At 38.1% G+C, this 288,358-nt stretch overlaps 3 protein-coding genes across 21 annotated transcripts in view; 2 read left to right on the top strand and 1 right to left on the bottom strand.

Moving 5' to 3' along the window:
- DGLUCY (D-glutamate cyclase) overlaps nucleotides 1-8,478 on the bottom strand; it is a 47,989-nt gene extending 39,511 nt beyond the window's left edge. For 2 of the 3 annotated variants that reach the window (XR_012623328.1, XM_074824948.1), the window contains exon 1: nucleotides 8,101-8,478. The gene's annotated coding sequence lies outside the window, so the exon portion shown is untranslated. The remainder of the gene's footprint in view (nucleotides 1-8,100) is intronic. The other variant, XM_074824947.1, reaches the window with a different exon arrangement.
- A 231-nt stretch (nucleotides 8,479-8,709) lies between these two features.
- On the top strand, nucleotides 8,710-90,852 carry RPS6KA5 (ribosomal protein S6 kinase A5). Of its 9 annotated transcripts, none has more exons than XM_074824939.1 (17): nucleotides 8,710-9,337; nucleotides 21,221-21,292; nucleotides 33,159-33,377; nucleotides 38,037-38,152; nucleotides 38,939-39,046; nucleotides 59,126-59,209; nucleotides 62,840-62,943; nucleotides 72,336-72,486; nucleotides 73,842-74,003; nucleotides 75,239-75,364; nucleotides 76,082-76,215; nucleotides 79,385-79,478; nucleotides 81,784-81,903; nucleotides 85,379-85,570; nucleotides 86,091-86,250; nucleotides 87,254-87,417; nucleotides 88,362-90,852. In XM_074824939.1, the coding sequence occupies exons 1-17, from the start codon at nucleotides 9,265-9,267 to the stop codon at nucleotides 88,599-88,601; spliced, it is 2,319 nt and encodes a 772-aa protein (XP_074681040.1). In that variant the 5' UTR covers nucleotides 8,710-9,264; the 3' UTR covers nucleotides 88,602-90,852. The 9 variants fall into 9 exon arrangements, with proteins under 9 accessions (XP_074681040.1, XP_074681038.1, XP_074681041.1 ...); XM_074824937.1 differs by having other exon boundaries at nucleotides 81,784-81,954; XM_074824938.1 differs by lacking the exon at nucleotides 8,710-9,337 and adding an exon at nucleotides 17,247-17,266 and having other exon boundaries at nucleotides 81,784-81,954.
- A 13,972-nt stretch (nucleotides 90,853-104,824) lies between these two features.
- Nucleotides 104,825-251,376, top strand: TTC7B (tetratricopeptide repeat domain 7B). Of its 9 annotated transcripts, none has more exons than XR_012623327.1 (22): nucleotides 104,825-105,089; nucleotides 126,675-126,829; nucleotides 127,924-128,092; nucleotides 141,265-141,395; nucleotides 143,500-143,621; nucleotides 158,488-158,566; nucleotides 160,739-160,911; nucleotides 163,153-163,216; nucleotides 167,757-167,894; nucleotides 174,041-174,124; nucleotides 175,322-175,426; nucleotides 176,801-176,918; nucleotides 177,116-177,173; nucleotides 181,679-181,751; nucleotides 183,046-183,206; nucleotides 199,669-199,785; nucleotides 203,932-204,029; nucleotides 207,480-207,644; nucleotides 209,448-209,498; nucleotides 215,095-215,235; nucleotides 216,642-216,742; nucleotides 219,747-219,833. XR_012623327.1 is itself a non-coding variant. In XM_074824928.1 (22 exons), exons 1-22 carry the CDS (start codon nucleotides 104,969-104,971, stop codon nucleotides 250,596-250,598), a joined length of 2,748 nt encoding a protein of 915 aa, XP_074681029.1. In that variant the 5' UTR covers nucleotides 104,825-104,968; the 3' UTR covers nucleotides 250,599-251,376. The 9 variants fall into 9 exon arrangements, 8 of the variants coding, with proteins under 8 accessions (XP_074681029.1, XP_074681031.1, XP_074681035.1 ...); XM_074824928.1 differs by lacking the exon at nucleotides 216,642-216,742 and adding an exon at nucleotides 250,377-251,376 and having other exon boundaries at nucleotides 219,747-219,949; XM_074824929.1 differs by lacking the exons at nucleotides 104,825-105,089; nucleotides 216,642-216,742 and adding exons at nucleotides 123,979-124,135; nucleotides 250,377-251,376 and having other exon boundaries at nucleotides 219,747-219,949.
- The last annotated feature ends 36,982 nt before the right edge of the window (nucleotides 251,377-288,358 follow it).

Below are 288,358 nucleotides of genomic sequence, written 5' to 3'. Positions count from 1 at the left end.
TTTACTGCATGAATATGTGGTATCAGCAGGTAGATGCAAGACAAGCAAATAACCAGGAAAGAGATAAAGCCTCTCTGAAGTAAATAGCTGAAGATTAGCAATGAACATTCTATGAACAGGGGATAGTAAATTATTAATAAGATGGATAGGCAGACTTTCTTTAAATGTTTTGGTTTTATTGTTATTCTAGACAAGGCTCTTTTTAAATAAGACTGTGATTTCTATATTTGTCACTTTTAAGAATCTCAACAGTAATAAAGTTTCCAAAACCAAACAGAACAATCAAATCAATAGGGCCAAAATAGATTGAATTGTAGCCCAAAGCTTCAACTATATAAGAATCTTCAAGTGTGAAGCTTCAACCCAGAGAGGTAAAAGCACTGAAAGGAAGAGACAAGTGATGATGTGCAGATGTAGAGCATCACCTGCAACTATGACATAACATCCTTGACTCTGTAACTGAAGGCAAATTAATGGTGCTGCTACTCTGTAGCAGAGGTGGGGGTGGAGGGAGATGGGGGGAGAGCTGCTCTCCTGGGGCCTGTGGGTGGGGTGAGAAGGCATTTACTTCTGCAGGGAGGCACTGGGAAGATGAGGCAACTGTTGCCTTACAGGAGGAATGATTACTTTTTCATAGGATATCTTAAGACAGAAAGGGTACATAAAAAGCTACAGAAAACATGGTCCTGATCTGGCAGGGAGAGACTCGGTTTTTGCAGAAATCCCCTTCATCTCCTCCCTATATATCCATCAAAGGATAGCACTCCAGGACTGCAGTGGGTTCATGCCCAACCCCAAACGATTTATAATTCTGTTGCTTTGGCACTTGCTATCCAAAAGCAATTATTTTGACTTATGTATAAACCAAACCAGCACCTCGCACTTGTCCACTGTCCTCAACCACACAGCTTTCCAAAGGAAAATATTGTCACACAGTAGAACAGTTTAACCAATTTATTATCTAAAGACTTAGGAAAATAATAGAAAACATCTCACAACAACTCACTACCACCCAAAACTAAATGCTTTGGTGGGAAGATATTGTAAGGCCATGTTGCAGATATATGTTACTCAGAGAATAAGTGATTAAGTTGAAGTCATACCCTAACTTCTCTGCATATTACAAGTAATTCTAAGAATCTGTGGAGTTCGCCTCACTTGACTTTCCATTTTGAAGATGCATCTCATTAGTCATAGGCAGGCAACACTGAGTCCAATGGGAAGCAAATCACTACAGTTTCTGTAATGACATGCTGGATTTGGTGTAATAAAGTCTGGTTGAATAGGAATGTGTTCTTTTGAAGCTGGAGAGAGATGTGGTATTCGTGTAAATCTCTATCAAATCCCTGAAAATGCTGTTGGGGTGAGGGGGTTGAAGTAGCTCAGAGTTAATGCAGTTATTTGCAATGTCAATAATCTGCACTGCTGTAATGTTCCCCATCAATATGTTAACAAACAGGCACAACAGAAAAGTAACTTTGAATGTGACATGTTGTAAGGAGGAGGATGCCAAACCTCACTCTTAGCCAGACTTAATAAATGATAGCCAAAGGAAAATTGCTTAATGGGACATTTCTTTGCATGGAAGTCTAACAGTTCAGAGAAAATACAAATCCTGAGGAATTTACAAAAGGAGTGTAAAATGCCTTCGGACCAACCGGGGTTTTGATAGCCTCTTGAAAGACTGTCACAGCAGACACTTTAGAAGAGAAAAGAGGTGTATTGAACTGAGGGTTCTAACATCTAAATAACCTAGGTTTCCCCTATAAGCTCTTTACCTAAGAAAAATGAAAGAAATGACGCTGTGCATGGATTACTGAAAGCTCAGAACTAGTGCTTGGTGCATAACCTGTATCTACAGCAAATATTTTACTGGACATTTTGAGGCGGGGGGACTAGCGTTTCACATTCTGGGTTTGCCTATGAAATGGGGTCAGATCCAACAAAAGCATGGAGGAGATAAAAGATAACAATTATTCACTCTCTTTTTAAACTAAAATCAAACTAGCAAATGGCAAAGTCAAAGCAAACAAATGGAGGTCTCTGCTCATAGACTGCATAGTTAAACCTCAGACGTTTCTTAGCACAGTGACACTATGCAGCTCCTATTGCCCAGTGCTGGAGATGGGATGCTGAGCTAGACATACCCTAGTTTGTACCCTATATCTCAATAAATCAGTATGGGATGAAAAATTTAAGAAAAACAGTAATGAAATGATAGAATTGCTGAGTACCAGTTACTGGTTAGCTCTAGTCCCAAGATGTGCAGTTTACAGTACCAGTGTCAATTATGCAACTTCAGTTAAAAATCCCCATTGTTTTAGATGTATTGAAAATTTGTTATTTATTATTATAGATACTGATTTTACCACCTGATTCTTCACAGCAGTATTTTATATCTGGTGTGTCTTCTTGGTATCATGTTTATCTCCTGTTCTTATAATCCTTTTTTATTTCATTCTTGAAAACTAAGGGTAATCTTTCAAATCTTTTGTTAAAACATTTTCCTGGTCCTTTTAAAGAAGTTTTAAGTTGTAATGCTGCTTATATTAAATCCTATTGTATTATATCATATAATATTATATTACACTATGTTAAGAGGTGCCTTCTAGTCACCTGATATAGTACTTGAAACTATTGGAGTTTTTGTATTTATTCTGAGGAGCTCCAAGTTCCTTCCAAACTCCAGAAGATATACCATCTGGGTCTGGAATACCTTTCTCCTAATTTATCCATCTGTTTCAGGATTTTCTCTTAAGTTATTTCAATTCAGAGCATCTTATCTTTTTCAATTTAAAAGAGTAGGTTCAAAATCAATAACCATACGACTTTTAACAAGGTAAAGGGAAAAGGAAAAAAGGAATAACTGCAATATTGTTCACTTCATTAAATCTCTTTGTCGCTCTGTGGTAATTTAACAGATGCAGTATCTTTAAATATGTCAGTACAAAAGAAGTTCTGGAAAATGACTTAGTAGTTTTCATTTATGCTTTTGCAAAACTGCCTTTCCCCCTTCATTTTATGTGGCACTTCTTTTCACTTACCTCCTTTTCGGTAGGCTCTCTTTAAGAACTACAACACATACCTTTAAGCTCTGCCATTTAATCACTTTTTTTCTCATGTTTTTGCTTCCTTCTTTGGGGGTGGAAAGCAGATGCATGGCTTCTGCAACTATCAGGATGTACTCACGGTCTCCATGCTGAGTTCAAAGTTTTAATTTCCTTATCTCTAGCTTTCAGATCATCTTGATTAGTTTCTCCTTTCTAAAGTCCCCTTCTCCAGTTCACAGTCAGTTTTCAAGATAGTGAGAATTCATATGTGAGTCTTCTGCAATGGATTGAGTTTAATTACACTGCAGTCAGTATTACTCAGAGGTTTAATGAGACCATTAAATGTAGAACAGCCCTCTGTGTTTCTTCCAACAAATTTGAAAATAATTTCAAATTATTGTGAGTGAATGAGGATTAAGATCCAAAAGTAAATTCTTTGTATTAACTAGAAATTCCATCTCTGCCTAGCTTAAGCATTTAAGCAGATCAGAAATTGAAATAAACCCCTATTTCTGTTTTAATAGATAGCGCTGCTTCCTTTCCCCTCTGGACAGTGTTCATTCATTTTCCTTTTCCTCATCAGAAATCAAGTAGCATAAATATTTTCATTCTTTCTCTTTTATAGCCATGTAGATTTTTAACAATTAAACCTTTGAAAGTGTTGCCTGGAACAGTAATTCTAACTGTACTGCAACTGAAGACAAAATAAACAAATTAATTTTCAGTGAAGAAATTAATACTAACGGAAACAGGACTTAAGTTTAACCAAAGATGTAACCCTAGAATCAGTAACACATCTTCACTTATATGCACTCTTTCAAGAAACGATCCATTTCCTGACAGAGTTGTACCACTTCCGTTAAGAGAATTATTAGGCTTGGATGTTTAGCATAACTTCTCCTTTCATGGTAACACATTAAGTGGTTTTAGAGAGATAAAACTGTTGGCCAGAGCTGTTTCATACAAAAATGCTTTAAACAGCAAATTACCTACCCAATCTAATTTTCTGACAGTTATCAAGCACAAAATGTGCAACTGCAGATTTTTAAAAAATCACAGAGAATATATGTAAACTAGAAACTAGATCTAATACTGTACTGAAATCTCACACAAAAGCTGTTTCGTGTCATGACTGTCTTCACGGGGAGTCTTTCCCTAAATTCATTTTGTGGTTTCCAAAATTCGATCCTCTTTTTCCCTTGCCATGCAAATGTTCTCCATGGAGTGATTAAGGGGAACATTTTGTATCATCTGGCTTTCCAACACTTGTACTTTGAAAATAACACCTATTTCTGTAACAATTCAATGACCATAAGAAAGTGCCAGACGCCTCCAACTTTAGCTCCATAGAAACTACGTTTTTCATATGCAGCTCCCCTTCAGAAAGAAAGCAAATCAAGTACTTCAAAACTGTAAAAGTGACACCCTGGAAGTATGCAGCCACAGCACTCATTTTCTTCTTTCTTTCTCTCTCTCATTTCCTCTCAGAAGTCTGTACACTGAGTATTTCAATTTCACCTCAGCCCTCAAACCAGCTTGGCACACCACTTCTTTTAGAACCAAAAAGGAAATGTTGTGACACTTTTTCTTAAATGAAGTTCAATAATATCTTTCCATGTGGGTATTTCCCACAACATTTTTTCCTCCCTCTCTTCACAATTAGGAATGGCAAGTAAATACACATATTTTTGAACAGTTGTGTTGTGGGGTAGAGAAGGGACATCTATCTTTAGAACTCTGTTACTCCATGTTCCCAAACTTGCAGCACATGCTCAGCCCAAACATTGAACTGTTGGTTGATTGACCTGTCAGGATGCTCTTATTGTACATATGAACATGAAAATGCTACTTAAAAAAATACATTTACACTATGGAGGGAGAGTGGCTCTGCATCACCCCATAGCTTTTAATCGTTTCTACATCAAATATTTTTCATTTTAACACTGGAGAGGTAATTTATGGAATGCACATCATAGAGTATTTTTTTGTTCAGTGTCATAGCACACACATAATTATTTAAAATGCAAATAACATTTTCAGTCAGTTAACTTGCACTCAGAGCTGCACTTCTAAAAACACAGTTTACATAGCAAGGGTGGTTTTACTTCTCCATATTATAAAGGAATCACTTACAGACCATTCTGTACTCCCTGTGGGTCTACAGCCCATCATTGTTTCTGTACTTTCACATGCCTGCTTTGGCTGCAGGCTCAAGCCAAATTTCCTCCCTCATCTGACTCTGTGACTGTGTTAGTGATTTAAATGAGACAAAGGCAGAATCCGAGTGCTGCCACATGACGATCCATACTTCTGACTGCTGGCATGCTTCTGGGAATGCTTGGGCCCCTGACTAGTACTGTCCCAGGCAATGTCCTCATACAACTTGGTGGCTAGTACAGCTCAGTAACAGTTTGCAATCTGTATAAATCCAGTAGGCAGTATAGAAAAGGGAAAGAATTCAGCTGTGTGCATGCAAGCTATGCCATGCTATGTCATGCCACTTGCCCTGACACCTAAAGAACGAGTCCTAATCTGCTTTATTTTCTGGTACAGATGTAGTCTGTATGTTTCCACCTACATCGAAATCCTACCTACCCTTAAGGCTGACAAAACTGTGTCCTTTTACAACCAACCACAAAGCCATGTGATACTGCTCCAAAGACAAAGGTGATGGAGGTAATGAAACCAGCCCACTATGCCTGGACCATTCCTCTGAAGGCAGGTCCACTCTTAAATCAAGAACACAACCAAGTTTAATCTGCCACTGCTCCCAAAAGTTCAGCTGCAATGAAAACTTGAACATAGTCTTGTACTCATGGACTACTGACAGGAGGTTTAGGATTTCAGTGCAAGTATAGCTCTTACGTCTGTCAAAAGGTGGGATTCTTTCCAAGCATTCAGTAGGGCTGCTTTGCTGTTTCTGGATATGACACGAGAATCCTGCTGCAAAAATATTTTAACACTAGAGTTTGTTACGCAAAGTCTTAGTTTTTTTTAATGGAATGACCACATTGCTCAGTTACTTTTTCCAAGGTGCAAGCAAATCAGTGGGTCCCTCAGTGATAACAATTAACTTTCAGTTCATGCGACAGTACTTCCTAGCTCAATCACAACTTAAACTAAATATACAGGGTAATGACTGTGTCTTTCTACATGCATAGTCAGCAGCTACCACAATGGATAATTAACATTGGTTCAATGCTTTAGGGTTATTGCCTCATTCTTCAAAGCTATTTTAGCTGAAATTTAAAAGGAGAAAATGTTTCAGCCTGAGGCATATAAGCAGATAAAGTCTGTCAAGCTATGAACATCTGAAACCAAGACTATTAGCAACTACTGGATTCATTGCCAGCTGCACTCACACTGAGTGCTAGTAAGGAACTGAGTGGAGTCAGATTTCAGTTTCTCTCTTCTGAGGCTGCCAGGGACAGTTAGTCCGAAGTGTAGGCTAGTAGAGCCACTGGACGAAATACAGTACTAGTCTTTTTAAAATCTAACATCTGGGACACAGAATAATCAGAAGTGGTTGTTACTCCTGGTAAAGAAGAAATAAAACTGACACTCCCCACCAGCTGTACAAAGGAGCCATTAGTTACAAACATGCAAAAATTTAATTTAATAATGAAGTTTATCAGTTTATTTTGTATTTTCATTATTTTTCCTTTTGTAGCTTAATATTATGCTGATATAAAATTTACTGTCTCTGCAATAGAGAGGCTTCCAAAATCAAGTAACAAAAGTTAGTGAATCGATTATTTTTCAGTTTGAAAACATCTTCTGTGATCAGACTTTCTATATTTATAGTCTTGATGTAATACTGTCAGAAAGGTAGTAACTGGATGGTCATTTTCACTGAAGTTATGTGTGTACCATATCCTACAGGCAGATACCTCAACAGAACACCTGCAACATTCTGTGGAAAACACCTTCAAAAGTTTTACCAGGAATCCTATGAAACCCTTAGATAGTATTTTTAATTTCTAGGAAGTAAACTGATCCCAAAAGTGTCCTAAAAATGAGGTTTGGTATTTAAACTGTTCTACAGTAGAAAGCTCTTATCAACTTTAAAGAGTTCAACTCACTCTACAGGAAACTGTAGAAATGTGTGTTATGTATATATGTACATGCATTTTTTATATAGATGTGTACACACACACAAAAATATATAATACTGGAGTGTGAATAAAGAATTAACAGAAGACATTTTATTTCACTGATCTTTGATGTACCAGAATCAACTCTGCGTGAACAGAGCTGTTGTATGTGACATCTTGTTACACAGTGTCAAAGGGTAAGAAGCAACACCATTCAAAAGCAACACATCAGAAATTAGTATAAATTAGAAATGGAGAGAAAAGTGATTTACGTGATCTGTCTCAAGGAAATGTGGACTGCTTTAGATGTATCAGATTGCTTCCAAAACAGAACAGACCGAGAGGCCTAAGTGAGATGAACAGGTCTAATACAATTCAAAACAAATGTTCCTTAAAAGCGAAATCAAAACCCGCTGTCAGGGTAGCGCGTGCCACGCAGCTAACAGGACCAAATGAAGATGCCCCAAGCAGTGCAATGCGAACCGGGTACTCGGATGGGCCCACCCAGCGCATTCTCCCACGCCCACCTCACAACACACCAAGGCAGGCGACCCCTTAGCAAGCACCTCCCGAGCCGGCATAACCAACCAAGCTCCTCTTTGCTTTGTGACCTTTCAGCGATCACAAAGCTTGTTTTTATCTTCCAGTAAATCCAGCCTCTTCAACCTCCCAAGACGACAGCTCCGCTCGCTGCCCTGCGGCTGGGCCGCGGACGCCGCTTACTCCCCTCGCCCGAGCCGTCGGGCCCTCCGCTCCCGGCTAAGGGCGACGGCCGCCTCAGGGCGGACCCGGGGCGCCCCGGCCCGGAGCCAGGCCTGCGCTCACCCGCCGCCCGCGGGCCCCGCCAACCCACGCCCCCATTTTGTGGGGCCCTGGAGCCCGCGAGGCCTGAGCGCGCTCCGCACGGCCGCGGCGCTGTCAGCCGGCGCTGAGCGCTGGCCTGTCGGCGGACATACCGGCCTGCCGCAGGGCGGCGGCGGCTCCCCAGCTGCCCCAGCCCAAGGAGCGGCCGAGCCGCGCCGTCCCGCGCCGCACGGACGGGCCGCCGCTGTGGGTCCGCACACACCGCCCGCGCCGTGCGGGGAGGCGGAGGTTCAGCGGGCGGTCAGGGCCCTGCGGAAAACCCTCCCCCACTTGCCGTCGCTCGCTCCTCCCTGCCCGGTCGCGCCCCTCGGCGAGGGGATACCCTGCTACCCATCCCGCTGCCACCTCCCCCGCGCGAGGGGGGTCTCTGCTCGCCCCCCCGCTGTCGCCACTGCGGGGGGGGGGCGCACGTCGGCTCCCCCCTCCCCACGAACGATAGACCGGCCCGTAACCCGAAGGAAGGGCCCCACCGCCGCTCCCTCAAGTTGATTGCCAGCCCCAGCAGTCAATCAGCGCCTTTCCTTTTCTCCAGGCAACCCAGCGCCCGCCCTCAAGGGGGGGCTGTGGGAGAGGCGGGCGGGAATGTTTACAAACAAGATTAGGGAGTAGAGGGATTGGGGGGAAACCGGGGGGGCGGAGACAGCGATTGGCGCAGCCGCTGATCCAATGGGGGAACGCGCCATTCGGCGGAAGGGCGGGGACAGGGACGTAGCGCGTTCTCTGGCCAACAGCCGCCGGCGCTCGCGGGCGCGCGCGCCCAATGAGCGCTCGGCGGAGGGAGGGAGGGGGCGCGAGCGTCTGAGTAGGAGCCGCTCCTGGCGGCGCCCCCCCGCTCCCGTCTCGCTCAGCCTATCCCGGCTGGGCCGCGCTCGGCTGGGCTCGGCTCGGCTCGGCTGGGCTCGGCTCCGCTCCCTGCTGTTGGGCGGGGAGGGCGGCCGGAGCAGGGGGGAGGGGAGCCGCAAGGACATGGGCTGTCTCTGAGGGCCGGGGGAGGGAAGCCGACGTGCGTGTGCTTCCCTGTATTTTAATAACTGTTTGTTGTTGGGTGGTGTGGGTTGTGCTTTGGGGTTTTTTTTCCGTTTTCCCCAAGGCGAAGGGGAGAACAGTCGCCCCCCGCCCCTAGCGCGCCTGCATGGCTTCTCTCCCCTGGAGCGCCCCTGGAAAATAAAATCCGCCTCAGGCCAGGTGACGTCCCCCCGCCTCCGCGCTCGCACACACGGGGAGCGGCAGAGGCGGGGGAGCGCCCGCCTGTGAACATGGAGGGACCCTCGGGCCCGGCGGAGGAAGGGGAGCTGCCGCTCCTCACCGTCAAGCACGAGCTGAGGAACGGTGAGCGGGGCGGGCCTGGGGGACCGGGGCGGCCGGGGGAGCTCATGGCGGGGGGGGGGGGGGATGGCGAGCGCTCCTGCCTTGAGGGGAGGGCGGCGGAAAACGCGGGGGGTGGCGGAGGGGGCCCGGGCTGCCGGGACTCGGGGAAGAAGTGTTGAGGAAGGAGCTTCAAGAGAGTTGGTCGGGGCCAGTAGGGAAATCTCGGTGGGGAAGAAAGAGGATGAGCTGAAAGACATGGGCAGGAGCGTGTCTGATGGGGGCGGGGGCCCTTTTTATTTCTGAAAAAAGTATTTCAGTTAGACTTCTGCGTATTTGGCCGCCCTGTCCCACTTCCCCAGTGGTATTTGGCGCTTTTGAAGGAGCAAAGGGTTAGCCTGCTTTTTTTTTTTTTAATTATTAAATTCTGTGTTTGACTTTTATGGCTATGTCAGTATTGGGGGGGCTGTTTGTTACAGTCCTAAATGATGTCGTTTTATGTGACAGCTTTTCTCTGACCTCGGTGAAATGCCGGAATTGTAGGGAGGGGAATGTGCCAACATGTAACTGCGGTTATCTGTCTTTTCAGTCTATGAATCTTCTTGTAGCTCAGTAGTTGCTTGAAGACCCTCTGGAGTAGCTCAACATGTGAAATGTGTATGACCTTTCAAGATATAGCAGAAATGCTCTGTCGTAGGTTGTTGTGTTGGGGAAGATCTTCATATATTTTTAATAGGGACTCTGTGCTTCTCGGAAGTTTCCAGGCAACTTGAATACTGCAGTAAATCTAGATTTACTGTTAATTTAGAAGTGTGTGTAAAACATAACGAGGATGTATATTCTCTGTATTTATGAACAATGGAGGTGCTATTAGTTCTTCATTCCTCTTCTATCATCTTTTTTCTCCATGATGAAGTAAAAGTAAGTATATGATACTGTTCATTGCAGAAGTTTGAGAACCGCCCCCCCGTCTTAATGTAATTGACACTCGCTAATGGGCCGATGGGGAAGGCAGGTGGCGGTGCTGGGTCTCTTCGGTCGCGTTCAGCCCTCTGTCCCCCTGTCACTCGGGTCTAGGGGCTCAGTGGAGGTGCCCCAGCGGAACCTAGCTATCACTGCAGCTTAAAAAAAAAAAAAAAAAAGGCGCTCTTCCTGATAGCTACGCAGAAACCAAAGGGACTGTAGTTTCCTTCTTTCAAGAAGAAGCAAAAGAGCTGGTCGAAAACATACTTGTCTGGTTGGGTGTTGGTAGATTTCAGTGTGTAGGAGAAAAAGGGGTAAGGGGAAAGGAAGTGAAATGCATTTATTCTGTATATTTACCTAGATATGTCTAGATTTCTTTTATAAAAGTTGAGACAGCACATATCCCTATGGGATAGTTATTTAAAGATAGTTTGAGGAGTAAAAACATTCATATAAACTAGGCAGAGAGTTGTTTAATAGAGCATAATAAGCAATTTTCATTTTGATCCTGATCTTAAAGCTTATAGATTCAGGAAGTACCAGTACTTGCTTTTAATTTAAAAATTCTCTACCTTGTGTCTTTTTAAGCTTCTGAAATTCAGCTTAATAGGAATCAGTTGCTTCTCCCCTCCTCATTCTCTTCTCCTTATTAAGTATTTAGAAAACTCTGCTTTCTGAAAAATGCTTTCTAGCAATGGCTTGTCTATTTCTGGAGCATTAGGGTGGAGGAGGGAGCTGCTCTGTCATGTACTCCTGGGAGACTCCTACTCCTGAAGGTGTCAATAGTGTCATCGCTATGCAAGACGTATTGAGATACTGTTTCAGAACTTATCTCTAGACAATGCACAGAGATACGATCATTTGAGGAGGAAAATTGCAGTCAGCTTCTGTTGATATAGAAATACATAAATAATCTACAGGATACTTTGGATATTTTTCTTAGTTTCTTGTACTGGGTCTGGCTGTGTGGGTGCCGAGCTGCTGGCTAGGGTCAGCCCACCACAGTTTTAAAGTGTGCAGCATGATAATTTACTTCTGCTTCTTTTGGGGAACGAGGGTGAGGGGATGTGCAAGAACTAGAATTGGAGCCAGTGGATCTTTGTTGTTCTTAAATGAATATCCTTTTAATGTGTGATTTGTTTAGATTCTAGTGTTCCCCTCCTCTCTGTGTTCTTTCTTTGATGTTGCTAGCTCGGTGACTAATTGAATGATCGAAAGTAGCTGTCAGTTGGCAGATGAAAAAGAGGTCAGTCTCCACAGTGCTTTGAAAGAATGTACTATTGTGGTAGAAATAGTGGCTTCTTTGAGAAGGGAGTGTCTCATTTTCGTATTGTGGAAGTTGTTGCTTGAACCTCTTGATAATAAACTCAAAGTACAAAGAATTGTATATTCAAATCAACTAAATGCAGGTGAACCTACAGTTATACTTTGCATTTGCAGTTACTTGGGTCCTGGAATTGCTCTAAAAATATTAAATGAGTTAGAGACAGGCATTGATTACGGTCAAGTGAGTAAGTGACCATACTGTAAAACTTGAATTTGAGATGAAATTAGTATCTTCAAGAATGAAACAGATGATTGTTGTTACCTTTAAGCAAGTATTCCGGCATATGAAAATGCACAGTTAGAGCATATGCAGTGCTATTTCTACACAGCTCCCAACTGATTGTTAACCCTATCATACCATGGTTTGACTTGTTTTAAACTTTGACTTTGAAATTACAGTGCTGGCTTTGATATCTAGGGTGAACCTTAATTTTAGTTCTATATCCTATATTCTTAGGGCCCTGAAACTCCTCTGTTGTGTGACCAGAAAGCAATTGCTGAAAAAACATCACTTCATAGGCATGTAGATTGGGTCTGTGATAGGGAAGGAACTGCCGTGCATAACACTTGAGTGCCTCTGTGAGATGCCATGTGATTTGCTGTATTACCAATACTCTGCACTGCTCTACGTATATATGTTTTATTTTAATGATGCAAAGGATCAGAATGTCCCCCTGCTGCTGGGGAAACTGTAAGCATGCATGTGCTTCAATGATCGTTCCTTCAGTTGGTTATTTTGCAGATTAGACACAGCAGTGACTTTTAGGACACATTTCAGTTAATAATGATCTTCTCATAGTATATTTAGCAACTCTTTTTTTTCTTTTTTCTTTTCCTGTCACACAAATAATTTCTTCCTCAGTAGAAACTTCACAGTTCAGCCACTTCAGAACAGTCACCATTTTTCTTTTCTCACTTTGGGAAGGAAATGAGTTTTTGGGGAAGGTGGAATCACCTCCTCTTTTTCAGGAAGTAGATGAAAAAGTATGCCAAAGATCAAACGGTAGGAAGTGGTGACTGTCTCTGATTCTCACTGAACCTCTACAGTGAAAATAATAAGAAAATGAGATTTTCTGCAGCATCTGTTTCTGGTATCTTGTAAAGGAAAAGGCTTTATTTTTTTGAAGACTAACCTTAGAGTTAGTACAACTGCTAACCTTTTTGGAGACTTAAGAAGTTATGTATTATTTACAATGAAAAAAGAAAATGTGAAGAGGCAACAATATTCTGTTTTGTGGTAATGCTGTGGAACTGAACAATGGCAAATGTAAAGCCTATTAGAGAAGATTTTTCTGTGTGATGAGGAAGTATATGGGCAGAAAGGGAAAGACTTGTGATGTAGGAAGGTAAGAAGGAAATAGTTAACGGTGAGGATTTCCCCCCCACCTCCTGTTGGCTTCTGTTGTAGCTCTTGTTTTTGGGGAAAAAAAAGAGGATCAAAGGATCCTGAACCTTCAGTGTATGTGACTAGGCGGTTGCCCGTCTTGCAGCATGCATGTGCACTTCCTGCTTTGCCCAGTGAGAGGCAGAGATTAGCAAAACTGGGATCCTGAAGGGAACTTGGGAGACATTCCATGAATGGGCAATAGGCTGTATATATGTTTTGTTTTGCTTTAAAATGTTATTCTTTTCCTTTTGCCAAGTTCGTTTTGAAGAGGTACTGGATTCAGTTTAATGCTATCACAAACTTTGGGCTAAAGAACTTGCTTTAGTTTGTAATTTGTCTGACTGTAACACATGATGTGCACAAGTCATGTATAGCCCAGAAGTCAACATAGCAATGGGCTGCAGGGCTCCTAGGGCAGAATAATTTGGAACTTCCACTTGAGTTAAATAGTCTTAACTTACAGTTCAGTATGAAACTATAAAAGGCTTCAGACAATAAATACATGGACTATTTGAGGGGTTTAATATTGCAAATTCTTAGTTACCCCTTCTTGTATGAGAACTTAAACCAGAATGGATTTATTTGTAAACTGTAAGGTTCATGTATCATCCTAAAGCATTGTGAAAATTCCTATAGCTGAAAAACACGATGAATCATACATTAGAGTATTCAGCCTTTGCTATGGAGCTACACCTGGCACCTCCACAGTATTCTGTTTTTTATTTTTAAAAGGAAACGTTCTTATGTAAGTTTAAAGACACTTCTAAAATTATGTTTTCTCTAAGACTTACATTTTTTTTATTTGACTCTAGGTACTAGTTCTGTACATTGTTTAGAGATCAGGAGATATTAATAGTTGAATATTTCAAAGCTTGGGTTGCTTTTACTTCTACTTTTCTTTTTTGAGCACTAAAATATATCTGCTCTTATATTGCTGTGGGAAGGATGGAGAGTGTTTTAAGAGTAAGTTTATGAATCATCCTTAATACAACTTAAATCTCTGGATTTTACTCTTTACAGAATCAGTACTTTCAAATAATATTTTGTAGTCTAGTCTGTAGGAATTTGTTCTTATTTATCTTCTGGTAACTTTGATTATGATAAGCTTTGATTATGAAGGAATAACTATTGATCTTCTTTTGTTGTTTTTTTTTCCCAGGCTTTGGAATCTAACAAACCTGGCTAAAATGATCTGTAAAAGGGTCCGGTACCATTGCTTATTTTGCTCTCATTGCATCAGTGGTATTCTATAAAATGTCTAATATAAACAAGGACCAGGAGTCTCAGTCTTCATTGTCAGCCTGTAGCTTTGTTCCAACGTATTCTAAATGTGGTGGTTTAAAAGCTTGTGCTGGTACCATAAAAGAGTTGGGAGACTTACATGCCCCTTTCATGCACTTCAGGGTTTTATTCAGAAGGCAATTTAGAAAACACTTGCTAGAGTTGCTTAAACATACGAGAAAGCCTGGGTATCTGGGGGTGTGATCTGCAGCTATATTCTTGATGTAAATATTTCTGTTAGATCCCCTTCATTGCTTGGCATCATTTAATATCTTATGGTAAACATTCTTTCTTTCTCTCTCTTCCCCCCTCCTCTCTTTTTAAACCATTATACAATCCTAATGATGAGGTGCAAGCTCTGCTAAGATTTCTTTGCTTCTGACTCATTCTGTAGATAGGCAGATGACCTGATTTACGAAGGACTCCTGTTACACAGTCACTTTATTTGTTTTTGTGTTTTGTTCTGGGATCTATTGTGACTGTTTTCTCTTCTGTGTTTTTTTTTGTTGGCGTCTGTAAATATTTTGTGCTGGCTTGGACACGGACAGATGGTTATAAAAGCTTTACCTGAGAGAGGATAATTCTGAGGATAATTCTTAAGTTTACTGGTTAATGTTTGCATAAAGTAATATGTAAATACCTTCCATCAACCTTTAAATTGTCAGTTGCTCTTCTTTTGTTGATAAATTAATCTACATTCTGTTACTTTTAACACTATGTCCAAAGTGCTTGTGATTGAATAAAGTGTTGTACTGATTCCTGATGATAAAGACCAAACTTGATTCCTATCTTGTACTTAGATATAATTTCTTGTTTGAAAAGGTATGCACAATCTTTAGATATCTGGTATTTTGATCTTACTGTTTCAACTCTGTTCAGCATTAGATTATCTATAGCAACTGTATTCATTAGCATCTTGTCTAATTACATTTTGGGTTCTTCTGATTATTATGTCATGTATAGTGTTACTGCACGTTAAGCCTCTAGCTAACCATGAAGGTGCTTCTAGGTTGAATCTTGGTGACCTCATAGTGATTCATCTCACAGTAATAACAAACCTCATAGCAAAATTGCCTCTGTAATAGCAAAAGGGCTACTGCTGATGAATACAAATGGATCTTAACATGGAATATTTTCCAATTCAGACTATTGTGAGTCTGGATCATTAATCTCAGATGTCCACACTTTTATCTTTATTTCAGCTTCTCATGTGCAAATGATAACTTCGGTGGGATAGTCTTCTGCAGCTTCAGTCTGTTTTCATAATGGTAATGATTAGTTTCCTGTCATGTTCCCCACAGCATTTCATGCTTCTGAATTTCCACATACTGTATTCTGCTTAGCTAGTACTTCAGAGGTCTTAGTCATCTTTGGCTCTGTAAAGTTTTGGCTTCCATGCCTTCTAGAATAGGATCAGCAGCTTTGTGAGATCTTGAATTTTTTTTTCAGTTCAGATGGTCTTCTCCTTGAGCATCTAATATTACAGAGAATAAACAGTTGTCACCCCAGTTACCTTAGTATGGTAGATCCTAGAGTTTGGAGTAACATGAGTTGCATTTTCTTTTCTTTAATGTGAATTCAGAACTGTATATATGTTTTATCTTTGCTCTAAATTTTTTTTTGGCCTAAGAAAAATGCAGGTAGTCCTTGAGATGGTATGCTTTTTAAATTCCATTTTAAGTTTGTAAGATAGTTCCCTGTCCTGATGAAACGGTGACCTGATGATTACTAGTTGGTGATGGTCTGTCAGATTTCAAGGACTGTGTAATATTTTTCACTTCACAAATAGTTCTCAGTTGTTGTAACCAGTTACAATCAAAGTATAATTTTATATATAGTAGGAAAACGGTATAACATCCTATATGCATTTTCTTTAGTGTCTTAACAAGCAATAGTTGTGTGGTTACTGTTAATATGGTGGTTGGGGTGTTTTTTTGTTTTGGTGTGTTTTTTTTTTTTTCTTCCCAGAATGGAATGTGCTAGTTTTGCTTAATTTCAAGGAAAAACACCCACTCTTCACTCTGAGTAAGGGATAATCTCAAGTTTGTGTTCATATAACTTTGAAAACAGCATCTGTTCTTTGTTGCTGTGACTTAAAAAGCTAGATCCGTTAGGTGAATGGAGATGGGCCATACTCTGAAGTAACAGGTGAGAATCAAGTTGATCTTGGTACCAGGCATTGGACATCGAATAGTTTGAAAGGTTGCAGAATATCTTCTCTCATTTTCCTTCTTGCCTTTTCTGAGGTTCATTGTTCTGCTCAGTAAAACAGCAGATAGCAGAGAGAAGTCGCAGCTTTCAGGCAGAGCTTGTCTTCAAAGGCTGCTTGATCTAGTTCAGCAGATGAAGCTCTAGTTTTGTTTGTCTGCTTCAAAACCTGTGTGCAGTGGAGTCCAGAAACAGAGGACACAGCACACTTCAACTTGAAAACAACCACTGTTAAATATTATTTCTTAAGATTATAAAAGTACAATTAAAAGCAAATAGAGTCATTACACAGTACCAGCTTGCACAGTTCTTGGTTCACACTTGGCCGTATCAAAGTTCAGGTATAGTGCAGGTGACAGTCGTGTCTCTTATGTCATCTGGAAATCCTCTATCAAGCAGAAATACTTTGTTCTGGTTCCCAGGGTTAAACAGACTGTCCTGCTTCCAGGGGACTGAGAATGACAATACTGATCTCCATGCACTGGTGTCCCTGCATGTGAAGGTTTGTCTTCGCAGTGGGAATATTCCTAGATATTTGCTTTCCTTTTTCATTCAGAGGTGATAATTGTGAACAGTACCACTGTTTCCTCTTTGCTTTTATGAATGCCATGATGTCTTGGCTTTTCCTTTGTTTCAGTGTTGACCTGTTGTATCTTGCTATTGTCCTCAGCTGCTTACTCTCCTTACTGTATTGGTCCAGTGCTGATTACTGTGGACTGCAGTAGAAAATCAGTAAATGGAAGCCTTTCTGAATTGTGCACCTATGTGGTTAGCTTGTCTCCTAGAAGGTAATGTCAGCTTACTACTTTTTTTTTTCATGATGTACCACCATCTTTTATACTGTGTCATGTGTAGCTTTGGATCATTTGTGGAGAAACTCTTGTCCTGTTGACTTGGGCAGTACTTTCTTCCTGTCCAAGCTTAGTTCCCGTCTTGATACTCTTCAGCTGACTTGAAAAAGGGCAGTTTCCAAAACTACTTTCCTTGTGCTCATTCTTAATTTAAGGGCTTTCCCAAAGCTGCAGTTTCTGAATGGCATCTTTGCATATGCTGAAATGTTATGGTACTATTTGCTAGAAATGCTGCTAGGTAAATTCTACAGTGTTCATCCTGTTGCACTCTTGACAGATACATTGTCTTCATGAAGGTTGCACAGACGGTGTTGGGTCTGGTTCTGATACCAATGATGATGATGTCTGTGAGGTGGGAGAAGCCTTTCACTGTTCTGTCAGCGGTGGTAGTAGTAGTAGCAGTGGCCTTCTTGTTGCAATCCTTTAAAGCCTCTCAAACTTGGAACAGTTGTCTTCTAATTGAGGAAAGCATTCCTTGTGAAAGGTCCTCCAGCAGCGGTCATTTGGGTTCCTGGGAGTGACTAGTGAACAGAATAACTGATTTTAGGGGATTTATGCTCCTGAAAGCAAGTTGAAAGAAGTGTCAGCAACTTCTGTTCTGGAGGAACTGCACCTCATCTCAGCTAGAATGTTGAAAAGTGCTGTGCCTGGTTTCAGCAGATGAAGACAAAGAACTGCTCTAGCAGTGTCATTGGAAAGAATGTGGCACAGGCACAAGCTCTTCAGCTTGCTTTTCTCAGGGTATGACTTCAGAGACAGACTGAGTGCAGCAACTGAGGCTGTTGGAGCAAGCCATTGCCAGCTGTGGCAACACTGGAGAAGCACTTTCTGGGAATTGTTAATCTTTTTTTGTAGCTTTGAAGATTTGTGTGTGGGTGTTTGGTGGTTTGTGTTTTTTTTTTTTAATTAAGGATAATTCTACTTGTTGCTTTATAGGGAGTAATTCATAGAGAGTTTGTATGTCTTAAGTGTCCCATCATACCTCTCTACGTGTTATGCAGCACCTTTTAGCTATCTTGTGGGACAGCTTTTTTCCTCAGTATAATGCAAAAAGAATGAGATAGGACTTACTGTATAGCGATCATATGCTTATTTGTGATGTAGTTTCCCCCCTTTTACTATAAAAATAATATTACAGTAACCTCTGAGACAATTTTTTTGTAGGAGAAGGCAATTAAGCATCCTAAGTGGAAGTAAAAATAGGATTAAGTAGAGAGTGCAAAATTATGGCTCATATTGAAACAAGTACGTCAAACTAGGTATCACTCAGCTTTTTACTGTGTAACAATACATGGTACAGTTTAGATTAATGGACTGAGTTTAGGACTTGATCTCTTCTTAGGACTACAGCCAGCGCTAAACAAATCTTCAGCATGTTACTGGAGATGCAGCGTTTCTCTGTTTCGCTCTGTCTTCCTATTCAGTTTCAAGAATATGGCAGGATTAACTGACTGTTTTGCTTTCTAGAAGGATGTTTAATTGAAAAGCCTTCAGCTGACAGCTCTTAAAGGATGTGAGATGGTAAAACCTTTCTGGAGTACTCCATAATGGCAGATCCAAATCAGTGGATTTCTCAGTGAAAAACTTCTTCCCACTCTGAGTTCAGCACTTAGCTAGTATCCAGAGAGGTTTGATGTCCTGAATCTCTTCAGTGACATCCACTGCTTCATTAAAACTCTGGATGCTCTAGCCCTGGTCTCTTTAGGATAGGCCCTGACTTCTGCTGTCCCTGGCAGGCAAGACACTCTTTTGAAACTGTGTATGTTGAGTACCATTCTCAGTACTTGTTAAGAAGAGTAATATGTAATATTAAGTTGCTCCAAGGCAGACTGCTTTCTGACTGTGACATGACCTACTGTAATTATATAGACACTAACTCAGTCTAGGTTTGCCTTACCTGCTGTTACTCCTTTCTTGGCATGTGAGTGCATCTTCCTTACTGCTGACTTCAGCAATGACTGTGATGTAGCACTAGAACAGTATTTGTTCTGTTTGCAGTGAAAATAGTACAGCAAGCTTCAGTTCCACTCATGTGGGTGCATGTTGCCTCATTGATTTGTTAATGATTCTGGTACTGTCTTGCCTAGCACAGATTATTACAATGGAACTGATCATGAAAGTAGTATTTCTCTAACAATAATTTAATTGTGCTGTGTGTTTTGGTGGGTTTTTTTACACATAACATTAGGATAGCTTGTAGATTCTCTCAGATTTGCAAAAATCATTGTCATGTATACTTCTGTTTGTACAAAAAAAAAAAAATCCTGAAAGCTCTTTTAGGCTTTATAATCTCCCAGTAATTTCAAGTAGTCTCTCTGCACTTATTCCAGGTTTGATTAATCCCTCGTAAAGATGAATAATAAGAATTAGAAAATAATATTTTAGATGAGGTTTCATCAGTGCCTTCCATGAAAGCACTAATGTTACCCCTATCCTAACTAGATGCACTTTGTGTATGTGTACATACTTATGTAGGATTGTTAGAATAAGTTACTAATTTGCTTTTTCATGTATTTGGTGTTTGGATTTTTTATACTTGTTCCTCCTTTGCCAAGAAATGTCTTTCTGAAGCTTTAAGTTTTCTGTGTTTTCTGTTTATTTCGAGTTGTTGAGTTACTGCAGTTCTGTGAATAGAGATTAACTATACATTTTGATAATTCAGAGAGCACACTGTCTTGATTAAGTTTCTTAGAAATATCAAACCAAATGAGAATCTCTGAACAGAGTAAGTTTCAACATCTCTCAAAGTGTTTTCCTTTTTTGGTTAAGAGATCTTTGTAATCTGCGGTGCTGCTACTGAAAGCTTCTTGCACATCTTTCTTAAGCCACCTCTTTTTTTTTTTTTAACTAGCCTTTAGGGATACAGTTTGGCTTGCAGTTGCTCTGTGAGAGGCATTCTTTTACCAGCCATGCCAGCTTATGCAGCTTCTGTTGCTTGATGCTGTATCCTTAACTGTGCTAGTAGAACTGCTTATGCAGCTGCTCATTCAAGTGGATCAGGGAACTGGACTTGGTTAAGAATAATCAGTTACTTTTTTGCCTTACTACTTTTAACCTGGATCATCACAATGAGCAGCTTTGCTGAATGGCCTGCAGTCATATTGATGCAAATGGATGGATAATATTATGGTAGGAATGAAAGATGGAAAAAATGGGAACTGCTTAAGGCTTTCTTTTAGCAGCTTATAAAAGAAAAAAAACAACCAACAAACCAACCCACCACAATTCCTTTTTTAAATAGGGCTCTTCACTTCCCTGCTTAGAAAAATGTCTGTTAGACGAAAAAAATACTCTGGTATAGATTTGTATAAACATAGAACCTCCTCCTCCCAAACTCCCCAACAAATGAAACAACTTTGTAGCGGTTTAGATTTTTCTAGACTTGTTGGTTATGTAGACTCAAGGTCTTTCCTACTCTATAATAGTGGAGAGTCTTTATAGGTTTAGTAATCCAATGTTAAATGCATGAGTATTTATTGGAGCTCTGCTTATGTCATCCCAAACATCATATAATCCAAGAACATGAAAGTATTCAGGGTGCTAGGGCTAAGGGGTGATCTGATTGCTGTCTATAACTGTGCGATTACAGACAAGGTGGAACGAGAGTCTTTTCAAAGCTGCCCAGTGATAGGATGAAAGATGGTGTATACAAACTAGATGGGCTCCAACTATTATTCTGTGATGTTATACCTCTGGGAACATGGTTGGCAGCAAGAAAATTGCTCTCCCTTGCTTTTCAAGTTAAAAGAATACAGTATGCAACTGGCATGTCCTTTTAGTGCTGCTTATTCCGTTCATCTGCTAACTTGTTTTTACTGAAGCTGTAGTAGTATGTCAAAATGATGTTTCAGTGTACTGTATATCTGATGTAAATTCTTCTTTTTCCTTCAGCAAATTTGACAGGCCATGCAGAGAAAGTTGGCATTGAAAACTTTGAACTCCTGAAGGTTCTTGGAACAGGAGGTAAGATGCACTATTTTTCTAATTTGAATCTTGGAAGCATTACTCTGAAGTATAGTTTTGTTTTCTAGCTGAGGTTTTGGTAATTGGAGCATTCTTTAGGAAGGTATATCGCTTTTGTATTGCATAGCATAATTTTCACTTTTTCCTTGCAAATATTGTGCAAAATTGGAGGTCACATGTTCTAGCTTACAGCACTTTTGAAGATTCACTCTTTTAAAAAAAAAAAGGAAAATAAATGGCTTGAGATTTATGACAATTTAATACATTTTGTGAAACATCTGACCTAAGTTAAGGCATGATCTTTATAATTTCAACAAATTTTCACACTATGTTTTCATGAATTTCTGGGAAAAAAGCAGTAATATTAGTACATTATTGAATAGGATGCTTCACTTTAACTATACATTTTAAAGTTAGCATTGGCTTTAGTAGTCTTTTTCTGTCATATTTAAATTCCAGTAATTTTTAAGACAGGAAATGTTGTAGTTTGGATTTCAGCGCAGTGTTGGAGATTTGTAGGATGTTGTAGGATTGCTGACTGTAACCAACAAAAAAAGCTTTGTTTTCCTTTCTTGAAGGGACACACAGGCCTGTACACAGACCGAAAGCAATGGCATTTATTCTTCTTAGTGTGTTTATGCATTTTTTTGCCAGTTTCAACATCAGATGCAGTATTGAGTAGATTGGGATAATCATGAAGGTGGACTATTATCAAGGTCTGTAGAGGTTGTAAGTTAGTTATGAGACTAAATTTTGGGTGTTATCAGCCATTAATGACTAGCAGTGAGGCTATAATTGCACGAGCTGCTACATCACTGAAAAGAGCAAAGGGTTTTGGTTTTCACATTTAGCTGCCATACATATTCTTTCATAAATCATTAAGCAGTTAAATCACCCAAGAGTGTATTTTTCTGTTTCTGAAGTAATGTTTTTAAAATTTGAATTTATCAGGCTTATCCATTCAACCCTTGCTGTTAAATTTCATTAGTTAGTGGTAGAGGCAAAGAGGCTTTAATACTTGTAGGTATATGTTGCATATTCATAGATAGAAGTAGCTATGCTGTTCTGAAGTGGTCGGTATTGGTCTGAGTGGGGTTGACAAAAATGGAATTACTTATAATTATGCATTTATGTGAGGATGTCTTTCTCCTGCTGATGGAAACATTATCTGGATTTTTAACTCTGTGTGTGTGTATATGAAAACCAGTCCCATGCCTAATTTTTTCCTTTTTCCTTACCACTGTCATTAGTCTGGGATCACCTTAATATTACAACTATTGCTTTTGGAATACAGAGTAAGTTTTGGTGGTTTCATAAGTGTCAGTCTTCAAGTTCAGACCAGTAGTAGCCTGACCCTTCAAGTTCAGACCAGTAGTAGCCTGACTTCCTTCTACTGTCTTTAGGCAGTACCTCTGAAATACTCCTTTTGCTGCTGTTAAACTGTTGTCTGTCATTCATTACTACCTTCCATGCCTCTCTCTTCATGAACAGATTACCCAAATTTCTCTTGGCCTGGGATACTCTTAATCATAGCAGGTAGTCCTTAGGGCTCATAGTGCAAAGCTATCCTATTCACTCAGGTTAACAGGGTAATTTTTATGAGCGACCCCTTTCAGAAGAGGCTAGTTCAGTGGGTTGACAATGGGATTGACAGTGTATGTATGTGTGAAGAAAAAAAGCATGCCTGTCTGTCTTCATCCTGCTATAGTAGTCACATTGTTCCAGAAATCTATCTAAAGACTATTTCAAGAACTGACAAAAACATTCCTGCAAACTTCAGGAATCCAAGGACATTTGTAGCATTTGTAGGAAGAGCAGTATTTTTTTTTCTGTCAAGGAAATGCTAGTTGCACTTTTTTAAGATGTAGTTTCAATCACGGCCTGAGGTTCTTGCTTTGGAAATCTAGACCATCAGGGCAGTCATGAAGCTGTGTTCAGTCTTAAGTGTGTCACAGCTAAGACTAGTGCACTAGGTATGTCAGAGGTTGTTGCTTGCTAATTACTGGACAACATGAAATGCAAATGACCTTACCAGAATGGAGCTAGTTCTGTTTGCTTGTGGAAGAGTGACCATCTGTGAATTGTCAGTGTTTCTGGTAACATGGAATTGCTGAAAACAGGACTGGAATGGACATGAAGAGGTCCTCTAACTGCTTGGCCCAAAACACAGTCAGTTATACCTGCATCATCCCTGACAACAATTCCATCATAAAAGCCTCCAGTAGTAGAGATTCTGCAACCTGCCTAGATGTTCTTGATGGGGATGTTTAATTTTGTAGCTTGAAAAGCGTTCTGGGGACTGCATTAAGCAAACATCCCCTCTCATTCATGCAAGGGGTTTCTGAAAGGACATTATTTCACAAGGGAATATACCTGTGTTAAGGCATTTCTTCTGTAAATACTGTCCAGCAAAATTTTGGTGCAGCTCTGAACACCATCTTCGCTTTCAGTGTTTTTCTAAGTGTTATGGTCAAAAGAATTTCTATGTCCTTTTCATTGACTCGACAGAGCAGAACAGAAACTGAAGCAAGATACTGGCCACTTGGCTAAGATGATCCTGAAATGTTCTACTGTGAAATAAATTTTTGTGCGTATTGGGCCTACTGTTAGAGAACCCCAGAGAACTTGTACACATTGACTCTGGTGCTGTAAAAATTCATTTTTTAGGAAGTTCTAGAACTGCCTTATCAATAACAAGAATTATTGTGCAAGCACTCCATCTGAAGTATGGAAAACCAACTTAAATGCTGTAGATTTTGCAGTATTTGTTGCATGTGAGAAGTCTGGGGCTATATATTCAGTTATGTAGCTATCTTACTGACTCTGTGTAATGTACCTTGCTTTTTGTCCCCACAGCTTCCATAGCAGAGAGATTATTTTTCAAAACCTTAATAAGGCTCTAACCACTTGTTTGCATGCAAACTTTGCTATAAGATCTTAAGTGTGTTGCGTCATGAGTTGTGGGGTCCTGTTTAGGCCTGCAACTTTTTGTTCTCATAGTTGAATTGAGTATGACTACTCTGACTTAAGTTCTTTGTACCAGAATATATGTTTACCTGAGGGAATGAGAAGAAGCATAAAGAAAACTGTCTATAACCACAATTAAGTCAGAAATATTTGGAATAGCAGACTCTTATTGCAGACTTGTCTTAAATGGTACTATACAAGAGTAAGGCCTCATTTAGAACTTGTACTCTTGTGCAAAACTAATAATCTGCATTTCAGTTGTCCTTAGGCTTGTTCTCACAAAAAAATGACGAAAACCTTCAGAAGATATTTGCATGCCTTCTGTATTGATATGAGTCTGAATTATCTTGTTCTGTAGGTTTTATTCTATTAGAATAAGAAAGGAGGGAGGATATTTTCTTCAACTGATTTTCTACCTAATTTTTATCTATATATAGCTGACAATCTAACTGTGGTGAAACTAAATGCTGTCCCTCTAAACAGTAACTTTTTGTTGGCTGGGCTACAAGTTGCAGATGCTTGTTAGATGCCTTTTACCTTTCAGCCAGAAAAAAAAGTGATAAAAAAATTTCATTACTTCAGAAATTTGAAATACTTCAAGTATTTTCAAGTGAGGGGGGGGGTGTGTGTGTGTGTGGGTTGGTTTTGTTTGTTTGGTTCCCCCCCCCCCTCCCCTTCATTTTTAATCAGGATCTATGGGGGAAGGCAGGGGGATTCCGGGAATGTAGACACCTCTCCAAACAGCCATTGTATCTCCCTTAGTGACTTGCCCTCAATATTATGGGCAGAATGATAAGAGAGAACTGTATCTTTGTTGTTTTTGTGTGGGTTTTTTTGACAATTTTGAGAACTACTCTGTTCTTTTATACTAGTAAGTTCTATGAAGTTGAAGATGGGGCTGGGGGTTGAGGTCATATTAGACAAATTGATTCACAGAGACAAAAGGGACACTATTGCTTTTCTGGGAGCAATTTAAAGGAAAACGAGGAAGAGGGCATCTGATGGCTTCTGCTTACATGTTGTGTATTTTTAGGCAAGAGCTATGTTTACTCTGGCAGTGAAAGCCTTACCCTGGTGCGAGCTTTTAGGTATTATTGATAATACTGTAATATAGCTAATGCTAAACAAAAGTTGTGAAGCTTTTTAAAAATTCTTCACTGCAGAGTTCTGCAGCATGCAAAGTGTTTCCAAACTATCTGATACGTAAATGATCTACGGTAGTGCAAGGCAGAATATATTGAAATCTCACAGTCATATTGACTGATGACTGTAGATGCAATTTTAACTAATTACAGTATTTTAAATATAGTCTGCTATGAAGCAGCTGGAATAGCTGAAGATGATGCTCAAAATATGTTAAAATAAATGCTACCTTGCTTAAGTATATGTAGTTGTGGTAGTTCCGTATCGACTTTGTTTTTTCAGGTAACAGCAGTGAAGGGTTACTTACATCTTAATTTTTAAGTGGCTTTTTTTAAATACAAAAATAGTATCCTTGTGTACTGATGTTTCTCCTCTGGAAGTGGGTTTTTTTTTTGTGATAACATTTTCTTCATGCTATGGCTTAGCATAATTTCTTAGTTATTTTCTTTAAATTGCATTTCTTTCCTTCTTACATTCGTTTGTCTGGTTTGTTCTTGTACATGCTCTCTCAGCTGGAAGCATGCTTGTTATATTTTGCTTTTTGGTGTTAAAAGAATATCATAGTATATATGTTCCTCTTTTGACCTGAGTCTTGACAGGAGAAGACAAGGAAGCAAAAATCTGAGTTAGTTTTTTAATCTGGGTTGAATCCTTTTACATTGCATGAAGGAGCTATTAATAGAATAAACCTCCCCATTGAAGAAACTTTACATCAGTAAAACAAAATACATGATAGTATGACACTGTTAATAAAGCTGTTAATAAAGCTATTAATAATGCACTTGTTGCTCTGGGAGCAAATTACTGCTTACTTGACTTCTCTGACTTGCCTGTGTTCTACTCAGTATATACTTCATGAAATTCCAGTCTCTTTCTCTTTTCGTTTAAGTCCTTTTCTTCTGCTGTTACTGTATAGCCTTGCCAATTTGGATTTTTCAGATTTCCTATCCACTGAATTCATGTTTCCAGCTGTCTCTCCTATCTAGTTAAAGCTTTTTTCCTGTGCATAGGTAACTAGTGTCTATTCTATAGAACGAGGTTACTTTACAGCAAAATAATCTAAATGCTTCCCAAAGCCACAGAGGGAACAAGAGAAGGTGGCTGTGTTGGTTTATGCACACCCACCTGCCTTATTTGCTTCATTCTTTATAAATGTGTTTTTAAAATATAAAAATTGTTGATGTAGAGTGTGTTCTGGGTCATACATTTTTCTACACATAATTATTCCTTTTTTCCTACTCAACTGTTGCTTCTTGTGATTTTGATAAGTATCACTTTCAGTCTTTCAACTGTGCTTAAGAAGAGACAATATAAGTGGTTCCTGAGCACGTGCCCTAATAATCTGGTCTACCGAATGAATGACAGTTCACTAATGAAGTCAAAAAATAAGTAAAAGCAAGAATATAACTGCCATATATAAAAGAGATTATTTTATAGATGATCATTTGGAATTAAGTGCTTATATGTGAGGGATATTCTCCTTATGTGGAAGATACTTAAAATCTGAAGGATATATTTATATGAAAGGTAGAAAATTGGTAGGATGAATGTCAGATTTAAATAACCGGCTCAAAAATCTTGTTACACAAGAAGGTATAACGAAATTCCATCTAAGAGGTCAAAAAGTATTCTGGTAAAGTTAAGACTGTGAAATTAAGTTAGATCTTTCAAATAATGTTGAAGAGAATATAAAATATTCTTCTATTGTAAAAGGAGGAGAAAGAAAGAAGTGGGGTTACTGTGCTCAGGAGAGTGAGCCAAAATTAGGGAGTATCTAAAAATAATTCCAAACTTCAATTAATACTTTTACTTTAGTTTCTGCTGAGGACAGCTATGATGAACAGAAGGTGGGATGGCTAATTGGAGACAGAGTTTGGAAATAGGAAAATATTTTTCTGTATGAAGAGCTGACTGAAAAGAGGGGAATGTGTTCAATCTAAGAACCAAGAGCCTGAACAAATTCATCCCATTCATCCATCAGAATTCTGAAAGAATCTGGACATTAAATTGGAGATCAGTAGCAAAGATTCTTACTGGAACTATTGTTGGAGGTGGTCCATTATAACTGGAGAGAACAGCAAATGCAATCCTACATTTGAGAAGGAAAGAAGCAAGTAAGATGATGATCCAGGCAGCTATTGGTTAGTTTTTCTGAATTCAGCAGTATGCAGTGCCTTCAAAGAAATTTTGAAGAAAATAATTTACCTTAATTTTTGTAATAATTAGAAATGAATGGCATGCATATCGAGTGGTGGATTGTCTTGCATATGAGAGCTGCCTTCTAAAAACTGAGAAGAAAGTTAGGCATGTATTGCCTGCCATACCTATTTACTGTAATGACGTTTACTTTTTTAAAAAGCTAAAGGTAAAAAGGCAAAAAAAGCACAAAAGCAAAATGCTGATAGAAAGTATGTTTTAAGATGCAACTTACCCTCTCCTGTCACTTTCTATCTTTCTTATTTATCTCTCACTTGTTTAATGGGGCAAGGAACTTGTTCTTGGGGAAATAATAATGTTAAAAAAAAGTATGTTAAAGATTCTTGCCTGTCTGATATTTAAGGAAAGATGACAGAGAATGCTTCATCTTTGACAGTTTGATGGTGCACAATAAAAATTGGAAATGCTTGTTCAGAGTGCTGTTTGATCTCTGTTAAGGTTTTTGCTTGGCTGCTTTTTTTTTTTGTTTTTAGCTGCTAGAGCTATGTGCCTTTCTGACTTTGCTACATCCCAAATTTTAATTCATATGGACAGATAGATACCTGCACAGTGAGAGTTCTTCCTCCAAATTCTGTAGGAAGATTAAATCTAAAGACTATTTTAACAATAAAAAGTGCAGAGGAAAGAGGTCATTAGGTATATATCATGAATACAATGAAATTTATTCAAATCATTAAATACTTTGTACCTCTGAGCCTTTTCCTATCATTGTCTCATGATTATTCTTACACTGAAAGTAAAAAAGTAATTTAAGAAAGAAGTGTATCTTGTGTTAACACTTGAGAACATTGCTGTAAAACTGTCTATACAAAAACTGTCTGTATACAAATGTCAAGTTTTAATGGATTTAGAAGTCCAGTAAACCATCCTGTATGCTATAAACAGTAAGAATTTCTTGCCTTTTTCTCTGTAAGAGTTAGCTGGCATGATGCAATGGCTTAATGTGCTTGCATTTATACAGAAAGAACAAAGAACCAAAGAATACTTCATATTTTTAATTTATTGTCTTTCAGCAAGTGTGTACTTTATTCTGATGACTTGCTGAATTGTTACTTACGATGATGTGTATTACTATGAATGTGTATTCATGAAAAAGGCAGTTTTAACCCCCAATTATATTTTTCTGCCTCACAAATTAAGTGGAAATTTGGTATAAATTGCTGGTATGAAATCTCTTATTCATTTTACAGGCCTGATATCAATAACAATCTGCAACTAATAATTGCTTTTTTCTTTTACTTTTTTTTTATTTCTCTTAATAAACTTCAAGGTCAGTCTAACATAGCTTGTGTATATATACAGTATGTATTATATAGTCTTTTAGTTCTTCCAACATTTAAAATATTTTTAATGAATTTTGGGGGTAAATATTTGGTGACTGTGTGTTGCTTTATGGGGGATACGTTGCTGGCTAAATATTTCTGCCTTGGAAGTATGAACATTAAAATGTGGCTCTTTGAGAAACTAAAAAAGCTTTTCTGAAATAAGATTATCAGGTAAGGGTATTCTTACAGTTAGCTTATGTGCCTTCTCCTTGCTGCCACTCAAATGAATTGCTTTTGCAGTGTTGTCTTTTAAGTAGATTTCTCGTGGTGATATCAGAGATTCTGGTGTTGAATATATCATGAGTCATTTGATTAAAATAGTGCCACTTAAGATTTATTCTCATCAAAACTGCTGAGAATCCTCATCATTCTGTCAGTTCTTTTCAGATTTCTGAAGAAACAATTTGTACCATGGTAAAGCTCTATGCTGCAAATTCTTTTATGATAACAGTAGTATAGTTTCTAGAGATTTCCTTACAGCTATTACACTTAGCAGATAATTTTCCCCTATGCTGTATGTAAAGCTGTAGTAGGTGCTCTTAATGTATGGCTAGCATTCTGCCACTTAAGATGCACTATTGTATGTTTTTATAAAGTAGGATTAAGGATACGGGTAGCCAAGTGTGAAAATCTAGGGGCTTTTGTTTGTTTTAATTTAGCTTAATTTAATGTTCTCCAACACTTCTGATAAAACTACTGTTTCCTGGGAGCCTAGGGAAACTTCTGTTGAATGGGTTTTTCAGAGAGGCATAAGGAAGTTCAATGTCAAGCTCCAACTGAAATTGGTAAAAACTAGGGCTGCTTCCTTTAGCAGTTGAGAAATGCAAGGTAAGGCCATTCTCCACACTGTTTTTGTTGTGTGTTAGTAGAATGCAGAAGTGTTATCTACATTTTTTTAAAGCAACTCCTTTTAAACCAATGCTCTTGATAGTAGGGGTCTGTTCTTCAGGTGCTAAAAATAATTTAACATTCAATATTGGAAAAATAGGTGAATTACATTAGAACCATGCGTATGCATAACAGTATTACTGTGGTCACAGTATTATGGTCTGTACAATCTTGATTAAGATCACTTGTGTCTGTACATCATGACAGGATTTATGGCCCATGTCTATTTTACTAAAGTAATCTTTTTACATCCTATGGTTATCCATTTCTTGATGACCAGCTGGTGACTATTGAGTCCGACTTAGATATACTTGAGATCTCATAACTACAGTTAAAGTTGGGGAATGTGATATAATACTAAACATCTTGAAAAAGATTGTCCTGCGTATCTCACACTTGTCTCCTAAAATAGAAAGATATGTTTACCCTAACCTATTCTGACTCTATTTGCCATTCTTGAGAGATATGTTGTGAAAACTTACTTTATGAAAGCTCTTACTGAGAATAATAGGTTCTGTAAAGAAGGCAAGCATGATTGTTTAGGGTGTGATGAGTCAAGTAATGAACTTAAAAAGAATTGTTCATTATATGAACAGTATCACTTTTGTATACTGAATGAAGCAGAACTCAGTTGTATGGAAAAAAAAATGCTTGTCACTTGATTTAAAACACTCTATTACCTGTCTGGGAAAAACAAAAAATCTGGAGTTACACATAGTTACTTACTGGGAGCAGTGTATGCTATAGCATTTTTAAAGACCAACTAAATTTGAATGTTTCACATCAGGACAGTATACCCTGTCTCGTATATTCACAGTTTTGAGATACTTGAGCATTCTCTTTGAGAAAGTAATGTGAAGATCATTATTGCGGTTGGACAAAACATGCAGCTGATTCAGTTTTCTGTCTCATGATGGCTTAAGGAGACCCTACAAGAATACGGAGAGGCATACAATGACGGTTTCTGTAGTGAGCTTGTAGCAGCCTGCAGTTTGGGGTCTGCCTGAGCCAGAGATTATGTTCTGTGTTCAGCAACACTTGGTATACTTTCCTCTCCCTCAAGGTTTTATATAATATTTTTGAACTCATCTACATTTTTGACATCTGCAGCATAGAGTAGCAGTAGTTCCACAGCTTAACTGTGGAACTATTTATTTGTGTGTTTTGGGCAGTTCTTAATCTTACTACCTAATAATGATTTAATTTGTTACCTTAGTTATTTTATGTCTAGAATTGATTTCTAACTCTCTAGCATCTTCTTAAGTACTCTACTTTTTCAGGCAAAATAAAAAGTCTTAAGTGTGTTTAGTTCCTTTCATAATTAGAAGAATTCTTCTATCATTTTCTGTTTTGTTTTTTTTTTTTAATGTTCTCCTATACTTTTTTTCTGATGGGAGGAGGGGAGCTGGGGGCAGAAGAGAAGAGAGACTGAAATAGTGTGCATCACTTGAGATACGAGCACGCAAAGATTTCAAACCACAGCATAAGGGAATTCTGGTCTTGTGTTGAAAGTTTGGGGGATGGTACATTTGTGTCATTTTTCCCCTTCAATCCTTTCCTTGAGTTTATAACACTCGATTTCCTTTTTGGATTACCACTGATGTTTTCTCATAGGGTTGTCTGTGGTAGCTCTAGGTATTTTTCTCAGTGATAACACTATGCACAAACAATTATTGTCATATTTCATGTGGATTACTCATTTACCTATTTGGAATTCTATCTGCCATTTTACTTTTCAGCTACTTTCAGATAACGTGGTAGTTTTCAGCAGTCAGCTTCGATTTCTGTTACAGGGGATAATTTACTAAACCAAGACAGTCAGCTTCCTTGCAGTTCCTATATGGCTGAATGAGGCAGGATGAATTCTTGTGGTAACGTTCTTTCACTGAAAAGGCTGAAATTTTTTTTTTAACCTTTTGGGTTTTTGTCTGCTAATGTAGCTCTTCATTCCGAAGACGATCCCCTCTGTTACCGAAAATTGTAACCAAGAAAACTTCCCAAACCAAATGATAGTTTAAAAATCTGACATTAGTTTATTGCAGTGCTGGGTGCATGGGGGAATTTCTCTTCCGAACATGCACGCTGAGGGAAAAGGCACACATTATATACATTTAAAAAATGAATATATAATTCCCAAGAAGTACCTGCTTGTTTCCAGGGAATCTAACGCATACATTGCGAGACTGCCTCCATGCACGCAGGCTCGCTTATCTTGTCAGTACACAGTGTACTGAATTGGGGAAGGGTCGCTCTTCGGCACGTAGGCTTGCTTATCTTGTCTGTACAAAGCTTATGCAAAGGGGTCTGTTATATACAATTGACTAAATTGTTTAAGTTTTTGGTATCACCTCCTTGCACCCATGATTGTTTAGTGGTTTTTAAGACCCTTTTGTAAGGGAACTTAAGTGTCTTGGAAATCTAAGTCAACCATATCATTGTTCCTTCCTCCTGATTCCTTTGAGTGATTAATAGAAATATTACCATCTACAAAAGTAACACTAATTTTTTTCACATAGTATCTTGCTTGTATATCTACTAATTGTAACTTTTACTGTTTCTACAGGTTTGCCTAGTAATCAAATATACTTCTGTACAGTTCCCAGGAGCCCTTTTTATTTAAAAAAAAAAAGATAGGTGTCCACATTTGCCACTTCATTATTCCAGTATGGAGTGTATTTTTAACCAAATATGTAAACAGAACACCTAGATTCAATAATTTAAAACTCTGGAAAGACTACCTTTTGGTGCTGGTGACTGTTTCTTTTCCTGTTTGTGTTCAGAAAACTTCCTTTTTGAGATAATTCCTCTAGCTTATTCTCATTTAAGTCCAGTATGGGAGCCTCAGAAAGTTCCTATGTACTAAATACTGATGGGAAGACTTCACTGGCTTTTCCGTGGGTTTTTGGAACTTCGCTGCTGTAAAGCCAGTAATGAAAGCATGTAAGTTGTGCAAATATGGACAGACTGTTATGAGGAAAAAAAATAACATCTCTCTTACTCCAAGCTCTTGCTAAATCCTAGGTATGGGAGTTTTAGGTTATTACAAAGGAAGCAATCATCAGTTCTTAAAATAGTTTTTAAATACTGAAACTGATTGTTTTTCCCACTCTTGCTGTGTTCAGTCACTAAGCTCATTTGATTGAAATTTTGCTCAGAAAAGGTCGGTTTGAAACAAAGTGTTCTGGAATATTTTTGCCTGAATGGTCACTGTTTGCCATAACAATGAATAATTGAAAATAATAATGATATCAGACAGACCTGTAGTATGAGTAGGTGACTTGTTTGTTTGTTTGTTTGTTTTTCCTCCTCACTTTTTCTTTTTTAAGCCTATGGAAAAGTGTTCCTAGTAAGGAAAGTAAGTGGCCATGATGCTGGAAAGCTGTATGCCATGAAAGTACTGAAGAAAGCAACAATAGTTCAAAAAGCGAAAACAACTGAGCACACAAGGACAGAGCGACAAGTGTTGGAGCACATTAGGCAATCACCATTTTTGGTCACATTACATTATGCCTTCCAGACAGATACAAAGCTTCATCTCATTTTAGGTGAGTAGTTTTCAGGATTCAAGTCTTATGTTAATGAAAAAAAAAAATAATCTGCCCTTTTATCTCCTTAATGTTTTGTAGGGTTTTTTTTTTCATGTGGTCTTAGGTACTGTACATTTAGAGATTGCATGAGAGACCATAGGAAGTAAAATACTGTTCATCTTCAACAGTGTCTGTGTTTGTGGTTTTCCTGTTTGAACTTCAGTGTGCTACTCTGACTTGGGGGGAAGGAGTATTATCAGTAACACATGCAGCAAAATGTGTATGTCATAAGTACCTAAACCAGGGAAATATTTTCTTGAACTTACCTAGAAGATAAAATTTTGATTTTCATTTTTTTTAACCATTATATACTGCATTAGTTTTCTACAGATTTTCAGACAAACTGCTACCATAAATGAAAAAGCTCTTAATCTGTATGAATATGAGCATTAAAGTGATTCAGTTTATTTTCTCTGTGTGCTGCCTTTATGTATGTGGCACAGAGGTTAGTGATAAGGTGGCATGACCAAACATGACTTTGTTACTGGGATTAGTTGGAAAGAAGAAAAAAATAAGGAAATATTTAAGCAGCAGAAAGCCTTCTACTTCAAACACGCTGCACATTTCACTCTAAGAACATGTTGTATATTGTCCTCAACACAATCAGTGTTTTTGAAATGTTATTGGAGAGGACAGGGCTACTTGTCCTTATGCTGACCCGTTAGCAGACTGTTTTAGTACCGAAATGCTGCAAACTGGAAGATTGTATCAGGCAGTTCTTTTTTTTTCTGAAAAAATGCGCTCACAACATGGGTGATGCCAGTTAGAGATGATTGTGCTTTCATGTATTTCTGGTCAAATTCCCTACAACACTGGAATCTACACATTGTCCATATGGTTTCCTGCTGTAAAATGCTGGTAAAAATACTTGTATTGTGGATCAGTTTCTTGTTTTATGCGTTGTGATGCTTCATTTTGGTAAGTTCTACCAGGAGCTTTTGTAAATCTCCATTTACGAAAGATGCTTGCTAATGAACTATTATATAGCAAGCCTTATTAGAACATTCTTCATTCCACTTTTGTCCTTGCTAGTTTGCTTTCCATTTTGCTGTGAAGAACCACATCTATTTCTGTAGCATTTGCAAGGTTGGCAGAAGATGATCAGGAACTTTCTTAGGGTTTTCAACTTGGATATACTTTTTGTATGTGCATGTTCTCTCTATTACCTACTGCTATCCTTTTTCAGGACAGTAATGTTTTGGGGAAAGATGCTGAGATTAAGGAGTTACGTTCCTTTTGCTTTATACTCCATTTTCATTGCCTTTGAAGAGTTCTGTCTTTCTCAGGAAGATGAAGGATTTTTCCTGATAATGAGGAACATTATCAGGAGCTGGAAAAGTGTATTAAAATCAATTCTAAACCTTACTGTTTCAGAAAGCATTTGCTGCCAAAATTTTTTGTGATGAAACCATTTGATCTTTGAGTATTGAGATACTTGCATGTTTTGATTTTTGGGTGTTAAGAGGCAATCTAAAATCACATATTTCTGTGCTGAAAGTAGAGCTTGTTCATAAGACTTGGTACCACTTTAAAATCAGAAATATTTCTGCCTTTCAGATCAGCAGCAAATTTTGGGTTTGGTATATAGGATGTATTTGTATGAAAGGTACGAGCAATTTTTAAAGACTGCTTACTTATTTTTTTTTTTTAAAAAAAAAAGGAAAATGAATGATCAAGTTAATGCTTGGGTGCAGAATACATTTTTGTAGTGAATTACTTGAAGTGAATGGTCCTCTTAATGGAAGTACAAGTTTTGCAGTTCCTTTTAGCTTGTAACTTTGATTTATTGAACCTTTATTAACAGGCTGATTTAGACATTAAATCAATGAAATTTTATTAATGTTATATGAATCTACATGACTGGCTGTCAATTCTTAGGAAGATGTTCTATGCACATACCTTAGTTTCATATACTACAGTGAGATAATACAGGCATTTGAGGAGCTCAAGCTTAAATGGAGTGTTCACTAGACTTGTTTTGAAAGTATGAGTTGAAAATTGTAATAAGGATACTTACAAATTCCTCTGACCAGGACATTAAAGAAATAGTAAAATATTGTCACAGGCTGGAAAATGCTAGAGATGGTTAGAAATACTTTGATAGCTTTGTGATTCCTTGATGGTTATCCTTTAATAATTAAGGGGTTTTTTTGTTATTTAAGTTATCAATTAATAATTTGGAAAAAAATTTGAAAGATTGAGACAGAATGTCAACATGTGTTATAAATATTGTAGTACTGTTCTTTAAATCCAGATATTTTTGGCTAGAATGAAGTTTAGATCCCACTAGAAATATTAAAAAAACCCAGCAAACCAAACCAAAAAAAACCCGCACACCTGAGTTGGATGTAGTTACCTAAAAATAAATACTTAGTAATGGAGAAATTTAAGTGACAAGGATAATTAGAAGGTGAAAAAACCTCTTATATGAAGGAAAAATTAAAAGCTTGACATTATATTCTCATAAGAGTCAAAGCGGAGGGAGCCCAGTAGTTCTGAAGAACATTACATAGCAGATAGTGCAGACTGGGCACATGCCCACCATAACACAATGTTAAGGTGATGTTTAAAGCAAGAAATTCAAAGCTGGTGTATAATTAAAGGCCTTTTGTTTTTGTTTTTTGCTCTCCCACAAAGTCTATATGAATCCATTCTCAGAGTATTAGTTGGGGCCAGAAAAGTCCTTTTTTCCTTCTTCTTTTTAGCAGAAAATGGAAATAATTAGAGGGGGGTTAAAAATTTATTTTAATCACTGTTTGTAACAGTGAAAATCTCTTCTACCTAACATGGCCTGAAGCTACTTTGTAATTCAGCTGGGCTTCACACCCTCCTTGACAAAAAAACCCCAACTGTTTGTTGCAAGTTTTTATGTGTCATTATGTAAATCTTTGTAAATCACTACTTTGATTTAATTTTGAAATTTATTTCAGAGGCTGTCTCTGTTTTTGTACCTAGCTGAACTTGGTGTATGAGCAACATGTCATTTCAGCTTCAAGAGGTTTTAGAATTGAAGCCTCAGTGCAATATTTAATACAGTTCTTCATGCCATCAGACTATATAGTGGTATGAATTTAGTCTGGATCGAGTGCAGATATGCAGCTGCATTTCTGCCAGATTTCCAGAATACACGGTTTGGAGTTGATTCCAGTTTTTATGTTGATTTTAAGCTATGATTGAAAGAACAAAGTAGTGTATCCATGTGAGTACCAGTTCCATACAAAGTTTGTCACATGAGGTTAACCTAATACTGATAAAAATATCTGAACTGTCCAGTGGAGTTTATATTGGAGTAATTGATTTTTTTTTTTCTTCCTATTTTGTCAGAGGTGCATTTGATCTAGCACCAAGAATTTGAAGGCTGGTTGTTTCATAGGGCTGTGGTTACTGTTATAACTTGAAAAGAATGAGGGTTGTTCTGCCACTCCTGTGGCAGCTTTGGTTTGTATCTGTCACAGTCCTTAGAACAGTGCCTGGGAATTCCGTTCTTACCTTGTACTAAGTTAGAAGTTCTGAGTAGAAAAATTTCAAAAATTTGTCTCCATTATCTTTTTCTCCATGACTAGAATGCTGAGGTTTTTTTGGAAGAAGGAAGCAATTGTAAAATGTGGATAATTTATACTTTCTAATAAATTTTTTTCATATGCTTACTGATATAGATAAATGATCTTCCTCACATTGTTTGGGAAGGAATACTAGTAGAATCAAACAGAGAACCGGAGAAATAAAAAGGAGAGAGATCAGTGTGTCTGTAATGTGTATATATGCTTTCTCCTTCGAAGTATTAACTAACTTATAATAGGATTGGACCTTTTTCATGGATTTGTGTATTAAACCAATGAATCTATAGAAACCATAATCAAGAAAATGTTGAGTAAGATGTTGTGGGGTATGTGCCCTGCTCTGTATATGTAGACCTCATATACAATATGGAGGCAGTGGGGTTGCAAATTAATGGCTTTAATGTACATTGTTAACATAAACAGTTCTACATCTACAATGTGTTTGTGTTGCAGTGGAGCTCTGTTGTAGTAATTACTTTTTTTTACCCCCTTCCCGACTGTGAGAAAACCCTTGTGTCATAGCCTGCAAAGAACGAAAGTGTGGTTTCCATGAGGGAAATCTCCTCCAGGAAGTTTTGCCATGAACGTTCCCCTTGCGAAGAGTAAATCTTGTAATTGCCCATAGTTGCTTATTTCACCTAACACCTGTTTTCTGAATTGCCTTTTTTGTCAGTCTGCCTGTTGCTCTTAAGTATTTCATAAGAGTGTACAAGTATTCTGTTTGTAGATATAATTTGTATTCCTTTCTCTTCATATTCCTGAATAACTAAAAGACTGATTTTGCAAAAAATATTTGCATTTATAATTTATGGATGTTTGAGGCTTATTTTATGGTTTTGCTGCTTATTTAAAAGTTGGTCGTGTTCTTCCATCAGTCCTCTAAGAAGGAAATTGAGTATTTTACAACGTGATGAAATATTGCTTTTACTTTATTGTAATTCAGTATCTGATTGCAGAACATCTTATTTAATAACTTACAAAGTACCTATTAATATGCCAATAAGAAAATTAAGTTGTGAGAAAGTGAAATTATAAGGTTCTTTGTTCTACTTTTTAGACTATATAAATGGAGGAGAATTGTTTACTCACCTTTCACACAGAGAGAGATTCTCAGAAACTGAGGTGCAAATTTACATTGGGGAAATCGTTTTGGCACTTGAACATCTCCACAAGGTAAAGTAACTTTATCCTAGTGCTAATTTTGTGGAACTGCAGCTGTGTTCTTCTCACATCATATGAAATTTCATAAGGAGAACTGTTTTTTTAGATGGTTTTAAATTCAAAGTAACTTTAGCAATGGGACATTAGTTGTATAGCTAGAAATACTTCCCAATGAAGTGTCTACTCATGTGCACTAGATTAAGGCTACAAGTTTTTGTCTGCGGTGTGAGGAGTGTTATTGACAAATGATTGTTAATGCTTACCAAATGGTATATATCAGTAAAACTAATTTATAGTCAACGTGAACAGTGTTTGGGTTGCACTGTTGTTCAGTTGTCCTTGTTTTGAAACAATTAAAGAGCAGAGTTCTGAAATTTTGACACAACTGTAGACATGAAAAGTGTTACAGTTTTCAGAGGTAGTAAGTAGATTTGTAGACTATTACAAAGTATGCATGTGTGGTCTAGAACATATTACAGAAGCATCCATCTTCATTCAGCTGAACTGAGTTTTGCACTCAACAGCAAGTATTCAGTCACTTTTAGATTAAAGGATATAGTGTGTCCTTTAAGTGTTAAGGCATTTTAAGGCACAGTGTAATTTCTGAGAGTTTTTAAGTCGTTCAGTTATTTCTTCAAAGGCGTTTTAAAATTGTCTTTTTTTGAGGTCCAACTTTCAGGTGTCAGATTACCTTAATAATGGGAATTTTGCTAGCTTCATTTTTAAATACACTAAAAAATGTCTCCTTGATGTGGTTACACTGATTTGGAAATACTTATTCTTATATTCTGCTTGCAGTTGGGGATTATATATCGGGATATAAAACTTGAGAATATTCTCCTCGATTCTGATGGCCACGTGGTGCTGACAGACTTTGGTCTGAGTAAGGAGTTTCTTACTGATGAGGTGAGTATTTGAATCTCTAGTAGGTGTGGACAGAATCCAGCAGGATCACAAAGTCAGATTGTGTCTCATTGAAATCATAAACACATTTGAGAGGGGAGGAAAAACTGCCTTCTAGACTCCTACTTCATTGAACAAAATTTAGTAGTCTGTTTTACTGGGTTTTTGAGCTTTCAGTTCATTGGTCTTTGGCCTGCCAGTGTTGTTGGACATTTTTGTCTGTTCTAGTTTTCCCTGAAATGCCTTTATGCTGTCTCCTGCTGCCCTTTATGTGAAAAAGGAGAGATCCACATGAGTCTGAAAAGGCACTTATGTTATCATTATCAGATGCCTTTTTAAAAACGCTTGACTGTGCTAATACTTTGCAGTGACTAGGCAAATGGTATGCTATGACTCTTCTTTATGCTAATAATAATGATTGTATTATTATCTTGTCTGTTTCTCATGTCTTTGTGTCACTTTTGATAAGCTTAATTGCCAGCTTTTAGGATAAAAGCTTATCTCTTATTAAATATGTGCATAGTACCTACCATGGTGATCTCTGGCTGTTGATGTTGGTTGTTAATTATTTGTAAGGTACAGTTTCATCTCCAAATATGCTTTTAGATTTCAGAGTCAAAATTGCTCAGAATTTGACTTCTGAGAGAATTTTAAAATGGCTGTTTTTTGGCTTTCACTTTAGGTATCAGAGGTATTGAAATCTGGGACTGCAAATCTAAAAGTCTTTGTTAGAAGCAGCAGAGGGATTTTCTAAAAATAGGTAACTGGTAGTTTCCTCTAGAATATTTGCATTTCAAATGGAGTCTGGTAGGATTTGGGAAGTACCATTTTAAGAGATATGAAATGTTACTTTTTGAAGCAGGGAAATAGTACGGATAATGTCAGTATATTCCTTTTATAGCATGAAACCAAGATGAGGTTCAACTGGCATGACAAGGGATTAGCAGCAGATTGCCAGACCAGTGCAAGAGACAAAGTACAGGGAGATGCTGTTTTCAGCAGCAAGGAATGGTAGTAAAAGGTGTGGCTAGGGAGAGTAGGACCTGCTTAGAGTTATGAGAGAAGCTATGCTGGGCACAAGAGACAAAGTAAAGTACATGGAATAGTATTACTGCACCAATGAGAGAGAAAATGAGCAGTCCTCCAGCCTTTGAGCCAAAGTTAAATGAAGCTGAAATCTTCTCTGGGATAAGAATCATAATGAATCAGGACCTTCTTTAAGTTTCAAAACAAATGGTTTTAGGAAATTTATTTCTTATCTGTGCTCAACCTTTGGGATATCATTTACAAGCAGTGCAAGGAAAAGGGAGGCCTTGGATAAGCATCAGAGATGCCTGTCTGTTTTTCCCACACTCTGAATCGGATTCCTCTTCAGTCGTTAAATAAAGCAGTCTTGCTGCTTGGTCATTTAATGTTGGTTCCTCTGACTCTAATCCATTCTGTTTTCAGTATATACCTCAGAAATCTCTTCATTTAACCATACTTTTATCACATTCTTCACATCTTATATTTGTCTTCCCTGTCAAAAAAGCTCAACATTTTTAGTGTTTCTTTTAAGGAAAAAAGTAATTGCAATTGTATTGTTTGCTTTCAAAATCTAAGAAATTGTCTGCACTTGACTACAGTTTTGATGTGTGCTCTTGTAATTTAGCTACTGAACCTAAACATGATTAGAATGGCCCATTTACACATAAAAATTGACATTCCATATTGTATCCTCTGTAGACAATTCGGCTACTACTAGAACATTTACAATTCACATTACAAAAGATACTTAACTTACACTTCTGAACCAATGTATTTATAAGAGGTAAAATTGCCTGTATCACTGCATAGCTTTATATCTGTTTTCATGCTCACTGGGTAACACTTTTAAATAAAATTACACAACTGCGTAAGTCAGATAAGTGTTACATTTGCATTTTAATCAAGAGCAGTATGCTTTCCTTTCTCCCCCTTTCTTCACACTTCTTCCCTGTCCCACTCTGGTTCTTGCAAGAACTTTGCCATTTAAAAAGTATACTTATGCAAGGGGAATTTATTCTAGTAACCCCTCTCTTTGGATTTTATTTTCTGAAACAAGATACATTTAGGTTAAGAATGTATAAAAATTATCAGCAATTACAAGCATGTACTATGTTTAGAATTCTTATCAGAAAGAATTCTTTACTGTCTATTTATGCATTTCAGATGGTTTTGTAGTTAGGGATTCTTGCTAGGAAACATCATAGTTCAATGTTTTCATTATACCTGCTTTAATCTGATGGTTGTTAAATATTTCCAGGTACCTGAGCAATATAGAATCTAACAGAAGTTGTTTTATAATAAAAAGAATGCACTATTTCTTGACTGTAATAACTATACCAGAGTAATTGACTATTCAACAATGATGAGATGGGAAACTGCTTTTCCTAAGCATGGTTTGAGTGAAAGGAAGCAAATGTGTGTGACTTCTAGGAAAACAGAAGCCTACTGATTTCTGCCACTGCTACGGAAGCATGAGTGTGAAGAATGCATTGTCAAGTATCCTTTTTGTTTTACAATTATTATGTGAAAATGCTTATAACATGCAACAATTACAAATCCAAGTTGAAAGCAGTGTAGTTTTAAGAGCTTTAAAATGTGTTATACTACCCTTTCAGTGAAAACTGAAATTTGTCTTGTACAGGTGGCAGTCTGGTTTTCCCTTTGTTTTATCTTTAAAATATGCTTGTATTTACATGCAAAAAGACAAAATAACCTGACTGGAATAAAGTAATTGACTAAAAATGATTTTTCACGTAGGATAGGTCAGTATCACAAGGTATTCAGGTATGAAATGACTTCTGATATTCAAACTTTACTTAATTTCATGAAGACCTACAGTTTGACTAGCGTAACCATAGAATGGGATTAGGTAAGAGATTAAGAGGTTGAAATGAATAGTACCTTTTTAGTATTAAATTTTATGGCATTTGCATTCTTAGCCCTGTGATGAATTTAAGACTAGTCTTTCTGATTTTTATCTCTCAACTAAATTGCAAAGGAAATTGGGTAAAAAAGACACTTTTTAGCCTTACGCTTTCATGCGTCTGTGAGTTCCTATCTGACTGGGATGTGGACGATATTTGCACACGACATTAATATAAATTATCGGGGGGGGGGGGATTGATGGGACTGACAGACTTTGTATTGAAACTTCTACAACACTACTTTGTTCATTGCAGAAGTACAATCACTTTGTTGCTGGGTTTTTTGTTTCAAGAGTTTTGCATTTCATTTACCTTTAAAAAGCAAAATGCCTATGTTGGTATTTTTTTGCCATCTTATTGTGTAGTATCTTTATCTTCTGGATTTGTGGTTTAGGCATATTTTTATCTTATGTCATTAATAGCTCTTCTTGTATCCAGGAATTGTTTTGATTTGGTTAATGTCAGTTTAAGCCATCAGGTCTGGTCTTCATTTTAATGTTTATTGTTAAAATGGTACTTCATTTCTTCAATCTTTTTTTCCCCTTCACATGTCCTTTAGTTCTGTAACTGCATTAAAAATCATATTTTAGTATATATGGAGAGCTTTATGTCTTAAAAATAATCCAAACACATTCACTGAATTATTGTAGTAGTAATCTATTCAGTTAGACCATGCATAACAACATTTTTTGTTGATTAAATTCCATAAAGTACACTTTCTTCCCGAGTATAGTGAAATGCTTCATCATTGGTACATGTTTTCTGCATTAGCTTAAGTTCGTTTTGAAGTTTTTGTGTTTGTTTAATGAAGTTTAAAAAAATTATGTAGTTATTGCTGAACGCTGTCAGTCTTCAAACAGTGTATCTGAGAGCATACAAATGCCTCAGTAACAAATAATGTAAGACTAGATATTCTGTATGAGGGATGATTGAATTATAATCTAAGTCAATGGGATAGATATCTGTCTGATGTGTAGAATGAATAGTTCAGATACATTATTGTTTTCCCATCTGAAAATCTCTTGATCAGAGTTGCAAATTCAGTTATAACTGTCAGATGCTTTTCACTGTTGAATTGTTTGCTTTCATTAGCTGGTTGAGTGAACATTTTGTTCTGGAAAGAAAATTAGTATGTAATTTTAAAGGACATTTCATTAAAGAAAAAAATCCTAAAAAGGTGTTTAGTCCACTGTGGATTTTGGTAGATGAAGTAGTAAGAGATTCATACACATTCTTAGAGCAATTTAAAGGTAGTGCAGAACAGAGGGAAGAGACTACAACTTGATTCTTTTGTGCTGTGTGAACTGTCACCTCATTTGAGTAAGCTGGTAGATTAGCTGTGCATTTGACTTTAAAAGACCCTTTATAATCATCTAATTAAAGTGGTAATGTCTGAGCATCGAAATTTGATAGTGCATCCTCTGAACTTTGAGCACTCTTTTGCCTAGATGAGTTAGAATAATTTGTGCTGTGGATGACTGTTACTGTATCTGCTTCCATTTTAGTTAAACAATTGTTCAGTCATATAGATATAACACAGTTACAAGGAGTAGATTTACATTTCTGCAAAGAGGAAGAAGTAAGAAACAGTAAACTGAACAGTGAAGTTAGTCCACAGAAGTTAACACTGGTTATAGATATGTCTGGACAATTAGTTGTTATTATCGTTATTTTTGAAAAGGAAATGAAACAATGGCAAAATCTTTTTGCTTTAATTTACGTACTTCTGTTGGTGTTTATAAGTGTCCTGAAACTTAATATTAAGAACATACCACTCTAAAAGCAAATAACTGAACTGGACTCATTTAATTGTAAAGCCAGGTCATCAATGACCAGATAACTATTCATGCCTCACCCAAGAGCTATCCCTTTTTCAATTCTTACCACAAAGATGATTGTGCTTTCTGACTGTGGAGCAATAATGCAGAAGACTGGAGAACAAAATACATTCTGTCCAGATTTTGATGCCAGAATCTCAAAGTGCTTGCAAGACAGATAATGATTTCTTACAGTGACTGCTCAAAGGATATTGTTTTCTTACTGTAATATAACACTTAAAAATCACATTTTTGGGGAAATACTGGTCCATGTGTTAAATAGCTTGGTATCTTCTATCAGATCTTAGAATGATATGTTGCTAGTTAACTCAGGAAAATTCTGTTTCTGTTTTCCAAGGGGAAATAAAGTAACTTTTTGAGGGTAAACACTGCCACCCTTATTAATCTTTTTTTCTCATAGATTTCTCTTTACCTCTTGACTTACTGCGAATACCTAACTTCAATGGAACTTAGGCAACCAGGTGTGGAAAAACTTACATGACCAGAGATTTGTGGACATATGAAAATGAATTTAGAACCGGGTGGATTGCTTTTGAGCAAAATTGCTTGCTCCTACTCCTCTACCTTTTACATCTGGTGCTTTCTGATACTGTAAAGGTTTATTTGGCATTTCTTATGCTTTTCTTTACATTCTGTTTTTTAAAAATAAATTTTTGAAGGCCTGCAGTGGCAGCTAGTAGAACTCTTCCTAGAATCGGTACTCTTCATACCTTATAATTTTGCCTCTGAAGACAGAGTATTTTTTCAGGTTTTGCTTTGTATACCATTCTTATGTCTTTTAGTAGTTACCTCTCTCTTCTCAAAAGATGATGCTTTAGAAAACAAATCTTCCAAAAACTGGAATTTTGAGAAGAATCTAGTACAAAACGTTCATCTGGGATGACAGTGGTGCATACTTGCATTCCTCCCACACAATACTGTGCTTCTTTCTGAATTTTTTTGCCTGCAGAACTGAGACTTGTTTTCTTTTCTCTTAGTTATTTGCTTTATAAATCCATTATCAGGAACTGGTTTAAAGAATTCCTTGCAGAACTGCAATTGCATTGCACTGTGAAAGCAAACATAGCCATTGTATAAATCTGTGAAAAGGGTTTCTTGAACCTCCACTTGACATGAGATGAGTGTAGCCTTGCATTGAGTTATGTTTTGGGGCCACAGCCGTAGAGGTCACATGTTTCTTGGCTGGTGTGTGGTACCAGGTTTAGCTGTTCTTGCTCTCCCTCTTAAGTGTGTGTTCTGATGGCAGCTGCTGGCGGACAAATCTCATGCTTGCTTGAAAAAATCAGTGGTCTGATTCTATGTCTATTTTGGAAGCAGAAGTCATTACTGTGTCTAGTTCTGGCATGAGGTATAGTAACCAATGTGGTATTTTGACTTAACTGGCTTTTTCAAGTAGGAACAGTCACCAGAAGAGGAGTTTTAATTAATTTCAGATGATCATGTAAATTTATTTTTTATTAAGTCCTCCTGAGGTGACATTTCAAACTAGTGGACCTTTGATCTCTGTCATATTGTTTGGAACCATAGTTCTTGGTCTAGGCTAAACCTTTTCTTTTGTACTATAATCTTCATTATGACTTTGTTGAATGCAGCAGAGCAGTCTAACTAGTGTACCACTAAACATTTTTCCTGTCTTTGTTCTTCCTCCTCTGTCTCCTATGGAGATCATAGTTTTGGTCCTGATATAGGAGTTTGTTGTGGTTTAGACCCAGCCAGCAACTAAGCACCATGTGGCCACTTGCTCACTCCTTCTGGTGGGATAGGGAGGAGAAAATAAGTCTCATGGGTCGAGACAAGGCCAGGGAGGGATCACTCATCACTTATGGTCACGGACAAAACAGACTCAACTTTGGGGGAAAATAATTTAATTTGCTATCAATAAAATCAGAGTAGGACAATGAGAAATAAACCCAAATCTTAGACACCTTTCCCCAACCCCTCCCTTCTTCCCAGGCTTGACTTTGCTCTCAATTTCTCTACCTCCTCCCCCTCAGCAGCACAGGGGGGGTGGGGAATAGGGGTTATGGTCAGTTTGTCACCCATTGTTTCTGGTGCTCTTTCCTCTTCAGGGGGAGGACTTCTCACACTCTTCCCCTGTTCCAGTGTGGGATCCCTACTGCAAGAGACAGTCCTCCATGAACTCCAGCATGAGTCCTTCCCACAGGCTGTAGTTCTTCACAAACTGCTCCAGCGTGGGTCCCTTCCATGAAGTGCAGTCCTTTGGGAGCAGATGGCTCAAGCGTGGGTCCCCCACGGGGTCACAAGTCCTGCCAGAAAAGCTGCTCCAGCATGGGCTCCTCTCACCACTGGGCCACAGGTCCTGCCAGGAGCCTGCTCCAGCGTGGGCTTCCCACAGGTTCGCAGCCTCCTTTGGGCATCCCCCTGCTCCAGCGTGGGGACCTCCCTGGGCTGCAGCTGGAGATCTGCTCCACCATGGACCTCCATGAGCTGCAGGAGATAGCCTGCCTCACCATGGGCTTCACCATGGGCTGCAGGGGAATCTCTGCTCTGTCACCTGGAGCACCTCCTCCCCCTCCTCCTTCACTGACCTCGGTGTTTACAGAGTTGTTTCTGTTGCATCCCTGTCCTCTCTCTCTGCTGCAGGTCACTCAGCAGTTTTTTTTCCCCCCTTAAATACGTTATCCCAGAGGCGCTACCAGCGTTGCTGATTGGCTTGGCTTTGGCCAGTGGTGGGTCCAACTTGGACCTGGGGAAGTTTCTAGCAGCTTCTCAAAGGAGCCACCCCTGTAGCCCTTCCCCTGCTACCAAAATCATACCACACAAACCCAATATGAAGTTACAGCTACAGAAGCAACAGTCTACAGCTGAGAGAGCTTTTGGGTGAAGCTCTACTCTTTCTGATATGGACAGCTTAATTATCCAGTGTTATGTCTGGGTATTATGACCAAAAAGGCTCCCAAAAGAATAAAAAAAAAAAGGCGAGAAAAAAGAAACCAGTCAGTGTAGCATGCGCTTTGTTGGAACAGGATTTTTGTTTTTCATTTTAAATCTACATCACATCTTTGAACCATGAGAGGGCTATTCTGTCGATTTTTGTATGCCTTCCTAAATTGAGACTACAATTATTGTTATTCCGGACAGTTAAAATGATGGTAATGAATGTTATGGATCTGATTTCTATGGAAACAAGATTTTTGTTGGTGCATTTTTATTTTTGAAGTAAATATCAATAAAATCACTTTCAGATAGGATGATCTCTAAGGTTCACTGAAGGTATGAGGCCAGTTTCTGCATGGAATTTAGGCTTTTCATTCTTTACTTACGGTTTTCCTGAAGTGCAAAATCCATTCAGCAGGTCAGCTTGTTAGTAGCACCTCTGCTATGTGGCCTCTACAGCATTGCAAGTAAATTTCCATTTATGACAGTATTCTTTTGATTTATCCTATGGCCTTGGTTTTCTCATTAAACTTGCCCAGGGAACTCTAATGACTCACTTAATCAGTAGCTTATAGACAGTTTGTTGATGACTGATGTATGAGATACTCTGTGTGATACTGCTGAACTTTTCAACTGCTTAAGTTGTTTAGTCTTATAGGCTGTTTCTAGAAGAACTGTTGTTCTTGAGTAGTTTGTCAGGGAGCAGCAGGACAGGGAAACTGTTCCCCACTTCAGTGTGAGCTGGGAGTTAAGGGTAACAGTAAGGCAGGCATGGATCAGTATGCTCCCTGGCCAGTGACACAGTCCCACAGTTGCCAAACAAGAAAATCAGAGCAAGTCTAGTGGCAGTACGACAGGCTCAGACAACAGTCCAGTGGTTATCAGACAAGCTTGTTGTGAGGAGGGAGGCTTGAGGTCAAGCCAGGATTTGAAATTGGTGGATCAGGATCAGTGAGGTACACAGCCAAGTACAGGCATACCTGCTCAGAACTGACCAAGCATCAAGAATGGGAGCCTGAACTTCAGCTTGCAGCAGAAGGCGGAGGAGGCACCTGACAAGGTTCCACACAAGCTACTTAGCTGTGTTGTGTCAGTATTGGTCTTGAGCACAGTTGCCTTAACTGCTAGGATTGGGGAAAGAGGTTGCAGAGTCCGTTGTTACGCTCAGGGCCTTGACATGGTTATCTGAGGAAAGTTTTCACTATTTATGCTTGTAGTCAAAACCTGAGTTACAGCTTTCAGAACTCTAATTACATCCACTTACAGCTGTACAAAATAGCAACAATAATAATACTGTCCCTTGTTTCCTAGAAATTGTGCTATATTTTTTTAACTTGATTAATGTGATTTGCTACATTGCTGATAGAGCCTAGAGAGGGTCTAATTAATGCAAGCTGGAATTTAAGTTTGGACTTTAAACATTTGTTTAGAGGTATAAGCAGTTAAGGAAGGTAGTTTTACTCCAGCCTATTATCCTGGGTTAGTCTAATGAAAAGCAACAGTGAGAATTCTCTAGCACAGTAAATACTGGCATCTGTTCATACTTAGAAATGATCTACCACTTTAGGCATTTGGCGAGATTAAGAAATGGATTATATGTTGCTGTTGAAGGGACAAGAAAATTCTTTCCTTTGATAACCTGTGAAATTCTTTAGGTAGGCCCATACCCCTAGTTAAGTCCGAGTCTTCCTACTGAATGCAGTAGCATAACATATCCTTTCTAGCCTTTGCTGTCTGAATTTGCTTATTTCTCAACTAATTAGTTTTCTTCAACCTCATAAAAATAGTAGAATGAATGATGCTTCTGTCAATATCCAAACATGCACTGAAGAAATTAAAATTATTAGAAGGGACAGTTTAGTGTGTATTGTCTAAAATGTTCCTCCTTGTTAACTAAGAAATTGGTAAAACCATAAAATAGAATGGTCATTTGCCATACTATTGTGACTGAAGCTATCCCTGTTACACTGACACTGAGAAATATGCACAGAGATTGCAGGAACCTCACAAAAACACATTGGCATTATCCGTCAAGAGGATTCACTGCCGATTTAGTGTTTCCAGTACTATTACCTCTTGCTGACATTTCTAGTTCTGCATTGGAGTCTGCTCTTCTGCTTTACCCTCTTGAGTGAGACCTGTGGAAGTCTAACATGCAGGTTTCATTTGGGATGACTTGTTCATCACTGGGTGAAGTGTCACAGTCCTAGCCAGGTATTAGTTGCAAGTACTTATGCAGAGTGTTGGGACTTCTGCATGTTCAATTTAAATTAGTGCCAGGAGCTGTTAAATACCCTAGTACAAGGTTACATACTTGGTATTTTTTTCGGGACAATGTTGTTCTCCCAGGCAATTTTTTTTACTAAAGCCTTCATGAGTGCATACTAGGGATGTTAGTTGCCGTCACTGAACCTTCAGAAGAGAATGATGCAGTCTATTGTATGTCTTTTGTTTGAGCAGACTGACTTCTTCTGATAGACTCTTGTAGCTGATGCAAAAGCAAGAGCAGATTTCACCACACAAAGTTAAGACCATGTGAGAAGAAGCATATGAAGTCACAGAAATTTTTCTGTGGGTTTCCTGTTCAGAATGTTTATGAAGCACTGCTTAAGAAACAGAATTTTTCTTAAGTACAGCTAGTATATTGATACTAACTGTAACTGAAACAGTCATTTGAGGAACTTCACAAGCAAGTCTGGATTTATCCAATATAACCTTGCAGTCTGTGACAGTATCCAGTGCCATTTACAGCAGTCTTTCTGCAGATACCAGAAGTACCTGGCAAGGCCAAATCTTCTTGAAGAATCTGTTGTATTAAGTCCCCTTTCTTAGTTTTGTAAAGACTTGTGAAGCATTCTGCATACCTAAAGATTTTTGTACATCAGGGAAATGTTTCCTGCCACAGTTGAAACATGCGTGTTCTGGTCTCACTGAATCGTAGAATTGTAGAATATTCTGGGTTGGAAGGGGCCCACAAGGATCATCAAGGCCGGCTCCTGACTGCACCTAGGGCCACCTACAAGTTAAACCATATATCCAAGACTGTTTCCCAAAGATGTTCTTGAACACTGACAAGTTTGGGGCCATGACCACTTCCCTGAGGAACTGTTTCAGTGCTTGACCACCCTCTCAGTGAAGAATTTTTTTTCCTCATATCCAGTGTCAACTTCCCCTCATGCAGCTTTAAGCCATTCCCTTGCTTCCTATCACAGGACACCAGAGAGAAGAAATCGGCACCTCCCTGTCTGCTCCCTAGCAAGAGAGCATTGTAGATACTGTAAGGTTACCCCTCCATTCCTCTGTGCTTCACTGAACAAAACCTCCACAAAAGTCATGCCCTCTAGTCCTTTCACCATCTTTGTTGCACTGCTTTGGACACATTCTGATATTTTTATATTCTCCTTATAGTGGGGCCTAAAGCTTCTCACAGTACTCACGGTGAGGCTGCACCAATGACGTGTATAGTGGGACAGTAATTTTTTTTGGACTGGTTAGCTATGATGTGCTTAAAGCACCCAGGATATACTTGGTCCCTTTTTTTTACTTGGACACACTGATGACTCATACTGAGCTTACCATCAACAAAACCCCCAAATCCCTTTCTGTAGGGCTCTACTCCAGACTCTTGTCCCACAATCTCTACATTGATCTCTCATTGCAGGAGAGATTAACTGCCTCTGGTTTCCTTCATTAGAGATTGGTTGATGTACCTAGGAAACATTAATGACTTCAAGGGTAAAGCTTCTCTCTGTATTTCTCCTCCTTGTAGTTTGTGCTCTCCAGCAAGTAATCATCTTGGCTGAACTTTTCAAGAGCCAAAAGCACAGCGTCCCTGCAGATCTTATTTACTTTAGAACATAAGTTGGAAATGCACCATCTTGTGCAAGAATTACAATACTGTGGTGTCACAGAAATGTTACCATCTGCCATTCATTTCTATTCCATGTGATCCCTTCCCTAGTTGTGAGTCTTATCCCTGTGCAGAGACATCTCTTTTTTGGCATCTTTGTCTCCTAAGAAATTGCCACATGCCATGCACCTGGTAATATAAGACTTATCCTCCATCAGAGGAGAAAACTTGTGTTGTAAATACTTATGAATAACAATCAAGATTACATATTTTCCTGTATTAGAATTTTTATTCACTAAAGAGAATTCAGAGCAAGGTCTTTATATTCATCATAACTTTACCAGTTCCAAAATGTTGGTTTGAAAACTTAAATCAGCTGGAGACTGGCTTTTTCTTATATATATATTACATGCAGAGTGCTTCCATTTTATTGTATGTGAGAGGCATTTTCACAGAAGAGTGGTAGATTTTACTTGCAGCCCTGAGTATTTTATAGAAGTTGGAAACATAGTAGTAGCTCATGTAATTTACATGGTGTACACATTGACATGAAGTATATAACCTGTTAGGTGATTGCTTAAAGAGAAGACCCAAGATACATGTTTTAGCTAAACTATGATTTTCATCAGTTTGATTTTTCATCCCTACACCTGATCTGAAACTTGGTATGGAGAATTTTACTACCCATGCAATAAGGAGGAATTGTCCTTGACTTTAAGTAATAAGACCATAGCTGTATTAGATGAAAAACCTTTTTTAAACTTGCTATGCAATTTCAGAGTACCTCCAACAACAGTTAAGCATTCCTCTTGTCTTGCTAGGTCATAACATTTTGAAACCTTCATAATGATGAGGTCAGATTAAGTGAATGAAGCAATTTAATTTGCCAGCTAACAAGTATGGACAAGCATAGGAATCCCGTAAGAATGTTGCTGAAATCTCTGAAAGAACCCAGCCAAAACATATGTAGTAATTCTCTTACTTCTCTGTAACAAAAATGTGATAAGAACCACTAAGTAATTCTTGTCTGGATCGGAGAATTTTTCAGTGGACTTGTGGAGAGTCAGTCCTGAGAGCAGCCCTGAATGCCTTCAGTGAGCTTCTGTCTGGGTACCGGGTTCCCTTCTGTTCCATTGCACCCTCTTGCTCTGCGTCTTTATGTGCTACTCAGTCGCGGAGTTGTTGCTGACAGATGAAATACGTACCATCGAAGACTTCAACACTGACTCTCCAGCTCTAGAGGTTGTCTTTGTGCTCTTTAGCCCAACAGCGCTTACTGTTTCTAGGTTTTGGTTTTGTTGTTGTTTTTTAGTATTGAATACACTAGAGGAGTAATTCTTAAGCTATTTGCTTATGTTCCTAAAATATTTGATATGAATACAGACTGTGAGTCCAAGCCAGTTTAATACCCTTTCCCTAATATTGTGTAGTTTCCATTTCTTGACATTCTTACACTAGAAATTACGTACTCTAGGGTTTAACCAAGCCTTTTGACCAGATCCTAACATTGCTTCTATTAGCAAGGAATTCCTATAAGAGAACACATACACTATTAAAGAATGTTTAGAGAAGATTAGTTTTGGGGTTTTTTTTAATTTTTTAAGTAGCAAAATTATTTAAGGAGTCAAGTTTTGTGGTTTGAAGAAATATGATAGTAGTATAGTTTCAGAATGTGTCATATCTGATACTCAGGGTAGTAGTCCGGCTCAGTTAAGAACAAAGTATTTGTGCATTAAGTAGTTGGAGAACAGAAGCAGTCTGTTCTGTTTCAAAGATGACCTTTCATGTAGTTGGAGAACTGGGTCCTAATTGTGAATGCTGAAAAGAATGGCTTCAGTGAATACTTGGCTAATCTTCTGGCTAAAATATGTTTGCACAAAGACTGTTGTGAATAAAATAAGCTGTAGGATCCAAGTGTCTGTTGGAGCAGTGGCATGTGTTGTTTGAATGCAATTTGTCAAGTTGAAGAAGTACTTCAAAGGCCATATATTTAAATGTTAAATAATACCTCTTCAAATTGCAGAATAACTGTTTTAAGACACTTGAGTGCTTTCCATATACGCATTCACGCTTTTGAGATGAAATCACAAATGCTCAAGCTCTGAAGCATTTTCCCAAAGCAGTATTTGTATGGCAAATAAATGTTCTCCTTAAGCTTAGTGCACACGTATAAAACAGCATACTTGGCTTATGCCTCAGTATTTTGAGCGAGATACTCTGGATTGAGCATCTGGTTATTCTTTGCAGGTGTGTGGGGTTTTTTTGTTTTGTTTTACCTATGTTAGTATTCTGTTAGCTAGCTGTATCTCAACTCACCCTTTCCAGCATTCACACCTAGGTTGCCTTCATGTTTTTGTTTGGGTGCTTTGCTTTGATGTGTATTTGTTTTGTTCCTGAGGCCTCTGAAACAAGATCTTGTGAGTTCTTAAGACTTCGTTTGATCTTTTTATTTTTGTTTTTGCTCCCATTTTTCCAATGGTCAAAGGTGGCATGCTCCAGTTTGCTCAGTCTGTCCAGTCTGTCTTGTGTACAAATAGCCGATTTAACAAGAGATGGGTGCATTTTGTGCTTAATGTTTGTATAGATTGTGTATTTCTCTTGATGTAACTTTTAGTGACCAACAGAAGTCTAAACAGAAATCTTATCTTTAGTACTGAGCAGCAACATACCGCTGACACCATTGACTCAAGAGGTAAATGCATCAGCCATTGCCTGCTTGAATCTTGAACCTTTCAGTGTGGGTCATCTTTTGCTCTGGGGCTGCTTTGGAGCTCCAAAAGCTGTTCTTTGTACTTTCCTTCAAGCTGACTTGGATGCCCTGTCTGTCATGCTATGAGTAAGCATGACAATCACAAGATGCAGTTTTCAGTTATGCAGATCTTAGTTTCCAGAGAGTATGGTTAACTTGATTTTTTTTGAGTCCCTGAACTAATGATGTTATCTGCTCATTGAAGGAGTTATAATATCCTGTAACAGTCCCTTGGGATCTTGTCCTCTGCTCTAAGAAGACTTGTTTTTCTTTATGAATACTAGTTTGGCCCCAACATTCAGACAGTTGTCTACCTGTGTCCTCCTAGCTGAAGATGTCTTCAGCCAAGTATTAAAAAACACTTTGTTTCTCAGATGCAGATCTTTGGGTGCACGTGATAAAATAATGCAGGCCTTCATGCCCTAGGTGCTGGGAGATACCTGTCCTGAATCTGTTGTATTTCTTTGCCCAGTTCCCATGCCCTTTTGGATGTGTTAGGACACTGATCAGACATTTTCATTGAACCTGGGCTGTGTGAGTTTTTTGTGGCACTGGAAACTAACACAGTAACTTCTTAAATCAGATGTAATGGAGTAGCCCTTTGTCCAAATAGTTGGCTGCCCAAACGCAGTTGGCCCAATAGAGATGAGCCTTTCAGGAGCATGTTGTGCATGTGTGATTCCTTGGCTCTCCTGAAGTCTCATCTAAATCTTGTGGTTCACTTTGGAATTACAGTTCTTATCCCACATACCCTCTTGTGACCTGTTGAACAGTTATAAGACTTAATAACTGTCTGAGCTACCATTGCTTATGTTGCTAAACTGAATTTGCATTGCTGTAGATTAGGATGTGTACTCTCAAGGACACATCCTTGTATTCTGGTAGTGACTGTTTCTTTGTCAGTCAGACTTTTCCTGTAGATGTGGTGGGTTTGATTAACCTCTGCAGAGAAATGGAGTTTCTTCCTCTTGCTTTTTTTGCCACTGTTAATGTGATTTTTGTACTTGATGAGGGAACTCATTAGCGAACTCTGAAGGCATAAGTCCTCTCTGTCTTTGAGGAGAAAAGTTTACACATATCCTTTCTACAACTTCAGGTGATTTCAAATGCCTACCTAGCATTCCTTGCTTATAAAGTAGTACCAAGTGGTGATACCACAAGATCATCAAGAGCATGATGGTGCAAGACCTCCATCCTTCTGTCAGCACTTCTCATTGAATTTTGGAGCTAGATTTTTTGATCTCTGGAAATGGTGTAATTTGGTCAACCTGCCAAGGTGATTGTACATAATCTTAGCAAAGACACTGCTCTGAGACAAATGCTGATCTACATTACACCTCTTCATCTTGGACAGTCAGAAAATTCTAATTCTCTGTCCTAAAGCTGCTTGGTGAGTAGGTGCTGTCAACATTTCCTGTTTGGAAGGCAAATTACACCCTGTCTTTTTTGATGAAGCAAAAGGAAGATGGGATGCTAAAATAGGTAATCTGGAGAAAAGGCTGCAGGGATCATACAGACATGGTATTGAAAGTCCCTTAGCAAGTTAAAGCAGTTACATTTCACTAGGATGCTTAGATCAGTCAGAATGATTGCAAGGAACTTGGAAACAGGGCAGTGCACTATCTTTTTTGTATTGCCATAAGTGGAGTGGGAAAAGTTAGAGGTCTACCCCATATGTAGTACTAGAGCATTTATTAGGAAGAGTCTGGTAACACATATAGGCACATCCATGGTGCCAGTGTGTAGCTCATCTAGAAGAATAAGTGTTAAGGGAATATAACTTGGTTTTCTAATTTAACAGAGGGATGGTTGGACAAAGTGAACTGCCTGGCTGTCCAGGTGAACCTATCTATGTTCACTGATCAAGAACTCTTAACAAAATTCTTTGTATCAGTGGGTTCATGAAAAGTTGTTGCACTTTTAAGCAGCTAACTGGTTTGAAGTAGCCACTTTGTATACCTTTACTAAAAACGATGCTATTGCATAAACATTCAGGAATGATGCTGAACTTGGTAAAGAAAAACAACAAATCAAAATGAGCTGTTGTGTGCTAGAAGACTGAAGTCTGTCTCTGGATTATCTGTAAACATGGAAGCATGTTGATTGGGAACAAACATAATGACACTTTTTCAAAGACAAGGTCAATATTTTTATTAGAGATGGGTTAGCCATACTTCTGTTTCCTTCCATTAGTGTCTGATTGCTAGCTGTTCTGCAACTTGGAAGGGGGAACCACAATGTTTAAGGCATGTGTGCTGAGTGAGGGAAGAAAATGAACACTCTACATTACGAAAAAAAATTTTAAGCTTGCGTATTTGCAAGATGTGCATGTTCAGTGAGAATTCACCAGTAGGTAATCCAAATTCAGTCGTTGTTTAATAACTTCCTTTCTTGTCTTACATCTCATAACATGAAGGTATTAATAATGTGGATTCTGGAATTTGAATTCATGTAATAAAGTTGAATGCCATGTAAATTTGTGAGGGGGGAATAATACAAAATGGGGTTTCGTTTTGGATTTTGAAATTTTGGGGGGAGCTGCATACTTGATTTGTGAGTGAAATGTGATTTCACATATGAATGGTGAAGCACAACTTGCAGTGACTTTTTGTCAGAGAATCACAGAATGACCGAGGTTGAAAGAGATGTCTGGAGGTCATCTGGTCCAACCCTCCCCTGCTCAAATATAGTCACCTAGAGCCAGTTGCCCACAAGCACATCCAGAAGCCTTTTGTACACATTGATGAGATCCCCCTGAGCCTTCCCTTCTCCAGATGGAACAGTCTCATCTCTCTTAGCCTTTCCTTATCTGTTCCAGTCACTTAATCATCTTTGTGGCCCTTTGCTGGACTTTCACTAGTATGTCCATGTCTCTCTTGTACTGGGGAGCCCAGAACAGGAAACTCTTATTGGAGTTAACATTCTTCAAAAATAGTTTTAAAGCCACATGCAGTGCATAATAGTAAAGCCTGTTAGTGACTCCTTACTAAGAGACATACTAACAATGACATGTATATAAGTATTTCTAGTGAAACTTTTAATACTATAAAAACTGTGTTTTCTAAGTAACAGTGAGATGTAGTTGGTGGGGCTTGTAATTTAACAAAACAAAACATAAATGGAGGTGTCTAACAAAGAAGTATCCAGATTTTGTGACTTCAGCTGTCTGAAGTCAGGACTTTCTATGGCATCTTATGAGGGCAAAGTTGTGTCAATTTGTAGTTGAGTCAGAATGCTTTGCGTTCAGACAGCTTTGTTTACGTTCTGGGGAGTGCTGTAGTTCTCTGAGTTTTTTTGTGTGGTTAAATAAGAAACTATAAATAGTTGGTATCAGTGCATATTGTTAATGGTCGCCCTGTAACAGTCATAAGCTGGTGCCAGCAGGGCTTCTGGATTATGATGCTTGTATATGTAATGGAAAATCAGTGTTGATAGGAAGAAAATGCTCAGTGGGTCCATTTTTTTTTTCCTACCTAATGTTGAATTCCAATTTACTGTTTAATTTCTTGTTAAGAACTCAGCTTGTGATAATCATGTATTTTCTTCGTCTTGGCTCTGTTCAGCCTTGAATTTCAGCAGTAGGCCACTTCTAAACTGAAAATGAGGCAAGAGCTAAAGGATACAAGTACTTACCTATGTGGATTAGAAGTTGAGTTTTTTATAGACCTCATTACAAACATATCCCAGAGTGTTTTCAATTTATAAATACCCATTTGTGACTTACAGTATGAGTTTTTAATATTGAAATTTAATTATAAGAGATTATTTTAAATGATACAATACCAATTTTTTAAACCTCCAAAATTATTTTGGGTGTTTTAAACACTGAAGTTTGCAAGGGGCAAAACAATACTGTAGATATGAATTTAAGAAAGAACTAATTTTCAGATACTGTTTCAGAAGTTCCATGTTTTATATTAAAAGCTAAAATGATTGCAAAAAGTAAAAAAGGTAAAAAGGAAATGTAATTGAAAATCAAAACCACCAATTCTGTATAGTAGGGATTGTAATTGTTCCTCAGAAAGCTACTACGAATAATCCTGCATGTTTTGAAATGTTTTCAGTGGGCCTTCTCTCCAGCAAAAGGTACCTGAGATCATAAGGGTTCTGCTGTACCACTGTATACATTCATATACAACTCCCCAGTCTGTTTCCTGTCACTGTAGTATCTTGTAGCCTAGCTTTATTACACAACATGGAGACAAAAACCCCATAATTTTGGGAATGATTTGCTGAATTTGCAGCTAGCTAAATGATAATAGTTTTCATCTATTTCTTTTGCTATATTAGCATTAGAAATTCTTTTCGTAAATCTCAGCTTGGCTACAGTATCTTTACTCTTTGGAGAGGTAGCAAGCAAAGAACAGTTCTGTTTTGTATTTTTCACTCCCCTTCCTTTTCCTTATTCTCCTTCCCCTCTCCCTTCCTCCCTCCCAGCTGAAGGAAGAATGAACGGAGGGATATATGAATAGCTTTAGATTGGCTGATGCCAGGATGGAGGGCTAGGAATTTCTGATTTTTTTTGTTTTTGTTTTAGCTTTTTATCACACTATTTCTCTTTTAGATAACAGGTACTGGAAAGGATAAAGAGAAACAATAGTTGTGTCAAAATAAAGTGGAATCATGAAGAGTTTATTATTTTATGGTTTTGTCTCATAAGTTAATATTTCAAGTTAGTATTTGAACAAAATGAGGCCTATAACTTATTTTGAACTCGGAATTTTACCCCCAAAAACCAGTCACAGTATATGTATTTTAATAAATACAGTTTAATAATATGCTGTTGGACTGTTTAATTTTTATGCCTCAGGGTAGCACTAAGCACTATTTCTACTTTTAGAAGCTTCCTCTCATTAGCGTAGTACATTCTCTTATATAGCACCTGTTTTTAACTCCAAATCTGAATCTACAAATGTAAAACCTGACTTTTGAAATATTTGCTTTTTTGAACACTCTTCTTTAAAGGACCTATCAGGATCTCTCCCCAAAATGCTAGAAGCTTGAAGGATAAGGGAGGAACAATGTTGCATGGCCCAAACACATGTGCTTTCGTCATTAGCAAGGTACAGCATGACCTCATGTTGACCTCAAAGGTAAATCGCTAACAGGGAACAATTATACATGCCTGTGAAAGCAGCTTAGTTTTGAACATAATCAAGACAATAACTTCAGTGTGTAGAATAAAATTAAATTTACAACTCTATCTGTCTGCCTTTCTCTTTCTCTCTCTTGTCTCTCTCCAAGTCTCTTCTTGAGAGAATGTTATGTTTTTTTATATATGTGTGTGTTGCGAAATAAAATTACTTTTCTAAGAGGTCATAATAAATTCCTAAATATGGGGAACGCAAAGGATCTTGTATCCAATTTAGTCAAATTGTGCATCTTACAATGAAATGCTCTTTTTAATGGAAAGGTTTCATTTGTTGTCTAGAGTACTGATATTGCAGCCTTCAGAATGTGTGTCTATATTACCTTGGGGATTCTTGTGTAGTTCTGAAATGTATAGATCATTTAGATTTGTGGGAAAGTTTTTTAAATATCAAAACGTTAATTTTTTGTGTGCTTATCTTAGACTGCCACACAAACCTATGACATTTTATTTTTTCATGGAAGACTAAATATTGTGTAGCGTTATGTGATACATCTCTACATATGGTGGAATATGATTTAGCTAGCAGTTCTGAGCTATTTGGAGAAGAATTGCTGCCAGCATCTTGGAACTGTTAGCCATATCTGTCCCATAGGATTTGTATAATATAATTGATTGACATGATTTTTCTTTTCTTTTTTTGCTAGAATGAGAGAGCATATTCCTTCTGTGGAACAATAGAATACATGGCTCCAGATATTGTAAGAGGAGGAGATACAGGACATGATAAGGTATGTTCTATCTAAGTTTATTACTGAAAAGAAATTAATTCTTTAGGCAACACTGTTGTTCAGCTTGAGGGCTTTTTGTAAAATGTGATAGTGTCTTATTTAAGCATGCCTTATTTCAGGTTGTCCTAAAATAGAGTATTGCCTAGATTTAAAAGCATTAATATGATGTATTTCAGTTTTTAATCTTAAGTAAAAGGCATATTTATAAAGGTATTGAAGCTTATTTGTGTTCTATTAAAGGTTTGTTCTAAATGTGCAGTGGGACAAAAAACTTTAGCTTATGCTTACTTCCTTTTAAATAAAAACTGTTTAGTTCAGAGTGGAAAAATGACTGTTTTGTGGCTAATTCTGATACACTTTTAAAACTGTACATCAGGGGAATCTGTTATCTTTCTTGAAGTATGAAGTGAGCTATTAATGTTATAGATGTTCTCAGACTGCAAAAATTAATTCTGTTTAGCTTGAGACTCAAGTTTTATTATGAATTAAAGTGCCAGTAATTGATGGGAAAGATCAAGACATAGTTCACAGATGATATTTGAAACACAAAAACCCTACTCCCCAAAAGAATTCTATGGTATCCCTAGACAAGCTATTCTGCTTGATCACTATACTGAGAAGTTTTGGAAAATATTTAATCTCTTTGCTTTTTTGCTGTAGATTGAGTTGACTTGTCTTTGGGGGTCATGGAATATAGCTGATCACAGTTCCTCTTGTAACAGCCATTTTAAGCAATTGAAAATGTTATGTCACCCTCCATCTCCTTTTTCTAGACTAACTGGACTCAGTCAGACTTTTGCCTAAGAAGGTTCTTTCTTCTCCTCTCAACATTCTGCTTCTCTTTGGTCTAAGTTTGCCTGGGTATTTCTTCAGGTAGAGAGCACTGTGGTGGGTGCAGTGTTTCAGCTAAGAGTTGGCAATTTGAAGTGCAGCAGAATGATTATCTCCCTGACTCTTCTATTAAACATAAAATGGGCTTTGTCTTTTCACTTAGTCATTGTCTCACCCCTACTCTGTACTCCACTGTAACCTCTGCATCTTCTTCTACTCTACTGCTTATCTAGTCATTATTAAAATGGAATTTTACAAACTTACGAAGCTCTTTCCTGCACTCTGTTTCTTGGTTTAGTATTGACAGTTTCAGAGCATCTTTCCAATGCATCAGTCACTTTGAACTGTGATTCTCTTTTCTCAAGTGTTTACCAATTCAATATTGTTGCTGATTTTAAGAGGAATCTCTGTGCTGTTATCTTTGGTTCTGTCTGATACTTTCACTGGATGTAGTGCAGAGCCATACAGTATTCTATAAGAAATAGATTCACAGTTTTATACCAAATGTTAGCTGATAAATAAGGGCAATTCTGCATTTACCTATGTGATGGTAATTGCTTACACCACTGTCATGGTTTGAACTCGGCCGGCAGCCAAACACCGTGCAGCTGGTCACTCACCCTCCCCCCCGCCCAGTGAATGCGGGAAGAGAGTGGAGGGACACAAGGAAACTCGTAGGTTGATATGAAAAAAAGTTTAGGGATTGTAATGAATCAAAACAATAACGGAAAGTCCAAATGGGTAATGCACAATGCAGTTGCTCACCACCCACTGACCAATACCCAGCAACCCCTGGCAGCGATCATGACAGGACGAAGATCCCTCCGCACCAAAGATCCCTCCATGTCAACCTGAAGCAAGACAGAACCTGCCTCCTTTATCTACTGAGCATAATATCACGTGATATGGACTGCTGCAATGGCCAATCCTGGCCCAGCACTCCAGCTGTGCCCCCTCCCAGATCAAGGAAAGTTAACTCTATCCTGGCCAAAATCTGGATCGGGTGCTCCAGCTGTGCCCCCTCCCAGCTCAAGAAAATTAACACTATCCGAGCCAAAACCAGGAAAACCACACACTCTTTGCCTCACCATTGGCAATGTTGTGTGATGAAGTGATAGGTTTTTAGTGTATTTTGTACCTACTGCATATCTAGCACTCAAAGATCTTATTTTTAAAAAGAGGAGATGCAATTGCTTTAGTATGCTATGCTCTCAAAAATCAATGTTTTTGTTTTGTAATCTCTTCTAGATAGTTGTATTGTTTGTGTAAAAGACTTCCTCTAGTATTTCAGTTTTTTTTTTTTTTCCAAAGGTTGATTTCTGATTCTGCAGATCATCCTTTTCTTTTGGAAAAACACATGCCAAGAAAAAATTCTTCTTTGGGATTTTCTCTAATCATTGTGTATTTGCGAAGATAATTACTAACAGTACAGAAACTTCTTCAGCTAATTCTTCTAGATGCTTTTGACTGACTATATGAAACATCAGATTTTGTGTATCTTGAAGGAAAAAAACCTAAAATATGAGGCCAAATTGTCATCATTTCACTAATTGTCTTCCTGCATTGTATTAATGTTATCAACATAAGCAGAACTTCAGTTTCATTGGGCCCCTCACTACAAAAAGGACATTGAATTACTCGAGCGTGTCCAAAGAAGGGCAACGAAGCTGGTGAAGGGTCTGGAGCACATGTCGTACGAGGAGCGGCTGAGGGAACTGGGGGTGTTTAGTCTGGAGAAGAGGAGGCTGAGGGGAGACCTCATCGCCCTCTACAACTACCTGAAAGGAGGTTGCAGAGAGCTGGGGATGAGTCTCTTTAACGAAGTAATAAGCAATAGGACAAGAGGCAATGGCCTCAAGTTGCGCCAGGGAAGGTTTAGACTGGATATTAGGAAGCATTTCTTTACAGAACGAGTTGTTAGGCGTTGGAATGGGCTGCCCAGGGAGGTGGTGGAGTCCCCATCCCTGGAGGTGTTTAAGAGTAGGGTTGACGTAGCGCTGAGGGATATGGTGTAGTTGGGAACTGTCAGTGCTAGGTTAACGGTTGGACGAGATGATCTTCAAGGTCCTTTCCAACCTAGACGATTCTGTGATTCTGATTGATTTACAAATTTCATGGAAATAAAATTGGGAAGTTTAACTGTAGTTAAATTAATTTTGTTGAAATGACTAAACTGCTTCCTTTGTTACTCATAGTAGTATCTTTTCTTTTGAAAGAGAGAAATATTTTGTAAGCTATGAGTATCAGAGATATGAATAATATGATTAGTATATGGGAAGCGGAAGATCACATGTGTTATCAGGGCATATAAGATAAAATTCCATAGCATTTTCAGATACCCTGATTAACTGTGACCTGTGCTCTTAAATTGTGCTTTTTAAAAATTCTGTAGTTTCATTCTCAAGCTCCTGAAAGCTCAGGTTCCACTACTCCTTAGCAAGGCTTAGGTTCCTCTGCTATTTCAAGCATGTTTTAGAATTCTTACTGCTTCACAATGGTAAAAACAAAATTGAATTCAGAGATGTGGGGAAGGAACTTTAGTGGTAAAAAGAGTTCAGCTTGAGAAATTATTTGATGAAGCTAAGTGGAGAGATTTCAAAATATAATTAATTTATCATAGAAAATGTCTCCAATCAGTACTGCAATTTTTTATGCTTTATTGTATCAACGTTTGCCTTTGTATTGATAGGTGGGCTCTTCCTTTGCTAGTTGCTTTCGGGGTGCATTGATTTGTTCCTTCTTTTGTTAACAATTTTACTTCAACGTATCATAACATAGATAATTATTGTTGTTCTATAGGCTGTTGATTGGTGGAGTGTTGGTGTTCTTATGTATGAATTATTAACTGGAGCATCACCATTTACGGTTGATGGAGAGAAGAATTCCCAAGCAGAGATTTCTAGGTAAGATTCAAAATAGCAAAGTATACGTTTTTGCTCACAAAGTGATGCTTACGCCATAATACAACTTTTGCGAGAGTTTTAATCTAAAATTTAGGAAGAAAGTGCTACCGCGTTAACATTTTAGGTGCTCCAGTTCTGTTTAACAGAATGACATCTGGAAGAAGATAGGTTTTATTAGCCTCAGCAGGTTATTGAAATAATAGAACAGACCTGTTTTGTTTAAACTACGGTGGAACCACAGCTTTGTAGATATTCAACCCTGTTGCATATTTACTGTTGATGTAAAATGAGATATGAAATTATTTGTGAATAGAATTATCACATTCAAAATCTTGATATGTAATGAAACATATACTTAGCTAGAGAGATTTTTGTCAGCTCTTGCTAGATCACTCATCAGAGTACAGGTGTAAAGTGTCAGGATGTACTCCCACCTTTTTGTCACAGGTAATATTTATTTTATTAGTGTATAACATGAAACAAAGAACATGGTCTTTCCTAGCAATACTTGCATATCTGAGAAGAAATTAGTATGATACTTATGGAAATGAAATAACCTAAACCATTCTTATATTTTTACATGTAAACTTCCTGACTATCAGCTTTGTTATGTTCAGTAATCTCTATGCTTTAAAGGTTTGTTTTCAGTACCGTGTAAAAGCATTGGAGCATTTTAAAAAGGTAAAGTAATAAGCTTGGCCCAAACACATATTCCCCCCAAAATGAGCATTTCCTATTACTGGATTTCTCTTCAGTGGGGCAGTGAGGGCTTAAATTGCACAAATCAGTAACCGCTGTCAGGATCAGCTTGGAAGTCCAGTCCCCAAACTAAGAATAGTCTTGCTCCTCTTGAAAGATACTACTGTGATTCTGACCCTCACCTGAAGTCACTTGATATTTAAGGTTATAGTGGGCAACAGGACATGCATCAATTATTTAGATAATTTATTTTACTTCTGCTATAAATTCATGCAATTTCTTGGAAGATTGAGACCTGTTTATTGGTTTCTAGGTCTCTACCAGAACAGGAGACTTAGAGAGCCACTAGAAAAAATATAGGGGGGAAGAGGAATCCATTAACAAAATAAAATTCAGGACTTAACCCTCTTGGTCATTATGGTGGAGTTAAAACTTAAATTAACTCTTTCAGACCTATTTAAGGTTAGAAATTTTGTTGATTGCTTACTTATGCCATGTCTGAATTGGTAATTTTGACTCCCATGATTTACTAAATGGAAATCTGAAGGAGTTACAAATCTTTTAGCCTATTAAATTTAGAAATTCTTATTACCATATTCATGAATTTTCAGAAATGACCTCCTTGTATTTATCTCTAGTGTGAGTACACTGAGCTCTTTCAAGAAATAACAGCTGACTTTTCAGTACCTGTCTTTATTCTAAGCCTGTCTGGCCTAGAAGCTATGATCTTAATTTCCTTTTTTCTTTGATAATTTTGTCGCTGAGGATACATTCGCAATTTACACTTAATATCCTTTTTTTATTATTCTTTCAATTATGTCTGCAGCCTTTTCTATAAAATTTTCTGCTGAATTGGAATGCAGAGTCTAGATAATTTTACACCTATAACTAATTAGGTTCCAGATTCTCTCCGTGACTATCTTTGATCTTTGTAGTTTCCTTTCCTCTCTAAACTGATGAAAAACTGAATTGCAGATAACTTCATCAGATATTTACAGTTGCCAGGGTAATGAAATCACTAGCGCTGGCACAGAGATATGAGTTGGTACAAACTTCTTTCTTGATGGCAAAGTTACTCTATACAGAGACTGTATTCCCTAACCTAAATATGCTTTAACTTGCCAATTGCAGCAGACGTAGAGAATTCAGTATTCTCTTACTCAGTCATGAGCCCTGAAAACATGGTTTCCATGGCCTTTGATTTTTCCGACTTTAAGGAAAAAAGTCTTCTAAATGAATCTAGGTCCTTCTTTTATTTTACCTAGGTGGGAAGTATTCTTACATAATTTTAGATAATTTTATTCCCTTTTGTGGCACAATGGCTATCTGCTCTTAAATTTGAGCACAAAGTTTTGTTCTAAAATATCTAAGGTTCTCTTAAGTTCAGTTCTTCTGTCAGAAATAGTTTACTGTGTGGTTTGTATCTTTTTTACTCTTTCTGATGAGAGATTGTGTTCAGTTCTTTTATCATAACGTTTTTGACAACACTGTGGACTTCTTTTTCGTGGCAAGTGCAACTGAAGTAAGTGCATACTTTAATTTCCCTTATGTCTCTGTCTCTGAAGACTTTTTGTTCCCATGCTTGGTGTTATGGGTTATTGATAAAAAAAAATCGCAGAACTATTCATGTATCTCTCCTTCTGCAGTATGCCCTCTCCCCTTTCTTCTTCCTTCTTCCCAGATCTTTCATTTTTGAACATTCCATTGACTTCCATTGCTGCAGAGCCATGGATGGGACCTGTTGTGCAAAAGAATAGGCAAGGGCTGGATTTGATTACAAACCTGGTATTTTCAGTTTGACCTTGAGTGATTTGTAGTGCTGACCTGAAAGACAGACAAATACATTTTAAGGTGTTGACTTTTGAGAGTCTTGTCATAAATACAAGAAATTAAAATGAGCATGAAGATTTTGGGGTATTATTTTAGAAAATCTTACCAGCTTTGGGGTTATGAATAGAAAGATATCTGTATTTTTCAACTATTATATACATCTATAAAATGATCTGTAGTAGCATATGATGCCATGTTAGCATACTAATGCTAATAGCAGCCTATGCTCTTTATTTGACATAGTTGATTAGACTTTATTTAAACTTCATGGAGGATAGCTGAAATTTGACTGTTAGATGCTATGAAGATCTTTTGTCCATGATTCTGCAAGAAACCTTTTCTTGATAAAACTGTTGGCAAGATGCATAGCAGGTGTATACTGGGATTCACTTCTTTATTCTCTGCCTGTGAAGACTCCAGTGATTGCTAGATTTTTTAAAGGACAGAACAGTCATTAAATCCAAATTACAAAAACTTGTAATTTGCATGGTGTCTTCTGGAATTTTGTCCTAGAACTTAGAGGTGTCTACCTAGAATGTATAACATTTATATGCTTAGATGGGAGTCCAGAGTCCAAGAACTATTAGACAATAATGTAATCATGTTTTTCTAACAGATAGCAATGAGTTAGGAAATCTCTGCCACATGAAGGAAACCATTTGATGCTAGACTTAGTGTGAATCACATCAGTGGCTCTGCCTACAGATCAGTTCAACCTTTCAGTAAAGCAGATGGTTTTAAGAAAGTCCTAAGTATTACATCAAAGTTTCTGACTTGCCTAGAACTGGGGATGCACGTATAGATCTGACTGCTCAAAGCAGAATCTGGTATTAGTAGTTCTGAGATGACAGGGCATTCATTAGAGTCATTCTCAAATGTGAAGATGAAAACTCTGCTTTGGAAGCTTGTCCCTCTGCCCTTTAACAGGGATACAGCTTGGGGTTGCTTTCTCTTATTCCCTGAAAATCAGGATGGATATCTGTCTTTGTGGTGATGCTTAGAATACAGTTCTGAGGGCACTGATAATAGACTATAGTAACAGTTCTAGCATAAACCTAATGTTTCTGTTGGTTGCCTATGGTGATCCTTTCAGTTTTTTATGGTCTGATTGTGTCTTTTACCTGGTGGAAGCAAAAAAAGCTTCAGGTTCTGCATTTCTGATGTTTTATTATCATCTCTTCCACAGTCAGGTTCAGGCATCTGCTTTCAGGCTAATCGCAGTGGAGGGTAAAAGGTGGCTTCCATCTCAGCATCACATATTTTATGTCTGTGGGTTTTGGTTTTTTTCTGTGTGTATAAAATTTTTCTTTGGTTGGCACCTAATTGTTACCACGTCTTAAACTTTTTTGTCCTCCTTTCTTGTAATTAGTTTTGTTTCTCACTGTTACTATTTTAAACAAGTTACATAGTTATGATTTCCAGTAATGGATTGGCATTAGTTTGTTCAAGCATCCCATCTTCATTTAGTTTTTTCATAGCTTATGCTTTACTTCTCAAAACAATCACTCAGTGGATATATTTAATAGTAATTTTTTACAATGTAGTTTATAGATTGATCAGTCTAATGCTAAAAGAAAAATTGGTCGATAAGTCAAATTGCCAAATTGGTCCTGTTGTCAGCAGGTGTTTTCATATTCTTTGACATAAATTGGGTTTTGTCAGCTATGCAGTGCATCAGAATTTTGAGTACTTTAGCTGTTTACAGAGTTAATTAAAATGAAAAATTAAGAAAATATCTTTCAGCTTCTGACTAGCAGCATATTTTCCCCTTTCATTTTATCTTAACCACTGGGAGCAACCTGCTGTCTGTGTTGGAAAACTCCCAATGAGATTTTGTCTTTATAAGGCCTTTATTGAGCATTGCAAGGGCATTCCTGCTTAAGACCTTAAGATTATCACCCTGGAATGAAGGAGGTCAGAATCTTCTTCAAATTCTCTTTAGACTGACGCTGTAGTATAAGCCTTTGGTACATGGTTTTTGCATTTCTGGTTGGTTTTAAATACTGTGCCTTCTGTAGAAGGATGTTTTATTCATCTGGCAAACACATATCCCATCTCTGCTGCTTTGGTAAAGAACAGATAAGAAACTTGTGGTCAGTCTATGTAATTTTTAAACTACGAGCTAGCACAGATCAGTGGTGGCAACTCTATGAATTTTTCGTAACAAAATCAGCGAGTTCCTTGGCTGATTTATCAGGCTTAGGAGCCTGCACCTGTTACACAGGAGTGTCTCTGAAGATACTCATAAAGAGGAGGAGCATCCAAAGGTCAAGGTGACATTTCCCTACTGTATCCTCCACTCATAGAAGATTAAGCATCTCCTCCTCCTCCTTATCATTTGTTAGCATGTCCTTCACATTATCATGTATGCTTTTTGGTCTGTAGTATTTATGGGAGAAACTCATCAGAGCTTAAGTTCCTGAAAAACAATACCAATGAGGTTAGCTCCTAGCTCTGCATAGTCTGCCATAGAGAAGGATAAGATGGAAATGATCCAGGACTTCAGAGTGGTAACCGTCTTGACTCATGCAAGAGATGGTTTCTTTCAAAGTGTTTTCAGTACAGCCAGGGTGCCCTCATCAGCAGGACTAATCTCAGCTCATCCCAGCTCAGAGGGGTTGTTCTAGGCTAGGAGAAGCAGAAAATACAGCAGAGTAGTCCTTCAGCAGCCTTGACCACAGTTGCCACTTGGGATACTTTATTCTTCCTGCTTACTTCTGTCACTGTTGTTGGACCGCATAAACATGAAATGTAGAAGAGGATGGAGGTGATTCAGGAAAGGAAAGGAAGGTTGATGCTGAAGGTCATAGCTTCTTTTCAGAAACAACAGACATCCTGGGAAGAACTTTGACACATGCAGTTTCCTTCCTCTGAACACTTTATGGGCTACTGTTATAGCCTTGAGTGACTTATTCTTCAGTACAACACTTCACTAGTGTTGTTCTAGCAAAGCCAGATTCTACTTGATCAAGCTGCTTGATTAGTCTTCACCAATTTCTGCTCTCTCGCATGTTGATCCCATATGGTCTTTCTTTGCTGGCAGCTTGCTTTCCATCCTAATTAATGTGTATACTTCACATACTTCAGTTCCCTGTTAACTGTAAGTCGTTCCTGGAACATCTAAAGGAATTGGCTTCATTCTTCACTACTTCTGTAGTGTGGTTCGGTGAACCAGACCAGAGCATCATGAATATTTTATAGTATCAGTCAACCTCAAAAGTATTTCTGAACAAATGCCACTGGCATGTATAAATGCAGCCTAGATGAAGTCTGCTTGTACAGCATGGCAAAATGCTGTCTTCTCTGCAGTGGGCTCTAGGAGGATCAACAGATGGAATCCCTCAATATGATCATAGCTTGCTTTTCACATTGCTAAATACCACTTTATTGTTAATTCTGCCTATAAAAAGAAATAATTTAAAATAGTAATCTTGGCAAAAGGCAGGAATTACTGATGCTGTCGCCATAGAAGTTTTCTATTAGGTAAAATACAGTGTTACAACAAACTATTATTGGCAAAATATGTATGCTAATTGTTTGGACGGATACAGTCTTTATAGGGGATTCCTTTCCCCAGGAATTTAAGGAGTGGTTTCTACCCAAAGAGCAGAATGTCAAGTAAAACAAAAAGTTACTTTATGAACCTGTCTCAGCTTCAGCTGGGACTATGCTTAGTTGCCCCATCTGCACAACCAATTGCAGTTCTCAGGCTGACTGAAGACATGCAATATGTCACTGGAAATTTGCAGTCAGAAGGATGATACTAGTGTTGTTACTCCTGAAGTAGCTCTTTTGGCTAAGAATTTTCTGGTAACTGCAGTGCAGGGTTCTATAAAAGATTTTCTACTGCTTATGTTTGTTTCAATCTCTTTTTCTTACGTGAATGTTTGCATTTGCACCAGAAGCCTGAGACAAGGGCAAGAATCTTATTGCTAGCACTATCAGCATCACTACTACAGACATGGATCTTCTGAGGCAGCACAGAGAAATTGTACTCATTTGTTCTCTTTGTTACCCATGTTACCAATCATCCCAATTCAGCATCTTTTTTCAGAGATATTTTCAAATTTTTATCTGACTTGGCCATCTGCAATCTCTGACATTTTTCAGACAGGAAAATCTTCTAGAATTTCTCTTTTGGATTCTAAGGACATCCCAGAGTCTCAATCCCATTGCTTTAGAAATCAATTTTAAAAAATACTACCTTAGGGTGTTTTTCCCCCCCCCCCAATCTTCTGAGAGCTCATAGAGAACTTGTCTTTTTCCAGGATCTTTGTACATACCTTTCTGATTCTGTCATCAGAAAGGTTGATAAATACATTACCTTGGACTCCTCTAATTGAAGTGATTTTTCAAGCTAAGAAGACATTGTAGATTTTGTTGGCCCTCCTGTATCTCAAGTAATTTTGCTATCAAGATGCCCTGTCTTCTGTCTTACAACAGGAACTTCTTACTTCCTTACCTACTTCCACTTTTTGAAACTGGATGATTTCTGAAGAGGCTGAATCTTTACTTCTCTACCAGTCCTATAGTGTAAGAATTCTCTTGTTTAGTGATGTTTAAATTTAGTATTAACATCCCTAATTGAGAAGTTATTTGGCAATATTATGCTTTCTTTGCCTTTTCTGTAAAGTATGTCCAGAAGTTGAAGATAAGGCTTATGGTTGCTGTTACTTCTGCTAGCAGAGTGGCAGTGATTTAGAGCCTTATTGGCTGATCATCCTTACATCATTTAAAGATACAATCCATTTAAAAACTCAGACTGTCTTTTCCTAACTCATTTCACTGTTACTTAAACCAAGAGGTTAGCTTGCTTTGTCTTTTTGTTTGCTTGAAATTGAATACTACGTCAGTAGAAACAGCCCCTGGGGTATGTGTATATAGAACTTGTTTTTGTCCTTCCACACTGGCAGGACAAGATTATTTAGGAAACAATCTGTTTGCATCTATTTTTTGAGTAATCCGAGAAGTTACGTATTTCAAGATAAAAAATTTCCCATGGGATAGCTGACTCTAAGGAATGTCATGCAGTAACTTTAAACAGAATTTAGAACTGTCCTGCAGTGATCAACTTAAGCTCTATCAGAGACATAATGATTGAGATTTTAGTGCTGCCACAACCTCATAATTCAGCCTCACAGTCTCTCATAGATTCAAAATCTTTCAGTCTGTGTTTAGCGGAGGCACTCTTAAGTACTACTTCTATGTGTCGTGCTTTCTCAAGTCACTGCAGTGAGAGTATGCATGTAGATACATAGACACCAAGCTGAACGTGCCCTTGCAAAAGCAAGGCAAAGGCAGCAAATGGTATCCTGGGCTGCATTAGACAAAGTAATTAGCAGGTTGAGGGAGGTGATCCTTCCCCTCTACTCAGCAATGGTTAGGCCACACCTGGCGTACTGGGCCCAGTTCTGGGCTCCCCCGTACAAGAGAGACATGGACATACTGGAGAGAGTCCAGCAAAGGGCTACAAAGGTGATTAAGTGACTGGAACAGATGAGGAAAGGCTGAGAGCTGAGACTGTTCCACCTGGAGAAGGGAAGGCTCAGGGGGATCTCATCAATGTGTACAAATGCCTGAAAGGAGGGTGTAAAGAAGGGGGAGCCAGGCTCTCTTCAGTGGTGCCCAGTGGCAGGACCAGCAGCAATGGGTACAAACCAAAACACAGGAGGTTCCCTCTGAACATCAGGAAACAGGTTTTTACTGCGAGGGTGACTAAGCGCTGGCACAGGCTGCCTGGGGAGGTGGTGGAGCCTCCCTCCTTGGAGATATTCAAAAGGATGTGGTTGTGGGCAGCTGGCTCTAAGTGATTATGTTTGAGCAGGGGGGGGGGGGGCTGGACCAGATGACCTCCAGACATCCATTTCAACCTCAACTGTTCTGTGATTCTGTATGGTAAAGGGTTTTGTGTGTATCTTTTTAAACCTGTTGACATGTCTTTGGTATGTGTTGTCTGTGCACATTCCTAATTTTCCTTCAGAGTCCTTAGCTTCAAAATCTACATTTGGAGTAACTGAAGGAGAACTTGCTGCCTTCTGTATATAAAACTGTGGGAGCTACACGTATAAAAGATAGGTGTTGAAATGTGATTCTACTTAGGCTTCCAAGATTTTGAACTTCCACTAGCTTTATTTGATGGCTTCTAGCTCTTGTGTTGAAAGAGACAGTGAGGTCCCTATCCACTTTCTCTTTATTGTTTGTTGTTTTGAGAGGAATGCTATGTCCAGTCCCCTTACCTCCCCTTTTCACTAGGCTGATAGTCCTAGCCTTTTTTGTAGATCTTCATTCTGTATTTCTGATTAATCAGAAAACACATTCTGTATTTCTGATTAATCTTATTACTCTTCTCTAAAACTTTTCCAGTTACAGTGCCTTCTTTTGAGAGTAGGGCATGAGTGCTGCACACAATATACAAGGCGCAGGCAAACCTCAAATGTCCCAGGTGTGGGTTTTTTTCTCTTTATTTTCTAATAATTTTTAACATTGGACTTCGTTTTGGTTTTTTGCCTGCTGTTAGGCATCAAGTTGATGATCTTTGTGGAGCTATCTGTTGTAGCTATGAGATTTCTTTTGAGCAGTAATAGTATGAAATGAGTATTGTTTTTCTTTTGTGGATTAAATCATATAATTTATCTCCTATAGATGTCATGTTGCATGTCCAAATTTTCTCAAACCTTTATTAAGGGGAAAAAAAACCCAACAAAACAACAAAAGTTGATTTCACATTTGTCGTCCTTCAGTCTTTGGGTACAATAGAAGTTTAAGTGAAATGTTAAATGCTACCTTCAGTATGGCAATTCTTTGATTTAACACTCAACACATTAAGTAATTACCAAATAATTGTTATTTTGTTTGTTTTACAGGAGAATATTAAAAAGTGAGCCACCTTATCCACAAGAGATGAGTGCACTGTCCAAGGATATAATTCAGCGTCTTTTGATGAAAGACCCCAAGAAGAGGCTAGGTTGTGGTCCCACTGATGCTGATGAAATCAAACAGCATCCCTTTTTCCAGGTAAAAAAAAACCAACAAAACTCCCCAGATACCACTTACTCTATGTTAGTGCCTTTGAAGTTCCAGTCTAAAAAATGCTGTTGTTTTGTTAATAGAATAGTTTAGAGGCATATTAATTGTATGAATACTAGCATTGAAGTTAGTAAGAATATCCATGTGTTTATGTGTATGGATTCTGTGCATACTACAACAAGGTTTTTTAGTATATTCTCTGTTTCTAACACTTACTTGAAGCAGCCAAAATTCACACTACTTAAACCAGAAGGTTTAATGGAAAACACTTAAATTATGTGGTGTGTTTTGGTTTTTTTTAAAGAAAGTTTGCCACTAACATTATTAGTAAAATTTGAATATTGATAAAATTCACCATTAGTGATAAGTCTTGTTTAGTAGATTTTAATTCTGTTCAGATTGCAGTGTATTAGCATTTGATTTCAAACAGTGACAAAAACTGGATTTGCATACAACATCTGTACTGTTCCATCCATTGGGGTTAAAATTGTTTGTGTGCTTTCCTTGAAAAAACTAAGTATGCACTTCTGGTGCTTCTGAAGTTAAATATATATTTTAATTAGTATAAATTTTGGAGTATTTAGAGTTGGTAGTATAAATTAAAACTTTCAGATAAATATTTTCAATGTAATTATCATAACATTCAGCACGAGCAATATCTTGGCTTTTTAACTTCTGAATTTCTTCTTATCCCTTCTGTATTTCCTTCCTCTTATAAGAGAGTCTGACAAAGTAAAGTTGAACTTCCTTTATTCACCATTTGTTTTGGAAGATACATTTTTTCCTCATATACCACTTTCTAATCTTGACATAATTTCAGTTCCACTCCTTTACAGTAATAGGGCTGTTTTCTCATAACTACTATATCTATGCTTCCTACTTCTAGCCATGCATTTAAGAAAGAATCCAGAGGCGTTATGCTCTCAGGGCTCTGGAAGCTGAGATTAGTAATTAAGCATAGAAATCAGCTATGAAAAGTTGAAGATAGTGCATGCATGCACTATGGCTTACAAAAATACAAATGTTGTTTTCTCTGAAATAGAGGAATAAATTTAAGGGCTGTCATGCTAATTGTTTGGCTTACCTTCACTGTTCAATTTCTTTGTGTTGATTTTTTTTTTTTTTTCCGAAAAGCCTGGATTCTGTCTGCTTACAAATAAATATGATACTTCTTGTCTTTACCCAAGCAAACCAGTAGGGCATAATTTGAATGCTTTTCACCTGCCTGTGGAAAATAGCAAATGGAGTTAAGACTGTTTGTTTCTGGATAAGTGTCTGTTTCCAATATCTGCTTCTGTTAAATCTTCACTTGATTCAAACTTATTTTCCTCTTTTTGGTTTAGAATATGAATTGGGATGATTTAGCTGCCAAAAAAGTATCAGCTCCATTTAAACCGGTAATCAGAGATGAATTGGATGTCAGTAATTTTGCAGAAGAGTTTACAGAAATGGATCCGACATACTCTCCTGCAGCAACCCCTCAGACTTCAGAAAGAATATTTCAGGTATTTTAAGAATTCACGTTCATTTAAAAAAAAATAATTTCTGGAACAATTCCATGTGTATAGCTAGCTTTTTTTTCTCCCTGCCTTCTAAGTTGTTGGGAATTAACAATGAATTTCCAATCCCAGTTCCTAGGACTGTTTGTTCAGCAATTGCAAAATGAGAAAAGTGGAAGCAGTCCTACTGCAAGCATAAAATTCCACGTGTCTCCATTCCCAGCTGAATGTCCTACCTGCTGGACTAAAGTCAGTCTGTCCTTTATTGATTCTTCGTACCTCATGAGTCTTGTTATCTTGACTCCATCAGCCTGGGCTACCAGGTTCAGCAACAGCAATGTAGTTTGCCCATGTCCACGTTATGCTTTAGTTGAGGTATTCCTTTGGGAAGTGGGAGCTTACTGTAGAGTTGAAAGTAGGTCTTCCATGTCCTGTCGGAGTGCTCTAATTACTAGACTACTATATACAGGTCAGTAACAAAGTTCTCCTTGCCATCTCCTCCATGCTATTAAAGAATGATCCCTTCTTGGACTGCACAGTCTGGATATCAAATGGGCAGAAACAGCTCATGTGCAGCTGACTTGGTACCAAAGCTGCAGAGGTGGCCAGCAGTTCAGATTCTTTCTCTCCTCCCCCTCCTTGTGTTTTGTTGTCTTTTATTGCCTGTTTTTGAGCAGCTTACTGCTTAGTGTACAGGAATATAGCATCATAATTTGGAAGCTGTTAGATTTGTAGTGACTGTAGCAAGCAATTTATGCATGTCATAATATGATCTGATTCATCCTGCAGTGGTAGTCCCAGCTGTTCTTGTTACGATACCCAATCATTAATATGAAGCTTATTTTGTTTTGCCATTTAAAATGGTTTGATGCTTACATCACAACATGAAAACTATTTCATGCTTTAACTTAAAGCTGTTCTGGGAAGCTAGCTAGTTTGAAGTATAAGCCTGCAAAACAACTGAAGCTGAGCCAGATTTTTAGCGTTATTTACTAGAATTTTTGTATTGTTTTATCTATAACTGTGGAGACTCATATAACTAATTCCAGGAAGATAGCTGTTCACATTGAACAGAGTAGTATCTACCCATCAATGAGCCAGTTATGGTTTCTGTATTATGTTGTAAAAATTCTGATTTCTTTGAAAAATTCTTCTGAACCTTCTAATGTTTTTATGCAATATGATAGTTTGTGTTGCAACAGTTTCAAGCCATGCCCTTTTCTGATGTCTTAATTTCATAGGGATATTCTTTCGTTGCACCTTCTATTTTGTTTAAACGCAATGCAGCTACAGTAGATCCTCTTCAGTTTTATATGGGGGATGAGCGGCCTGGAACTACAACTATTGCCAGAAGTGCTATGATGAAGGTAATAATAATATCAAGAGCTGAATTAATCTGGTTAACTGCATATAACTTTCAAAGCAGCAATCACAAGCTAGCCTAGAGATTACGAAATAGTCGTTATTCATTTATCTGTTCTCTGTAATGGCTCCTCAGGTGATCCAAGCATATAATTTGCATGTGGTACTACTAAGAAGTGGTTGAAGTTTAATCTGAAAAATCAGATGATTGTCTAGTTTTCCAGAAGTATAGTAGTAATAGTAATTTGACTCCTGATAGTTCTTATTCAGTGAACCATTGTAGATATTTTTGAAGCTACTTTAATTACATCAGAATTCCTTCTATGATGTATTTGCCCAAAAGTATGTATAGCTGTGTGAAGCCTTATAAGAACACATGCTATTGTGACATCTTCAAATGAGCACATAGTTTTGTGGATAACTGTATGTACAGTCACCTTTGACCCTGTTTGTCTGAATATTTTGTATCTTAAGCTATTGCAGCAGTAATGCTTTATTTAGTAATTATGTTTGTTTAGTGTAACATAAGATTTACTCTTTGATTGTTAGAATAAAGTTTATGCATTTTATTAAATGGAAGTTAAGATGATGTTTTATCAGAAAGAGAGCTCTTTTACCATTTTAAATGTAGATGAAAAATTCTCATGAAACTTTACTCTTTGTCTTTGACTGTGTATACTAAAAGTATTCTGCAGAACTAAATACAGACAGTTTCCTAACAGGACTCTCCATTTTATCATCATTATGAACTGGATCTGAAAGAGAAACCATTGGGAGAAGGAAGTTTTTCCATTTGTCGAAAGTGCTTACACAAGAAAACTAGCCAAGAGTATGCAGTAAAAATAATTAGCAAAAGGTATAAATATTCTATAAGACAATAAAAATATTTTCTTTGCTTACTGTCACCCATGGATTAGAATAATGTGCACTACATTTTTGGAAGTGGAAAAATAACTTTAATTTCCTATCTGAAGAATCTACAGAACCTTATAGTAACCTTATGACCTTTAAAAGATTCTGAGAGTCTTTGAAACAAAATGTTACTCTTGTTGGGGAGGACACAAGAAGAAACCTAAAGAGTACTTTTCTGGTTCCTAGTTGTATTCTACCCTAATTTCCCCTAATTTTGCTCCTAACCAGAGTAAGGTATAAGGCCCTCCTATCTTTAGACCCAAGTGAACTGAACATAGGCTTGTGCTAGCTCCCTTTCCTAAGCAGCCCAATTGATTGCCTAGGACATTGCTTTTAAGAAGGATCATCAGTGTGGGTTGCCTCACATCTAATTGTGTGTGTGTGTGCATGTGTGTGTGTGTGAAATGGAATTAGACTATGGACTTGTAAGTTGCGTCTTGTTTCCTGGATGTTCTGAAGAGAACACCACAATGGAGGCAGCTGACTTACTTTGTACATGGGGACCATTTGGTCATCTGCCAGAATAGGTACCTCTGGCAGTTTCTGCCCAAAGGAAAATAAAGAAAAGGGATTCTTTGAGGGGTGGATGGATTTTTAGCTTAATCTTGCAGTGTTCATTAGTAAATATGTCCCTAGTCTTTTGTAGGATGCTGGCAGGAAAGGAAAACGTAAATGTTCTGCTATCAGCATGATAGTTCACAATGATCTCTTCTCCAAGACATTTGGCTGTACCTCTGTTTTTCCAGACTCTAGAAGTAACTGTCCACCAGACTTAAGTGTTTCATCACATGCTTTTTGGATAGGATAACTTCAAGAATAAGACACCTAAATATAGGTGTCTGAGTCAGTTTTCCAAGGTCTGCTATGCTTAATGGAGGCCTACTCAAAACTATCACTGGAGCAGAGAATCTCAAATGACCAGGCACTAGCAGTAGGATTCAGTAACTTAAACATAGGCATTTATGTAGTGCCATTTTAGCATCTGTTGGTGTCCTCTCTGTCCTTATTTCCCATCAGTCTTGTGACTACTACCTTTATGTAGATGTCTCCATGCTTGATGTCTTCCAGGCTCTCCTATGCTTAGGCCACTGAATCCTACTCTAGGTATGTATTTTACAGTGAACTACTTCACCCTGTAAGATTCATTAAGTAGAATTTCACTCATTAGAACGAGACCTTAGACAAGTAGTATGCAGTAGACACCTACATTGGGTATTTAGTCTGGTAATCTCTGCCTTGTGTCTACATTCAAAATTTTTTTCTCGTGGTGCATGCAGAGCTGCAGATCAGTGCTCCCATCTCATCTTACGCTAGTGGATTTTTTGTTTCTGGATAACAGTGAGCAAACTAGTATTGACTTTTCCCATAGAAGTGAACTTTCAGGAATTATGTCCCTAAATGATATTACTCACAGGTTCTTTTGCTCTTTCTCCTTCATCTTGGTGGACCAGGCTAAATGAAGGTAAGAAGTGGTCTGTATACAGAGATTTATTTTTTTAGGATTGCAGGCTGTGAGCAGACTCAGCATGTTTGTGTAGTATTTAGAGATAGCAGTAAACCCACACTCTGAATGGCTAGACACAAATCAGTCTTGAATATGAAACTGTTAAACTGTAAATAGTATTGCTCTGAGGACCACACTAGTAACTCTTGCTAAAAGGAAAAGTGCAGTAGGTTTCTAGTAACTTCTTTGCCTCAAAGTCAGTCTTTCACTCCTACCTATCAAAGGTGCCAAAAAAGTGAATCCTACACCTAGGCAAACCTTTTCGTGATACTTGAGGTGAAAGCTCAGATCAAGAGTTCCTCTGTGGTGTTGCTTTGTTAGGAGTGCTCGACCTACCTCCATCCAACAATTTCAAGTTTATCTGTGTGTCTGAAGGCCAGTGAAACGGTGGAGTCCTGTAAACTTGCTTGAGTTACTGTTTTAGAGCTTCCCATTTGTTTTTCATGATATTGTCTGTTTAAAATCTGAGATAGTAACTATTTATAGAGGGGAAATACTCAGAAAAGTAAGTCCATGCACAAATTTCAAAGGTTTGTTTATGATACTGAACCTTTTTCATCTGTTTCTTAGGTCCACCTTCTCCTGATAGTACTTTAGTGGGAAAAGACTATCTAAGTCAGGTTTTTTAATTTCTTAAGGACCTGAAATCACTTTCAGTTTAAACAACAGCATCAGCAGAGTTGCAAGTGGAACATCTTAGTTTTCTTATTGATTATATGAAGCCTGCAGAAAAATGGAATTCTCTTGCATAAAATTCTTATCATAGTTCTGGTCCTAATTAGGAGGAAAAAAGGCAACCAAAATTAAGAACACATATGGTGAGAGAGATTCTGTCTGTTACCCATAAGGCCATTCTTTAAGTCAGGATTAGCCTTTCATGAAGAAAGTTTTGGCAAAAATTTTCAGGTGTTACTTGCCCAAAGTAAATCAACATGGGAAACTAAATGTTCTGCTCTGTCCCCATTCACGTAGTTTTTATAATGTTCACCATGTTCACTTTTTTTGACTATAGATTTGAGTACTTTCAGTACACAAAGAGAATTTGTGCAATGATTTTTCCTCTGGATCTAGTCTCTTAGCTCTTCCATTTCAGATTTTTGCTATGGCCTGTTTAGGGGTTCATTTGTATAACACAGTTCATATATAGATGATGTTACTCTTTTTTCTAGTAGGAACTCATAGTTTCCATACAGCTTTGGAAGTACTTATCTCCTATAAGAATGGAAAAGGATTGGGCCAATAATTTGAGTCTTCAAGATAATGCTGAACTATGTTTGTAGGAACAGAGGTGAAGTCAAATTGCCCTGGACTAAGGGAGAGGTTTGTCTTACATAGAAACTGTTCTGTAATATAATTTCAGCTTTTCCTGTAGCAAGTTGCCGTTGCATCAAAAACATTGGTTGATTTGGGCGTGGTGTTTTAATGTCCTAACTTGCAGGGTTATGTGGAGAGTTTGCTCAGCTTACTTTGAATATGGTTTTAATTGTGTTGAAGCAGTTGTAACATTAAAAAAATCTGGATTGCAAGCAATTAAAAAAATAGGTGTAACACTTTGAATGTGCAATTTGCTCAGTAAAATTGGTACAAAATGACTGCTCAATTTTTCCAGAATGGAAGCCAACACCCAGAGAGAAATAACAGCTCTGAAACTCTGCGAAGGACACCCAAATGTCGTGAAGTTACATGAAGTTTATCATGACCAGGTATTTTGAAGTAACTATAATCAGCACTTGCCAAACACATTGCCATGTGTTTTCCCCAGAACTTTTAGAAGTTAAATGTACGGTTACTGTGGGGGCAACTTTTGTCCTAGGGCTTTTGTCTAGTCAGTATAGAAGATGAAGCAGAAGTTCTGCATTCAAGGGAACTTGCAGTTACTCTCACAAATCAAAAAAATATTTGGAAGAATTAGAGTCCTGGATTCTGTTTCTGGTTCTGTCCTTGATCTGCTTTGTTAATCATCATACAATATATTAATGGCCCAGTTTCCATATCTATGATACTGAGGTACCTAATCATCTTTCCTCCGGGTTGTCATGAATCTTAAAACAACATTTGTGAGATAATTTGGAAAGATTGAAGATTATGTATCTAACATTTTTTTCTTACATATTTGTAACTTAATGGAGATAACCAGGTAGTTCACTAAATTACCAAATGTGAAGTAGAGCCTCTATTTGGAAATATATTGAGATCAGTTTCGGGTTTATTTAGAGACCTTAGTTGTCTTTCCCCTTAGTGTAATGCAAGTTCCACAGCACGTAAAAAGCCGTATTTTGATCTCTCTTGGAGTCTGGCCCTGGTTTGAGCTAGGGGTTGGGACCAGATGTCCTGCAGAAGTCCCTTCCAACCTAAACTACTCTGTGATTCTAGTCTATGATTTTGTAACGGAACATGGGCTCTCTTGCCTCCCCATATATTCCTGTCTATCCCCGTCTTGCTGTTTATACAAGGACCAGCAGAGTGCTAATGTGGAGCATTTCTAAAATGAGCTGAGAGGATAAAAAGAAATCTGTACTGTGATCTTTAATAATAAGGAAGATTATTTTTTTTTGCATTTATTTACAGTATGAGTACATGTGAGTAGAACAGGACACTTTTTTTCACTTTCCTTTGAGTAAAATGACTATTCTCAGGAATATCTGAAGAAAATGTTCTTCAGATTGCTCTACAAGTGAACAGGCTACTCTCAACCAGCCAAACCATTGTATTTTTAGTTGCTCCTGGTGGCTCCCAGGTGTTACGCTCCAGATTACTCATGCACAATATTTGAAGACCAGAACTGATCAAAATATTCTAGCTTTGACATTTCTGCAGTTTGCCTTAAAAAAAAAAAAAAAGTTCCAATTTTTAACTTGCTCTGATATCACTCTACGACTGGATTACTAATGTAGAATTTGGTCAAAGTATTGTGTTGACAGTCTCTTTTGGTGAACCACAAGAAGTTTTCTAGCAGAGAAAAGTCTCTTTATCCTTTCCAACTTTCCTGTCAGCTATTCCCAAGACATAAAGAAAATTTGCAGGAGAGGATGTCTTACAAGCACTACTAGCAATGTGACTAGTAGACACCTTGTTTATTCTAAGAAGTGTTACTGCTTTCTGCCCTCACAGCTCTGCTTCTGTTCCTTGATATCTAAACACTGTGTACCTTCTGTTCCTGACTATTTATATGAATTTCATTTTGTGACCTCTTCTCAGAACTTTTTTCTTTGCTTGCAAATATTACTTTTGTTACTGTCGTTCAGTGGAAGGAAATGCTAGAAGCCATTGCATGCCTCCATCCATTGCCCTTTGAGAATGCTAACTCCACTTTCCTGTCCTCAGAAGTCTGCTGTTTCTTTAGTGGCAAGGCATTTGGATTGCAGTTGGTTTTTGTGCTAATGTTTTTCTTATAATCAAGGAAGTCACTGCTTATTGATTGTCTTGAAAAGAACAACCATCTAAACAACCATTACTTTTTTAATTTAAAAAATTCTCTTTAGTATTTGGGAAGATGTCTATTGTGATTCTAGTAGCTTTGGCTTCTACTCTGTAGGGGTTGAAATCAGAAGAGATTCTAGATAATCTTTGATTTCACAGTAAAGTTTCAGGGTGCTTTTAAATGACTTAGTAACATTAAATAGCTAACTCCTTACACATATTAATAGAAATGTATCCCTACATCGGAACAGGCTTAAACAGCAAAAGTGTAGCTTTTTCAAGCTTTATTTGTTAGCCTAAAGAAAGGTATTTCGTTTCCCTACAAATTTATCCTTTTATATGATGGCATTGCGTTTTTGTAAATAAATATGGGTGGACATGGGGAAGACATCAACATTCTTCAATCTCAGTGAGATTGATGGGAAAAATGTCATTGGAGATGCAATTTGGTGCTTTTTGAATTGGTATGAGCAGCAGTTTTAGTTCTTTAAACTTTGAGAACCTGTCGGAATAACACCTAACTCCTGAATGAATGTTTGTTTGTAATGTTAAATTTCTAATGTGCTGTGTTTTTCTTTATTGTTTCAGCTTCACACATTTCTAGTAATGGAATTGCTGAAGGGAGGAGAATTGCTTGAACGTATTCAGAAAAAGAAACATTTCAGTGAGACTGAAGCCAGTCATATTATGCGCAGACTTGTTTCAGCGGTGAGCCATATGCATGATGTAGGAGTAGTCCATAGAGATCTGAAACCTGAGGTATAGTGACTTGCTTATATATGTTTAGACAATAAGTTAATAAATATCTGGAATGTGATGTATTTCTGTTCCTCCAGCTTTTATTACAGATTTTTCTACTTCTATATTTTTAATAAAATGTTACCACTTTTACTTGGAAAATTCTGTAGGTATTTTTCTGTTCATAGGTAAGCCTACCTGTTAGGAAGCATTTTTAATTTTTTAATTTACACTCTAACTTGTTAAAAAATATTCATTACCTGTTTGGGGACAGTTGTTGCTAGTGGTAAGTGTGTATTTATTGTATGAAACAGTTCACAAGCAGAGCTCGGTTTCTTGGGTACTTTGCCTGTACATTTCCACCTTTTGTTTGATAATTCCCTCAGTAGGGCTTCTTTGGGAGGTAGCTGCGACACACTTGTACTGTCTTCTGTCACAGTAAACACAAAATGAACCGTAAACTAATACAGTCAACTAATAAATATGTGTGATTTGAGTTCAGTGAGTTCAGTTGTTTCCCAAAAGAAACAATTATTTAATACATATGTTTCAGTAATTACTTGGTCTGGTATTTTTATTGTGCAGCAACATCTTGCCTTCCAGTCAATTCAGTTTACTATGGTAAGGTTGACCACTGGCTTTGTTCTGCTTCCTGGAGCCAGTATTTGCTCCTTTTTCTTTGCCAACAATGGACTTGGATATGTGTTCATTTGCTTTAGCCTAAGAATAGTGTAGATTGATGTTAGTTCATCCAGTAAGGATATTGTTTTGGTGATTACAGTTATCATACCTCAGGAAATAGCTATCCCTTTTGTATCCTATAGCCAGTTTAAAATGATCCACCATTCCTACTGATGTTTCATCCTTTTGTAACATACCTTCTGGTATATTGCAAACTTACTTCTTTTATAGTAATTCCAATTCAACAGGTGAAGCAGTCTACTAGGTGTTGGTATTAAACTGTTTTTGAAAATCAGTCCAAAATACATGCATTTGAAAACATCTCTGTACTGGAGTCTCTGTATTAAATAAACAATTAAATAAAGAGGGGCTATTGTGAAATTTGAATGTGTCAGTTGAAAATGTGACTCTTGGAAAAAATTCTTCTGCTGACATCATCAAGGAAAGAAAACAGCTTTTGAAACAAGTCATTATTAAAAGGGCAAAACCCAGAAACCTTTCTCTCTTCCTATTCTCATCATTTTAGTCTTATTACCATCTTGAATGTAAAGGCCAGATTCTGTAAAGCAGAGCTTCAGCAGCATGGTAAATTAGGCAGTCTTTAATTCTACATCATGTTCAGGAACAGAAGCCTGGGAAGTCCAAGTAATGAAGGGTTAGCAAACAGCTTGCGGAATGCATTGCCTCTACAAAGTTGGACTTAACCAGCCTGTCTCCTTCCGGCTTGTTGTTTTGAAAGTTACTATTTTAGGTTCAGACATGAACTTGGTATGGGATATGCAGGCTTCCCAATATAGGTGTGGTTAGTGCACCTTTCTGTAAAAAGATACATAGGAAATTCTGTTGCTTTTCTAACAATTCCAGTCAGACTTGTTTGATTGTCAACTTTGACATCTAATGTGATACTGCTAAGTCTATTTTAAAAAATATGACTGGTTACATGTCACTAAGGATGAGGCTTTTTTTAATTGCATGGACTGGAAGACCTCTTCTGTTTAAGCAATAGTAATTAGATCACATATATTGCTCTGCAAAATAGAGGAAAAGTACTGGATAGAAAATAGAGAATTCACAGAAATAAAGAATTCATGTAGCATATGTGATCGTTTAGAGCCTCACAGTAGAGGATTTGAGGACTGTTTCTGTGAAGTGATTATTAATCTGTAAACTGGGTTCTAAAGATTTTAGAAAAAGCATACCAAGACATTGATAATGTTGTTTATATATCCGTAAAATATATGTGGAATATAGTGTTAAGTGTGGGTTTTTGTGAAACACGCTTTATTGACCTAATCAACAAAGTAGTCTGAACCTAACTTAAGACATTTGGACTATACCTTTCTTTCTGTACATAACCAATTCTGTGTTTATCTTAAGAAAGGACATCTTTTTAAACCAATGCTACTGCAGTTCTTTATTTACTTGTTGGCTATATAAGCACCACAGAAAAAAAGATGATTGTATTAATCACCTATCCTTATTGTATTAATATTTTGCTGAAATTAGGCTTCCTTCAGATTGATTTTGCACAACATTTTAATATGGAAAACTGACTTTTCTGATTTTGCATTAAGATATAACAGCAGTACAGAATACAAAAATACTGTTTTGTAGCAGCTATTCTCTTTTATCCATAATGAATGCTCTCAGGTTCTTACTGATCTGTTTGCAGTCCAGCAATCTTTTTTTTCCCTTTCTTAATGAGTTTGAAATTAAAGTCATTCATCTTTTGTATTACAAAATTACATAGGGCTATAGGATTTTTAATATTGAGATTTTTTTCTAACATTGCATAGATAAAACAGCAAAGACAACAGTAAAATTTTGGTTTTCTCTCAGAAGTTCAAGGGAGGAGTAGAAATAATTTATAATTCATCCTGACCTCAGCCAGTTCGCCTAAGACTTAGCTTCACTCATGTATCTTTCTTGACAAATATAAATACTCAGGGAAAAGAAGAACAGATTGTCTTACATCTTCCAAACCAGTAACAACTTGTCTGTCTTGTCGTCCAAGATGCCACATTCCAGTCTGTAAAGCTGGAATTCTCAGGGACTAATGTAATATAAGTTTCTTTACCTTGATGTAAGGAGTAGGCCTTTGGTTAGAGGCTGAACTGCTATGTGACCTTCAGTGCTTGAATGCCGCTGGTCCCAGGACTCTTCCAGAAAGCATATCTATACTGACTTTGAGATCTATGCCAGACAGCAGTTAGTACAACTACTGAGCTATTGGTGCACCTTCTAGTCCACCATCCTTCTCTTTCAAATTACTCTTTTGTATTACTGTGTTCATAGCAATATGGCTTCAGGACCACTTGAGGACCAAAGACTATTCAGTGACAAGACATTCAACAGGAGTTCCACTCACAGGAAACATGCCAGAAGGAAGCTTAAGAAAATTTACTTTTGTTTCAGGAAGAAGGCGATTCTCCATTTATGTTGATGTCTGCTTTTTTTCTTGTCAGTGTTCCCTGAAGTATTTTCCCCACTGTTCTTTGCTAAATACCCATTTTCACTGATAATCTCAGACAGAACTATCCTGACTTGCAGATATACAGGAGGCAGATAAACATATCACACTTTCTTACATCCCAGAGTACTGTTATTTCTACTTTTCCATTTTTTAGCCCGTGTCTGGCAGTTCCGCTTTTCTCTAGATAATGGGAAGTTTTCTGTAGTAATAAATGTAGGAAAAACAACAACTATTAAGTATTCTAAGCAATTTTCTACGCAGTGCTGTATTGATTTTGTGTTTGCTTTTCAGAATTTATTGTTTACAGATGAAACTGATAATTCAGAGATAAAAATAATTGATTTTGGCTTTGCGCGTTTAAAACCACCTGATAATCAGCCTCTTAAGACTCCATGTTTTACTCTTCATTATGCTGCCCCAGAGCTCTTGAATCACAATGGTTATGACGAATCTTGTGATCTGTGGAGTTTGGGGGTCATTTTGGTGAGTGACTGAAGTTTTAAATTGTAACTTTATTGTATGTATTTACTTTTTGTTAAAATGTAAAGGACTCGACCAATTTCGGACTTGAATTGGGTAGATATTGAATTCAAGTGAGGTGAAAATACTGCTGCATGAATAATAGATTTGAAAAAATACAGTCTTGTTCTTAAAAAGAGGTATTCTTGTTAGGAGATTTTACAGGCATCCATATAATCTTCCTACAGTTTCAATTCAGAGAAGGAATCAGCCTGCATTCTGATTCACAGAAAATGAATTTCAATAGATATAAACTGGGTAGAAATACCATTTTGTTTATAGTTTCCTGAAGCACGAATGTTTTTTCTAACAAGGACTCCAGAGAAAGTCTTGCATATTTTCAGTTTTCTATAGCCTTGAAGTTATGCTAGTCAAAGTTTTATTGTATAGTGCTGGTGATGCAAACAACAGCACTTCATATTTAGTAATAGGGTTGTCAATAAATGTACTGTGTTTGTTAATACTACTTCTGTTCTCATGACAGTATACAATGCTATCAGGACAGGTACCATTTCAGTCTCAAGACAAAAGTTTAACATGTACCAGTGCATTGGAAATTATGAAGAAAATAAAAAAGGGAGAATTTTCCTTTGAAGGAGAAGCTTGGAAAAATGTTTCTGAAGAGGCTAAAGAGTTAATTCAAGGTATGTATTCACAAATATTTCATGTACCTTATATTTTTATCTCAAAAGATAAAATTTAAAGAACGATACAGTATCTGGATGCTGTGATCAGCAACAGAGTGCATAACCTGACAGAGTAGTATCCACAGCTTCAGGTATGTACTGACTCCTAATACAAGTTATGGGTAAAGGTGGACACATCAGAATGGTGTTACAAATTACTTGTATGCCTAGCAGAGAGCTTTCTAATATAGTGAGATTCTGACAGAAGGTTAGTGGGGTTAGAAGAAACTGAAGAGCTTCAGAAAAAAATGAAGTCACTCTTTTAAAACATATTTAAAAGCAGAGTTTTTCTTTTATGCTATTTTTGCTTTTGTAAAAACACGAGGTTATGAGAGAAATGTTTCTAAAAGCTGAGCTTCTGCAGAAAATAAATTTATTACTATCATTTTTTCCTCAGGCTGTTCTTGAATGCGTTTACCAAGACTGCTGTATTTCTGAGCTCCTTCATTCATATTTGCCATACTTTGATTCCTCTTAAGCTTTTGAGCATCTAATTATATTTTCAGCATGAGATAGACACCAATCTTAGTTCTACTAAGACAGAGTTCTGAATTTCTGTAGAAGCAGGTTTGTAAGGAATTTGTCTGCTAAAAGTGTAGGCATCTCCAGATTCAGGCTTCAGTGGATCATGGAGAGAATCTGAGGCTTGCTCTCTTTATCTGCATCCTAGACAGGTTTTAAGTGAAGAAATCATTTGGTAGGTCTGAGTTCATGCAAAAAGAGACGTGAGTTATCAAACAGTTAAATAGCAATTTCTTGTATTTAATAATTTTTCTGGAGAGGATGGTAGTGTAACATTGTGTGAGCCTTTCCAAAGATAAATATTGGCATACCTAGGATAAGTGTTGTCATTACTTACTTCTGAAAGCAATGCATGAGATTTTCTTCAAAAAAATTGTATTTTCTAATAAAAGAAGATAAATAGCTTACAATTTAAGAGAATGTAATATATTTCTATTAGGACTTCTAACAGTGGATCCAAACAAAAGAATTAAAATGTCCAGCCTGAGATACAACGAATGGCTTCAGGATGGCAGCCAACTGTCATCCAACCCTCTAATGACTCCTGATAACTTAGGCTCTTCAGGAGCTGCGGTGCATACATATGTCAAAGCCGCTTTTCATGTAAGTTCTAAGCAATCTTATGTCACATGCTAAATTATATAATGTGTTAATTTAGATTGTCGTATGTTTTCTTTTACTTCAGTGATTGGTTATAGCTGCTTTTTTTTCCTCAATACCTAACATCTGTGATTAAGTACAGTAAAATCATGAATGATGAGGCAAGAATAAGTTTCTTGAAGACATTTATACTAATGGGGTTTTGGGGACTGAGAGACAGCTGTTCATGAAATAGGTATTATAAATATTCTGTTTCTTAGAGAAATCTATTAAAAGGTCTTCAAACTTTTACAAAAAAGAGACTAAACTTTCCATTTAACTTAAGTAACACACTCTTTGTCCTTAGAGTTACAAAACTGAAGTAAAATTTATGGAACATATCTAGCTCATGTTTTTAATATCACGGACACTTTTTTAATGGACTTGCTTGTCTACCATTGTATATTTACGAAAAACCTTTGAACTGCAACTGTATTATACAAACACAGTGTTGGTTCTCATGATTCCTTCTACAGAGAATAAACTGAAATTGAGCAGATTTGTGCTGAAATACTTGTAGACGCTTATTACCAAAAAGCAAAAAAGAAAGGAATTGTTACTTGGAGAGGTCCTGATAATGCAACATAATTTGGGCTGAAAGAAGAATTGTAGTTTAACTAAGTGTAGTTTCTCAAAATGTAATCTTAAATAGGTTTAAGGCTTAATAAAAAATATTTTTAAAATAAAAAGAATAAGGAGGCGAAGATGCCAATTAATAATGTTGTATATTGGATCTTAAATACATGTAAAGGCTAGTAAAGTTATTGTTACAGTAAGAATTAGTAGGGATCTGTCAAGAGATTACAGTTTATCTTATGTCTTCCTATAGAATATTCATAATAAGCTACAAGCCATAAAGTGTCTTAAACCTCTTGAAAAGCTTAGAATTACATTTTATTTTTAAACAGGCCTTTAACAAGTACAAAAGGGAAGGATTTTGTCTCCAGAATGTTGACAAGGCACCTCTTGCAAAGAGAAGGAAAATGAAAAAAACAAGTACCAGCACAGAGACACGTAGCAGCTCCAGTGAAAGTTCACATTCTTCTTCCTCTCATTCTCATGGTAAAACTACACCTACAAAGACACTGCAGCCAACAAACCCTACAGACAGCAATAACCCAGAAACCATCTTCCAGTTCTCTGACTGAAAAGCAGAGAATATCCTGTCTTGAAGATTTAAGTGGTTATAAACTTGGTAGTACCTATACTGTCTTCTCCCACCCTTCCTCCCTGTGGTTACAGGCTACAGGAATATGTCTGTTGCTTTAAAAATGTATTTCAATCATACCTTTTTAGCTTTGTATTTCAATACATTTCTTTTTAGCATTAAGTTTGATATCACTGGATATGGTATAATGCTATTATACAACCAACATTGTATTCTCTTAGGGCTAAATTACTAGTGCACAGTCAAGCTCAAGGTAAGGAGCTATTCTGCTGATGGTACAGCTTGGAGGAAGACTGCTTCTCAGTGTTCAGAATCTTCCTCCCAGTTTCTTCCCCACTGTTCAAAGAAAGGAAGGCTCTGTCACATGTATAGAACTTTTGGTGGTTCTGCTTTTACCCAGCATTGTGAAGAATGTCATAGAATCTGATTCTTCATGCATGTAAAGAATCATTAGTACAACGCACCAAAGCAGTACAGTACTTTAAGGCCATTCTATCCCATTTATTTGAATTTTAAGAGCAAAATGAAGCATTATGGAACTCTTACATTATTTTAAAAAGTAACTCCATATGTCTTGTTCTAAACAACTAGGAATATAAGTCTTAGGGGTTTTTTTAATTTATTTAATTTTTTAAAAAACATATAGGGTAAAAGATGTCTGATGGGATGAGGTGTCTAGTACTGTGATAAAAGAATTTTTATTTCTACTTTTTGAAGTTATTAACTTTTAAAATGTTTTACAGATTCTAAACTGTAATGCTATAAGAGAAAGTGAAATTTCATATTGAATGCTTTGGAAAATGGTCACATGTTAAAATATCTATTTCAAGATTTAATTATAATTTATATTTTCTTTTTGTATTTACACAATAACTTTAAAATACTAAGATTTTTTTAAAGATGCAAAAACTCCAGTTTCAACATTTGTTATTATAGGGTCCATACAAAATGTATACCAAGTTATTTGAATTTTGCATTGTGCAAAAGTGGCAGTTTAATAGTGACTGTAAAATATTAGAATATATGTTTTCTTTTTTGCACTTTATAACATCAAAAGGAGATGTTTTATAATAAAGTGCACTCAGATCTCTCTTCCTACAAGGTGCTGAGCACTGTTTTACTGGGTTGAATGACCTGAAAACCACTGTATTTAGTGGTTGTGGTCATTGTGAAGGAGAATTCTGTACTTTGCAGGAGTGAATCCCTGTATATTATCCACTGTTTTCATTCCTTACTTTAAACTGCGACGCTCTTTCTATCTTGCTTTTACATTGTATATAACAAATACTAGACCTGGGCACCTTGTGTAGTGTAGATGTTAACAACTTATGCACTGGGAATACTAAAGGGAAATTATATTGAACACTGTGCTTCACAACTTGTTCACTGTGGTGTTCTACAGTGAAGTATTTCCTACTGTGATAGTATAGTATGTACATAACTGTTTGGAATCATAAATGTGACTTACAGAAACATCAGCATAAACTTTTAAATCAGTATATTTTATAAATTTATGGAGAGCTCTTTTATTGCTCATATTCTCAATGACTAGGGATAACTTAAGTGCTAAAGATGACTCCAGTTTTCCAAATGCTTACATGTGTAAGTTTCCACTGAAGTCAGAGAGTAAAGTGAATCATATGCCTAAATTTATGTGATGGAAGACTAATTGACTAGGGGATTTTGTTAACAGCTTGCTCTATCTTAAAGTAACCTTAATCCAAACCCTATGCAAAAAAAGGTTATAGGAATTGTTTATATCAGTGGTTTTATTTATAGATTATATCAGATATCAGTATTGACAAATACAATACATCCATGTTTACAGGGATTGTGTGTATCAAAACAAGGCTTTGAAGCCCAACATGTTTGTTCTGTGTTTCTTTAATAATGGCATTCTGAGGTTTTGGAATTGCTCATGTGAAATAGTTTACTACTTTCTTGATGTGAATGTCAACAGTAATTGCAGCATTAATTTCAGGTTGATGTGAATATTGAGATTTGCACTGTTTATGTAGAAGTAGTATATTTAAAGATCAGTATATGTGCTAATAACACAAGCAATTTGAAGTGGCCGATGTTAAAATATTGAAAAATAATTGTCAATGTAATATATTCAGGTTTGCTTTCTGAATGCTCTCTTTGGAAGTAATCTCAACAGTGAACATGGCTCATTTGTAAACGAATACTTTCCCTCTCCCCAATAAACTTGCTGTAAATACAACAAACAATCCACCATTAATACTTGTTACGCAGACAGTAGAAGTGAATTGGGAGGTTGGATAACAAGTTGCTTGTAAAGTTGCACTTTGGAGAGTTCTTGGAATTTGTTGCCTTCAGGGTGAGGACGGCAAAAAGCAGTTTTCGGTTTGATTTCATTTAAGTGTAAGAAACTTCTGGATACCAGGTGGATTTGGAACATTGTGACCCAGCGGAAATAACTTCTTAAAGTTAGGAACACAGTACAGTTGTTTCCCTGCTGGGAAATTTAAACTGTTACTTGACAAACTGATGAAACAAGAAGAAGAATGCTTGCATGAGATACTAAATGCTAGAGATAATGGCTATATTGTCAGTCTTTTTCACACAGGTTTTGAGAGTGTGTTGTGAGACTAAAATTATTAGAATACATAATTTGTTTCAAAAACAACTTTTATATATGAATATTTCTGTGTTCTCTTTCTGCTCTAACAGTAGTTATTAAATAAAAATTTGAAAACAGGGTAATTATTTTTGGCAGGGGTAAGTACATATAGGTGTCACCTTGCATTGCTTTGAACCAGTTACCTCGGGTAGCTGAAATGTTTATCACCTCTGCCTTTCTGATGCCTCCAGGTAACAGAGCTCTTGAGGAGGTGTGTTTGACACTAAGCTGTCTGAATTTTTAGATGAGCATCTTTACGTAAACAGCTGCTGATCTCCATTTACACTGATAAAACTGAGTTGCAAACTAGGCAGCTCAAGAGCAGGTTCATTTCTTGTTCAGATGTCCCTGCAGGCGACTAATTACTCTTTGCAGAATGATGTCTCAACTTAAATCTGCTGCCAAGCCTGGCACTCTAGGTCATATAAAGACCATGGGACAAATTTTTCATACTCATACAACCATTTCAAATCTGAAGTGTACAAGCCAATCTTCATTATATTGCCTTTGTGAAGAGTTAGACTGTAAATTATGTTTATATTCAGATAAAATTTCCTTCACAGTGCTGCTATGCATCAAGCAACTTTAATGTCTAGTAATGATACCTCTCTACTGTCAGAAATGTAATGCAGTCAGCAATATTGTGGGCAGATTTATTTGAAAAATCAAATTTTTGATTAGTAAAGATTTGTGTGGTTATTAATCTACTATTTAAAGTACTCAATATTTTGTAAAGCTATTTCTTTGTAATACATTTAGAAACACAAATACTAGTAATTAAGAGGTAGTTCTGCTAAAGGATTTAGAGGATTACAAAGGAAATGACATGACTTACTCTTCCTCTGACTTAGTGAAATTTCTACACTTTTATATAAGGAAAAGCAGCTGAAATATTTATTGTTTATTAATAGAAGGATCAGTGCATTTGGCATACGTATTGTTTACTGCTACAAAAGAAAACTATTAAAATGCTTTATTAAACAGTTTTGGGAGGGTAACACAAAAATACAGTATTACATCAGAATGGATTGAGGCTTCAAGTTGGCATTGCTGATTTATGTATATTTTCTCAGCCCTTTACCGTGGCTACTTTTCTGAACAGGATAACAATACCTGCACAGTTGTGTTCCCTAGCACTCATCCAGGAACAGAATAATTCTTGGCCGAAAATATTCACAGAATGATGATGTATGTCTGTTGGTTGTGATGAAGTGTTGCACAAGTGTCTTACATTTTTAATATGTGCATGTATTATGTGCATGTATGTAGATACATGCTGTATTGCACGTCTAGGCCTCAATTTATAGTAACATGCCTTGTTTAAGAGAACCTGTACTTAAAATTAAGTTCTTGACTCACACAGATTGAGAGGACCAGCCAAGGGGGCTACCACAAAGGAGGAAGGTTATGGGAAGTCAGAGATGAGAGGCTTCTGGGAAGATGTTTTCAGGGGTAAATTTCTCCCCTTGCTATCTCCATGTGCATGTAATATTCACTTACAACAAATTGCAAGCTTACTTGCTAGTTACCCAGCATAAACACATTTCCAAACTCTGCAGGTCTGTGAGTATGTGTATGTGTCCATCTTTATATGACATTTTAGTCTTCAGTTGAAATTTTTTGTTATTTCTCAAGTATCGTTCCAGGTGTTTTTACCAAGTTGGTGGTCTTCATTCTTTTCCCCCATATATGACAGTTTCTGAGCACCAATTTTTTACATTGTGAAACATGACATTGCCTTCCTTTAGTCAGGATAATTGACTGAATACTCTGCATTGAGAAAATGGGAAATAACAGGGCTGTTTCTGCTGTAAAGAGATATAAAAGTGCTTTGATCTTTGTCTACCTGTGAGAAACACTTCTCAGTTTGCTCCTTTGACCCACAGGGCGGCGCTGGATTCTATAAAAAATAAGAAATGCAGAGGTGTTGGCTAGCTCTCACCTGCCATCCCATATTTTTATATATCGCTCGTTCAGTAGATTCTGGATGTTAGAACACCAATGTAGAAAAGAAAACTTAGGATGATTCATGTAGTCTGCACTAGTAAATAAAGTGATGCTTTCAATTACATAGACCAGCTGGAGCAGTCTTGTTTGTTGTGCCTGGAAGCAGCAAGAACAGAGTAATGTAAGATACCTGCAGTAATGTAAATTTGAAGAAAACCTGTGTATTTTGACAGCCTTCATGTTCTGTGTGATAGAAACAGAAGTCTGCAACTGCCTGGGAATCAATGGTAAGTGTTTAGGAGATGAGGTGGTATGGGCTGGTCTGACAGCTTACTGTCACAAGGCCATTCCTGATCCTTTCTTCTGGCTACATTCTCTATCCTTTTCTTGGTTCTGGTGTTTGTATTGCTTGTCAGCCAGCAGAGGCAGGGGGAAATAAAAGTTCAATTAACTTAGTTAAGGCATTTTGGTTAACACTGGATTAATTGATTTGATAGTTAATCCAAAATAAAAGTAGTAATGACGCATTGCAAAACCTAATATGGTATAATGCTGTGAGTTTTGAAAACTAATACTTTATTCAGAGGTAGAAAGGAATCCATACTATTCCTACATAAAATCACTTTTTAAAATTGGCAACCAATCTGGCTGTATTCACAAAATTCATGCAGAAGTCTGCTAAGTTCCTTTGAAATGCCAATAATAAAGCAGGGAAAAACATAACTAATTGCTCAGGAGATGCTCAGAAACCTATCACAGATGAAACTGGAAACTGATTGCAAACTTGCTACATTTTTCTTAATACAAAGATAATTTTACTTTGTCAACAAATCAAGCTTTAGATCTTAAAATTGGCATCTCATTTATGTTCATCTGGTTTTTCTTGTGTTGTGGGTTTTTTTTTTTTTTTAATATGTAGTTGTCTTAGTATGATTGTGACCAAGGGTTTATTTTGGTAAGTGAGAGAAAATCTAAGGATTTAGGCTAAGGCCTTGTGAATATGCAAAATAAGTCTGCTGGGAAAGGTAATCAGTATCTTTAGCTAGTTAGTTCAGAATATATATTACTGATATTTACTGATATAACTAAATCTAACTACATTTTACATCAGTCATGGGTGTGATTTTTGTGTGACACATTCAGCTATGCTAAAAAAGGTTTCAAGTGTAAACTGGTCTTTGGAATTACAGCAAAGTGAGAAAAAAGGGGGGGAAGTTGTATCCTAAAGACGATGGAGAAAAGAGGGGACAGTGCTCAAGGTTTGTCTCCAGAGGTGACTAGGTGATAGTATCATATTGTCTGTAGAAGCTTGCTCATTAATAGCAGTATGTATGCTTTTTTTCCTTTAAAATCAATATACAGTGGAGAACTTAAATTAATTCACAAAAGCAGCAAGTACCTCAGAGCTTTTCTCAGATGTCTCCTTAATGAGTTCTCATCCTTTAAATATATAGCTCAGCTGTACATAATAGTTACTCTGTTGAAGCTCTGCCTACTTGAGGGAGCAGAATCCCACTGTCTGGTGATGCGTTTGTTGTACAGCAGTTGTACAAATTAGAACTCAATATGTCCCTGCTGCTTTTAAGTTCAAGTGTTAATACTGTTCTACTTAGTATGTATCGCCATGTTAGTCCATTCATATGCAGCCCTGGCAGGTCACTTAGTTCAATTTTAAAGCTGTCAGATTAAAAGGAAAATTTTAGATCTACTTCAACACCAAAGTGAGAACAGGCCTTTAATCTTAACCTACATCTGGATTACAAAATTGAACAAAAGCTTGGCATTGACTTTCAACCTTGACAGTCTTATCATTAATATGCTACTGCAGCAAATTTTGATGCTTACAGATATCTTCACTGTACTGATCTCTTTCACCTGTAGAGAAAGAAACCTGAAAAATTACTTCCTGTCAGAAAAAAATCTTTTGCTAGAGTCCCAGTGGAAGAGATCATCCATAATTTCTGCCTTTACTTCTGAAGCTGTAAAGGCAAGAAATGAATTGGTGACAGATACTGACAGCTGGTTATAAGGGAGCAGGCTGTGCTAATTTGCAGTAAGTGGAACAGAGTGTGCTATGTCTTGTGGGTAGGGAGTGGGGAGAGGGAAAGAAATGGGAAGAAAGGAATGCCGAGTGCTTTGCCTCACCATAATGTACAGGATATTCTAGTTGCACACCATTGCTTTTGAAGAAGCAACAATCTCCACATTTAACCTAAAATCTCTAAGAAAATAACCAGATTCACCTGTCAGCTTTTTTCTTGGAGGGAAATGAGGCCATTTTCAAATGGTAAAGGCGGCAACATGGACATTGATTTCCTTAACTCACTATATGCCAGTTATCACAGATTACAGTGAAGTTTTCTTTCTGACAAATACGCACTTCTCTCAAATTCTTAGTCACATCAACAAAGTGCAAAACCTTGTGACAAGTTTACCGAAAAGCACGATAAGTACTTGGAATAGTTTATTTTACTTGGTATCAGGATATTCAGAAAATGAATGAGGGTAGGGTTCTGATTTTGGATGTGGGAAAGCACTAGAAGATAGGATCATTTTGTGAGTGCAGTGGTGGAAGAAATAAAGCCATTTTCTGGAAGACTGTTCAGAACTCATCGAAGATTTGCAGACCAGATGTCAGCTGAATGCTTCTGTCTCTAGAGCTGTTAAAGCCCAACCATGCTGATCTGGAGGATGGAAAGCCCAGCCTGGTTTTGACCAGTACTGTCAGAGCCACAGGTTTATGAAAATCTGTTGTTGGGGCTTCTGTTTGGAGGTACTTCCCCTTATTTGTAAGTCTTGCTTAACCACCAGTGTTTGGCAAATCACGTTCTTTAGCGGTGTTGGAATGATAACTGTAATGAAGGTTTTGATCTTCAGTCAGCCTGTTTTCTTCTCCAGGCCATGATATTCAGAAATAGGAAGAGATTTTTTTTGTTGCCCTAAATTTTGTGGTTAACCACTGTGGTGGCTTCAAAGTTAACGCAAAGCAATCTGGAGAAGTACATCATGTCATTATTAATAAGTCAACCTTGGTTTCCCTTAGGAGAGATTCTTGCCAGAGCTGTGCACAGCACAGAGCAACAGCATGGGTATTCCCCTTGGTAGCTAGTGGTCTGTGTGTCCGTTGTTCTTCTGACTCTTGAAGTTGTGCTGTTCTTTTTTTCACAGAAGAATTAACAAAAAAAATAAGCTGAACATCTGAATGCTAGGCAGATGATACTTGGATGAAGGCAGTTTTGTAGGTAATAACCAAGGATTTCTATTGGCTGTTGTACTATGCACAACTTTTATGGGAGAAGTATCTGGACTAGTCTCTAAGACAGACTGATAGTATTTGAGCCATTACTGATCTCCAGCACTGTCAGGAACTTGTTTTTGGAGAAAAACATGAATATGCCTATATGTTTAAGTCCTATGCTGTAATGCTATCAGTATACCTAAAGAATCACACATTCTTCTAACCCTAACATTTGGGTTAAGTAGGTTATGCAGATTTTATTTGTGGATTTTTAAAAATTATTTATTTTTACTATCCATGTTGTATACTTAGTTCTGTTCCTTTCCTGAGCTTTCTATTTATGTTAACCCTTTTATCTCTTTGATTTCTCTAGTCTTTCTGTTTGTCCTGAAAGGTAATGCATGGATCTTTCTGCTCAAAAAGAACTGTGGAGTCAAATGTCCAGTATATAGAAGGAATAAAAATATGAAGGAAGGTTATGCAACAAACCCTTCCCTTTACCAGAAGTGTAGAAATACCTAGCTTAAAATACACTACACTGGTCAATTAATAGGTATTTTACTCTTCAGACAACTGTTATATTTGATAAATGGAGTGAATAGTGTTAAAAGCACAAAAAGAACAGTTTTAAAAATGCAAAAAGAAAAGTGCGAATACAAAAATGAGTGCAAGCTAAAACATACAAACTCAGCACCTTCAAACTTGGTTCTGAAAACACTGTGAACAACAGGTATCAGATCTGACTGGCTGATTTGCTTTTTACACTTTGAAGTAGGGTTAGATCAGAAGCATGCAGGAGAAATCTGCTTGGTCCTACAGATGTGAAACTTCAGATTTTCAAGAACCTGTGCTTGGACCCAGCAGGAGCACGAAGAGGCTGAAAGCTGGCAGTTATTTTCCAGAAACTTTGCTCATGAATCATCTTTGTGAACTGAAGATAGATAAAGCCCACAGAACGATAGTTCACATCCATTCCCAACCAACTGTAGTCACAGTAACATTATTGCTTTCTACTTTATCAAGCAACTAAAAAAAGCACATATGTTCTGTTGTTACCTGATCTATGCTGATAGGTAGAAAGATCTCCAGGGCAGTGAAGCTGACCAGAAATTATCTATTCTGTGGTTTCAGGCAAATGCTAGACCTTTCGGAGACTTTTTCTGATCATGTTATTGTATTTTAAATAAACTGTGGCTCAGCCCTAATCTTCTCTGGAAATACCTAGTCAGACTCTTCAGAGAAAGGAGTTATGACATAGTGGAGTATGTGAAGAGGAAATACTTTGATTTCTGGAGAATCTCAGAAGACACAAGCAGAATTAGTCCTTTTGCCAGTGGGAGCAAGTGTTAGTCAATAGAGTTCTGAAAGGTTGAGTAGGGCCAGCTAAAGTAAGTTGCAGCGTGTAAAGCCAACTGAATATTGCAATAACATAAGAAACGTCCTGCTGAGTCAAACTAATGGGACCAGAAATGCGTACAGCACTCAAGATGCAGGCGTGGCAGAATGATGCCTGCTGCTTTCTTCTCGGTAGCCTTCCTGGTGATGGCTGGTGTTCTGTAGGCTGCCACTGCACAATGCAGCAAGGATTTCAGGGAATTGTCTGATTTTTCTATCTGACATCCTGTGTAGAACAGGCTATCAAATGTAAATCAGTTAGTCTTCTGTAGAGCTTATGTTTGACCAATCCATGTTAACCTGAAAAGCATCCAATCTTGTTTTGGAGACATCAAGACCTGAAGAATCCGCTGCCTCTCTGCTATTCAACCAAATAGTTAATTATCCTGATAGCTTTTAAAAAGATCTAATTTATTACATAAATATTTGTCACAGGTCTCCAACTTTGTGTTCTTATTTTATTTTCTCTATTAATCTATTTGTAAGTGCTGTTTTCTTTACATGAAGTTTAATTTCCAAAACATAAAGCCAGTATTTTTTTGGTTCTGTCAATTATTATGGCAGAGATAGACTGTTGATTGGCCGGATCTCTTAACTCATATTCGCTGTGCAGAAATAGCAGCTAGCACCGCTGTTACGGGGTCCACATTTTGCCAGTTCTTAGTGTTTCTGCCCAATTGGAGTACAGGTCTTGAAATTTGCCCCAGCTGATCCTAGGAAGTCTCCTTCTCCGCTCTCTGCTAAGGACCTTGCTTTTGGAACATCGTAATGTAACCTTTGGGACATCATAATGTAACCTTGTATGCAAATTTCCAGGTTTTTCTCTTAGGGTCACACCAGGCTAGGCAGGTGTCTACCAGTGTCTTCTGTCTTCCTTTGGCACAGAGGCACAAGCCCAGTATCCTCACGATGCCCCTGGCATTCCATGAGCTATTCAGAGGGATATGATGAGACAGAACAGGGCAACCCTTTGTTTTAGGACTTTTGTGTGCTAATTCTGGATCTACTGATCTTTAAGACTTCAGTTAATAATGTCCTTGAAAAATCTAATTTAAATGCATGATTTTCATCTTTCCAAACAATGAACAAAAATAGTTGCTGAACACTCTATCTATATCACAAACATTTTTCTTACCTCTGAATAGTAATGAAGTGATGAGGTTTTTAGAATTTTTTTTATCATCTTTGTCCTCAGCAGCTCCCACTCTCTGTGATTCCTCTAATTGATTTAGTTTTTCGTACCCATTTGTCGTAGTACTCACAACATACAGCAATTTCTGTTAATGTTTTAAACTGTAGCCTACAGTTTAGGAGACTACTACAGTGTAGAAACTTTCAGAAATTATATGTAGTTTTCGACTCCCTCTGGTGGTCTGACAACATATTTAATTGCTAATACTGACAGCAACAAGGGAAATGTTTGAATGCAGTATGACACTGTAGATGCTTCAAATTTAACCATCATTTTTTGTCTCAGATGCATTTAAATAACAATGGGGGAAATATTGATGTTTATTAATAAATACAAATAATTTTTATTACCAATGAGTAGCTAGGAACATTGGGGAAAAAAAGAAAATTCAGAGCTTTTCTTCTATGTTACAATTGAATTTAAATGGATTGAATTTAGGAACTGAAGAAGAGATGTAAATTAACTGTTGCCCTCAGTAAATTCAATGTGAGAAACACTCGATCTTCATCTTCTCTTAAGTGGTCACAGAAGTGCAGTTTGAAACAGCAGTTATATGAAGACAGTGATTCCTACGTAGACAGAAACTGATCTGGGAATAAAACCTAAGTATGACTGCAGTCAATAATGTAATGAAATCAAACAACTGTACTAGAGAGAAAAGCTGCCACTATTGCTTCGCTAGCTAAAGAGGCTTTATTCAGATTTAATAAGAGGTTCACATTTACTAAAATCTAGTTTTCTAATTTCCTAACATGTAATAGGTATCTTATTTTTGCCAATAAGAAATAGTTAAAAATGGTATATGACTTATTTTCTGTGCTGGATAGAACAAAAGGAACTGAAAAGCAGTGGGCTAATTAAAGTGTAAGAAGCTTGCATCTTTCTAAAAATACATTTTTATTTTTTTTTTTTAAATCCAGAATAGTTCTATTCTGGACATTTTTTGCATAAATGAGTCAAAAGAATAGGAAAATGTATTTGCCACTGAGGTTCAATTTGTCTAAGAAGATTTTTTTTTTTAGTTCAAGTGAGAGATTAAGCTACAGTCTGGATCACATCTGGAATTTAGCTGAACTGTGTCTATCAGTTTTGTTATTGGGCAAAAAGACAGTGCGGAGACCCTCTTTACCTGCTGCCCTATGACCATCACTGTGTGGGACAACAGTTTGAAATACAGCAGGAAAGAGTCTCACCATGAGTGTAACACAATGGAAGACCCATAATTAGACCTTATCTTGTCTCTTCCCTGAACTTAAAAGTAGCCAAAGCATTTATTTGAAATCCTGAGACCTTTGAACAAGGCTGAAAAGATTTACACTGGCACAATAAACATGAGAAACAGCAAACTACGGTATTTTTCTTCCCACTCTGTTTCTTTTTGGTTACTGCATGTTAATACAGGATAGCAATTTTACTGGCAATACAGCTTTGTAATAATACAGTTGTGGAACAAGTAGCAATTCAGATATAAATACATCTATTCAGCTTATAAACAGGACTGAAGCGCATTTTTCAGTTCTGGGAGGTGGCATTTTTTTATGTAGTTGGTTGGGGGTTTTTTGTATGTGTGAATATATGCATTTGTGATGTGGAGGATAATTCCAGAAACAATATGACAGCTTTAAAATGCAGTATGAAACATTGGGCCAAAACAGTATGATTTTAATGTATATTGCCAGTTGAGTGATACTCTTTGTTGCCATTTCACTGGCAATGCCGGTTCCCATTTAGCATGAATGGGCTTGGAAAAGATGTGGTTTGGAGTCTTGACTTTTCATCTTTTGCAGCACAATTAGTAATTAAACTTGAGATTCAGCCTATCAATAAGAATGACTGTTAACACTCATTTATTAAAGATGAAGAATTAATATCAAGGGATTTCATACAGTAGTGAAAAACAAGTATTTGTCTCATTCTACAGGCATACATTCCTTTTTGAGTATCAATCGTACTACCCATTGCTTGACAAGTGCAGTATGAACTGAATCAGTTTGAAAGCGACAAACTACAAAATCAAAAGTCCATTGTGAAGAAAAAAAAAATGCTTTCCAGGTCTCTAGGTTTTTCTGAATTGTTTTGTGTATGATTTTAACTTTCAAAAAGCAGTAAAGGCGTAGTGGTTTATGAAATTATGTACATTCACAGACGTAACTGTTTTACCTTTAAGAAAATAAACCTTGAAATGTTGAAGTATTTTGATAAAGCATATTTCACTTCTTATATAACTGCATTCCTTGCTATGAGGCAGAGGTGGCAGGTTTGATAATGTGCATGTTATCAAACTGTTGATTTTGCGGATGCTGTTCAGTCTCACTTTGCTTCCCTATAAATTGCATTTTGATACTCTCAAAAAGGAACCAAGTGTCACCAAAATTACTTTCTCTAACAATTTTCATATGGTCTATTCTAAATTTCAGAGATTACTGGCTTCAGTAGGAATGGAGAACTCTGCAGTTACCTCGTTTCACTAACAGGGTTATGCTAACTGAAAAAAGAGACTTAGATTCAGTAAAATTCTTGCTTCTATGGTGCTTATGAGTAGTGCACTTCACTGTAGAGAAATTACTTCTCACATTAATGCATTTTGGCCTGAAAATTTTTGCACTTCACAGTTGAGAAAATGCAGACGGTAGTAGGAGTTGAATATGATTGCTTTAAAATACAAATAATATTTGAATTGCATCTCTGATCACTTGCAATAGAACCCATTTAACATCTTACTAGACATTAAAATGTTGATTTGAATTGAAAGATAAGAAATTGGTAAAATAAGGATTTGTGCTGAGGAAAAGCTTTTTAACATTGACTTTTTAATTCTATTTTACACTTTGTGGAGATAAAATAAGGACTTTTGTGCTATCTTTTGTAACATATTTCCCTTGAAATCGTCTTTCTGTGATGTATGTTATAGAAACTCTGAGGAAGAAAATAGTTTTAATAATCGGCACCTTGATTAGCAGCTTCAGACAAACTCTACTTGGAAAAAAAACCTCAAGCCACCTGTCAGTGTGCCAGACTAAAGCCAGAGTAATAGGTAAACTTGCATAATAAACACTTCTTCTGTAAACAGTGAAACACTTGCCATTATGCATTGATCCTTTGACACAAATTGGATGTTAAGCTTTGACTAGCCTGTTCTCTCAAGGGCCTCCATACCAGTAAGATGACTTCAGCAAAGCTGTCATGAAAACATTGTTTTAAACTTTTTTTTTTTTTTAGAATAAAGGAAAACCAGAACAAAGGTGAGGTTTGGTTCTTCCCCTGCCATTTCAGCAGTGAATAGTATTTGCCTAAGAAGCCAGAAATTCAGTCTAGAATAAAACCCAGTCACCTTGTAAGCTTGCTTGCATTTTTTTTCTCACGTGAGTTCCTAGTATTCCTTCTGAATATGTTATCTTTAAAATGCAAGTACTTTTTGAAATATTTTTTCTAATTCCTTGTTATAGAATGTTTAATATCTTAGATTAAAATGTTCCTTTAAGTCAGTTGTTATTCTCTATAACTTTTACATTTTTACCAGTTTAAACCCCCATCACATCTGTTTCTCATAATTCTGTATGGAGTACTAGTGCAGAAAACTTCTTGATCAGGTTTATTTTCAGGTTACCAGAAGTATCAGAGTACCATATTGGTGTGTTCCTGTGTACTGAAAGTTCCTGTTTCTTCATACCAAACTCATGAAATTGCACTGGAAAGTCCCTTGTTTCTCTTAATGCTCTGTGCTTGGAGGGGATTGGAGTGGGAGAGATGGGATAAGACAAAATGGTTGATCAATGCATCTTATTTACTTTTCCTGCATTTTAATTTTCCATCTTTTTCAGATATGAGGTATCTCTATATATCTACTAGCTAGCCAGCTACCTCACCTTACAAACAGACCTCCTATTTCTAGCAAAGTGCATGTATGCTTCAGTCTCTGCCAACAGCTTACTAAATAGGCCATTTCCAGAAACCAGCACTTCGTTTCAGTTTGAAAAAAATCAGTGGCAATTGACAAAATATGCAGGATCAGACTTCTTTTCTATGTCACTTTTATGCTATTCATTCCAGATCCATTACTGTATATGATTATTGGTAATCTACTATGGAATCTTCTCAGAGCAGTCTTAGGAATATTGAAGTTTCATTAATGTTAAAGCAGATTTCCTAATTTTTCTGATGTATTTCAAAATATACTAATTCCTTTTGCATAGGTCGCACTTCATAAATAGTAGCTGTTGAGATAATAAGCCTGATGTACTGTTATATAAATATTTTAATACTATTCTTTTGCTGGTAGCTTTCACTGAAATGATGTGATCAGTGCTAACAAAATGTGTTAAAATTGTTGTGCATAGATATGAATAATCTTCATAAGCAAATTAACTCTTTTCAGAAGATGAAATTTGAGTTTTCATAGCCTTTTGTGTAAAAGAACTAGTAGTTATACCAAAGATTTTGAATTATCATTCCTTTCCAGCCTCATTTTTAATTTGATTGTCTTATCTTTCCAGTAAAACACCGTGCTATAATCAGTTTAATGTTCTCTGGATCTTCTGAAACATCATAAGCAAAAAATTCTTTATCGCATATTTCTCCTTCTGCTTTTGTTAGAGTATTAAATCATCTTCTCACTCTGGCAGTACTCCATTGTATTTCTTAAACACTGTTATGTTCTGCTACTGTTTCTATTTCACTTTTTAAAATCTGAAGTATACTTTGTTTGAAATTGGTCTGTAACCTGAAAGTGCTATAACAGAAACTTGATAAAAAAGCAGATTACAATATCTGAATTTTGTGCTATTATGCTTTCAATAGCACTGGGAATGAAAAGTAAATTAGTTGAAACACTGAGAAAGATATTTGATACCTGTCATAAAGGACATTTTCTTTCTGTCGATGAGCTGTATCCTTATTTTGGGAAAAGTAAATAGCAATTTGCAAGATTTTTCTTCAATGCAGTCTTGGTCTTTTTGCTACATTTTTCAGTGGAAATCAGTCATGGCGGTTATTTTCTGAGGTGTGTGTAAGTTTGTGGATCTGGTGTGTCACATATGTGTGATGTAGTAGACAAAGATAGACGGTATTTATTGAAAACGTTTCAGTATTTTTATTTCACCCAAATGTTGGAAATGCATTTATTTTCTCAAAATGTAGGGCATAATCTATGTACAGTGCAGATCTTTGTTGTACAGGCACTGCTTTACCTTCTCCTGTTTAACTAAAGGGCAAGTGAGTGCTGCGCTATGGGCCACGCTGAGGCCCCCCCTTTCCACGGGGCATCTGTGAAAGTGTCAGCTGAGACTGCAGAGAAAGTGCATGAGGTGTGTGGAGCGCTAAGGCAAAGAGGGAGAATGCCTTTAAATGGGTTAAAAACCCCCGTGAGTGTGGATGAGTGGTTTCAAGGGGAGGGAAGAAGCGACCATTAATGGGCAGGAACTGATTTTGTGTTACCGTTTGGTGGAAGTGGAAAAGTATAGCACGTTCACCATTAGCCTGTGGAAGGATGAGATTAGATTAATTCTCCTTTTTTTTTTTTCCTTCTTTTCTCCTCCCCATGTGTAATTATTTTAAAGGACCCGTTCCTGGCGGTGGCTGCAGGAGCCCGGCTGTACCAGCCCTGCTCCCCGCGCCGCGCTCTCGTCGGGGCACCCAACGACGACTCCCGCCGGGTGCCGGTCGGGGCCCCGCCCGCGCCCGCCGGGCCCCGCCCGCGCCCGCCGGGCCCCGCCCGCGCCTCCCGGGCCCCACCGCTGCCCGGCAGGTGGCGCCCCTCCCGCCGCTCGGCCGCCAGCGCGGCGCGGGCCGCAGCCCTCAAGTTCCGCCGCTCCGGTCGCCGCTGCCGCCGCCCCGGCGCCCGGTGCCGCCGCCGTCCTTTCCCCGCCTCCCCCTTCCCGCCGCCCCGGGCCCCTTTTCCCCCGCCGGGGCCCATCGGCCCGGCCCGGCCTGGCTATGGCCACCAAGAAGGCGGGCTCGCGGCTGGAGACGGAGATCGAGCGGTGCCGCTCGGAGTGCCAGTGGGAGCGGATCCCCGAGCTCGTCAAGCAGCTCTCGGCCAAGCTCATCGCTAACGGTGCGGCGCAGGGCGGGAGGCGGCAGGCCGCGGCGGAGGGGCCCGCGGGGCGGGGGGGGCCGGCGGCGCTCCTGGACGCAGGGCCCGGCAGGTGCAGCCGGGCGGGCCGCCGTGAGGGGCCTGCGGGCCGCCCCGCGGTGCCCGGGGAGGCGGCGGGGCGTGGGGGCCGCCGGAGGGGCGGGGAGCGGGTCGGGGCGGCGCGGCCCAGCGCAGCGGGAGCCCCGAGGAGGGCGGCGGGGGGGCGGGTGCCGCCGAGGGCCTGACCCCGGCGTGCGGGCGCCTCGGAAATCGGCCCTGGGCGGTGCGCTGGGGCGCTCCCCCCGCGCCTGAGCACCCCAGTGAGGTCCGAGGGAGGCCGCGTTTCGGCCCTGTGGGTTTCCGTCCTGAGCTGCTGAGCAGCCTGACGGCTTAGCGTGAGTGTTGCAGTTTGCTGGCAGTGTGCGTAAAGCCCAAAGCCCGAAATGTCCTTCTGCCTACACAGCCGGAGTATCTCTACACAGCGTGTTGTATGAAGGCTTCTGTCCTTTTCTTAAAAACATAGCCCAGCAATATAGTGCAGCTTCATTTATTTTCTTATAAAAGCTATGAATGCTTTGCTTGGTCTCTTTATTTCTTACATCACAAACTTTTAAACGTTTTAACTGAAGCAGGTGAAAAGCAGTGCTTTGTTCTGAGGTATGGAAGTGCCTACCGAACAAGGGACATGCAGGGAAGTTCTTCTCTTTGGCATGGATGCCTTCATTCTGTGTGTGAGCAAAGACATGAGGACAGCGTCTACCTCTCTGAGCTCATTGATCTGTTTGAGGTGGACCTGGAGGTATTTTTAGAGAGAAATCAAGTCTGCAGAGACAGAACTTGGGCTGAATTCAAAGGTGGTAAGTTAACATAGAGGATGAGGCATAAGCCTGGTGTCACTGGCAGTGTGTTGCAAAGACAGTGATAGCTCTGCACGTTTAGGCAGGGAAGAAAACGGCGTGATTCAGCTCTATAGAAATACAAATAAAAGAGGAGAAGCCTGACTCAAAGTAAAAAGAAGAGAGAGAAAAGATAGATGGATGGGTAGTAGATAACCTTACATGCGTTGGCCCTAAAAACAACTGAGTGATCATCCTGAAACACACTGGTTTCTAAAATAAAAATAAAAATAAACACAGGTGAAAAGGTGGAAGGTATTATGTTTAGTTTAAGGACATGCTTCGCTGAGTTATAGACTATGAACTAGTTAGAGATCAGTTCAAGCAAAGGCAAATGGTTTTTGTCTGTCTGGTTGAGAAGCATGATCTTCATAGTTTTAAGATGTGCTGAAGTATTTCAGACAGGCAGGGAGAGCTAGGCAGAAGATGTTATTGACAGTTTGACTTACATCTCTCTGACCTGGGTGCTTTTTACCGAACAAGCATATCAGATAAGATTATGCAGTCTGCATAATTTTGAGCTTCAGTGATTTTCCTATTATGGTATCTTCTAGATTCTGTACCAGTCAAAATACAAATTTTTGGAGCATTTCCTGATCTTTAAAACATGGGAAAGTATCATATGTAGATTTTTGTCTCTTACTGACAGCACAGGAATGATTAAATCAATGCCTGTGGCTTCTAAGTTCTAGCTAACTGAGAACATCAACAGTCAGTAAGCTAAGTGATCATAAGGGACTCTTCTTTTGTAGTGGAGTAACACAGGAAGAGAGTTATTCACTTAATGAAATACATGCCTCTGCTGTTGAGAGTGTCTAAAACTGTAAGTTTGTGTTCTAGATCCTGGTGTACCTAACAGGTTGCAGGCCAAGGTTATCAGCTGGTGAGACTGTGAAGGAGAGACAAGGCCTCTGTTCCAGCCATGAAGAGAGATGTGAACTGAAAGGTGCTCCAACATGTATCCCTGTTGTTAGTTAATCTAAGCAGTTATTGAAGAAAAAGTACTCGGAACTTTCCTGCTTCCTTCTGTAGTAATGTTCAGTTTTACAAATTAGCTAGGGAATGGATAATGGAAGATCTGGTTTTTGGCTGAATGTGCAACAATATGTCATAGGAATGATTTAAAAGCGTGAGAGGAAGAAAAAGGGGAGAGCATCTTCATTCTGTCCATATATTGGTGTCTAGGGAGTTGGCTCTGACTCCTGAATGCTGGAGCGTTTTAACTGAGGATATCAACATTGCTAGGAATAGGGTTTATTGCTCTTTGAACACAGGTAGGAAGGAATCCTTTGGGGAAGCCCTCCTGTAATCTCTTAAATCTTGCACTATTGCAAAAGAATAGATTGTTACTTTACCAGGACTTAATCACATCTCCTGTTTGGAAATGGGGATTAGAGAACTTGACAGAAATTGTAATGGGATGAATTATTATTTGGGCTGTCTTGCATTGATATAGTATTTCCTATTATCAAGTTCCTATCCCTTGAAGCTTGCAACCCAAATTAGATGAAGGAAGAAATAGCAATGGCAGCTCCCAGGAGGAAGGTCCATGTGAATGCATAAAGCAATAATATATACTTCTGGAGAAGCGCAGCACTTGAGAGGTGCAGTATTTTGAGGGGACTTGATTATTGTATTGTTTGTTCTGCTGATGGAGCCTGTCTACTCCCTCACAGAATTAGGGGTCTGAATAAAACCTGACAGTGGATCAAATATAAATGACAGTTTACGTAGGATTTTGGGTGCACAGAAATGGGACTTAACTAGAACCAATTTCTGTATCTGGATTGTATTTGAATGGCTTTGTGAGCTTACTGAGCTTTAAGATAAAGAGGGAAGAGAAATGTTAATGGATTGGTCACTGCTTTTGCTGTTCTATTAGTAATAGTCACAGTTCGGATTATGGAAAATGTGTGCTCTGTGTCAAGCCTGTGACTTGCATTGTTTTTCACAAAGGGTAGATGGATGAAAGATGGGCCTTTCCTGACTTGGAGTTGTTAGGTACTTATCCAGTTTGTATTACATTTCTTTCCTTCAGAACCAGGGCTCAGCAGCAGTAATGAGATTCAGGTCATGTAACACAAATCTCTGAGCTCTTGCTTCATCAGCACTCTGGTAAAAGTTTGGGTCAGAACCGTTATGTGCAGGTGTGGTGGGTTGGCCTTGGCTAACAGCAGATGCCCACCCAGCTGCTTAGTCTCGGCCCTTCCTTAGTGGTGCAGGGGCAGAAAATAGGATGAGAAGACTCATAGCTTCAGATAAAGACAGGGAGATCACTTACTAATTACTGTTGTGAGCAAAACAGGCTGGACTTGGGGAAAATTAATTTGTTGCCAGTTAAAATAGTTTCAGATAGTAAGAAACAGAAAGACAGGCATGAAAGCAACACTTTTCCTCCCCCCTTTCCCAGGCTCAATTTCATTCCTGTGCCCATCCCCACGTGGGGGGCAAAGGGGTTACAGTCCGTGTGAGGTGCTTTCTTTCTGCTGCTCCTTCCTTCTCACTTTTTCCTCTGCTCTGGTGTGGTCTTCCCACTGGCTGCAGTCCTTCAGGAAAAAAATCTGCGCTGGCACAGGCTCTCCATGTGCCACAGTTTTTCAGGGCATATCCACCTGCTCCAGCTTGGGTCCTTCCCAGGCTGCGGTGGTGGATATCTGCTCTGGCACCTGGAGCACCTCCTCCCCCTCCTTCTCTGACCTTGGTGTTCCTTCTGCTGTTTCTCACTCCTTTTGTTCCCTCCTCCTCTCTGTGGCATTTTCTGCCCTTTCTTAAATACACTTTCCCAGAGGTGCTGCCAGCTTCACTGAGGGGCTCAGCTGGGTCCTGCTGTGGGTCCACTGGAGCCATCTGGGCCTGGGACAGGGCAGCCTCTGGCCTCTTCCCACAGGGGCCACCCCTGCAGCCCCCCCCTGCTGCCAGCACCTTGCCTTTTACAGCCAGTACAGCAGGATTTACAAAACCTGTAGCATTGTGCTACTCTGAGGTTCACGAAGATGTAGTCCTTGGTTAGTCTGTAGCTGTTCTGTTGCAAGAAAGGTGCTGTCCTTAGGTGTTCACATCTTGAGTATCGCTTCTCAGATGGAACTGAGACAGACCCCAAGTTGTTAGAAATAAAATCTTAAAGCAGTTTTCACTAATGAAACTTTGTGAGTGCTCCCAACTGCTTAACTAACTTAAAAAGGTTCCTTCTAAGAAAGTGATCTGAAGAAATTTTGATTCCATTTGTTGAATTTTGTCTAACGTTGCAAATGAACAGCATGGTGGTGAAGCACAGTCATGAGAGATAGCAAAAGCTCCAAGTACAAAATTGCTTGTTCACAGATTACTGGAAGAGGTAAAATAGTAAATATTGAATATCTGAAATGAGTGAAAATGTATTTTAAAGTGTGCCCAGAATTGGGAAGCATTGGTTATAGGATTCTTCAATATTTTAAGCCAGTCTGAATGGGCTACTTTATTTAATAAAGGCCTTAATCTGTAGGAGAACCATGTACAACTTTGTCTTGGAAAACTTGGTTTGCCATCAAAACCATAGTTGTGTGAATGAAATGCAACATGCCATAAGAGAAAGATTTTTCTCTAAGATCGGTCTGGTGTAGCAGTCCCCAGAATAGTTGGTGATGACCACAGTACTTTGATGTTAATGATCACATATATTTAAAATCCCTATCACTTTTTTCATTAAAAGCTTTTATTTTTTTAAGAGATCTGATAAGTTGCTCTTTTCAAATATTGAAAAATAAGACTTGTGAAACACCAGTGATGATTGTTTTTCAGTAAGTTTATCAAAATGTTGGTCTTACAGATGACTCATATTTTAGTGAAGTGTTCAGGTTCATGAGGATTGTGTTTTGAAACCTCTCTGCAACAGTTTTAATGAGAGTATCACATCATTCATAGCTTTGGGCATTGGGATTCTCAGGGTGCCTGGAAATTTGTGGTGTTTGATAATTTTGGAAGCTAGCAATCACATTTCAAAGCTGATTGCAAGTTTGTCATGAATTTCTGATGAAACAGTAGCGTTTCAAAGGAAGCGGCTACAATGGACTTCAATATGAAGGTTGTGTGTGCTCAGAGCATTCTCAGGACATCAGTGCTCTAATATTGTCTTTCCTTCCTTTGGAAACACAGCGAGGAAACCTGAGGTCAGTTCAGTGGCAAGCTGAATGGATAAAATAAAGGATCCATGAATTTCCACTGGTATTTCCGACCATTCATTGTTGCTGCAATTGGAACATGACCTTGTTCAAGTTCAGTGAGATGTATGGCTCTGTCAGGAAAAGCACTGAGGAGGCAAATTTTTATAGTTCAAGTGAGGTAGAATGATGTAGTTCTGTAGAAACCTTAGCCAGTGTGAAATATTGCATTACTGTGGGGAGAGAATGCATGCCCTAGAAGTTCGCGGATCTATACGCTACCAAAAGCATTGTGACATTGCCATGAAAATAGAACATTACCTACAGGTATCAAGTTTGTTGATGGAAATACACCAGCCTTTTACACACTGCTTTCTTACCAGTTGAATTTCTTACTACCATTACTATCCCATTTCTGTTTGTTGTTTTGTGTGTCATCTTTTCTCTGACTGCTTTTCTTGTCAACACTGTGTTTATATAGTTTCTTATTATACCTTTCCTCACATTTAGCCTTGCAGAATAAGGGAGCAGAGAGGACTTAGGAGCAAAGTAGCAAAACCAAAGGTTCAGGAAGTGTTTTTTGTTTGTCACTTTCTATACTGCTTCTTTATCTGGATATAAGTAGGATGTAAAAATAAAACCATCAGTTTTCATTTGTTTTGCTCCCTTGTGCAAGACCTCAGATGGATAGTTAAAGCTTATCCTCAGAGTAAACCAGGCATTTCTAAACCTCTTAGGACTCATGCCCTACTTAGAAGGTGTTTATCAAATCTGTGTGGTTTTTATACATACACCTTGTAATGCAGTTTATATATGCAAAGCTTTCTGAAGAGATCTACATCTCTACCAGAAGAGTTTGCAGACCATGATGTGACATGTATTTTTGCATTTCCACAAAGGTGGAAATGAAGGTCTCTTCGTTTGTTATCTTTTTTGTTTTCCTTCCATTGCGTTCACTATCATATTTACAGAACAAGCATACTAAGGAGACACATTTTTCTGAATGAAGACCAAAGATGGTGACAGTACTAAGATGGATTGTCTTATTTTTGACTGACAGCTTTGTTTCTTCAGATAACCAGGGGTGTTACAACAGTGTAAGTGATGATGTAGATCTGCTGCTTGTATTCCAACTGACTTGCCATCTGGAAGAGAAGATGCTAGCGTAGTCAGTATGATTTCACAAGTAACCAAGCTGGTCTGACACCTTGCTGCTACTGCGTGGAGTAGCTCTTTTATCTTACCTTTACTCAAGCTGCCCCTTCTCTATGCAGTTTCGCCTGGTTACATATTCCTGGCCTCTCCCTTGTGTTGATGAATGCCAGAGGTGGAACTTACTGTGCTGGGCCAACAGAAAACTCAATGCTGCTTTTTCTGGGATTAGTTTCTGCTGGCTTACTGAGCTGATTTGCCTCCCACAGGGGTCTGAAGAGTGTAACAGCTGGTGGAAATTGAAGTGGCAGCAGCCAGTGAAGGGCAAAGGCGTGAGCAACTTTCTTCTCCAATTGTGAGGAAGCATGTAATTGGTCTCAGTGGAATGAACGTCTGGGTATTTGGAGCTTATAGCTGCTTATGTTTATAAGGATACTTCCATATATTATGAATGTAATTATTTTAGAAATTAGACATCTTACATATTAATGTTGGGTTGGTAGCACTCTGTTGCTTTGTTTAAAAGTTTTAAGAAGAAATGGTAGCCTGACTTATCGGTGTATATATACTGGTATATGTCTGTATCATAGCTGCTCTAGGTTCCTTTGACCTAACTTCAAGGGTTAAAGTTTAGTATTAACTTTTCTATAGGGAAAGAAGGTCATTAGCATAAACTCAGGATGATTGCTACCACTTTTGTTTGAGTTTGATTTGCATGGTAGTAGAGAAGGGGGCAGAAGGTCCTTAACCATGCCAAATGTGGGCCATTCTCCTTCCCTGGACAAATCTGGGCCATTCCCCCTTCCTGCAAATCTGTCTTGTAAATAATCAGAGTTTAGAATGCGATGGTTACATTCTCTGAAATTTTCTCTGCCCTGAACATGATTTAGTTGGTGATCTTACAAGGAAGGACTGAAGACAATAACTTTGTAAAAAGCAAAGTGGCAGGATGTAGAGATAAATTGGAAGGAGTGAGGATGTCTGGCTAATAGTGCTATGGTTGTTGGTAGCCAGACCTTTAATCATTGGAGAGCATTTGATCTCTGCTCCAGGCTCTGGAGGAAGGGTGCTGAATCTGGGCATTTCTCTGGTGTCAGCAAATGTGTGGCAGAAGGTGTAGGGGCAGTTACTAGTAAACTGCTCTGATCAGAGATGTTATCAGTGGCTCTGCTGCTTTAGGAGATGTTGCATGAGTTTCTTCAAGTTCCCACCCCGCTGGTGATCTGTGTGTGATTGACATGATTCCACTCAAAATGTGTATGCATAAACAGAAATCCTTTACTATAATCTCATATTATCTTCAAGAGAAGGGAATGCATGAAAGGTGGTAATTTTTTTTTTTAATGTAGTTGTAAAGTAATTTTAAATCTACTTTTTACAGATTTTGCTACAACTTTACGGTGTGTATGCTGTTTTTTTTTCCAGCTGGATCTTGGTTCATTCAGTTCATGGGATAGACCAGCCTCTAGAGATAGAGCTGTACATCTTAAGGCTAGAATCAAATACTTTGTCAAATCACTCATTCTGTCTTTATAATTGTCTTGATCACTGCTAGTGGAATTATCACATGAAAAATCTGTAAAATCTGTAATATTGTAGTAGGAAGCAAGCTGCATGCCTTAAGCACTCTGTTACTAAGTTTGTCACCCATATTAGTATTCTGTAGAGATGGCATATTAACAATGATTAATCAACAACTCGAGTTTTGATACAGCTGCTCTACAGCTGATGTTTCTGATGTGTAAGATGTAAAGGGTGACATAGCAAAGGAAGGACTTTTAAACGTCTGCTTGTCTGGAAAAGAGGAGAGGATCAGGATCTAACTCTAGCAGATACTTAGGAGTTTTTTCTCTGAAAGTAGATCCTGAATGTTTAAGCTCTTCTGAAAGAGAGGAGGAAATAAAAGAGGACTTATGTGTTACAGTATTTGGCAAATGCTGCTCTTCCACTGTTCTCCTTTTAAGCGCTTAATCTGAAATTATGTATTGTTCTGTTTTGGTTACTTCCTGGGCTATATGAATTAGAGCTTCCCCTTTATTAGCACAAAGGAGTAGTCTTCTCAGCCTTGAGCTTGTTAGATGCTGGAGCCACAGTGCAGACAGCTCCTTGGGGAACTGACACCTATTATGTAGTTATGCAGAGTCCAGAGGTGCAGGGTGTTGCCAGGGTTCACAGAAGACTTATCCTTCCTCTTCCCAAAAGGAGGTGTAAACTGTGCTCCTTTCACAAAAAGTGGGTGGAAAATTTGTTTTGGCTCTAGACAAATCCTGAATGCAGCTCATCTCAGCCCAGTAACTTGTTTTATCTCCATAAAACTTTTGCAAAGGCAACTAAGATAGGAAAACACCAACTTCCAGGCCCTCCCCCTTTTTTTTTTTTTTCCTGCAGTTAATTATGTGAACAAGTTGTTGCTTATCTTTCAAGTGTGCCTTATTTCAAATTCAGGTTTGCCTGTGCTCAGCTACCAGCCACGCTTCTGTTTTTACCATTTAATTATAGTCTCTGTACCTTAATGGGGAGAAAACACTGTGCATTAATCAAGGCTTTAATGGGATTGCTTTAGAGCCAGGTTTAAGGAGAGGCAGAAGTACAGGATGTACTGCTTTTAGAACAGCTGATAGAACTTTGAAAAAAACCCCAACAAACCAACAAAGTTGCTAGAAGATGTTTTCTGCCTTAAAATTGGTGGTTATGTACCCGAGACAGTGATCTCTGAGAGTGACAAGTGTAGGTTACTGCCTTTCAAGAACTTACATGAGGTTTCCCAGGTGGAGCAAGTGGGGGAGGAAGAGGATGAGAAGAGGCTGGTTTTTGTGAGTGACTGGCTTTTGGAAATGGTAGAGAACTGCAGGATCTCTTCTGGGGAACAGAGGTTCATCTGTGTGCTTTTCTCTGAGCTTTGGGTCATCCCATAGATGAAAAAATGTCCCTTTTCTGACCTGACAAATAATCAGTGATTAATACAGACAGAAGGGAGTGAAAGTGCGAACCAAAATCTCTAGATGGTGAGGTTTAGGAGTAAGGAAGTGTTCCTGATGTATAAGAAGTTGGGCAGAGTCAAGATCTCTTCAATCTCTTAATTTGTTTTTTTTTTGTCAACCATTTTCTTTACCTTCTTGGAAGAACACGAGTTGGATTCTGTTGTCATCATCTGTCAAATTTGCACTGTGCTGCAGTGTAGCTGTTTGGTAAAGCATGGACAAGAGCCACTGTCCCCATGACTTGGTTTGGTTTTGCCTTCCATCTAAACAGTCTCTAGTCTTTTTTGTCGTTGTTAGTAGCGACAAGGAAACTGGTTTGTCCTTTGAGACCCAAATCGTGACAAGAAGCAAGATTGACAAGAATTCCTAGCTATCACAGCATGTGCTTTTCCTGTTCTCCCAAGTCATTCTTTGATCTTTGTAACCTAAACAAAACATAAATGGAAAGAAGCTAAATTTTGATCATTCTCCCTCAGTGTGGTTACTAGAACTGTTCCCAGTTAAACACCCAGAGATGATGGTAAACCTGTTTCCCACACTTCATGCTTCCCCGTCTTGGTTATGACCCACCTCCATATTTCTTGGTTTTATGTTGCATTTGGCTGAATGGGCCAAGTTTAATTCAAACATAAACTTTATCAATAATCTAGATGATACGTTGTGGTTGTCCTGGCTTGATTATTTACTCTTCTGATGGTATTAACATTTCACAAAATTTGGGAGTGTGAATATTAAAATAAAAAAAGCCATAAAAATAATATAATTTGAAACAGTTGCTGCACTTTTTCATTCTTCTCAATATGTACCCTCATAAAATAAATTTCTGTCATAGTGGTACTTTGGAAATAAACTTGCATATGCATAAATAGTCTGCAAAGCCTATAATGTTTTTCTTCAAAGCGAGTTTTGGCTGTCAAGCAGGAAAATTGCCTAGATAATGCATAGCAGCACACTAAAAGGGTGCCATGCCCTCTGTGTACTTACAAGGCAGAGGAGTGAATGAACGTGCATAATTAAAAGTGTTAATAAGTAGAGTTAAGTTTCTTTGAGCAGCTGACTGTATTTTCTGCTTCTGGTTTTACATGTGTATTGTCTGCATCATTCTGCAGCTTTTCTGCCAGGAGTGCCTGTTGGTCTGCACGTGTTCTCTAGCTACTGTTCTACTGTCCCCAGAGACCTGACTGGACAAGATCCTGGTCTAGTTGATCTTGCTTGGAGCGGGGGTGTTGGGCATGAAGGTCTCGAGATGTCCCTTCCAACCTCAGCCATCCTGTGATGCTGTGAATTCTTGCTACTTAGTAGTGATTGATGGAATCATAAGTGACATCTGTATGTTCATATATTGTTTTTCTTTAATGTAAACCTTGTATATGTAAATGTAATGTAAACCTTCAATTTAGGTAACTTCTGGTCAGAGTTACTTGAATGAGCACTTGGAGGCTTTTGCTAATATTCCTCTTCAGGTACAGCCAGTGTTCTTAATGACTGTTAAATGCATCATGAACAAAGCAGATGTCTTTGTTTTAAGCGTATGGTCAACTTGTTCCCAGTTAGAAAACATGTGTTTCATGCTGTTTCTGCCAGATGAATATAAAATCAGCTCTGAAGCCAGGATTTCCGGATCTTCCTCTGTAAGAAAGCTCCATTTTAAAATGCCCTTCTTAATAAATGTTCTGTAGGATGCTATAAGATTTTTCTCCTCTTCAGCTGTTTTTACAGAAACTTTACTCTGAAATTTTTGTCTGGGTACTGTATGGAGCCATTGACCCCTTTGGGATCCTTCTTGCTGCATCCCACTCCTGGATAAAAATTCCTCAGTTTGTTTTTTAGATTTAAGCATAATGATAATCCAACATGTTTTAGGAAGTCTGAGGAAAAATCCTCTCAAAATTGCAACTTGCAGCCCTTCAGGTACTCTGAGCCTTCAGTTTTACCTTTAGAGAGAATAAGAGTTTTAGGGACTGAGTAGGAGGAGTTTCTTTTCTCACTCCCAAGCTAGTTTTCCTTTGGGAAGATTTGAAGCACCAGAACAGTGATTACGAGGCAAGTCTTGACTTGCTGGAATCCTGCACATCAATTTATGGTCCCACTGGGATACTGGAAATCTCATACTTGTTCTCTTTACCCCTTGACCCTTTCCTCCCCTGCTTTTTTATTTTTAGTCCTGAGTTAAGACTTGAGATTTTATTTCTTTCTCTTTCTGGAATCCAGTACAGGGCAGGTGAAGCAGCAGCATCTTCTGTTCTTACAACTCCGTGTTTCATCCAGTTGATCTCACCTCATGCAGTATCTTCATTTGGAACTAATGGTAACGGTGATCTTTAGACTTCAATGCATTTGGACAACTGTGCTTTTCAAGAGTCTGAAATACTGAAGATTTTGGTGGAGAGTAGATGAAGTGATACAACATGCTTCTAGATTTGTTGTCTGCTTGCTTACAAGGAAAGATTAAAGTTTGTTTGGCCAGTCACCTCAGATTCTGTAGCTAGTTTGCTCTGTATTTTCTGTTCCTAAATACTTCCTATTCAAATTCAGATCCTCATGGCTTGAGTTTGAGGTTGAGCCTCTTTGCTTAAATCTTTGTGGTAGGAGATTTTATCCTAATTCTGCTCATTTTTCTTGCAGCTGTGCAATTCAGAAGAGAGTGAAACAAAACACTAAAAATACTTCTTTTAATCTATGCCATTTGGCATATAAGGAAGAAAACACCATTTTTCCCCATACTCTTTCTCTAGATGTTGAGCTGTCGAGACTCTAACATGTAACTGTCTTTGTTAGTACACGATCATGGGTGTTCTTTAGTGCACCACAGCAGTATGACATGGATGTTTCATTGCAGAGGAACATCTTGTGCATGGAGCCTGGATACCAGGAGCAGGGTTGTTGATAGTTGTTGCCACAGGGGTGATAGCAACTGTTACCTGTGAGAGGCATGTTTGCATCCTACCTTTCAAGTATTTTCTTGTGATGTTAAAAATAAACGGAAATAAATAATTATCAGGCCCTTTTAAAAAAATACTACATTTTCTGCATTAATAGTAGGAACACTTGAGAAACCACATAGGTAGTAGCTGTGTCCTAAATAACCTTCAGTGTTTTGATTTGGTTTTTATCCAAGACTGTTGAACCACCACAGGAAAAGTAATACTTTAACAAAGCAGCTCTTTGGTACTCCCTAGAACAACAGGTAGCAGGCTCATTAGTTATATCAAGAACACTTAATTGTTCACTATGGATATATCTTGGTGTACTCTGGAATTGAATAAACTTTTAAAGTCACCTCTTGGAGAGGGATTCTGCAGGCAAGAGACAGAGCTCCTAATCTGTATTGAGTTAGGGCTTTTTTTTTTTTTTTTTTGAGCTGTGTGTAGTGTTGCCATTTTTCCCTTTCTCTCCTCCCTCCTCCCTAAACTTACATATAGAAAGGAATTTAGAGCTAGATATTCCTCTCACTTAGCCTGCTAACAACCCCTGGGTTCTTCAACAGATGCCTGGAGGTTGTGGTAGCATTCATCAGAAAACTGATTATTTTGTATTTTAGCATGTGATTCAGTGGATGATTCAAGATGGATCATGGTTTTAAGCTAATAGTAATAAGTATTCATCATTCTTGACCCAGGATAAATGAAGATTAATCCTCTGGTTTTATTCTGTTTTTCTGTGAGTAACTGCTTCAGATAGTGTGGTAACAATTTTGCTTCAAAAAGCAGATGTTAAAAATCAAGTAGCAAAGCAGCTGTCATTATGATATTTTTAGTCAGTATTTTACAAAGACACGTCATCGTGTGTGATTTTTCTCCCACCCTATATTTATGCCAGCCTTTATTCTCATTTTGAAGATCGTTAGGGTTGATCCAGCTCTGGGGCCCCCAACATAAGAAGGACATGGACCTGTTGGAGCAGGTCCAGAAGAGGCCACGAAGATGATCAGGGGGCTGGAGCACCTCCTTTATGAGGACAGGCTGAGAGAGTTGGGGTTGTTCAGCCTAGAGAAGAGAAGGCTCCAGGGAGGCCTTATAGCAGCCTTCCAGTACTTAAAGGGGGCTACAGGAAAGATGGGGAGGGAATTTTTACAAGGCCGTGTAGTGATAGGACAAGAGGTACTGGCTTTAAACTGAAAAAGGGTAGATTTAGATTAAGTACAAGGAAGAAATTCTTTCCTGTGAGGGTGGTGAGACACTGGAACAGGTTGCCCAGAGAAGTTGTGGCTGTCCCCTCCCTGGCAGTGTTCCAGGCCAGGTTGGACGGGGCTTTGAGCAACCTGGTCTAGTGGAAGGTGTCCCTGCCCGTGGCAGGGGGGTTGGGACTGGATGATCTTTAAGGTCCCTTCCAACCTGAACCATTCTGTGATCCATATTGCAAAGAGAGCCATGTATGCACAAGGTTCTTTGCAAGACATTTTGTATGAGTGTGTCTCTAAGCTGAAAGAAAACAGCTTGCATGTGTAGAAGTGCCTGGGTTTGTTGCTTTGCTTTCAGAGCTAACAGAAATGGGTATTTCACCTAAAGCATCCTTCAGTTTGTCTTGCAGTTCCAGGGTGCTCAGACTTGTCTTTGCTTATAGGCAGAGGACATCCTGTTAGACAGGTGGATTATTTTAGCGATACTGTGGTGTTGCAGAAACAGATGGGCAAGCTTGGCTGTCCTTCTCCAGTTTTAGGAAGTGGTTCTGCACTGCAATATATAAGTGATATAAGTCATCAAATATCCCCTGACTCTACTAAGTAATTGTTGTTGATAAACTCTTCAGTGGGGGAATGAATGCATAAGAGGGAGTCTTTCCTTTGATCAAAAATTTTATGTTGATCCATAACATCTCAGTTTTCTAAAAGTGGGAAACAGGTTTTCATGGTATTGAAACCGTTTACTAAGTTGTTTTTTTTCTTCTGGAACATCTGTTTAGACTGGCTGAAAGATTGCTAGACTTCAAGGTATCTAAAAGCTTTGCACAGTTTAATTCTGTCTTTATAAAGGGTCTCATAGAAGAATATAATCTAGATCACTAATACTGTGCTGGAAGAAAAAGAAAAGCAATTTCTTCTCAAATGTTACCTACATTATTCCAGGATGTCTTAAGGGATAGCTAAAACTGATTAAAAACTCTGCTAGAGCTATCATTTCATAAATGGTTTCTTTCAGAAATGTCCACATAATTGGAACTTTGTTACAAGCACCATTGAGGCTCAATCTTACTGGCACAGAATGGTTGACATGCCTCAGGTCAATGCTTTGTTAATAAAGCACTTTTTCAGTCATAATTTGATTTAAAAATTTGTTGCCAGTGTCTGGCCCTGTCTGACTGACTTAGCAGATGAGTGACTTGGTAAATAAGAAAATCCTGCTTTGCTGTAACTTTTATGGTTTGCATTCTGTGACCTGTTGTCTTCCAGTGTTAGTCACCAGCAGCTGAGCAAGTGCAGCACGTCTGGGATGAAAGCCAGTCTGACAGTAACTGTTTCTCTTATGGTGCTGTGTCTCATGATGTATAGCCATGGTACAGGGAAAGTGTGAGTTGTGCTGTATATAGGTGACCTAGAAGAACAGCTTTTGATGCTTAATCGGATCTGTGTGTAAGTTGTGGCGGCTGTTTTCTCCTCTCCCACCTTTCCTCTGAAGGAAAGTATGCGTAATACATGTTGCTGCACTGTTACGGTCCCTAGCTAGTGGATGGATCAGGAGCTTCTCTAACTTGCTTCAGTGATGGGAACAAAATAGCTGGGTGCTGTAGACTACTTTGATTCTCATCTTAACATGTCTGAATAGTTTCAGAGTATGCACCAGCATGAACTTAAGGTTTTGCTTTTGTTTGTGTCCTGCTTTTAGAGAAAATATATTTTTTCAAGTCATTGTCAGAGAGACTTTATCTTAGGGTGGAGGGGGGAAGGGTGAGAGAGGGAAGAGAGAGAGAGGCTAAATTAAATTTTCTAGAGGTGGCTTCCTGTTTGTCTCCTTTTACCTTCCCCAGTGTGAGAAATTCTGCAGGGTACAAGAGAGGAATAATCTTGCAAACTTTCTGCAGAGTGCTAGATCTGTCTATGCCTGTCTTGTTCTGCTGTGGCCCCACAAATGGGTGAGAATTGGAGCTTCTAGAGCTGGTCTTCCTCTTTCTGTGGTGCAGCTGTTGAGCAACTGGAGTATGGAGGGGAGTATGGCTACACTCTGCTCTTGCACGTGCCAGTGCTGTTCTTTGGTTACAGGCAAAATGGTTATTTTCCCCTTTAGTAATAGGGATGTTTTCAGCACTTCTTTTAAGAATCCTCAGGGAATGCATTTTCACACCTAATAGTGCAAGGTTCATTTTCTTTTTCCTTAGTGTCTAACTTGTTCTTAAAGATATCTGCAAATCTATTGTAACAATCCAAACCAGTTGTTTCATATGCTTCCAAGACAATGTTGCAGTTTATATAAACAAAACTTCTCTGGCAGCTGGTGCACAGTCTAGCTGTGTTTTTTACCTGTCTTTCCGTAAAAATAGATCTACTATATTTAACTTCATTAAAGAAATGCTTGTTACAGGACTGTGGGACAGAAGAATTTTTGAGACCTGCTTAAAAGAATGCATATGAGAGCAAAGGCATGTGTGATACTTTCTTCTTTGGCATGTTTGAAGTTCTGCTATTTGAAGTGTTGAAGAATGTCAGTGATACACCTCATGCTTTTCATTGCAAACAGCCTTGATGATATTTCAGCTCCTGAACTAAAGCACTGGTTTTAGCAAGGAATCCAAATGACACTCTATGTTTGACGTTTGTGTTTCCTCAGCCTTCTTTGGAAGTGAAGTTTGCTCAGTGAAGCACTGAACTGAATAAAAGGAAAGAGGAATGTTGCTTGTTAAATGAAATACTTTGGTTTTGAAGAGTACAGATCAGGGAGGAAGTATCTACTTGCACATCCCTTAAAACTTAAACAGTTTAACATATTTTTACCTCTTTTTAAGTTACCACTTAGCTTTAAAAATACAATTAGCAAAATTAATCTTCATTGTTCTTCTTCCAAGTAGGACACTACTATGCTGACCTCAAGTATTATTTTCAAGGCCCACTTTTTTTTAATCACCTTTTTAAAGAAGCTCATAAACAAAAATTGTGTACTTGAAACACTCTCTGGAGTCTTCTGAATATTATTAGTAAAATACCTGTGCTGAAAGGACCCCTCAGTGACCTATTCTTTGCCAGACAAATAATTACATCCTGTGAACATGTTCTGAAGCACAGTTTTGTAAGTTTGGAGTGGGCCTTTGATCTCTAAGACCCTTTCACACAGCACATGTTAAATTCCTTATACCAAAGACTAACCTGTCTTGCACTGGTGCACAAAACCAGCTGTCTTTTCTGTGCATGCAGTTTACACTCTGATTTCCAGAGAGAGGGAACAGTTGCAGAAAATGCAGTCCTACAGAGTGCTGTGCTAAAGCTATCTTTGAGCAGGGTACTGTTGATGATAGTATCTGACTTTACTATTTGTTTATGATAATACTGTGGCTATGCTAATGAAATGTGGAATTTGGAATATGTCTGTAACAAAGGGGATTTGATCCATAATGTCAGGTTTAGATTTGGTCGGTTTAATGTCTTGTATAGTTTGCAGTTTGAAACTGAAGTTACACAAGCTGTTGATTTTTGTCAATTATGCTAAGATTTCTGTTTGAAGGAAAAGAAAGAACGTGTAGAAAATAAACTAACAACATAGATGCTGAGTATCTTTAAAAATAAAATGTCATTTTAGCATACTGCTTGTCTTGGAAAATTTACTTTGTTGCAGTAAGTGACAATTGTCTGTACCATTTGTGCTTTTTTAGTATATGTATTAGTGCTTGCAGAAAATCTGTTGATATTAGTGAAAAATTACTTCATTTGATGGAAAAGTCTCATGAATTAAAGTATGATCAGACAGAGGATGACTGTGTTGGGCAAAGGGGCCACAGACAAGTCTCTGATACCCAGGTGGGTTTTGTCATAGTGCTGAAAGAGCTGGGCAGTGTCATTATTGCAAGGACACTTGTTTTTTTAACAGTCCTGGTGATCAAGGGTGATTCCTGGTGACTGGAAAAAGGCACATATGACCACTTGGAAAAAGGTCCAGAAGGAGGATCCAGGGGCTGCAGGTTGATCAGCCTAACCCCAGGCCCTGGGAAGATTAGGAAGTATGTCCTGGAAACTGGTTGGAAGTATAAGGAGGTGATTGGGATCAGCCGATACGGGTTTATCAAGGACTAACCAACCAGATAGCTTTTGATCATAAGTGACTGACTGTGGGGACAGTGGATATTGTTGGCTTCAATTTTGTCTAGACTTTGAACACAGTTCCTCATAGTATATCGTGTAGTTCAGTTGAAGAGAGAGGTGGACTAGGAGCTAGGTGGAAAACTGGCTGGGCTCAGAGGTTTGATCACAGTTTAAAAAAAAAAATCTGATCTGTGACATACTAGAAATGGAGCCTCTCAGGCTGATACTGTGGTCCATACTGTTTAGTATTTTTCTTGGTGACATAGACATTGAGAGTGCACCATCAGTGGTTTTGTGGGTGATAGGGAAACAGGGAGGGGACTATACGACTGCTGTTTAGAGGGATCTCAACAGGCTGGCGAAATGAACTAAAGGCAAAACTCATGAAGTTCAGGAAATGCAAATGCCATGGTCCTGTACTTGAGAAGGAATAACTGTAACGGTACAGCCTGGGGATCAACTGGCTAAAAAGCTTTGCAGAAAAGGATATGAAGCTCCTGGTGAATGACAGAGCATAAGTTGGCAGCTAACCCTTTGCACTGTATTAGCAAGAATGTAGTTAGCATTTGAGAAAAATTATTCCCTACTGTTTGTCACTTGTGAGACCACATGTGGAATATCGTATCTAGGTTTGGGCTCCCCAGCACAAGAAAGACATTGGTATAGTAGAGTTAGCCTTGTGGAGACCCACCAAGATGATGAGGGGGTGAAAGCATGTGGACTAAGAGAACTAGTTGAGAGAGCTGCATTTGTTAAATCTTAGAAAGGGAAGGCTAAGAGGGGATCCTACTGCAGCATCTCCCACCCCCTCTTGAGTATGGAGGTGGCCTCTTCTCAGAAATGCACAGTGAAAGTATTAGAAGCAATGAACAAAAACTGCAACAAGGGAAATGTTGGATGGATAGCAAGGAAAAATCTTCCACAATGAGAACAGTCAAATGGTGGAAAAGTTTGTCCGGAGGGTTTTTGTGATCTGTAGAAATGCTCAAAACTCAGCTGGGTATGATCCTGAGTTGCCTGCCCTACTGTTGAAGTATGTTTCTTATTCTTTTTCTTCACTTAGTACATTGAAATATATTTTATTTTTGATTTTTGCTCAACAGACTTCAATGAAAGAGTAGCAAAATTAGTGTAAAAGTGCTTCAGAAATTGCTGGAATTTTACTGATAACCTTGTGAATGTATGGGAACAAACTGCGTCCTTCTCTACTTTTACTTCCTCAGAGGATTTAAAATTTCAGGTATAATATATGAGAAGAAACTTCAAATGATAGGAGTTTTGAGAGCCTTTGAATGGCACTTGTGCAAATTACAGATAAGTGGTGTGGTCCAGGGCGATGAGCTGGGTGCAGTAAAAGGGGATGTTACTTCCTGGCTCTCTTGCTCTTCTCCAGAGGGCAAAGTGTAGTTGTTTGCCTTTGGCCAAACTCAGCCCAGTCTCCAGGCAGGCTCTGAGCCTGCCAGAGTCCCAGTTTATGGCTAGGGGCAGGAGGCAGTCCGGGATCTCTGGCTTGGGCCCTTTCCTAGGGGGGTGCAGTTGACCATGACTGTCAGAGCTGGGAGCTGCTGCTGCTACAGGGTGGTAGAGCAATGGAGGCTGTGCACAAGGGATTTCAAAGACTGGTGGTTGGTCCCTCCAGGTACTTTCCCTGCTTTCTGATATAATGTATGGGTAAAACTCGTGTTGTAGTAAAGATGTTTTTTCCTCCTTATTTTCTAATCACAGAGAAGACTCTGCAAGCCATATTAAGTCATAAATGTGCTCAGTCCTGATAGACCAGGTGCTAAAGTCCTCTTTAACTCACACATTTCCTACTGCAGCTAACAATGGGTTTCTTGTGAATTACCAAAAGAATTTTTACTTACTGTAGAACCTTCTCATTCTAGTTTTGTTCAGAAATGTTAAATTTCCAGTGTGCAAGGAGATTAGCTAACCTTCAATGCAGTATACCCTAAGCTGTATCCAAAATACTATAGTGTACAAACTTTGAGCCTTTATATTTTTCAGAATTTAAGTTTAACTTCTCTTATTTGTTTTGTTAAACTATATATGAGGTGTTCGAGAGTAAAACATTTCAGTCAAACTTTATAAACCAATCAATTTCTTTGTTAAGGGATATGTAAATTGTATGATGGACTTAATGTCAAACTGTGCCATTCACCATATGAGCATTGAATAGGTAAATAAAAGCATTTTTTTGGTTGGCAATTAGTGGCTAATAAGATTTCATTGTTATACTGTAGCTGTTTTACTGAGTGGTAGTAACTTAATTTTTTTTAAACTGGGAATTGTACATCTTTTATATGCATTTGAAAGATGCCGAGTGTCACTGTTTTTTCAAATGTCTCTAAGATGCTGCACCAGGGAGATACTTTGTTTTCCCCTTCCTTATCTTTCAAGGAAGTGACATTTTTGGCTAGCATGTGTCAAAGCTGTATCCGGAGTGCATTGTTGTTGAGAGGATAAATTGAGCAGAAGGTACATAGTTTAGGCAAAACAAAACACATGCGAAGAGGCATAAAGATGCTCTTAAAAGAAGAAAGTGCATGTAGAAAGTGACACTTCAGATTATTTGGTGTTGTCTGATCTAGAGATGAGATGAATATAGCTGAAGTATCAGAAGAAACTTTGTTGAGCAAAGGAATGGAACTGTTACTGCAAATTTGAGATAGATGAATTTGACAGCTATGGTCTGAAAGCCAGAAAATTAAGCAGGCTGGTAACCAGAATGCATCTGTGGCGAGACTTGCCTTCATCTGGGTGCTGAGATCCTTCTCTTTTGCAGTAGTGTTTAAAAGTAAAATGTGAGTGAATGGTAGTTGAGAACAAATAAATGTTCAGATTAGCATGGGTATCTTTCCCAGAACACCAAATAAAAAACATAAATGGAAAAATAAGCACTCCCTTGATGCTTTTGCTATTTGTCTGGTCTCTTAAACTCTCTCTTGAAGAAATTGTGGTTTAAAGATCATCAGTTAGCTGGAAGATTTAAGGGGAAAAAAAAATCTATTTTTTTGTCTTTCTACTTGATAGGACGTATCACAGGACAGCACTGGTCCTTATAGCTTACTGTATAATGTCATTGTACATGAGTCGTATACTAGTCCAACTGACACAAGACTGAGATTTGCTGTACCTAAAAGGCGAGATAATGCTGATGCATTTATACTTCTCGAGGGAAAGCTTTTCCTCGACAGTAACACTGACTTCTGCATGTCCTGGTCTTTCAGTCCTTTCCCATAACCTCTAAGGACAGTGCTAAAGGTTATAGGGTGGTGAACACTTTTCTGATTGTTAGCTATTTGCCTTTCCCCTTTTCAAAATCTGTTTTATTTATTGTTAATTCAAATTTGGATTATTCAAACCTTGCAAGACGTGATCTGGTCTTTTCAAGTCCCAAATAGTGAGGTGATGACTTTTACAGCCCTCTTCTTACTAGAGGAACTACTCAACATGTTTCAGTAAAATAAATTTAGTGGTCCTGGATAAGGGCAAGGTAGTGGGTGACCAATTTCTTGAATTTCGGCAAACATACTAGCTGCAGCTTTGCTGGGCAGCCTGTTATCATGATCTACCTTCATGTCTGAGAAGTGGTGGTAAACTTTGTAGGGAAAGGGGATAATGATGAGAAATGGACATTCATACTGAAGACTTGGGATGGCTGGAGCCTTAACAAGGTCTGAGTGATGTCTGCATTCTTACAGCTGAGATACAGATGGTGATCAAAGCCATTATGAGGGGCATGTAACTTAAAACTAGTTGCGTAAATTAATCCAATATCAGTATTCATATTTGAAACTACAATAGGCATTTTGTGAAACACCCACCATTTTTTTGGTAAAGTGAGTATCAGAAGTATCTTCTTGTGTTCAGAAAGCTACATAAAGCTTTTGAATCAAGTGTTGCTTTTTAAGGAGGAGGGGGAAAACACTGACTCCAGGTTAACGTTCCAATTCATTATCACTTAGAAGACAGGAGACTTGATTCTGCAATGAATCAGGCAGGTAAAAGATAAATTGAAAAGTAAAACAAAGTACCACACAACTTCTGTTAAATCTGAATACTTGACACTGTTTTGGTTAATTTGTATTTAAAGTTCAGGAGATGGCTGCCTCCACTGAAATGTTAGTGAAATAAAATTATTTGAAATAATTTCATGTGTTTGGTTTTATTTACAGATGACATGGCAGAACTTCTTCTTGGGGAGTCCAAACTAGAACAATTTTTGAAGGAAAATGCTCTTAAACAGACTAGTAGTCCACGGGGCCCCCGGCCAAAGCTGACTGAGGTCAGGAAGCATCTCACAGCAGCGCTTGACAGGGGAAACCTAAAGGTATGTAAGTCAGTCTGAGCAAGAATTAGAAAAACTGAAATTCACCAGAGTACTCTGCTGATCATGGAGAAAAATGTGGAAAGTGCTTGTGTGGTGTTTTATTATCATTGCTATTCCCAAAACATCATCAGGACTATGCTATTTCATGGCGCTCTGTTTCTTCATGGATTTTTATTCAGATAAATTTATCAAATCTTCTTTTATTAGAAGAATAAGAAAGTTGTCATTGACTTCTGGGATGCTAAAGTGAAGTACTTACAATGTGTTTTGTGGAAGTTTTTCTTGGGAGTATATAACTATAACGTTCTCTGTAGTGTTTAAAAATGCAAAATACTTCACAATTTTCTGTAATAGTCTCTTAAGTATTCAGGAAAGGTTCCTTAAGTTATGTTTACAGTTGCGGAAAGTGAGGTTAATACTTGAAAGCGTGTTCTGTCATAACCTTTTGATGTTCTTAACCATTCTGGTCCTTCTTTTACTTAACTATTGTAGCTACTACATGAGCTTCTCTTTTTTGTACTCAGTGTCCATCTTTTGGGAGATCAAAAGGACCTTGTTTTACAGGCATCCGTAATATTTTGTTTCCTGTGATTTGTGGGATTTCTTCATTATTCCATGAATCCTATTTTCAAGACATTTCTTTTGCACTGATACTTGGAAATTGTGCTAGTTAAATATATAGGCTGTGGAACATACATCAGTAAGTTTTGCTGCTATGTTATTTTCAACTGTGCTTGTGGTGTTAGAAAAAAATTAATTGGAGGGGTTGTCATGATAGACTGCCTTTAAATAGTCTTGTCACCTGGCAAAGCTGGATTCCAACTGAGAGGTATTTCTGGTGCATGTGTAAATAAATACGTGAATATTAAAATAACTGTAGCTTAGTGGAGTGACATTTTGTGGATTCACCCCCTACTGCAAGCTTCCCAAATACTACATGAAGACAGAATTTTGTTGGTTTGTTGCTCTGTTACAGGAAATATCCTGAGGGTTTCTACAGTGAATATATATAAAAAACAGACCAAATAATGATCAGAAAGAACTAGGTGAATTTTTTGGGGAAAAAAACCCTTTCTTATTCATCTTCCTTCTAGCCAGAATTCCTACAAGAAGCTAACCTAATTATGGCCAAGTTAAACTACGTGGAAGGTGATTACAAAGAAGCTCTAAACACATATGCCAGGGTTGGAGTTGATGACTTGCCACTAGCTGCAGTGCCACCATATAGGCTACGGATGATTGCTGAAGCATATTCTACTAAGGGTAAGATTGGTCTTTCCAGTGGAAATAGTTTTAAAAAAGTTAATTTATAACTTGTCTGAAGTTAAAGAATTTTTTAGTGTGCATATCATCAACACAGTGGTGGAGTACCACAGTAGATAAATAAGAGCATGTCTTGGCTCCTTTAAATTGTTCAGAGTTTGTGCTAGGTTGTGATGACTTTTACCTCAATTAATATTCTGTGCTGTCACCCAATCAAATTTTTTGATGAGTGTATTTAAAAGTCCTTCCATATGTAAATGTTACAGTAACTGTGGCTAGATACTAGAAGTATTATTACTATTGCTGAAAGTTAAGTGTTACAAAAGTAGTGCAGTTTTGCAGTTGCTGTGGACAGAGTTGGAGAACCTTGATTCACCATGATGCTTTTTACTGAATGTTAAAATGCTCAACCTGAGTTAAATTATTTAACAAAATTACTACTTAATTGAGAAAAATAGTAATAACATGATAAAATGACTTAAAGCAGTGCATTTCTTGTGCAGTTTTAGTTTTGAATTTTTCTTACCTGAGTATCTTTTTTAAAAAAATTCAGGAAATGAAGTTAATTAAAAAAAATTTTTTACTAGTCTAGTATAGTGAGAATTGTAATGCTGGCCTTGTGTCTTAAGGTGGCAGTGCCACTTCAGTTTAGAAAACTCTTTAATAGACTGTAAGCTGGGTCAGTGTGTTGAGGAAAGTAGCAGTTTGTATGCTGTAGATTTATTAGAATTTACTGTGTCTAAATGTTTGCTTTGGTCTGCTCTGTTTAAGCTTGGGTTTGGTGCCCTTATGTACTTTTTGTTATGGCAAGAGGGGTGTCAAAGTCAGCAAACACAATTTATGAGAGACTTCAATAGCATTCACTGACAACTGGTCAAGGATTGTTTCTAACATTAGTCTTGAAAGAGAGTGACTGTTTTCCACCAACACAGTCTTCTAGTAAACGTTAGACAAGCATGAGTCATTCTCTATAGAGATGTCAAGGAAATAAGAGAACTAACTGGTAGCAGAGACAAAAGGATGCTTCGAAATCTGGGCAATACTTAGATGAAAAGTGGGAAGGGAATAGTACATTGGGAGTTCTTATATATATTACATCCATCCAGTTCTCTCATACATCATAGATGTGGGCTTTTTGGCAATGTCTGGTATGGGTAGACTTCCACTCAGCTTTGTGGTTTTTGGTTGTGTTTTTTTTCTTTTTAAATCTATGAGGATGTCTGTTGAATTTGTCATGTTCTTTCCATGAAAATGCAATGTTGGACTTGATCAACTTCAAGTACCTGAATTTACTTATATGTCCAATGAAGCCCAGTAATTTAATTGAATCTTTTCCCAGAGCTCAACTCTTCTGGGTTGGGTTTATTTGACCTTGTAAGGATATATAACAGTTGAAACAAAGGCATCAATTTTGCAGAAAGGATTAGTATTATTAATTTTACTTAATGTAAAAACAATTTGTTAAAAAAGAGTAAAATGTGTATCTTTTCTACCCTGGAATGTTTTTTAGGGTCAGCTTATTGAAAAAAAAGAGAGAAGAAAAACAGCTTTCTGTCTTCTGCCTAGATATGGTGGGGGTTTTTTGCTTCTGATTTCAAGTTTATACTTAAACATTGAAATCTGTCATATCAAGCCTGATCTAATTTGATCAGACTTCATTAGTTTGGTCACTTCTACTGGGTGACTGGCTACCAGTTTACCCAAGCAAACTATTGGGGTTTTGTTGTTGTTCTGTTCATGTTTAGAATCTTTTTTGCTACTGTGTTTCCAGTTTGAATGGAAGATTAATAAAATTTAATATCCCTTCTTCCCATGGCAGCAGGCTGCAAGAATATTGTCTTCTGTGTGTTCTAGAATGAGGTAGAAGTCACAGCCCAGTCTTAAATTTAGTATTCAATGTCTAGATAAGTTTAGAGTAATTGACAGCTAAATAGCATATGTTTCTACCCAATAAGGTATAGTTAATTCTCACTATCTTCCCCTTTCCTCCTGAAATTTCTTCTTTCTCCTTGTAAGAGTGGATTATAAAACTTTTCAGTCTGAATTCAGAGTCTCTTCACAGGTGATTGAGGCTTGTAGGTATCACCCAACTAAATACAAGTTATTCTTACAGGGATTTTGTGCTACACTGGGGTTTGTATTTCTGCTTTCAAGTTCAAAGATAACCTAATTATATAAAATTAAAGCTCTTCTGAGTATTTAGATTTTATTTCTTTGGCAGTCATGAACACAGCACCATGTTATTAAGCAATGAGGGACTGTCTGTGCTGCCTGTTTGCAAGCATCAGCCCGACTGCACTGTTCAGTGCGGCAACCTGCACAGAGACAATTAAAAGATATCCGTTTTAGTTGCCCCATTTCAATCCAGTTTGGGGCAAATCCAGTTCCAGTGGATTTGCAGTGTTGTATGCTATTGTGTAGTGGTCTGATACTGATGTACTTACCTCTGACAAAGGCATAGGGCAGATAACTAATGGTAGTTTTTAATTCCCTTAAATTTTTTTTCCGTATTTAAGATGGCACCACCTCCAAGTGCTTACCTTCTCACTCTGGGGTTTCATTCTGTAACCTCAGAGGTGATAGACTGAGTGGGGTGCTTGAGTTGACATGTTTTTTCTTCTACAGTTGTTACAGGGTACTTAAATGAGCATGTTGTGCTGTAACCCTAAGCAGTTAACAGTTCACAACCATCCCTTAGAAATGACCTGCTTTCCATATGTCCCATCTTACTCTTGCTTGTGGAACACATGAAGTATGTCATTCTGTTCTTCACAGCGAATGAACATTCAGCATGTGTGTATGGATGCAACGAAGTGCAAAAATGGGTCCAAGGTCAGGTTCAAGCTAAATTTTGCTGGAGTTTTGTCTACTGATGGCTAGAGAAAGAAGGGGTAGAGGAACAGCAGTAGTGACAATTGCGGGGAGAGAAAATAGAATCAGAACATGGCAGGGGAAGTGAGATCCCCAAACACTTGCTTGACTTGTGGAGGGGTGTGTGTGTGTATTTATGTATGTGGATGCGCACATACATAAATATATGTCTGTATGTATTTATATTGTTAGAAAGTAAGATGTGACAAAAATAAAATGAGGAAAATTCTTACTGCCTCTTCAGACTCTCCAGAGTGGGTGTGTCTGAATGCATTATCCATCAAGGTTGTTTGTAAACCTCACTGCAAAATGTTCATTAAGTTACAATAGTCTTCATTACAATAGACCAGAACATGAAATTAGTGTCTTTGCACCCCTGCAGTCTTCAACTTGGAATAAGTCTGTCATTAAACCAAAGCACTAAAGCCATATACTGCCTGCAGTGCGCTCACAGAGGGGGTCCTCAAATTTTTTATTACATAAATGAATTAAATGCATATATATCTCTAATAAAAAGAACGCTTTTAAGTCTCTGTGCTGCTTATAGCTTTAGCTGAGGACAGCATATTTAGAAGAATATAAGTGAGAGGCATAAATGGAATGAAAGTACGTCAAGCAAAGGATTGAAAGGCTCTCAAACCCAACAAGGAAGATTAAATGATTCTTATTCTTTTCTTGGAAATGTCTAGTCAGTGAACTGCTGCTTCAAATCTTCCAAAGAAAGCTTCTCCATAGATTGTCAAAATGCAACATTGTAAAATTTCAGCAAAATTAAAAAAAAAAAAAGGTATCAAATTACCTTTGAAATCTTTTCCATTTCCTTTATATGCAGCTTTTTGCCAGCCTGTGATGTGTGGGGAATCACAGGGCCTCAGTGGCCGAGCAGTGCTGGAAAGTGGTTGCTGTCTGTTGCTCCTCCTAGGGAAAATGTTCAAAATTGTTAGTGTAGTGATAAAGGAACCGCTGTACATAGGCAGTTGTTCATAATGGTGAGCAAAAAAAAGTGCTTTGGAAAGAAGTTTAAGGAACAGGACAAGTTGTTTGGATTTGTGTTTTTTTTCTGGCTTCTGGCAACAAAAGCCACTGCTAATACTGAGGTCTTACGCCTTATCTTGACTAGAAGATGATGCAAAAGCAGTCTGATGAAAAGTTATCTGCTGCTGTGTCCAATAAAACAGCAGAGAGTGGACTAGCCATGTGAATATGCATGAGGCAAAGTCTCAGAAACTTGATTAGCATAGGTCAGGACTCAGCACTGTTAAGATATCCCTCATGCAAAAGTTACAAGGCAGTAACTACTACACAGTACACTGAATGTAGTGTAATTCTAATATTTTCCTGCCTTTATTCACCATTTCCTCAAATTGACAAGTTAAAAATGGAAGTGTAGTGGAGGACAGTCATCTTTTATGTGGTTAACTTTGTGGACAGGCATACTTTTATGACCTTACACTGATTTTTATTTATTTATTTATTTATTTATTTATTTTTTAAGTGTGCCCATAGAATAGAGTTCTGGATTAGATCTGGTGTTTACTTTAAGAAAAGAACTGATTTTGATGTTGTGCTTCTAAGTGACAACTCTGTATGTGTATGTAGAAGGTGTTGTGTGAGAGAGAGTATTAATAAAATAATAGAATATACAGAATTTTCTTAGATTCAAAGACTTGAAGAAATTGAGTGGGGCAATTTTTAAATGTCATATAAAACACAGAAATGAAAAGATGGAGTTTTTCAAATCAACGGGCCACTTAGTATTTGCAAAAACATGAGAATACTTATTTGGATCTGTTGGTTAGTTTTTCCCCATCTGCTTGTAATTACATATGACATGAAAGTGGAGGAGAAGCATCTGATAAAACAGTTTTCTGTAGTGAAATGTTTATAGTTTGAGGTGCCAGCTTATTTCAAGAGGGTGTGATGAGGGAAAGGAAAATGGGCATAAAAGAAGGACATTGTTGAGGAGATGGGCTGGTTTGCATGACTGTTGTGGCAAAGTGTTATCCTCAAAGTAGGTGTATGAATGTTGCTGGAGCCAGCTCCCTGAAGCTCTTGCCTTTCCTTCTTTTCTAGTAGCACTTAAGATAATATGTTACAGGAGCGGGTCATACCTTTAATATGAAGTTTTAAGAAGCAGTACAGAAAAAAGCAGGTTTTTTTTTTCTTGTGCTGCAAATGTAGTTTGGGCATTGGTACCGGTTATTAGAGCTGTCTTATGCAGCAAGAGCAAAGCTAAGAAATAAGGCTAGGCAGGGGGAGGAGGAGGGAAGGACAGTCTTGAGTTTGTGGTGGGAAGTCTTGGCTCAAAGTAAAATGTAGAGGGGTTCTGCACGTTTCTGGCTGTATTACATACTTGATATTTAAGTAACTGCTTAGGAATGACTACCTTCTAATAAGTAGAGCAGGTTCCCTTGTTCTAAGAGGTTAATTTTGTCTCTTCAATATCCATTTGTTTACTTTCTTCACTAGATCAGTTTAGTTGGCAATGTTCAATTCTGAGACTGAGGAAAATCTTAACTTATGAAGAACTGAAATAAGACAAGTTTTGTATCCATAAAGTAGTAGTTAAAGACTGTATATGTCTGATTTTTTTTTGTTCCTTTTTCACATTAGGCTTGTGTAGCTAGCTCTAGCTTTTCCTACTCCCTTCTCTTACAAGACCAACCAGAAAAAAATCTGTATATGCTGTTACCATACAGAAGCATATATTTAGAATCCACTTTAATAATGGCTGAAGCTAATATTCTCCTAGGGATATAGCCTCTGGGAACAGGACAATTAAGTTTCTGCAAGTTTTCAACAGTATATGAATGAGGTAATATACTGGAAAGCACACATAGGCATTATTCAAATACTATGCATGGCAATCTCTCCTATGTTTCTAAGCAATTTTTGTTTGCTTATGGAAGCAAGATGAGATGCATGCACAGTGGGATATCAAGGTGTTCATTTGGGGAGGTGCAAATTGTCAGTAACTCTGAAATAATAAGTATATATTTAACTAGGAAATAAGTTTATTGAAATCTTAGGTAATGTGATTCTGATACCGCTGCATAAGTCAAAATACGTAATTGAAAGGTGAATTTATAATACTTGACATTACAAATTAGTGAATCTTTCTACAAATGCTTATAGATGAACATAGCAATTTACAGATCTGACATTTCTTGAAGTCTGCAATTTTGTAAACTTGATTTTAGTAAAGAAATTGTGTTTATATTTACTATGGTGTATAGATTAGTAACCTACTCAAGGTATCTGTCAAGATGGCTGTGTTGTATTACAATAACAAATTCTTGTTAAGTATGTGAAGGATGTTGTCTGTAAGTTAGACTGTGACATTACAGGATTGTAGCTTTATTGCTGCAGGCCGTTTTATGTCTCATATTGCCTGTTCAAATAACTGTGTTTATATTTAGATGATGTATGTTGAGTAAGGTGAGACTGTCTTTACTGCTGGTGACCCACATTCAAATTTAATGTTGCATTTACCAAGTTAAATGATTGGCTATTAATTAGTTCTATTTACAGAAACATGGAAATACTCATTAGGTTCAGTGGAAGTGTCAGGTGCATGTGAATTGCTACTCTGCAGTTAGCAAAAGATGCTGCACTTAACTTTAATCATATACGATTGTAATGAGATCTTGTGCACAGCTAGCCTGTGTCAGCAGACACCAAGCAGCTCTTCATGGAAGAATGTTAAATGAAAGCTGTTTTAGTTATTATGCCAGGGATCTCTAGCCTCATTAGGCAACGGGTCAAGAACTAAACTTAAGTTCCTTCCTCTGCTTTGCTGTGCAAACATTGCAACCCCGTCAGCAAGCAGTTTGCAGACTGCAGCTAGGACGCCTGTGCCATAGATACTTCAAACTTTGTCGTTAAAGCTTGTCTTTCCCCAGTCTATTTTTATGACTTCTGCCCTGCTGGAGCAGGGACTGGGGGGAACCCAGGAGTTTGTTCTGCTTTCCTTAGTGCTGCTTTTAGCTCTGGTATTTGAAATCCAAACACTGAATGAAAATAATATGCTGCTTATTAAAATAGACTTCTTTAGGACTTGAGCGTTTTGGTTTTTCTTGTTCTTAGGTTCTTCCAGATCTTTAGAATTTCCTCAGAATCTTTCCTTTGGCAGAATGAGGAGAGGAAGAAAATGTTGGGCCAAAATTAAAAATTAGTGATTCTGGCCTTTTTTCTGAGGCCACAGGAAGAACCAGTGTCACAGTGGAGCCTGGTCCTTTTTCCTCAGAGATGCTTGTAAAAGCAATCCTGACAATGTACAGCAAAACAGTGTAAATTCCATGGTTAAACGATCTCATTTTTCCTGAGCAAACATCTTCTTTGATGACCACTCCGTATACTGGTGTGCAGCTCTTCTGCTTTGGGGAGAGTTCATCAGAGAGAAATTCACTCACTCCAGGATCTACAACAGTTATCAGTCCTTTTCCAGCTTTTATCTCTAGTTTGAACTTTTCAGCCCCTCTAGAAGTTGCTTGTCTGTCAAAGGGCTGTACTGTAAAGCAAGAATTGGCTGGCACATGGTTCTTAAGAAACAAATACATACGTGAAAATACTGATCTCTTCTGTTTAAAAATATTGTAAGAGTCTATTTTTTACTTTAAAGAAAATACAAAGATTTGAATGTTATTACATGTAGATGAAAAGTGTGATGAATCGTTTCACAACAGTTATCTCAGATGATGTTACAAGAAATCCCCAAATATTGTTATAGTTTTATTGTCTGCTTGGATTATTAAGTAGGTGTTCACTTCAGAAGAGTGTTCCTGTTTGTTTTTCTTCTCTCTTTTTAACTTGGAGAAACTTGAAGATGCTTAGAAGCACTAGCATAATTATGGCAGTAGAGTTGTGCTAATGAAATGACATTGCAGTATGAGCATACGTGATAAAATGTTGTCTTCAACTCTGGAAAGTTGTGCTTATGTTGCTCTGGGTGTCATCTAGAATGGAATTTAATTCTCTGTAAGTAGTCTGTGTTTAAAAGAGTGGCTAGTCAGAGCAGCTTCCCTTAAATTCAAGTATGCTGGGAGAAGGGGGTGTTGTCCTTCCTTCTGATGCCTTTTCTGGAAAGTCACTTGGGTATGAAACTAGCCATAGAAGAGATCCTGCATCCTGACAGTTGGAGACTTTTTTCCCCTGTGTCTTGGCGTGGGGGGCACAGGCAAGACAAGGTAGTTGAAAAATCAGAGAAATTAATTGTTTGTGTTTTCTTAGATTGTCTGAAGAAATAGGCAATTCCCAAGACAGTGTCTCTGCAGTAACTGTGAAAGTAAGAGGTAGTTTATTATAAATATATTTCCCTACTCTATTCTTGCTTTTCCTCCTTTCCTTTATAATAATTACTTTACAAATACCAGTAGGGAATTGAAGAGGAAAAAAATTCATGCTTTGCTTTCTAAAAAAATTCTCTGCAACCAAGTCACAACCTTTGATTTGAGGACTTCTAGAAATAAGTCCTTCCCTTCAGTGAGATTAGCAGTGTTTTTTCTAAGCTCAGAAATAAACTGTGGGAGTTCCTTGGTAGCAGTAAGTCAGATTGTTTCAGTTCCTCTTTTAGAATTACTAATAAATGTTTGCCATAGTCTATATAATTTTTTGTTTTAACTATGTAAGTTAAATATGAAGTTTCTTTAAAGGAGATGAAAGGGGTTTTTGTGTTTACAGCATTTGAAACACCAGTGTTGCTTTACATATCATATAGGAAAGCGTAAGTGCTGTATACTCAAATACACTTGGATTTTATGTGTTCGTTGAAGGATAACAGGAAGCAAACCCAGAAATCTTTATCTATTGATATGACTCTTTCTCTCTTGCAAAAGCATGTTTATTTACTTAAGTATAAAATAGTCTTTCACTGTTTTTCCTCAGTCCTTTGACAGTAAATAAAGCATGGAGTCCATTATTATTTGTGGTCTCTAAAACTTATACAGACATGGTACTGTCTGGCATCATGGAAGATCCTCAGATATACAGTGTAGTAAATGTGATAGGCTTTTCTCAGCCTTGTGTTTTGGGTTTTTTTTTAATGGTCTCAGTAGTGGTCTGGATGGTAGGAGTACTTGGTAAAGATCTGAGATGTGCTGTGGATTCGCTTTTGACCTTATAATAATCTTTGGTTTACTCTGTGTAATGAAATGGCAGTGTTAGCTAATCGGTTCTCCCACAGAACTGATAAGTCTGATTTTTTTTTTTTTAAGTTTTTTGTAAATGAAAAGTAATTACTGCCATTGTCCTTAACACAAAATGGTTGGTTATCAAAGAATAAGCAAATCTATTGCACGGGGGCTTCTTAAAAATTGTTAGTTTGTTACTTATTCTTAATGAGACGTTCTCTTTTTTGGGTAGTGGTCAATGTGTGGGGGGGCTGATCTGCTCTTGCATTTGTGAAAAATGAAATGGTTTACTTGACAACCTTGGCCACCAATTTGAGACCATAGACACGCTTGGAATAAGTGATAAAACTATTGTTTGCTTTCTGAATCTTTCACAAAATACAGATAATTTATGAAGTTTTTGAAAATTTAAAGAAAACCTTTGCTAGTTATCATGTAATTTAAATATCAGACATACTCTTTTCTTGTCCAAATACTGTTTGTTGCTGTTCTGCAATTTTGACAAGCAATTTTAGAGTTACTTTGCAAAACATGTAAGCTTAACTAGTACAGACTCGTATTCATTTCACCTCTTCTCACTTTCTTTTCCCTCAGGAGTCATCTTGCTTGATATCAGGACTAGATATGTATGAGATAAGTGTCTTCCCAAAATAAAACTGACCCAGTTTGTTGGGAGCTTTTGCTGAAGGTGATTTTGACTGGAAGGACTTCAACTTAAAAGCCATGAATATCAAAGTCAACTTGTGATACCAATGGATGTGATATTCTTGAATGCAGAATAAAACAAAATAACCAATAGAAGTTAAATAAACCAACAGCTATGATCTTTACAACCAGTGCAGTAATATTTTGTAGCAGTAACATGTAGCTCTTTTCCAAATATCTCAAAGCAGTTTATGAACCGTTAAAGAAATTCCTGCCTTTTGAGGGAGAATAGCAGAGATTCCTGCCTGGCAGGTGTGGAAACTAGCACAAAGGACAGAACTGACTTGTCTGAATATATGCAGAAGTCTTCAGCAGATAATTTAGGGCGATACGTATTTCTCTGGAATTCATGTGTTTCTTAGTTCTGTATGTTACCAATTGCTTGTTCTTTTTTCAAGGGCCTAATATAGTAATGCCTATTATAATTAACTTTTTGTTGCTTCTCAGTATTCTTATGAAGAAGTGGGCAGTATCTTGTGTGGTGGTTATAGCCATGTTGCTGTTTATATCTGTTTAAAATAAAATAATACTTTTATGTACTTTAATACATTATTTCTTAAATTTCATCTGTATTTAAGAAAAAAATTAAATGAGTAGTCTGGAGGGACTCTAATTTTAACCTGTTACAGAAATAATAATTTATTCAGGGTTTTTCTTCTAGTTGGTATGTTTTCATTTTTAATACAGTATTGAATTGTAACTATTCCTTGTGTCATCAAAGCAAATGGTGTCCAAACCATCCTGTTAAGTGGTCATTTCAGAATAGTTCTCCAAATGAACTTCCTGCTGAAAAGCATTGCATGCTTAAAATATATATACTTTCCTGCATTGTGATAAGCATCTGGGAAAGATACAGTGAATAAGTTGTATAATAAAGTTACTCTAAGAAATTGTGTTATATACTTCATCAAAGGACACTTAGAATTACTTAAAGTTTCTGGTAGAGCACTGAGGTGCTTTAATATCTTAAAGAATATTCTCAGCTAAAATGAGAGAATGTTCTTAGAGTGAGTTTTTCAGATTAAAAAGATTATAGTCGTGGCATAAAGTATAAAAATAGAAATAATAAATCCAAGTCAAATCTACAAATAGCCAGTTGAGTAATATGTTTCATGTAGTGGAGGATTACTGTGGGGCACTGGCTGTTCATGTCATGGGAGAGAAGGGGTGGGGAGGAGTGATCCGCTTATCAACTATCTGGTGCTTTCAGTCATTTGACATTTTTATTGCAGCTCATTTATTGTATTTTATGGTCACCTCTAAGTCTGAGTTTGACGGTGTTTGTGTAGGACACTGCAAACTTTCTATCCAGCATGAACCTTACATTTAGATCTTAGAGAATCCATTCAAGCCTACTGCAGTAGCAGGATAACTGACCTTTTTCAATAGTTTTTGAAAAGTATGTTGAATTTTATTTTGTCTTTAGCAGAGTAGTTAGTACTGAAGTCAGAATTTTGCCTTAACTGGATGTATAGCTAGCAAATAGAACTGTAGGATATATGTTGTTTATAATAGTAAAAGGGTGGATCGGAGGGTAAAGGTGACCAACAAACTGATACAGACTTAAGGCATCCTCTCAAGCCAGAAATATGGCTTGATTTTTTTTTAATTTTTAAATTATTTTTATATTATTTTTATTGTTTATTATTTTTTATACAGATGAGTTATACTTCTACAGAGAGATATTGAAACTTAATAGATGTTTTAAAAGAAAACAAGTATTGTATGGTTTTGAGTTTATCAATGAATAAACTCCAGATTCCATGGCTGTGTCTTCCCAAGTAGTAAGAAAACTATCGTAAATCCAATGAAACATACTGTCCCCACCTTACAGTATTGATGGACAGAAATTCTTTGATAAACTGTTCTCCAAACTGGGGTTTTGTACTACCTGTCAGTCTACAGACTGCCCAGTATATACCTATGTGTTTTGGTTTTGTTTTTAGTTTCTCCAGAAATGGATTCTGAAAGCCTTGGATGATGAATTGAGAATATGGTCATTTAAATTGTGAATTATGTTAATGTGGGAGCAGTTGAAGGCACTTTAGGATCAGCATTTACTGCTGACAACCTGGAAGAATAACCTGAAATAAATCTTTTAAGAACATGTGGAAAGTGCTACACTTCAAATACAAATAATTATTCAAATAAATTTAAGATGGAGTAACTGATGAGGCAGTTGTCTTGCAGAATATCTGGTGATATGTTGCAGATCATAAACAGAAGAGAATTTTTTTAGTAATATGTAAGGGAAAGCACAAAAGTTCTGCTGATTTGGGTTTGGTTTTTTGTTTGTGTGTCATTTTTTTTTTTTTTAAAGGTATCCTATATCAAAAACAGGAAGTCTTTCATCTCTGCTCAGTGCTATTGAGGCTCAAGTGGAGCCATGTATCCAGTTTTGGCACACTGAGTCAAGATAGAGGTAACCAGTTAGAGATGGTCCAGAGGAGATAAAAATTATTAGCTGTCAAGGAAGCATGAAAAGAGAAATGAGTGAAAATCATAATTCTTTGTTGCAAGCATTCTCTCTCTAGATAAACATTGAAAAAACATTTTGTAAAGAAAGGAATAATCTCTCTTTGAAGAAGACTAGGAGTAATTAATCTAGGGAGGGAGATCTAGGCATTAGGAAAAAATACTAATTATGAGAACAGTTGAGCTCTATAATAATTTGTATATGAAGGCCAAGGCATCCCTATTGTCAGAGGCTTTTCAGAACAGGTTAGACAAGTGTCTGGGGTTGCTTGATTCCTCCGTCAGATAAATGGATTAGTATTCTTGAGGTCCTTTCTAGATGTTTTCTCTAATTATCGTGTAAATAACTCTAATAGAAGTGGCTTGTGTAGGAGATAGTGTTATAAGAGTTGTTGGATTTTTGTTTTAGATGAGCAAAGACTTTTTCCTTCAAAGCACCAGATAATGTATTTGTTGGATAAGTCTGAGAGGAAAAGACTTCTGTGCATCGATGAGAGCGAGCTACGTCTTACTAAATTTACATACAAAAATTACACTTCCTAACCCCTTATTTTTTTGAAAATGTATTTGGCTTTATAGGTGCTTCTGCCTTGCACAGTTACTAAGTTTAGCATTACCTTGAGTGCCCTTCTTCACCCTGCCTTGGTTTCTGTGACCACTCTGGAAAAGTGAAGATGTATTCAGTAATTTAAAACTGGTATAGAAAGACCCGAGGCACTTTTGTGGTAGACTGTCATAATGTCTTTTAAATCAAAATTGCTTTAAAAACATTGCTGCTTCTGGTTTTATAATTATTGAGGAGTCACTATTATTTATAGATTTATTAGTGTCTGTATCAGAGGACCATACCGTCATAAGTTTTTGGTTTTGTTTTTTTTCTTTGTTTCTTCTTCTGACCAAAGGGACTTAGCCTGGACTATATTTAGGTATAGCATTATATGACATTAGTTTTTAATGCTTCATTTGAATTTTTTTTCTTTTTTTTCCTCCCAGGTCTCTGTCTTGAGAAGTTGCCAATTTCTTCTTCTGCTAGCAACCTCCACGTGGACCGTGAACAAGAAATTGTTACATGCTATGAGAAGGCTGGGGATATTGCTCTTCTGTACCTTCAGGAGATAGAAAGAGTAAGCTGGGATGATTTTCTTAATTGAAGAATTGCGGGTATCATCTTTCATTGATGTGGTGTTACCAACATTTGGATAACTCAACTAAAAGATGTCTAATATTTGTTTTCTTAGGACTTTAGTGCACACTTACAATTGGACAATAAATTAGTGTGCCTTAATGGATGTCTGGTAGCTGTCATCCTGACTGTTCTCTCATTCTGATCTCTTAGAAAATACTGCTAGTAGTCTGAAGAGGGACAGAGCTCCTCTGAACTACTGTGTGTATTCAAGATGCTGATCTGTGGCCTGTTGTTACCCTGTGGAGTTCATTTATGAACGTGGGATTATGGTGTTCTTCAAACACACGTGTCAGAATATGTACATTGTGTGTATATACTTGCTGGCTTTTCAGATAATTCTTGAAAAGAATTCAATTCAAAATGAAGCTGTAAAGATTGAAAATTGATCTTGTTGATATTTATTTGGGGCCAATAACTTAACTGCTCTTAAATCCTCTTTATAAAACTACTTGAAGGTAAAATGCTGAAATAACATTGTACCTGTCAGCAAGACACTTGATGTATCAGGGGGGTGTCCAGAATACTAATTGAAAGTGTGTTTGCTTCAACTAATAGGCACAATCCTGGGACAATGAAAAAATCATCAGATATGATGAACAGATAAATATACAATTTTAAAATATAGATGAACTTCAGATAAATCTTAATAGTTCTATAAATCGGATCAGGACAATGTTCTTCTACTTGAAGGCCCATTTGTCATTTTATCTTATTAATATATTACTCACTGTATGTATGAAACTACAGTTACTGTTAAAATCTGAGGTACTAGATATGCAGGAGACCTGGTTTTTATTGATGAAAGTTGATATATCTGAGCTTCTTAGTGTTAGACAAAATATAACCTACAAACAGCTCTGCAGAATATTAGGCAAGTTACTGGTTTCCCCCCCCCCGCCCCGTTTTGTAAATTATGGATTATGAATTATGGAAAGTTAAAGTTAGACTCTTCATTTGTAAAGTGTAATGCTTCATGATTTAAAAGCTTCAGACTTTATCTGAATTTAAAGGCATACATAGGCTCTTTTATTTCCTCCTTTTGTTTTCATTTACACCTTTAACCTTGTCTTGTTTCTTACCACTTAACAGAAACCCTTCAAGTGTTATGAATATATGAACGCTTTTTTTTAAAGAAAAGAAAATTTGTGATACCCTTTGTTTCTAAGAGTTACACACTGTTGCATTTTATTTACTTTGAGCTATGCCTGGACAAAATACAATACACTTGTGCTCTATTCTTTGGCTTGTGAATACTATTAGAATGAAGCAAGCTAGCAGTATCAATCCTGCCCTCTTTTTCAGACCTATTGCTTGCAGTCCTCAGACCAGTCATGTGAGAGTTGTCTTTGGAGGGATTGTTAGATAACAGTTATGGTCACACAAGCAAAATGAAGGGGAAAGAATACTTTGATGTGATGGGGAAAAGAAATGTAATTCAAACTTTAAATAATAAATACACATTTTTATTTTCTCAGGGTTTTTTGCTTTGGTTTTCTCGGTTGTTTTGTTATTGTCTTTTAGCGGCTGGTAGACTATGTGTGGTGAACATGAAGGCAAATGAAAGCTGGTAGCTCTCCATTTTGAGAGTGCATTTTTAATGTTGATGTAATACAAATTAAGTTATTTCTAAATTGTGTTTTGGAAATCACTCTGGAGATGACTTAATCTTCTTACTGCTTTCTGCAGCAGTAACTTGCAAATCTTTTAAATTTTTAATACCATCAACTCCTGCTACTGAATAAGGTTGCAAATGTACTTTTTCATATACTTTGGTATACCATTCTTCATAAAAATTTTTGGAAAAGTATTATAAAATTTTTCTTAGCGGCATTTCTGCTTGGTGAAGAAATTACCCTTAAGAGTATAGCCAAGAGCAAAAAGATTTATATTTAGGTGGGAATGGAGGTAAGGAGATAGCCATCACATACAAATGAAAGCGACTTCTCCAACATTAGGTATTAGCTTCTGTGTAAAATTCCACAAAACTTGATTTTTTTTTTTTTCCTAAATACATTTTTTTCCTTTTTTTTTTGTTTTCTTAGGTAATTAATGCCAATATACAAAACAGAAGCCCTAAGCCAGGGCCCACTGCACATGAACAAGAACTTGGTTTTTTCTTGGAAACAGGACTTCAAAGAGCACATGTTTTATATTTCAAGAATGGGTAAGATTTGATTCTCCTTTTTTTGTGTTTACTTTTTTGTTTAGGTTTTGTATTTGTGATCTAACTGGGCATCATCATTTTTAGCAATCGTGGATTGTGTAATCATGAGGCCTCATTAATAAAGTAGTAATATTTTGATTGAAATAGTAAGGCTGCCCATATTGCATTTATTTACATATTGTAAAATTAGTTAATCAAAGTATATTAAACAGAAAGCATTTTGTATTTTTACTTACTAAATGTGAGAACTTAAAATACCTTAAATTTCAACTATTTGAAATTTCTTTTACTTTCTTAACTAGACACTGTTAGAAAGTGATTGACAAAATATTGAAACTCTTGATTTTTATAATTTTGATTTTGTAAATTTTTTCCAAATCTCTTCAGTTGTCACTTATTTTAACATTATGCTGCAGGATAAATGTGCATGAAGATCAACAGTATGTATACAAGTATACAATCTCCATTGTACCGCTTTATAGATCCTTTTAGATTCTGCATGGGAGATCCTTTATAATTTATTTTAAATAAGGCTTCCTTTAAGAGCCTAAAAATAAATTCAGATATCACAGAAGGTGAAAAAAGGAATACAACTCTCCATTTTTAAGAGCTTCAAAACTTGGCACAAATAGTTTTTAAGTACATTTCTGAGATTTGTTGTTGAAATCACATAGTTTAAAAATTTGTCTGCAGGCTTCTTATTTCACTAGGAAGATGTGGTTTGATTGAAATATTGGAACTCTTGATAGGACTACTGTTTTGTACCAAAAATGTTTCTTATTCTTTCAAATACATAAACAGGAGATGAAAGGAAATTGTGCAGTGTCTGTAAAGAGTTCGAGATTTTAATGTACTGATGGTAGGATGGCAAAAGCCTATCCAAGTTTTCAAACTGTTCCGGGATTTCAGCATGGAAATGATCACTAAGCTTTTGAAATCTCATTCTTAAAGTAATGTAATAGTGCTGCAGTAACACATGATCAGAGAATTACATTTTAGTTCTGGTTTCATCATTTAATTGCAGAAGGAATGGAATGTTCTGAAAGTTAATTTTTTTTCATTTACTGGAGCTAAAAATAAAATTTCTGTTTTCATGCCTGCACAAAAGATAAATAAAATATACTTATTGAAAGAATCCCAGTGGCAATCATGGCTAAGAATAAGCTAAAAATTCCATATTTTGAAGAATTTTGATTGAAGGCCAGGAATGGAAATGGTCCGATTAATCTGACATGTGCATAAAATCAATCAGCAATAGACATTGCAGATTAAGATTAATTAAGAAAACAAAAAACAACCACACAAAAAAGTCATACAGTGGGGTTATTAAAGAACATCCAGCCCAGAGGAGTGTTCTTCCTAGACCATATCAGTTGGTCTGGAGTGACCTTTGAAAGGTTGATTGTATTTCATGTACACTTTAATCCTTCACAGTGAAGCTCTTGGTGTTCTTGTTAACTCCGACATAAGTGTATAATCTTTTTTGCAGCCTTTACTACAATGGTCACATGCAGTTTACAAGCTAATTACTGTATGTTTAATTTTAAATTTCTTCCAATTTCATTGGAAGTGCTACTTTTTTCCTGTGGTATGACAGGAAGTGAAGTGTTAGGAAAAATAGCTCTGTGCCAATCATTATTTTGCATATTCCTGCCATTATATCCTTTAGTTTCCTTTCTTAATTTAGAGCCAATCCCAATTCTTTCAAGATTTCCTAATATGGTCATTGTTCCAGGCTGCTAGTTATGCTGCTGCTTTTATAGGTCCCTTCTGGTTTGTTTTGATTATTTATTTAGTTAGTTAGTTTAGTTTTTTAACCTGGGTTTACCAGAACTGAACAGAACTTTACATATATACTTTTCTAATAGGGACAAATTTATAGCATGCTTTTTAATACATTTATTTTAAGGGTGCTTTGCTTAGCTTTTAAACTTGTCATCTCTCCTGATGTTAGGTTTATAGAAATTATATTCAAGATTTTCCACTAAGCTTTGCAACATACTTCAAGTTTGAATTTAATCTAAAATTGTAAAGATTATATGAATATTTTCAAGGAGAGGAAATGTAGATATCTTTAATATAGGCAGTTTAGAAACAGAAACATTTATTTTAAATAAACTTCTTTTGCAGTTGAAGCTGTAAATGTTAAAAGGGCTTCAATCCTGTGGAAGAGGCAAGGAATCACCAGAGTTGAACTGCTTGTGAGTGATGGGGGAGGAGAAGAGGAAAAGTGTGCCTGTCTGTTTTTACAGGCAGACTAAATCCGCTATTCATATTGCAATGCAGTGGAATCTTATTTGTATATGTTCATGAAGTGAGGCTGACACTCAGAAGAGTTGAATCTGAAATAAAAGTTCTGTTCACCAAACTGTAACCTGGCATTCCTTTGAGTCAGTTCAAATGTTATCCTGTTACCAGCATAGTGGCTATAGTAATTTATGCATTAGATCATTCTTAAGGATCTGAATAGATGTTTATGGATTTTTTTGCTGGCTTTTTTAGACTTCAGTTCCACTGCATTAAGTACTAATAAACATCCCTCAAAATCTGCTGGAAAATTGAATTTGTCTGAAGGCTTTTTGCTGTGGAGTAGGTTTTTGTTATTGATGCATATCTAGGGGTTGGATGGCTTATCACTGCTTTTAATTACACTTCTTCCACTAGAAGTGGAAGCATCGTTTTTGTGCATATGTATCAGTTACAAACTAGAAGAGAAGATAATTTAAGAGCATAATTTTAGTAGTAATGTAGGGAATATTTCTGGCTACCCAGAAAGCTGGTTGATCCGCTTTAAATTTCCCCTTTGTTCACTAACTGTACAGAGATTTTCTTTTAAGCCAAGAAATCAAGTTTTTGTAGAGGATTAAGTGACTGTCTTTCAGGTATGCATTATCTTGTATGAAAACCCAGAAAATGTTTGAAACTTAACTTAGTCTAACTGCTATTGGAAAAAAAAAAAAATAAAGTGGCAATAGTCTGACTGGAAGAATGTTATTTTATTTCTCTATTAAGACACAAATCTGAAATTAATGTTTTCTTTCAAAGTGTACATGATTTTAGTAAAGAATCAAACTACATACCCTTTTTTCACCTGGGAGCAGAGGAGCATTTCAGTTTAGAAATGAGTAACGAAGAAGTTGAGGAAACTGTTCTAAAATGTGTTCATAAACATAGGGTTTATGTGCTTTTTAAAAAATATTATGAAATATGTAACTTTAAATGTCTTTCAAGCTGATTACCCAACTTCTTTTTAGTCTAGTAGTTGCTTTGTAATTTCAGCTTGCAGGAGTTTAAAGTCCTGATGTTGTTCCAAGAAAAGCTGTAAGCACAGGAACTTTGGCATTAATACTTTAACATAACTATTTTCAAGTAAAATGCCCCTGAGAGAGAAAGGACAGTAATTTATGTACCCAGTAAGTCTTCTATCCTAGTATTTGCTTTGTATTCATGTTATGAAATAAACAAGACAAATTGTAAATGTTTTTTATTTTTGAGGTAGTAGTGTTCAGAAATACACTGGAAGTGTATGCTCTTAAAGCAAAAGAGCTTTCTGGTTGAAGTCTAAAATCAGGTGGGAGTCATGTGAAAACCAGACTTAGCTAGCTATCAGAGCTCTTTTTTGTGTCTTCTCTTATATTTCACTCTCTCTCCAAGGGTATTGCTCTGTCAGGATCCAGGCTCCAGACTGCAATTTGGTCTAGTCTCCATCATGGTTCACATGCTGAATCAAAGCCTGAGGAACCTGGCCAGATCTGTACTCCTCATGGTGGCATTGCCTGTGCTGGCACAGCTGCAGTGAAGCAAGACCTTCCCAGTCTTCTCCATTAAGTTGTTTCTCATAGACTGGCTTTTTCTCAACAGAAAATCAACCCCCCAAAAACCAAACCAAAACAACCAGTTTTTCTGCATATAATTTATTTTTATGGGCTTACAAAATGTTTGACAAGCACAACAAAAAACCCAACTCCTTAGAGTTACTCATGTATAGGACTTGTCTACGTAGAAGTTGTTCCTTTATCTATTTTTCTTTTTCCACCGTAGCATAAATAGGAATAGCATAGGAATATAGTTGTCATGTTAGTAAGTGAGAGAGAGTGAATGGAAGCCAGTCTGTAAGTGCTTCTGTTGCACGTGTATACCTATACAGTGCTCACAGCTGGAGATTTTACAGTGATAAAATCCATAAGAGAAGGAATTATGTAAATACTTAAATGCACATGAAGACACTGTATGACTAGCTGTCCACTGTATTAAAATACAGTGCTAGCTACACATCACTCTCTGAAATCTGTTGAGGTCTTGTTGCATATCCTACATCTATCTCAAAACCAATTGGTCATTATGTGAAGAATAGAAAGTAAGATGGAATTCAAAAACATTGAACTCCTATGAAGTATCTCATTCTTTACATGTGACATGTCACTGCTGTATTGGAAAGTAAACTAAATTAATTGTGTTCTAGTTTTCAAAACAACTTTGTCCTGGAGATAACTGGTTTCATGTTTGTGTGGTTTGGAAACTAAGGCAGAATATATTCAAAATAGAGACAAAAATCACTGTTTTACAGTGGCTAACAAAAATGAGTTTTCAAAGGATAGTTTAATATCTGTCAAATCAGATGCTTGCCACATCCTTAATTAAGACACTGTTCTTACTCATACGGGGGGAAATTATTATTCCCTCAGATATTCATATAAAGTCATCTGTCAAGAATGCTTTCTCTTTCAGTCCTTGTTGTGTGTTTATTGCTCACAATTTTGTCTTCAATTCAAGAGTTTAAAATAAGATTCCATTGTGAAGTTACAGATAGGAACTCTGGCAGTTTTATGTGGAGGACTAAGGTGGATATTAACATGAAGAAATCACTTCTATTCAAAATAATCTCAAATAACTTTTGTAATAATTAGTTATACAAAGCACACTGAAAGAGTTATGTTAGTATCCGAGTTCATGTTGAATTTTGATATTAATAATTTGCAGTTGGAATTCTGACTCTAGCTCACTTTTTCCCAGAAGATACTTAGCATTTTTTAGCCCTTGTACTACAAGACTTGCTGATTGTGGCTGTTGCTTGTGTTTGCAAGTATCACATTCAATGTTTTGGTTTTATGTTGTGTTGTGATGGGCAGCAAACAAAATGGTATTGGATCCTTAAACAGGGGAGGGAATACTTAGTGCACTTCCCCTGCTCCCCCCAAAATGCTTGCTTTACTGCTGTATTTAATGCTCTTGTTGCTTTTATTTCCTTCTCTGGTTTTCATATTGTTCTGAAAAACACTGCTTTGCATGCCAGAAGTTTTTAATTTCTTTTTCTTCTTTTTGTCCCTTCCCTTGCAATTTGTACGATATGGATTCATAGGATCTCACAGGTTGAAAGGGGGTCCGAGGGGCCATTTGGGCCAAACCCTTGCTCAGAACATGGCTGGTGTAGAGCAGCTTGCTCAGGGCCTTGCCCAGTTGTTCTGCATGTTGCCCAAGATGGAGGTTCAGATTCTGAAGTTTAGGACTTAGGTGTGTTGTGAACAATATTCATGAGATATATCACCTGAATGTGAGCTGCAGTAACCTACAACTAATTAAGGCTTTTGAGTGAGTTTCTGTTAATACCGATTTTTCTTTAAAGAACAGTTAGTTATTGTACTGGATGATAGCTATTTTCACCAAGAAAAAGATTTTGTTCTATGAATGTAGCATTTGGCCATTTCTGTTAAAGCTTTAGTAATAGTTTAACGTTTCAGTATTTTGAATTACTGCTTGCTAATTACATTGGTTATTTTTTCATGTTGAAATCGTATTTTTGAACTGATTAAAAATGATTGAAGCTGCCAATTTTAACTGCAAAAATGTTAATTGACCCTGTTAACTTTAAAAGGAGGAAGTTAGCAGGTAGGAGAACTAATTGGTGCCAGATTTCTTTGATAGGAGTAGAAAGTGATTTGCTAAACCTTAAGGTAAGTTTGCCAAGAAAAGAGTGCATGTATTTCGGTCACAGTAGTAATAAAGGGAAGTGGCTCTTGGAAGAACTAGGAGACTAATTATGTACAGACCTTTAAAAACCCCACAAAAAACCCCTAGTACTAAAAGACAATTTGTCTTTATTTTAAATAGTAGTAACTTTTCGTAAGCTATTTTTGCAAAGAGTTATGAAATTACTTTATTTGACACTTCAACTCTACCCTTGTAAGCTGTAGGCAGTGCTGTAGCAATCAAATTGTACCAGTGTGTTTATATATTCAGAAATCAGTGAACAGAAGACTGGTACACACTAAGAAAAGCTGAGTACTGTGCAGCTGTTTGATGCTATGTGTGTCTGTTTTCATTTGTTACTGAGATTAAAGGCCTTTGAAAACTCATTGATTCTATCAAAGTATCCATTACTCAAATTATTTCCTTGTCACTGGCCAAGCAATTTACAAAGTTGTTTCTAATTTTTTAAGATAAAAAGCGTTATTAGACTGACCATGGTGAGTATTCACTGCTGTGAATACCTTGGAGACATAATACATACTGCAGAAATGCTAGCAACTGGTTGAAGCTTGAAAAGCATGCAGGCTTTACTTTTATGTTTTCAGGTGAATACTGGAAAATTCCCCTTCCTGCCTCCTGATTTTTCACATCCTTTCCTTTTAAAATATGCAACTGGCAAGATAATGTGTTATACAGCTGGTTTATTGAGGAGTAATTTTTTTGGGGGGTTGACATGCAGGCATTTTGGTGTTTGTACTGAAATAGTTTTCTCTGGGTCTGGTACACCTCTTAGATCTGACCTTTTCTGCCTCCCAAATTCTCTTTCCAATGCTAGCCCACTGTCCCAAATGACATTTTTCTGAACTCCCATTTGATACACTGTATTTTAAGGTGAAAGTAACACTTCCTTCTCTGGGAATATGGTAGTGCCCTTGTACATTTTATTTCTTTCCTGTGCATAAGCGTAGTGCGTATGTATAAATAATTTTGACAAAGTTTCAGGGCCTTTCTGTTTACCAAATCCCCATGTTACTGCAGCATGGGTATTTTAAAACAGGTTTTTTGGAAACAAGTAGCTCCTCAGAGATTACATTCAGAAGCATGTCTGGTAAGCAACTCAGAAGTGAAGTAATCTCATTTACTTCACTGGGATATTTTTATAAGACTATTGGCAAGATGTTTTATAGAGGTTGTCTTATGTTCTCTTTCCTGAAAGAAGTGTTGCTGTAAGCCTCATGCTTAGGAGTGCTATATGAATTCTTATCCGCAATGAATGGAGGAGGAGTATAAAGAAAGGTGATTGCTAATAAATATTCTGTTTGTATGTTTTGAAGTATTTGCACAGGCTTTTCTTTCCAAAAAGTGCTGTCCCTGTTGTCGCATTTTGCGTGTTGTATATAGTATGAATTTGGAGAGTTTGGGTTCTCTCTCCCTGCCTTTCCCCAAGTTAATGTATTCGGTTACATTGAACACTGGTTCATGATTAATTTGAAGAATATAAAAATAAAAAGACAGCTTAGTAAGCATTTTCAGAATTGCCATTGTGTGCAAAAGAGGAAAGGAAATCTTGTCCTCCATTTTACTTTGTTTTAGTATAACAACCTGATAGCAAATACAAGAGTTGGCAATAAGAGGACAAAACTCTAATTAACTATACTGATGAATAAATGGCACATGAACAACTTAAAGTAGTGGAAAACTGTGCATGTTCATCTGATTTTAACATCTCTAGCTCTACCAGAAGCAGTATCTTCAAAATTAAAGATCTCCAGAGTTACCAAGAGAATTAGAAAATCAGCAATAAGATAACCTCTTAATTTGGTTCTTTTTTTATTCTTCCTCCCCTGATTCAGTTTTGCTACCATTCTTCACACTTAGCGTATTGCTGTTTTCACACTCTGTCCAATATGTTATTCATTGGTTTTCATGTTGGACAGGCGTACAATGTCAGTGAATCCCCCCTTCACAACTCAGCTTAATTCTTCATAGGTGTTGCCCCTAGTTTGCTTTCATCGCAAGGATGGCTCTGTACTCCTCTCACCCTTTCTCTTCGGTGTCACCACTGGGATGGCTGAACCACACACAGTACTCAGGGTTTGGCCCTGTTTGTTGTTGCTCAGCACTGTCTCTGATTAAATATTTGCTCTGTTGCTTCAGATTAGCTCTTTGGGTTCTATCAAGTGTTACACTTTGATGCATCCCAGCTGTTTTGTTGCTGCTTAAAGTCTTGCATCTTACTTCCTGTATGGTTTCTGCTGCTGATTTCTGACCTTTGAATCTTTAATGCAGGTTGTAAAACTGTGCCCCTGTTGGTCTCTGCTGAAATTCTCTGTGCTTTATCATCCTTGATATTAAACTGAGTGGCCTCCTAGGTCTTCAGTTTGGTATTGTAAACAAAATCACTGTTGAGGCTGCCCATGCTTCCTTCTAGTTTTGTAGGAGTTTTTATGTTTTGTTTTAAATATAGATGAAATAACTCTATATAGAATTTATGACCATACAAATTGACTGATGTGTAATACAGTATTAAATATTTACCAGAGTAAATTCTATTTACTTTATTCCCTCTGTTAACTTACTTAGTAAAAGTTTATGGCATGTTTAGCACTTTTTTCTTGTGAATTTAAGAATGGGCTTTTTTTGTTTATTATTTTCTTTGGCACCTTCTTAACCTACCCCCATTTCTTCCTCTGACTAGACCTCTGCTTGAAGGGAGAAGCTTGCAAAATAATAGGAGGTAAAGCGCAAGACTGCTAGTGCGCTCTGTCTCCAGTAACAGAAGTCCTTTTGTGAATCCAGTCCTTGTGCCTTAGTAGTTGAATCTGGTACTTAAGTGTATACATGTATATAGTGAATTGTATATATACACTACATGAAGGGATATTCTGAGGAAGAGCTGAGGTGGTGTCAGGAGGAACAGTAAACAAAATATGTAGTGTCCTGGCACTGTAGATTGGAGTTACCTGCTCTCATCTTCCCCATACCTACACTCCTGACATGCATTTTTCTTGTTTGCTTTTTGCTGGCTCAGGTATTTGTTTGGCTCTTCTGTGGAGTCATTTAATTCTCCAAAACAGCAGAAAACAAACAGCAAAGAAATTACAGCTTTTCTGTCATTTTACTGAGGCAAACTGGTTCACTGGAAGGTGTGATAATGGCTGGTGTGACTGAGAAAAGTGATAGGACCGTGCAGGTGAGAGTAGGAAGATGTGAAGAAGGAAGAATGGTGGGAAAAGGGATCAAACACCAAGAGAGGAGAATGGGGAGAATGAGACCTTCCTCTTTCAGAGGTAGACTTAGCTACCAGTGGAACTGGAGTCTAGGCAGTATTTTCATTTTGAATGCATGAATGCAAGAATTGCTGCTTGATTGGGCTGTTTCAAATACTTAGGCTTGCGTAGCCGTAATGACACGCTGAAGATGTTTCATTTATAAGCCTAAACATCAATCAAGAACCTTCAAGCATCAAGCAAATATGATCTGTAGTGAATTTGAGATACTTGGGATTTTTCTTTCTACATGAGTTAACAATGGGTAAAATGAGAAGTGTATCATGATGATTTTTTTTTTTAAGTGTGCTTAAAAAAAGTATAGTTTAAATTATGGCAGGAAATAAAGGATTTTCTACATGTAATTCAGAAAGTAATACCCAGTGATAATGTTTTGTGGAAGTTATACAGTATTGTGAGAATATTCAAAGTATAAGTAGGAAAGGAAGAGAGGGAAAACAGAACTGAGTGAAGCTGCAACAGTGTTGCCTTTTGAAGATAGATACCTAAACCTTACCAGGATGTTTGCTTGAGGTGACTTCAATTGCATTAGATCCATTATTTTTCTAATTGTGGATAAAATTATGCTTCCCCCCACCCTCCTTAAAGCTGAGGAGCATCTCAAAAACCATCTGAAGCATCATCAGTTGTACAGAAGCCTTGTCCATTTGATGTCAGGCCTTTATTAAAGTTATTGCAGAAAGCCATAGAACTTCATTTTAATTTATTATTTTTTTAAAGTCATCTTTGTAGGGGTATATAAAGCAATTGCTCTAGGATGGTAAGTAGCATGCCTCGCTATGAGACTGTTGTTCTCTTACTGCTGAAGAGTTAATCTCTTGTCAATTTCTTGCTTTTTGCTTGTATAGTAACTTGATTCATTGTAAAATAATTTCTGGTCTTAATACTGTGTAAATTACAATTAATTGGCCAAAAGTTATTAGCTAGAGTGTATGGATTTAAATCAGTGGGGTTTTTTTGTAAACATGTCAGTCATACCAAAGTTACCGAAATGCCACTGTTATGATTGGCATGTGTATCAAGAGTTTTGCCTGCCCTTCCTCCTTACCTTTAAAACAAATACCTTTCTTTTCTTTGCTATTTGTATTCTTGAGAGAAAAACCCAAACTTTAAAACTTACAATGTACCATTGAGTTTACAAACATTGCATTTCTTTTTCTGTATACAAATACAGAGAGAAAGAGAGAAGGAGAGAGAATGTGCATTTGGGAAGTGGGCTCAGTTCCAAAAGCAATTTCTGTTTCATCACTTTGATCAAGCAATCAACATCTCGTTGTTATTGGCTTCTATCCTTTTAAAACATGAATATTTTCTAAGCGAAATACTGTAAGGTAATAGTTAGGCTAGTATAAGTAACTTAACCTGTTCACTGACATGTCTCTGGATATACTTTTCTCTCTTAAATGGGAGAATTACTGACAATTTAGCCAACAAATTGCAGAGCAGGTAAGGTTTGGTCTAAGCTCACTAGGCAAAAATGTATTCTCATCCCATGTTTAATCTATAAAAGGCAATGATAGACTAAATATTTAGGGTTTTTAATTGATAAGCATAAGGGAAACGCCTAACAAAGCCGTTCTCACGCTAATGCAGAAGATATTATCAAAATATGCTGTAAATACAAAGTAAATTAATCTTACCAACCTTTCCGAGGTTAAATTTAAACATTTCTTTTGTAGCCTGTTTTGAGTATATTGTGATTAGACCTCACTCCCTTTTTTATAAGGCATCGTGTTTGATTTTTTTTATCCTAACATCTTTCAAATATAGACTGCTTCTTATTGAGCAGTTTCATTTTTTTCTGCTTTTTTTTTTTTTTTTTGGTGTGTGTTTTTAAAAACACAAAGATAAGTATTTGTCTCAGGTGTAAGGTTTGTCTGGACCACTAATGCCAAAACATTGTCGTGTCTGATGCCAAACAGGTTTTTTAAAGCTAAGAGGCTTCTTGGTGGTGATGATGACAAAATCTGTGCCAAAAGTTTCATACTGCTGACCTACATACTTATATTCAGGTCTTCTGATCCTGCATTGAAAGTTTGTCCTTATTGCCCCATAATTTTCATCCTGCACTTTCCTTGTATCATATCTACAGTTATTGATCTCTCTCTCTGCTTAGGAGTGAGCACCTTTGCATAGGTACAGTTAAAATACTTTCATTATTCTAAACACAAGTGCTGCCTGAAGTTTTTGAAGGAGCATAAAAGTTGATCTTGCATCACAATAATTAATTAGGTTCTAACATAAATTGTTGGAGTTTAGGGTGCAAATATGTAGACACAAGGATCAAATTAGCCTGAAGGGCATCAATCCGAATAGACTTTCAATAGTAGATTGTACCTTTGAATCCTGGTTCTCAGTCTCTAACTGCTATAGTGCTACCTACAGTCAAAGAAGTTTTGTTTTTTTCTTGAAGATTTAAAGCAGCAAACATTTTAATTAGTCTTTAAAAACTAGGAAGATGCAATTCAAAGGGCTTGCCTCAAGCATGTTCTGATGGGAGGCAGTCGTATAAACACATGTATGTAACAAGCAGTGGTGTATCTATGGGCTGGCTTTGTCTTGTCTGAAATTACTGAAAACGTGTCAACTCTGAGTGCATGTTAATGTACCTTAAAATTTCTTGTCTCGAGAAGGAAAGGGATCTCAAAGTCGTTTACAGACACTGTGGGACATTGTTTTCTAAGTTAACCTGCCCTTTTGCTCTGGCATTCAATCAGCATGGGCGGAACTCCTAACATGAAGGCACATCGTAGTGAAAAGCAGGTAAAAGTGTGCTTCCTAGGCTAGGCAGGAAAAGTATGTGCCAGAATAGCCACCACCCTCTTCTCCCCAATATTACAAACTGTTAACAAATACAGGAAATGTACTTTGCTAAAAGCAATGCAGTGTGGAGATCTACCATATTGTTCATGGTATATTTTGCTTCATTACTTGTTTCTCAAAGCATTTAACTCAATTATTGGGTGATTTAGATTTTAGTTTGAAGTGTTTGTGGTTTTTTAGTATACTTTTGTATTGTGCTTGTGTTCACTTGTGCAGTGGATCAGTGTTAAATGCTTTATGAAGCAAACTTAATTCTGTATTTTAAGTTTTTTTTTTCTTGTATGATCTTACTGCTTTTTCCATGATACAGTAGAACTTCAGTCACAAGTTTCAAACCCTTGAAGATGCTTATAAAAATGTAATAGGTAGCTAATAAACAACCTGTCAGAAAGTTCTTAAGGACTTTTAAAAGAAGTTGCATACTTTTTCATAAAGGTGTTTTTTTTCTGTTCTTGTAACACATGAAAAGAAGTAAACTTCATATGGAAAGAAATGCTAATTCCTAAAATTGCATAAAGATTTAAATGATTGTGCTTTGAAGTTCTACTACATAGTATATATTTCATCTGTACTGGGAAATCAGTGTTTCAAGCTGACAAGTTCTTGCTCTTTTTTGGCAGTTTTGCAGGGAACATTTCATTTTTTTGGCAACTCTGGGTTTTTAGATCTTGTTATGAGGACACATCTGTGACTTTGCAATACAGTCCTTGAGAGAAAGCTCCATTCATGGGAAATATGCACTTAGAGGACTTAAAGCTGGGATTCCAGTGGTCTGGTTTTGGCTCTCTAAAATATTTGGCATGTGGTATTACTGAATGGTATGTATTTTGGCTTTCCAAAGGTGCTGAAGGTATCCAGCTTCCATTGAGTTCAGAGTTTTTCTTAAAATTTGGCCTACTGACTTTCTGTACTTACTTTATTAGTATATGAAGTTGGTGTAATATTCATTAGCTATTAAGAGGCCTGCCTGTATGAAATATATAAATAAATATAATCTTTCATGCAGCTGTTTCCATGTTAGATGTATACACAAGATTAATGTTCTTTAATATATACTAACTGGTCACTATATGGTCAAGCTCTGCTGTAATGTGGGCTTTTTACAAACAATCGTTATTTCTTGTGTGACTGGTGATTATTTCTATTTAACCAGCTTGTGTCTTTGACATAGCTTTCAACCTGTTCATACAGGTTTTGTTATTTGGAAATGCTAGTTCTTTTTAAATGAGCTTATATATAAATATTTTAGAAGGTGAACTTGTACTAGTAAAAGATATCTGTGTGCTGGAGACTAAAGTCTCTGAAATATGCTGATAATTCTTTATTATATAAAACAGAGCAGAGATGACCTCTGTCATGTAATCTGAAGAATGAAATAAATGAGTAGGTCTCTAGGTAAAGTGATAAGACTTCTACAGTTCTACAAGATCTCTTGCATCAAACACTGGTTTCAGGTATTCTGTAACTAAATTTGAAGAAAAGATCTGTGTAAACCTGCTGGCTTTTTTGGAATTTGTACAAAGTTGCAATTCAGAAGATCAGTAATTTAAATATATTTATAAATAAAGACATCAGAGTGAGGAAGACAATTTCAACATCAGCTTTATAGTGCAGTGCAGTAGTGCTTATACTTATGAAAAGCTTACACAATATGTAATATTTCTTTTCTCTTTGAACCCGTGTTAGGCAAATATTATGCAACTTGCACATAAAATCACATCTTAAGATAATACAACTATATAACATAACAGCAATGATTTAACACAAAACACGCTTTTGATCAAATAATTATATTTTGCAAATAAACTTTGAATAGTGAAATGACTATCCTAGGTTATGTATTGAGGTTGCAGAGTTCAGTTGTTCAGCTCAGCAAAAAGGCAAACCAAGCTCGTCACCAGTTTAAAGACAAACTGTATTAATATAAAAAAAAAATCTGCAATTGCTTTTAAGTGCAGTAGAATAACAGATAGCTGAATTAACTGATACAGAGATGAGAAAAAGATAAAGCTGTAAGACCATTCAAAGCAATCTATTGTTTGAGAAGAAAATTCACATCTGCTAAAATTGCTGGTATGAATGATGTCTTCTCTCTGAGGGTCTTGAATCTCTTTGCAAAAGCCATTCAGGCAGCAGAAGTGGAATCAGCATAGACAAAGAAACTTGAGTTGCAAAAGCCACACCAAAAGCCAGCTGGAGTCAAGAACAGAACACTGATCCCCCAGTCCTCTTCTGGCCACACGGAGGGCCTTGCTGTGCTCTTTCCTCTCTGAAAAGGAGCTTAAAATTTTACATTACTTTCACTGAGGATTACAAGATTTACTCCTTATTTATTTCGCTATTTTAAGGTGTCAAGAGGTAGCTAAAATGGAATGATTTGGGTTTTTTTTTTTCCCAAAGTCTATACTTTGAAGCCTAATGTAATTGAAAATTAAAACCATTGTACTAGCGAAGCCAACTTCAGTTTTGTTTTTTTTCCCTTTTTGGGGTGGTCACTCCTTATACTTTTCCTTGCTTTCTCTTGATCTATCTACTGATCATGAAAATATTTATTTTTTCAATAAAGTAACAAGGAATATTGTTATAGTAATCAGTGGTGGGTTTCCCAGATGAAAATATCTATAGATCTATGTATCTGTATATCTATATCTCTCTCATAGAAAGGTGATGATGATATGCGGGGGGAAAAATATGATAGCATGTATTTTAACAACTTTATTGAGTAATATATTAAGGTGTTACTACATCCAAGTTGGAATACTGTCAAATTCTATGTTTATATACAGGAACTTGACAAGAGGAGTTGGTAGATTTAGAGAGTTACTGAGAGCTGTCGAAACAAGAACTACACAAAATCTGCGAATGGTAAGTTATATTAAACCATATTCCTGTTGCTGCATCTGAATTTTAGTAGGTAGGTAAAGCGTAAATATAGTGGATGAGTTAGAGACAAATAATCAGATACACAGCGTATTGATCAGGATCTGTTATCCACTGCTTTATAAGGTTACATTTCCTAGCTTATGTGAATGATTAAAATAAAAAGGAATGCTTGACACCCTGTCTTTCCCCTGTTTCTCTTTCCTGTTTGTGGTTATGGTTAAAACCTGATTGGTCTCTGACTGACCTTACTTTCAAACTTAATCATAATTGCCCTATTTATGACTCACTACAATTTCACAAGAGTGTTGTTTACTGGTTTTGTAAAGGTAATGGGAGTAAGGACAAAGGGCAGTGTCTTCATGTGTGTTCTTTTTAGTTGGAAGTTACCATTTCTTTATTTTTGTGATAAAGCCTTTTTAAGGAAACATTAAAAGCAAAATCATGAAGATTTGTTATTTATATTGTCAGAAAAGAAGCCTTTACCAAAAGTGTGATGTATCTTTTTTGCATCTTTTATATAATAAAAGGCCAAGGCTTTTATCTTTTGCTGTAATGTAGTGATTTTCAAAATGTCCTAGATTAGTTTCCTAATATTAGGTCTTTAAAACTTCCAGAGTGGTAATGATGAAGGTAATTGATTTCTTACTTCATTTAATAACTGTTTCCTAGTAAGGATATTAAAATTATTAAACAATATACTTTCAGTGGAGAGGGATAATGTTTCAAACCTTAACAGAATAAAAGATGAAGGGCTTCTTATGCTATAGGAATTAAGGTGGAAGATGCAGATCATACGGTGCTGTCCGTGGTTTAAACATTACACATCTGTTGCTAGGAAATCCTGCCAATTCTGATGCAAATGTAGATCTTGCCTACTTTCTGCTGCGCTGGTACTAATCTCTGAGTTTTCATCATCGAGATACGTAGTCATGCAGCTTGTATGCATACATATTAAACATTAAAGACAAGATTAACCTGATGGTTATGGATTATAGGATGACTTCAAAGCTTTAAATTAATTTTATTTACTTAAATAATATTTATTTAAGTATTTCTACACTTAAATATATTGTGCCAAGAATAGTTGGTCAAAAGAAACTTTTTCATGCTGATCTACAACCTCATTTAGCTCTTGCTGAGCCTTACCAACAGTAGCAAAAACCAGCATCTTCAAGTACAAGTTGTTAGAAGCCCAGTCAGTTGGGGTTTGGACTATAACTGTCTGTGGTGGGTTGACCTTGGCTGGCTGATAGATGCCCACCCAGCTGCTTTCTCACTCCCCTTCCTTAACATGACCAGGAGAAAATAAGATAGAAAAGCTTCTGGGTTGAGGTAAATACAAGGAGTTTGCTTACCAGTTAATGTCATGGGCAAAACAGACTTGACTTGGGAGAAATTAACTTAATTTATTGTCAATTAAAAGAGAGTGGGATGGTGAGAAACAAAGACTAAAACTAAAACACCTTCACCCCACCCTCTTTCCCAGGTTCAACTTCAGTCCTTCATTTTTGACTCTTCTACCTTGTCTTCCTACACTCCCACTCCCCAGTGGTGCATGGCAGGTGGAGGGTGGTGGTGAGTCCATAATACTCCCTCTCTGCCTTTCCTTACTCCTCACACTGTTCTCCTGCTCCAGCACAGGGTCCCTCCCGTGAGCTGCATTTACTTCAGGGAATATCAGCCTGCTCCACCATCATCCTTTCAGCGGGCTGCAGCGTGGACATCTGCTCCACTGTGGTCCTCTCCACAGACTACAGGGAAATATCTGTTCCACTGTGGTCTCTCCCACAGAAACATCTGCTTCAGGCCTGGAGAGGCAGTAGAGGTTATTGAGCACAAAAATATCTGAAAATATACTCGGATGTGCTCCACTCTTAGAAGCAACAGTTGGTGTTGTTGATACTTTCAGAAGTATCTGGATCTAACTGATAACACTGAAAAATTGTTTGTTATTGCCATTTTTTTTCTTCGTGTTTAGAGAATTGAACTGGCTACTTCTACCTTTCAAACAGCAGTATGCCTGGTTTTTTGGATGTTTTACAATAACAGGAAATATATTCTACACGACTAGTCTTCATTAGAAATAATCCATGCGGTTTTGAAGAGTTTGTATTCAGCCTTTCTAAGGAAAATATTTATCTTTCATTTTTACAGACGATAGCAAGACAACTGGCTGAAATTTTGTTACGAGGCATGTGTGAACAGAGTTATTGGAATCCACTAGAAGATCCTCCTCACCAATCACCCCTAGATGATCCGCTTCGAAAAGGTTCAAATACTAAGAATTATGCGCTCAGTAGAAGACCGCGGGTATACACTGGAGAAAAGTATGGCTGAATTTATACCTCTCTTGTTTCTATAGTCACAATTGTTACCCAGTGCACTGGGTAATTTAGTTTATATCTTTGAATACATAGAAGGAATTGGGCAATGTGAATGGGAATGTTTCTTATGCTCTGTGTGTGTATATATATATATTCCCTGAAGAGAACTAGGGAAACAACATGCTACTTCAACAAGTTTGCACTGTATGCACAAGACCTCTTGTTCTCAATTCTCAAAATATTTTTTTTGGTTCTGTACTGGGGTATATGGTAGAGTCAATATCTGTTATTATACCTGAGATACAAAAGAAAACATGAACTGGATGACAAATCTGAGATCGCACATTTTAAAAGTTGTGTGCTGTTTCTAGACCTCTATTCTGTTTTATCATAGAAAGGAAAGAGTTAGCAATACGGAGATTCAAATTCATCCCTGAAACGTAAAAAACCAAAACATATCTATCAATTTATCTAGCACTTTCTAAGGTAGTTTATTTTCCAAGGCAGCTACCTTTTAATCTTCTTAGGTTACTTTTGGTATTTCTCTATGATGCCACCTTTTTGTTGAGTTTTATTCTTTGAGTGATTCAGCTAAGTGGTGTGCTATGGATCATTTTTGTGTAGCATATCCCACGGTTAATTCTAGAGTAGCTTTGGTGTGTATCCCTTCCTTCCTGAAAATGCATGGGTTTTTTTCAAAACTGATCACCATTAGTGTGATACGTGGATAGCCATTTCCTTGAATTTGAACTTTTTCTTAAAAGTTAATAGCTTGTTATTTGTTTGTATCTGATCAAATGAAAAATGGTTTCTAAGGTAGGATTCCTTAGACACACTCTGACAGCGCCAGAAATATATATTGACAAAATTTTGCAATTTATTGCAGCCTTTGGGTGTCACTTACTGCCTGAAAGTAATATGCTTCTGTCAGAGCATACTGGTGAAATCTTAACCATTTGCCACTGTCTTTTTAAAATTATTTTTTTTATGTCATTGATACTAAATTTGATCCGATGAAACTTTGTTGCATGCTTGTTTTACATAATCTGCAACCTTTGCACTGCTCTACTTGTATTCTACACACAAGTCCTTATGGGGTCTTGTATTTTGCATATGTATATTTAATATAGTCAACAACTATTGGTTACTTGTTTTGATACATGCTGGAAAGCACTGTGAGCCAGAGAACTGAGAAATAGATTGTAGCAGTGGGGATAATGATCTGGCCAAGATTATGATTTGCTGTAGTAGGACAGTGCTGAGTAATGCAGACGGAGAAGATTGAAATCCCATTTAAACTTAAGAAAAAAATTTTACAGAAGAGGTTGTGGAGTCTGGAGAATATCGCTGGAGATATTTAAAATCCAACTGAATGTGGTCCTGGGCAATCCTGGGATTTGGTTTTTGTGTATGTTGGGAACTGTTGATGTTGGGTTGATGGTTGGACTGGATGATCTTCAAGGTCTTTTCCAACCTAGACAATTCTGTGATTCTGTATGTGAGAGAGAATGAATGAATGAATTCCTACCAGTCATGTACCCAATGCAGATTACTGTTTTCTGTCCACCAGCACAGAAGAGTATTCAGAAGGCATCCAGTGTTCAGAGAAAGCAATAAGGTTTGCAAACTAGTCCTATGCAAGCCTTCAGTATTAAGTCATAAGGAAGTGTACTTCATTAAAAACAAATATTTTACCCGCTTGGAAGTAACAGTGGTTGTGGCAAGCAGGCAGAGATTGCCATGGCTCTATTTAAAAATATTCACAGTTATTGAATGCTTCAGGAAAACAATTTTTAAGCATATCTAATGAAAGCCTAATGGAAGTATTTATCCACATATTGCTTAAAATACAAAAGTTATCTGGTTCTTGTGAGAGAGTTTCTTGTTGCTGACATTTGAATCAGGGGTGTAGATTCAGCTCAGATTAGGTGCCAAAAGCTAGTTAAACTATGGGTACAGTTCTTACAGTTGTCAAATTATGTGCAATTTTGGGATATTTGAATGTGTTCAACTCTGACAGCTGTGGTGGTTTTGTTCTCTTACTGTGTTTGACCAACTTTTCTGAAATGCAAATTTAGAGCATCGCAAAGAAATGCGTTTTAACCAGTCGTTTTTTCTATGCAAGTTACTCTGTTCACTTTTCTGGAAATTTTCCAGTTTTTGCAGTACTCTTACTATATTTGTGTAAACTACTCCTAAAAGTAATGCGTTCTAATTCAACAATTAAATTCTTGTTTTGAACAGCATCTTTTGTCCTCAAGAAAATACAGAAGAAGCCTTACTGTTGCTGCTTATTAGTGAATCTATGGTGGGTAAAATAGAGCAAATGTATGTGTGCTATAGGTGTGTGTGTTTTCCTTGGGTTTTTTAAAATGAGAATAGAACCGTTTTTGTCATGCCTTACTTTGACTTCTGTTTCATCTTCTGTTAGGAAAGCAGGCAGTTACTTTTGAAACTCAAGCTTCTGTTCCTCTGAGCCAGCAAGATGAGGTCTGCAAGTGTTATGAATAGGAGTTTTTCTCCTTTAGAGTGGCTGAACCTAGCCTCCTTCTAACCATAGGCAGGTGAACACAAAGCTGAGTCTTTCATTTGACATTACTTATCAGTATGAACCACTGTTAGACCAGGTGGTTGCCATTCAGACAGACTCAAAATGTAAGATTTTTTGTTGGAAAAAGCAAATCAAAAACTACTAGATGAGCATAATAAACATACCCAAAAATATTGTCCGTTAAACCTCAGATGTCACTCAAATTTATAAATTATTTTTAATGATACTGGTATTCAGCCTTTGCTACTGGATTTTATTTTTGTTTAATGTCCTCATTTCCTCAATAGGTGATTCCTTTTAATGGACTACTTGTGCCTTTTATCAGTCTTTCATATTTTCCTCTAGTATGATTTTACTAGTCATCTACCAACTGTCATGTACTGACATTCTCATAGCAGGTCAGTTTTATGTTCTCAGTGGCAGAAATGAAAAGCTGAAGCTGGAATTTTTGCTGTTTTTTTAAATGGAGGGATGGAACCTCTAGAAGCTGAGTCATCACATAGTCTGTCTCGCTGCACATCAATGAGACTTAGTCTTTTAAGTTCTGTAGGTGATTCAAATGTTTTCATGCTCTGGCATAATTTTGATTTTGATACAGTTAAATAGGATCAGAACATTTTAGTGAACATGTCCTATTTGAACTATTTTAAAGTGGCAAAAATTTACATTGTAGTGTGAGCTACTTTCCTCATTCCTAGTGATCTGCCTTGCAATGTTCAGGACAAAATTTGCCAACAGAAAACTAGACTGAGCAAACATTTCTACATATCATGTGTTGGTTTTGCTGCAGTATATTCTTATCACTGAAAGGGACTGCCTGTGCCTCTGTAAGGTGCCTGAGCAGTTCATGGAGATATACAGAATTCTGATGTGAACTGTGGTCGTAGTGTGAAGTGGAAGCAGTCCCAGTTCTGCAGGATCTGACTACTGATTACTGTATTTGAATATGTATTCCCTTGCATATCAGCATTAAGAAGCAAAAAACCAAAAGTACTGCCCTATTAAGTCTCATTTCATGTTACTTAGAGCTTTTCCTTTGTGAATTAGATCCGCCTAATTATATCAAATGCTTGTCACTGTAGAGCATATACCCTTAGCAAGCGTTCAGTATATTTTTCTTTACAAGTAATTATTGCAGGTTATCTGAGGCAAAAGAGTTTGTTTCGGGGGAGTATAAAATCTTTCACATTTGTCTAAATCAATTGTTCAGATTAGTTTGGGGGGGGAACGGCAAAGATTGGGCATAAAAATATTCATCACTACAAACTTACCTTTCTGAGAGTTGTGAGCTGTTACTTCAGCTTCAGTGCATACTAATTTTCTAGCTGTAGTATTTATGAAGTAGTAGGTAATTTATGATTTTGAAACCAGTATTTGGGAAAGAAATAGCAGTTACAGAAGTTTGAGTAATCATTTTGAGATGGTATTGTGTTCTTACAGTAGTATGATCCCTTCCTTGCATTAGTATGAATTACTGAAAACACAGATAAGGTTTCAAGACTCCTGTCCCTCAAGAACTTACTCAAGTACATATTGGAAAGCAGAATGAGGATCTGACACATAAGTAGCATTTTGTGTAAGTAAAAGTAATTAAATCACTGTGTATATACAAGCCCTAAATCATACTGCTAGTTTCAGTGAAGTGGTGCACTCTAACATCATAACTTCCTATTTGGATTAGATCTAGTGCAACATATATCCAGAAAATGGAATCTTGCTAGTGGATAACAAATGTTGCTTTTGTGTCACCTTGAGTTGCCTTAATTTCCAAATTCAGAAAGGATGCTGTGAGTAAGATTTAAATTGTAATATTTATGAAAGAAATGCTCTGGGAAAGATAGTTCTGTGCTTTTCAAGTGTTCCGCTGCTCTTATAGGTACATTTCAGAGTACTCTTTTAGCCACATGATTGCTGCTACAGTGTATTGTCATACCTAGTGAGGAACGTCAGCTGCAACTCTGCCATTGCTCTTACCATTAAGATGTCCTTGTATTCTATCTGTTGCAAAGTATAGACCAGCCTTTACTTATCTAGGCAGGAATTAGTAGGAAGGCGGGATCTGAAGGACTGACATCTTCACATTACAGTGTGTGTACATAACAGAATCACAGAATGATTGAGGTTGGAAGGGACTTCTGGAGGTCATTTTGTCCAACTCCCCTGCTCAAGCAGTGCCACCTGGAGCAGGCTGCATCTGTGTCCAGATGCCTTTTGAATATTTTCAAGGAGGGAGAATCCACAACCTCCCTGGGCGACCTGTGCCAGTGCTCAGTCCCCCTCACAGTGAAAACGTGTTTCCTGATGTTCAGAGGGAACCTTCTGTGTTTCAGTTTGTGTTAATTGCCTCTGGTCCTGTTACTAGGCACCACTGAAAAGAGCCTGGCTCCCCCTTCTTTGTACCTACCCTTCAGGTATTTATATACATTGATAAGGCCCTCCCCCCGAGCTTTCTCTTCTCCAGACTGAAGAGTCACAGCTCTCTAAGCCTTTCCTCATAGAAGAGATAGTCCAGTCCCTTATTCATCCTAGTGGTCATTTGTTGGACTGTCCCCAGTAGCTCCATATCTCTCTTGTTCTGGGGAGCCCTGAACTGGATGCAGTACTGCATGTGTGGCCTCACCAGTGCTGAACAGAGGGGAAGGATTGTCTCCCTCAACCTGCTGGCAACACTCCCTCTCATGCAGCACAGGATGCCACTGGCCTTCTTTCCAGCAAGGGCACATTGCTGGCTCCTGTTCAACTTGGTGTCCCCCCAGGTCCTTTTCTGTGAAGCTGCTTTCCATCTGGGTGGCCCCCAGCATGTACTGGTGCCTGGGGTTGTTCCTTCCCAGGTGCAGGACTTTGCACTTCCAAGTCTTTGTTGAAGCCTTTGATGATGTTCCTGTCAACTCATTCTTCCAGCCTGTTGAGGACCCTCTGGATGGCAGCACAGCCCTTTGGCAGGCCAGTTCCTCCTCCTAGTTCTGTATCATCAGCAAACTTGCTGAGGGTACACTCTGCCCCATCATCCAGATCATTAATGAAGATTTTGAACAGGATCTGGCCTAGTATCAGTCTCTGGGGTATACTGCTAGTTACTGGCCTCCAACTAGACTTTGTTTCACTGATCACCACCTCCTGGGCTCAGCCTTACATGTTACTCTGAGCTGGTGGTAAAATGGCTGAGCATATCCTTTCTTCCACTGTGGGTGAACTAGGTTATACTGCTCACATTTGCCTCGGACTTAAAGTATGTACAGGGTAAGTGTGGCCAGCTGACACATTGTGGTTTAACTAATCGTGACTTTATTGTGTCTGAGACTGTGGCAGTTCTGAAACACTGAGTACTTAAGTTTGTACATACATTCCTTTTTAAAATTACGCAGAAAATGATTGTTCAAATATATAAGATACCTTTAATGCTACCATTAATACTACCTTTAATACTACTTTAAAACTGCCAGATATACTGGCATTTGTACCAATGAGAATATTAAACATCAAGAAATCTAGAAGTAGATAAGAGATCAAGATAAGGTATTTTCAGAGGCTCGATGGTATAGTGGGAGAAGTACTGGGTAGTTCAATATAGGCAGTCTTAGCTACCTTCTTTGCTCTTTACCAAGATTTCTTTGTGAACATGGTCAATTCATATAATCCACTTCTAGCCCAGCTTTCTTCCTTCTGAAAAGGAAAAGTTTAATTAAGGAATTAGGTTTGCAACGTGCTTGTCACAAAACTGGATTGAAAGTACAAAGCCTTACTGCAAACGTGGCCTGATTCCAAACCTGTGCTCAGAACCAGGGACAGTTTTTACTTCTCACAGATAACTCCTGAAGGTGGTTCTGTGGTTATCCTGGGCAGGTCATGACGTGCGAGTGAGAGGATAGTGTCATAATGTTATGAAGAGAAAAGAAATTGATTGCCTTATTTTACAAAAGCTGGAATAGAGGATTTGATGATCCTTCTAATATGTTTTACTAGCATACAAAAAAGAAAATACAATTTTAAAGATTCATATAAGTTATATTTTAAAAAAAAACTTATTTGGTTTCTGAGAACTCTTCAATAATTTTAAATACGTTACCTAATTTATGTAATTAGAATCAAGTAATTAAAAATAGAACCATATAGAAACATAAATCTTGCCACTAATAAAATTGGTGATCTTGCTGTCTATAAATTAGTAGCAGATACTGTCTCTCCGTATCACCTGTATCAACTGCTGTCAGTCTGAATAGAACAGTAGTTACTTGATCAAAGATGTAGGTTGTATTATAATGGCTGAGTTTGTTTCTTTTTTCGTGGTATGTTTCAGGCTAACCGTGATGCTGTACTGAGCAGGATACCAGAACACAAAAATGATCGAATCATCAGTTTGCAAAGTGCATCTGTAGTCTACGATTTACTTACTATAGCCTTGGGAAGAAGAGGCCAATATGAAATGCTCTCAGAGGTTTGTCGATAATAGTAAATATTCAACTGTGTCTTCATTGCTTGTTTCTGTTAATTATGTTAATTGTGGTAGCACTTAAGGGCTAAACAAATATAGGACATGGTCATTCTGACTACTGTATAAATACAGTAGGTAGTTTCCACCCCAGAAATTTTACTGTCTAAATTTATACAAGTGACCACTTGAGGTGGTCAAGCACAGAAAACGGGTGAAAGGTGTGGTAAATGTTTAATGATACAGAAATACACATGGTTTTTAGTCAGGGAGGCATGGGTCAGCTTAAAAGGATACACGTTAAATGGAGGCAGCAGGAAGGAACGACAAAAGATAAAAGCTGTTGTGGATATAAAAGATAGTTATAAATACCTAGAAAAAGGATTTATGATATTTTCTTTCAAGAAGACTTTCTTTTATACCTCATAATGTTTGGAGTGCTCCAAAGTCCTCGTAGTTTGTAAAATGGCTTTGAAGTTAATAAAACAGAAATGTATTACTTTTTCAGGTCTGTAGGAAAGTATATTCTCTGTCTCAAATGTCTTGTGTTTGATTATGCAACTTGCAAGTGTTTTGTTAGATTGTGGTGGCTTCTTCAGAAAATGTTCAGGTATTGTTAAGTTTTGTACCTGAGAAACAACTACAGCTCTTTGGGCAGAGCAGATCTTTCTGCTGCTCAAAACAGTGTTCACCCAGCAGCAGGATGCTGTTGCAAACCATGATTAATTCTTGGTATCCAGAAGGAATACTTCAGCATGTATGGTAGGAAGGCATATCCAGGGATTGATTTGCTGAGAAATGGTTTCTCTTTACCATAATAGAGGACTTTTATTAAGATAAAAATGAAAAAAATGCCCAGTTCTTCTCTGGTATATGTTGATAGTCACCCTTTAATCTGCATTTCCTGTGCTGTTAAGCTCTGAATTTGGGTATTCTTCTTGCAAGGACTTCATAGCTGCAAGCTGTGTGTACAAGTCAGTTTTAATCAGTACAATAGAAAGTCTTTCACAAAACTAAGGAGTATGAAAGCCCATACAGGACTGTAACCCTACAACGTAATCTAATCAGGAATATTTCCATTTACTTACCACTGCAGACACAGGATTTTTAGGAGGCTACACCAAAGTTGCAAGAGATGATTCTCCATATATTTTAGTCTAGAACTTTTTAAACGATAAACATCAACAAGTATTGTAAAAAAAAAAAAACCCACTTGAAAAGGTAACTCTGATTTCTTTTTTCTTTAAGCAGCTGACAACCTTTCTTTTTTATATACTAGCCTAGCAACTAAGCAGGGGTAGAGTAGCCCTGGGTTCCAATTATGATTCTTTTATTTTGTCTGTGGTGTTGTGGTGGGGTTTTTTTTGTCGTGGATTTTTTGTCTTTTTTAAAATGCTAAACCACTATTATATTAATGGGAACATCACATGTTCCTGAGATTCCTCCACTCTCTCCTTTGGGACACTGTGTAGTATTTATGTCACAACAGATGCAACTTCTTGTTTGCAATTCTTCTTGCCTTTCTTAATTGAGAAGTTTTTTGGCTTCACCAGGAAAGGTAGAGGTATCTCTGTTCTTAGCCATGTATCTTGAAGTGTAGGGCATTACTATGGAGGTTAGAAGGGAAGTCTTATAGTCCCCTTACATGGAGAAGAGCATAGAGCTTGCTTCTCTCACTGCTTGTGTGATTGGTTTAGCCCCTGTAGCTGACAGATGAGTATCACTGCCTGTTCCTTTTCCTTCTGTGTTTTGAGCACGGTTGAATGTTCTAACTAATGGAAGATGTTTTAACTCAACTTAGATCTTTGATTTCAGTGCCTTTTAGAAGTTGCTTGTGCTGGTGGTGATCTTGGTTACAGACAAAAGCAGAGCCACCAGTATCTGGAAAGTTAAAGAACTTCCATGTTTGACCAGCTTCTTAGCTGAGGATTTTTAGCTACTGCCTTGGGCTTTGACACGTGAAGTCTACCTAAGAGTTGTTTTAAGGTCTTTTCCTGTTCTTTTTTTTTAATCTGGATCTAGCATCTTTGCAGTTATATTCCATCAGAGTCATACATACATACTATTGAAATGTTCTCTTTGAAAAATAGAAAATTATTCTTATATGTTTGAAAAATAATTTTCATTACAGGATAATTAAAATGCATTTATTATATGTCCGTGAAGTATCTATTCTGAACATGAGAAAAATCATCTTATGAAGACCTGGTAAAATAGACAATACTTATTTTAACATACAGATACACTAGATATACAGCTGCAGAAGGAGCTTATCAGGAAATGGTTAGAACATCTGTGATTTGTTCCAGTTCTTGTCATCCACAGCACAGCGGAAAACATAGACTTTAAGCTCTTACAGTTTAGTGAGTGGTTAGAGGGTATCTGCCCTCAAATCCTGTGGCCTGTAGTCTGAGACTTTTATAATTTAAAGTATTACAATAAACACAAATTCAGAAATGTAAAAACATTTTGTTCAGTTATGTAATAGGCATATCATTATTTGCTGGCTTCATTCTCTGTGAGATAACTATGATTGCTCTAGTGAAGCTGTTGTAGCTTCAAGTCAGAAAGCACCATTATTATAACTGTTGAAATGATATTCACCTACCAGTTCCAATATCTTGTTATCATCTTCTGGTTTAGCTATAGCTGATTACTTACAGAAGTAGTTATAAGTGATATAAGAACATTAAAAGATCAAAAATCTGTCTCATCCTTGTTAAACTGTTTGGTGAGGCATGTTCTTAATTGAAAAGCCCTCATGTCTTTATGGAGTTTGTCTACAACGGGCTTTCAATTTCTTATGGCTTCTTCAACTAGATCAAATAACTTTCTACTGTCATAATTATTTCCTAAACAAAAGTACTCTGACTGTCATCAAGTTGTTTTTTAAGCTTTGTAGGATATGCTGTATTGAGCTTATCAATGTCCTGTTAGGAGAGATGTTTTCCAGACCCGAAATTTTCCCAGATACTCGTCTTTCAACTCTCTTCTTCAAGCATAGTCTTTTCAGGAGGAGACCATAGTGCTAAGCAACAAGATTCAGTAATGTGTTCAACATTAGCTGTCCATATAGTGATTTGTGATTGTTTACAAGGCAATATCAACAGTTGCATTTCTGCCTTTCAGGAGAGGGATTGTGCTGAATGTGTTTTCAGTTAGTCAGTTGCCATTATCCTGAACATTATTCTAATTTGCAGTTTTCCAGGGTACTATTGCTTGTTATGTATTTCTCATTGATTTCTTGATGGAGCCTGTTGCTCTTTGAAATTACTTGTTGTTACTTGGTTCAGAAGAACCCAGTTTGAGGTGTTTGTGTTGTTGCATGGGTTACATACATATACGTGCATATATAACCCTTACCCCCGCACATGCTAACTACCAATTTTGTGATCTTATGAAGAGAAAAAGTCATGTAACTTGTCACATTTCATACTGAATGAAGCCAGGTAAATAGAACTTGAAGTTAAGGAAAAAGAATGGTGTCACATCCCGCTCAGATGAGGGAGGCAAATGACTTAGATTCGTAAATCCTCAAAGGAGTGGACAGTGGTGAGACAAGTCTCAAAGTCAGACATTTATTAACTTCCACAATGTGCTAATTGGATACAAGATAATTGGCAAAGTATATAACGAGTTCTGGTAAGCGATATAGTATGCCTTGTGTTACTGATGATGGTGAGGGAAAAGGGGAAAAAGAAAGGAAGGGAGATAGAGACAATAGAGAAATAGAGATCACCAGTCCAGGTTCCTGTGTTGGTCCTGTCTGAGTTCGTCAGGGATGCATCTGTCTTCTTCACTTCTTCATGTCTTCTTTTTTCTTTCTCTATTTCACTCCTCACCCCCCCCTCAATTTATACACACTTTCCTTGGGTCCGTCCCCTAGGTCGACCCACATACCTATGTATTCTGTGTATGGGGATGATGTAATTAGCATGATCTTCTTAATCTTTATTAACATATTCAGGGTGCCAACTTTAATATGCATTTCGTGGATAATGAAGCAACAGTCATTCACCAGACAGATGGCCCTTGAAACTTTACAGGATGCCCCAGAGTGCAACCATCCTGCCTTCACAGGGCTTCCGCCCCCAGCCCATCCTGTGCTATCCGGGCAGCCTTATCAGCTCGAAGCTCCACACAATCCACCCCATGACTATAGTTTCACTATAGTGTTTGAGACATTCCTCAGCTTGGAGGGCCTCCGGTAACCCCCCTCCCTTATCTCTCTCAAGCTGTTTTTTCTCACAGGCCTCTTCTCTCAGGCCCTGTGTTGAGGAGTTACAAATCATCCCTCACAAATGGTAAATAGATCATTAGTACCTTGAAACTCAAGCCTTTTAGGATAATATACAATTGTGTCCTGCATCCTTATAATTACAAAATTATAAAAACCTAAAGTATCAACTTCTCCAACGTCTTTATTTTCTGCCAGTTAGAATTAGCAATTAATTTTTAATAAAGCAAGGCCTAGAAAATGAGATTTTTATAATTGTGAATAAGTACCTCTATATAATTATTGCTCATGCATATGTGTATGAATATGTAAAAATGGGAGAGGAAAGTATGATTAGACAGCCTAAAAAGTTATAAACTTACTTTAAGTTTCTATGCACCGCTTATTTTGTGTGAATCTCTGGGATTATATGGCTGTTGTAGTTCTGGAAGAAGTGCTGAAATTACTTAAATCATATGTAAAACACTGGTATCAGAACAGGTAGAGTGAGTTGTATTTGAAAGTGTATTTGAAAAGATAAGCCTGAACTCATTCTCCTTCATTTAGAGGCACTCAGTTTAGCATCATAGTTGTACTAATCAGTGGAGAGAGAGGGATTTAACAACTTCTGTTTTCTGCCAAGTTCATGGAGGAAGATGGAGGAGTGTGCCTTACCTAGGCATCTCTGCAAAGTATCCAAAGTAATAGGAGAAGACATCATACATAACTTACTTATTTGTTACTTGCTGTGATCTTTTTGCTTCCACTGATGAAAAGAAAGTCCAATAGGAAAATAAATCCTGTGTTGGTTTTCTTAATAGACATTTAATTAATTTACATATAATCTGGTTATGAACTTTTAAGAACAGTATTAGAAAGAATTTGTTTTTAGAAACTTCATTCCTTTATAATCATTTAATAAAAATTCTGTTTAGTAATAGTCTTGATACTGGACATTGTGTAGTAGAAAAAATTCTAGCACATACTACTTTTATGTAGCAAATGATGCACTTACCCTATTTGTTTTGTTTCATCCTCAGTGCTGTTCTTTGCTTCAGGTTCTGTTAAAGTGTGGGAACACGCTACACGCCTGGCTGTGCTTTCTGTAACGTTAAGACTGAGTTTGAATGTGAAAAGTAATTCAAGCTATTAAAGTTTAGCATATACATTGTAGCTATCAGAGCAGAAAAGCTGCTTCACGTAATTGGACTCTGCAGACTAGAAAATGAATTGCTAAATCAGTTTAATCCAAAAAAGTGTTGCGCCTTTTGACTCTCTGGAGCTGGCTTGATTAATAAAAATGAGCATAGCAAAATGAAATAATTCTTATTGACAACAGCAGATATGAAACCTTCAAAATTAGCATATAATGCTAATTCAATATACTTAATCTCAGTATAGTAATAATGAATTTCCTTTTGGCATTCAGTTATTAAGTTGAAAATAGCAGAATATTGAAGGCAAAGTTAAAATTCTTAAAAGTAGAAATAATACTGTCAGGTGAACCTTCACCCCCACACACCCCCATACCCCACTTTTAAATGGTACTGATAAGTACTTATGGTGCCATTGCCTGTTAAGTATTTACAATTTAGGAAGAGTGTGTATACAGTTTTCCTTTTCACTTAAGATTTATTTCCTGCCTTTTGCAACTGGTACCTTCAGTAAGCTGATATTTATCATTCCTTCTTTCAGACTAAATAGGACAGTACCAGCAGGCGTATTTAAACAAACATAATAAATGGGAAATCAGTTTTCTGTTCAATTCTTTTTTCAATATAGAATCTGGCAGCTGTTTTCACTTAACTTATTTGAATGATATAATTTTTTTAATTACATGTATTTTAGTTTTGAGACTATAAGAAAATTTTTATACTAGTATATCTCAATAATTGAAGAATGTGCCCTTAAATAACAATTTTCTCCCCAAAATTAGTGTTTAGAAAGAGCCATGAAGTTTGCGTTTGAAGAGTTCCATCTCTGGTATCAATTTGCATTGTCCTTGATGGCAGCAGGAAAAGTAAGTCTTAATTTTTTGATGTAATTCTTCTATTGATGGCTTTTGATAACAGCATTTGGCACTTCCATGGTTTTCATCTGTAGTGTTTTTGAAAATAATTCTAATTCTTAAATTAGCTAAGTAGACTGTACTCTTGAATTTATGCCCAGTGCTGTAAAAAGAATGTTGTTATTTCAATAGCTTTTAACTCTGAAAGACTGAAAATTCATGATGATAACTATCTTGCCAACAGGCTTAAGCTAAGCTAACTGGATATAAGTAGTGAATTATACCAGATCATGTTATCCAGTAAAAACTTAGGTACAAAGTGACACTGATTCGTGATACTCTTGCTTTTTTTTTTCTTTGGGAATTTCTGAATGTGTCTTTTTTTAATATTACTGTCTTTGAGACTGTGTATTCTGTGCAATTAAAATAAGATAGATTTTTTTTTAATTTTATATAACCTAGGAATTTATGTTATCAGATGCAGTCTTCTATTTTCACTTTTTTGCTTTTCCCTGACATGTTATGAAAAATAAATTACATTCATTATGTAATGTAAATAATTCTAATTTTCTGAAAGATCATTCTCAATGGGGTTGATTTGCTTATCTTTAGTATGGGGGAAAGGAATGATTAGTATTTTCTTTAGAAAATATTTTTAGAAGCACATTGGTTATGAAGAGACTTGATTCTTCTTCCCATTCTCTGTTTACTTTGAGTTGTCTTTTAAACTGTGATTGGATGGAGGCAAATGAATTAAAAAAAGAAAAGCAGTGCCAGTCTGTTACACAGTCTTATATCAGAGCTATTCGTAAGTGCTGTCGTAACTCCCAAAGAACAGTAAAACACTGTTTGGTCTGAAGACTCTGTCCTGTTCCTGTTCTTTCATTTGTATGGATCAAATGTTGTGAGCTTACAGGCCTAGCAAAGTTTTAAATACATCTCAAAACTGAATCATGTACCATTAGAATTACATTCTGGGCAGATGTTTCACTGGGGACACTTAATAATAGTTCATAGGGATTAAAGAACAACAGCAGTGCCTGAAGTCTTGTGTTTCACTTGCATGAGGAGTTGTGACAAATTGTCAACAAAGTGTTCAGTAGTGTCTCCTTCACATGGAAAAACAAAGTAAATTATGGAAATAGGAATCTTCTATCTGTGAAACATATTAATGCTTTTAGTAATTTCAATGGAAAATGTTTTTAACAGTCTGCTCGAGCTGTAAAAGTCTTGAAGGAATGTATACGTTTGAAACCAGATGATGCAACTATTCCACTCCTTGCTGCAAAGCTCTGTATGGGATCTCTCCACTGGGTAAGCTTTGCCACTCTTTGTCTGTTCAGCAAGAGCTGTGCTAAAATGCAACAAAATTTGGTTTAGGCATGTAGCAAATACTTTTGCACAGAGACTACATGCACTTGCTCATCTGTAAAAATACAGCACAGATACGTATATGCACATGTACATCCTTGTTTGCATCGCTGATTTAAAATATTTGACAGCAATGCTTATGTTTATCAGGGTAGCATATCTTGATACTGATCTAAGACACAGCTAAAATGTATTAGAAATTGAAACACTGTTAGCATACAGAGATTGAAAATGCAGCTTAAACTTCTGTTTCCTCTGTGCAAGAGGAAAATAACTTTTTTTGGAAGATAATGAGACAAATTTCTTACATTCAAGAGGCTCTTCTGGTTGATACCATGTTTGCAGGCAGCTGGGGTTTATGAATTCCTAGTAGAGACAGTGTCTTTCTAAAAAGTGTTACTAGAATTGTATTTTACATAACCTTGAAATTGGTGTACCTGTACAAAAAACATTAAGGTGATCAAAGATTATCATGTGGCTTTCAAGATACACATGTAATTTTTAGAAAAATTAGTATATTTTAAAAAGGAGGAAAAGAGGAGGGAAAGGTCACAATCAGAAATTGGGAAAATAGTGCAGTAGCAGAAACATGACTTGTTGAGGCTGACAAAAATACAGTCTTAATTAACGTAGATCTTAGTTCTGTAAATTGTTCCCTATGGATTGACTCCATATGGAGTAGCTTACTGTACTTAGCATTTACATTTACTGGAATGGATTCAAATGTTGGTTTTTTTTTTTTTCTTTCTAGATTGTTAAATAGTGTGATAGCATGGGTGTGCAGCTAAACCTTGATCTTTTACATGTTGATTTATGATTTTGCATACATTCAGCAGTACTGTATGTAATGCAGAGTTCTGCATGGCTATACTTTTTTTTGCAGGGTTGGAGCTATAGTTCTTATAGTTGATTTTCCTAAAGAAATGGTTCATGGGGCAAGAACTCTATTTAAGAAATGCAAAAATAGTAGATGGCATATATGGACCAAAAATGTCTTTTTTTTTTTTTTTAAAAAAAAAAAAGGTAAAAAAAAAGAAAAAAGGCCAAAAACACAGTAAGTTTAGAATGATCTGTATGTTATGTGCCAGAGTTTCTCTCAACCATAGGAATGAGTGCTTCAGCTTAAAATCTGTGTTCTTTACTCAGTATTTAGCAGGAAAACTAAGTCTAATGAAAAACAAAATACTCCTTAATAGCAATCATGGCTGAGATTTCAACAGAGTCAGTGTGCATAATACACATGCTGTGTGTTCTTCTCATTATAATGTAAGATTTAGCTAGTTTTAGACTTACACGGATGTTTTATAATATTTTCAGTTGGAAGAAGCTGAAAGATTTGCCAAAACAGTTGTTGATCTTGGGGACAAAACATCAGAGTTCAAAGCAAAAGGCTACTTGGCACTGGGATTGACATACAGTCTGCAGGCTACTGATGGTAAGATCAGAATAAACATTGACATTTGGAAATTCCCATATTGCTTAAAAAAAGGATACCTGGCAGAATGCTAGATTTAAAATAAAAGCTTCTGTGTGCAACCTTTTTTTCAGTCAATGTATTAAATCTTCTTCAGTGAGCGTGTGGAATGAAATGTCTTGATCTTGCATATCACTGATTAAATATATCCTTTTTAGCATCTTTGCGAGGGATGCAAGAGGTCTTGCAGAGAAAGGCTCTTCTTGCATTTCAGAGGTGAGTGGGTGTTAATCTTATAATTTCATTCTGTTATATGTAGTGAAAAGCCTCTTTTTAATACATAATAAAAGGACTTGTAAAAGATTGTGTAATGAGGATTTCACCTCTGGGAGTCTCCCTTCATGAGTACAGAATGTATTTCTTTAGCATTTTCTTCATAATTTTCTGTCAGAAGTACCTAAATTGATTTCTAAGGATTTCATTTTATTTCATTTTAAAGATATTTTTGTTGCTCTCTAGTACAAAATATTTGCTCAGAGGAGTATTTGTTCTGATCTAGAAGGGAAAGTCATATGATGCAAGGTTTCAAGTCATGGTTCAATGTGATAGTGTTTCTAGAAGACTTGGTTGCTGATCAGATTGTATAGCAGGCTTTTGCAATTATCTTTGTAGAGGCAGAACAGTAATTGAGGCCCTGCTTGCTGTGGATGAGAGGCAAAATGCTGGTAGTAATAGAGGGGGAAAGAAAAAATTCTTTGTGGAGATTTAATAGCATAGGCAGTGACAACGCAAATGCCCCTTTTTCCAAGTGCCTTACACAAAAGTAGTGCTGTTGGGGATGACAGTAGTTCATTCTCAAGGGTTTGACTCTGGAAATGAAATGGCAATAAACAGGTAAATGAGAACATCTCTACCCTAGTTATAGTAGAAACAAATTTTGATGGCAAAGGTGGCAGAAGTGCTGCAGTGTCTAAATATGTCTCTTTATATACCCTTGAAAACCCTGCTTTAGTGAGATAGGCCTAAATGCTTCAGGGAAAGTGGTTTGTGCATTAATGTGAATACGAAGTCTTGGATTTTTGCTGGTAATCTTGTATCTGAGGGGATAGGGTTGAAAAAGTGTTTTGCAGGTAACTTTAAAGTGAGGCTGGTATGTATCAGTCCTTCCTCTTTCTGTCTTAACAATTGCTCTGTATGTAAATATGCCTTAACATATCTTTGCTCTTCCTGTTCTTTAATGGTTTTAATAGCTTTTTATTATTTCATCATTGTTTCTCCATGTTGAAACTGCACTTTCTACCTCCTGGTTTATACCTCAGTTCCTCACCTATCCCTCTTATCACTGACTTAATCACCACTGTTTCAAAAATACCGTGCTAACCATTTTTTGCCATTTCTACCCATTCACTGATTTTGAGGGTTCTGATAGTGAATTGCTTTTTTCTGCTGGTTCTTTGAAACAGCAAGGGATGAAATGAACCGTTACCTGAAGATAATCCATTCCAGTTCAGCGCTTGCTGACTCTACCCTCCAGTTTAGTATAACAATTCCCAAAATGGAGTCATTCCCTGCTGTCAATCTGTTTGGAAGATTTCCATTTTCTGAGGGTTGAGGTTGTGCAATGTTTTGACCACCCATAAATATGCGGATGCTTTTATAGGTAGCATACTGCTTATTGTGGTAATATTTTATTAGGTTGCTATAGAAAAAGAATAAGTGGTTTGAGTTAAAAGAGAATAAGCAATACACAGTAGGTTAGGAGAACTATTTTTCAAATGATAATTAGCTTATCGCTGTGAAATTATTCTTTCACACTCTGTATTCATAAATTGTTGTTCGGTTGTGTGTTACGTTGTCTTTCTCCCAGGAAGTTTTCTGTTTCATTCTGTACAGCTGGGCAGTAAGTCTCTTGATACCTTTAATGTTCAGTTTCGAAGACTTCCTAGCAGTGAATAGTGCCAGCTGAAGTCTAAAAACATAATCTGGCATCCCTTCAGTGAACCATTACAGATGTTCTCTAGCTATATAGGTTGAGTGGAACTTCAGTTTTGGAGCTTAGAAGTATTTGTCCTAACTAGCAGAATATAAATTTATACACAGAAAGTTTGGGGAACATGAGGATTATTTGCATCTGCATTCTGTGCATCTTTCTGATGCTTTGTGGTTTTCTTTTTTTTTTTTTTTTTTCCAGTTCATAGAACCTGGAAACAATGTTTTGTCTTGTTAAGTGCATGTTCCAGAGTATTGATGTTAAATTATATATTCATCTTTTCTGTTAGCCTTTCTCAGAACAAACTTGTACATAGGTTTTTAATTAAAGTATCTTTTGGAGGTTTTAGTAATGTGCAGGTATATGCTTTGAAAACTCTAGTGAATTGCTGATATGAGTAGCTCAGACTCCACACAGAATCTTGAGTAGAATGGTTTGGCCCTCAAAAAGAACAGACTTTCTGCATCCCAGAAATCTCATAGCTACCTTCTAAGAGAAGGGGAAAAGTATGTTTTGCGAGGTGATTCTTTTTCATATTAAAATGTTTCCCCACTTGTGTTCATAGAGAGGCTCACACCTGATAGATCAGCTGTACTGGAAATACACTTTGATAACATTGTATTGATAACATAGGTATAGGATATTACCGAAAATTTGTTACCACAGAGGATATGTTATTCTCAGCATACCAGAGTCATGCTCTCTTCCCACATCTTAAAAATAAATGTTTTCCAGGCGGTGGAAGTTGAAGTTCTCCATTCATCCTCTACACAGTTTATAAAGTGAGCAGCTGTACTGGACTCAGTATTTTGATGTGCCAAAATGTTTTGGTTTGGTTTTTTGTGGGTTTTTTTAATGACTTATCTAGAAGACCAATTGCTAAAGAAATGGAGGTCCTGAAGAAATACAGTTATGTTTTGGACCCTTGCCTATGCCAGTTTTCAAGGCTACCAGTTTGTGATAGTGGCCATTTAAGAAGGTACTTGTTGCTATCTTTGTGCAGTGCTGAAGGGGTGTTTGTTTCACTTTTTTTTAATTGTGGAAGACTTTCAGTGCTTTTCCTGTCCTTGATGTGAATTATGTTTCACATAACTCACCAAATGGTGGTTGGTAGATGGTAACAGCTTTATTATTTCACTAGCTGAAGCTTGGGTGACTGAACAAGTACTCTCCAAGTTAAAATCTCTTGTTCTCACTTAGTCTTGCTTAATTTGTAAACTTAATTTAAACTTAATTTTAAAAAGAACTGGTCCTGGACCCTGTGAGCTTTTATATTTGTCTCTAATCTCCAATTTAGAGGTAAAGTTAACAAAATATGAAACTGTCACCTAATAAACTACTTTGATAAGTGTTGGGTGTAGCTGCTAAACTAATGGAGCTGTCTCTTTGGACTTGGGAAACAGAAATGCACAAGTCAGAAACAGAAGGTTCCCTTGTTGTAATGGCTTAAAGGTCATTTTTGTTTCTCCCTCCTCATGGAGACGACTCATTAGATGTTCTGAAGATGATTATCACACATCCTATTCCTAAATAAGCCTCCATTAAAAGAATACAAATAGAAATAAAAAAAATAGTTTCAGGCTTGCTTCCCAGTATTTACTACACATCATTTTGGGGTACAGCCATAATTTTTTTTTTGTCTTTATGCTCAAGTTTTCTCCCCCAAAAAATCTCTTGTTGTGCAGCAGAAAAATTGTATTACAGGGGAAATTAGTAGTGTGTATTACAAGAACATCTTCTCTAGGGTAAGTGTCTAGGATAAGTGTCAAAATGAATAAGACAAAGTGTGTGCATTTGACCAAAACACTAATAATAAACAAACAAAATTAAAACAACAGAGGTGGGAAAAAGGTATTTATTTGTTCTAATAATTGTGGTTACTTGCAACAGCAGTAGTTACAAATAATTTGAGAGTGACTAATCACAAAACAGTGCTGCTATGGAGCAGCTCAACATTTTTGTGGACAAAAGTTATATTCATTACAAGATCATCAGCATAAACTGCTTCATCTGAACTTCAAACATAGGTTCATGATGAGTTAGAGCTTATCCTGCCTTTTACTATAATGCTATGATAAAGAAGCTGTCCAGCCTAGATTTCTTTTACATTGCTACATAGCAAGCTGCTCTGCTAACTTAATCTCAAAGCAACTCAAAGCCAAGAAGTAACTGGCTTGCTAGGAGGCTTAGTATGCTGGACTGAAAATATGCTTGAACTTTGGGAGCCTGATCTACTGAAAATATACTCTGATCTACTTTGCTGCTACTCTTCCTCTTTGAGTTCTGTGCTTCAGAACCATCCTGGTCAGGGTCTGCACAACTGCTTGGGTGCTTCTCATGCAGATGACATAATTCTCTTTGAAGGCATGTTGTTTTGGGGAACTTTTTGTTTGTTTTTTTTTTTTTTCCTTTTTCTGTAAGAAAACTCTGCTTAATGAATTTTTATTACAACTGTTCTTAGATAATTACATCTAGTGTTTGTTTAAGAGTATATTTTAATTGAAGAAGCATTTTGTATTGCTCATTTTTAAGGTTTATACTGAAATTACATAATTGATTTCTATTAAAAATTACTCTTTAATAGCCCAAAGTGCTTCCTTTAAATCAAGGATGATTGAAAAGTATGAGAAGAGTCACTGGAATGAACACCACTTATATCAAAATATGAGCATATGTGTAGTGAAGAGATGGAATACAGACACATGAATATATATGTGCTTATGTGTATGTCTAACGTGTATTAACAGGGGGAAAATTCACTGTTTTTTTGTTTTGCTTCTTTGTTTTTAAGGGCTCACAGTTTGTCTCCAACGGATCATCTGGCAGCATTTTACTTGGCACTGCAGCTTGCCATATCCAGACAGGTTAGTTGTGTTTTAAAAGCGCAGCCTCACACTGTCATATGAAGACTAGCATTTGTATCTGTTGATGGATACAGATGAAAATTTCTTCAATAAAAACCTGGTTTCCCTAGTGCATATATGCATATATATGGAAAAATACCCCAAAATATTCTCTCTGAACACCTTCAGTCTTGTACACTTCTCCAGAGTTCTGCCACAGTATTTCCACCTCTAGGATCACAAATAAGACATAAGTCATTCAATTTATTTGTTTCAGCATTTATGTTGCTGGATGGAGGGGGGGGGGGGGGGGGAAGTCATTTTTTACCTTATTTTTACCCTATTACATGTAATCTCTGCTCAGACTGTTATCTGGAGAGTGGAACTCTTGAATCTAGTCTTTAATGATCTTGACAGTGCTTAAATCTTGAGAATCCATTAAGATCCATGCCCTTTCTGAATACTGTAGGAGGTTTGGTTATTGCGAACAAAATTACAAAAATGAACAAAATTTCCAGAAAACTGGAAAATATTTTAAAGCTATAAAAGAGATCAAAGCTCAGTCCAACTTGTACAGCTTTTACGTTTAGGGGATTTAGGATTCTACCATATATCACGTGAATTTAGACAATTGGGAGCTGCTTTGTGTATGTCATGGTAAGCCTTTTCCTGTGTCATGTTTATTTTAGGAAGTAGTTTTGAGCACAGTAGTTTAGGTGACTACTTTCATTGCTAATGATTAGCAGAGACATCAGACTATGTCTCATTAGAGTGGAATGGATTGTCACTTTAATAGCACAAAATATTTTCAGTAGCGGGTTCTGTACTTCTGAATTCCAAACTCATGTTGCTTAATTAAATTTTCTGTTCTAAACACTTAGTGTACTTATTTTGAGCAAAAGCACATGCCACTAAGGAGATCAGAGAATTCTACATGAAGAAAAGTTACTGTTGCAGTCTAGCTGTACATTTTAGTTAATGTCTTACAATTAAAATATTTTCAAAATCATATAAAAATAGAACTAATACTAGAAAAAGAATAGTAAGTGAATATTTTAAAGGTCTGAAGGGAACTGTTTTGTTAAAATATGTATCTTATTTTCCAGGGTTAATGTATTATTTAATTTTTACTGTTCACTGTAGCACATCAGGTCCATTTTAAACTTCTGAGCAGTGTCTTACAGGAGTCTGTAGAATTCTACATGGTATCTAGGTGAATATTTTGAAAATTTTATGGACGTGCAACTGAGTAATAGGCAACACTTCTAATAGAGGTGCTTTCTTTTTCTGCCTTTTTTTTTTTTTTTTTAATCAGATACCAGAAGCTTTGGGTTATGTTCGTCAGGCTCTCCAACTACAAGGAGATGATGCCAACTCTCTTCATCTCCTTGCACTCTTGCTATCAGCCCAGAAACACTATCATGATGCTTTGAATATCATTGATATGGCCTTGAGTGAATATCCAGAAAATTTTATGTGAGTGTCATGTTTGTTTTCTATGCTTTCTCTCATATTTATTTTTTGTAGATTCTCATTTCATTCATTTCAAGAAGGGATAGATTTGAAGATTGGCCTGGGTTTTTTTCCAACAGTCTTCCCCCCCCCTGCCCATTTAATGCAAGTCTGCTTTTTTGTTAAAGGCTTGTTAAATAGTAATTAACGATTTGGTTTTGGAAGGAAGGCTAGAGCTGGATAGTTGATCTTACTCTGGTTTTTTTTCCTACATACTCTTTGTTTAGATAATTTCTCCCTGTTGCATGCTTTAGAGTATTTTTCTGTCTTCTGTTTTTATGCAATATTCTAAGAAGGATAAACAGGACTTTACTATTAGATAGGATAGATTTATCCCATCCTACGGATAACTCTGTGCATGTTGTGTGTAACTTGTTCTGAAAATACATCGTAACAGACAATCTCCTCTTTTGCCTGTATAATAACCAATCATCTGAAGTTATGCTGATGGATAACTGAACAGGGAAGAAGCACATTTGGTTGATGTTATCTTGTTGTTTAAGAAAGAAATAATTCTTTATATTTATTCGTCGTGTTAAGTATATCTTAAAATACATTTGGATTTTATACTTTTGTAAGGTTTTTTTTAAAAAAATTTATTTTCTTATTAACATCTAATGAAATGCTTTACGGCAAGATATCTCAGGGACAGCTTCCATTAACTTCCAGTGTTCCATTCTGATGCTTTACCAACAGTCACTAAAGTTGTAATCCATAGTATTACAAATATTCTAAATGCATATTTAGACAATTTTTTGGAGTATCTCAATCTTAACTTTGCAATGACTGGCCTGTATCATAAATTGTTACTATATCAACACACCAGAAAAATATTATTTCCTTAAGAATTATTAGGTTGAAAATAGAGATTACAGTATTTTTCCTTCCTGTTCCTTGATATTTCATGCCTCCTTTTGGCTGTCTTTATATCTTCATAAATCTGACCAGGACCTCTGTTTATAACACCTCTCCTCAGAACTACTGCACTAGCAGCCAGTTCTGTGCAACTGCTTTTGTGGCCTTTTGCTATTTCTCACTTCGTAGTTTACCCACACATGTATAACTTGTCTCTGTTCTTATTGGAGGCTTGCACACATGCTTCACAATTTCAGATCTAGCAGTTCCTCTCCCAAACCTGTCTGCTTTCCTCAGGTCTGAGGGACCTGTCAGTAAGTCATGGTTTGAGGCAATTGAAATATCAGATACTTAATTTTACACTCTATTACTGTTAAAAACAAGTATGTTCGAAGCACCATGATCTGTCATCTTCTGTCTGTTCTTGTTTCATCTTCTGCCACTTAGTGGCAATGTAAATGACAAAGAAGCTGCTGCTATATCTCTCAGAATAATAATAGTCTAGAGTATTTCTGAAAATGCAGTTCTCCCGATTGTAATAAGAGAACAAAAGATCATTCAGTAAAATGTTTAAAATTACTCTTGTGAGTGTTCAAAAGGTATTTATGGGTTTTTCAAATATGGTTCATGGCCTTTCCACGCTTGTTTATAACTGCACCTTATGGTTAAACACATTGCCCAAGGTGTTTTAAAAAGTACTAATCTTTCTATTAATGTATGTATGTGTATTAATCATAGGGGTCATAATAGTGGTTCTAAATTGCTAGTCCTGTTGTATAATCGGAACATCGTGATGATAGAGTGTACTATGTTACAACCTATTGGTACAAATCAGGGAATTTGAGAGGAATATCTTGGCAGTAGGAATCACCATCAGATGTGACATCAGTTGCTGAAGAATCTAAGGTGAAACACAGCTATATGTATCTCTAGACAGTCTTTTAGAGTCTTGTTTTTAGTGCTGTCAAGTTACTTCTGGTTCCCAGAGAAGTCAAGGATATGACTGAAATCCTTGTGTGCTGTCTGCAACTGATACTGACAGCCAGACAGACACATCTGGTCAATAATATAAATTTGGATTGATTCCTTCTTGTAACTGGGTTATTTTTGCAAGGATTTATCAGCAAAACTTCAAGTTTACAATCTGTTCTTGTGCACTATATCTGGTGCTCTTGAAATGGTTGACAATGTGTATCTACATATATATAAAAGATAAAACACGAGTGCTTAGTATATCATTGATTCCATTTCCTTATTCTGCAGCTTTGGTAAACAATACAATCTCATGGTACTTCTTAGCAGACTGGGAAGAGATCCTCTTGTGTTCCTCCAAGGCTTGCTAATTTTTAGATATATGGAAACATTTGATTATTTGCCTATGGTACTTTATTAGTTTTTGTAAACACTTCAAATATCATAATGTTTTATGTTTTATCTTTCAGTTTTGTCTGCCATCCCAGTAAGCTAAATAGTGCAAGAGTTTTCTTGGTATTCTCTGTATTTGTTAGAATCCATTACCTCAGCCTTATGCAAAATGATACTTCAGTATCTCTGTACTTGAAAAATATTAAAGTAAACCGTAGGGCTTGATTTATGTTATTTTTAATGTCTTTTATTGTTATTCACATATCTTTGTATGCTGTAATTGCATTGCTGCACTGAGTGCTGTCCTGCCCTGTTCACAGCCCTATGTTCTTTTTATTTTGCTTTTCTTTGAAAAGAATCTAAATTTTCAGAAGTTTATAATACTACATCTTTGTAAAATGCCAGAGGTTGCAAGGAAGTCATGGAATACTCTCTGAGTCATGGCTGAGAAGTGGTTACTTTCCAGCACTCTTCTGTTGTAAACAATCAGAATGCTCTCTGTCAGGTTTTAACATTTGAAACTGATGCATTCCTAGAATTCACGTTCAGTATTTGAGGTGTACAGCAAGCATACCTTCATATCTTAAATTAGTGTTAACCTTCCTGCACTATAAAGCTAGAAAGTTGCTGAACAAACATGGCCAATCAGATAATGATTTTGCCCCATGCACCTCTAGGTCAGTACGTAGAAAGAAGTTCCTCAGAGACAAAGAATTCTGTCTCATCCTTATCTAAAGGAGTGGAACGAATGACAAGCATCACATCGTGCTGTTAGCAGCAAAGTGTAGCTTTTTCTTTGAATAGAGAGTTGATTGTTCTTCCTTTGTTCGTTATGTTGGCACCATAAATATGCAGTCTGCTCTGAGACCTTAAGGGGTATTGGAAAAACTGTTGGGGAAAATCTAAGAAACCTCTAAAAGTTAAATAGGTATGTAGTAATGCTTTCCAGAAATAATCAAAATGCAAGGTACTTGCTGAATATCTATAGCACTATCAGTTCAAACTTTTTGTAAACTGAAAATGCTAGGTTGTAACCCCTCTACTTATAAAAAAGTTAGCTGTGTTTTTCAGAGCAACACAATCAATCTACTTTTAAACGCTAGCTTAACCTCTGACGCCTCCTGAAATCTGAGAGTGCTTTGATCCAGGGACAAAAAGATCTCTAGACAGAAGATTACTGAACAGATTCAGATTACTGAAGAGATTATGAGTACCCTGCTTTGGTGAGATGGGTAGGAGTAGGGTGCCAGCACCAAAAAATCTGAATAGTTAGATCTCAGTCAGGTCCTACTGCATTTGAGTTCATGTAAAGTTAAGCTGTTTTTTTCCCCACCTTTCATTAGACAACTTGTCCCTGTAGTAGAAATGTGAAGGTCAGTTCTTCTGCAGTTTGACAGGATTTGGACCCACAGATGATGCAGCCTGGAGTCCTAACCATCGAACTATGTGGGAGGCTGGGTGAGATGATCCATTTCTCCTCTTGAAACAAGCAGGGACATGCTGCCCTGAATACAAAGAGAGTAGGCAGGAAGGAGCCACAATATATCCGAAATTACTAGAGTACTTAACTGTGAGGGAGGCTTGAGGTCTTAGCTGCTTGGGTTTTCCTTGAATTTTATTTATTTTAATCCAGTGATTGCCTACTCTGAATGTATAATCAGTCTCAGAGGTGTGCATTACAGTCTGAAGGTGTATTCAAGGTAATGCAAGGTAATGGTGGTTGTGTTGCATTGGTTCATATTGGGCTTGTATATCTTCTGCAATATATGTAGTACAGTTACATGTGCGATTACCCGAGAGGCTTTATTTATAAACCCCTTTCCATGACACTTTCCTGTCTTTTTATCTGCTTGTTATGAAGAATCTCTGTCTTCTTGGTCTTTTGAATGATATGAAATATTGAAACAACACTTCTGTCTGCTTCTACTTCATGGTTAGTCAAAAGTAGATTCTCAGTCAAAGGAGACAAGAGTTAGGTTTCTTAATGAAATACTTGTGATACTGTTTCCTTAATCTTAGCTGTTTGGGGTTCCCTCGTTATTTCAAGTGTTGCGGCACTTAAAGACAAGTATAATGCCTGAAATTAGTGTAATTAGGCAAAATAAATAATATTAATTGCTAATTTTATGCTGGAAATTGAACTGCAATGGATAGCAGCTGACAAGTTTTTAAAGTAGCAGAAGTAGGGAACAGCAGATGGGTTATTTGAGGAGTGCAAGCATGTTATTTTAATGTTAAGTACACTCAAAAAGGAAAGACATATGGTAACAGGTTTGAAGACAACTGAAGACTAAGTTCACAGTTTAAACATTTACATTTGTTGAAGTGTGATGGAAATTTTTTTTCTTCCAAGAATATTTCACAGAAGCATCAGGCCAGTATGTCACTCCTCTGAAAACTATTAAATTCTTTCCTTCCTGACCCTCAAGGACTCTTTTGAGCTACAGTAGAATTCCCAGAATCGCAGAGCCTTTTAACATCCTTCTCAGTTCATTAACAAACTTGTTTCCTTCTGGGAGTTGTCCGGGTGGGAATAACAGAAGAGCTGGTTGGTACAGGCAGTGTATGATGACACATACACTGATGTTTTGTGGGACAGGGGTGTATTTATCAATTGAAGGGAACAAACTACGCTATTCTGTTTTCCCAAGGTCGGTTGTAGTTGCACTACAGTGTGTGGTGCTGGTTAAACTTGCACTTTTTTTTTTTTCCTTGATAAATAGAGCACTGGGAATTATTTGAGGAAAGGGCAGTAATATGTGATTGAACAAGAAGTAGTGATGTGCTAGGCTTGCCAAAATCATGTCTTTCAGGTTGGTGTATACATTCTTCTTAACGTTTGGCAACGTGCCTTTTCAAATCCATCCAGTCTATCTTGGGAGTTAAATGGATTTGTTCTCAGGAATGATTTTTCTGTAAGTCATGAAAGACAGTATCAGTTGCTTGTGTTTTTTCTTTTCGTGCTGGCTTGGGGTTTTTGGCGGCGGGGGGAGTGTGTTTTTTTCCTTTGGTGGTTGTTAATGTGCTTTTACAGAACTGTCCATTACAAAAATACGTTGTTGATAGGTAAATATGACTTTATATAACAAATCAGTCACTGGCCTCAGGGTCTTATCCCTGAATTATATTTGCTAGGCTGTAGATTCTTCTTTGAAACTTGATTGAAAGAATCCCAGTTTGGGTCATGAGCTGGCTGCCGCAGGGTGTTCAAAGCAGGAAAACAAAAAGTTTTCAAGTGTAACTAATTTGTTCCGGCTTTAGTCGAAAACTATATTCATTATAGTTTACAGATTTACATTTTCTTAAGGACATTGAGTTCATAAGATGGAATACAGTATACATAATCTCCACCATAAGTCACAGGACTGACTGCTGCTTTTCCTTGCAAAGAAGCAATGCTACTACTTTGTGAACCCCTGATCCCCCTGATATGGGGAAAAATATTTCAAAGGGTACAGCAGAGGCCATCCAGTGCACACCAAGGGTCCCTATTCATGGTTTCCACAAAATTGTGTTATTTTGGGGCTTGAGGGCTGGTTTTGTTGCATCTTTTGCTTGCTTGCTATTTGAAGCCTGACTCTCAATCTGAAAAGTCTATTTTTACTTCATCTGTGTTTCTGTATGTATATGGGCTTCCCACTACTGGGGATCTGTGCAACCAAATTTGGAGGAGATTACCCTTATGATTAATATTGGCACTATAGAAATCTGTCACTTTTCCTGAATCACTTGAAACAGGTTTCACATCTTTTGGGTATGTTTGGTGATTGAGAAACAGTTTTAGGAGACTTCTTATTAAGCTAAATGATTTTTCTGGAGTTTTTACAAAAACTAGATTTGGTTGCTTGACCTCCTGTTGTCTGTGTTGGGCATCCAGTGGTTCAGTCAGTTCAATTTCCTGAAGGAACTAGATTGATAGAAGCAGCTGAAAAAAATTCCTAAGTAGACATTGCTGATAGTTGTGTTCAGTAACCTCTTCCCATTAACTGTGTCTTGTTAGCTTGCAAATGCATCTTGGATAATTGAGATGCATTCCTGACTGTTGACACTGAACAAAAATGAGAAGCAGATGTGATTAATTGGGAAAGAGAAATCTGGTTTCAGGATAAGGCAAGAGAAATTGACTGGGTAGCAATGTCACAGAAAATTCAACAGAAATTGCCAGGAAATAAGATTAATTTGTTTGGTCATGCAAAAAGTTATTTCAAGGTACTTACAAATGATGATTTTTCATGTTTTGTAATGAATGATATATATTTATATCTTTCCTGATAATAAAACTTTCCTTGAATACTCAATATGGAGTAGACTGACTGTGCAAGGGTTCACTTTGCAATTGCAGCAGACACCTCTATGAATTTCTTTCTGTACCTTAATTATCATGGTGCTAGAAGTGATGCACCTAAAATCACTGAATGTGTAAATCCTTTATAATACTATATGTATTTCATATTCTATCTAGTTGCATGTTGTCATTCTTCCTGTAGGTTAAATTTTTGCAACTGTGTCATTTTGTGTTTCGATGATCATGCAGATGTTTTGGAGTTGACTAAGGTGAAGGTGTAAGCTTTCTACAGCAAGTGTTAAAGGGACAGCTGTCAAAACTGGATGCTCAAATTAATAGAGTTTGAAGTCAGGAGGATCAGTTTTTAAAACCCCTGACCTTCTATATATCACAAGTTGCTAAATTTGTTTTAGTTTTTCTATTAAATCAGGTTTAGCTAAAGCATACCTTCCAGAGGACATCCGATCTTGATAAGAACATCAAAAACTAGAGAAACCATTGCAGCATGTGGTAGCTTGTTCCAGTGTTTCAGTTGCACGCTTCATTAAGACTGTATTTTTGTTCTTAATTTGAATTGATCCCTTATTTGTTTCCAGCCATTGGTTATTATATCATTCTTTACTAAGCACTCTCTATTACTGGTGACTTCATACTCTGATGGTAGTTTCTGTAATCAGGTCACCTCCAAATGTCCTTTCTGATAAGAATATCACCATACTTGCTGACAGTAAGGCACGTTCTCTAGACTTTCAGTTATATGTTGCACTGTTGAGCTGTAGTGAGTTTTCATCACATGTAAACAAGAACTGCACAAAATATTGCAGTATTATTTATCACTGCTTTATACAGAGAATCACCTGCATTGTGTCTATTAGAAAGGATTGTGTTAACGGTTCTGAGTGTAATTGCTTCATTGGGGGGTTTATATTCAATTATCTGTTTGCTGGTTTTCTTATTTGCTTCTTGGTCAGTTATTTCTATGATGCATTCCCACATTAGAGTGCAAAGGCTGTATTTGTTCCTATAGCTATATGCTGGGTTTTTAAAAAGAAATCCATCTTGAAAGCTATTAAGCTGTTCTGCTGAACACGTTGTTTGGAAGGTTTCCTACTGTGCTGTTACAAGGATCTGTTCATTAGGAAAGTATATTACACATAAGTTAGACTGCTGTTGGATTCAAGTGGAATTCCCTGTCTGTGCAGTGAGTAGGGAACTGTCTAACAGGCCACACCCAGAGGGTAGTGGTAAATAGCTCTTTTTCAACTGGCAACCTGTCACAAGTGGGATCCCCCAGTGATCGATACTGGGCCCAAAGCTGTTTAATATTTTTATAAGTGACCTGGATAATGGGATCGAGTGTACCCTGATGAAGGTTGCTGATGATACCAAACTGAGTGGGGAAGTGGACACTTCAGATGGGAGAGCCACCCTGCAGGAAGACCTGGATAGACTGGAAAAGTGGGCTAACAAGGACCTTATGACCAGTGTAAGGTCTTGCACCTGGGAAGACATAATCCAGGAGTGTAACACAGGCTGGGATCTACCTGGCTCGGGAGCAGCTCTGTGGAAAGGAACCTGGGGGTTGTGGTGGACAGCAAGCTCAACATGAGTGAACAGGGTGCTGCTGTGGCAAAGCAAGCCAACAGGATGCTGGGTTGCATCAACAAGGGCATCATCAGCAGAGATAAAGAAGTCATTATCCCACTCTACTTGGCCCTTGCCAGGCCACACCTGGAACACTGCGCTCTGTTTTGGTCCCTGCTGTACAAAAAAGGTGTGGACAGGCTGGAGAGGGTCCAGAGGAGGGCCACAAAGGTGATCAAGGGACTGGGAAGCCTGCCATGTCAGGAAAGGCTGAGAGAACTGGGTTTGTTCAGCCTTGGGAAAAGAAGGCTTAGGGGAGACCTTATCACCGAGTTCCAGTATTTAAAGGGTGGCTACAAAGAAGATGGAGACACCCTTCTTACAAGGAGTCACATGGAAAAGATGAGGGGTAATGGGTACAAGTTACTTCTGGGGAGATTCCAATTGGACACAAGAGGAAAATTTTCAACAATTAGAGCAATCAGCAACTAGAATAATCTCCCCAGAGAAGTGGTGGATTTCCCAACATTGGACACTTTTAATATTCAGCTAGACAGGTGCTGGGCCATCTTGTCTAGACTGTGCTTTTGCCAGAAAGGTTGGACCAGACAATGTCCCTTCCAAACTGGTATTCCATATGATTCCCAAGTGAAGGGTCTTAAAGCAGTCAGCCCTACCTCCTCCTTTTAAAGAAGCTACAAACTTTCAGACAGTAAACTCTTGACAAATTCTGGGCTGTGAATGAAGTAAATGCTATGAACTCCAGGATTTGCTTTTAGTTTTAACCTTTTTCTTCTAAACCATTCAATTTATGACTAATTACAAGACTGTCAGAAGGGCACTTGCCAGTCGCGTGTACTGACTAAGAGAAACTGAATTTGCTTAAGTTTGGCTTCCTCCTACTTCTTCATTTCTTTTATGTTTTCTGTAACAGTCATCAGAATTTTTTCCTATATATGTAATTGTTGAGTGCAAGAAGTGACTTGCTAACACTTTATTTAGGAAAGATTAATAGATTTAGCTCTTTCAAATCATCAATATTGAATAATATTTGTTCAAACTTAATTTTATGCATTCTGCATACTGCTTTCCCACTTTAATTACTCTGTGGGGTCCATCAGTTAACCTGATTTAATTTACACAAACAATTGACACTATGACAATTTGTTACAGAAATGAGATGCAACTGTATGAAGTATGCATGTGAATTGAAGCTTTACATCAACGTAGTGATTTTTTCCCTTAAATTCAGATCATATGAAAAGAAGCCTATGTTGTCTGTTAAAAAAAATTATTTTCTGACTTCACTATCTTTCTATAGGGTTACATGCTGTATTCCCTTTTTATTTTAATACAGGATCATTGTCAGACTAGTTAGTCTAGGGCATCACAAGTCATACGTTTAGGCTTTGTGAGGTTTTTCGTGTGGTGGTTTTTTTTTTTTTTTTTTTTTTAACGTAGTGCCTAGGTTTAAAACCAGAACAATATCTTCTGAATTTTCCTAGTATTTCAGGATTTGAGGTTGCAGGCTATATCAAATTGGCACTTAAATGTGGAACCAAAATTAAATATTATATAAATTTACACACAACTGGTATTTGTCATCTTTCATTTATGCTCTAATAAGTAACAGGCTATCTATCAGTGTTGATTATATATAAAGTTTATTCTTAAATATAAGCTATTGTAGAAAGTAATGTGGTTGTCAGGGGAGACCAATCTATTGTTTGACACTTTCTGCATGGCTTGTTTGATGGTTGTTACCATATTTATGGGACTTCCAGTATATTAATTAATTTCCTACCATCTTTTAATAATTGTCATGTAAAACTACTGTTAGCTGAGGTTAGAAGTGCAAACTGTTAAATTACTTAAAAGGTTCTCTTAAAACTTACTAAGTTTACTCAGAGTAGGTTAAACATAAAACAAAGGTAGTTGTGTCTCTAATCCTGCACTGTAAACAAGGGGATTTGATGCATCCTTTTAAATTTTAACTTCTTCAAGTGGTATAGCTGCGCAGTGTTGTGAAGGGTATGGTTAGCTTGACTTTGCTGCATACAGAAGAGTCCTTAAAGGGTTCTCAGCAAGGCTTTTGGTGTGTTACGCTGAAGGACTAATATTTTTCAAAGCACATACCTTCACTGTAGGCACAGCTCTTCGTTACGTTCTTCAAGCCCCGAACAATGTAAATAATTTAGATAATAAGAGAATAATAATGAAGTTTACTCCCAATCCTAACTGAAAATAGAGCATTCTGTTCACTGTTGTTCAGGATGTGGGGATGTGGAATTAAAAGTTTGCTGTAGAAGGTTTCTTAGTCTGAGGGACTTTAGGGAGATTCCTGATTACCACTGCATTGAGTGACACTGCTCTAGCAGGCAGATCTGGTGGAAGACTAATAGATAGAATGTCATATTGCCAGATTTGAAGAAAGAATTGGGGAATGAAAGGCAGATTTCTTCCATGCAGTAGTGTTTGGAATACAGATACCCAGCTATGGCTGATCCAAGCTGGTGTGTTCATACAGTGGACAGTAACGTGAAAATTTCTTACCTGATCCCAAAGTCAAAGCAGCTGGTTTTAATGACACCCAAGGTGAACAATACTTGTTCACAGAAAGAACTAGGAGTTCTCAATACTGTTACTTGTCGCATAGCAGAACTCAGTCTTCACTGCTTTGAATTTTTGCTTCATTCTACGGAATGGAAATATCCTTAATAACTTAAGCCAGCATTGGACAAATAAACCCCATTTGATCTCCTGACATTGTGAGAATGGGGCTGTGGAAGGGAGTTGGTGGTTGTAGCATCTGGGTATTTTATTTCAAAAAGTGAAGCAGGCTGGCTGAGAAGAAGGAGGCATAATTAAGACAGCAGTTTTATTTTGGAGATTCACAAGTGCTCAACTATGCTGCAAATCACACTGGTTGGCTGGTAGGGAAAGCTTCAGATCATGATTTAATAGATTAGTTTGTACTGATTAGGATATAGAGCACGAGCAAGAACCTCGGAAGTCACAAGGCTCCGTTATTATAGCTGTCCTATCTGTAATACTTTTCATGAAATTATCAGCTGTATTTTAAGAACAGTTATGTTATTTGCTCCAACTCTTCTGCAGTCTATTCAAAACAAACTGTGAGGAAGCAGTCTTTTCTACAATTTCAATTATAATCTTGCGACCTAATTTCCACCCTTAATGGTGTAATAGTCTGTATGGCCTTTATAGATACTTATTTTTGTGGAAACATATCCTCTAGATAAATTGTTCTTTTCCCTTCATAATGCTTGTCTTATCTGTATTTATAGATAGGATTTGTACCTCTTCTTGGCTTTTTTTTTGCTAGACTGACTAAATGAAGTATTTTTCTTACTCTGCAGTCTCCAGTCAGCTGATCACCCTCGCAGCCTTTCTCTGAAGCTGCTCCAATTTGAAGTTTCTCATGTGTGTGTTTTTAACTGTTATAATGAGAATTATGCATAACATTTCAGATGTGGTCTCACTGTGGTATTGTACAATAGCACTGTCTCTTCCTCTTTCTGCTCCAGTGAGTATGTTCCAGAATTGCATCTGCACTCTTCACAGCTGTCTCACCTTGATGAACCTGGCTGTTAGGTAGCTCTGGTTTGGAATAATTGTTACACAGTTGTTTGATACAATATCTTTATTAAACTTGAACTATAACCCATTTTTCCATTAACAATGTTATCTAATAGTCCTTTCATTTTATGTATGCTATTTTTGTATAAATTTTTGCATGTTATTAAGACTGTATATATTCGTCTGGGCCTTCCCTCTTGAAAAAAAACATTGTCAGTATAGTTGCTGTTCCCCAGTCATTACAGAAGTGGTATTTGCTTTAAAGTTTTTGCTTTAGAAAGGACAATCTTATGTGTCACTGTTTCAGTAATTCTGAGAATGGATTCTTTTTGACTGCATTAACTTTAATCATTTTTAAAGTGTTCCTCTTCTCTATTTGTCATTGTTTTCATATCTGAGACAATATAGATGAGGATTATGGTGAAGGTTGGGAGTTCGTTCCTGAATATCCTTAATCTTCATCCCATTGTCCCTCTTTAGTATACACATTTTCTTTTTTTTGCCTACTTGGGTACAAAAAAGCCTTTAAAGACTGTAACTTTTTTGTATAATAACCTGTTAAGGTATAGTTTAGCTTTACTTTTTCTGTGTACCTAAGAGGCAGCTCTCTGTTGATTTTTTCTTTCATTCTCTCTCTCCCTTCTCCGTTCCCTGCTATTCTTGATAGGATCCCTGCATGTTTCTGATGTCTCACTTGCACAGTGTTATCAATGATTGGCTTGTCAAACATCGAGTTTTACCCCTTCAACTTGAGAGGGCATCCTTAAATGTTTTAGCATCTTCATGTTAAATGCCAGGCTTCTGCTGTATCTCAAATGTCTTTGTTAACCTTCACTATCAAATTATTTGGGTGTATGCCGCTGAAATTCAAAGACCTAGTTATAAACCCATTTGGGATTTTTCATTCTTTATTTAAATAAAAATCTAGTAATATATGGATTAGGTTACGAGCAGCTGTTTTATAATGTCCTCATTAGGTAGTGAGAACAGTCTTAAAGTAATGGAGTCATTTGCTGCTTCAGTAGCTATTTCATAAATTTATCAGCTATTAGCTCCAAGAATAACTAAGCCTTTCCACTTGTCTGACTTGTTCTCCAATTTGTGTCTGGGTAATTAGTCTCCTAAAATGATACAAATCACTTTATTTTTATCTAACATTAAAGATCTGTATCCATATCAAACACTTATGCTGGAACAACTGCCCCATTAGTTTAATGCCTTTAACAGAACCTGTTTTACCTACTTCCCTTCCCCACAGGATTTGACCCAAACAGATTTCCATTCTTGTTATCTATTTATTAATTTATATATAGTTTAGTCATTTATAATTTAGTCATTTGTATATATGACATGTTGCTGACACACATTGTTCTGCTCTTCATTTCTATTTTGAATGTTGTCTATTCCTCAGTACTTGCATTCTTAGCTATGAGTGCTGTCCCAACATGCTGTGGTTACTCTGTCATGTTTTGTTCTGAAACGTGTGCCAGTAATTTAAACCTCCGACTCTTACAGACAGATGCAACCAGATAATTCATGATACTCGTAAAACATACAGCTTGATCTTCATCATCCCATCTCTTGGTAGTTTCTATCCATTCTTCACCATTTTTCATAGTGTATTAAAAACGGGTGTGAAAATGTCCCTGTAAAGTTTAAAATTCTCTGCCAGTAATCAGGCTGTCTTCCAGAAGAGTTGTTTCCAGAGATGCTTGAATCTGACCTTTCAGAAAATTATTTTTCAGACGATCTACCTCATGGTTTCTAAAACCTTCCTGATAATACTTGTCCCTGAGCAGCTTGTTAATCTTGTTATCAACTCGTATCTCCAGCCATATTTCAGGGGAACTTGGAAGAATTAAGTTAGTCTGAGAGAGCTGTTTGTCACATGGCATTCCTCCTGCCCATTGCCTTCTTCCTCTTCCCTTCTTTCCCCCAGTTGATAAGTAAACTTTTAGTTGGCAGGTTTTCATTTTGTTACTAACATCCCATCTCAGTTTTCTTAGTTATTTTGTGATTTATGGTCAAAAATATTTCTTGGACCCAGAGAAACTGCTCTGTGTGGCTTTATAAATGCAACCTTTTCTATTCAAAAGATTATTTTTGGTTTAGTGTAGATAATCCCACACCATGTACTTTTTTTTTTCCCCATTAGATACAATTTCCTAGCCTTTCTTTATTAGAACTATGAATATTTTTCCATCATACTTTGTTTCTTGTTTGTTTTTTTGGGAAACGTGCAACCGTCCAGTCCCCTTGATTGCCATAATGCATAAGAAACAGGGATGATTTTGCATGTGTACCAAGTGCATCAAAAAGCATCAAACTCTGATGTGTTGCTTTAATTCTTATATTTGTCTTCTGCCATCTTGCCCTTGAATCCTGCAGTAATAGTCCAGGTTCTTACATTTTTGTTTCACGGACTCTTGCGATTTTGTACACGTTGAAGTAATTTCTTAGTAATCAAATCCCCTCCCTTTCTATCTCCCTCTCAGTTTTTCTTTTAGCTCTTGCATGCTGAATCTTAGTGATTTACTGACCCTGTGCATTCTCTCTGCTACAAAATTCCTAAAAGCCTTAAATGCTTGAAGGCTGTTAATGTAAATTCAGTCTATCTGTAAACTGTACAGACTAATATATTACGATTATGTTCTTTCTAGAATGACTTGTAAATTCAGTGCTTCTGAATTTATTATGTTCCTAAGTTTTGTTAAGTGCTTTATGATTACAAATTTTAAAAAGTTGAACTTCTATAGGCTCTTCAAACTGTAAAAAGTACTCTCTTCTTTTTACATACATAGAAACTGGAAAGGGATTGTATGAGGCGGATTCCTGTGGGTTTGGGTTTGGGTTTTGATGCCTAGATCTTGTTGTATTTGGGTGGGGCAGGGAATGTGGCGGGTGTGTGTGTGTGTGTGTGTGTGTTAAGGGTAGAATCGGTGTAGTAGTGTGAGGGCAGAGGGATGTTATTTGTCATTTTTCCTTCTCTCATGAGTAAAATGATGGACAGACCTGGACATTTTTTCTTATGGTGATATAGTCACAGTTAAACGAATATTTAGAGAGGACCACTCTGCCAAATGAAATATGACTTTAAATTATCTATATAGTTTCCTGTATACTCAAATCTGATTTACTGATAGGAAGAAAGCTAAACAAGTGTAACTGATTACTCTGTTCTGCATTTCTACAAGACATCAGGTGAGACTCCATATGACCTTTTTTACCTTGCTTATCCCCAGGTGCTAATTGTCTTAAACTAACTAGACCTGCCTCTCGTTTCCTCCTCAGTTCCACCAACAAACACATTGTACAATTAAGGTAGCGTATTCATTTTTAGATTTACATGCTGGGTAGTTTCTGCAAAGGACATTCAGTGCAACACTAAAGCGTTAGCTACTGTAACTTGCTGAGGCACTTGATGTCATTTCTTATTCTTGAGAAAACCCTCTGGCAGTTTGCAGTTACTATTAGCAGCCTCCAAGTTTGTATTTGGGATAAGAAAGTTCTGAGCTTTCACACATGCCCACCCTCTACACCCTTCTCAGTTTTCCCACGCAAACCATATGACCAATCATATAAATTTTTCACTTAGAATGATTAAGGTTGCGCTGGAATAAAATGCCAAAGTACACCTGGGTTTAAAAACAGAAAGTAGGCTAACGGTTTTATATGCATATTCTCCTCCTGCATTGTGCTCTCTAATCTTGCTATTTACTAAAAATTGCTTTTAGATTAGTACTTTTCCAGCGTATTATCTGTTCCCAGATGCTGTGACTCCTGTAAATGTGACTACCAATTGACTAGCTCCTTTATTGTCACATTGTATTTATATTCTTTAATTATCCAGGAAGGTGTCTTAAGTTACCCAGTCTCTGTGGAGAACCTTCTACTGATACATGGAATGTAAAAGGAATATGCAGTCGTCATCTTATGAGGCTATACACTTTATTTGTCTTGCTGCCATTAGAAACATAACTTTGAAATCAGAATTAATTTATAGTGGCTTCCAGCGAACATGTTCACTGCCATTATGAACAGTTTGCTGAATATTTGATGAATGATATGCTTTCTTCTGGTTGTCACTTGTAAATGTTCAAAATGTTTAAAATTCAAGTTAAACATCAATTTTAGTGCCTGCTGATGACAACATAATGTAGAGTGAAGCTACATTTTCTTGTTGACCTTACCAGTGCTGACTACCTCCCATGAATCTATCTGGTCTAGTGGTATCTTTTTCAGTATAGCCTCTTCTACTTCCTGTAATAGAAATTGATATTATAGGGAAGTAACTTGCATCAGTACTAAGTTGTTTTGTTTCATGAGTTATATCTTAGATAACTATCATCTGAGCCAGTTGATGGAAAATACTTTCATTTCTCATAAAAGTAGTAAAGATTTTCTTTAGTGATAATATCTCTTCAACTTATGAAGTACTGTTTTTAGTGGTCCTACTAATTTCATTAAGCTATATTGTCTTGCTTAACTTCTTAAAAATTTTTTTTAAATCCTGTCAACTATTTTTCTGTCCAGTTGAAAAGGCCATCTTGTAAAAAGCACTGTTACCTGGATGATGTTAGATATTTGACTTAATTGTTTCATGAAGTAATTACAATAATTTAAATTAACACTGTCTTTGTTGTTTTCTTCAGTTTTGCATGATGTTGACTATCTTTAAAAATGTTTTGCTTGAATTGGAATCTCTTTTCTTTCTCTTAATTTCCTTTCCCTTTTCACTAGATTACTGTTTACAAAAGTCAAATTGGAGTCCCTGTGCAGAGGCCCAGATGAAGCACTCCTTACCTGTAAACACATGCTCCAGATTTGGAAATCCTGCTACAATCTCACTAACCCAAGGTAAGATGCTGTAGAATTCTAGGCTGTTTGGTACCTTGCTCAGTAGCCTTTCAGGGCAATATTAGGTCAACAGTCCTGCTTCTACGTGGTCTGGTATTTCATATGAACAAACTAATCCTCTGGGAATCTGGAGACTGAAGTGCAAAGATAGCAGCTGATGGACATGCAAAAACTACCCAGAGTTCTGTGAAGTAAGATACACCAAAGTTAACAAACTCTGCAGTGATGAGGACTATGTACAGAGATTGGGTAATTCTGCCGTTCTCCTTGATGGGGCTCAATGTACTGGTATTGTCTTGATTTTTTAACCCAATCTGGGTTATAGAGCCTTTTATATTGTCTAGTGGAGAGATAGCTGTAGTGGAAATTTAGTTCAAGGACTTTCGCTAAATAAAATGAAGAACTAGACTTTAATGAAGTCTACAGAAATATCAGAGGTCACATGGATAAATATGATGTGCTTCCAAAGTCAGCATGGCTTTTTTCTAAAGGGAGGTCTTGCTTATGAACCTATTTTGGTTCTTCAGAGGCATTAACAAGTATTTGGATAAGTTGATACAGTCTTATTTGGGTTTCCAAAATGCTTCTGTGAAGGTCCTTTGCCATATATATTTAGATAAGCTGTGAAACAAACGGGAAGGACACTTTGCCAAAATCCAGGCTGGTACTATTCAACATGTTTATCAAGTACCTGGAGGACAAACAAAACTTTCGGGTATCTGGCTTTGAATGATTGACAGTTTCTGGAGAAGAGATGCTGCAGAAGAAGAGCTTTGTACCAGGTGGCATCAGATACCTGTATAGCAGTATGATGAACATTATCTGTTCAGTTTTTGCTCTTACTTTATTTGATCTTAGTTATGTAAACACACACATCTCTTTGATGGCCAAAGAGGGAAGATTGCTTCTCTCATTAACAAGCTAGTGAGCAGTTCAGAGCAGGAAAGTTTGGAGTATTTGGCAGGGAAAGCCTGGGAAGGGACCTGGGTCAGTCACAGTGCATTCAGAGAGACTCTGATACTGCGCTGCGGTGCAAGGAGCGGGACGTGGGGATTATAGAAAGTAAGTACGTCAGCAACCAGAAAGGTTTGAGATGAATTATTTTCAACTCAGAGTCACTGAACTAGCAGCAGGGGCCTGGGAGAGAATTTCTCTTCTACCTTAGTGGGTGGTGGTTTATTTTAGTTGGCTGGCTGTGTGGGGGGGGAGGGGGGGTTTAAGAGTTGTCAGAATGGTGTGCTGTACAGAATAGTTACAATTTCCATGTAAGCTTAAGTTCAGTGAGGCTTTGCATGCACTGCAGCACAACCTTTCACCTTCCATCTCTGCTGTTACTTCCTCTAGGCGGATCAGGGCCCTAATCATGGCTTGTCATTACTTTTTTGTTGTTGTGCTAAGAGCTACTGCATGTTAAGTAATGCTTCTTTCAGACACCAGCAGTGACTGTTAAAGCTTACTCTTGGCTGTATCAGCAATGTTTGCTAGCTCTCATGTCACCATTCTCCTTCAAGAACACTGAAGTGGAAAAATTAACGAAGACTACATTGCATCTAATAGTTTTTACTGCTTTTTTTATCTTGGCATTTAAACTTTTCTTGAAGTTCTGGTTTATGGTAACAAAATCAAATTAAGAATAGAATGGACAAGAGCTGTGGATAAGTGTCATGATGGAAGGAGATAAATTTCACAAATCACACAGAATTATATCAAACAGTAAATACTGATACCAAGCTGTAACCTTTCTTTGGATGGTCTGTGTGAAATTTAAGGGCTGAATACCTTGATATTGTGTAACAGTGATCCAATCTGTCTGACTGCGATAACAATTATCACGCAGACCTGAAATGTGACGGGGAAGTTCTATCCACCCAACTGCACTCCAGATATAGTGAAGAATGATTATGCAGGATTCTTGCGAAAACTTGAATTTTCCAACCTCTGTAATTTTAACATACACTTCATTTTGTTGAAAAGCAACATTTGAAAATTATGTCTCCCACTGAAAATAACTGAAGCTCTTTTTTAATAGTTCTTTAAGCCAATAATAAAAGGTCTTTTAATCATTTGAAACCTTTTTAGAATGTTGTTTTTCAAAGATTTAAATATCCTTTATGCTTATTTGAAACATCTTTTTCTATTCTGATTTAGACTGAAAACTAATTTTGATGTATCATTTTCCCAACAAGATAAGAACTTGTTTTTTTGATAAGCTGTGTATTTTATGTTTAATATTTCTGCTCACGATTAGATTTTGTGGAATAAACTTGACTTCAGTGACCTCAATAATCTTTTAATAATGAAAATAAATTATATACAGCTAGATATATCACACAAAGTAATGGCTAAATGCAACACTGTGCCTTACCTTTGTTCAGCTGATTTATAACAATTCTTTTGTCTTTAATTGGCACACAGACATTTTCCTCATGAGATGGTTAATATGAATTTAAAACTTACTTTATGGTTCAAGGCTTGGAAGGTTTAAATATTTATCTTCAGCCTGCTGCTTGAAGTTTATGAGAAAATAGTTCAATTCTTTTCCAGTTCTTAGTTTGCATTAGGAAAACAGAACAAACCACAATGCCAGTGCTGTACCAAGAGAGCTAAGCCTGGCTCTCCTTGTCAGAAGCATTTGGAATGTCATTGCTTGTGGATTGAGGAAGTAATTAATACAGTGGTTACCAGAAAATATGCACTAACTGATGTAACAACTATAGCTGATAGTGTGTGTCCCAGAAAGTTCCCTTCTGTTTCCTGTGGATTTCTATAATGCCATCACTTTCTAAGGAAATCACTCATGTAATAATGTTAGGGTGATGCAAAATTTTATTTATACCATTTTAATAACAGCTGTACAAAGAAAGGAAGTTGTTTCACTGGTTTTTGAAGTCTGCAACTATTAAAGAGTTGCTGAAAGGCTTCTTGCTCTTCTGTCAGTTCAAATTCAGAAGGCAAATAGAAAGATGTACTGAATTCCAGTCTTGCAGTTTCGATTAAGGTCTGTCAGGCTTTACTTTAAGCTAGGAGTTTTCTAGAGTTTTTTCTCTTTGGTGAGAGTCAGACAAAAGTTTGCACTCTGCTAAGTAGGGCTAACAGCCCAATTGCTTTAAAGCTTAATTATTTTTAAGTTTGTGGGGTGCTATTTTTTAAAAAAAAAAAAAGGTTTGTAAAGAAGTATTAATTTATAGTGAATAATACCAAATTTACAATCCTAAAAATGAAATTAACTGTATTAACCATAGAATGTTAAAGAGTGCCCATATGTGCTTCTCACACTTTTCTGTCAATGTGTCTCAATACTTCCATCATCTTAAGGAAAAGGAGCACTTAGTTCTTCAGTCCCTGTTCTTCTACTGAATCTTTAATAGAAGTTCTAAGAGCAATTAGTTTTCCAGCAAGTATATCAACAAGAAGCCTGAGGGACAGATGCTGAGTTACAACTGAAGTAGAAATTAAGTGCATTTGTCCACAGGAGCAATCAGTGAAAACCACTGCTACTGCTTAGGCTCCTGAGGTGTTGGAAGTGTTCAGGATGCACTACTACTACTGCACTATCAGGACCAAATTCAACATTAGGCAGTTAATATGTGTGTGTGTATATCCAAAAAAACCTCAAAAACCAAAAAAAAACCCCCACAAGAAACCCCAAAACTCTGAAGTGTGATGCCTTTTTATGTGAAATGTAGTTATGGCATCTTTATAACATCTTTACCTAAAATTAGATGTCCTGAGTTTAGTGTTTCTTTTCAGTCTGGGAAAAGTGTGGATTTTCAAACTTATATCTGCCATCTCTGCTTCCTGTGAGAGGTGTGCCTCATATTATATAAAAGTTCAAGGTACAATAAATTCTTTCTGTAAAGCTGTTAGCTATGAATCGAATTAAAAGCCTGTATTCCCTTCATGGCTGTATTAATTATTTAAACAGGATTGCTGAAGTAAATACGATTTAGTTTTGCTCAGCTTAATTCTGTTTTAATGCAGCTGGCTTAATGCACTGTGAATGGTTAGAGGTGCTTGGTACTAAATTTGTTCATAGCAAGAACTTTTATAGCAAGAACCTTTGTGGGAGGAGGGCAAGCATGCAACTTGTATCTTAGTATATAATTTTATATTTTAATAGCTTGCAATTTCTATACTTCATTACAGTGATTCTGGACGTGGGAGCAGCCTGTTAGACAGAGCTATTGCTGATAGACGACAGCTTAATACAATTACGTTACCAGATTTCAGTGATCCTGAAACAGGTAAGAACTGCATTTGAACAATAAATGGGTAAAGTGGTCTGGCTACAGCTAGATTTTGCATTAGTTTTTTGTTTTGTTTTGCAAAATGAAAGAATATTTTCATTGTTGTCATGTAAGTGGAAATAGACATTGTGCAATATAAGATTTTTGCTTCTTTATTTATGAAGTACTTGCTGACCATGTTCTCTGTAAATTAAAGCATCTATAGTATGAAGCTTGCTGAGCTTAGTGGTATTTTGTCATGCAAGGGCTAAAAATTAGTATGCTGAACTAGCCTATTTGCCAAAGGCTCATGCTTTTCTGTCCATTTGGTATTTGCACATATTTTCTTTTTAAAAGGTAAATCAAAAAAATTTCAGAAAACTTCTAAACTCAAAAAACCTGAAGATATTAAATTCATTAAAATCTCTAATACATATTAAAATATAAATACATGGGTAGGTTGGCTTACTGTAGACATAGCTTTGACATAAGCAAAATTTATTTATTACAAATCCTATATATTGTGATAATTTGATATACATATCAAAAATTCTGGTGCACAGGTGCACTACATAAAAGCTAAGATTTTTATATGTCAGTAAATATTAACAGTATGTAATTTGCCTGTTTTAATATATTCAGTTATCACAATGCAAATTGATATGCCTTAAGAGTCATATAACCAAAAAGCAGGTGAGCCATGCATTCTGTGAAAATTACAGAAGGAGTTACCATGATGATGCTAGTTCCAAAAACCTTTACAGTATGTTACTTTCATTCTAAATATTGAGAGTTTTCTGTTTCCTGGGTTTTATCTCAAAATTGTAGCGTGCTTTTCCTGGCACCTTTCAGATGTGAATTCCTGCTTAATCACACTTTGACACAAACAGCTTATGGGAAAGTTTGCCAGCCTATGAATTAGAATACATTGACCCATAAATTAAGATACATTGAGATGTGTGATGTATCTCGTTGTTTAATATCAGAAATGTGCAGTAGAGAAAAATTCAATTTAGATATTTAACTTCTGAAAGTTAAAGTTGGATTGAATGTTCACTCAATTCTGAAATCATGTAAGCAAATAGAAAGTGTTCTGTGCTTGCTGTAGTGGCAAACAGTTTTGATTACAAAGATCAAGTCACCTGATTTCAAAGACTTGCAGTATGATATGGTCTGAAGTATGGCATAATTTAGCTTGCTGCCTCTAGTGTGGAATTTTCTATCATCTTGCATTTGTTTAATTAAAATGTATAAGATAACATTATATCATTCTATAGTGATAATTCTATATTCTAGTCTAGCTCGTTTCATTTTAAGGATGTAACTAGATTTTAAAGGCTTTGTATACATATATAGATATAGATAGATAATTTATGCCTTCAAAAAAGTGCTTGTTGGGGTGGGGGGGTGTTGTGGGAAGTTTCTTGTGGTTAGTTGTGGGGTTTTGTTTGATTTTCCTCCATGGGGGCACAAAGCTCTTCATCTACACCTTCAGGGTGTCCTTAATATCTGCCACACTTGAGAGCATAATGAATTGGTGCTTTTTAAAGACTGTGTATTCCTTAAGTAAAGATGAAACCTCATCCAAAACAAGTTTTCAAGAAGCCTGCCCCAGATTCAAATCCTGCAGCCAATATCTTGATTGGAAAACAGGTTCTATACATATGTTCTGATTTTTCTTGGAAGTTCCAATTCGTCTTTTTTTCTGAATCTCAGCTGTGTTGTTAGAGTTTATTTCTACTGTCAAGGAGGACAAGATGGGAAATAAAAAATGTGGGGTCCCATTTTGATTATTTTTCTTATAAAAGGTAATTGTGGCGGATATGGTGGGGAGGTCCTCTTTTTTATCTGGTTTGGGGGAGGGGGGGGTATTTTTGTTTAGGGTTTTTTTTTGATTGTTAATTTTAGCAGAAGAAACCTTGTTGCAATACCAATACTTAAATTCTGGTAAGAACTAGAGCTTTGTTATCTACTGTCTATACAGTAGTATACATATAAAAGCTGCATATCCAAGTTTTGTCCAAAATTCTTCATGCAGAAGATTATATAAAAATTTTGCAGAAATTAAAAGGTTATGGTACTATAAGAATAAAAGAAGTCAAACTTGCCATAGTGTTTGAGTGAGAAAACTTTAAGCAGACTGTCAAAAAAACATTGTTCATAAAAGGTAGATAATAGATGGTTGAGATGTTAGATCTTTATAGGCTGAAAGAGCTCATGTGCAAATTCTGTGGAACCCCAGTGTTTAGAAATACAGAAGGAATTTAACATTTAAATAAACAAACAAATGTTAAAATAGGGGTATGTAGGAAAGGTTTTGTGGAAAATCCTCCTACAGAAATGTTTGTTCCCCTTCTGTTTATACAGCATAATGCTACCATGTGTATGCATTTATATGTTTGTTCAGACATGAACATTTGGAAGTTTTCCTCTTCCTAACTTTGCTTGCCACCTATGATATTGATCTTCTTTGCCTGTTTAGTCTGAGTTTGGCCAATGCAAATACCAAGAAATGAGAGATTAAATTCTAATCTAAGTCTTATGTACTTGCAATTTGAATTTTAAAATCCTTTTTTTAAAAAAAAATACATCTAGCTGTAATGGATGTAAACATTCTTTTTCTTAGATGTATCAATTAAGCAGAAGCTGAAAGTTGAAAAAAAAAGAGGTCTTAAAAACCAGTTTTATATAGAGCTCTTACCAATCCCATAATCAGAAATGATTAAATGATTGGAGTTTAAATTTGTGTAACCTTTGAAGTATCAAAAGAGTGTATTGTGGATTTCTTACAAGGCTAGACTGTTAATTCTATGCCCTCATCAATAATTCTGGTAAATCTTTAAGTTTGCCTTCTATTTCAGCTGGTTTGCCATGAGTGCCATGCACCCATATTTGTATATATTGATGAAGGAAATAAATATGGAGGAAAAAATAAAACTTTTGATGAATGAATCACTGAAAATCTCACAGGGAGGCAAACACATTTCATATCCATAGATAGATGCGCATATGCAAATCACTTGAGACTCAGTTGGCTATTTTGGTTAAGGTAAGTTGCATTCAGTCTTTTTAAAAACAGATTATTCAATTTGTTGAGTATTGGTTGTAGTCCACTTAGTTTATCATAGGATGAAACAATAGTAGCTGAGTTTTAAACTTTGGTCTTCATTTCTCCTTAGATATATTTTACAAATTTATGCATTAGAACATAGGGAAAAAAATCTTTAATCTGTTTTTTTAATCTAGTTTAGTATGGAAGGAGAGTACATATGAGTACAGGGTATTTTTTTTTTATGTTACTTTCAGAAGGAGTGATATGTATTTAATGTAGAAGCCATTTCCATTTTACTGAATGATGAAATAAATGCTTTGCATTTTTTGGCATCCGTGAGTCCATTCAACCCTGTTGGATCTTTTTTCTTTCCTGCCCCCCCACACCCTTATCATTCTCTTTGTTTCGCTTTTTAGCCTCTGATACTTCCTCATCTTCTCTCTCAAGAACTGAGTCTCCTCTCCAACTGTTTGTATCTTCTCATCTTCCTCATCCTCCTCCTAAACCAGATACCTTTGTCTGGCCCCATGCAGCCTCTGCATACTGTGACCAAGTTCCTGAACCTTGTACACCTTCTCACTGTAAATCGGCTTTCTATTCCTGATGCGTTTGTTAGTTTGTGCTATATTTTTCTGATAATCTTCATAACTGATAAACCCTATTTAAACAGTTTAAGTTTCAACAGAGTGTCAGTGAAATCTGGACTTTCAGATGCCCTTCATTAAATGCTGAATGGGTTTTAAGAGTTTCATCAGAATAGACTGTTTATTGATCCCAAAAGAGGTAAAGTTACAGACATATTTAATACTCTGTTCTCATGACTGTTACAGAAAAGGATAGATGTTTGGTAAAAGATTATTGGCCAAGACTGCTTTGTAGCATTTACTGCTGTAAATTATTTCCATTGCTAGCATCTTTTGCTTAACAAAACTGTTCTTTCCACAGAATTTCCTTCTTATCTGTACAGTTTTTTAGTGACTTGATTTCAGAAAACCTGTAGCTAATTGCATCCAAAACCCTTCCCTGAAAATTCACATGAAGGAAAAAATTGCCTAAACATCAGTGTGTATTTTCATATTGCAGGTAGGGCATATTGGAATGAATCAGAGGTATTAGAGCAGTGAAAATCAGCATAATGCTATTTCAAGTCAAGAACCATTCTGTTCATTGAAATGATGCCAATTTAAATATGTTGTAAGATCAATCTCCCTGTTGTTTGAATACAAACTGCACAGTAATGCTGCCAGAGTAGTTCAGGTGGCATGGTAAAATCAACGTAGATTTCCAGGCATTTCTTTTTAAGTCCTTTTTATTTCTGTTAAATAGTCCTTCACTCATAGCTTTATCATAGTGCTGGCTTTGTCACTGCACTTGCTATAATCCAATCTTAAGAAATTCATTTTGACACCTAGCCTTTAACTGATATCATGTCAAAGATATTAATTCCTAACAACATGTAGAAAATAAATCTTTGAGTACTGGCAAAATTTACTTATTAAAATAGCTGACATAAGACCGAAGTTTTGAAAACACTAGCTCATATCTAAGCCTGTAACTGGAAATTAAGGAAGGTGCTTCCTTTAGACTCTGGGAAATCTGTGTCTTACAGAAGTTTAACTAGTTGAAGGCTGACCTCCTTCTTGAAGCATTTGAATAGCTGATTGATTGCTATTACAGGTTTGGGTGTCGAGTTGAATTTGCTCAGACCTACTCTATAAACAGTACATCCCAGTTAGCATTAAATTACTTGTTCTTTGCAAAGCTACAAGTTAATAAGAACCCACTCAAGAATGAAGGCAAACTGAAAGAATGCAGAAGCTCAAGCATGGATTCCATTATGTAAAGCCCAAGTTTTCCATTTCCAAGCTACAGTACCCTCAGGGAAAGGAGCTTCCACCATATGCATGAGAAGTAGCAGAACCATGAAAAAAAGACAGAGATTGGAGTCCTTTGTTTAGTGTAAATAATTAAAGTTCTCTATCTTTGAGTAAGTAGAGGTTTGCCTAGATGCTTAGAGCATGTTAGTATAGTTACCAGGGCTGAAAAATCTCATGTTCTATATCTTGTTAAGTTCAATTTTTTTTTTTCTAGTGAAAGAAGCAAAAGGCACTTTGTATTATTGACTTGACTTTCAATTTCTGTTGAACAGGAACATGATTTTAGAGGTGTAGCAAAGGCTCTATGAAAATATTTATTGTAAACAGTAATCTTCTTAATTTTTTTATCTTTTGAAGCCCTGTAAACCTGATTTACAGTTTGAAGATTATCAGAAATCCCCTGGCTTTCTTGGAGTTCTTGGGTTTTATATATACATATATATATATAAAATTTTTTTTTCCTCCTTCTTACTTTGGATTTTAATTTGTGGTTTGATCTGTTCAAAGGCAATCCATCAGATGTTTACTTTCATGGGTTTTACTCCCTTTTTTCAGTTTGTAAGTAGTATTCACTGTGCAGTTCTATTCATTTCTTAAGGACTTAAATCACCTTTTCCTTTACCACAAAACGTACAGGTTTTGTCCATCAGTAGTGGAAGCTTGATAGTGTGTAAAGCAAGGCTGATGCTCTTTGCCCATTCAGTCACCCCAAGGGCTGTAATCTTACGAGATCTGAATGCACTCAGCTAACACTTGCATTTAATAATTAAAGAGGCAGTATTCATTTCTAGAGGACTGCAAATAAAGATATGATAGGAAGGTCTTGTATAACATAATGGCAAGCTGCCAGTATGTTGTATTAGAGAAGATTTTATGATGCTGCTGTTCCAAAGGAGTACAGTGGTCCAGAATGCATCATTGCAACTGCTGTCATGAGTCATAATAAATTACTGCTTTCTCTTGTGGTACAAATTTTTCCTGTAGAATAAATCTCTTAAAAGTACACTTTAAAAAAATGAAATTATGAAAACAAGCTAAATAAGAGTGAATTAAGTATATAGATCAATAAAAATAACTGCTGCTTTAACCTGGATATGAAATAACGTTCTTTAACCAGTTACGTTATAAAGCTGTGTGTTTAGCCTTGAATAGTAAATTATGGGATTTTTTTTCATTGATCACTTTTTCATTGATTTTTATGAGGTAGTACAGAAGACCAATTTGGTGGAGGAAAGAAAAGTAAAAAGATACATAAAACAGCATGTTTGACAGTGACTAAGCATGGAAAATCTTTTTCAAAGAGCTGAGAGGATGCTCTATGAATGATGCTGTCCATACCTGACTACTAATATGTCCATGCATACCTCTGTACCAAAAGATAAGCTAGCTTTGTAATTTGTGATTGTGAAAGGTGTCTCAGACCCTTAGTGAATTTTATAGGAAAAATTGTTAATTTTGGTTAAACCTGCCACGCTATCTTATCAAATGCATCACTTCAGTGATGCATTAGTCCTGCAGAAGGTACTGCCTCTTTGTATCATGCAATTGCTTTTTTTAAGCATAGAGTTCTCTGTATGTCACACCACTAATACTCTTACTGCCACTTTTGTGTGCACGTAAAGTTGAAAGTCATGGCGTTTTTCCTCTTTTCTCCTGCATGAGCATTGCTGTTAAAGCATTTTTTTCTTTATATGAATGTTGAAATACTGAAAAAGTGATGAATATAAAAAATGTTTACTAATATTATCTTTTATGGTGTAAAAAGAAATCCTGTTACAGTGTTTGTGTCAGTTCATATGAACATGAAGGATGACAGTCCATTCTTTTACTCATTTTCAGAAGGAAAATTTTATGTACATAGCGAAGTGATATTGTTTTTCTCCAAGCCTGCGTGCCAGCTAAGGGCTGATAGAGTCCATGTCTTAGTTCATGTCCATTAGGCTACGTTGTGAAGAATCTGTTGGGAGATAACCAAGGAAAGAACTGAAGTCATAACATGCTTATTTACGTAGGGTGACTTGTAAATGGTATTTAAAAGATGGGTTTCCTGTAATATTTATCTTAAGAAAAGCCTGACGAGAATAAATCGAACACTTCGTTGTTCACAGAAGCTGAACTGTAGGTGTGACTTGGAAAAGAAAGGTTTCTGTGAGATAACTTCTTGGTTAAATTGTGCTTGTACAGGGCTGTTGGTAGGTTTTCTATTTGAGATTGAATTGAAACATTGACATAACATGGTTGTTGCAGATAATATGTTAGTATGGTGAGTAGAAACTGTAAATTCTGGACAAATGTTATTATAGGAAATTTGAGTGGGAGGTTATACCTTTTTGTCTTAGAAACATCTTGCTATGATTAAGACCGTTTGTCACACTTTGCAGTGTGCAAAGTGATTGTGGATCCAGATGTTAATTAAGAAGTAATTTAAGTAGTGAATTCTAGATCTTGTAATGGCAGTTGCTGTTTCACACTTGGCCTTTTTAGGCCTTTTAGTATAAATCTTCAGAACAAAACTAAACAAATGAAAGTGAGTAGCCAGGATCCATTTGGTGTTATATTACTTTTCCAGGCCTCATGCTTTTATATTTCAAAATAAACACTCTTTGCTGCTTGTGGTATTTTGAGGGAATTTTTTCTCGATTCTTAAGTGTCATGCTATAACAGCAGGTCTAGAAGTTGTCAGGGAAGAGCAAGGATATTTGTGTGTGTGAAAGATATGGTAAAATTTTAAACCAGAAATTACTACTAATCTATCTGAGCATTTGAAGGAAGCTACAACTGAGTGAATGGTAACACTGAAAGTGAGCGTATGTTTGTGTTTGGCCGAGGGTACTGAGCACAGACCAAAGAAAGAAAAATACAGATAAGGCTGGGAAGAGAGAGCAGAGCTTATGACAAAACCAACGGGGAGCCACTAGATAAGTGACTACGTAGGATCTGTGAGGCCTTGATCAGACTTTAAGATCCACTTTTTACCCTCAGTTTCTTACAAACCACTATGTATCTTTACCACTTGTAGTTGAAATTACTATATATTTTACAATTGTAATGTGACTATAAAGATCTGAATCTGGGCACCCCTGGGTTAGAACAAGGAACAAATAGTTCAGATAAATTAGTTCTAATAAGAAAAGGGTTGAATAAAATTTAGAGGAAGGTTGGAAAAAGCTTTTTAGTACACAGGATCTTTAAATGATTTTTAGTTGTCTGCAAAATGAAAGCTTACTAATTCTGTTTAACAGAAGGAGCCAGTAGTGAGTCAGATGACAGCTAATTGTGGCAATACTAAAGAAGCATTTAGGGGTTTATGGGTTAGAGCTGTCAGCATGAGTGCAGTGTACCTGAAAGATGCCTGATGGGGCAGTGTCAAAAGACTACTGTTATTTAAAAAAAAAACAAAACAAAACAAAAAAAAAACCCAAACACAAAAAAACCAACCCTGAAAGAAAGAATGAAAGAAAAAAAATAATAGCAAAGATGTAAAAACACGATAAATGATACAGTGGCTGTGCTGATTAGGTCTGCAGGCCTGTACTAGAGGTCATCCCTCCTCCTTTTGAAACTGTATAGCCCTGTGCTTGATTATCTCTCTTAATAAACACTGCAAGGAAGGTTTTTAAAGAAACAAAAAAGCCCAATTGTCATGCTCTTATGCTGTTTTGCAACATCTTTGAGTTCTCTACAAGCATGAAGGATTTCAAATGCAGGGATTTCCAAACACGCTGCAGAAGATTACACAAATTTCTTTGTATGCTGTTTAACATCGATTTTCAAACTTAAGCCCCAAGAATCCACTTATTTGGGATATTGTTCAGAGGCAGCTTAAATTTAGTTGATTATGTTGAATAATCTGCAGTCTGAGTTTCTAAAACAGTTACTTGGTCCACATTGAATTTTAGATTGTTAATATTCATGATTAATTTAGAATATGTTTTTGTATCAGCTGTATTAATTTAGTGAAGATAGGAGGTAACTATTTTCTAGTAGTTTGATTGAAGTAAGGACACCTGAAGACTTACTTTGTCTATGTATGTATTTTCTTCAGAGAACTAATTGTTGCAATATGTTAAGGGATACCTTTTTCCTAAATGGGGAATATCAGCAATTTGAATAATAACACTTTGAAAAAGAATTTCTAGAAATATTTTTTTAAAATTTTTTTCTTTTTTCTGCCACTCAGAATAAAGTCCAGGGTAGGAGTTAATTACCATAGAAAGCACTTGGTAACCACTTCGTTTTAACTTTAATATAGGTAGCACTGCAACTCATAAGAATTCTATCACAGTATAGTTCTTTTTTATAGAGAAATTGATGTACAAAAAGTTTTAATAATATATTACCGTATGTACTAGAGGTTTAAAATGCACCAGCACACTTTCTGTATGAAATTACTTGTGGCCTGGTTAGCAGCCAGTGTCCTTGCTTTAAATAATAGAAAATATAGGGCCTTTTTAATTCTAAGTTGAATACTTGCTTTTCAGAAGGAAGGGTTTAGATGACATCCTTTGTGTCTGTGAATCATACCTTTTCTTTACAAATTCTTCCAGGAAAATTAGGAGGTTCTTTCACTATTAGTCCCTGGAAGGCTAGCAAGTGACAGGCTGCAGTGATGTGCATTTACAGAAATGGGTGTCAGACAAGAAAAGGATTACTGGTCACTAGTGCTTATTTATGGTACCTTTGCTGGTATTTTTCTTGGAACACGCTTCACGTGCTTCTTGCTTAGACTTCCTTTTTACATTTCTTCAGAAGTTAAGCCTTAAAGATAAGACACACAAAAACTTTAGTGAATGTTCAACTCTGCAGGCTGGAGTTTGAGTTGTCTCATCAGCCAGTAAAGGAAAGCAAACTCCACAGCCAGATACTGTTTCAGCTCTTCAGGGCAATTTGTTGTTCGTAATGAGGTATGAAATGCTAATTATATCCTGTGCTGCTTTTCCCTTGTTTCTGTCAGTTAAGGGAAACATGATGCACACTTTCAGACAAACTTCCTCTTCTTCTTTTCTGGTTTGCTGTTTATGTTGTCACACAAGAATGTATGTTTTATGTGGCAAATCCCTTCTTGTTAAAATTCTTAGAAAACCTGTGATATTGAGAGCAAAGGTTTAATTTATTTCTTAACTGCTAGTGATGAGGACGAGCTTGTGGGGTGCAGTTCAACCTGTATAGGATTCAATACTTTCTTTTGGGGTACCTGCCATTGTTGACCATTACAGGTATGCTGATGGGTTTAGAAGACTTCTCATCTGATCCAATATGGAATATTTAACTTCTATTGTTTATTAATGAGGCCTAGTCAGTTATAATTACAAAACAACTAGAGACACATTAAAGCTTAGATGGCAGGAAAGAGTGTAGCTTAAAATATTCAGTCTTGATTTAAAAAAAAAAATGAGTAATTGGCTATCCAAAGTACAGTTGCCATTAGATATTCTCTAGTCATAGAAGCTTTTTTATTTCCGGTACTTTGAAAAGGGTAGTATTTGCCAGTGATATTCTAGTCTCACTCATAAATGCTTCATTTTATGAGAATTATCCTTTACATAGTATACTTTGGGAATGTTCTTTATGCAAGGGACTTTTTTGCCACAAGGCATTTTAACTCAGGCTTCTTGATTAGCTAAGGTTTACATTCAGTGCAGCTTAATTGTGTATTTGTGATGGGGTATGTTGTGATCATCTTGTATATTTTAGTTCTCTTTTTTGGTACTCTTATTAGCCTTAAAATAGTCCTCTAATTGCACTCTGTGGAAAGACATAGCAATTACTAACATCAAAATGCATGCAGCAACCTGAACATTACAGTGTACAGTACCATCACAAACCTTTTTTTGGATCGTACATTGCCAGAAATGAGGTGTCAGGTATAATAGAGAATATTCATAGTAGCAACCCAAAAATGTGTGAGGTATAGTTACCAATGTTCTGTGTGGGTTTTTTTTTATAGAGTGTTTCAGACCAGTATAAAAGCTTTCATAACAAGGAAAATTAACCTGAGATTTCAAAAAACTTCTCTAAAATGATACATGTAAATTAAATCTTGAGGAGTTTGGGGTAAAACCTCTTATGAAAAGGGTTACGATTAAATGTTTTATGCAATGTGTGTGACCTTCATTCTTTCTATGATGGTAATTTTTTTTTCATTACTCTACAGGTTCAGTCCATGCCACATCAATAGCAGCTTCCAGAGTGGAGCAAGCACTGTCTGAGGTTGCTTCATCTCTGCAAAGCAGTGCCCCTAAACAAGGTCCCCTGCATCCTTGGATGACTCTGGCTCAAATATGGCTTCATGCAGGTAGTGTGAAAGTAAAATTCTTCCTTGTTCTTTCCCCTCCCCTTTCTTGCTAGCCTAAGGACTTGTAAAAATCTGTTGGTTTCATTCAGAATCTGTTACCACTTATCAGATAAACTTTTTCCAGGTTGGAAAAAGATGTTTGTAAGATTACTGAATAGTTCTTGCAACTAGAAAAGCTTTATCGTTGAAAATAAATAACTCTGCATATGTGCAAAAGAAGGGTAGTAGTAACCACCTGTCCCTTGCAGCTGTGATCATAAGCTTTCATTCAGTTCTCTTCCTTCTAGCTTCATTAATCTAAAAGATCCGGGATTGTTTTTCTAAATGTGGAGTCATCTTGAGTCAAATTAGTATTGTTATGCTGCTTCAAGCCTCAAGCTAAATGCAATATCACAACTAGCTGTTACATAAAATTTTAACCAAAAAATTATGATCCAGTGTATTTTTACACAGTTTAAAATGTATACTGTGCGATTGTTTTTATTGATACTTGCATCAGAAAGGTGTAATTTAGAACTCGACAATTGGTCTGCTTTGGTCTGCTCTCAGACTTGAGCATTTTTCAGTGCCATAATTATTTTTTTTCTTTCATGTTTATGTTCAACAAAACAATGCTGCATTTCTTAGCATTCTAATTTACCGATTTTGCAGTAACAGTTTTATTGTGTGAAAGTCATTACAGGGCAATGACTCCCAGTTATTAATTAGTGTTTTAGAGTAAAAGCGCAGAAGATTGGAAGGCAAGAGCAATGATGGTGCTATTATGACTTTAAACATTGGAAGGAAAGAGCAATCTTATTTGGGGGTGGAAAGACTCCTTGAAAGCAACACAGATACGAACAAGGCAAAGTCCACCAGGGCATAGTGTAGTCACCTGCCCTTCATTGTGGCATCATTGATTTTAAGTATTTATAAACCATCACAGCCATCCACAGTAACTCTTAACATCTGTAATGCTGATAATTTCTCAACCTTCTGTGACAGCCTGTTCCACAGTTTATTTTCTGTCTTTTAATTTTTGTTGGTCATGTCGTGTTGCTGCTTACCCAGTCCATGCAAGTGACTGATACTGTTTTACCCACAAAGGAGAGGTCTGGACACTCTTTGTTGATTCCTTTTTAGTTCACAACTTAGTCACGTTTGCATCACATGGGTGGTCTGCTGCTGCAATCTGCTGCACAGTCCACTTTCCACTCTTAGTATCTATCTCAGCAAGCGTGGTCTGTAAGCTGTATTCTTCATTACAAGCAGGGGGAAGCATGGGTGGGAAGGAGGAGAGAGTTGGGTTGGAGAATGAACTAAAGTGTTAAAGATCTAGGGGAGGAACACAACAAAGTAGGAAGAGTGCTTTGACTCTTTGTGTATGGAGAGCAATGAGGTGAAAGAGAGCTTCTGTTTGCTTTCAGAGAAGGTACTGCAACCTGAAGTCTACTTCCTCTTGACTTTGGAATGATCCTGTTCTTGATACTTAAGGCTGGTGATTCGTGCTGCATTTCAGAGTGTTTAGGTATCCTGCTATTCAGCTACTTGTCCTGCCTCGAGAAAGGCTTTTTACTGTAGGAACATTCAGAATAAAGTTTTCTCCCAGAAGCACAATACAAAGCAGATATTCTGGAAGGTATCTTCATCAGTATATATGGGTTACTTGCAGTGATAAAATTACTTAACGCCTTACTTACAGCACATGTTCTTTAAATAAAAGTGAAGATTTACCATTGGGAAATTGCTTCCTTTTTTAGACTTATGGCACATTTAACTGTTTGATTCCCTGTATGGTGCAGTGCTTTACTTCTTGGGGGGCGGGGATGTGGGGGGGGTGATTAATAGCATAACTTCTAGTAGAGAAAAGGAGAAGTTATTTTAAAAATAATGCTGTTAGAACTTTAAACATAAAGGAATTCTTTTTTTTTAAATGTAATACTTTTAGGAAGGTCCGTTAATAACTGTCAAGTTTCTCTGCTGCAATTAGTAAGCAGGACAGCAAGATTTAGTATCTCTTACAGTAACATGAGGCTAGTTTATAAGCAGTATTGCAGCCTCTGTTGGCTAGTGTTAAAAGCCATTGATACCATACTTGTTTCCCCTCAAGGAATACAGAATTTCAACTGTGGACTAGTAAATTAGCCAATCTCTGCTTATTTTTTCAGTCTAGAATTATTGTGGTAGCAGATAATCACCTACTTAAGTCATTTTTAATTCTATATATTATTTGCTAATAATTATAGCTTTTACTTAGTACTTTTTATAGTCTGTGTAAATTGTATTTTTCCTAACTGTCTTTGCACTGAGCAACTTGGGAGTATGTATTTAAAACTGTGTTTCAAGTCTGGTGATGCTGGAGAAGAGACAGTAAAACCAGGAGAGCTCAGATGGTTAGCATTTAAATAATGTAGTATATTTTATACTCACTAAAATCTTGTTTCTCACGTAGTAATATCAACCACATAGCTTTTAGAAAAGCACTGAAGCATGAAGTACCCAAAGCTTTTCCAAAATATTTCAGGTTTCTTTAAAAAAACCCACCCCTCTCAGTACAATTCACACTTAATGCTGTTATGTCCAGCTCTCAAATTACGGCTACAACTTGTTCTTTGGATTCTACGAACAGCTAGTAAAAGTAGAATCCTAGAAAAATTTAACTTCTCCCAAATGTAGATTTTGATTTCAGTATTTTATCCCATCGTTATCTTCCAGGTTTGCCGTTCTTTAGTTACACAGTACCATCTCTGACTAGATGAGGGTGTTCTTTTGGGGTTAGGAGGAAAAAAACTGTTGCTGGATCTGCAATTTCATGTGTTAGTCCTTCATGTGGATGAGACATTTTTCCATCAAAAAGCATTTAATTAATTTCTAAAAATAAGCTGCATTAATCCATACATCCACATGGACATACTATTTATGTTAGGTAGAATGTGTTCTGTGAAATGACTGAGTCAACTGAGGAGCAAAATAATGCTATTCTGGTAAAAAAAAGTCGTTCTCCCATAAATAGGATCAGATCTTAGGGGAAGAAAATCATTTGCTTCAGCAACCCTACAAAAATCAGTTTAAAAAAATAGAAAATTAGTAGGACCTTTAAGTTGTGCTTACTCACCAACAGCTATTGAAAGTCCATTTTTTGTTAGTCATTGTTATAAATTGATTTTGATGAAAATAATTATGAATATTCATAGCAGGTATCACCTGTAAGTTAAGGTTTATAGACTCTGCTGTACTGAAGTTGACTAGTTAGGGATACTATTAAGTCTGATGCAGTTATCTCAGAAGGATCCTTTAAAGGCACTCAAACATCACTCCCATTCAGTTTTAGGCATAATCCCAAATCCACTACTGTATTGTGAGATCCTGATCTGACAGCCTTGAAACCAAGATGGGTGGCCTGTACTGTACAGTGAGAAGCATGTCTTGAACAGCGATAGATCACTTTGCTGTTTTGATGGAGCATTTTGATTTAATCTATAAGACTCTTGTACAGTGTGATGCAGTAGAATGCAGTTATACAATTACTTTGAGGCTCAATTTTTCTAGGGTCTATACCAACATAAATAGATAACCCACCTGAGAACCTTTAATATATTTTTCTTTCATTTAGTATCTCTTCTCCCACTCTTTCAGTAAGAGATTAAGGTAATCCAGCAGGATAGTGAAATAGCAGTGTTCAAGAGTGTTACAAGAGCTATTGAAGGCAAATACTTCCTCTGTTTTTAGTTGTTAATCACTTACTGAACGAACCTTTTTTTCCCTGTAGTCAATCTGATTTAGACAAGTGTGTGTCAGGCTACTCAACTGCTTTCATCAGGAGTGCTTTATGTTAAATTAAATATATCTGCTTTTTTTTTTTTTTTTTTTAAGCTACAGAGTTAAATATTCTTAGCTCCTGGAGGATATCTTGGATAAAACGCTTGGAAATACCAACAAATTTTATCAGATCAGAATGCTGATTAAGCATTTCACATGTTCTGCTAACTTAACCAGGAAACTTTTCATATCAAATAACATTATATTTCTTTTAAAATGCTCTGAAGTAGGAAACTTGGAACCAGGCTTGCCATTTAGTGGTTGGTAGCTGGAGCAATTCCTACTGCTCCCTGAAAATCCCATAATTAGTTGTGTTCTTTTACCTACTGTAAGGATCTCTGTGTGCTGTTTTTTGTTGGGGTTTCTGTTCTTAAATAGTACTGGAATACTGGCATGCTCACATCTTAAAAATAAAACTAAAATTTAAAAAAAAAAAAGACCAGTTAAAAATGGCAAATTATAAAGAGTCTTCTGGTGATTAAAACAGTCATTTAGAGGTTCAAACTCCTATTACATTTGGAAAAGCAACATTCCTAAAAGAATAATTCATTTAAAATAATTTATGTAATAATTTCTCTTAAACTGCGAAGTTTTTTGACGAAAATAGCCTTTGTTTAGAATGAAACTATTTACAAATACAGCACAAGTGACAACATCTAGCCATGATACGATGAAGCAAGAATCGTTCATCGGTCCTCACATTTCTTCCACAGCTGAAGTCTACATAGGAATTGGGAAGCCCGCTGAGGCCACGGCATGTACCCAAGAAGCAGCTAATCTCTTTCCGATGTCACACTATGTTCTCTACATGAGAGGTCAGGTGGCTGAACTTCGTGGAAATATCGATGAAGCTAAACGCTGGTATGAAGAGGCCTTATCTATTAGTCCTACCCATGTGAAAAGCATGCAGAGGCTGGTAAGTCTTGAGTCCATTTTTCCAAGTACTTTTGTCTCAATTTATGATATTGTATTGTGAAACCTTAACTTTGTGCGAGGAACCCATAATTTATGAGTTTTCTTATTAGCCAAATAGCTTTGGAAACAGTCTTTTCTGCCTTTTTATTCTCTCTTCTGTGTGTGTTGGAACATAAAAAGCATCTGCAGGCATATAAGACTATTTCAGTCCTAACAGAGACTGCAGAAAAAGAAGTCATTTGCATCTGCCTAACTTTCAGTGCTGTTGGGCAATAAGGATGGCTCATAATAAGAGAAGAGTTAGATACTGTAGTCTAGAGGAAAGACCAGTCATTCTTCTAATTCCAAACTAAAAGATGAATTCTATGTGTTGATTGATTACCTTCATGCTATATGATTTCTTGGTTTTTTTGAAAGGTAGAGAATCAGTCTTGCTGTCAAAGGAGTGTGTAGCTTTAAGTACAAAGGTACCCTCCCCAGCATAAATGCATGTTTGTTTATATACTTCATATATATGTACATGTATATATTCTGTGCTTACTGTCTTAGAAAAATCACTTTCTTTTTTTATTCCAGATAGGGCAGAGTAGAACAGCTGCGATCAGCTTTTTACCCCATCTTTTTGTTCAGAAGTAGAAGCTGGTTTCTGCCTAGGTGCTTATGAATTATTCAGAGAAATTTCTCGTGCATCCCTGAGGGAAACATACGAGACAAAAGATCAGATAGGAAGGCAGCACAGGGAAAGTTTTTTGTTTCACCTTTTCAGCATTTCAAGATATTTGAGCCTACTGACAAATGCCAAAAGGTTCCTTTTTCTGAAGAAGCAGGCAGTCGACCTAAAGCAGTGCAGCTCAGTGAAAATGAAAGCTTATGTTTTTTCTGGGTATCTTGTTGCCCCTCCTCTGAATCCACCTTTGAATAGTCTGTAAACACACAATGCTCTTCAGAATGACTGGGAAATTAGCTGCCTTAAGAGGCACGTGAGATGAAAAATACTGTGAGTCCAATCCAGGTTCCCTTTTTATGAGCTTTTCAGTTGAGTGTAAGCTGGAGGATAACTCTTCATTTCACTGGAATGGCCAGTCCTTTTTAGGCATTCTTAAAATTTAAAATTTTGTTTTTAAGAGCTTTCTTTATTACTCTAGAACTTTTCTCTACTAAGATGTTGTTTTGAATAGATGCTGAGAGATTTATACTGTTTAAATACAAGTATTAAAGATGTATGCTATAAAAATACTTGTCTATGTAATTCCTTGTGGGGAAAAAGTACAAGATTCTGTATCCTTCTTGATCTAGTGACTATTGCAAAAAGTATTTGCAGGAGGAAGTTTGCAGTGTTTACTCTTGCCTCTGTGTATAGATGAATATCTGTACATCTCAACACTTTGTGTATATTTACCTATTTATTATAAAGAGATATGATCTTGGTGGCAGGGGAGCTATAGCAACAGCACTGTGGAGGTACCAGCCTCTATAGCAACACCTGAAACATTAACTTGTAATATTTGTATTCACAATTCTAAGCTGACAATCAGTTTATGAACCAAAGTTCTGTGAAAAAATACCTTGTTTTCTGTGATAAATTTGGTATTTTAAAATTATTTGATATGGCTTTCTAGCAATGCTTAGAAAGCGATATAAAATGCTACTGTTTCAACATAACAGTTACCTTAGAGCTTAGATTTATTTAAATAAGCTTTAGTGAATTTCTTGTTTTGGGCAAATAGCAAGTATATAAAATGCAAGAAAGCATGTAGCATACATATCCAGCCCTGCCTCTCCAAATAAAACTACTTAAAATAGTTAAACCTGAAATCAGTTTTTAAAATTTCCTGATGCTAGTGGTTTAGAAATGTGGATCTTTGATTTGAGGTAGTTTGTAGTTGTCCAGAGAAGAAGAAAAGCCAAATAAAATACTAGTTTATATTTGTATGAACAAGAATGGCTTGTTTGGAATAGGCAAGATTTCTCCTTTTATAATCCATCTTTTTAATGATGATGCATCACTCTGGTGAAAAGAATGAAAAATTAAACTTAAAAGCTTTACTGTTTTTCCATACAACTTTTTGTCCATAACTCTCTTTAAGTACTTATCCCTGAATATGATCTGCTGTTTCTGCAAAGAAAGAGCCTTATTAATCTAAATTACTGAAGAAGTGTGTGTAGAAAGACTAGAAAGTTTAGTCTTGTGGCTTGAGAACTGATGTGCTTCCTCTTGTGAATTGTAGCACGTCCTATGCTTTGGAGTTTCTGCCTGAAGACTTGATTTGTCCGAAGTGCAGACTCCATATTCTGTTAATGTGACCATGAAGACATGCTCTTTGCAGAAGTCTAATGTATTATCTGAATGCAGTTGCCTTTTATTGTCTGGTATGATCTGTTAAAAGACTATATTTTTCTAAAACTACAGTTTTCTAAAGAAACAAGTTATTAATTATGCTGCTGTCTCTAAGGTCTTCACTGATTTGCTCCTGTTTTAAAGATTTACTAAAATGAAAACCAGGAGGACTTGGCAATGGTGTGAAAATTGGAGTAGTTAAGAGTGATGGAAGAGATCTGTTCACCAACAAAATGATAATGATAAATGGGGGTGTTTGGAGGGCAAGGTTAACTCTTGCTGTATTTGCCTTAGTAATGAAATGCCTAAAACTACGTGACAGCAAATGGTGGGGGCTTGATCCACGAATAAATGACAATTTGTTTAGCTGTATTCTGTATTCTGCTTAATTAAACTTCCTGTGAAATGGAACTGATTGGGTTATACTGTTACATTACCTAAGATGTGTGAGATTCTAACAGAGACCTGGCTGCAGGGGGCAGTGTGTTTGTGCGTGTGCTCACTGCTATTTCAGTCCCTTCTAAAATGTTGGGGTTTTTATTAACGAAATCAGCTGAACAACAAAACTAGTTCTTTCAAAGAGAAATGCTGTGAAAATTCTCTTTAGTTGTTTGTGCAACTGAATTATTCCTCATACAGTTAATGTTTAAATCCATACATTCATCCACTGTGTTCTGTTAAGCAATTCTGATTTTAAGTTCTGCCTTCTTCTCAGGTGCTATTTTTTACTCTTTGTCGCTAACTGAAATTTTCTCCAAGCCAGGGGTTATACCAGCTTGCTATTTGACTAGCTCTGACTGCTCAAAGGATGTCAAGAGTGAAGCAGTAACATGTCAGTATCAATTAGGTGTACTTCAGAGAGAGCAGCAGCAATGCTTTTGAACAAATGCAGTGTCCTTTCTTGTTTTTAAGGGTTGTATAGTGCACTCAGGGAAAACAATGCAAAGTTGTGGTCTAAAGGTTTGAAATACTTCAGTTTGTGTTCTGTATTTCAAATAGCTTTTTATCACACCCAATGAAATTTAGAATTTAATTACTAAATTAAAAAATGATGATTTGCACTCCAATTGAATGTCCTATATGCTTGCTTGTCACCTGCCTGATTTTGGCCAGAATGGATTTATTTGCACAACTTTCTCCATTCTCCCTACCCTTTATCATCACCTCCAGATTTCTGCATTACTGCTGCCTTCCTGCTTTTGTCATTGTTTTCCTCCCCTGTGAAAAAAGAATAAACAGTCTTTTATCTCCTGCAGTCAGAGTGCTGTTGTGGAAAGTGGCCCTTACTGTTAATGTCTGAAAAGTCCTGAAACAGGCCACCATTCAGTAATGCCTGAAATGGCAATGAATATTTCAAACCATTGTCCAGGAAACAAATCTGTATATTCTTTCTCAGGCTGAAAATTTCTTAGCTAAAGGTAGCTTTGACATGAAATAGTTTTTCCAGCATCTCTATACCGTTACAATCCTAGAAGACTCTAGTATTTTTTGAATATTAAGTAATTAATCATAGCACTTGCCAGTTAATCCTATTAGTAGCTTCGCTTCTAAGAGTAGAAGACTAAAACAGAAAGGGAGAAATTACTTATCCAAAATTACTCATGTAGAAATTAGTTTTCAAAAAGCATTAACTTAAAGAATTACATTCCCCACTCCACACTGTTAGATATCTGTTAACGTTTCCTGTAATTATGCAGAACTAAGTCAGATCTGTTAAGGCTTAGATTAACTATGTGCGCTTTACCTCTCAGTTATAAATATGTTGTTATTTATTTCTAACTACATTACCTTCTTACATTTTTTTTCAACCCAAAGACACTTTGCGAGAAAGAAGCCTGACAGTACATATGGGTAGTGTATGCTTATGAGCCTGTCAAGGATGTTGAGCTGACTCAAAGAAAGGAAAAGCAGAGAAGACTAGAAATGTGAGTTGACCCTTTTTGAAGGGGTCAGGGAAGTTAAAGAAGAGAAAGACTAAACACAGTCACCCAAACTCTTTTCTTTCAGTGAGACAGTATTCTCTAGTAGTCTTCCTTTCATAACAAGGACCTCATCTGGGGAACATGCATTATAATGCATTTGATTTTCATTGCCAGGCTGCTATACTGTAAAAGTTGTTGGTTTAGACCACATGGGCTTATCCTGAGCACATTATGCTGGTTCTTGTGGGTGGTTTGTGTTGTAACTGGTTACCGTAGAGCTAAATGCTAATGCCAATCACAGTGCTCGTTGGACTTGTTCTCCAAGTGCATCCTTATGCACACAGTGGTTGAAGAAGAATAGAGAAATAATGGTAATTGGCTTTGTTAGATTTGTTAGTAAAATATTGTGGATTTGCCCTTCAGAAACGTCAAGGTTACTTCATAGAAAGTAGAGAAAGCAAAACATGTTCAGCCAAAAACTCACTGCTCCTTACAGAAGGCATTTTACTGTGATCTGACCAATATGGATCTAAATATTTCAAGTAGTCGCATCCTGCACTCTGAGAAAACAATGGCAGTTCTACTTCCATTTTAACCTGGAACACGCCCATTGAGTCCAAGTGACTCAAGAACAATTTGAATACACTTTAAATTCTTCACCTGCCATGTGGCACTCACAGGTTATATTCTTTTCTGCATTGAAAATATTATTTCCCATTTTAGCCTTACCACAGAAAACCATTGGTGCTTAGTGCAATAAAAAGCATATAACACCAACTTGTGTAGTCATTAGCTTTTGAAATAAAACACAGTGTGAATCAAGGTGAATAATCAAGAAAGTTTGGTTTTTTTCTGTTTGTTTCAAAGTTATCTCCTTTTAATTTTTTAGTGTTATTAGTTCAAGTACAGCAGTTAACCATTTCATACTGACTGATATCTTAAAGATTACCACTGATGAAAGATCAGTAGAATTTCTTAATTCCTGGATGTTTTATCTGAGTTTTACAGTACTCTCTTAAAGCAGATCCATTTTTCAGTATTTTACAATAATTGCTAAAAACTTGAGTTTAAACTAGAATTCAGTTGCTCTTTTGGAAATAGAAAATGACTATAGGAATTTACTGCACTAATTTTGTTTATGACTTGAAGCTCACATTTACTCAAGCAGGACTATCTGTGCTGCTCACCTGAGAGCTGTTATTCTGAAAGTGTTGTTTTGGGGTTGATGAAACATAGGTCCTGCTTCATAAAAGACTTTCTTTTCACATTACCCTATATTTACTCCAAATGGTTTGAAGCGACAGTAGCAGGAGCAGATCGTTCAACAAGAAAATACCTCCACTCTTGGATGCTGTTCACCGTCTGAGAGTGAGCTCTATAAGGACTCTTCAGCAGGTTTCAACTTGTCTGTACTGTCCTCAGCTGACGACCATTACAAGAGGAATGCTGCAACTGGTCTTAAATTAGTTGTTTGGTTTAGACAATTTGTGAATATCTGAAAATGCAATAGTAATTTGATTTTGTGCAGCATGTACTGTTGTGGCACTGAATGGAACTGGACTAAAATGGAGGTTATAGTAGTGTAGTATTTGTTGGGAATCTAGTAGGAATGGTTAAAGCAGCTTTCTGTAACTTTTTCTTAAGTGTTTTTAGATCTATTTTTTTAATTAACTTTCCTGAGATTTCTATTTGAAAGAGTTTCTTTCTGAATTGAAAAAGGGGGGGAGGGGGCTGTGTTATGTTTGTTTGTTTGTTTTTACGTAGGGATTTTTGCCTGGTGTGTTCATCTTTAACTTTCTGTTTTCATCTGTTGTCATGTTATCTGTGTGATAGATTTTTCCAGTTTATCAATTCAGGTTCAGCTTGCCAGAAACCATTTTATCACTTCTGTTTGTTCCATTTTAAAAAATGGAAAACTAATTAGTGGTAGATGCTGGCAGAAGGAAGGGATGCTTTGGCTGGAGTTACTCCTCTTTATTTGGCAGGTCACGAATCATTCCAGTGTTTTTATTGTATTGTGTGGAACTGATAAAATTCTACCCATCAGATAATTCATCGTAATTCACTGTTGCAGCAGGTCAGTCTACAGTGTGCAGTATAAGTTGCTTCTCTTTGCTTGGAAGGTTTTAAGAATCTTTGTTTTCAATTTTCAAAACACAAGTAGTGTTCATCTCAAGCTTTGATTCATGTTTTATAGCATGTCTTTGAACTGGGTTCTATATCAAAACTGAGCTATTATCAATTCATTTCACATACAGCACGTAGAGATTAAATATCATAATGTGGTAGGTAGCGACCAAGTATCGTTTCAATTCAAGGAACAAAATCCAAAGATCACAATGGCCCAGTCAGGATCACAGCTTTGGGTTTGCTGGGTATCATAACAAAGCATCTTAGGAGGGACTCCCTGCCCTACACTGTCCAAGTAATTGACAGGCAAAGAGCTGGGGAACAAGAGTACGATCACATACTGTCTGTGTAATGGTAACAGTATTCCAGATACATATGTAAGATACATCCACCCACTTGCCCAGAGAGGTTGTAGAGTCTTGCATCCTTGGAGATATTAAAAATCTGACAGGACACACCCAGTCTAGGTGACTCTAGTTTGAGTTTGGATGTAGACAATCTCCAGAGGTCCCTTCCTACCTCAGTCATCCTGCGATTCTAGGAATGCAAGCAAAAGCTTTGTAGATACAGGTAATGATTTCTGTTGGACGACATGATGGGAATGCTTGTTTGTGGACAAAATCTTGTTACAGTCTTCTTATTAAGCAACATTTTTCTTATTTTTACCAGTGGTAAAATCTATAAAGCACAGATTTTGTTCATTCTTCCCCCATTTCAATGGTACATTACCCATAGCAATAACGGAAGGAAGGTGCAAAATATCTTTCTCAATGGTATTCACTGTCTTACTTACATGAATGTATAATATACACATATTTGTGTGTATAGATATATTCTCTGCTACAAACCTGCCTTAATATTTTGGATACATCGTATTGTCTTTGCACTGTGAAAGTGAGGTGCTGCCAAACCTAGTTTGGTACCTAGGTGCCATGCAACCTAGTTGTTCTCAACTGGTCGTTGTCTTGCAGCATTGCAGTACCCCGCAGTTCTGTAAAACGGCCCATTCTCTGATAGCTAGTTAATAATGATGCGGTTTTGTTTGTTGCCAGTCTGATATTTTTATAAGCTTGATTTGGTTGGTTTGGGTTTGGTTTTGGGTTTTCTTTAGGCATGCAGACACAATGCAACTCTGAGAGTGGCCAGTTGTTTCCAGAATATCTCCAGTCATGGTCCTTAAGCGGTTTGTTTATGCAATATGGTTGGGGAATGTCCATACAAAAGTGTCAGCGGCAAAACAATGCAACTCGAAAAGCCTCAGTTGGGATCTTCACAAATTAAGTTTCTGGGCTTCTGTCTCTCTTGATCATTTTTTCATGGGAGGTTCAAGTATAACTTAATGATCTGCATTGAGGCTTCTGTAGACAAAGATATGTGTAATATTATTTAAAGAACACAAAATATTTATGACTCTCTATGGTTGTTTACATTGGGAGTATCTCCTTGTTTCATAGTACTAAGTAGAGATGATAAACAAATGCTAGTTAAAGCATCTGATCACTGTATAATGAAAAATTGACTTTTTCAGGCTTTTTTTGTAGGTGTTAGAAAGGGTAATTCCTATTAAAAGTCTTTCCAGAGTCCTTATATCTCCTTATGCATTTTACCCTCTAAAGGGCTGACTGCATTAAAGTCATTGTCACTTGGGTTTTGTTAATATCCGGAGTAATCTTTACCTTTTCCTCCATGCCTTTTGCTGGGTAACTGGGCACCTAAAAGAGGATGGAGGAATAAAACATAGATTTTTACTAGTGGAAAAATACTAACAAGCAAGACTAATGCAACAGAATGAAAATGTCAGTAGTCTTAGTCCCAGTAATTCAGGATATTGCCAGGAGGCCTCGTGTCAGTAAAATGCTAATAGTTGCTCTTGATATTTGAGTTCTCCTTGTTTAAAAAAAAGAATAAAGTAGAAACAAGAGAAGGCCTGGAAGAAATTGAAAATGTGTGGTATTCTGTACTGTCCTCTGTAGTCTCTTACATACCTTTTCATGGATAATTATTGGTGCTTTTTTGCGTGGATCTCAGAAATACAATTTTTATTTTGCTCTGTGTAATTGCCTTTCAATATGAGAATTGCTTTGCAAAACACTTTTAGAATTAGGTCATTCTGCTGAAGTATGCACTGGGCTAATTGTGATTATTTTGCTTCCCTGGGCGTTTGTGCTCACTGAATTTATTAAAGTACTACTTTATAGCTTGAGCTGAGAACTTACACAGAAATCAAAGCTATATGACACCTGGTATGCATGGCTGTCTTTCCTGTAGTCTCTAAGGGCTTTTGCTTGTAGGCAACATCTGGCATGTAATTATTTATAATTGAATTTCATATAATTAATAAATATTTTTAAGGATTTATTTTGGGATAAATATAAAGAATGTGAAAAAGGCTGGAGAGAGCAGCCATGCTCAACTTTAAATGAACGAAAGGGATTTTATTTTCCTGTTCCCGAGAAAGGTTCTGTTGTAGAATTCTGTAGGTGAGAACTCATTAACTACAGGAAAACATTTGAGACATGACACGTGTTGTTTGGGGTTTTTTTTCTTTTCTTGTGCTGTATAATTTTGCATACTGGTGAAATATGACTAAATGCTACCATCAACAGCAGTCTGAATGAGACAAACTATTCTATGTGGTTTAGTTGTGGTTGTTAGTAAATGTGTGTCAGAACTTTGTAGCACTGTAGCCGAGAGTCTGAGACCTAGCTCTTTAGCAGTCTCTCTTACAATAACGTATTATTATAAAATTGCGCAGGAGTTATCAGTGCATGTAGTTTGCTATAAATCTCTTGCAGTTCTCAGGTGCATTTCTGGTGTGCTGATGAAATTACCTCTTGCTTTTTGCTTTACATCTATAACAGGGAGGCTTGACTTGCTTTGGCATAAGCCGTTTCCTGAGACAACAGACTGCTCTTGAGAGGACCGGGAGTTACCTAAGCAATTATGATTGCTTTTTTTCTGACTAGGAACTGTAAACAACTTGTTTGTAAAAATTGTGCTTTATCTTATCCTCATCAAGCAGAAAGTGGCCTACCTTAATGCAAAAGTAGACATCTGGAAGCAACTGTCCCTCAGGAAATGATTTTAATGCTTGCTTTTGTCAGGGTTATGTCAAACAGCTGCATTCCCCAGATAAGTTGTCTACTCTGGTACAGTTTTTTCTGCAAATCCCCAGTCTGGAACAGTCTTTTTATGTCTCTTTATCTCTCCAACTCATCTCATTTTAAATTTTATTTGAAGACCTCTTTTCCATTTACTGAAGCTTTACTTCCCTGCTTGCCAGTATTGTACCTAGCAGTCCTTCCTGTGCTCGTGAGTCTACAGCTTAAAGATGAATTGAACCTTGCACTTTGGAAAGATTCAACCAACGTATGGTAATATAGTTTCTCCAAGATTAATTTTCTTTAAACATAGACTGTTTACTGGTAGCTAACTGGTTTTAGATGGAGTTAAAGAATTAGCCTTTAAGGTTAATGCCAGGCTATTTTTTATGTCAGGATATTTTTTTTAATCTAGATGATCAAACTAACAGAGAAAGCAATTATTTCAGTGAGCTTTAACTCATTGGAAGATCTGAACTGTGTTTTGTCCAACTCTGAAATCTATGTTCCTTTCTAAGGTTTGATGGTTATTTTTCCATTATTCTTCATATTAGAGTATATTTTTTCAACAAGTAGCAACAAATGGTACGAAGAGAGTTATGTGCAGCAACTACTCTTCAGAAAGCTGCCATCTCTTGATTTCTCAGTAGGGGAGAGGAGACATGCTGTTTGGCCACCTTGCATACGGCATCTCACTAAAGAAGGCCACTGTTTTCTCTGAATAAAACTGACCGCTGTCTTCTGTAACTGGAGTTAGGGAATAGGAGATGGGAATGGTCTTTTAAGTAAAACCATTGTGGCCAAAGCTGGGCACTGCAGGAGCTCTTTACTAAAAGCCTTTGGATGACCTGCTTCTGTACTATAGCTTCATTGCAATCACGTTTCATCGTCACTCTTGATACCTGTGTGCTAAGACAATAATTTAAACTAAGATATGGCCTTAGACTGAACCTTGACATCTACTTATCACCAGTGGATAGTAGTTCTTAGCTAATTTTTATATTCTTGTGCTGCTCTATGCCATCTCTAGTTTGATTTGTTTTCCTATATCCAGCTATATTGAAACTTTGCTGAAATCCAGACAAATTAGTTCTACAAGTGGGTTTTGGGGGGGTTTTGATTGGTTTTTTTTTTTTCCCCGGAATTAATCTATCTAATCAAATACCGTACAGGCTAGCTTAGTGGCTCTAACCATTCCTTTTTTCAACATTTGTTCTAAGGCCTTGCATGTAATTTAAGAAAAATGAAACAATACTTTTCTTTCTGAAATACAAACAGTATACTACTTTTTGGTAATAAAAATTCTTACACTATTAATTTGGTAGCTAATGGCTGATTTATTTTATTTTTCATTTTTGTCCTTTTCTAGGACAGAGATAAATCCGATTCTCACAACTTGGTTATCTGGATCTCTCTGGTTTAGGTTTTACATTGGCTTGGAAAAGAAAATTCCTTTACTTATACTTTGAAAGTCAGGATGCCTTTTTAATTGCTTTTCTGCTGAGAATAAAGGATCTTTTCATGCTGTTGCTATAACATGATGTAATATTAACATCAACATTAAGGTTACAAGCCAGTGTCTTGGTAAACTGGTATTGATGCTGTACACTTGGCACTGGGATACAGTGCTCTGAGTTTCAATTTGTGTTAACTTAATTGGGTAGTGATTGAAAAGTGGTCAACCCTGCAGGCTCGCTGAAGCCATAGTAAGCAGACCATGTTTAACCTGCGTACTGGGTGAACCAGTATCAGAGGCTATGTTGTAGAGTTTATGTGCTTGAGCCAGTTACCTATGTGTAAAAGCACAAGCATCAATGTTTCTAAACCTAGGCTCTTTCCAGTACCCTGCCATCTGCAAGGAAACATAGCTACTGTGTGTTTAATCCAAGTTCACTCCACATGAAACATAGTGAATGCAGATTTAGAGTTGTTAATACTTTTAATGCCAATTCTATCATGGTAAACTACTTGGTTAAACTGCTATGAGTGGGAAAATACATCACGAGTGAGACTTAGTAATGCTAAACTTGAAAACAGAAAGCTGTTTTGGGCTTTCGTCATTTTCGGTCAGCAGTGCAGTGTTGATCTGCACGTTTTAAATTCTGATGTTAATATCCATGGACTTTATAGAGAGCAAAAAGATAAGAGCTTTTTAGTTTCGACAGTTAATCATGTATGTATGAAACTACTCTGTATGTTTTTTAAAACACTGATTTTGCAAACAACTCTTTGCATTTGAAAAAAATACCATTAGTTACAGTCTTCTTTTTTAGTTCCACACTGTAAATTTTTACATTATTGAACCAATAGCTGATTTAAATCTTGAATTCAGTATTTTATATTTGTTCGTATAGCTGCATTTTTAGTTTCAGCTCTTTATATTTTTAAGCATGAATATTTAAGCATCTGAACAAGTTTAGAGGAATAAAAAGTAACTGGTTAAGTTCAGCCGCTGCAGATATTATGGCAACTAAGACAGTTGGTATGGCAGATAGTAAGACAATGACCAAAATATCTTTTACTCTTTTTCTAAATCACGAGTCTAGATATTTCAGAAAGTTATCATATTTGTTTTCATAACAGCTTTCAGTGGTCAACATAAGTTTCAAATACGTTTTGCCCTGAAATATGTGTTATTTACTCTCAGTCAAGAAATGGGGAAAATGAGGCATAGATGCTGTGACTTACTTAGCTTTAAATGCAGTACAAGCCTCCTGATTTCTCATTCTGAGCATGAGATTCATGGGAGTCTTATTTAATTCCTATGCTTATTCTTTCCAATGCCTTTGCACTCTGAAGAAAATAATTTTCCCCACAGGGATCTCCAGTGTATCAGTCAATCTTGTTAGGGCAGCATCAGCATCGTTATTCCCGCTGCCTGCTGACAGGAGCCTGCAGGGTGTCTTTTGTGGGTTTGGACTTGCAGATGATTGACAGACTTAAGGAGGGTTTTCCCTTATGATATTTAAATTTAGTACTGTCACTGATGGACCTCCTATTAAAATGTAGAAGATTAAAACAGCTCTATCGTTTATCAGTGAAAATTATCTTTTTGATAGTTATTGCCTTCACACGCAGTTTAAGTGAAGGGATATGTGGCAGCTCCTTGATAGCCGTTTCAGCTCAGCCAAGTAAAATGAGGCCCTTGTCTCAAATTCACTGCAGAACTTTCAATACTTTTAAATAATAAATCAGTTCATTTACATACATCTCTCTTTCCCCCAACTATCTTCCTTTCTGGAAGATTTTGTCAGTGTCTTGGATTTGCTCAACGAATATAATATTTCCCAAGTCATTGCAGCTGAGATGGTTGGTGAAGGAGATGACTGTTTGGATAGCAGACTGGTTTAGAAGTATCTGTAGCATTAGTACTTTGTGATTCCTTTTTGATCGGGTTTTGAGAGCTCAGTTAAACTTATCACTGTTTTATAGTAATGTACTTTTATAGGTAATAAAGATAAACTGCTTCCATAGATCTTTGTTTCCTATCTTATGTTCTTACTCAGTAGAAAGTTCAAAATTCAAGAAAAGCTAACTTTAAACCACTCTCTGGAAATAGAGATCTGAAGGAGAAAAGATTGCTGCTTTCATCATAATGGGTTGTTAGTTTTTCTCAGATGTTCTGTTCTGGTCTTTGCTTTGATGCATCCTCCTGTCCTACAAATCATACTCCTACCTGGGTTTGAACAGAAAAGAACTAAGTCTTGTTTTATGTCCTTGGGGGAAGTTGGAGGATATAGCCCCTAATATGAATTGTTGAGCACATATATAACTCATGCATATTTACTTATATGTAGCATAAGTCAGATTTGGAGAACTAATGTCATAAATTTCCTTTTGCTGTTAGCATGTTTCTGTGCTCATGTAATTACCGTTATATGCAATAAATATAGTTTTGAGTAAGAATTTTCAAGCCAGCTTTTTCCTGAAGAGGGGTAATATCCTCTGGGGAAGAAGATAAGTTTGGTAAGGCATGGCAAACCATGACTCTGTGCTCCCACTCTGATTAGTGGGAGGTAAACAAGAGAGGGCAGTTTAATACCTTGAAGTTTGTCAGAATGGCTGTAAATATTTATTATTATTGAACTAATGTTGAGGTTGAATGTAGTTCTGTACTAAGATGCACTTAGAGTCTTGGGAAACAGAAAAAGCTCTGTACATAGCAATGCATTACAGCTCCTTTCTGCTAATCTCTGACCTGAAACATGCATGTAGTTTATACGTGTGGCTTTTTCATACAAATCTGGGAAATCCTGCATTATAATAGAAGCTGTTGTGGTGCTTCAAGGAAGCTGGCTTTCAAGAAGTAGCCCTTACGTTGAATTTAAAGTTGCTTTTAGAAACAGCTTTTCTTTCTTAAGAGCTGGCATAGAACTGAAGGGAAAAGAAGTATTAGCAAAACATCGAGATGTTAAAGTGGAGTGCTCATACTCAAGAGCCATGTATCTTCACATAAAGCATTTGACCTGGAAGAAATCTTCAGTCTTTTAGTACTGCTCAGATGAACCAAGCGAAGCAATTCATTAGCAAAGCACTTTCTTGGCAGAAATATGAAAACCGTTAAAAGCTAAGCACTGTGAGGAAAGGCACTACCCAAAACACTTGAGCAATATAGCGTAGTTTAGTAGGCCCATTAGGATGCAGACATTTGATTCTTTCAAAATTTTTTTCTAAATACTTTGATGAAAAGTCCTAGGGTTTTTAAATGCTTCAGTCTTATCCCAGGAACTAAACTTTGTAAGTGAAGTTATTAATGTCTCTTTTATGGATGTATCTGAAATTAACATTTTAGTTCAATTTTTTTCCTGTGTTGTAGTTCATTGATTAGACTTTTTAATCAGTGATGCTGGTAGAATGATTTGTTGCAGTTCAGTGTGTTCGGTCTCCTTCAGCCAATACTGATACACTGTTTATATCACACACATTGAACTTGCTGTCTAAGACTGATATCCTTAGGAAATCAGGCTTACTAAATCATTATTGTTTGTGTGTGTTTATCAGCTTTGCCTTCATAACTTAAATTCTTTAGTCAGCTTCATCTGAATAGAGGAGGGAATGATGTTAAAAAAAAAAAATTAGGCTTGTGCAAGTATTACAAAAGTAGAGGCAGAAGGAAGGGCTACTGAGGCTGTTTGATGATTTCAAATTTTTATTAGATATCAGCAAGTACACATGAGAGTGAGTGTTTGTAAGTTCTATATAAGACACAGTCATTAGAAAACCAAACCAGGCTTCATTACTGTCAGTGCTTGTGGAGATAGCTGTTAAAAGTTGACTTTTTAAAATTATTTCAGGATATAACATAATGTATTCTGCTCCATTAGGTTAGTTAGCTATATAACTTGACAGGATAACATATTTAGACAAAATGGTGAATTGTGAATGTTATAAAGACCTTATCAGTAAAGGGTTGTGGTAATAAAATTTTTTTAAAAAATCATGAAGATTTAAAATTTCTTCTGTACAATACACAGTGTGAAAATTGTTTCAGAGCTTTAAATCTACATGGATAAAGGTTGTGTTAGGTATCACTTTGAAAAAATACTTGCCTTCTATCAGAGGTGATCTGACCTACTAAGAGAAAGGACTGCTTTTGCCTTGGTTTCTGAATTAAAATTTCTCTGCTGTTAAGTGGTTTATGCTACCTTAAAATAAGTCATTTAAAATCAAGACATAGTTTTAAAAGTATATTATCTCATTTAAAAACAAAACCCTTTATTTTCTAAATGGGGGCAAGTAATAAATCAAAGCAGATGTTGTCAAGTGGTTACAGATGTTCAAAAGACGAGCAAGTGAACATCTATCAGCTGCAAAGCCATTTCAATTTCCAATTTTCATGGTCTTTTTTACAGTTTGTCCTGACAGCTGATAATAGCTTCTTTGGGATTCTGTCTGGTTTTTAATTTAAGACCTTTTGAAAAAGTGAGAGCCACAGTGGCATCAGAACAGATGGTATTATGAGGGTCATGGACCCAAGGACTTACCAGAGGGCTATGAAATGCTATGACACAAATACAGTCTGTGATGACGCTTTGTCATGTAAATTGAATGCCTAGCCAGAAGTTGGTAGGTTACAGTTGCCAGAAATAACTGTTCTTGATACAAAGTATAAAACAGTATGAAATGGTGTCAGATTTATTAAAGTAATTGATGCGTCAAACTTAATATCCTTTAAAATTGTGATATGATAGTGTGAGCAGCTGGTGATCTCTGTTGAAAACAAATGATGTAGCTTTAGCCTGGGCATCCAGTCATTTTATTTGCTGCAGAATCAAACCCTAAGCTTCCTAAAAATGGAGGAAGTTTTATTAGTAGGTGCAGTCTTTCCACCATGTGCATTACATTTGATTTAATTAACATTTGTATCTGCGTATTTTTGCTGAAGCTAAAATCCATGGATGTTTAATACAGTAGCTGGTAGGAAATGTTTGTGTCTTACCCCACACTCAGTGGCTGCCCTAAGTTCCAGAATTCCCGCCTTCCTCACCAAACCCACACTGTTGCTGTAGCTCTTATCCTTGAAAGTGGAAGCTGCCACTCTGTATTTCAGCTCTTCACTCAGTGAGCATTAACTTCCCACTTTGCTTATTCTGATCAAATCCTAGCTTTGTGTGGGAGTGCCTTTTCTGCCATTCTTGTGTTATTCCTGCCAACTGTGCTCCAGTGAACTAGAAAAGTGACTCAAATGGACAAGATTCTGACACTCTGGGAAGCAGGATTCAAATCTATTTCAGCTGCCTGTCAGCTGACAATAGTAAACCAAAGGAAAGGACTGAGGGAGAAACAGCATTTTGAATTACCCTTTCTCTGCAGATTCCAACCTTGTGCACTAGTTTATTATGCAGTTTGGAAAATGGATTTCAAGAGCCATAAACCAACCATGGCATATGATTTAACATGCTGTGTCAATCAGTGCAGTGATGGATAACCATTTATAAAAAGTCCTTAACCGCATTAAACTTGTGTTTTGCCTCAATCTCTAACAGGAATGTGATACTCATCATGGATGCCAAAGGTAAAATTAGCAGTGGAAATGAAAGTATGGAAATGGTGGCAAGTACTTGCTGATGGAAGATTATGGAGGAGTTGGCCAGAATTCTGGAAGAACTAGTGGGTGAAATAACAAATCATTAGTCCAGCAATATTTAGTGAAACCTAAGTTAACAAAAAATTGTAGGATAGTTAATATACTACCTTTACTTGGGAAGAGCAGTTGCAAGAGGAAGGCATCAGTGAGGCTTGGAGACCCTTCGGAAAAAGAAATATGATGACTTTCACAAATATAAAATACAAGAGCAAGACTGAGTATGGAAATTACTGGGGAGGAGAAAGAACTGGGGTACTAGTTGATCTGAGCTACATCTCCATTGTTCTACAAGAGCTACGTCTTCATTGTTCATGAGTTGGCCAAGCCCAGCACAAGACATCATGTTGTCCCAGTTATCAACGTCATCATCTTGTCAACAGTGTAGTCTCACCATTAATTTTGTAAGCCTACAGATTTCTTCTTCCCTGATGGAAGGTGGTGGTGTTCATGCTCCACAGGTTGCTTCATGTCCCCAAAATATGGAGACTGCCATGCCCAGTAAAACCAGTAGAGGCTGGCCAACAGGGCAGGTGTACCCTCAGTGTGAACTAAAGCATAAGTTTCACTTGGGGTTTCTTCCCCAGCTGACCCTGTGATTCTCTTGTAATCCCACATAAAGTGGCTGGATGACAAAACTGGCCTGTCGCTTTGCATCAGGGTTGTCCTTATACACAATGAGCACTGAGGTGACCAAATTGTAGAGTGGAAATTCTCTGGAGTGTTTCCTAGGAGGAGTAGGAAACTTTAATAATAATATATGCTCGTTGTAAACATGATAGGAATATGCGTAATCAAAATAAGGCTAGGATACATTGGCACTGGAACAGATTAAAACAAACCGGGTAGGAAAAAATTTGGGAAGATGATTTGAAGAGGATTCCTAGCACTTACAGTCTAAACACTGTGAAACAGAAACCCTGTGTTAAGGTTGTCTGTAACAACAGGGGAGCAAATTGAAGGACCTCAGAGGGCTCTTCTGATCTGATGTTAATTAAACTGAAAATACCTTATTTTTGACAAGTTTTAAATAAAGAGTTAACAATGATCCACACAAAGATAGTTGTGAGAAAACCTGATAGGCTTATATGGAGTTGAATTATAAAAGGTAGGTGATACTTCAATTATATTTACCTGTTTGTTTCCAGATCAGTATTAGCAAAAGCTGATTTGTTGAGGTACATTAATGTTATTTTTAGGTTTTTTTAAAAATTATTTTTAATGGTTTTTTTTTCTAAAACACTGCCATTTGGGTTTTTCTCTTTAATTGTCCAAAGCTTTTTTCCTCAGTTTTGTGAAAGATAAGTCAGTATATAAAGAAATGTTTTGGTTTGTATTTATGAAAGTGCTAAAAGCCCTTTCTTAGCCAATGGTTAGGGTTTGGCTCTTCTGATCTCCGCCTGATGGTGCACAGATGGGAGGGTGTATGCCTTCCCTTCACACTGAAAATAGCCTTCCCTTAAAGATGGATCTGCTGGCAGTTGTCCTGTCAGACTGACAGGTTAGCAGTCTACCTACGACTTCTGCCTTTCATTTAAGAATCAGGGGGGAGAAAGGGGGTGTGTTCCCTCTCATGCTGGGAGGATTTTGCAAACAGCCATGAAGATGGCTCTTCCCATTGTAGTGCATTAAGCCTGAGGAGATGGCAGTTCACATCTGCTTTGGGGGGGAGGAAGTGCTCTGTTTCCTGGGGATGCTATAAAAAAAATATTTATTAATGCTATATTAAAAATAACCTCTTCTTCTTAGAGGTTACTTCAATGCCAGTGTAGTATGTGCTGCTGTGATGTCATAACACTTTTGAAGCAGTGATGTTAGCCATAGTTATAACATACGTATGTACATCTATATGCAAAAGTCTCTTTGGCGAAGGGCAAAAGGAATAAAAGTGTGAATAATGTGCTTTAATCATTGAATTTCTGGTTTACTTTAGTAATGAAAGGACTGGTCATCTTTTATATTGCAGTTCTGACTCTGAATATTTAATACAGCATTTGTCAGAATATTTGAGAGAAATGCATATGTATAAATGCAAAAAAGGTACTTCAGAAGAGTATCATTCACTTCTGATTCCTTTTCCATTGTCTCAAAAGTTCAGACAAGTAGTATTGAGTGTGTACAAGTATGGACTACAAGTGTTAGCTTTCAATATAGTGGCTATCTAGCTAAAGATCTCCAAAGTACTCAATTTGAACTCTGGCAGCTCTATCAATTATGAATTTTAACCACAGAACCTAGTGCTGGATCTGCAACTCTGATTTTTCTTTGATACACAAGCTACTCCCCTGACTTCAGATTGATTTCTTCATTAGAACATTTGATCAGTTTTTCTAATAACTATTTCTAGAAGCCACATACCACCACTATATTCATTGTAATTTTATAGAAAAACTGTCATTAATGAAAAACAGCTTCTTAAAAAGTCATTGCTTACTATTTCTGATTATTCTTTAATTCTATCAATGGTTGACTGATGGGCAGAAGAACATTAGTTTTTTTATGATAATTTTGCATGGAGCACAAGCTTTCAAAACTAGGAACCTTGAGATGTACTAAACTGAAATCAAATCTTTAGTTAGTGGAATAGACTCTGAATTCCCAGTATCCTCAGTTCTTGTGAAAGAATCCAGCTTTTGCTCGAATGCTTGAATATTGACTCAGTGGGCAGACTTTGAGACTCCTCGTTTCAAGAATCTTGGTCTGAGGTTTTCTGTTCCTCTAGCCTGTTCTGCACTTGTATAATTTTTGGAGGATTTGGGGTTTTTTTTATTGAAAGCACTTTTCTGTTAGTCCTAAGTCTTGAATAACAGAAATACAATTTTCTCTGCTTCTGGCCCTGTGACTAACAAACTGGGAAAACAATGGCATCAGTAACAAACAGTACCTGGGAGTCTCTGTGGGTAGCACAGTGATGCAGTAGTAAACCTAGCCTTGCTTTTGAAACCAGGCAATGTTGAAATACAGCCACAGATTAGACTGATAAAATGGTAGGATTTCAGTACTGTAATTAGGTCATGCACTTATATCTATAGAATGTCTACATAGGGGACAAAGGGTGAGTGTATGAATGACAATATACAAGAATATACTGAATTAAGGAAATTTCTGTGGGCCCATTTCATAAAGAGCACTGTCTGAGCTGTGATCTCCAGCACCAGTTCTCGTTACAGGTGTATGTACTTGAAGGATGCTATACATCTCTTTTCTCATTTGTGGGAAAGGTGAGAAGATGCTGATGTGGCTTCAGCGCTGGAAGGGCGGGGAGGGAAGACATAGTGCTGCTGAGCTTCAAGATGGAGGGAGGAGATCGAGAGACAAGTCACCTACACTTCAGTGTGGCCTCATGGTGTCACAGCTGGGAGAAAGTGTAAAACATTTGCACCAGATAACAAGTACTCCAAATTCAGACTTAGCCATAATCTGAGGACTAAGGTTGTACTTAATTATTCCCAGATGCCAGTGGTGATGCAGTACTTGCCAGATCTGTAGCCACCTGGCCTCTGAAGGGAGAATCGTGATTTTACTGTGTTTGTAGATACAGCGTATGAAATAAGACCCTCAGTATAATTTTCAGGTGGAGATTAAAAATTAGTCTCTGAAGTCCCTAGCTGTTTCACTCTACCACTAAGGTGTTTTATTTGTTTCCAATGTTCTTGCTATACTCAAATTAGTTCTTGCAATATAGCGTGGTAGTCATGCTGGTTTTATAAGCTGATAGGGCGTTCACATAAAGTGTAAATCAAAATTACAGCCAACTATTGCAAGATCATGCTGTCTCAACAGGAAATTAATTTCTCCAAGAGCTTCCATCTTGGTGGAAGGCTACGATCAGCAGTTTTAAAAAACAAACTTCAGTTTTGAACCTTTCTGCGTTATCGGCTTTGAACAGTGACAAACTAAAAGGCAAGCACATCCCTGTTGGAAGGGGTCAGTCATTTTCAAGGAGGTTATAAATACACAGATGCACAAACAACCACGCATGTTCGTTATTCCATGCTGCCAATGTAAAGTTCAGTGAGTAACAAAGCCAAAGTTGTTGTTTTAAAAATCTGTTGCCAAGCAGTAGGTTTTCTCCTAGCAACAAGTGTTTTGCAGCAGGGGAAGCGATTGGATACCTTAGGGGGGTATGTTAGCACTGGGGGAAGGGTAGAGAAATAACAAACTGGGGTTGGGAGCTTGCTTCGGCTGTGACACAGAGCACAGAGCTGTTCCTGGCTGTGCTGGGGATCGAGGAAGGCAAGTGAAGGGGGACAAGGCCAGAAGGGACACGTAGGACAGGCAATGAACGAAAGTATTGCCTGCAGGTGCGGGTTCCTATTTGTTCATCAGTTGCTTTGGTTTGGTTTAGTGAGTGATCAGCTGTAGTAGTATCAGCTGGTTGTCCTCATTTAAAAAAAGTCCATACTGAGCTCCTGGGAAGTTTTATTGTGAGCACATTTTAAAAAACACACTTTTCATTATTCAAAAGAATTGCATTACTAGAGAAAATGAGATAAGTAGTTTTACATTCTGCATTTTGGAAACAAATTGCATACACTTTGTAGTTTCTTTTCCCAATTGAAAAAATTATGCATTTATTTTATGGAAAATTATTTTTACTTGTAAGTGTTAGTGGTCAGTCCAGTTGCTTTTAAACCTTATGATATGGACACCCTTAAAAATCCCTGCATTAAAATGCATCTGTGTCATTGTAGACACAGAACTATGTTTATTCATCGTTAGTCTGATGGAATGACTTATTTCAAACTGATGCACCATGTCACAGTTTTTTTGCACTTGCAGAAAATAGTTACTTACAATGACTAAACATGCAACTGTTCTTGGTGTATGCCTTTGAAAGAAGGAGTTAATAAATGATTTCTTGTGCAAAGTCATACTTCCATTAGATGGACGTTTCAGCATAAATTCATCAGCTAAAAGGAAAATAGGAGAGCATAGGATATAAATAATGTGCTATTTCACTCTACGTAAGTGTAAACTATTGATTATAGAATACATTTAAAATGTGTATTTTTATCACAGAGGATGGGAAATACCAGCTGCAGAATTTTATTTATTTTTCCATATATCATGACAAATTCTTCTCTTTTTGCCTTGCTAACACTTCTTCTGTTTCATTATTATAGCATAACACTGTCAAGTCTCTGGTAAACCTTCAAGTTTGATAGATTTGTTTGAAAATAGCAGCCACCTTAACACATGCAAAATAGGCTGAAAAAGCAGCATGTAACAAGGGGCAGTTTTTTGATGCTAAAATTACAGTGCATATGGATTTGCAATGCATACATTGCATATTAATTTTTGTAACTGTTTATGGTCGTAATCCTTGATTTTTCAAGTCTTTTAGATAAGATGGGATGTTTCTATCATGTCTTTCTGCGTACCATGGTTGAAAGTTGATTCTCTCTTAGACAGGATGGGACTTGTTTAACAAAAAAAATAAAATAGTGACCTGGGAAAATTACTGTGGAGTTGGATGTAGTGAGTTCTCTAGGCCTTTTGTTATTACTTTTAAAAATAATTAATTGCCACATCTGTTTAGCTTCTATATCTGATTATATATTTGTGGCTGCTAGCTTACTGGGCTTCAGCAGGTCATCAGCAAACCAGCGAGTAGTATTTCTGCTGTTCTTCTGTCTCCCTGCTCTCATCATTAAAAGCAAAATCAGTCTATTTTTATTTTCACATGCCTATAATGTTTTCTTATAGCTGTTGTTTTTGCAAGGGAAACTTTTAGCTCTGAGGGCTATTTTTTAGCTGAATAAGGTCTGCATCATACAAATTTAGAAGCTCTTTAGCAAACAAGTCATGTAATAGACCTACTAGGAAAAAGTTAATAAAAATATTCTATTTGGTAGAACTCAAATCTCCGTAGTTGAGTCTTTTGCAGGTCAACAGACTGTGATTCTTAAACATGGTGAGCATCTCTGATGCTTTTTTGCGTGTTAGGTCAGCCACATTTCTTCTTCACATATGCTCTCCATTTCTCCCAGTTATCAGTTTCCTTCTCTGCAGAGTTACAAGAGAGTTCAGTGCTGAGAGTTCAGCATCCTCTCTGAAGAAGGCCAAAGTGCAAATGGACTTATGGACAATGTTCCCATTATATTTTTTCCACTTTGAAATAAATTTTGTTGCTTTTGAGGACGTCTCCCACCTGTAGTCTGTATTTTTCTTAGAGAAAATCAAATTGTTCCTCTTGATGTTAAATGAATAAAGGTAAAAGTCTCAAGTGGTGCTTCTGTTGAGACTGAGAACTGCTTATTTTCCCGGAGGTGTGGAGAAGTAGTCAGACACTTAAACCTTAAGAAAACCTCCGGTTCTCTTGAGCAGAAAATTTTAGTCACATTGAAGAAACCACAGTGATCTTTGTAGTGTTACCTTTTTACTTTTTCTTTTTTACAGTTATGGCAAATCTTATTTAGTACTTTATGATGAAGCTCTGGTTTGGTGAGACATACAATGGGTGATAATTATGGCTGTAATTTTTAAAAAGTTATTTCTATGGAAAATATTTGAATGTTAGCTTCTTATTTGCCTAACAGCAAATTTAAAAAGTGACCTTTCTGGAGTCCTCTAAATGGCTTTTTTTTCATGCTCTCAAAATCAAGAATTAGTTATTTAAGTAGTTTTCCATTTCTGTCCCATGTTTATTTTTCTAGATGTGTGTTCTCTATTGACTGTTTAGTTATTCATTATGACAGGTTAATTTGCAAAGAGAAAGCCCGTTTACAGAAGAAAAGATACCTTTGCAGTGAAGTCTACACTACATGCTTATTTAAGCAATTATGCCTTTCTACAATTGCTTATTGTATCATGTTGTTCAGATTCTGAGTGATGATATTTTATTAATATATAATGATGCGTTTTCTAACTGAAGGGTTTACTTGAAGAATGTGTAAAGCTGCATTTGGAAATTAGAATTCATTTGAATGTTTTCAGTTCTAAAATGCTTACATTTAGCTAATGAAAAGTAACCTTAATATATTGAACGGCAAGGGGAAAAGTAACTATGCCAAAATATAATTTTGACATGTCCCATATATATCAAAATATAATTCTGGCTTATTGAAGAAGGTGTTAATTGTAATTATTGGTTTTATTATGCCATCACCATAGACCAAATTTTGAAGGTATCTTGTTTATCTAGGATACAGACAGATATGTACTGACATTCTGAAAGTTATCTGACTGGACTGAGGATTTAGGTCCTGTTGAAGTGAATATGCTGATTAAACATCTTGTCTTACATGCATTTGAAAATTTCATTATGCATCTTTCTGTGACCGAAAGAGTGTGAATATAGTGTGAGGTTGGTTGGTTTGTTTTAAAAAAGAGGCCTCATGGATTTGAAGATTTCAGAATCCATTAATTTTGTCACACTAGTTTTCTTTTTTCAGAAATAAGCTGGATACCTACCATAATTTTGCTTTTTAAGGACTGTCGTGGTTTAAACCCAGCTGGCAGCCAAACACCACACAGCTGCTCGCTCACCCTCCCCCACCCGGGGTATGGGGGAGAGAATTGGAGGGGTAAAAGTAAGGAGATTCGTAGGTTGAGATAAAAACATTTTAATAATTGAAATAAAATAAACCAGTAATAACAATAATAGAAAGTACAAACGGGTAATGCACAATGTGATTGCTCACCACCCGCCGACCAATACCCAGCCCATTTCTGGCTAGCAAACCTGGAAAAAACAAGATCCTGCAACCACAATCCCTGAAGCAAGAGAGAACCCCCTCCTTCCCGGCCAACCCTCCTCTGTATACTGAACATGACGTTATATGACATGGAATATTTAATCAGCCAGTTTGGGTCCATTGCTCTGGCTATGCTCCCTCACAGCTTCTTGTGCACCTGCACACTGACAGGGCATGGGAAGTCCTTGATTTTTTAGCAACAACTGAAAATACCAGTGTATTATCAACACTGTTCTGATACCAAATCCCATACTGAATCCAAAACACAGCAGTCTTCTAGCTACTAAGAAGAAAAATTAACTCTATCGCAGCTGAAACCAGGACATCTTTGTATTCATTAGTTGGACATTTCTGTGCACGTGCTTCTTCAGTGTAACCCAAGAAGTGAAGAGAAAGTTGTTCATACAAGAGAAGCATCAAGTAGTAATATTATATAGGCATGCAAATGTTATCACCTCTCAATGCAGTTAAGGGAGAAACTGATACTGGGAACAGGAGTAGTGAAAGCTCCCTGGGCCCTCTAGACAAGTCTCTTCCTTGTAACCATCAGAGCATGTAAGCTCTTCCTGTAGGACTTGGTCTTAACACTGTTTTGTACCCTGCTATTGTGAGTAGAAGGCTGTTCCAAAATCTCTCTGCTCCAATTGCCAGGAATGTTTTCACCTTTTTTTTTGGTAAACTTACAGCCAATTTATACACATGTATTCTTGTTCCAACATTATTCTCTAACTAAAACAGTTTTTCTCTATTCTGTCCTCTCTACTGTTCTTATAGCAAGTAAATTCATCTCCTCTCAGCTTTTGATTTGCTAGGTTAAACAAACAGTCTCCTCTTGTAAATTAAGATTTTTATTGATTGTCTCAATATCATTTTCTGTGCCAGTTTGAATGACCTTTGTTGAATAGAGGAGACTATACAAGGTGCCAGAGGAGGCCCTACTATAGCTGTGTACAGCACAGCTGCTAAAGTCTCTGTTGTCTTTCTCGCTGGTGGAAACCTGTCCTGATGTCAGTTGAGTTTTCCTCTTTCACACTGGCACGTTTTCACACTGTCATCCTGTGGTTGCCTGATACATCCAAGTCCTTCTCCCAAGCTACTTGGCTGACAGGCTTCCACCATGCCACAGAACTTCTGTGTTACTGTTATTTTTCACTTTGTTTTACTGACTTTTGCCACATTTCTGTTATTATAGTTCTCATGATCAGCCTGTTGCTTTCTATATCATATTCTCTTAACTTTTTCTTAGCTAATTGTATCATCACATAATTCTTGTGATGTGTTGTTAATTAAAACACTAGACATGATTAGTCCCAAGTCAGTATCCAAAATACACAAGATATAATTGCCATTCCTTAACGCATGCAAGATAAGTATAAATGAAGGTTATTCAGCCAAATGTTTTGGATGGTACATTAAGATATTTCTATCTATTCAGACTCAATAGCTGTTTCTCTGGGCGGTATTTTGACAACAGTGCCAAGGGCCTTCAGTCAGGGGTTGGGCCCTGTTTGGCTGAGCATTATAAAAACAATCCTCGGATAGATGCTTTGGTGAAATAGGCAAAGAATAGCAGTTTTGTATGTGGGGCAGTGTAAAAGGAAGTGTAAGGGTGATCATCGAGGGAGCAAACACATGTAAAATCGTTGACCAACTAGAGTGAGAATTTATGACTCCAGACTGGATGACGAAAGCATCAGCAAGATCTTGAAAATAACCTGCAGCAGAGAAGAAAGTTGGAAGCACTTTTCCCCCCTTTTTATTAATTCCTGAAGGGTTTTGTTCTGTTTTTTCAGAAAGCCATTTCTGTAGGCTCTTGAAATCGAGAAGTCCCTGTTACTCTCAGCTCTGAGCCCCAACGATGGCCAGAGCACTGTAAAGGGCTGTTGACCTTTCCTTGAGCAGAGAGCATCTGAACTCCACAAATCTATGAGTACTGTTGATTATTCAAAGTGACTGGTATAAATATCAACAAGAAGCACTCCTTTCACTTCTTGGGATGATGGCACAAAAAAGTGTCTTTGTTTCTTTATAGATTCCCTTTGCTATCTGCCTGTGCCACTTCTGATTAGTTTTCTCTTGGAGCTTTTTGAGTTACAAAATCAACTTCTACAATGTAAAACTGGCTACAAGAAAAATGAGATTTGCTTAGAGAGTTTACAACAGAAAAACAGCCTGAACAGACAGAAGCTGGAAGCCTTTACACACTTAGGGGAGATCAGTGGTTTGACAAAAAACTCCAAAACAACGCCCAAAGAACCCCAGATTTCTCAGTAAACCAAACATGGGGAAAAATAATAAACAAAATTTGTACTGAGCTGCAAAATGAAGAAGCCCACACACGTCAGAGGCTTTTATAACTGTGTTAGAAGCAAATGTTATAAATTTACTGGTCTTTCATGTGAAAGAGCTAGTGAAAGAGATGCAATAGCAGGAAAGATCCTGCTTTCTCCTAGCAGGATGCCAACAGTTGTCTTAAACACCTCTGTCAAGTACTGCAGCATTTTAAAATGTACAAAGAACAAATAGTTTGCCTTAGATTAGTGTAAGCCCTCAGGAACTTCCTGTTTTCATCATCTTTTCTAGAATGGGTGTTTTCCTACTAATATTTCTTATTGTTTACTCAAATTACTATACAGCAGTTTGTCTAATTGATTCAGGTTCCAAAAATCCCTATCTTTTTTTTTTTTTTAAGTTTATATTCCTGTTTATAAAGAGGGTATAGGGAGAAGGCATTCTGTTTAGGTTTTAAAGCAACGTGCCAAGTATGAAGGTGTGAGCCATATGTCACTTAGGTACCTCTCTGTGTTTCTGCAGAGTTGATGTGTTGTTCAAGTCCATCTGTGGCCATAAAGCGAGAGACCTAACGTTATTCTGCAGATAAATATTGTCTGTACATCTGCTGCTAAATAGGTAAAGGACAGAACTGGTAGCTTCGAGATTTTGTTTCCAGTTAGAAAGCAAAGGAAAATACACAGTGAAGGATTAGGATAATTTGTATTGATTTCTGGGAAATCTTAGAGGAGTTTTGGTTTGGGGTTTTTTTAGGGTTTTTTTGTTTTAGTGCTTTGTTTTTTTGGTTTGTTTTGTTTTCCTGAAGGGTTTAGTACAGAGGGCAAGTGTATGATGACAGCTGGTAAACTGGAGGTCAGTTTTCTTGGATTGGGTGGTGGTGCGAGGACACTGAAGGATGTTGCTGCGTGATAGGCATGCCTGCTCCTTCTCCCTGTAGTTTGTAGCGTAATGCTTAATAGAGCAAAGTCAGGCAAGGACTGCAAACAGTTTGAAATGTTCTGTGCCTCAGAATTTTAATGAAGTCATCTGGGAAGAAGAGCTACAAACTGCACACTCACAATATATGACATCTATCATTCTGAGAGAGTTAATGAATCAGAGGGTATTATGTCTTCTTTCTCTAGATCACTTGTTTGAGCTTAGCCCACAGCTATAGTGACCAAATGTCACTATCCTTTTGATGCTCTGAATGAAATGGATCTGATTTTCTCTCCACTGGTTCTTTGGAAGCAAAGCTCAATGCCCCAGTTGTTGCTACCCAAGGCAGGAGTCTTCTTACCATCCCAACCTGAGACACCAGTGAAAGACTGACTTTTGGGAGACTCTCCCTCTAAAAGCTGTGCTCTCAAAACATGAGGGTACAGGATGCAATCTGATGCAAGAATGGTTCCTTCACTAGTGCTAAATAGCTTATATTTTTAGAAAAGTGTAACAGCAGGCAAACAGCTAGTATTTGCTCTGGTTCTATCAGCTGGAAAATCTCAGCTACACTTTTTTCCAATAGGGCAGATATGACATAACGTGTTTCTGTTCCCATCAACAGGCTTATAGCTGCAAAATTTGGTTGTTTTGATTTGCGGAAACAGACTCTACAACTCAGAGAGAGTTATAAAGCAGGCATGTTTACTCCAGTGCCAGGGTCCAAGGGGATTTCTCCACAAAGCTTGCAGACCAACAGCACATTTTACCAGAAACTTATAGAGTGTGGATATATATTCATTGGATTGCATAATACAAATATACATATGCATAAGTAAGGCTGGGTTAGTTCTAGAGGCTGGTGTCAGCAGTTTGTTATCTTTGCACCTGCACGTTGCCTCCTGGTGGTCGTCTTCAGGGGTCTTTTGGAGGAAGGCTCATAGTCTTTCTCACCTTGTACTTTTCCTTGGAGCATGCACAGATTCTCTTAGCCAATTTCTTGAACAACAATAGTGGTTCCAGCTGGTTTACCACCTCTATCTTATCTAAAAGCACCAGTATATTAGTTTCTATCGCCCATATATGGCTATCTATCCACTACAAAGACTAAACTTGTTAGAACACATCTGCTTTTCAAGGACGTGTCTCTTATTTTTGCCGAACATAGTAGTTCTTGGTAAGTTTCCACAGAACAGTCAGGGAAAATAGGATTATCAAGCAATATTCAGAAATCACTATAAATTGCTGTAAGTAAATAAGTTGCAAAGCAGGTGATCATTTCCTTGTATCAGTTTCCTTTGGTCTTGGAAAGAACAGCTTGTATCCTTAGGAAGTGGGGAAAATAGTCTGGCATATTTGGGGAAAAAAGTATTACACTAAGAACTCACCTGTTTAGTATAAAATACACAAATCTGCACAGAAAAAAAAATTAAAAATTAATTAGAGAATCTTGTCTCAAAAAATAAGAACATTTTAGTTTTACTAAGGTTAGGTGCATGCAGCCGAATCACCTTTATATATTCCACCTCCTTGCTTCAGTTTTTGTAGTTTCACATCTGATACCTACCAGTCACTGACAGTCACTTTCCTGCAGGGAGAAAAACATTGACCCTGAGAGTTATCTGATTTTTGGATTGGAAGTACTGTTCACTCACTCTGGAAATGCTGACTCACTTGACAGCTCAAAAAAATCCCAAACCAGAAAAGCCTTCTAGCACCTTTATGTGAGAACATCTGCTAGGCTGATAGAAATTAGCCTTCATTGCATTTATTTACTTGGCAATACTATACAGTGCGCTTTATATTGTTCTTCAAAGCATGGTCTGCTCTGTTGCTCTGTAGGATGGAGTTAGCAGTCTACCCATGCTGAAAGTCAGCATGGTGGGTGGAATTCGAGAAACGTATCTTGGATAATGCAAGGTTTGCATAGAATTTCAGTACTTTCTAATCGTTGGCGCTTAGGTTTATAAGGATTTGAGGGGCAGATGTACAGAGGGAAATAAGAGAAATCATGGTCCAAGGAGTGGGGGCTGGGAGGGGAGAAGTCACAATGAATCTGTAAGCATGTAATCAGGATATGCCTCTCTGGAAAACAAAGATTTGTGGTCCATATTGCATTTTGCAATACAGAATTACAAAGTTAAAAATGCATAACATCGTTAGGATTGTTATAATCACAGAATAAAGCTCTCTTACTGGGTCATTTCATGACTTCTCTGGCACAGTAACATAGCTGAATGTGATGGATGGAGATCTCTACTGCTTCATTCAGCCCATATCCTAGTGGATTCGGACATCCTCTTGGATTGCGTGGTGTTGAACTGGATCCCATCCCACAAAGGAGGACAAAGAATCTGTGTCTAGGAAGCTCCTAAGGAAGTTACCTGCCTGCTGGACCTTTATGTACTACTGGTGCAATATTAGTCCCAGCACACTTCCTGTTCCACAGGCTGAATTGAATACCATGGCTGTTGCCCATTAGGCTGAATTCAGTTCTGTTACTGCCATCGCTGAGAGCCGATGGTGCTGTGAGTATGATCTCAGATGTTAGGAGCTGGGTGCTGAAATGCACAACCAGGATACAAACACTTCAGGGCACACACCTTAGTAGGACTTTAGACGCAAGAGCTTGCCACAAAAGCTCAGGTACTTACTGATTTTTGGTGTTTGGGTGGAGTTTTTGTTGTTCAACTCAGTTTTTGCATTTCAGTGTCTTTGTTTCCTGTCCAAAGCCACTTGATTCCTTGTTGGTGTGATGTAGCTTACTCCAGTCCTGCTTCAGGTCACTTCTTTTGTTTAAAAAAAAGAAAAAAGTATTACATAGTCTATAACACTTTGAATCCAAGATCTGCCTACACTTATTTCATTGTTGTGATACATCATTTGAGCTTCGGGAAAGTCCTACTGGCCAATCTCAACCATTTTTCTTTCTTTTTCTTGAAGGCTCTGATACTTCATCAGCTTGGGCGCTATAGCTTGGCAGAGAAGATTCTCAGAGATGCTGTCCAGGTGAACTCCACAGCCCATGAGGTCTGGAACGGCCTGGGAGAGGTGCTGCAGGCTCAAGGCAATGATGATGCCGCAACTGAATGCTTCCTGACGGCACTGGAGCTTGAAGCTAGCAGTCCTGTGGTCCCTTTTACCATCATTCCTAGAGTCCTTTGAGAGGGCATCTTGATCAACCGATTTTGGTCTGACTTCTGAGTGAGGAAACCCAGTGTATCAGGCTGCCTGGTAACTGGTTAGTTTGAAAAACTTTAGAGCTACAGGTAACAAACTCCAGTCTTTGGCAGGAAAGTGGCCAAAACAGTGATGTGATGCAATATATTAATGTTAGACTGAGAGGACAAAATGGCTAGTCAGAACCAAATCACTCATATCACCTACATTTTTGCCCTGGTAGTTTTAAAACATCATTATATTGTTCATGGATGATGTGCCATATTTTGTTAGTGATACTTGAGTGTTACATAAAATTATAATGGAATCAACTACCAAATGTAGAATAAGTTAAAATTCAGTGGCAGAGCAGACTATTTTTAACAAGGCTGTTAATAAAACTGTTCTCTTCCTGCCTCTCAACCTCTTTTGGCCCAAAGTCAAAATGTGAATTTTCTGTTTCCATCTCTATTTTAGTCCAGGCCAGAAAATCAGTCGAGTTCTTGTTTTCAGTTGTTAATAACTGTGATGTGTGGCTAACTGTTATCTCTATTTAGAGCAAAGGCTGAGTACAAGAATATTTATATTTTACCAATGTATGCCTGTTACAAAAAATATATTGGTTATTTAAGTTAAACTTTTTTATGTGAATTCAGAGTTTATTTATCAATGGAAATATGTAAAAAGAAGCCTCAAATGGAATATTTACCGACATTCCTTATACATGACCCACACTTGGCTAATGGGAAGATTATGTTAATAATAAAATGATTTTTAAATGGAACCTTTCCTGTGTCCTGGTTAAGAACCCAGGGGAACATAGTTGGCTTGTGAACACGTTTTTATGATGTGGGGCCTGTGGCTGGCTGGCCTTGAAGATGAACGACACCAAAATTAAATGCCCTGAGGCCAATCTAGAGAAAAGAAGCCGCTATACTCTTTGCCAATGGTATTGTTATCTTAGATTTCAGGTTTCCTTAAATCTTTACTACCACTCCTTTTTTCTTCCTTCCACTCCACCTCTCAATGAAGCTAGATTACTCTGCCTCTACGTAATGCATAGACATCTACCTATACCTTGGTAGTGCTTGGGAAATGCATGTTAAATATTTACATGCTATTCTTCAGTTTTCTTTACCCGTCTTCATAGTTCTTTCTCAACATCTCCTGCACTTTCTGTCCCTTGAAGGAAACGTTGGCTGGTAACGTATTACTGCCATATCAGTAGTAACAGGGCCAAATGTTTAGCAGACAAATACTTGACAGAGTTTCTCTGGGATGTGTGGAGAAGAGTTATTCGTTGCAATGAATATTCAGGGTGTGTGAGCTGTAGAGTAGTCTGGTGTCTGCTGATTTACAATGTTGGGCTTGTATGGAGCCTGGGAAGAATTCCAGGTTCCGCGTTAGACTGGGTGCTCCTTGGTATTTGTCTCAAAAAGTGGTTTTAAAGTGCTTAGCACAAGATGGCAGATGATTCAGAAAAATAACGGCAAATGTTTTTCTTTGTCTCTCACCAGAGAGCTTACTCACCTCAAATGCATGGAGGGTCCTCACTGTGACACAGGCTCTGCGCACTCCAGAGAGAATCTCCAAAAAGACTTAAACTTGGAGGAGCTCTTCATTTTTGCCTCTCTTTTTTCCCCCCTAGCATTTCATGTGCCTTTTAGGCTGAGGCTACTTTCAAATTGTATTTGCTTAGTGTTTAGACCATATGTTCTCTGTAAAATGGACCAAAAGTCTGTAACAGGTAGTGTTTTCAAATCTATTTAAAAGGCAGTAGAAATTGTGTCATCTTGCTCGCTGCAAAAACATCAAAGTTTTCCTTCCCCTTTTAGAGTGCCTGTTTTGCATGTTTTCTTCCTGCTGTCCTTGGCTTTATTTTTTTCTATTTGCCAACTGTTCTCTCTTTTCTAGTCCCAGCTCATAATATATGCTCTGGCCCTGCTGTTTTTTAGCACCCACTGTATGGTACCTGGTGTACCAAAAGATACTGCAAAACCTTTATTTGTTTAATTCAATTCATCCTGAGCCTTTCTGCTATCAGAGTTCAGTTACTTAAATATGTAATACTTTTCACAGACATGCTCCTTCACAATATCTATCCACCTTTTATTATAGTATCAAAGCTTTTCTAAAAGGCAGTTTGCACCTAGATCTGAGACTGGTGGCCTTTCTGAAGAGAGCTTTAGATGAAAGTGGAGAATAGGAGAATTCTGTAATAGCAGAATTTATCTTTGATTCTTCTCATTTAATTTAAAGTCCTGGCCTCTTTTGATAAACTCCCAAAGTGGAAAGGTTAGCAGTCTAATTGTGTCATATCTTTTATTAGTGGAGAAGTTGTCACTGCTGTTGTGTATATCAGGTGAACCTGAATATCTGTTTCATTTTTCTTACACTGGAATCAGTTTCACTGTAAATCCACAAGCTTCTACCTCTTGGGAATAGCCTCAGCTACCTATTTTTAAAAATGGATTATCACTGTAAGACTGTACATTCAGGAATTTTCTGGCAGAAGTGGAAATCCTTGCAGCATATGAATTAACAACACTTGTTTAAACATAGTTTTCAACTTCAAAAAAAAAAAAGTTACTAGGTTTTACAGCTGTAATTATTGGGTTTTTAAATCAAGTAAGAAGGCCAAGAATATTTTTATATCTATTTTAGTTGATACACAGAAAGATCTGCCTTTTGCAATCCGCTCTTAGACTGCTCTGGCATCTCAGTCACAGGAGCAAAGGAAGCAATGCCAGTGTGAACAGCCAGTCCCGGGGAAGTATTTCCCATGGTGCCAGTGAGTCAGTGTCATCTGCATGAAGGTTGCTCCTGAACTTTGTGGCTGAACAAATCTCTATGCGAATACACAGATCTGTGTGTGTTCTTGCTCCATCAGCCTGTGTCAGAAATAATAGCTGTTCAGATGAATGGTGAGATAAAGCAGGGGCTGATCCAGCTGAAAACTAAGGCAACCCCTTGCTCCCTTGCCGCAGGGTTTTACTAAGCTTTGGGTAGAAGCTTAGTAAAGGCTTTGGGTAGTTCTTTCATCTAATTTACTGCACAAGTAGTAACACTAACATGCAGAAGACAGGACTTCCCCTCCACACAGGAGCCCATACTTGCACCAGTTTAAAAAGGTTATCAACTTGTATTGTCAAGCATACTGTCACTATAAGTTCCACAAGCTTGAGATCTCCAGCCTTTCAACAGGGATCAAATACACTTCTCTTATCCATAAGACTGGAGTAGCAGGTTTCAGAGGAGACTTCCCTTACTCTGCAGTATGCTTGTGCTACTCAAAACAATTAACATTTGGTGTATTAAGCACATGCTAAAGTGTAACAACAATTTCTGCTGCACATGATAAGAGGTCTGACTCTGCAGTACTTACAATAAGAAAACTTATTCGAGTTACTGGCTAAAGCTCATCTCTAATTTTGGTGCAGATAACCATTTTTACTCCATGAATTATTTAATTTCTTATTTTGCTTTCATGATTGATAGAGAATCACAGGAACGAGAGAACCAGTCCAAGCAGAACTAATCCAACTGTATCTTTTAAAACTTTTATCATTAATTATATGCATTTTAAACATCAAAGGCTATTTTTAAAAGTGCTATAATTTTCCTTGAAAATCTGTTTTTTCCTGAGTAGACTGTTCTACTCTGGAATGATAGTGTAAGCCTTGGGTATATTGGAGCTCCAGATTTACCTCACTAATTCTTTGTTTGTTCAGTTGTCAGTTAAAATGACATTTTTCTTAACCATCAATCTGACATCCTCTCCTTCCTCTAGCATCAAGTTAAAAACCTTGTATGCTAAAATATGCTTTCAGTAAGTACACTGCTCCAGCATTTCATCTATTTAACCTCATCATCTCCAGACTACCTTCTCTGATCCTACCAGTGAGCTATGCTGGAATGTGTTGCACTTCCACATGCTTCTATATTACTACAAAAAACTAGCTGATAAGAGTCCTACTTGTGGACAATAGGGAAGATGATTTTGAATATTCAGCTTTTTGGCCTGTGTAGTTGTCATCGCTAATTATGCAAAACTTGATGGGAGTCTCTCAGACTTGCAAAGCCAGCAAGTGAGTTTGAAGAGATGGGACAGCGAAATTAAACCTAAAGAGAATCAGAAAGAAATGCAACCCCAAACTTTTTTGGAAAGAAGAGTGCATGTGGGATGAGTGTTGGTCAGACTTCATTCCTCTCCATTTCAGGGATGCATGGTCCTGATATGCTGGTTTGCCACCACCCTGGTCACCTGGTCTTTCTAGTTCCCAGTTTAAAGCACCTTTGTAGCCCAAGTGCCTGGTCTCCCTAATTATTATTTCAAAGAGAGAAAACTGTACCTTTTAATTCTAAATCCTTTGAAAAGAGGTAACCACTTCTGTCTGGCCCCTGTTACATACCCAGTCATGGGACAGACAAGCACTAGGCACCACTGTACTGTTATTTTTGCCTGGACATTTTTAGAGTACAGCAGCTGACAGATGTGATCATTTGGATGCAGTCCATAAGGCACAGCAGGAGCACACAGCAAAGCTCCTGAGGGTAGGAGGGAGAGTGCTTTTACCTTTCTAAATATGCTTTCAATTAGAAAATTTATTTGGAGGAACTGAGTGTAAAAACCTGTTTTGGACATTAAAGGGTCAATGAAATGTGGCATTGTGCTGAATTCTTTTCCTTTGTGTCCTTACATGAGAGGGCATCTCTGTAGGAGGGATTGCCCTAGTCTGCTTCATCCAGGTATAAATCTCTACAGCTTGCTCCCCCCATCAACATGACTAGCTCTTGGCTCCCTCTATGCCTCTAAAATTGCCTCCCCAAGAAAGTGACTCTTCACTGTGAAATTACTGAAGGTTCCCCATCTATCTGGCTTGAAAAAAATAATCAGTAGACATCAGACATAATAAGGCAATGATAATATTGTTGGTGGTTTCCACGGTGATGTGGCTTTAAAAAGGTGTGAAGTCAGTGCTTTGTTGTTTGTTTCTATAGCTGAGCCCCCCTCCTCAATGGTGAAGCTGGGGCATTCTCCTGTCCGTACAGCTGAGGAACATACCTGATCAGCATGTATGCCCTCGGGCTTGCCACCAAAGAGAAAAATGGACTTGCTTACAATTTTTTTAAGGGTGATTTTTTTCTACACACATGCATGCGATGCGCTCACAGGTTACAGAAAAGCTGGTTACAGGTGCATTTTACACTTATGGCAGAAAGTTTTCAGAGGACTCAAAGTTCCTCTGTAAGTTTACTTCAGCTCCTATAAAGCTGTCTCCTCTATAAACAGGCTTTGCTTTTCCGATAGAAACTTGGCAGTGCCAGAAAAGGAAATTCTGACCCCAATTTTCACTTCCAACATGTGTCAGATGTATATCAAATAATGAGCCTGAGACGTTATTATTAGTGCAGGTTTTCCCAGGGTTGTTGTTTTCCAGACAGTACTGACTACTAATGTAGGACTGGAGGGGGCAACAGAGGCCATAAAACATAACAAGTTGCTTCCCTTTCAAGTGCCTTGAAAAAATAGCTCTTTATCTGGAGTAAAACAGCAATCTTCTGACTGAACAATTATCTTTTTTTTAAGGGTCCCTTCCACAAGGGTATTTTTTTTCTTTCTTCTTTTTAATCTTGCAAGCAAGTGTTTAGGGTAACAAACTCCTGGGTGCAGGAACAGGAGCCCTGCAAGCTGCAGAGCAAGTCCTATGACCAAAGCACCCAGCAACTGCCTTCAATGACACAGCACCTACATGCTCTTACTCTAAAATCCCTTCTTCCCACACGTGTACTTCAGGAATAAGTCCTGCTTGCTTGATGATCCCATTGCCCTGCTTCTGTGGTACTTCCCTGTGCTGGTGGCCAGCCTGCAGGAAGCCAGGTTTTGAGGACAGATGTTCCTGCCCACCGCCCCTGCCTCCCCAGACAGAAGTTGCACGGGGTAGTAGCACCGCATGAAGCAGTAAACCACAACACATCTGTTTGCAAACAATTGCTTCATGATGCGTGCTGAGTCAGCCAGCATTGGCATCTGAGAGATTAAAAATAAAAAAGGGGAGTAGGCACAAGCTCCTCTGGCTTATGAAAAGCCCCGGAGAAGAGGGCCCACCAGCAGACACAAACAAACCTTTGTACAGTTTCCATCTCCTACTGTCAGAAAACCCTGGCATGTCCTTCATCATCTGTTTTGAGGTAGAGGCTTCACCTGAAGGATCATGTACTGCAAGGTTGAGCTTTAGCAACAGAAAGGGTTAACCAAAACATATCTTGGATGCCAGGTGATGGTGCATCTTCATCTCATGCCTGACCCAAGCCAGCACAGCTGCTGCTGAACAGGAGACCTTGTCCCTGCATTTGCTTTGCTCCTGTTGTGTTACACCTGGTGAATGTGAGGCTACAGGGTGAGTCAGACCTTACCACGAGTAAAGGCTGTGCTCATGGCCTTTACTTTTGTGGTTTGTTTTTTACTGCAGAGGAGGCAGTGGAAGTGGAGATGGGGATGTGAGCCCATTTCAGAAGTAGCCAGCAACTAGGTAGGTTGGCTTGTGCCTATTGAGAAGCTGCATGGTTGTTTCCCTCACTATTTTCATCAAAACAAAGGCTGGATTAGGGTGGCAGAGCACAAGTTAGTTGGTCTGGCAGTTCCCAGCTGGGTCTCACCCACATGTACTCACAAGATAGTTGTCCTATCCTGGCTGCAGAGCACTGTGCATGCTCTAGGCAACACAACAGAGAAGAGTATGGTGGGTTTCTGTTCCCAGCTGAGGTGCCGTTGCTGTAAAGAGTAGCCTGAGGTATTATGCTACTGATGTCTCTTGTTACATTATAGTTTGAAAAATACGAGGCTGGGTGATAACAGAGATGCTTAGAAAAGTTAAAATGCGTTCATTACAACTGTGATGCTGATAATCTGTAAGATAAAAATATACTGCATACTTATGTGGATGTTCTTGTTCAGAAATAATGTGGACTTTTCTCACTGTAGCTTACAAATTCACCACGAGAATTCATAAGTTGTGTCTAGCAGTAGCCTAGACCCATAGCTCCTAGCCCTGTTATAAGTGCTGGAGGAGAAGAGACACAGATCATATAGGTCACAACTGAGAAGACTCAAAACAACTCTCTCATGGCCAACATACCTCAGCATGTGTCAGCCTCACCCTCTGATTCTTATCTCGGACTTTGATTCCCTATCGGTAGAGAATTTGAATAGGAAGTGACACTATTGCACAACTATTTCCTTTCCTGGCCCCAAAATGGACTTAATTTGTGATTCTTGGCCATTATCACTACCAAACATTCAGTGCTGCATATCATGGGTTTCAGTTTTTTAATCATTCTCTCACTGTAGGCCCAAATTAGGCCAATAGTAACAGAGGGCTCTGGCACATGATGGACTGACCGTCCCAGCAATCTAGCCATGCTCGTGAGATAGCTCTGTCAGTATCCAGCCTTTGCAGACATTTCTAATAGGATTTTCACTGGGTGTGATATACCATGATATTCAAGATGCAGTCTTAGCTATGTTTAGAGAGCAAGGCCACACATGGATCTTACTCTTATTTGAAGGAGAAGGGACCTGTGCCAAGCCTTGCCTACACCAGAGGTGTTCTCCAGGTGATAATCCTGGTGCACAACAAGCCCACACTGTTGTAATACCCAGGGATCTAACAGTAACAAGATGGCCGTGTGGTGTGGCTATACGAACACACGGCAAGCAAGGGCTTTGCCCAAACAGCCTACTCCATCTGGGAAACAAGGCACCAAATGTACTTACCCACCCAGCAGCTAAATGCCTAAAAGGCTCTAGCGAAAGGTGAGAAAATAATACATTTTCAAAACTATTCAGTGTCAGCTCAAGTCTGTTCCCCCTAATTTAGTGGAGACAGTCATAAGACAGCTAATGAGTGCTCCTGAGGGCTGGCACATGTTCCAGGAAAGCTGGACTTTCCACCATCTTGTAGGAAGTGTGCGTTAGCTTTTTTGTAAGCAGTTCAAAAGCAGACGTAGATCCTTCCTCCTTTCTATTCTACTCCCCACTATGCATATATCTATGCTCTTCTCATGTTCTTATGCTTCAGCCTCCTTTCTGTGCAAAGGGCAATGTGGATCTGTGACAAGTGCTGCCTCCATCCTGCTCTCTGTCCTCGATTTCCCGTTTCACTGGGAGATGCTGAACAATACGCTCCAACTGCTTTTGTGTCCTGATTCCTAGAAGAAAGCATCCTCCAGAGAGCAGCTCACTCAGTCTGAGACACTCAGGCGCAGCAGCAGCTGCAGCCTACGTGAAGTGGGGGTGGTATAAATAGCTTGCAAAAAGAGAGGCAGGAAAAATTACGTGGTATGGCGCTATGGCCAGACATGTAGCATTCAGGTTATGCTTGTTTCTGCAACAAGCTTTGTTTTAGCCAGCATCAGAGTTATACTGAGTGGTCCTAAAATCGCCAGTTTTTCTCATTTGGTGAAATTCAGGTTTTCTGAATCTTTTGCAGAAATTTTACTCTGGTATCAGTGACTGAGTTTTAGAGCTTTATCTTAGTCACTGACTTACAAAAGAGAAAAAAGCATATGTATTCTGCAAGTCAGGGACTCTGCGCTCGCCAGGCTTCACTCGCTAGGCTGCTGACGAGGGCCTTGCTCTGTAAGCCATGTAGCATTTGTGAACGCTGTCTTTCTCCTTGCAGGAGAGCTAGATTCAAAATGGGGGTGCTTCTTCTTAATTCCGCTCCTTACCCAGGTAATTGTCTGCCTTCCTCTATGTTGTGGGAGCTGTGGGTCCAAACGCTCCCAGCCCAGATTAGACAAGACCCGAACTATCTTATTGTGTGGGTGGAGGCTGTGATTTCTGGGCTGTTGTAGCCTGCCTAGAGGCTCCAGCAGGGCTGACAAAACTCACAGCAGCCATGCCTGTCTGCTGTTATTGCTGTGCTGGTGTCCCATGTTAGGCATGGTCTGGGTACATTTGCACACCAAGCCCAAGGGAACTGCAGCAAAGCAGTGCTGAAGCTTTAGGGGTAGGAATCTGATGTCTAACAGGCCCAACCTGAGCACCTCTGACTGTATGCGGTGCTCAATTTATATGACACACAAACTTCCCTACTGACCAGGAGATGCTCAGGGATTTTTAGTGTTTCAAGCCTGCTGACCCCTGGAAGCACAGGTTGCTCTCCGGAACAGTCACCTACATTCAATGGGTGTTCCAGCTGCATTCAGCTGGGTGGCACTGCTGGTGCCTGTGTTAACTCTAGACTACCATCTGGGAGAGATGAGAGTTTGTTAACTAAACCCTAAACCTTAGGTGGGGAGTGGGAATGGCAGAGGTTCACAGTCTGCCTGGAGCAAATCCACAGGCTGACAGACTTGAGAGGTTTCACAAGTTAATGCCAGGCATGGCCAATGCTAACCCTCATCCATAGCCCCAGTGTGGAAATGGCAGCAAATGCTATTCTTAGGCCTTGCTTATGCCCCCAAAGGGAGGTACCTGCTGAGCTGAGCCATCTCACACAGCACTGTCAGCTCCCTGCTCCAGAGCCAGAGGTGGACAAGCTTCTGGAGTGTTGCAACCCGCTGGTAGCCACAGCTGGTGACAACTTGTGACTGTCACTGCTCCATACAGATTGCTGTGTCAGTTAGACACACAGCATTCATAACGAAAACTCATGCTGAGACGATCCGTTAGCAACAAAGCTCTTACAGTCCTTTTACTGGTGCAACGGCTGAAGATTGGACACCTTCTCCATCACCAGAGCTGCAAAATGGTGTGTGGCAAAGCTGTCCCACATAGTGAACCTGTGGTGAGGTGCTGCATCAGGAATACTGATTAATGTGAGCTGAACCTGCTGTTGTGCAAGGCTTTTCTGGGTGTTACTCTATACATAACCTTAAATGATGTTCTACAAGACACATCTATGTCCTTGGTTGTCACGGCTTGGCTGCTGGCTGACCCCTGACTTTGTAATCTTGAGAAGCACAATAACTAATCAGCATCCTGAAGAAACCAGTGTGATACAGTGAAGCCCTGCATCTGCCTAGACCTGAGGAATAAAATACTCACGAATGAATGTAACCTCAGGCAGGAATAAACAGGTCAGCTTTTGCCCAGTTCTTCGCTGAAAGCCCCAGCAACACCAGCACAGTGGGTGAAAGCCACGTTATAATGATTCCAGTAACTGTCTTCTGATAGTTTCTGATGTGCTCAAGTCTGGAGCAGCCTGGGTAGCAACACAATGATTCCAGTTATTCTCCTCCAGCAAGACTGAAGGAAGTCTTCACCAATGAGATGCCACCAGCATCTAGATTTATAGATTGGCTGCATGCTCTGGGTTTCTTAGCACCATTCACTCCCACACCACAGGCCTCCAGCACTTGGTAAAGGTGAAATTACAAGCCAGGATGCCTGAGTAAACAAATTTTAAAAATCACAACTATGGCACTTCAACCGTATCAAATATTTCTTGCACATGTACAAACTCCTATTTCACTGCTATTAGTAGAGCACTCAGGCCCTTACATGCCAGGTATTTACTGTTTTCTCAGCTCTAACTAGAAGCTTTATAGGATAAGATGGAAGACACTAACAGCCACCTTTGACTACCTTTGTATGTCCATGGACAACTACCTGAGGGAGCTAATGCACAGTAATCAGTATAAAGTCCCTGTGCACTCGCTGCAGCATGCAGGCTGTGGGAAGAGGCTTACTGGCAATCACTGAGCAAGGAACTTGCAAGAAATGCATTAAGCCACCTTCTACAAGAAAAGCTTAAATTTCATTAGCCCTGTAGGGTACAAGCATGCTGCACCTGGTGCACTGTAAATTCACCATCTAGCTTGCTAGTGAAAAGTCTCCCAGAGCAGAGATCAGAGTAATCAGCCCTTCTAATAAATGGAGTGAGATTCAAGAGGCCTTCAAGGGAGCTCCCTCACTTGCACAAAGTGAGCCAAGGTGCATTAGCGATGGCCTCCCAGCATTTCAAACAGTTACTGTTGAGCAGCAGGCGCTTTCTGCAATAGCTGACATTAAAAGAGGCCCTGAATATGCATGTTGCCCTCTCTGCTGACAGCTGAGTCTCTGATGCAGTGAAATGCAGAACATCTGCCAAAGGAGCAAGCCCTCCTGAATAAATTAGCATCCAACTGGGATATGAGCTTGGACCCCTTGACCAGCTGAGACCAGCTAAGAGACCAGCAAGGGGACACGGGGGCATCCACGCCTCACTGCCCAAGTCTATAGAAGGCTGGTGAAAGTCAAAACCATACTGCATGCAGGAAGCGCACAGGGGAGACCCATGGGCCTTGCCTGTGTGCAGGTCCTTTGTGGCAGCCTGGGACTTGTTCATGGCAATTCCCAGGCGCCACAGGAAATAAAAGACTGCCCCAAGCAGAAGGAGGGAGGGAGGGAGGGAGGGAGGGAAGGAAGGAAGGAAGGAAGGAAGGAAGGAAGGAAGGAAGGAAGGAAGGAAGGAAGGAAGGAAGGAAGGAAGGAAGGAAGGAAGGAAGGAAGGAAGGAAGGAAGGAAGGAAGGAAGGAAGGAAAAAAAATACAATTCCTCCTGCACATCATCGAAAGCCCACAGTTATTAGCAGGCACACTGGGAGCACAGCCCAGCCTCTCCGCATGTAGGCACTTGCTGATGCTACACTCCTCTGCATCACTGGAGGACGGGAGTAACAGAAAACAAACTCTCCCATATCCAAGGTCTGCACTGAGGAGCTAAGCAATTCCTCCTCCTTGGCCCCACAGGTGATGAACAGAAGCCCTGATGCACAGTTTTAAGGCATTTCAAGAGAGCGCAGGCAGGATCAGCAGATCTGCCTCTTTTTCAGACTGTCCTCCCTTCAAGTCGGGAATCTAATGCTTGAAAGAGACCTCGGGATATCGCATCCCTTTTGTCCATTGTGGGGCAGCACTGCCTTTGCCTTGCTGAAGCAATGCAGCGGGGTCCTCTGAACAACAGGCTCTGCAGACCTTCCAAGGAAACAGGCCGTTCCTGGAGGTTTGCATCTTCCTTCCCAAAATTTGTTGTCCAGGCTACAGCTTGGGTCACAGCCCTGGTCGGGCGGCTGCCTTTGTTGGCTCGGTGGGAATGCTCACTACCAGGGAGAGGAGGAAACTCACTGAATTTTAATCACATTTTGGTTGCCAGTGCCAAGGCCAGGAAAATACTTGTTTACATGATTAGAAACAAGATGTGTTACATACACATAGTCTCGTCAGCAATTAGTGCCTCAGCACAGCAGACAACAACCTCCTGACTGAATACAACGCAAACGCCTTGGCTGTGACCTTCTGGTGTGACTTTACCTCTAGGACCCTGTTGTTCCCAGAGCTCACACGAGGGAACGGCACCTCGGCGGGGTTCCTGGTTTGACCAGGAAAGAGAAAATGTACTGGGGAGCTAATGAGCCCTTAGCAGTAAATGCAGCTAGAAGAAAGAGGGAGCCTATGTGCATCGGGCATAGCTGTGTTTGGTGAGGGACAGTTTTAGCTCTCCATCAGGAGCAACTCAGTGGGAGTCAGTGAGCCACAGTGGTTCAGAGGAAAACAAAATTGAGTTTGCCATGTCTGCACAATAAGGCACAGAGGAGAGACTCAAGGCAGCCACAGGCTGGGGTTAAAGCACTGCTCCCCTTCCAGTGGGGGCTGGACTTCAAATAGAGGTGGGAGCTCAGTTAAAGCTTCAGGTTGCTCTTTGAGGAGCTCAGACTGCAGCTCACTGATGGGTGAGGCCAGAGAACGGAGCAATGCTTAATGGGGTTGGGAAAGGAGCTGGTCGTGGACAATGTTTTTACCTGGCCTGCCTGTAACATGGGCAGACCCTCAGCAACAAGACTCCTGCTGCCAAATCCCCACTGGATCTATGGGGATCTTTGCAAATGATAGAGTGCAACCTTCCTTTTATGGGGGGATTGGAAATGAAAAGCATCTATACAGCTGCAGCCCAATTCATTAATTTCTGAGCAGTTACACAACCTATGACCCCAGCCATAGAACCACACATGTGTTGGGTCTCCGTCCCTCTTTCTCTATGTGATACTAACATTAGGGAGGCAAGTGCTTAAGCTTTTTCTTGAAAAATCTTTAATGCAACAGTCTAAAACCAGCCTCCCTTAACAACACTGCCTATTTAGGTATCTTTTGCAGCTCATCATCTGTCACAAGAAATGCAGCACATTTGGTTTTTCATACTGCAAGAACTGGCAGCACCCTCTGCTTCCTAAATCTTCCAAAATAAATTGCATGCATCTCCAGATAACTTGCAGACAAGCTAAAAATAGGAAAAGCCAACCTCTGAATTTAATTTTTTGCTTTTCATTTTTTTCTTGGATGTGCTCCCTGTGTTGAGCATTTGCACTTCCTGTTAGGTCAGGCACTAGACAATAGTTTTCCAAGAGCCTGGAAATGAGAGAAACCCATAAAACAATTCCACATCCAGCAGCACAGAGCTGCTGGCACTACTGAAAGGTCTGCCCTGGAAGTGGCCTGCATTGTCTCTCTCCTGTCTGCCTTCTTTATAGTGTTATTTCTCTTCCAAAAATCTTCCCAAGCTGTCTGCTTTTATCTGCTCCTGCTACTTACTGAGCCTCCCCATTTTTCTCAGGCTGCGCATCCCTCAGCGTCTTGCTCCCACTCACTGCTGAGATTAATGCTGTGTAATATTCCAGAGCTATCACATTCTGGTACTTGGAGATCATCTCGTTCTTTCTCAAAATCAAATTTAAATTTAAAAAAACACACAATTGAAAGCCTGTATATCTAAGTGGATACACAGATCTAGGAGCAAGTAGTGGTTGGGGGTAATAAAGGGAAGAGCATGTCAGACAAAATGGGTAGATTTTGATGTGAAAAAGCTTTGCCACTTTATTTAGGTGTAGGTATGCAACTTGTATGAGCCAAAACTTCCTAGCATGCAGTGAAAAGCCTGCCTAATTTGGAGCACCCTGGTGCTTCAGATTGCCCTCCACAGTTTTCCTGACCAGGTCAGCAACAAGGCTGGGACTGCACCAGCCCAAAGTCTGAGGGATGTCAGGAGCTGGAGGGTAAGAGCCATACTACTTCATGGACATGCTGTTGGTGATGAGTGATCAGCTCAGGGCAAGTCTGGCTGCAGGACAGTGGTGCTGTGATTCACCCCTCAGGCTGGGAGCCAGCTAGGAAACAGCCAGAAAATCAAATTCTTACACTTCTCAGGACACAAGCAGGAGGTGGGTGGGAAATCGGGCAGATCTCGCTAGTGAATAACTGCAGTCAACTGCAGAGTCTCTTGGCCCATCTGTCTCCAGCACCAGCAAGGCCATGTTGGGAGACCGGCACCCTGCTGTCTGTTCCCAGAGGGGCTGGATCTGTCCTTCCCATGCCCCACAAATGGAGGATTTGACTCCCTCTGCCCAACCTAAAGGCCAGCTCCAGAGCACAGCAGCTGACTTCACCACGCATGGATAGAGGAGGCACTTTCTACCCACACTTGCACTTTCCTTTGAAACACATGTTGCTCCTTTGCCTTTCAATGTAATAAATGCCATGAAGAACTACAATGGTAGTTAAAAATGTACTTACATACTGCGTCATGGAAGAGTGGGCTAGCAAGGTAATGATGACTAACTCCAGTGTTTCAAACCAGGGGAATCGAGTTCCCTGGAAGAGCAAATTTGGTAGCATGTTGTTACTGACAGCTCCTACAGCAGCCCAGTTGGGTACATGGCAGACTGGTCTCCTGACCCACAAGGCAAAATGCCAATTTATGTGGTTCAGAATGATGGTTTTCCTCCTAGGAAGTGCACTATCCATGAGCTGGAGCTGATGAAATCTGCTCTGCTTCATACATTTTGTGGGCAATACTTGGCTGGACAAAGCCTCTCTTCTGTGCCTTTCTGGAGAAAGAATAAACCACCTTATTCCTGCATGTATTGAACTCAGCTGCCAGCCATTTTCAGTTTGTTGCAAGAAACTGAGAGCTTCTAAACTCTGACTGGCATAAGGGTCCAACAGCCACGAGGTCAAAAAGGAGAGAAGCATTCTGTGCTTTGAAGAGAGCTGGGATATTTGCCAAGATTGAGCACAATTTTTTCTCTAGCCAGTCAAGGGACACAGAAGCTTTTCCAGACGTTGTTGTCCAATTCAGAGCAGTTTGGCCAAAAGCAATATTCTGGAGGAATCCACTTGGGGCTGAATTTGGATTTTATTTTTAGTCAAATGATCTGTCCTTCATTGCAAGGAGGAACATACCATACAATCTTATGTTCAGGCATCCACAAAATTACTGCTTTGAGATACTGCAGTAAGAGCAGCCCCACCACCGATTCTCCTTCACACTGGACGTACAGCCATGGTGCCTATCATCGATTTGTATGGTGTCCAAGCTATTCCAGGGTACAGAAACATCGATGTCCTGTCAGTGGGGCTCACTCCCCGGCAACCTTTGCTCAAGCCTGGCTCCTGCAGAAGGTCACTTTTCTGCAACCAGGGCTTCGAGTTGGGGGAGGCAGCAGCAAGCAGTGGGCCTTGCCCTTTGCTGTCATGATCCAGGTGCCCAGCCTGGCCTTCTCCCTGGCTTCAGGCTTCTCTGCAGAAACACCTTCTGCTCATTACAGCGAGCAGTTATACAGCAAGACTCCACCACCTATTACACACTACAGTCATTTCTGCTGCATGCCTGTGATTAACTTCTCCATAGTGGTGAAAATAAAGAATGAGCTCATAGAAACAGTAGGATAAAACCAGAAACACTTCTCAGTTTTCTATGTGAAATCTTCTGGGACATGTCCTATCATCCCACTGAAGTCTACAAACCCAGGGCTCCCTGGAGGCCAGGGATTTACCCCAATACAACACCACATCCTGGCGCAGATCCTGTTTCATTTCCACCTTCATCCACAAATGCCATCCTTCTCCTTCCTCCCCCTTGCCCTCAGTCCCCCATTCAGGGATCACTAGACCCTGAGCTCATGCCTCTCGGAACAGTGTTAGGAAAATCATCTGACTGCTGAGGGCAGTGCCTGGCCACCAAAGGCTGCCCTTGAAGACCGGTGTGGTAGGCCAGCTCAGTGTCATTTGGCAACATAATGAGGTCTCCTCAGAAATGCAGTTTCAAAATACATTACCTGGGCTCGCAGGCAACCTGCCCTCTGGTCACAAACTAATCCTACTTAGGGGAAATCTGGGCACAACAACAGTGCACAGGGTTATTTCTACTTAAACCTATGGTAAAACCTGGTCGGAGATTTTTGTCTTTTTTCATCTTTTCTAGATACTATCTTGCTAATTGTTTTCTGTTTATAGAGGGTTCACTCATATGTAGACAACAGGGAATGACAAACTTTTTGTAACCCCTTGCAGAGGCATCCAGCTGACAGAGGCAGAGTAGCCACTGCCTATGCTTGGTGATGTTCAGTGGCAGCTCTCTGTGCCCATTGCTCTTGGACATGCTGTGTCCTGCTTGGCAGATCAGACCACATACAAATGAATGAAAAACAAGGTTTCAGAAGAATGACTACAAATCTCTCCTGGTCTTTTTGCCCAGAACCTGTGTTACACTCAATCCTTCAGCATGCAAAAGAGATATAGTTTATCATAATTTTATTTTTGCTTAAAAGTGAGAATTTGGAGCCTCCTCTTTCATTCCCTTATAATACATTAACTGTAGGTATAGGTGTTTACAGACAATAATAGGCTTTCTACTTTTCTATTGCAATGCCATAGAATGATATAAAGGTGTAGCTAGGAGGAGAGTTTGACTTCTCCATGTAAAAGCTGTCACAGTGAGAATAAAAATGAATCCAGCAAATGGCACAGCTGAACAAACCCACACTGCCTCAGTTGCAGCAGGTCAAGTTGCTGCACCATGACGGCACTTGGACACCAGTGATGGTGTTCAGGCAAGCTGCTGGGAGCAGCCGTGATGAGCCCAGAGGATGCACCATTGCCATGTGCACAGCAAGATGCTACCAGCATTTCCTAGAGCTGCCCCATTTTCCACAGCTGCCTGTTGTCCACTCTGCGCCTGAGAGACTGGAGGGCCAGGGCTGTCAGGCCACCACATGTGGGGCTCAGCAGGATAGGAGGCACAAGGCCACCTTTAACAAAGAATGAACATCTGCAGCTGGTGTTATTGAAGCTCTCTGCTTGCCTTGGATAAATGCTTCCTGCAAATGCAGGAAGCAAGAATCCAGTTTTGTTTCCTCCTCACACCAGTTTAGAGAGCCAGCAGTATTTCAGCATGTATAAAAATAAACATTGTTTTAAATAATTTTTAAAAATATGTAAGGTATATAATCATATGAAACTCGTTCCTTATTATTACCTACATACCTAGAAGGCACTGGTTTAATCAAGGACTGCAGACAGCTTTGGGAACCCTGGATGAAGCGTAACATATACAGGGAATTGGGTCTGACAGCCAGAGGAACTCAGTGAGGACAATGACATGTCCAAGGTGATGAAGACACACATTTCTGAAGTAGGGATCTCTCAGATGTGCAACTCTCCTCTAAATCAGCCAGAAAGCTCCCCCTCCTATCTTTCCACCCTACCTTGACAGGGTACTGCAGGCACCAGCAGTGTTTTTGTTTTTACCAGGGCAGCTATGCCCTTCCTCTTCATTCAGGGTCTCTCCTTAGCCAGACATGGCATCCAAGCTGCAGAGGCCCTCTCTCTGCCAGTGCAGTGGCGATCGCTGCTGGAAATTCCCCTGGCACAGCTGCTGGCCCAACTCCAGTGACACATGTGGAGCCACATCCTCCCTGCGGCTTGTGAGCCAGCATTACCTTCCACCATACGTTATCACCACTGAGTTTCCTTCCTCCATGTGCTTACAAAGCATGCATGCCTGCATCCAGCCATGCTAAGACGAAAGTATCCTCAGCCATTTCCTCCTTGGTAAGCTGACCCAGGAATTAACCCACTTCTTCATGCAGCTCTTTGCCACATCCCTCTGTGGCGTTACTTACAGGAACAGGCCTAAACTTTCCCCATTTACAAAATGGGATTAGATCATAGTTGTCTTGTGTTACGCATCAATTTACTAAGCAGTAAACATTCAACTTGCAACAAAACCAGTAATAATTAAAGCTGACAAAGTGCTTTGGTCAAGTGGGCATTGGTCAGGTATGGTAATGGGGTAGGAAGAGGTGCTAATGGCAGAGCACAGTGGAGGAGAGCTCTGCACCACCCTCTGGGCCCTCAGTCCAGTGTCCCACAGTTGGAGGCACTTTATTTCTCACCTTTCCAGGAGCCTTAAGACATACAGTAAGGGATGGGCATGAAGCTGAGTGTACTCAAGGGTTCACAAAAAATCTTAATGATACCCTGCAGCTTCACCAAAGCAGGCAGCTAGTGGGGTTTGGGAGAGGCCATTTTTGGGAGCATTTCACAGGCTCCTTGAGGGGGCCAGGGTAGGTTTCACTACCCAGGCAGCTCGGTGACAGAAAGGCAGGAGGGAGAGGCTTATCGACATCTTCTGAAAAGAGGCAGGAAGGAAGTGGGAGTGCAACTTCCTACTCAGGACAGTGAGACTTGACCCCTGCTCAATTTCCCTATGACTCAAATGGTATTTCTTAAAGCAGCCCTCCTTCCAGTGTTGAAAAAATAGCACCTGCTGAAGCAGAGGAGACTGCTGACTAATGCTGTACTAGAGGATACATCTTCCTCTTGAGAATAAGTTGGTACAAGTACCAGTTTTTGGATGAGATAGGCAGGACTGCCAGAGTTATCCCATGGCAGCTGACCTACAGTTATTATGCAGACTGTCTTCTAAAACATAGACAAAATGACTAAACAGGGCAACTTTGATAAAAAGCTTCAATAACAACTGTATTACAATCTACATAAATGACATTTCTAAGGGATCTACATTTTCAGTGACAAAAATTTTTGGAGTCCTCAGATGAAATGGGCATGAAAACTACCAGCAGAGACCACAGGCCTACCCTGAATCAACTCCACTTGAACATGAGCACATCATTTGGAAAAAACATCCTATCCCAATGTTGAGTGCCCAGCAACCGCAATGTTTGGCAAGCTGTGGCAAGGAGAGGTTCCCCTGACCGTGAAAAATCTGGGCTTTATTTCCAGGCTGACTTTGCTGAGAAGGACCTTCCCCCCATTTGCTGTTACTGTGTTCTTGCCTGCCAGACTGAGGAACCCTACAACTGCATGTTCCTGATGGGAGTACCCGCAGATAGAAAGCTTGATATAACCAGAGACAAAGCTCCCAGCAGTTCCCACAGTGAAGCAGGGCTTTCAGTGCATTTGCCAAGCAGATATTTCACATTGTGCCCACCCTACTGAGCAGTCTTAGCTGTGATGTATCAGTAAACACATCTCCAACTTTTATATCTCCAAAAGGCTCCAACTTTTTTATCACCTACAAATGTGATCAGTGCAGGATTCATGTCGTTGCCCTTCAGACCATTGATTAAATACATTAAAGATGTGGAATCAAGGAACAGCCACTGTAGTCAGGTGCAAACCCACCAGAAAGAGAGATGCGCGCGCACACACACCCCCTCCACAAGCACAAAAACGAAGTGCACATGCCACAGTTAACACAGGAGAAGAGGCAAGATTAACACTGCAGTTGCCTGCAGGACCCCACTGGAAACAGGCTTGCTGAAACTATAATTCCTTAGTTACAGTTACACAGGACCTTTGGCAGTTGTCACACCACTGAACATGCTCCACTTTGAATTATGTATAATTTTGGGGTTTTTAATCAAAACTTTGTGTTTTCACAAAGAAAATGCCTGGATGAAAACTAAATTTAAACACGTAAATATTTCTACCTACCAAACTTATTATCTCAACAAAGAAAGGGTCTCCAGTTACTTTGACAACAATTGGCATTTATTAGCCCCCCTCTCCCTTCATATTTTAATAGAGAATCCCATTCATCTATTCCATTATTTTGCCTGGACTCAAAGATCATGAACGGACATCTCATTTATACTTTTTAAATATTAGTAAAAACATCATCTTTCTTCCACTTTTCTGGCATTTCCCTAGTACTCCTAAGTGACACTGCAAATCAACATCTTCAGTAGTTTCTCCTCAAAAGCCTTTTGAGTGACTTTTGGACAAAACACATTTCCTGTTGTCATGCAACCTTTGCATCTTCATCTAGCTTTCTCCATAGTCCTCGTCCTGACCAGGTACTCTGTTGAGTATTGGGCTGGTACCACTGATATAACTAGTTTTGTCTTGAAATATGTTAAAAAAGCAAAACCTTGAAGAAATGGCTTATTTCTCTTACAGAATCATAGAATCATTTAGGTTGGAAAAGACACTTAGGATCATCAAGTCCAACTGTTAACCTAACACTGCCAAGTCTACCACTAAACCATGTCTCTAAGCATCAGGTCTACATGTCTTTTACATACCTCCAGGGATGGTGACTCAACCACTTCCCTGGGCAGCCTGTTCCAATGCTTTACAACCCCTTCAGTGAAGAAATTTTTCCTAATATCCAATCTAAACCTCCCCTGATGTAACTTGAGGCCATTTCCTCTCATCCTATCACTTGTTACTTAGGAGAGGAGACCAACACTCACCTCGCTACAACCTCCTTTCAGGTAGTTGTAGAGAGCGATAAAGTCTCCCCTGACTGTCCTTTTCTCCAGACTAATAGAATAATAGAATTATGGTTCAAACTGGTTTCTCTCTTTTGAATTTACCTATTTGCCACCATCCTGATGTTACGGGATGCATCTATTCACCACATTTCAGCAGTTGCAGGAGACTCCAGGTCTGCACATTGGTGAGGTGACTCTTCCCCAAGCAGTGCCCATCCAGCACCTCAGAAGAGGTCAACAGGTATGGGCGATGCCTGCCCTGGGTTCATGCCAGGAAAGGGAGAAGCCCAGGGTAAGAAAGAGTCAGGCTGATTCAGCATCCCTCCATGGCAAAACACTCTTCTGGTTAAAAAGAAGCAGATATCCCTGGGGAGAGCAAATAAGCAAGCAGTATCTGACACTGTTTGTCTTTCTCCTGATGGATAAGCCATTTTTCCCTCTCTTTCAGAGTAATACTTGGCTGTACTTTCCTTTTAACGAGCTTTGGACCAAAGCCCAAAATGGATCAAAGCCATTAGAGAGAGGGGCAGGGGGACACATGACCCAAACCTTCACCTTTTTTCTCTTCTTTACAAACAGAAGTTGCACCTTTCATTATTGAGGTTAATGTCAACAAAGGGGCTCAGTCCTTTGCTTCTGGAGTGGCAGGTGACCTGTCTGCCAGTTTACCAGTGATGCACATCAAGCTGAAGGCTGCTGCCACCTCCCTGCTGGGAGAGCCCTCCGGAGAGGGACAGAGAAAGGGTGGCTGCTGCCGATGGGCAGCTTTTGCCCTTCTAAGCAAATACATCCCCGCCTGAACAAACACAGCAGCTCCTGGGGGGAAAACAGGAAGAAGATTAATGGATGATTTTCTGCTTCTTGTGTGACACAAGGGCCCTAGTCTCAAGGTGGCGAGAAATTGCAGCTGTCAGGAGAGACAGGAGCAAGGCAGGTCAGGCAGGAGATCATGTCACATCTTGGTTCTTCCTTCCCCATATCCCTGAAGTGTGATTAGTGAGAGTCAACTGCTCTCAGCAGACAGCTTTGAGATCACTGGGTGGAAAGCACCCCCACTGCCAGGAGCTGTTGCTGCTTTGACAGCTCAGTACAGAGAGCAGGCCTAAAAATGGGCGATGAATAGTCCTGCATGGTTACGGCCATCAGGGCTTGGCTGTGCTTTTTGAGCTGTTTTTCCCATTTTCCAATAGAAAGCTTTGCCAGGAATCTAGAAACCTGCATTTGCCTACACGTGCCTGCCATAAAAGCGAGCTGAGCGCAATTAGATGGCTGATGAAGCTGGGAAAGGACAGGAGAGATGAAAACCATATCATCCAGAAGTACAAACAGCAACAGCTGTAGACATCCTGCAGAGGCCCCCCATCCCCCACCCAAGAGACTTGTGGCTGCTGGAGAGCAAGGAGCAGTGTGGGCCCCCTGGTGCTAGGCCAGGAAGGAGGCACAGCCCCCTGTCTCGGCAGAGATGGGGGGATGCCCAGGGGCTCTCCAGCTGAGCTGTCCTGCGCCAGTGAGTAGGGTGACTGGGGATGCCGGGTTGCTCCTGGCTGGGATGAGCAGTTGACAGAGGCTGGGTGTGATGAGGAGCAATGAGCACTGTGGCTGGCTGCGGCGCGGGTAACAGGGCAATCGCCAGCCCCAGCTGCAATTCAGACTGGAGAAAGGCCATTTCTAGCACCGCGGGAGCCGAGCATCCTCTCATCAGGCTTCAGCGGTTTTTGCTCGCTGTCAGTACTTCTGCTCTCTGAAAGTCTCCCTGACACAGGGTGCTGGTAGCACTCCAAGCAGTGTGCTGAAGGCCATCCCGCTCCCAAACTGTGGGAGGGAAATACTGCCGAAATGGTGCAGGCTTTTATTTCCAGAAGACCTCTCACAAGAGGCGGTTGTCCTTCACTGAGTACGTTTTGTGTATTAGGCTACAAGTGTGACTGAGCAAGAACAGCCCATGGCTGCTGGCAGGCCCTCGGTACACTGCCCGGCTTGTCGCAGCCTTGCAACACCTCTGATGCACAGACCTGCTCATGGCATACTCCAGATGGCAACTCAGGACGAGGGGATTAGCTGTATGGAGCACACTCCTACAGAAAATGAAGACGCTGCCAGGCTTATTTGTCAGTGATTGTGTGCAGAGCTCTGGAACATGCACGCTTTGTTCTCCCTGTTTCCTACCTTTGAAATGTCTCTTCCCAGCAGAAGACGACGGCTGTGCCTTGCTCAGTTTCAGTGCTCCTGTTGGAGGGGCCAGGGAGCCGCATAAACTCATATACATAATTTGCTTCTTCTTCATTTAGTTTTCTTTTTCTTAGGGTAAAATAAGAGCCATGTGAGCTGGAAGCATAGAGCTGCTTCTTATTTGCAAATCTCCTCCCTCTACCCCAAAATACAGCAATTTAAGGGATTTTTAAAAAATGTTAAAACCTTGTATCTGTCCTCCTCAAATATTAGCTATGCCGAGCATCTAAATACAAAAGAAACATAATGAGATTCCATAAGATTCAGAGTGTGAAACACACCCAAGAGAAACCTAGCTCACACTAATGGGCATTCCCCGGAGTTTCTGACTCATGGATGTGTTTGGTAATATTTCTGTAGGGCAAACAGCAAGAGGAGGAAGACAGCCACTAGCAGAGGTGTTTGCAAGCTGACTGCAGAAGTCACTAATGCCAGAAGACTGGAGAGTGGCTAATGAAGCATCTCATTTCAGAAATGACAAGGGGAGACTCCAGGGAAGTGCAGTAGTGACCTACATAGAGCAGAAGGATACAACAGAAAGGCCTGGAGAGGTGAGGACAGCCAAGAGGAGGCAGAGGAATTGTCAGGGCAACACAAGAAGACTCTATCTGTGTAAAATAGGATGTAATGAAGCAAAGGGAAAACATCTTTTCTACTGTGAGATAAACAGGCAAGATGCATTCTGAGATGTGTTAATAGCTGATGCTTTGGTTCTTTCATGTTAAAAAGTATTAATAAAATTGGATCTATGTTGGAAATTCAGGTCAACCACAATGAAAAAACACAAACATTTTGTGCAAACCAAAATGTGGGGAAATTTTTTTTATCAATTCAAAGAAACATAAAAATGGCTCAGAATGTTTTATTTGAGCCTTCAAAACACTAAGGAAAATTTCTAAATAAAGTATTGCTTCAAATGAAAAGAATATTTGAAAGCATCTCAACAAAATATTTTTATGTTTTAAAAGGCTTTTTCGGGGTTCCTTCCCACTGAAGAAATTTAGTAAAATTGAGATTCATTTACAAAATGTGCTGCTTTACCTTACTCTACATATTCCAGTGGGGGAAAAAAAAAAAAAAAAAAAGAAAAAAATTAATTCAGCTGCATCCAGCAGCTGTTTCTAGAGTTGACAATGCCTATTGCAGCTCCCAAAGCAAAACAAAAGTATCTTGTCTCTGTTGAGTTCATTATTGTGAAAAACAAACAAAAAAATCACCTATTTCTCAGCAAAGACCACATCTGCATATGTGATGCTGTTTCCTGATGAACACAGACAACTGGAGGGAGATCTCTTTGTGGCAGACTAAGCGCTTGCCCTGTGTCAGAGACAGTAGAAGTGGCCCTGTGTCAGTACGACCACTACCCCAGCTTTCAGAGCTGGCTTAAGAGGATGAGGAGAATGTGGAGCAAGTGAGTTAAGGTGGGAGCAAGTACTTCTTCTCTTCCACTATGAAATAGCAAGTCCTAAAAAAGGGGGAGCTGCAGATGGTAAAGTCTTAAATTACCATGGCAAGCTTTGCTGGAGAGTGTCTCTTAGTCCCCTTAGATGGAGGCCGTCTGCAGCTGATTCACAGAAGGTCATGTCTGCTAGTCCTGCCCGACTCTCAAGCCTACTCATCTAGTCAGAGTGGCTGACAGGGGTGAAAGAGTGGAACTGGTTGAAAACATTTGCTACGGCTCTAGACAGACAGACTGATCTGCAAACTCAAAGCACAGGAGAGACTGAGAGCTATTGCAACGGATTGCAAATTAGCTGGAAATACAGACGTGAGGCACGAGGAGGGAACGTGGCTGGAGCTGGGTGGGTGAATATCTTGACGAGCTTTCCAAACCTCTCTGCCCCTGCCAGCGTCTGTTCCATTAATAATTTGCTCTGTCAATTGATACCATTTTGCAAACCCAAGTAACTCTGCACACTCAGCAACGAGGTATTCCTGCAGCTCTTGGGGTATGTACACACACATACCTTGGAAGTGGGACTGCACGCCAAGTTTGATTTTGAATGTAAGCGTCGCGCCACGCTGGCGCATGGCAGGTCCATCGGGAACGCCTGCAGGAGCCCAGTGCCAGCCGTTGCAAGCCCTGTGACTTACCTGGGTTTGTTTCTCACTCCATCAGTGTACTGCAAGTTTCTCACACTGCTGACAGCCAGCGTCCGCTGGACTGTAGGTTACCATGCCCAGCTCACTGACAGCAGAGCAGGGTTACAGCAAGTCCAGCTGAGTGCTCAGTAGGATCTTCCACACTCCTAAGCAGGAGAGCAGGATCCAGCGTCCCTAATCTGCACTATTGCTGGGTCACAGATTGATCACTGTCTCACTGCCACAAGCCAGGGCTTCTTAAGTCATCACCTTCTTGGGGCTGAGCTCGGTTTAGAGTAAGAAAAGCCTCCCCCTGAAGGGCGGACTGGCCCCTGCCAAACCCAGGGTCTGGCCAGCACTGGGAGCCAGATCTCTCGGAGGCAGCTGCTCCCTTCAGGCCTCCAGCCGCTGCTGAGCTTGGCAAACCTGCCCTTCTATAAGCACCAGGGAAAATGCATAGGAGTGTGCTCATCATGTCGAAGTCTGGGGTACAGCTGTAGCTCCTAAAAAGGGCCCTGAGCTGTGATCCTACCAGTCTGGCTCAGCCTTGTTTTAATCACGTTTCCCTTCTTGCTGCTGTGGGGTCTGTGGCTTCCTGCTTGCTTCTCGCCCGGCAAAGGGACACAGAATTTATCTTGGGCAGGAGCCCCAGAAAAGCTCCATCTGCACTTTGCCTAGCTCTTCTCCACTTTCTCACCCATCTCCCCCTTTGTCCTACCTCTCCCTTTGCCAGGCAGGTCTCTCCTTTCTGAAAACCATATTTATTCGGCATGAATGGAGCTGGGGAAGCCAGGGGACTGGGAGAGGTGCTGAATCAGAGGTCCCAACTGTTACAAAAAGTAATGAAGGGAAGTGTGATTTTAGGAATGTGGAGACTGGTAAAATCTGGTGGGTAGGCTAGCAGCAATAGGGAATCCAGGAAAACCATCTTTTCACTGGTTAGAAATCCCTGCAGTACAATTACAAAACACCTCAGTATAGCAAGAAATCACAGTGAAATGTGAACCACATGGTTCAGCTGTGGCACTGCGAAGAAATCACTGCAAGACCTTTGTTACACTGAAGACCTTGTGCTGTTGCTGCCATGAATTTCTGTCCAGGCTATCAGGACTCTAACATCTATAGACATGTTTAACGCTGTGGGTAGTAAGCTGAATAGATAACTATAGATAGGGTCTGACTATAGGTCTCTCTACCATCTATCCCTTACAGTCTCCAACAGTTGTCAGGAGAGGATGCTCAGGAAAGAGCAAAGCAAGGTGTGCACAGAGAAATCCTTTAGTGGCAACAGCCTCCCAGATTCAGTGGTGAGCAGTTGGGGAACTTTCTAAGCTGGAGGCTGCTGCCAGGCTTTGATATCTGATAGACTCTGACAGACCTACCCTTCCTGAAGTTGTCTAATCACTTTCTGAACTTTTGCCCTCCACAACAGTTCATAGCAATGAGTCTCATGGTTTTAATATTGGAACTATTGTGTGGGGGTGGATTGTGTGGGGAAAACAGACTTCATCTTGTTTGTTTTATATCTGCCAATGGATAACATCATTAGCTAACTTGTATTGCTAAGGCTAGTGAATAATCATTTCCCACTCAATTTCTCCATAACATCTGCGATAATATCAAATCTATCAACTCCACCCCATTCATCTCTCTTTTAAAACAAAGAACCGGAGGCTGTTTGATTGTCCATGCAGACAGCTGTTCCTCATGTATGATCACCCCAGTTACCCTTGTTAGTGTGCCTCTGAGCTCCATGATTCCATTTGCCGGGTTGCATGACCACAGCTGCAAGCAGATGCTGCTCCAGATGTCAGCAACCTATGGATTTATGCAATGGTGTATCAGTGGTTTGTTTCTAGGTCCTTCTCTACAAACATCTATGTGTATTTTTGACAGCTGTTGAGATGCAATTTTCAGAGGAATATCCACTGTTACCCAAAGATCTCTTTCCTGTCCATGTAAGGCTATTGTCGTTACAGGATACAGTCCTCTTAAATTATCTGATGTTAATCTCCTTTACCATGCAAGGTATATGTTCCTATTGACAAGCTGATGTGAGAAATTGATTCTTAAAGGTAATAGCTAAAAAATTTGGTATGAAATCTCTCTTTGGCATGAGAATGGCATTCTTAAGCAGAACATAGTAAATCTTGGAAGCAAACTGTTTCTTTAACCTTCTCTTTTATGGGAATTTCAAATACATCCAAGTCCTTTCTCTTCTGTCAGCTCCATATCAAAATGCAGCTTAGGCTGATGGCTGAAAGTCACCACTGATGGTTGTGAAATGAGTTGCTATTTTTAGTCCATTTCAAAACTCCCATTAGTCCAGTTGAGGCACGCGGTGAAATCCTCAAAAAGACAAGAATTGGATCGGAACAGAGAAGAAATTGTTCCTGCTACCCTAAGGTTAAATCTCTGAATGAAGGAGCATCAAGGGTGGGAGACTGCATACGTGTTACTTCTGCTGTCTTTGTCTCTGTTGATAAAGGGAGAACACCCTCTAGTTGCTAACACCTTTCCATAGACTTATTATTCACCAAAACCCATGAAGAGTAGAGTTGAGGTCCCATAGTGCCTTACAGGTGCTCCTAGACCCCAGTGGCCCATTTTTCATCAGAGCTATGGGCCAGTTCAGAAATTATGTTTTTTTCTTTGAAAAATCAAGCCATCCTCTTTCTAGGTATTAATACTGAGCTCACATTTTCCTCTCAGCTTCTGTCCTAGCAGGAATAACATAATCTTCATTGGTTTGCAAATTGCAGGCAGCACCCCTACACCTACTCTAGCTTCTCAGGTCTGTTTTTCAGACTGAAACTCTTCTGGAGAAGGAACGGGGGGGGGTTGTTTCCCCAGAAGAAAAATAAGAAAATGTTTGCATGATAAAACTGATGCCTGTTGCATGGTAGTTTAAACAAAAGAACCCTACTATGGACATTTTCTTCTGTAGTGCAGAGCAGTTTGGAAAGCTGTATAATGTGTCTTGACAGCAGTACAAATCACTAAAGGTCAAGGGCTGGGGGGATTAACCACATCCCCATACAACAGGCTGATATAGAAAGGGCAAGACCATGAGGGTTCAGCTTTAGAAAAAAAGGTTTTGAATAGAGCTGATGAAAACAGATTTGTGGAAAGGGGGGACTACCGATTCACACCCTTCCAGCACTCAGGCAGGCTAACACAATCACAGTGCAGAGGCAAATATGGTGCTCTCACTATTCTTTTCTAACCCAATCAACATCTGGTGATGAGGACCCTACTCCTGGGATATCTTTTGGATTTCTTCTCAAATATACTTTAGCTGCAGATGCTCCATTCAGCTATAGATTTCCAGAGATCTCTGCCATTTCTAAAGCGAACATCAGGTAAGAAATGGAAGGTCCCACTCAAAACCAACGTTCATCCACAGTGACAAGAAAGCTGCTTGATTCATTTCTGTCCCTATATAAAACAGAAATAAAGAATGATTCCCCTCTCTCAGAAATACTGCTAGGTTTAACTCTTGCAGAGTTTCTTGCAAATACAGTGTTATAATGTACAAAGCATTATAAACCAAACATCTTGGGTTGACAATTAAGGTCTGTTTCTGGCATGCTATTGAAAATGACTGCTGAAGGGATAGTCTTGCCAGTGGAAATCCCTGTGATTTGGCTGGACTCAGGTAGATGATATGGCATGCAAAATGCTATCAACTTAAATCCTAATCACTGGTGGATGTTTTCAACTCAATACCATTAAACCTGTTCTTTTAAGTAAAAAAACAGACCACAGCTTGTGAAGGCGATGTTGAGGTTTTTTTAAAAAAAAAACCTTTCACATAATCACAGAATGATTGAGGTTGGAAGGTACCTCTTGATATCATCAAGTCCAACCGCACTGCTGAAGTTGGGTCAGCTACCACAGGTTGTCCAGGATCGTGTCCAGTTGGGTTATGAATATCTCCACAGATGGAGGATCTGCAACCTCTCTGAGCAATCTGTGCCAGTGTTTGACCACCCTCACAGGAAAAACTTTTCTTCTGCTCGGAACATCTCATGTATTTGTTTGTGCCCATTGCCTCTTGTCCTGTCAGTGGGCACTACCGAAAAGAATCTGTTTCCCTTGTCTTTATTCCCTTCTATCAGGTATCTATACATGCTGATAAGATTCCCCACAAGCCTTCTCCAGGTTAAACATCAGTTTAATTAAATCTTTGTATTTTAAAATCTGATTTAGAAGCAGTAAGTCATTCCTCTAAGATAAGCTGTAGGACTGCAAAACTCGTAACTCGTAAGGGAAGTATGCAAAGTATTGCTTACATAGTCACATTAACACTTAGGAAGGTTTCGAAAGAGAGGGTTTTTTTGTTCTTTTAATTCAACTTTGTGCTTGCAGCACGTGTCAACTGCGCTGTCCGAGTTTTCTGTGGCGTGCATGCAGAGCAGTCACAAAACACCTCAGTTCAAGCCTTTCCTCTTCTACATGAAGAGAAAATATCAGAAATTGTTTCCTGTATTAGAGATCAACTGAGAGAAGTCTGCACCAGAAAAGCCTATTGAAATTACTTTTCCCCCTCCTATCAATAGAAGTATTTTTCCCCAGAATCAGCAGCAGTGACATTATTGAGCATCAGCGGAGCGTGGAAAGGACAATGAAGCTTTCAGAGGACACTCTTCTTTTAGCTGTACTCACTGGGTAATGAATAAGTTAGCCTTCTTTGCCAAAGGGCAGAGCATTTTTTGCAACTCTCATTTCAGTAATTCTGCTATGATACTTGTGCTCATTTTTCTAAAAAGCAAGACAAGTAAAAATACTATAGGCTACATAAGCTGATGAGTGCATTGACAGGAAAGATGTCACTGAATACCACTATTTATTAGTAGCATGGCTCCATGAATGAATTATTGTGTAGGATTTTTGTTCACTAATTATGTGCTAAATTACATTAAATTATCACAGTAGTGCCTCGTAATTACTGTTATTATGACAAACACCAAACAAATGAGTAAAGGAGTGACCTCTTTCATTTGAAAACAGGCAACATAAGTCTCTCACCAATTCCAGCTTTCTGAATGTGCAGTATTACTGTCAATTTTCATTTGTGATTTGCAATTGGAAGGACTTCTTCAATTAGCTTTTTTAAAACTCACTGCTCAGTGAAGGTCTCCTCTGTTTAGCTTAGACAGGAATGCATAAAACTGTTCCCACTAGCTCTCAGTCATTTCTCCCTCTGCCTTCCAGGTGGCCTCCCCTTGTCTACACAGTCCATGGTGCAGCACTCCACAAGTCTCCTGGAGATATGTCTCAGAATTTGCATTTTAAAAGCCACATTAAAGTTAATATTAAACATATTAAATATATTTATACTTGATGATAAATATAAACCCAATATTAAATTATGTCAAAAATGCAAAGCTAGGACCATTCTGTTTTTTTTATTAAATTCCTGGTTTACCTTTGATGCCAATAACTAACTACTACAAATCCATATTAAGATTAAACTCCTATTTGCCTACAGTACATTCCTCACACCTTCACCTTTATCCAAAATGCCTGATACATGAGTTTGTCAAAAATGCAATGCTAATTTAGACAGACTGAAAATATAATCTACTGTGGTAATTTTTATGTTTCTCTGTTCCTTCAAAACTTGTAAACAAGGTTCTCCCATTCCATACATCATCCACAGAAGAGTTAACAAGTCACACTTCCTACAACAAATCAAGGAGGAACCAGTCATCATTTCTGTGCAGCTTCTAACATGGGCTTGCTGGACACACACACAAAGCATGCTACATTTCCAATCTATTCAATGACCATTAGTAACACAATGCATAGTTTACTGGCAGGTTTGTTTCAGGGAATTGTGACATTTCTGTGAATGTGTATTGTTCCTACTGCTAAGATAAGGTTAGGTCACATGGTAGTTACTAGCACTAACAAAAAGAATGACTATATATGGTTGAGATACACGGAAGTTCGAGTACTCATTACTTCAAACACACAAACACATACACTGAAATGGTAGTTCTTATATATTCATTTAGTGCAGGCATAGAAATCTGTTGCTTGATTGACCAGTCATCATTAACAAACAATTTTGCAGCTATCCAAACAGTGATTACAGGTTGACTAAGAAGCTAACTTGGAAGAAACTGACTCAGCACAAGCAAAAAAAAAAAAAAAAAAGGATGAGCTAAACCCATCAGATGACATTTCTTAGGAAAGATTTTGCAGAAAGAATCATCTAGATAAAAATGTAGCCAGATTGAATGATATGCTCAGAAATAATATATACCATACATTTTGTATATTATCTGGGAGTTTTTTGAGAACCAGAAATGGGATGTCATGTTATAGCTACTTTGGGATTTTGAAATCCGTTAACCAAGTCCTTTCAGCAAATATCCTATAAAACCATCTAATTCCAGAGAATATAACTATTTTTATTCTTTAGCAAAATTTTAATACAATAGTAACTTCCAGTTACAGGGCAGCTTTTACCTTGGTGCTTTATAATTGATATGCACATAGGTGAGATTTCACCCATTCTTAAAACACAACTTTCTTTTCACTGAATATGCTGGCTCCTCGAAACAGCACAAATGTCGAGGCTGTGAAGCAAGGCTGGCATTTAACAGTATACATTGGAATTTGATGAAGATTTGAAGGCAGTACAGTACAGAGATCTTAAATAGAAAGCCAGCTACCAATACTCTTCGAGAGGAATGTCTGTGGTTGCATTTTAATTTTTATCTACTTCATTAGTCAAGGAGACAACTCTTGAAAGGCACTGCCTCTTAAAAGCATGTTGAACTGAAGCAAAGGAAAGAGGATCCAATACTGTTTCTCTCAGTGCTTGATTTACCCATTCATGATTCATTTAGCTACAGATCTGGCTAATTTTGCTTAATCCATCAAGATCAGATGCCTAATCCAATGGCTCCAATCCATTTTGATGTATTATTAACAGAAAGGAGAAACCTTCTTCTTCCTCGTCCCCTTCCCCTGTACAATATTAAAGATATCGTGTGGTTGCATAAATATCTGTGATATTCTGTTTGTTTGTTTGCAGAAAGATCTGTCTGAAGCAGAGTGAATATAGAGTGACTTAGATCTGAGCAAAAGACTATAGATGGGGAATAGCTGGGGTAGATGGTACAGTTCCTAGGAGAATCCAGCATGGAAACTTTAGTATATACTGTTTATTGGTCTGTCTGAGCTATTTATTTTAGCTGTACATATTATCATCCTCATACAATCCCAGTTGGTAAGTGTTAAAAATACATCCCGATGGCATTAAGGTACTTTGTACTTTTATAGGACTGAAGGGAAATTAGACTTGTAAATAACAGCTAAATCCAACAGCATGCTTCACGGGTATACTGTAAGGTAGCATACAATACTTCTTATGTACATGCACAAAGTTTTTCAGCCTGCTAATTTTATAGGTAGTGCCTCACTGCACTGAACTTGGAACATAGAACCATTTCTCCTTCCAGAGACAGTTATTGTAATTTCCCACTCGGAGTAAGTAATACATTTAAAGAGATGTTATTCTTGTAATAAAAGATGCTACTGAAAACACACCTGCTATTTCATTGTCATGATCATGATGAGATGACCCAGTCATAACCCTCCTAAACTCCACCTGACTCATCACTTTCTTAATTGGTTTCATCTACTCCAGTGCTATTATCAACAACTTTTTATGAAGCATGGGTCAGAGTTACCATGTCACTCAACACTGTATTGCTACATTATCCTGATCTAAACATGAATGGGTTCATCCTTCATAGCCTCATTGGTCTACCTGCTTATTTTCGGGTAATAATCAGATTACTCCAACACGTTGTATTGCATATCTTCTTCCAGAATGGAGTCCTAGGTAACTATTCTGCTAACAGTCACCTGGAATATCTATATATAGGGCCTGTTCTCAAGCCTTTATAATTTGCACTTCCTGGTTAGTAGAATACTGTGAGTTAGAAAAATGCCCCCAGACCTAACTTTGTTCAGCTTGCTGCTGTCTATATCAATTTATTTGCTCACTTTTAGGAAACAAGGAGCTCCCAAAACTTTTAGAGCAGTTCTTTTTCTAGTTTCTCTGGATTTTTTACTGATAATCTTAGTCCATCCTGCTTACTATCAGATTTTTTTCTAAATTCTTCCTTTCAGCACTCATACTTTGGTCACAGGTAAGGAAAGCATGCACTGCATTTGTCCACATGTAGTAACTATTGTCAAATAATTATTTGCTAAGAATGGCCCATCACTAAGCTCAGAAAGAAAGTGATTTACTGCTTGAAACATGGCCAGGAATGTATTTGTGATAATCCATTTTGCAAAGTCCCCAAAAGACACTACAGCAGCCAAGAGGCAGGTCTGTTGGTACTCAGGCATCTGTAAAGACTTAACAAGGGGAAACCAGCTCTCTCATACAGCAGCAGCAACCCCGTCAAGTGACTCAAGAGGCTGTGCAACAGCCTCCAAAGGGGTAACCTTGAAGTTCCACAAGACAGGTTTGTTACTGATGTCAAGGTCTAACTGTGCTGTGATGCCTGGGTTGCTGCTCAAGCCCAGAGGTGGTTCACTGCAGGGCAGAGTCGACTCATGCCACAGAGAGGAAGAGGGGAAACTTGCAGGTACCTTTCTGCCCTGTATTGCTGATAAAGGTCACAGCTCCTTTTTGTCATTTGCTACCTTTCAGAAGAGTTACCTGTTCCTGTTTCCTAGCCATTAGACCAATCAGTGGATATTTTAGGATAACAGAACTCATTTCAACTTACTGGAGAAAGATATACTTATATGCACCAGGAACCCTCAAAGAAAATGATGCAAAAGAGGGCCAGACCATTTCCAGTGATTTTGAGAAGCTTACAACTAGCAGGGCTGTGCAGTCAAGGCCAACTGGAGGCATAGGAAGCAAAAAGTGAGGACTTCATTATCTGAAAGTAGTGCACTGAACCTGTCAGCTGAAGCATGCTAATGTGTCTGGGCTTGTGGAATGAGTGATGTTTTCATAGCAGAAATGACTAACAGAGTTGACATTGTCCACAGCTTCAGGCCTCACTATGGCAGCATCAGTTTCAATAGCTTTAACTGAAGTTGAAACACCTTTCTTTATTCCATTGAGGAAGACACTGACCTGCAATTAGCTAGCAAGTTTTAGGCTACTGTTATACTGCATTCGGGGTTGTTTGGGCTTTTTTAAATCAGTAGTTAAAAATTTGCTGGCTTGGAAATTTCCTTGTCATTCTCATAAATAATATCAACACACAAAATAAGAAAACATTATAGGAAAAAAAAAAAAAAGAAGAAAAAACTCTTGAGAACTAAACTCTTGGATAGATTTTAATTTTCATTCCCCTGGTAAAGGTCCAAAGCAGGTTGAAGGGAACCTCCCTACCCACAGATAAATGGTAGGTGAATTACAGAATCACAGAATCATCTAAGTTGGAAAAGATCTTGAAGATCATCCAGTCCAACCATTAACCTAGCACTGACAGTTCCCAACTACACCATATCCCTCAGCACTATGTCGACCCGACTCTTAAACACCTCCAGGGATGTGTTTACTCCCACTCCACCACTGCCCTGGACAGCCCATTCCAACGCCTAACAACCCGTTCTGTAAAGAAATGCCTCCTAATATCCAGTCTAAACCTTCCCTGGTACAACTTGAGGCCATTCCCTCTTGTCCTATCACTTGTTACTTGGTTAAAGAGACTCATCCCCAGCTCTCTGCAACCTCCTTTCAGGTAGTTGTAGAGGGCGATGAGGTCTCCCCTCAGCCTCCTCTTCTCCAGACTAAACAACCCCAGTTCCCTCAGCCGCTCCCCGTACGACATGTGCTCCAGACCCTTCACCAGCTTCGTTGCCCTTCTCTGGACACGCTCGAGTAATTCAATGTCCTTTTTGTAGTGAGGGGCCCAAAACTGAACCCAGTAATCGAGGTGCGGCCTCACCAGTGCCGAGTACAGGGGTAAGATCACTTCCCTGTCCCTGCTGACCACGCTATTTCTGATACAGGCCAGGATGCCATTGGCCTTCTTGGCCACCTGGGCACACTGCTGGCTCATGTTCAGCCGGCTGTCAATCAACATCCCCAGGTCCCTCTCTGACTGGCAGCTCTCCAGCCACTCCTCCCCAAGCCTGTAGTGCTGCTGGGGGTTGTTGTGGCCCACGTGCAGCACCCGGCATTTGGCCTTATTGAAACTCCTACAGTTGGCCTCAGCCCATCGCTCCAGCCTGTCCAGGTCTCTCTGCAGAGCCTCCCTACCCTCGAGCTGATCAACACTCCCACTCAACTTGGTGTCATCTGCAAATTTACTGAGGGTGCACTCGATCCCCTCGTCTAGATCATCAATAAAGATGTTAAACAGGAGTGGCCCCAAAACCAAGCCCTGGGGGACACCACTCGTGACCGACCGCCAACTGGATTTGGCTGCATTAACCAGTAATGGAATTACACAGTAATGGATGTATTTAAGGTTTGAAGACCATGTGTTCTGGAACATCCCTATCTACAGCTAAATACACAGATAATTACTATCACAGTTTAACGTAAATAAAATTAAAGAAAATAAAGAAAAGACCTTTCTTCCACTTAAAACTGGTAAGGAGGGTAGTCAGCAAAACACAACAAAACTACTCTTCAAATTGACTGGGACACCAGGCCTATTGATTTAATTGCTGTGAATGTGCAAAGCCAGAACCTCAGCAAGTACAAGCAGTCAGCACTCTGTGTGTGTGTCTGCATGTGTGTGCATGCTATTTTAAATATCATATCTCAAAGATAGCAGACTCCTACAGCACCAGGTCCTACAAACACCACACACAATAGTCATGTAGAGCAAACTCAAAGTGCAGCTGCTAAGGTTTTAACATTGCCCTTATTTCTTCTAGTACTGTTCTCGCATCACAGACCTTTACCCTTGGATTTTCATTTATAATTGTGCAAACTGGAGGTTAAAAGCTCTCACTCACTACAGGAGAGATTTATATTCCTTCACTGCATAAGTGGCAGCAGGGGTGCCGAGCAAGGGTACTGGCAGCTTGAGTAGCAATGAACAGGACAGCTGGTGACTTAGGAGAAGCAGGCTTGCTGAAAGATGAGGGCTTGTGGAGAGAGGGGTTTACTTCAACAGGAGGAGATTTGGACTCATCTTGTGCAGGGTCCACCTGTTTCATTTCTTCTTACACAGATTATCTCACCTTTAATCTTGCATAAAATGCCACGGCAGCCACAGAGCAGTGTCAGAGGACAAAGAGGTATACCCAGCCCTTGCAAATCCCAGCTGGCCTGTGGAGGAAACATGGGCTCTGACACTAGGGAGAGGGGGCTATTCCATATATATAAATATTTAGGATTTCTCACTAGTTCTTGTCTCTACATTCTGCAGGTCTTTTTCCTCTTGTGTTCTTGTAGCCTACTCTCTGTCTGTTGGACTGATTCCCAAGGAGTGGCCTTTCTGCAGGTGCAGTGTTGTAACAACTCTGAAATGTTAGTCACCATTTTACCAGTGCTAAAATGTTCTCAAGACAATCCTTTTAAGAGAACTGTCACTCAACACACTCTCTAGTAATTCTCTCTGTTGCAGCAAGTCAGAAGATTAAATAAAACGTCCCATTCATGTTACTCATCACACCTTGTTCTGTACCAGGACTGGAGTGAATCTGAGGAAACCTGTCCCAGTTGTAAGGTGTTTGCATTTACATTGCAACAGTTCAGTAAATCTGTTCAACTTCCAGTAAGATATGCCTTTGTTTGTGGCTCTCTTACAACACTCTGAATAATGCTCAAAGCACTCTGGAGAGATTTTTTTTAAAGATTCAATTCTGATTTAACTGATGTCATTTTAAATCAGGAATAGCTCCACTAAGTTGATTTCATGTAAGATCTTGTTCACATTTGCATGCAGTAGTGATGGGAACCTTATGAGTACTTAGGTAGAGGAGTTAAGAGACACGACAAGCCCTGTAGAAATATGATAATTCATTTATTGGAGATGCTGATGCCCATGTCATCTTGACTAAACTGAGTAGTCCAGATTAGATTCTAGCCCCCTTGACATCTATACAGATATTGCCATCAGCACAACTGACTTGGGATTTCACAGAATACATGTTTACTAGGGACTGCTTGCTAAAAGAATTCACAAGTGATCTCAATCATTCTGCAGTGGTGAACAATTAATATCCAGAAAAGGTTCAGCATTTCTTTCTACAAGGGGGCCAAGTCAGCAGCCTACTGGATTTGAAGATGCTGCTCAAGCATGAATAATCTCCTGTTGCAACAGCATTCCCTGCATCTGCAGCAAAGGACTCCACACTTCTTCTCCCTTCCTTGCCTCTGTGTATGGAAAAGAGTTTACACTTAATAATGCCACTGAAAATGGGAGTTGCAGATACCATATCTGTCTATACCAGAGGCAGCTGCTGTCAGAGTGGAAGGGGGAGACAGAAAGGAGGTGATGAGATCCCACACTGCCCTGCAGAATATGGATGCCAAGACGGAATTTTTATCTGAGACAGTTCTTCAAAGAGAGAAGCATGGGAAATGAAAAAGGTAATGAATAGGAACACTTGAGAGAGACAAGACAAAACATGAATTCAAGCCAAATCTCCAGTAAATACTTTGCTTTTATAACTGCTGTTTATGCATATTCACTTTCTCTGCCATAGAGAAGATGTGTGAGTGAGAGAAGAGCCAACCTGCATGACTGTGTGCAGAGGCAAGCCATAATAGTGCCAGTTCAGATGAGCTTTGTCTTCTGAAACTGAGTAGGGAACCCTTCCTTCAATGAGGAATCTCTTATAATTAGCCCCTCTTATTTAGGCCATTGACAGCTAGCTTGGATCATTCAGGTTCAGAATTAATGTCTAAAGCTTCATGTTGCCCTGTAAAGTTAAACA

The sequence above is a fragment of the Strix aluco genome, chromosome 4 (assembly GCF_031877795.1).
Source record: "Strix aluco isolate bStrAlu1 chromosome 4, bStrAlu1.hap1, whole genome shotgun sequence".
NCBI lineage: Eukaryota > Metazoa > Chordata > Aves > Strigiformes > Strigidae > Strix > Strix aluco.
The sequence above is the reverse complement of the archived record's forward strand: the minus strand, read 5'-3'. Positions and strand labels throughout refer to the sequence as shown.

Bases quoted from the DNA above. Each gene is read 5' to 3' on its own strand.
- RPS6KA5 (XM_074824937.1), top strand. From the start codon at position 9,265: ATGGAGGGACCCTCGGGCCCGGCGGAGGAAGGGGAGCTGCCGCTCCTC. The intron at 74,004-75,238 runs GTATTTTAAGAA...TTAATTTCATAG, and splicing joins CTTCAGAAAGAATATTTCAG to GGATATTCTTTCGTTGCACC. The intron at 81,955-85,378 runs GTATAGTGACTT...TTTGCTTTTCAG, and splicing joins ATAGAGATCTGAAACCTGAG to AATTTATTGTTTACAGATGA.
- TTC7B (XM_074824928.1), top strand. From the start codon at position 104,969: ATGGCCACCAAGAAGGCGGGCTCGCGGCTGGAGACGGAGATCGAGCGG. The intron at 183,207-199,668 runs GTGAGTGTCATG...CCTTTTCACTAG, and splicing joins GAATATCCAGAAAATTTTAT to ATTACTGTTTACAAAAGTCA. The intron at 209,499-215,094 runs GTAAGTAGTATT...ATTACTCTACAG, and splicing joins TTACTCCCTTTTTTCAGTTT to GTTCAGTCCATGCCACATCA.